At 43.9% G+C, this 288,358-nt stretch overlaps 1 protein-coding gene across 3 annotated transcripts; it reads left to right on the top strand.

Annotated features, from left to right (window-relative positions):
• The first annotated feature begins 51,283 nt into the window (after positions 1 to 51,283).
• GALNT17 (polypeptide N-acetylgalactosaminyltransferase 17) lies at positions 51,284 to 270,626 on the top strand. 3 transcript variants are annotated; one of them, XM_030028668.1, is made up of 11 exons: positions 51,284 to 51,639; positions 107,767 to 107,950; positions 130,342 to 130,508; positions 140,967 to 141,141; positions 143,880 to 144,077; positions 192,114 to 192,231; positions 251,418 to 251,603; positions 255,078 to 255,215; positions 256,470 to 256,565; positions 266,456 to 266,623; positions 267,288 to 270,626. In XM_030028668.1, the coding sequence occupies exons 1-11, from the start codon at positions 51,402 to 51,404 to the stop codon at positions 267,414 to 267,416; spliced, it is 1,797 nt and encodes a 598-aa protein (XP_029884528.1). In that variant the 5' UTR covers positions 51,284 to 51,401; the 3' UTR covers positions 267,417 to 270,626. The 3 variants fall into 3 exon arrangements, with proteins under 3 accessions (XP_029884528.1, XP_029884530.1, XP_029884529.1); XM_030028670.1 differs by lacking the exons at positions 51,284 to 51,639; positions 107,767 to 107,950; positions 130,342 to 130,508; positions 140,967 to 141,141; positions 143,880 to 144,077 and adding an exon at positions 144,127 to 144,150; XM_030028669.1 differs by lacking the exons at positions 51,284 to 51,639; positions 107,767 to 107,950; positions 130,342 to 130,508; ... (1 more) ...; positions 143,880 to 144,077; positions 192,114 to 192,231 and adding exons at positions 232,468 to 232,474; positions 246,653 to 246,656.
• Positions 270,627 to 288,358: the final 17,732 nt, after the last annotated feature.

The raw sequence follows: 288,358 nt of genomic DNA, 5'->3' as shown, positions 1-288,358 counted from the left end.
CAAAATCAAATCTCCCTGAGGTACACATCGAACTTCCCCATCCTTCTGCATCACCCACCAGGTGTACCCAGGTCCCTGAGCAAAAACCACCCCTTGGATGGGTTTGTCTCTGCGTGAGGGAGGACTAACCCAGACTGTCTTTCCTAACATACTCCTCATGTGCACTACAGGAACTTTATCCCCTTCTACAGTATGTGGAAGTCTTGGTTGGGCGGGGCCCGCCCGATTGGTGGATCCTCTAGTATTAACTAACCAGGTGGCTTTTGTTAAATGTGTATCCCAATGTTTGAAAGTTCCACCCCCCATTGCTCTCAATGTAGTTTTCAGCAGTCCATTGTATCGTTCGATTTTTCCGGAGGCTGGTGCGTGATAAGGGATGTGATATACCCACTCAATGCCATGTTCTTTGGCCCAGGTGTCTATGAGGTTGTTTCGGAAGTGAGTCCCGTTGTCTGACTCGATTCTTTCTGGGGTACCGTGTTGCCATAAGACTTTCTCTTCAAGGCCCAGGATAGTGTTCTGGGCAGTGGCGTGGGACACAGGATATGTTTCCAGCCATCCAGTGGTTGCTTCCACCATTGTAAGCACATGGCACTTGCCTTGGCGGGTTCGTGGGAGTGTGATATAGTCAATCTGCCAGGCCTCCCACTGTTTATATTTCAGCCATCGCCCTCCATACGACAGGGGTTTCAGTCGCTTGGCTTGCTTAATTGCAGCACATGTTTCACATTCATGGATAACCTGTGCGATAGTGTCCATGGTTAAGTCCACCCCTCGATCGCGAGCCCATCTATATGTTGCATCTCTTCCCTGATGGCCCGAGGTATCATGGGCCCACTGAGCCATAAATAGCTCACCCCTACGTTGCCAGTCCAGGTCCACCTGAGACACTTCAATCTTGGCGGCCTGATCTGCCTGCTGGTTGTTTTGATGTTCTTCAGTGGCCTGACTCTTGGGTACATGAGCATCTACGTGGCGTACTTTTACCACTAGCTTCTCTATCCGAACAGCAATATCTTGCCACAGTGCGGCAGCCCAGATGAGTTTACCTCTGCGCTGCCAATTGCTCTTCTTCCATTGCTGTAGCCACCCCCATAGGGCATTTGCCACCATCCATGAGTCGGTATAGAGATAGAGCACTGGCCATTTCTCTCTTTCAGCAATGTCTAACGCTAGCTGGATGGCTTTCACCTCTGCAAACTGACTCGATTCACCTTCTCCTTCAGCAGTTTCTGCGACTAGTCGTGTAGGACTCCATACAGCAGCCTTCCACCTCCGATGTTTTCCCACAATGCGACAGGACCCATCAGTGAACAGAGCATATTGCCTCTCATTTTCTGGCAGTTTATTATACAGCGGGGCCTCTTCAGCCCATGTCACCTCCTCCTCTGGCGACATTCCAAAATTTTTGCCTTCTCACTTCCACAATTCCTGGGCGACTGGGGTTTCCTATGCGAGCCCGTTGTGTGATCAGTGCGGCCCACTTACTCCACGTGGCATCAGTTGCATGATGTGTAGAGGAGACCTTCCCTTTGAACATCCAGCCCAGCACTGGCAGTAGGGGTGCTAAGAGGAGCTGTGTTTCAGTACCAACCACTTCTGAGGCGGCTCGAACTCCTTCATATGCTGCCAATATCTCTTTTTCAGTTGGAGTATAGCGAGCCTCGGATCCTCTGTATCCCCGACTCCAAAACCCCAGGGGTCGGCCTCGGGTCTCCCCAGGTGCTTTCTGCCAGAGGCTCCAGGTAGGGCCATTCTCCCCAGCTGCAGTATAGAGCACATTTATAACATCTTGTCCTGCCCGGACTGGCCCAAGAGCTACTGCATGAACAATCTCCCGCTTAATTTGTTCAAAAGCTTGTCATTGCTCAGGCCCCCATTTAAAATCATTCTTCTTCCGGGTAACTTGGTAGAGAGGACTTACAATTTGACTGTAATTTGGAATATGTATTCTCCAAAAGCCCACAACACCTAAGAAAGCTTGTGTTTCCTTTTTATTAGTTGGTGGGGACATAGCTGCTATTTTGTTGATCACATCCATAGGGATCTGACGACGCCTGTCTTGCCATTTTACTCCTAAGAACTGGATCTCCTGTGCAGGTCCCTTGACCTTACTTTCTTTTATGGCAAAACCAGCCTTCAAAAGGATTTGGATTATTTTCTTCCCTTTCTCAAAAACTTCTTCTGCCATGTTGCCCCATACGATGATGTCATCAATGTATTGCAGGTGCTCTGGAGCTTCACCTTTTTCCAGTGCAGCCTGGATCAGTCCATGGCAAATAGTGGGGCTGTGTTTCCACCCCTGGGGCAGTCGATTCCAGGTGTACTGGACACCCCTCCAAGTAAAGGCAAACTGTGGCCTGCACTCCGCTGCCAAAGGGATGGAAAAAAATGCATTAGCAATGTCAATTGTGGCATACCACTTAGCTGCCTTTGATTCCAGTTCATATTGAAGCTCTAACATATCTGGCACAGCAGCGCTCAGCGGTGGCGTGACTTCATTCAGCCCACGATAATCTACTGTTAGTCTCCATTCCCCATTAGATTTCCGTACGGGCCATATGGGACTATTAAAGGGTGAGTGAGTCTTGCTGATCACTCCTTGACCCTCCAATTGGCAAATCAGCTTATGGATGGGGATCAGGGAATCTTGGTTGGTGCGATATTGCCGCCGGTGCACCGTCGTGGTAGCAATTGGCACCTGTTGTTCTTCAACCTTCAGCAACCCCACAACCGAAGGGTCTTGAGAGAGACCAGGCAGGGTAGACAGCTGTTCAATCTCCTCCGTCTCCAATGCAGCTATACCAAAAGCCCAACGGTACCCTTTTGGGTCCTTGAAATATCCCCTCCTGAGATAATCTATACCAAGGATGCATGGGGCCTCTGGGCCAGTTGCAATGGGGTGTTTATGCCAGTCATTCCCGGTTAGACTCAGTTCAGCTTCTAATACGGTTAGCTCTTGGGATCCCCCTGTCACACCAGAGATACAGATGGGTTCTGCCCCTTTATAACTTGATGGCATTAGGGTGCATTGTGCACCAGTGTCTACTAGAGCCTTATATTCCTGTGGGTCTGATGTGCCAGGCCATCGAATCCACACTGTCCAGTAGACTCGGTTGTCCCTCTCCTCCACCTGGCTGGAGGCAGGGCCCCTCTAATCCTGGTTAGAATATTCGTTACTCACTTTTCGCACACGTGAATCAGAAGTCCCTTCAAGAGGATCAGAAATGTGATCAGCCCATCTACTGCATCTGGGGGACTCCTCACAGGAAACTGGAGCAGCAGTTTTCCAAGAAGAATCCTCTTTTCTGGTTGCTTTTTCTCGCAACTCCCGTACCCGTGCATCCAGGACTGAGGTAGGTTTTCCATCCCACTTCCTCATGTCCTCTCTATGGTCACGCAGGTAAAACCACAGGTTAGCCCGTCGTGTGTGCTTTCTCTCTCCTCTCTCTTGGGCAGAGGAATGCTTACTCCCAATAGCTGCGATGCGGGCCTGTACAGGTGGGGAGGAGGACATATCCACTTTGAATTGCTGGAACTCTCGGGACAATTCCTCTACAGCCGAGACACAGGCCCGTAGGGAGGAAGAGAGACTTCCTTCGTATTGCCGGAGTTGGACAGCCAATTCATCCACCGTTTGTCCATGGCCTTCTTTCCAGGACATTACTGCCAATGAGTTGGCATAGGTTGGTGGTGCACTTCGTAGAAACTTCCGCCACATGGGTTGTGTGCATTGGACTTCATCTGGGTCTATGGGTGACTGCGCATTTTCTGGATCATTATAAATCACCTCCAGCACGGCTAATTCCCTCAGGTACTGGATACCTCTCTCCATGGTGGTCCACTTGCCTTGGTGACATGTAACTTCATCCTTGAAGGGGTATCTTTCCTTTACACCTAACAGAAGTCGCCTCCAGAGGCTGAGGACTTGTGTTTTTCTCCCAATCGCCTTGTCGATGCCCCCTTCCCTAGACAGAGATCCCAACTGCTTGGCTTCCTTACCCTCTAATTCCACACTGCTAGCCCCATTATCCCAGCATCGGAGCAGCCAGGTAACAATGTGCTCACCTGGGTGGCGGCTAAAATCTTTTTGCATGTCACGCAACTCACTCAGGGATAGAGATCGGGTGATTATTTCAGGTTCTGCCTCTTCCTCCTGTTCTCGTGATGACCCTGGTTCATCCTCATCTCTCACTGAGCGAACTGATTTCTTTGTGTGTTTCTTTTTCTGTACAGGGGCGACTGATACTGGCACAGGTTGGTTCTCTGGTTTAGCTGCAGTATCTGTCACTGCGGTTGGGGTAGCCGCGCTGCCTGTTGCCGGGGTAGGGGTAGCCACGGTGCCTGCTGTAGGGGTAGGGGTAGCCACGGTGCCTGCTGTCCTGTTTTCCATCTTTTCCCCCTTTTCTCCCTGAGGGTGCTGCCTAATATCAAGCAGTGTTTGGTAGATACTGGCCAGGGCCCAGCACAGTGCAGCGAGTTGTACGTCTTTGGAATAGCCACAGCATTTTTCTTTCAAATATTCTACCACTTCATGAGGGTTCTGTAGTTGTTCGGGACTGAACTTCCAAGCCACTGGGGGTGAGAAGTTCTCTAGATACCTGCCCATATCCTCCCACATGCCGTGCCACCCATGAATATCCAGCTTTGGGGCAGATCTCTGGGTGGTACTCTTAAAGAGCCTTTTTGTAGCCCTAAACAAGACCTGAAACATATTCAGGAGGCATAGCACTAACAGCACACTGGCTTGTGCATCCCAAGGATATTCAAAGTTCTCAAAAGCTGTTGTAATTAGTCGGAAGGAGAAAAGGGAGGCGAACGGACGGGGGGAAGTATCCCCCCTAACTCCCCCATGGATTGGCTGTAATTACCAATAAAATCCGATAGAAGGTGCCCAAAGTATGGAAATGATATCACTGCCTCATACAGATACCAGCTTAATCTCATGACCAGTGATGTAATCATTTCACAAGTCGACATTGCCCAGTACAGCAAAATGATAATCCCAATCACTCTCCCAGAGGTGAGAAACGTAACTACAGGCAATACATAGAGCATATAAGGACTTACAAAACGCCACCATGTAAACAAATTAATCAACATTGTGACTAACATCTATTTATCTAATATAAGGAATGCGTATGACAAATTTGTTTCAACACGCTCTAGCCAGATCTGTCGTTATCTCAACCCTTCGTGCCCCACGTTGGGCGCCAAAAAGGACTGTCGTGCTTTCAGCCCAGCCGGTAACAAAGGACCACGCAGCCGCTCGCTCACTCCTCCCGCCCCCTCCGGTGGGATAGGGGGGAGACGGAGGAGAGAAAAGAAAAAAAACCTGGAACCTCGAGGGTTGGGATAAGGGCAGTTTACTGGGACAACGCAAAAAAAGTTACAACAACAACGACGGTACTAATGAAAGAGTATACAGAAAAGAGTGATGCACAGTGCAACTGCTCACCACCCGGGACCCGACGCTCCGTCCCTTCCCCCACCGAAAGTCGAGAGCAGGAGCACCCTCCCCCCGGCCCACTCCCCATGTATATACTGAGCATGATGTCACATGGTATGGAATAGCTCCTTGGCTAGTTCAGGTCAGCTGCCCCGGCTATGCCCCCCCACCTCCCAGGTTCCTGTAAAAATTAACTCTATCCCAGCTGAACCCAGGACAGAACCTAATACAATTTTTGATGTTTTTCTAACCACGATTATACACAAATGTTCATGTCTGTTCTGAAAATGAGACACAGTTGGGGGAATTAAAGTATGTGCTGTGAAACTCTCTGGGATATGTAGAAGTGATAATAGTAGTTGTACTGAATGGTTCAGGTTTTGGTTTTCCAGAATTAGCACTGCCAGCCTTTACATTGTGTTTTGTTCTAAGGTACAAGTTCTTTGCCATAACGTCAAAGCACAGATTCTTTATTGTAATTACTGTTATCAGTGTAAAACTTGTGTTCACTCTTCTCCTAACTTTACTTGAAGTAAATTGAAGTTCTGGGCTAGAATAATATCAAGACCTGGAGAGGTCTTTGTCAATTAACTTGTGCAATCTGTAGAGGGTAGTCATGCAGATGACAGATCGTACTATTTTCTTGCAAGGCTGTAAGCAGGTAAAGTACCAGGCAAATGAAAATGCTTACCTGCTCGAACAGTCACCATTGCCTCTTCTTGCACCTTTCAGAGCTTGTAAGATCCCTACAAAATATGGTATTTACTGTTTGAAAAAGCTGGTGCTAATTCTATTATTGCTTGCCCAAAGAAAATGGCCTTGCTATGAAAGACGCTAAATGTTTCCAACCACTCCCAGAAATGAAGCACGCTATTGTTCTGTAATGGCTGTAAATTTGTAAAGAGAGGCAAAGAAATAGTTGCTACCTGTTGGACAAAGGTTTGGGGCAGTACTTCACTTTCCTTATCTCCTTATGTCACAAGAGTGGTAAGAATGCAGGGTAATATGAAGGCAGATCTATGGGAATTGGAGTCATGTGCGTGTCTGGGTACAAAGAGCCTTAGGTTGTACCTGCTCAGCAAGAAAGCAGTCCTGACTCTGGTGAGTGATACAGCAAGAAGGTAGTATTTAGAGGATTCCTCCAAAAGTACAGTTTTATCAAGTACTATATTGTCAGGGATGTCAGATTTTGCAATTTCTTGCTTTCTGGATTTCTTTACTTCCATTTTGCTCTTCCAACCCAATTCTTCATTTTCCAGGTTTGTTTCTCTAATTGGGCATAAGTAGTTTCACTCCAGGTTTTGTTAGTAAACACCACCAATGGAAAACTGGCATTTTCTAGTGGGAAAACTTCAAAAGCTCCTATCTGCATCGATTTCTCCCTTTCAAAAATGTTCCACAAGAAAGGAAGTAAATGACCCTTTTTGCAACTTCATTATTCCTGATCAATAATTCCTGTACCTACAACAGCAGCAGGGGTTTTTTTTCAGTCCAAGAAACTGAAAAATCCTGAACTTGTGATTCCTTAGGTGACCCAGAAAGAATGTGGGTCTACCTGAATCTTTGCAGAATGGGTGATGTAGAGAAACAGAAGGGGGCCCACATCTGATTTACGCAGACTGGTTTATAAAGAGAGCGCTTTGCTCTAGAGGCAACTGTGTAGGAGGGGATGCAAGTTGGGAAACTTGTGCTGATAGCTTTAGTCATCTTCTGAGGCTGTATTTAAAGGAAAGGAAGAGTGAGAGGTTGCAAACAGGTAACGCCCTTGAGCTCTACCCTACGTTCAGTTCTTCACTACTTCTAAGTTCAGCCCCAGTCCTGTTGCCATACCAGATCTCAAGCGCTGCTGCTGAATTCAGCCCTTTCTCTTCCTTTTCCTTGTTCCCATACCTTGAATGTCTGTTCTGGGTTTCCACCTTGATACACAGTAGTAGGATTTTGCCTAGAGCCTTTTGAAAATGCTGGGGGGAGAAAGCTGTGCTGGGGCAGACCTATGCGAAGCAACCTGCAGAGCTATTGCTGTGTTACTGGTAATGGCTTTGCTAGCTAGGAACATGTAGGGCTACACCAAGGGGCTACGTGGCTCTTCTCCTTTTGCTTACATTTCTAATACCCAAACCCTGAACCCACTATGATACACAGTGGGACTAGTGAGCGCTTACAAGACAACACAACCTTTGCCTTTTCATTTAGCCTCAGACCTGATGCAATCCGCATTCCAGCAAGAAGGTGTATTCTGAAATTAAAACAAGTCTGTGATAAGTTTAATAGGATTCATGAGTTTAATCTCTCTTGACAAAGTGAATTCATCATGATAGTAAAAGAAAAGTTACTAGGTGATTAAATTGTTTTAGTTTCTACACAGGGTATTTAATGAACAATTGATATGAACATATTGCCTGATAGTATGTTTTAATACTAGATGATAAAATTATTTCCTGCCAAAAACTTTCTAAATGTGGAAACTAGAAAATATCTTTAAGCCTAAAATGTTATTTAAGTATACATGGAAGAATATTGGAAAAATGCTAGACAGCATATTGCTAACTCCACTTTCCTTTTTAAATGAGAAGTCTTGTTAGTTGGAAGACCAAGTATTCATTTTCCTGTTAAAAATCAAAGAGGGTTTCCACACTGGATTAGAGAGGCTTCTGGTTTTAGAAGTCCATGCCGAAGCATATCAGATATATTGGTTAAAACTGAGAAACTGGCTGCAAGCCTCCAGCTCCAACATCTGTTTAAAAATGAATAGAACAAAGAAAACATAATGGCTGTGAACAAAATATGAGGGAGATAGCATTCTTTCATGTCTGAGTAGGATTTTTTTGTACCACAGTCACTACAGTAACATTTGAACACTTCCGAGTAGTAAATTAAGTAATGGGGCTAACATCTGTATTCTTTTATCTGCTTTTAGATTGCAGAGAATTCATCTCACTTGCACAAGTGGCTATCTTTGTTCCTACAGCCACACACAAGGTTGTTGTGTATCACATTACTGCGATATGCGGTCAGGACTCTTTGGAATGGCCTTTATCTGCCTGTTTGCTTTTGAAATAGTTGTTCACAGCACTGCGGTGAGAAGTGTAGAACAAACACGTGGAGACTGTGGAGTTCAGAAAGTAGGTAGGCCAGGGAGGCTGCTTGAATGTAAGTCTGCCTGCTCCAGCATCTGACTCTTACCCGAGCAGCACCTCCTAAAATGAACCTCTGAGTAATAGAAGAGGGCTCCCACATGATCCATGTTAGAGCTTCTGATAAACCGATCCTCACATGCAGGTAGGTAGAAAGGACAGAAGTATGCTAAAAAGCGCCATATTCTGTAACGAAATACCTATAGTTATGTTAGGCTGTAAGATGGGGAAGCTTTGAAAAATTGAAGGAAAATGGCTGCACTGTTACCAGCAGTTGTTTCCTTCTAACTTCGGGGATAGAGGAACTGTAATGACCCCCTAATGTCTTCAGTAATCTACTGAAATACATCAATAGTATACAGTGACGCAGCAGAACCAATGTACTGCTTTTTGTGTGCTATTGAAGAGTAAGTAGTTCATAGCACTTTTTATTTCTCTTTAATCCCCAGAGAGAAACTTCAATGACCTGTATCCACAGTGTAATAACTTATTATAATACATCATATTCACATTCTTGAGTCTGTACAGAGAAATATTTTAGAAAGCGTAGCTAAGGAAGTTAAACATTTTTTCTTGTCCACAAGGGACTCTTTGGCCTCTGGAGAGGATGCTTCCTGGGTTAAAAATGAGACGTTCTTTGGATGTATTTGGATAATGTTCATTACATACACTCTGTGACTTGCTTATAAATGAGCATGAAAATTAATCTCCTTCTTAAGAGGATATATAGATTAGGGGAAGCTTGAGAGATTATTATATCCTGTTTGAGAACATATCAAGTGAATAGAGCTTACTATTATTCATAATGATACATTTCTATCTGACATTAGCATAATATACCTGTATAGAAACTTTAAAATCTATTAGTTCATTAGTGAAGAGCATTCACATGTTTACTGTAAAGTTTCAAACTGTCACTTTTGGCTATGGTTAAAAGTACAAATTAGGCAATTGTATTTTTGACTGAAGGCAGCTGAATATATTGCTAATAAAGTCTGTTGTATTAGTGTGTCTGTCTTTGAGAATCATCTTGGGGTGAAGCTCCTCTTTAAAGGCCGTAACCACACAAATGAGCTGTCGATAGAAGAAACAGGATGTGTCTCTGTTTGCTAATGAGGGAAGAGTGGCTCCTTGGCTTCATGGATGAACAGTGGCTTTCTCTTACGTTACGTTAAGTAACTGAGGATATGAACCTTAGGATAAATGGACAGATTTATGCTTCTATCTATGAAAAAATAACAGGGATAGCTATCTCTAACCTCTATCTTCTTGTGCTCCATTATTTGTCACTTCTTGTGGTATTGTCAAAACAACATCTACAGAAAACACTGAACTAAGAATTGCTCAAAATGCATTCAGTAAATGTTGAGACTGTCTTGGGTTTTCTCCCCTCTTTCTCAATACCTAACTGAAATATTAATTAACATCCCCAGTTCTGACTTCATCTCATAATTAAGGGTTTGCGTAGCTGGGAATCTGCAGTTGTTGGGAAAGCAGCCTTTAGAATCCCTTAGGATTTGTTTTCCTTTTTAAAATCATAAGCAATGGTGGTGTTGACCTACATAGCCTCTGTTTTTTATTTTTTTAAACTAAATTGTTGCAAAGACTACTAATTATAGCGTACTCAAAAATAAATTGGTAAGCCATCAGTAAAAATTGCATTAAAAGCAGCATTATTTCCCATAACGTTAATAAGCACTTTTGGGGTGTGATTTATTTTTGCACCAATTACTGGAAAGTCTCCTGGAAGATGTATTTCTGTGTAGTTAATGTAATATACATGTATGCAATTTTCCATTTTAGTGCCTATTGATTGCTTCATTTTTCATCTGTATTAGGCAATTCTTATAATTTCCTCTGGGCTTTCAGGAATGGCAGACATCAAGGGAAAATTGTAGTGGCATGTCCTATGGGAAATGCAAAAAAGCAAATAGATCAGAGTCTAACGGAAAGGACTGAGTTCAAGTGCACTTGCATCATGAGAATTTAAACTGCCTTCCAACCTTGTAGAGATCTGAAGGTATTTTATTGAAATAACTTCGCTTTTATGTATTTTACCTGGAAATTAATTCTAATTGTGAGTGGAGTCCTTGTGCATGTAAGAGAAGTGTGTCCATTCCGCTGTTTGGCAATCTAAGTTCAAATGGTGAAGATGAATATTCCTTGCTATCGGCTGTATAATTTGAAAACTTAGGTTCAAGTTACAGGTAGCTCAGGGAAGTTATATCATAGAAGACTAGTTCCCAGAATTCAGATTTGCTACTTAAAATGTCCAAGGTTGTAAGGCACACTGGTATCAAAATGTAAGAGAAGGTAAATTTACTTGTATCCAGTATATGTGAACGTTGAAGCAACTGGTTTAGTTCAAAACAAGAAAGAATGTATACAACTGCAGTCTAGATCCTTGTAGTTAATTGGGCCCTCTCTGCTTTCACCTCCCACGGCCTCCCTGTCATGGTGTGCTTGGAGGGACAGGCTCTGTTTTCAGGTCAGGTGGTACAATGTTAATTACAGACGTGAATTTATCTTAAGAGCTCTAAGTAAGATAATTAAATATCTTCTTATTAATATATGCTGAGTGCCACAGTATGTAGCTGTTTATAGTACACTCTGAGATAATGTAGTTAACTTATGTTATGTTGGCGGTGGTAGCTATAACTTTTTGCTGTTTTAATGGTAACTTGTGCTTTTACAGCCGCTTGTCAAAGAAGAGAGTCAGGCACAGGATTTGGCTGCAATTGAAGAGTGCAGGAACAAAATTGGAGCAAAGGCGCTGACACCCAATCCTTTAAGACCATATTATTCTGCTGAGATTGAAGGTGTTGATCAGGGACATGGATTAGAGAACTCCCAACCAAACTTGTACACAGCTCCAGTTAATCTCCATCCTAAACCAGGTCACTAAATCCAGTCTGTATTTAGTGAGGAGAGAAGCGTTATACTGGATGATTCACCCAAACTATTTTAGGAAGTGCCAAAATTTGGATGAATGAGAGTGAGAGAGAGAAATTCAATCTGTCGGGGTCCAGCTCTGCACCTCTGTAAACTTTTTCAGTTTTGTCACAGAAAACAGTAGCATTGGAATTGATAAACTGGTCCACTCGTGATGAATATAAGCTTTTTCAGAGGTGCCCATGAAGGAGTTACCTGATACCCAATTAATCTTTTTGGTGGGATTTGCATACATGACTTCTTTAGCCTACTTTGAAAATCCTAGTAGCTGTAACTATTCTATAATGAGACCTTTTCAAGTTACATGGCAAAAGTCTTGTGCCTTTTTCATTTCATGCGTTTCTTTCCTTAGTGCACATAGCAAAACGTTTTAAAGAGGTGTTTCCTTGTGAACAGTAATTTGGAGGTTATATTTATGCCCTTCCAGAAAGGTCAGCTTAAAAACTCCCTTGCAAGATTAAACCTGGGGTCAAAATCAGATATTAACCAAATGGTATGAAAGATAGAAGTTCAGTTCTTTTCTTTGAATTAATTTGAAACTCTTGATTGAATACTGCCCTCTGCTCGTGATTTGGCACTGTTAGTGCTTTCTACCTTTGCTGTAACCTCTTCCACTGGCACTTCAAATTCAGGTAGGTCTTCCCAGGCCCAGAACAGACAGCTCCCACTGTCTTGGGCAGGGGGGGAGACTTCTAGCACTGAAACCTTCCAACTGAAAAGAAAAAAAAAAAACCTGTCGCTCTTTTTTGTTGTGGCCTTATCTTCTGTTAAAGTTCCTTTTCTACCTCGATCATCCACTGGCCCTGCTGAGTCTCTAGCAAGGTACTACCTAGGACCTCTACAGTCAGCCTGCTAGAGTACTACGTGGTGCTTTCTATTTGGGGTACAACTTCACGTTCTTGAAGCCTCAGTGTAGTGTCTTTATGTAACCTTTCTGCCATCTGCAAAGATCTTGCTCTTTCTGATTGTGTTTCTGAGGTGTATGGGATTTTTCTCAACTTAGTTCAAGTTGTTCTTGATTGCAAAAAGTCTCTTACTTTTCTGTTAATCCAAGATGGACCTTGAACTTAAGCAACACAGGGATCCATAGGCCAAAGTTAATCTTCATGGAGAGGCATGAAGAACTGGATCCTCAGTACTGGCCAGAGCCAAGTTAAGAGTTGCTTTTCCTGTGGTTCACTAATTAACCACTTAGCGAAATAGTCATTACTGGTACTGAAAAATCAGTCTTGGCTTTATGCCTGGGTATGACATTTACTTGATGTACATGGGGGTATCTGATTCTCGCATTACAGCTGCATTTTTTGGCACTAAGTTTGTCTAGTCTCTCTGAGCACACCAAAGTCATGGCTGCTGCCAGCAACAGGCAGTTGATAATATAAATCTATTCTTGTATTTCTCTTTTTAAGGCCTTGAAGATGCTACTGCTAGCCTTACATGCAAGAGTTCATTTGTGTTGAGAACGAGCAGCTGGGACAAGTGCCTGTCCAGCTCTTTGTACGATACAACATCTGCGTGATGAGGCGGTGTGTGTGCATAAAGTAACTCTACTGGATTTCTAACTTCCTACACCTGAAAACCTCTTCTCTTTATTCAGGTCCATGCATGTTAAGAGCAAGTTCATATGAAATACTAGATGTCCTCAGGAAGAGAGATCTTTCCAGCGAAGACTGGGGAGGATGAAGCACTGCTGACCACACTTCGTATGTACCAGCCTTGAAACCCTGATCAAAACTCGTGAGAAATCCTAACTCCTTGAGCTAGCTGTGTCGTGCATGTGATGCAGATGGTAACCAACCCTTTTAGTATCATTGTCTCTTCAAATGTTCTCTAGTCCTGCTGCAGGAATGTGCCGATTCTGACTGCACAAACCTTAGTTTTGTTCCCTAATGGGTCGTCCTTTCCCTACCTTTGGTGGGCCTAAGTAGTTTTGTGATTTCATTTACTTTGTAATTTTTTAGCAAGTCTCCTAGAGCAGTGTGCACATGTCCTATTCTTTATTTTTGTTGGGTGTGATACAACTAAAGAGGGGATTTCTGCTGGGGAGAAGATAAGCTCAGAAGACATGAGGATGAGAATATCTAATTACCATTCTCCTTACTGCTCGACATAACCCTTTTACCTTTTCAATCACTTCCTCAATGGTGACTATAACTAAGAACCGTAAGTTTGGCTATTTTTCTGAAGTAACTGAAGATACCAAAGCCTGTCTGGCATCTTTCTAGGCTATTGTTCTGTGGCAGACCATTTACTGGGGAAAATACAACATTTGCTAAAAATTTAATATGTAGGACAAAGTTGCTTAAGTAAATTTGCTGAGATAAGGCTGGAGTGTTCTAGTGATGAATTTGAAAGGAGGACTAAAGAGGAGGGTAAGACACAGAAAATTAAGTAGGCAAACTGTGTCTTTGCTGAGCTGACGCTGCTCTTTGGAGTGCCAAGAGTTTCTTCTAGCATATGGGAAGTTTTATAAGGACACAGACTGGAGCAAAAAGCAGAGCAATTCAAAGATCATTCATCTCTTCTAGTGATAATAATTTCTTAGCTTTTATCTCTCTGTGAATCTAAAAGCACTTATGAAAGAATTGGTATAAATTTTCCCCCTTAGCCTGTGGTCAACTAATAGCTGAACTAGAAATTGAACTTGAGTGCTGGGTTGTCAGTCTGGTGAAACACTGGTATCGGGGTCTATGCCAAGCTCAGGAGAGGCAACTCCTGACTGATAAAAGTGGGTATGGCACTGAACTTTGCCGGCTTGTGTTGCTGTAAGCCTCTGCCTGTTCCTGGGATCGCAGGCTGTTTGGTATCTGGTGTAATTGCAGTGTGCGCCATTCCCGATGCTCTGCCTCCTTGCTTGTGGCTCTGCACAGTGGCAGGGAACACAAGGGAGGACATCGGGACTGGGGTTTGTGATGGAGATTTTGAGCCAATTTGCTCATTTTTTTGGACTGGGCAAAAGGGTGAGGAAGGCAGGTTTTGTACAACAAGGCTTTCTTGCGGCTGTTCTAATTGCCTTGGGAAAGGAAGCAAGCCTGGTAAATGATTGTCTCAATATTGTTATTGCTTTGCAATGATGTTGAGTGAAAAAAATCTAGTTTGTTTTTGGTTTTTTAGCCTTCTGAATCCATTGTTATCAAGATGATTTCCTGTTATAAGTCCTAAATTTATTCAGGACATAGGAAAGGAAACCCTCATAGCTACAGTTGTACTCCTGCATGTCTGAAGCGTAGGCTGGTTGTTTTTGAAGAAATAAAATATGACAGTCAGAAGCTAGTTAAAAAACAAGTGATTTCAATACATGAAATAACGTTGCAATGACTACAGGCTGATTAGCTCATCTTGTCTCCTGGATCAAATTACCTACCTGCAAGTAAACCATTTCTGAATCCCCCAAACAGGTTCTGATATTATCAGTAGATTTAGGCAATTCAAAATGCTCACAATAAGCATGAAGAAGTAGGTATTCTGTCTTTACCCAAGAAGCAGATAAAACCTTACCCTAGGTATGTGCAATAACACAAATGTATGTCATATCTGGTTGTGGTGGGTTGACCCTGGCTGGGTGCCAGGTGCCCACCAAAGCCGCTCTATCACTCCCCCTTCTTAGCTGGACGGGGGGAGAAAATATAACAAAAGGCTCGTGGGTCAAGATAAGGACAGTTTAATAAAATGAAAGCAAAGGTCGCGCGTGAAAGCAAAGAAAAACAAATGATATTATTCTCTACTTCCCATCAGCAGGCGATGTCTGGCCACTTCCTGGGAAGCAGGGCTTCAGTACGCGTGGTGGTTGCTCGGGAAGACAAAAAATGCCTTTTCTTCCGCCTCCCTTTACTTAGCTTTTATATCTGGGCTGACGTCATATGGTATGGAATATCTGTTTGGTTAGTTTAGGTCAGCTGTCCTGGTTATGTCCCCTCCCAAGATCTTGCCCTGCCCCAGCCTGCCATTGAGGGAGGGGGCAAAAATGTTGGGGAGACAGCCTTGATGCTGTGCCAGTGCTGCTCAGCAGTAGCCAAAACACTGGTGTGTTATCAACACCTCTCTAGCTACTAATGCAGAGCACAGTTCTATGAGGGCTGCTATGGGGACTATTAACTCCATCTCAGCCAGACCCAATACAATCTCCACCCCTTATTCCATACCATTTGCGTCATGCTCAGGTCCCACATAATTTAATACAGATGTCTTCTAACCATGCCATTGTATTTAATTCTCATTACTGAAATCCCTTCTTACCAACACTTACAACTGTAACTACATACTTAAACCACTTTTATACCCAACATACAGATTTATACATTCTTATTAATTACTATCCCCTGTCCTTTAAGAGATAGATCTTCCACTCCTCCAGATGTTCACACACAGGTTATGACTTGGGCCCCATCCATCAAGATGAGTGGTCAGGGCAGGAGAAGCAGTATGTTCGATCGTTGGGCACCAACACCGGCTTGGTTTGGGTCACCGATGCACTTGTCTGGTTCCTTGTGAAGTTCACTCCTTTGCAGTTCAGGTCATTCCTGCTACATTACTTCCTACAACATACAACTCACATCACAGATTATTTTTCCCTCAAGGTTAAATGTCCTTGAGGCACACATTGGGTCTCCCCATCCTTCCGCATTACCCACCAAGTACACCCAGGTCCCTGAGCAAAGACAATCCCACGAATGGGTTTGCCTTTTCCCATGGGAGGAGAAATCCACACTGCCTTCCCCAGCCACTTCCCCATGTGCACTACAGGGACCTTATCTCCTCCCACAGTATGTAGGGGTTTTGTTTGGGCAGGACCAGGACGGTTAGCAGATCCTCTGGTGTTAACTAGCCAAGTGGCTTCTGCTAAATTTGTATCCCAATGCTTCCATGTCCCATTGCCTAGCGCTCTCAACATAGTCTTCAACAGTCCATTATATCTCTCAATTTTTCCAGATGCTTGCGGGTGATAGGGTATGTGGTACACCCACTCAATGCCATGTTTCTTTGCCCAGGAGCTTATGAGGTTATTTCGGAAATGAGTCCCATTGTCTGATTCAATTCTTTCTGGGGTACCATGTCGCCATAAAATTTGCCTTTCGAGGCCTAAGATGGTGTTTCGGGCAGTGGTATGGTTTACAGGGTACGTTTCTAGCCAACCAGTAGTTGCTTCCACCATCGTGAGTATGTAGCGCTTGCCTTGGCGTGTTCGTGGCAGTGGTCCAATGTAGTCAATTTGCCAGGCCTCGCCATATCGAAAACCCAGCCAGTGCCCTCTGTTCCAGGGAGACTTTACTCTGGTGGCTCGTTTGATTGCAGCACATGTTTCACATTCATGAGTGACCTGTGTGATGGCTTCCATGGTCAGGTCCACCCCTCGATCACGAGCCCACCTATATGTTGCATCTCTCCCTAGATGTCCCGATGTCTCATGGGCCCATCGAGCTACAAATAGCTCACCCTTACGCTCCCAGTCCAGGTCCACCTGAGCTACTTCTATTTTGGCAGCCTTGTCTACCTGTTCATTATTTCGATGTTCTTCAGTGGCACGGCTTTTGGGCATGTGAGCATCTACATGACGTACCTTTAAAGTCATGTGTTCTACACGGGCAGCAATGTCCTGCCACAATGCTGCTGCCCAGATGGGTTTACCCCTGCGTTGCCAATTGGTCTTCTTCCATTGCTGTAGCCACCCCCATAGGGCATTAGCCACCATCCAAGAGTCGGTATAGAGGTAGAGTACTGGCCACTTTTCTCGTTCAGCAATGTCTAGGGCTAGTTGGATGGCTTTCACTTCTGCAAACTGACTTGACTCGCCTTCTCCTTCAGTGGCCTCAACGACTTGTCGTGTGGGACTCCACACAGCAGCTTTCCACTTTCGATGGTTCCCTACCACACGACAGGATCCATCAGTAAACAAAGCATAACGCCTTTCGTTTTCTGATAACTCATTATATGGTGGTGCCTCTTGGGCACGAGGTACCTCCTCAGGCGTTGCTCCAAAATCTCTGCCTTCTGGCCAGTCCATGATCTCTTCCAGAATTCCTGGGCGGTTAGATTTTCCCAGTCGAGCCCGTTGCGTAATCAATGCTATCCACTTACTCCATGTAGCGCTGGTTGCATGATGTGCAGAGGGGATGTTTCCTTTGAACATCCAGTGTAGCACAGGCAATCGTGGTGCCAAGAGGAGATATGCTTCTGTACCAACAACTTCGGAAGCGGCTCGAACCCCCTCGTATGCTGCTAGTATTTCTTTTTCAGTCGGGGTGTAGTGGGCTTCTGATCCTCGGTACCCCCGGCTCCAAAACCCTAATGGTCGACCTCGGGTTTCTCCTGGAGTTTTCTGCCAGAGGCTCCAGTTGAGACCATGCTCCCCAGCTGCAGTGTAGAGTACATTTTGTACATCTGGTCCTGTCCGGACAGGCCCAAGAGCTACTGCATGAGCTATTTCCTGTCTGATATGCTCAAAGGCTTGTTGTTGTTCAGGGCCCCATTCAAAATAGTTCTTTTTCCGCGTTACTCGATAGAGAGGGCTCACAAGCTGACTATAACCTGGAATATGCATTCTCCAGAACCCCACAAGGCCTAGGAAAGCTTGTGTTTCCTTCTTGTTAGCTGGTGGAGACATAGTTGCTATCTTGTTGACCACATCCATAGGGACATGACGGCGTCCATCCTGCCATTTTATTCCCAAGAACTGAATCTCCTGTGCAGGTCCCTTGACCTTGCTTTTCTTTATGGCGAAACCAGCTTTCAGAAGAATCTGAATTATTCTTTTTCCCTTCTCAAACACTTCTTCTGCCTCATTGCCCCACACGATGATGTCATCTATGTATTGTAAATGTTCAGGGGCATCGCCTTGTTCCAGTGCCGTTTGGATTAGTCCGTGACAAATGGTAGGGCTGTGCTTCCACCCCTGGGGCAGTCGATTCCAGGTGTATTGGACACCTCTCCACGTGAAAGCAAACTGTGGCCTGCACTCTGCTGCCAAAGGAATGGAGAAAAATGCATTGGCAATATCAATTGTAGCATACCACGTGGCTGCCTTTGATGCCAGTTCATATTGGAGCTCTAACATGTCTGGTACAGCAGCACTCAGTGGCGGTGTCACTTCATTCAGGCCGCGATAATCTACTGTTAACCTCCACCCTCCATCAGACTTTTGCACTGGCCATATAGGACTATTAAAAGGTGAATGAGTCTTGCTGATGACTCCTTGGCTCTCTAGTTGATGAATCAGCTCATGGATGGGAGCCAGGGAGTCTCGGTTTGTCCGATATTGCCGGCGGTGCACCGTCCTGGTAGCGATTGGCACCTGCTGTTCTTCAACTCGCAGCAATCCCACAATGAAGGGATCTTCCGAGAGGCCAGGCAGGGTAGATAGCTGTTTGATCTTCTCTGTGTTTACAGTGGCTACACCAAAAGCCCATCGGTACCCCTTTGGGTCCTTGAAGTACCCTCTCTTGAGGTAGTCTATGCCAAGGATACAAGGGGCCTCTGGGCCGGTCACAATGGGGTGCTTTTCCCACTTGTCCCCTGTCAAGCTCACTTCAGCCTCCAATACAGTCAATTCTTGGCATCCCCCTGTCACTCCAGAGATCCAGATGGGTTCTGTGCCCCTGTACCCTGATGGCACCAGTGTACACTGTGCACCAGTGTCTACCAAAGCCTTATACTTCTGTGGGTCTGATGTGCCAGGCCATCGAATCCACACAGTCCAGTATATCCGGTCATCCCTTTCCTCCTCCTGGCCGAAGGCAGGGACCCTCTATTGCTGTTCCTCGTCAGAGTATTCACTGTCTGACCCTTGCGGTGCCAGACCAGAAGTCCCCTCACCAGAATCAAGGGAGGTGGTTTCAGTTCTTTTATGCCTGGAGGATCGCTGATTGCTTTCTTGGGCCTCTACAGCAACAACACTGACAGCCTTCTTCTTGGGTGACCCCTTCTTAACAGCTGTCTTCCCTCTCAGTTCACGTACGCGGGCTTCCTTTTATATCATCTTATTCCAGTTGACAACAAGAGTCAGATATACTAGATGTGCTTAATCTGGAAAAGAGTGTCAGCGGTATCAATTTTTTCTCTGCTTTCATATTTCCTGCCCTTCTAATACTCAAACAGGCTGATCTTATTTCTCCTCACCGTGCTTCTCTATGTACTCTTTTTCCTACTTCTCTTTCTCTGGCTTTGTGCAGCTCACTGTATATAAATGCACACGTACCTACCTTTACTTGGTTCTTCCAGGAGGAAATGAACTACAATAATAAATAAAGTCTGGTAGGTGGAATGAAGGCGGAAATAATGTTGCAGAGTACATCATGTCTGTGACTGTAGGCTACTTTGTGGTAGATCTGTGTTTATTTTACAAGTGTCTTAGTTACTGCTAGCTTTCTTTTACCCCTTCCACACTTTAAAAAAAAAAGCCCTAATAATTTTCATGCAGTAAATAGAAGGGTAGCACTTTATGGTTTTAAAAAAAGATTGGAAGAAAAGCCACTTTTCCATAGCAAAAACATTGTAAATAATAATAATAATAATAAACTTTTTATTAATCAGAAATAACAATTGAGATCAAAGTACTTTACAAGTTTTTCCTCTCAAAAGTATTAATTTGAAATGTTGAATTGAAATTTTCCTTTTCTTTTACATTCAGTGTGAGAGCCTTAATTTCCAGGTTGTTGATTAGTTGAAGGTTGGTATAACATAATCTCTACTCCTGGAATTTATTCTGCTTTGTGTGGTTTCAGTTAACTCTCCCATGTAAGTGGGTGGGCACGCTCATCATAGGTGTCTACCAAATAACTCCCTCAGGTCTGACTTTGTAGTAGCATTGTGAAAGGGTGCATGAACCTTTGCCAAGTTTGGGAAACGGGTATTGTGATAGTGGAGATGTTGGTTGGTGGCTTGACCAGAGTTTTAATCTCCCTATTCTGTCTCCATGGTGTTATTCTGACATGTTGTTCAGAAAGCATTTGCAATGAGTTGTTTTCTGGAAGGTCAAATTGAAGATGATAGCCAAACCATGAACATGGGAGAGGGTGGGGTAGGGAGGCATGGGGTAGTTTCAGTGGAAATGAGTCTTTCAGTTTGAATTTGAATGCTTGGCAAATATTGTAATGAAATTACGAGGAGGTCAAGATCCAGTTCCTTTTGTAGAAGGACGCCAGTCAGGAGTAGAAAGCAGATCTTTGTATAATTTGGTAGAAGGAACTGACGCTTATATCTCTGGAAAGAAGGAAGAGAAGTCTAGTTCAGATGGGCTGGAAATGGCATAAAGATATGGAATGCAGCAAGCAGACACACTAAAAGGACAAGACCAAAGAGGGCGTGTGTAGGACCACCAGTTCATTTATTTTGCTTGGGCAAGTTGAGCCAAAGCTACAAAAGCAATGAGGGCAAGGGGTTTTCCAGGCTTGCCTATGGGACTGAAATGCTTTTAGCACCCATGCCCAAACTGCACTGCTGCACAGAAAACCTCAGCAATACAGTCACCCATCCAATCACTTCTGCCAATGCTTGCATTCTTGTGGTCTTTGAAATGAATCAACAGTAAAAAGGAGAATTTTATTTTTTTTCTCTCTGAACCTCTCTCCCTTTTTACCATTCCAGAACTGGTACTAAGCAATTGAAATCATGACATATACAGAGACTTAGTTATATTGAGGGCCAAACTATTTGCTTCTGAATGGAGGGGACAAGATGGATTTTTGGGGAGAACTTTCTGTTTTGCTGGTTTATAATGAAGCAAAACTGCATGTTTACATAAGGAAAAGGAATTAGAGAAGTTTTAACACTAGTATTTTGTTTGAAAACTAATTTTTCATGTTAATTAAACCTCTGCAGACCAAAACTTATATATAACACTTGGTGTTACAGATGGCATGGGCTGACTTCTAAGATCTCTGGTTTGAATCATTACCCCTGTGTAATATACCATAGGCCAACCATGCATGATATTCTTGACAAGGATAAACCCAGCTGGCTCATATTAGCAGAAACCAACATTTATTTCAGTCAGCTATTGAATGATAGTGTTGCTCTTGTTGCCAAGTCTGCTTTCCAAAACCCCTAACGACATTGCTGAATATTGTCAGGAGCAGTGATTTTTCACACTCCTGCTCTTTGCGACCATCTCAAACTTACCTTTACTTTCCAAGTGTAAAACTCTTTTCTTCATCATGTAACAAGAATGCTTTGAGTTAATTCATATGGTAAAATAAATCTGAGAAGTTCTTCCTGTCTGTTCTGGAGAAAGCTGCATTCCAGACGTTGTGGGATGGGCATGTGAAAGGGAAAGTATTCTGGTGCATGTGATATGCTTTTTTTAAACAGCTTAAGAAAGTACACGAACAAGAATGCAGAATTCCAGCTCATGAAAACTAGAAACTGAAATGGCTCCAGGATCTGTGGGTCAAGAGGAAAACTTGGTGAACTTCTGCATATAATAGATACTTTCCTAGTGCTACAGTGTACTTTTCACCTGTCCTAAAATGTGAACTGTGCATAGCGCAAAGAGAACCAAACATATGTAGTGATGCTAAGGAGGAAAACAAATGGGGTGGAGAGTAAACTGATCTAGGCAGTGAAATGCCAAACTGATCTAGGCAGTGAAATGCCAAACAATTGGCATTGACTTTGAGGGTACTGCAGTGCAGCCTGATTTGGTCCAGAAGGGTACTTCAGACCCTGTCTAACTGACAGCTTGTAAACAGTGCTCTTATCTCTTCCAGTCTTGCTCTTGGCATGATTGATCTTACTGAAGAGCAAGAGGTGTCCACTGAAAATACTACAAACTCGAGGAAAACTGTTTTTACAGTAACATTGAGAAATATATCTTTTAAAAAGGTATTTATTTCTTGAAGCAAGGCACTTTTTACTGTTACCTATACATTTAAGAAATGTACATATATGAAATTTGATTTGCCTATAAACTTGTTGAATATAGGCTCTGCATTAGTCTGAACATAAAAGCATTCAATTGACCCACTCTAATATACATTAAAATTACCTTAGAGTTAACTGTTATTTTTCGCTTCCATTATTGTCTGGATTTTTATTTTCCTTACTGATATTCAGTGTCTCATTCATCCTTCTTGTTCCACCTTCATAATCTGTGAGTACATTTGGATTTTATTGTGCATGCAGAATTCCTGCTTATTGCATTTGAAACACATCCTGGAGGGAGCCATTGGAAATGTAAACAAGGTGCTGAAAGCTGAATTGCAGAGGGAATGTGTGAGGAGCCTCTCAGCCCAGGGACATAAATCCACTCCTAGAGAGAGTGGAACAGGATTGCATTGGTTATTATTGCAAATTCCAGGCTCCCTTCCATCCGCAGAAGAGCTGCAGGGGACGGAACAGGCAGGATGATCTGTGTTTTAACCTTCTTTCCTGTTGACCCATCCTTGCTCTTTTCTTGAAGACTGAAGTCCCCAGGAGCTCCCATGTGTAAAGCTTATGTCATCTTGCAGATGGAGAAACCCCCCATATGGTGTAAGTGTTCATTACACAAAGGAGAGCATCAGTGGCTTTGAACAGAAACTCTAGGTTGGCAACTGGTTGTGTTGTTCACCTCACCAGACAACCACCCCCATTACCGCACTATCCAGAGAGATAACCAGTTTAACTGTGGCCAGTTTGCAAAAAATGTGCAAAAACTCTTGTGCGTGGTGGGAGGGGTGCATGTCTAAGTATCAGAACTGAACGAGTTGCCTAAATGAATGCTACTTGATCCACTTTGCTGTGCTTCTCTATAAAGTATTTACGTAAGTGCACCCAAAATAAATTACATTCTGATTACTTCATCACTGTGAAGTTATTGTAATTGAGAAGATGGCCAGAGAAGAGTAGCTGAGAAATTAACAGGAGTCTGAAGGATTTGATTAATAAGGAAAATTGCTAGAAGGTGCTGAGGGTGACGGAGGGATGCATGGAACATAATACACTATAAATATTTGAAGAACAAAAATATGAAGAGGGATTACTCAAGACAGAAGAAAGGTGAAACTAGAGAGGTATGAAATAAATGCAAGGAAGAAGAACATTCCTGACAGCGAGATGTTTCAGGCTGTACCTCAGAGGGACACTTGACCAATAGCATGTCTTAAAACTAAATTTAATAGACAAGGAATAACAACCTATAGCAGGCAATCCTTTATGGTAAGGCAGGAGGAGATGATGAGTGACTCAGACATTCATGGCAAGATTAAGGACTGATAACATGTCTGGTGTGCTGATATTTTAAAGTTGAAATGTCATGTAGGTGTGCAAACGGGAACAAGATACTTGAACAGTCTAGTGCATAGACCTTGTGGAAGGGAAAAGCTGGAAGCTGTCAGTCCTGAGATTTCTGGAAAAAAAAAAATATTACTGTCAGTACAGCTTCTAATTTCATCTTGAATTAAAAAATGTACTTTTGTGACAGAAAGTGGATTTTTTAATTGCATATTGGATAGCTATGGTTGTGTTTTAGACCTATCCCAGTTGCTCCACAGTGCTGCACCTGTCAGAGGCGTGCGAGAAGTCCCAAAACCATGTTGTGGGAGGAACCTTGCGCTCCTGTGCGTCTCAGTTCTGCTGCAGGGTGGGACTAACAACCACTTGCTGTCTGCTCAGCACACTTAATAGAAAGCACCTTTTTAAAGACTTAACTTCAAAATGCAAACCAGTAGGCTTGCAAAGTAAGCATGCAACAAAGTTATATGGCAGTGTATAACTTCTCTTAAGAGTTCTCTGCCCCTGGGTAGGGAATGCGGTCTCCCTTCAGCCAGCCAGCTGCTGCCTGAAGAGGGCACACCTCTACTCTTCCCTCCTTCAACAATCTCCTTTCAGTTAATTCCATGCTATCAGGCAACGTAAAGTGAAATGGCTAAACTCAGGTCTCTGTGGTACATCCTTATGTGATAATGTTTGTCAGTTGTCCAAAATCCTCTGCAGGAACACATCTCAGTAGATCTATATAACTATCTTCGGTATTTACTATAAATTCAACATTGTCAGCAGGAAAGATAACTTACAATGCTCATGTTGTATTTTACTTTTAGTGAAGCCATTACTGGAGTCATGTCTTTTATTTATATTAACATGTTGTTAACTGTAACCTAATAAAGATGCAAAATGTGTGAAATCAAATTACCTACAGATTTAAGGAGTGTACATAAAGGAAATTTTCTGATTTACCTTCACATTTGTTGAATATAGAACTTGCATCAGTTTGAACATGAAAGCATTCAGATGACTCTGTTTAATTCCCTTAATTAACTTCTGTTATTATTTTCCTTGCCTCCTTTACTTCAGTTTTAGAATACTTGGATCCCAGTTAGAAAATTCCCTTAAGTTGTAACAATTTCAAATTGTAAGGTTTATTAAAAAATATCATTTGGGCTCTAAGAGCTTATTAGTTAAAACCTGTGTTCCAGGATAATCTTCAACTGCACAGAAGGATTTCAGGTTTTTAAAGGATTTTTGTTTCTGTTTTTCATTAATTTGTAAGTTAAGTGTGGAAAGCCTCTTATTCAATAGAGAGAACTTTTCAAAACATGTCCAAGCCTATAGTTTGGTGGGTTTTTTTAACAAGGGAAAAGCATATCGACTTATTTTTTGCAGTATTTTGTCCAAAATACTGAGACCTCTGTATATAAATACTAACCAAATTAGATCTGGTAGGAATACAATTTTTTCCTGCACTGTCTCGTTGTGAACCAGATTTCCATAATGCTTTTTTGTTGTTGTTAAAAGCTGTTGCTGAACTGCAGAGAACCTCAGAATTGCAAATAGCAGCAACTGCAAAGCATTTGGGAAACATGTTTGTTGGGTACTTTTGGTTTTGTTTGGGGGTTTTTTTGGTTGGTTGGTTTTGGGTTTTGTACTAGCCATGGATGCTATGCACACTCTGTAACTTTACTGACAAAATAAGCATGAGTCAGTAAATTATTTGGAGATCTGTCCTGTGAGCAAGTCATGTGTGAAGAGTTGCTAATGCTGCTGTGCTGGTCTTGTTAAGATTTCTATGTAGTGCAAGTAGGACGGGTTGCGTTGCTTGGCTGTCTAATTGGCCTCTTCTCTGTCACACAGAACAAATGAGCAGAGCTTGGTCAGTTTGGTCTCCTGGGGCTTTTATTCCTGCTAACCCCTGGGTACCTGCTGTCAAAGGGGCCCCTGTGTTTCCCTGTGTGACAGTGCTCACTTTGTAGCAGCCTTGTTGTCCTACTTCTGGTAGGTAAACTTCGTCACATTTCTTTCAGATTCCTTACCAGAATCATTTCAGGTTGTATCTCCCCAGATGAAGCCTCTCGGTCCAAGTGGAAGAAGCTCTGCTGTCTGCCCAGTAAGCAGACACAACAGGACGTGTTGCACTCTCTCAACAGCCCGCTCTGAGCTGTGTGGCCTTTTTTGTGTACATGTCATAGAGTGAGGATCAGGCCAGTATGACTTGTAGCTGTCAGGAGCCTTTTAATAAAATCCTTTAAAACTTGGATCTCTAATGCATTGAATAGTCTGCCCCATTCTCAGGGCACCTGAGCAATGTTTAAATTTAAGGATGTGGGTACTTGGTTCCACCGGCTTCACTGGGAATTCTATGTGTCAAATTTAGTAAATACTTAAGTGATGAGTTAGGGGCTTGGAGACCAGGGATCTTGTGCCAAACAGTATAGCATTGAGCCCCCAAGACAGCTGACGCCTAAACCCATAAGGGTTTATTTTTACAATTAAAAAGACAAAAGCTCATGAATAATGTATGTGGTCAAATCAATTGTGCACATTCAAAATATCAATCACAGAAAGAGAGTCAGGCTGTGTACTATGCTTTAATGTTCACTATTGGGAAATTAGAGAGGAAAAGGCCACTTCTATTCATTCTTTGAAAGTAACAACAAACAGCAACAGCAGCTGTGGTTGGCTGGGGCAGAGGCTGGTGCTATGAGATCAGTCTGGAAAAGAGAATTAGTAATGGATCAAAGTTGTAAAGTTATGGTTGTGTCACTGAGCTTTTCAAGGGAAGTGCATTCAAATGTGCTCCTAAGTGTTCATCATCTAATGAGACAGACAGAATAAAGAGTAATTCTTTAGTGAAAGGATGTATAAAAAATAACAGATATGCCACACCACTCAATTCACAGTACTTGGTCAGAAAAACAAGGGTTTCCAAAAGGCATTGGGGGTATGTGTGTTGGTGGACTTAGGTGGGATATACCATGCCTGGGATAATCAAAGTTTTTATGTCCAGTGGGGCTCTGTAGTGGTTGAACTCCTTAGCGGTTACAATGGAAAGAGATTTGGGTGGGATTTTTTTGTGGGTTTTTGGTATTTTTTGTTTTTTGAAACCAAGTGGCTTATTTGGGCTCTCTTCATGACAGCTAGTTGTGTATGCTAACTGGGAACAATTTTCTAGGTAGATCTTCTTTAAGCTATAACTACTCTTGGGGCCAGCTGAAACTGAGGAACCCCGCAGCTGTGGATGTTGTCTCCCATTACGGCTGGAGGCAGTGAAGTCTTTACGGATTAAGAGACAAATCCCCCAGGACCTTGCTGCATCTTACAAAAACCAGGCTATAAGTGACTTTCCCAGTATCTGACTAAAAGTCCCTTGGCACAGTAGAGAGTTGTCATGGATACTTCAACTCCAGGACACTATAAAGCCCATCATTTGTTACATTTACACTTTAAAATCTGCTCTCAGTACCATTACAAACCTACATCAAAGCAGATGGTATAGCGCTACAAGAATAACCTCTTTACCTCCTCAGGCATGGTGAGGGCTCTGGTGCTCAAAAAAATCCAACAGTGCCAATGAGACATCACCTGAGCAACATTAGGACACTCTTTAATGTGATAAATTCATCTTATGTATTAATTCATCTTATGTATTTGTTAATCAAACCGGTTTTGTAAGCCTTGCACAGTACCTTCGCTCTTGCAAGGCAGTGTTAGCTCTTGCAAACAGGTGCAGTTGGAAACTTTGTAACTGTAAGGTCCTGCTAAGTGAACGGGATAGATCGGCTTTCAATGCCTAATAAGGAAATATTTTAAGGTACGCATGCTCTAAACGACAAGAAACACAGAAGAAGACTACAACCTTCGTCCCACGACCCCCTTAGCAACCGGGCGTGCAATCGCAGAAGACACTAAACAAGGCCACGTGGGCTGGGACTCTGGGCTTTAGCCCGGCAACCAAGGACTATAAAAAGGGGACTCTAAACGGGTTGGGTGCGTGCCCGTTGGTAGAGCAGAGACTCCCTGGCCGCCCAGTGCTGCTTTGCCTGTTTGCTTCAATAAATTTTGATTGGACTGTCCACAGGCTGGCATATAATTTGTCGTCGCCACTTATAACATTTAATGTAAATAAAGGTAAAATTTGTCATGGTTTGACTAGAGATCCCTTACTGCTATACATGTGTGACTGTCTTTTTCAGTCTAAAGTGTTCTGTGTTCCCTTAATTGAGGTAAGCTATTTTGGATACATGATAGTAGTTGATGAGCACAGACCTGCAACACTAGAGCTATTTTGTATATTTTGGAAGTTGGGGCAAATGCTAGGATAAAAGGTTGGCTCAATTATTTGTTTTATTGTAAAGATGTGGGGAGAAATTTCTTCATGTTAAAGTTGCAAACTGGAGAACATAAGGAAAAGTTGAAAATAAGACCCATTATTAACCTGCTTTGGCATGTGTCTATGTTTAATAGTCTGGCAGACTCTACCCTTTTTCCCTGCATAATTGCCAATTAGTGCAATAGATCTCTATGCATCTCTCTAGAATTAATTTTAGCTAGGTGCTGACAGATTACAAGGAGAAGCCAGGTGAATAGAGGATGGGTCCTGAAAGGCAACTTCTTCCATGTGTCCTTAAATATTCTTTCTGGGAGCTGACAGTAACAACAATACCTGTGTTATTGCTCTGTTGAGCAGATGTAGGGAAAACATACATTTTTTCAGAAAACTTAGCTTTTGGGCCTGGTTCCAGCAAAAATATTTAAGTTGACTTAAATGAGTAAGCTGTCAAGTGCACCAGTATTCACATGATTCCCCCTTTTAATGTTAAAAAGAATGAATTGTAACTTCTCTGAGAGCATGGTGTTGATACTTCATTGGCTTGAGTGAAGCAGATAGCCAATTAAGGTCTGATTGAAAAAGATGTGTGTGCTAATAATAATGCCTTCTGGCTGTAGTTAGGATGGGCTAATAAATTTGTAATTAAAGGTGGTGTCCACTTCCCCAGCACTGTCTGCCACTCTGAAGTGAAGAAATACAGCCTTGCTTGTCACTGACTGCTATGAAGGCACCTCCAGTTGCCAATAACTCTTTGATGTGCACATCTGGAGTCAGAGCAGACCTGTGGGCAACTGCTAAGTTAGGTCATGCTTGACAGGTTCAGACCCTGTCCCAGTCGTGGCACACTGTAGGCTTTGTTACATGAACAAAGATGAGCCTGTGAGGCTTAAAACTGCCAAAGAGCTGCAGACAGATTCAGAAGAGAGTTGTCTGCAGGGGAGGACTGCATTCCTGAGTTGGAGAGGATGACCATGTTGTGTCTAAGAAGGAAAACAGAGGAGGTGAGTTGGTACATTTTCCTGATGAAAGTGCACACCACACTGACATCTTCTGCCTCATCCTGGCCCCGAGCAAAGCACTGGAGGCACAGAAGGCTGCAACCCTTCTTTTCTGTCTGTCTGTTCTCAGTGCTGGGAAGTGAATCCAGTGACAGCATGTTGTTACAGAAAAGATTAAAAACAAATACAACCTCCTCCTGAGCTGTGCTTCAAGGTCTTGTCCCGGGCCTATCAGAGATGATAAAAAATTTTCTTGCAGCCTTCACTGTATTAGGCCCTTATTCTATATATGCAATACATGTTTGCATTTTTGTAGGAGCACTCCATTATCTCTGGCTTTCTCCTGTTTTTTAGCTGTGGTGTTTGTGATGTTATATTCTACAACTGAGTCAAATCCTGTACTACTTTGTTTCAGAATATTTTTCTGGTCTCTCTCGCTCAAGTGAAGGTAAGCAACAATATAATATTAGAGAGGATTAGACAGAGGGTAAACCCTCCCTTCATGCTGTCAAAAAAAAAAAAGTCTTGTCAGTGATTTTGAACTTTAAGTGCAGGAATAAATAACAGGAAGTTAGCATTTCTTTCGATCAATGACTGAATTGAAATTGGATGAATCATTGATTTTTTTTTTTTTTTTTTGTGACAGAGATGTACTAAATTGCATCAAAGAACGTGTCTGTGCCATAAAATTAAAAGTAACGGGCTTGTGTACGTGCTTATAGAAAATTGTCTAGTCTTATTCAGGATGATAGTAATAAATACTGAAACCTATACATCCTACTAGGAGATATGACAGACCTGTAAAAAGAACAACTATAATTTGAAGGCCTTCTGCTATAAGCTTCCTGTGGTGTTTGGTGAGTCTGCTGAGCTTAGAACAATGTTGCTTTCAGAAGAGATCAGCTGCTTGAGGTTTTGGTGCAGATGCTGGAAATGAACCAGTGTAAAGATGCGATATCCTTTTGTAAAGCAAGAGGAAACTTTCTAAGAATAGTAACTTTTATAAAATAGTTGTGCAGTTTGAGAATTTGAGGGGTGTTGCAGTGTTTCTTCTTGAACATCCAGGAGAAACTGTAAAGCTGTCCTCATGATGGGGTTGAAAAAGTGATTATGGTAAATCTGCACTTCAATGGATCTCCAGTCATTAGCTTCAGCCTCAGGTATACTAACCTTTCAGGGAGAATAAATCAAAAATGCTTAAAAGTTTTAGATACGCTGAAGGCAACACCCACCTTCTGCATAGTTAAAAACGTCAAAAGGGAAAGAGGGCTTGCTAATAATGAAGTTTGGGAACTTGAGAAATTAGAGGTCATTTCAGATCCCATTGGCCCCAGAGCAAAACTGTTTCAAGGCATTTTAGTTTTCTGACCTTCTTTGTACATATTTGAAAGCCACAGTTTTTTACCTAAAGTGCTCTAACAAAGATTAAACAGCTTTCTAACATCTGCTGTGCTCATAGTTTGTAGGAAGAGCTATCACTTTTGGTTGCTATTAAGATGGATGGGTTTTTACTTGATTTGGAAAAGGTGTTTAAACATATTTTGTTTTATGTTTTTGTGTTCTGTTATACTCTGAAAATGGGGGGAAAAAACCACCTTGCTTTAATTTGGTGCCTTTCATGTAAAAGGAAATAAATGCTTTAAAAATAAAGCACACCCACATCTAGAGGTCAGTTCTCTTGCAGGCATAAATAGCAGCATCTGTTTAACAGCAAGCAGCAGCTCTGCATAATGATGTAGTATAGAAGTATATCAATACAAAGGAAAACTGGGAAAAAAATAGAGGATAAAACTACAGACTGGTTGGTTGAGTTGTAAGAGCAACTAATATTTAACAATTATGTGGCAAATGAAGGATTCAAGAAATACTGTCTACCTTTCTTATTTTATATGATCATATCTTGCCTGACACTGTGTTAATCAGAGAGGCCCTTTTGCTCAGGACAGAGCTACTCAGGGTAGAGGGGGCTCCTAGGACATCAGCACTTGGCATGTCCATACTTGTCTCCATGCTACTGGGTCTGACTGATCAGAGCCTGAACTGAGACTACTGAACCTGTGGAAGGTCTTTGATCTGGAAAGGAGAGTGAAGTGGTGCCTGGATAAGGGGCTTGAGAGAGGCACCCAGATCTTTGGAGGGGCAGTCTGCTTTGCTGGGCTGAAGGAGAGGCTCCAGAAGGAGCTTGTGATTTAGGTAAGGGGACTGCATATGACCACATCTCAGCAGCGCTCATCTCTGCACGAGGGCATCTTCGCGTCAATGAATAACATGTATTGAGATGATGACTGCTTCTGAGGAACTTTGATTAGAGACTCCTAATGAAAAAGGTCTCAACTGGAGCAAGCAGTAAAACACAGCTGCAGCTCAGAACTGGGGAAATTTTAAGTACCCAGAGACTGTTCATAATTAACAGGACCATGTTCCTGGAGAAAGGTGCCAGACAAAGGGCCAGGAGGTGCAGATGAGAAGGACTGAGAAGAGTCCAGAACTGCAATTATCAACCTTTTTTGTTTTTATTCTTCCATGCTATTCTCGTTTTTCCTTTTTTTTTTTTTTGGCTCTTCATGTGACCTCAGTCAGTAGAAAGTGTCTGGCTGCGCATAGCGTTTGGAGTCCTCCATGGAAGCCCCCTGCACTTGACAGATGATCATTACAGTGTTACTGGGTGTCTCGCCTAAAACAGAGCTCCCAACAGCACAACAGTGTTGACCTTTTGGTGCGACTTTGGCTCTGGTCTAGCACAGGAGCTGGGTTGCTTTCCTAGCAGCAGTTTCCAGCCTTAGGTGGGTTTTTGTCTCTGGGGACTCTCATTCCAAGTAGAAATCTGAATTCAGGGCTATACTTGGCTCAATTTACAAATTCCCTAGGGATCATCTCATAGGACAGAACAGCAGCAGACTTCAAAGGAGAAATGGTGGTGTTTGCAGTATACTCTAGTGCTGCTAATTACAACCAGCGTTGCAGCGCTCGGATTCCTTGATGTTCATATAAATTCCTGCTTGGAGTTTATAACCCAGGAATACAGGCTCCCTGCCTGAAATATCCTCACAATCAGATCTGGAGAAACTCCTCTGGAAAAGTAACTGTGGATTTTTGAACTTCAGATGAAAAGGCAGTTGCTGAATCTCTTATTTATCTGAATTTCCCTTGACTTTAATAAGAGATTGAACTGAGCATAGGATGCAGAGATTCAGCCTGAGTTTTCTGGAATTCAGATTTGCTGTTGCCTGATATACATTGCCTTGCATGAGTCAATTAGCCTGTATTGAGGATTGATTTTTTTTCTTCCTGTTTCATATTTGCATGCTTTGCTCAGAGCTTGCCTCTACTGGAATTAAGGAATTTCCACATTGTGAGGTTATTCCAGTGATGAGTATAAAACTAAAGTTGACCAGAGCTTGTTTGATGTCTGGGCTCTGATAAAAGTATTCTGTAAATTACAGCAGTGGTTCTCTGCATGTATAGGATGCTTCTGGTGAGGAACAGGAAGCTGTGTCTGGATGCTTTAGTATCCCACAGCTTTTGGGATGGGTTTCACATGCAGCTGGATGGGGCTTTGAATGCAGGCTTGGAATATTCTTACTGTCAGAGCCAGGAGGACTGATCGTGCTTCCCTCAACTCTGTCTAATGAATGTAGTGCATCAGAGTTTGGTGTGCTTTGTCCCAGGGATAAAAGCTTTTATAGCTCAGCATATTTGCTAACATCTCCACTGCTCTCTCAGTAAGGAGATTAGTTGAGGAAATAAGTTTTGCTCCCTTAGGAACTGTGGTACATTGCCAGTTTGTAAATACACAGATGCCATCACAAGAAAAAATCCAAATATTATATCAAGCTGTGATGTCTGAAACATTGTTTTATATTCTAAAAGACTCTTGCTTTGATATTGAAGACTTAGATGTCACAAAAGGGAATGTGTATGATTTAATTTTTTGCAGGGCTACAGCTAAAGAGAATGGTAAAATTCTAGTGGTGGCTGCTGTTAGTACATTTGCAGGAAAAAACCCAAACATCTTCCTAATGTAAACTTCATGCTGTATTTTCTGGAGTATGTTAGTCACAGTATAACAATCTTCAAGACAGGGGAAATAGGAATATAACCAACCCTCTCTAGCCTCAAATTGGCCTTTATAATTGCACATCTTCTCCTTTTGCTTTAGCTCTTGGCTTGAGTGTCCCAGATGATTTGAATTCTTATGTTGAGTTGGAGGAGAGAGAAGCTGCCAGATATTTTAATGTAACTTTATATTTGTCACATGAGATGTTTGGCTCAGCGAAATCGATTCCACAGTTTTGTTTTACTCAAAGGGAAAAACGTGCAGCGCACTGAGTGCCATGAATTGGCTCAAATTATTTCATGCCTGAATTTTCTTTCACATTATAGTACAACAACAGCCTTCTGCAGCGCTCTCCCAAAAACTCAGTGGTAGATTGAGCTGGTGGTGCATGAGATGTCACCTGGCACTGTGGTCTTTGGGACATCATCCCCTTCATTTCTGCTTCCTTCTCACAAAGAAGTAGGTCACTACTAAGTTGCTTCTGGTGCTGCTGCATTAGGTTCCCTTTTTCACCTCATTTTTCTCTGAACTGAGGGGAAAAAAGATAATTTGCGCTAATCTTCAAGAGCTGATGCAAAATCCCAGTGTTGAGAGATGAAAAAATGGGGATATGTGAATCTATGAGAAACTGTGGTGCAAACATGTAGGTGATTTGGGAGGAACGATAAATTTAATAAACATATGCCCTGTGTTTTGGTGCCATCGCTGCTACCATCAGGCTAAAAAGGTCCCTGCTGTAGCTTTGACGTAGCTTTGGCTTCTTTGAGCTTTATTGTTTTTCTTTCTAATTGCATGCAGATACAGTATTGCAGAAATTCATATATGTGATGGCTGCCAAGCTAATCCAGGCTATTGTCTGTATCCAATACCTCAGTGCTAACTGCATGCTCTGCCAATGCTGCTGCACCATACCCCACAGTGATGCTGTTTGTCCCCAGGGACCGTGAGCAACCCTTCTGCTCATCTGTCCCTCATGCTGACTTAAAAAGCTTCAGCACTTCAGATCATTGCACTGCAAGGGGCCCTGCTGTTCCCTCCTGCTCCACCACACCTAGGTAAACAAGCCCAGACTCTCCTTGCAGACACATTTCAATAGTTCACTCTTAATGATCCTCATCAGTAAATAGAGGTGGGGGAGAAGAGGAAGCATCTTTCTATGCCTCACATTTTTAGAAACCGCAAATAATACAATATAACTTAAACTGTCCTGGAAAGCATTTTGTGCAATTTGAGCATTTTTCACCCTAATCTATCATCTCTGCAAAGTATCTTGTTTTCTTACAGATTTATTGTTTTCCTTTGCTCAGTAATTACCTAAGCCTGTCAGTGAGTAACATTTTATTTAACGTATATATAATAAAGGGCTTGGCAATTAGAAGGCAAACAGAAAAAACCCACCCAGAAAATGCTTTGGGATTTGGTTTTTCAAATAATTGCCTTGTTCCTGTGGAGTATCTGCAGCTGAGACAAGTAAAATCTCTCAGGCTTGATTTGGGGATAAAGTCCCTTGGAAAAGGGTTTTGAGGAGGAGGAGGAAGGAGGGTCTAGAGGCAGTGTCATGGATCTGGACTCTCCTGCTCTCACTATAGGACGCTTGGGAGACCTCAACATGTTGTTTAGAAATGAAGATCTGATATCCACTTTGGTCTGTCGGATTAATTAATGCTGTGGGCATGATCCCTTAATAAAAGTGCCGATATCAGACAGTTTCATAGGCAATTAAACCTGATGAGCCAGGAGGAGGTCCTATCCCATGCTGTGAAGTGCTCTGTGGCAGAAGGAAGCTATTTAAATTACTCTGAAAGATGGGGCTTTCACTGGGGTTTACAAGGGCACCTCAGCAAGGACGCTGTACAGAGGACAGCAAAGCAGTGTTGGGTGTTCAGTGGCATCACTGTTTTGGACTTCTGCGTTGTTTATGTAAGCCACAGAGAGTGCTAGGCAGGCAAAGCATCAAATGAAAATAAAAAGAAAATACTCAGCCACCTTGGACAAGTTAATATGCACTAGACAAGTACATACATGAACTGTGTGGATCAAAGACAAATGCTTGATAATGTCTGAATAATGCTGCCCTTTAAGGGAGTTGTGCTGAACTGTAAGGTTCCTCCTAGGGCATGTGTATGGGCTAATTGCAGTGCTGGCAGTCTGGCAGCCTCAGGTGTAGCTCCCGCCTTATGCTTTCTTCTCTGAAAACAATCAAGATGTTGCATTCACAGGCTCTCACTTGTGGCTCTTTATAAATTACCACCAAAGTCTGCTTCTGATGTGCTTAGACATTAACAGGTAAGGATTTACCTGAGGAAGAGTGGGCAAGGAGGTACTAAAGATCTTCCCTTTCCCCTTGATGTCAGTTGCTATATGCTCTGAAGGGCTGTGATGTGATGTTATTACACTCATGCATCCTCCTCTTTAGGTCAGGGCTGTGCCCTTTGCAACTTAGCAGGGGTTTGATGTTTGTTGGTTATTCTAATTGTTGTCTACTCAAAGCTGGATTGGCCTTGACGTATTATTTCAGATTTTAAAAAAAGCAAAACCTAAAACCACTATAAAATGCATGTAATTTTGAATAACATTGATACATATTGGACTTTCTGGCAGGGTTGTGAGCACAGCTTAGTGTGGGGTAGGTCTCTGAGCATGGGCATGCCATATAAAATCGTAGGGATTGCTGTTGGCCTTTCCTGGGTTGGTGGAAGTTTTGCCTGTGACCAATCTGGGCCTGGGGCATTCCTCAGTTGCTGCGGTGGATATTAACATTTGAATGCAAATGTCATCGTGGTGTTTGGTGAGGACATTGCTATACAGCGCAACAGTCGTAACAGCTTCAATATCATCTTAATTGCTGGTTATATCTTCTGGAGTATCCTCCTCCTCTTCCTCCTAAAGGATTCTAGATCACCTCCCTTCAAATACTAGCCAACACCATTTTCCTTGCATACAGGCCATTTTTTTCCTCTTGTTGTTTGCCTCTAGTTTTGAGGTGTGCTATAAACACTGGTTTGTAACAGAATACCACATGACATGAGAATTAGCATGTGAACCTGCAGCCTGCTGCAGCAGGTGTTGGACCTTGAAGTACTGAGTCAAGCTGCAGCTGCAAAACACAAGCCTCTTGCTGGCTGAAAAGTAATGGCATGCTCTTAAATAATAATCGAGTCGTGGATCCAGGATTTGGAAGAGGGCTAAAACTGCCAGTTGAAAACCCACTGTAAGTATAACAGATACACTAGAGGTATGTTGCATTTAATACACTTACAGAAGACCAGGCTTTGCTGTTCTTATCCGTAACATGTTAAAAGTTACTTTGTGATCTGTTCCAGGGATATAAATAGGCTTTACTAGGTAAAGTGCTACCCAATATAAATAAAGATGTCAAATAATAGTCCATAACAAAAATCCAGATAATGGGTGGAGGATGATGGCTTTCACTGTTTACCTAGGTGTCTTACATCTAATGTGCCATAAAAGTGTTGTATTTTATAGCCATGGCTTATATTGAAGGTGAGCAATGTTACATTTCTTAGCCTCCAGTATTCCCTTTGAACATGTCTTTATCCTTAGCTATATACAAGCAATTGCAGAAAAACCAGTAAGGTTTTTATTTAAGGATCATATGGGAAGCATATGGGAAAATATCTCTTTGGTTGACCTGCCATTTATTAATGACACCTTATGAAATCTTTTGTTTGTTTGTCTTTGCTTACATGTTCTTCCCTTCCCTTGAAATTCAACTCTCCTCCCCTGGGCAAGCCAATAACCTTTGCTTGCTTGCTGGGGAAATGAAAAAGATATGTCTACTGTGGTGGGTTGATCCTGGCTGGATGCCTGGTGCCCACCAAAGCCACTCTATCATTCCCCTCCTCAGCAGGCCTGGGGAGAGAAAATATAGTGAAAGGCTTGTGGATCGAGATAAGGACAGGGAGAGATCATTCCACTAATCACTGTCATGGGCAAAACAGACTCAACTTGGGGAAATTAGTTTAATTTATTACCAATCAAATCAGAGTAGGGTAATGAGAACTAAACCCAAATCTTACAACACCTTCCCACCACACCTTGCTCCTTCCCAGGCTCAACTCTACTCCTGATTTTCTCTCCCTCCTCCTGCCCAGCAGCAGCAAAGGGGGCGGGGAATGGGGGTTGGGGTCAGTTCATCACATGTTGTCTTTGCTGCTCCTTCCTCTTCAGGGGCAGGACTCCTCACTCTTGCCCTGCTCCAGTGTGGGGTCCTTCCCACGGGAGATAGTCCTCCATGAACTTCTTCAATGTGGGGCCCTTCCACGGGCTGCAGTCCTTCAGGCACAGACTGCTCCAGTGTGGGTTCCCCCGCAGGGTTACAAGTCCTGCCAGCAAACCTGCTCCAGCGTGGGCTCCTCTCTCCACGGGTCTGCAGGTCCTGACAGGAGCCTGCTCCACCATGGACTTCCCATGGGGTCACAGCCTCCTTCGGGCATCCACCTGCTCTGGTATGGGGTCCTCCACAGGCTGTAAGTGGATATCTGCTCCACCATGGATCTTCATAGGCTGCAGGGGGACAGCCTGCCTCACCATGGCCTTCACCACAGGCTGCAAGGGGGATCTCTGCTCCAGCGCCTGGAGCACCTCCTCCCCCTCCTTCTCTACTGACCTTGGGGTCTGCAGAGTTGTTTCATGTATTTTCACTCCTCTTTTTGGCTGCAGTTGGGCAGGGTGGCTTTTTTTTTCGATTTTTTTTCCCCTTTCTTAAGTAAGTTATCCCAGAGGCGCTACCACTGTCACTGATGGGCTCAGCCTTGGCCAGCAGCAGGTCTGTCTTGGAGCCGGCTGGCATTGACTCTGTCAGACAGAGGGGAAGCTTGTAGCAGCTTCTCACAGAAGCGAACCCGGTAACCCCCCTGCTACCAAAACCTTGCCATGCAAACCCAATACACTACTGAGGGTTAAACTTCAGTTAAGGGAATAAGCAGCAGTAGCAGATGAGATCCCTAATAAGGCTCTTGCTTCTGTGAAAGTGCCCATGATAACGCAGATGGAAGGTAGATCAGTATGGAAAACATGATCTAGATGTACTTTCTAAGCAGAATACTTATATATACACATAAATATAGATATAATGTTGTTTCAGGCACTGGCAACTCTTTAAAGGAGCAGCACAAGCTCTTTTTTTCAGAGAAATACCACATCAACAGGCTTATTTGTCTCAGCACAGTCCCCAGTGATTAAAGCTACACCTACAAGAAAAGCTGAAAGCTTTGCCTACAAGCCTTCCTCCTTGCTAATGAAGCTGAAAGACCATTCATTATCCCACCCAAGGCAGAGTTTAAAACCAGATCCTTTCCAGACTCCCTGCATCAAAAAAGAGAGATTCAGGCATGCTTTTGTTCAGCAGCAGAATCAACTATACACAGAAATATTTTAACCTTTCTGCATTGAGTTCTGTGTAAGATACCCATACTGTAGGTATATAGACTCTCTATACTTTTTGTGAATGGTCAGTTGATGTGCTTATTCAGAAATTTTGCAGAAAGCTGTTTTGCATTATGAGTGTTTTTCAACCTGAAGTCTAATTGTCGAGGGTTCCTGAATAATTGATAAATTATAGCCATGAATAGCTTGAATATGATTAGTTAATGAGCTAGAGAATTGTCATTTTTATAAGTAGATCTATCAAGATATTAGAGTTCATAGCATTTGAATAACCATTTATTAAACATTACCGTAGTTAAAATTAACCTGTTCTTGGCTCATTACATGTAGTATGTAAAAATTTATTTTGTTCCCTGATTGAATTGTAGTCCAAATTAATGTTGTGACCTTGTAGCGGTTCATCACAAATGATCTCATAAGCCAGAATGGAACTAGATAAACAGCAAGACAACTCAAACACAGACTTGTACATACTGATAACTCATGTGATTCACTTCAGTGAACTACTGTAGTCAAATTTTAAATATGGGGCTTAAATGGGTTTGAGTTATATGTAAGTATTGTCCTGGCTATTTGCACAAGAATGATTAACAGGCTATAGTATATGCCTTCAGGTTCTTATTGCACTACTGAGACAATCCATGCAAAAGAAACAAAATGTATCTTTGCAAGCAATTCACAAATGCAATAATTAAATTCAGTAAATGGTGTTTTCTTATTCACTGAATTGCTCTGAGTAACTTTTCTACACTCCTCCTCCCCTCCTTGACACGCCCCCCCCCCCCCCCCCCCCCCCCCCCCCAGCTTTATTCCAAAACCCAGTACTTGGGATGCCAGTTCTCTCTCAGCATTTAACTGATGTAGTACATTTTGTCTAAATGAGTAGCATCATTGACTTCAACAGGACTGTCCATGTGCTTGGAGTCAGGTGTGCTTAAGCATCAGGAGTCTCGAGAAAGTAATTTTTCAGTGCGTGGATGTCCAACTCCAAAGGCAGTTCTGTGTCTGCAGGGCTCTGGAGACCAGGCCTTCCAACTGGTAGCTGTAGCTGGTAAGCTTAAGACCTGAAGTCCTTAATTTCAGTTATCTTGGGATGTACTCTAGCTAGACTGCAAAATAATTTGTATGTGGCACCTCTCTCTCTGTTAATCCTGAAAAGTGATAGCTGGTGTACTCTCTGTACTTCTTAGCCTATTGAATTTAACCTATTGAATAGTTCTTGTGATCCTGTCTGTGATTCTTCCTTCATCTGTAGTGAACCAGTACAGGCAGCTTAGTAGCTAAACTGAGTGAGTAGCTTTTCTGTTTATTTGTTTTTGTTTTTTTTTAAAATGTATGCATATATATAATTTCAAAATGACCTACTCAGTTTTTACTTGATGCAGTTTTGTACAGGCAGAAAAAAAATCCATCCATGGAATTTTTTTGTTCAAGATTACAAATGCCCAGTTTGAAAGCAAGCTTCTTCTACCGCATTACCCACAAAACAAGGATAGTCAGGCATACATGTTTGCTTGGAGCTATGCCACATGCATCTCACTGTCCAAAGGCCTGTTTCCTGTGTGCACATGCCTCTCTCCGTATCCAGCTGTTGCAGAAGAGGGCTTACAGTGTCAGAGATGGAGATGGCCAAAATTATGTCAAAGAATCCTTCTTCCTACCTTTGTGCTGTCCTGTTTCTGAACACCAAAATGCTGAATACTGAAAACGAAAAATATACATCCTGTATTAGCTGTCCTGTCTTACCTGGTGTGAATTTGCCCTGGAGTAGTTGTGAACAGCATTTCTGAATAGCCAAACCTTGTGGCTTTTCTATGTGAATTCTGGAAATGGGAGGATGTTTCCCAGTGAGAGCAAAGCAGTTTGCAGAGGTGCTGTTGGGATTTGTTCAGCCTCTCAGTCCTGTGGATCTTGTTCCTGCTTATTTACTATGACCTCTGTGGGTCATAATAACCTTTATTTCTTTCCAGAACTGTCTCCTCTGTACCTCAAGTACTTTCTGTTTGAAATTTTTATACTGCTAGTAATAGCACCATAGAATGAGTCAGCTCCATACTGCTTACAGTCTGTTGAATGAAGGGATGCTGAAGGCATAATTTCTTTATTACTGAAACCTGGTTTTGATAAAATTTTAGAATTCAGTGCTTTCTTGTAGATATGTGTGTCTAATTGATAGAAAGCAAACACCAAAGCCTCATGTAAAGATCAGAGGCACACCACTATACTGGTAAGTTGTATGCCCCAACATTTGGTGATGCAGGAATACTAGAGCAGCAATGGTCTGGTTAATTATTCTGATATCTCCCTCGCTTAAAAGGCTCTGAGATGCATGTATCATTGCGGGGAGGGAGGGGGGGCAGGAATTGTTGCATGTAGTAGGTTAGTTCTCAGAGAAATACCAAAAATATCTTTCCCTTGAGTATTAGCCTTTCTGCAGTGATTACTCTGTGTAGAATATGCAAACACACTGTCTAGGCCACGAGTAAACCCACACTGGAACAGCATCGCTGCTGGTGCATGGTCCTGGCTATGCTGCTCGGTTTCATCAGCCATTTCCAGCTCTGCTGTCTCAAACAGGAGACTCGAGCACACTGCCACAAGCTAGAAACTCACCTTACATCCTGCTCGTGTTTTCCATTTCTTTGAGGCTTTGAGGAGCTTAAAGATCACCTCACTCAAAATACTTGATTAAAGTATCTCTGTGAGAAGGTAAATCCTGCACTCCTCACCTGAAGCATTTTTCCACCTGCCTGGTCTTTTCATGTCGTCTTTCCCAGAAAATTCACCTTCTTCCTCTTTTCTGTTTGATGACCTGCATCCACTGGCAAAAGGAAAGGATAAGACCAGGTACTTACAAAGACCAGGGAAAGAAGCAAGGTATGAAACATTTTTAGGCTTTGGCTTTACATGTGAGAATCAAAAACTGTATTTCCTCCTTGCATTCCCCAAATACTCTTTCCTCCCTGTCCCACCATCCCACGTTGGCCCGGCCATTCCTGTCGCTAAGCCCTTCAGAAATAACCAGGGTATTTAGGATTAATAGGTGTGCTTTAGTGTTTCCATCCACAAAATGGGTATTGCTCATCTGGAGGTTATGGTCAGTGTTGAATGCTCTAAAGCTCCTTAAAGATATGATGTCATAAAAAAATGTAAAGGCTATTTATAATTTATTATTTTTTGTATGTAGTATTTACTGCCTTTCCCTGCCTTCTTGTGTAACATAATGAATGGTGTTCTGCTTCCTGAAAATGTGTGGTAAATCAATTGTTCAACAGTTTTTTCAAGTATCCTTACTTAATGTTAGTTTTCATGCACACATTTTGGAAACTATGTAAAATATGTTTTAAATAGCAGAATAAAATAAATGCCAGGGCTCTTACAGCTTTTTCCACCTGCTTTCAATGCAGAGTTGCCAAACAATTTCAGTGTTTTATAGCCTGTTGCCCTAAATCAAATTCTGTGTTGCTTTTGGTTTAAGGGCTAATAGCTTTTTGAAATATATTAGTGCTTTCTGGTGACAGATCCAAGATTAGCTGTTTATCCATAGTTCCAAGAGGTATTCTATAATCCTGTGGCACAGTAAACTTTATGAGGAATTTTACAAGCTTTCATGAGTGCATTGTGTTTTAAAATGCTAAAAAAGCAGTTAAGGAGAGAAGAAAACAAAGCACTGCAGTGTCTCTGTCTGATGTTCCTCTGGTCTTTGAAGTGCAGCATTGCTAGTGAGTGAGGAGGAATGACTGCAGGACGTACAGTGAATGAGGAAGCCAGCAAGCCGAAAGCTTGAAGCGCTGCAGAACTGGTTTACTAGAGGCATATAGGCCTTAATATAACGAACAGCAAGAATGGTGTAACTCTGTCTTGAGCCGAAGTTGCTGGCAAACCTTGAGCATGCACTTGGTAGCAATAGCACTGAGAAAATTACATCCATTTGATTCACCTTCACTGATTTTTCACTTAATGCGATTTTTGAGGCAGTGCGAAAGCAGGACCTTCAGAGTACATTCATTGCTCTGCTACCAGTCCTTGAGCAGGTGGCTCATGCAGGGCAAGGAAAAGGCAGAGTGCTTCTGGGGCAAGGGCAGGGCTGCGGACACGTATGTTTCTTTGTGCTGTTGCAAACTATGGATGTGATTTGAGTGAATCCCTCCATCTTTTAATGCTTTATTCCCCTTCTGTGTGGAGAAAAGGGGAAACACCCAGGTGCTATGATGAGATGCACCAAAGGAGAGAGAACTGGATAGGCTCAGCACAGCTTTTTTCCCTTAAAAAAAAATACTCTTTGCAAGATCTTCAGCCCTAGATGCAGATGTATGTTCCTTCAGGGGATGCATTTTAGAGGCAGGGTCTAGCACGTAATTCTCTCTGCTTCCTTAAAGATGTCGTATCCTTCACCCACAACAAATGCTATTGTTGGAAAGAAAACAGAAGATCTTTCTGGCCATTCTTCTGAAATGAAAGCAGCAATCTTCAAAGCTAAAAACAATCCCTTCGGGGTAACTCAATAACTACTTAGACCATATGAAAACAGGCAGTTTGTACGTCAGGTACCAAGACTCACAACTGTTTTATCAGGCTGGAGCTACCTGTGGAGATGTTTGCATCTGGCAGTGGCTGGAATGGTGCTTCATCAGGATGTGGGTGGGCTGTGCTTGGTGACAGAGATGATTGCTTGAATCCTGCTTTTATAACTGGGAGAAAATCACAGCCTATTTTGGGCACCAGTTTTCATTTGATGGAGCAATTTATAGGTTTTACTCAGCCTTGGGATCTGCTTTCCTTTGCAGCTCCACCATCCAGTGACTAGTGTGAGCAGAGTAGACTCAGCTGTAGCAGGTCATCCTCCTCCCATGTTCCTGCATTGTGCAGCCTGACAAGAAAGCACAATACAGCCAAAACTCTGGTTTGTGTTGTCCCAAATCTCCTACAGCATTTTCACCTAGACATTAGACAGGAGGAGGAGACAGGGTTTTGTCCTGAATGACTTCATAGCTGAGAATATTTGTGATAAAAAGGAGATTCCTACCTGAAAAGAACTGCTTTCAGGAGCCTCCATACTGAGTTTTGTGGACCCTACCTCCCAAACTAAGCACCCATCGCAGGTGATGGAGAATATTTCAGCACCTTTGCTGAACGGAGGATTTCAGTATGTTTCTTAGGGCTGCCTAAAAATATGAAGTTGGCAGCAGAGAATGTGAGTTTGTGCAGTATTTGTGCAAGAGGGCAGATCTACCAAAGAGCTCCCTTTCTACATAGGCACTAGCTGTTCAGAATGGCTCAGCACGTTGGGATTTACATGCAGAGTGGAGCTCTGCTGAAACTGTAGCCCTCAGCTGAGTGTCTGAATATTTGATCCATGACTACCCTGAAAACTCAGCCCTGGGCACTTTGCCTAGGGACACCCAATGAATCAACAGCAAATCTGGAATAAAATCCAGTTTGGTGGGTTTGTTTGTTTTGTTTTTTCCCCCACTTACCTTTCATTGAACTCAACAAGGATACACAGCACCTTGTGTTTACCTGTGAGGTATTGCTGAGACATGCACTTGGTATGTTTTGGGAACTTGTAAAACAGTTGATATGCATATTTGCAAAATAAAACAAAAGGCTACCTGATAGGGAAATTAAGTTGTTTAATTCAAAGTGTATATATATGTCTGTTTCTTGACCTACTTGATTTTCTAAATGTTAAGAACTGCTTTGAACTATTCTTTTTGCTAGGATGCAGACCTCTTGAAATTTTTGTGAGAAGTATCTTTTAAGTTCTGTAACAAGAATTTTATTCATATCTATCAATGATATTTAATTAGTGTGATGCAGTACACAGACTAGCATTCATTAAGCAGTTGTTGCAATCTGTGGTACTCTTTATTGGGAGGTTTACATTTTTAAGGTTAAAATAGTGTATTATTTCCAGATGGTCAGCCCACCATTCATAATCACAGCAGGATAAAAGCTGCCCTAGCATGACTGTAATATAGTTTAAGCACAAATCCAGTGCAAGAGATACCTTAATTATCTAAAATAAGAATTACATGAGAAGACGTGAAGAAGCAAGTATTCATGCACACTGGCTTGTAAAACTCACAGTAATTTTTTTTTGCTGGTTTTCTTTATTTAAGACGACACTCTGTATTTTTTACCTCAATACATGGAGACCTGTCATAGGTAAGGAGAAAAAGCAGGTGTCAGTTTTCCATTGATACCCGTGGCTGCACCATGGCCAAGTTTTGAGTATGTATCTTCAGTGTAGTCTCCATGACTCTGAACCACCATCCTGCCCCAGCACTGCTCTTGCTGGGGGGAGCAGGGTGCTGGGGAGAGCCATGCCTTGCACCCCCAGGAGTCCAGGGGTTCAGAAAAGGCTTTGAGTCTTGACCTTAAGCCGAATACTTGATATAAGGCATAGGATAATAAGTTATTCTTGAGCATGTACTGTAGCATCTAGAAAGTCATCAGAGCCAGGCCTAAGGAGCAGCAGAGAGGGGATACTCCATTTCTAGGATCTCTTCTGCTGTAACAGAGGCCAGATTGCTACAGGAAGCGAGATCAGGTTTTTAGGGAGAAAACTAAACCCTGAAAGGTTTTATTATATCCAAGCAAACTGACTTCTTGTCTACATCTTCATTGCACTTAGATCTGCACTTCTGACAGTCACATGAAAGGCAACCCCGATTTTAATAGGAACAGAGGTATATTGCATGTTGGCTTTGGGGATCTTTCTGGATTTCCCTGCTTTTCACTGGCATCGATGTACTGCAGTGCTGATGAAGGGGCCATCAGCTGAATGTGTTAGCCTTGAATTTCAGAGGCTGGTGGCAAACTGAGCTCTGGTACTAAAGGCTCTTGGTTTGATACTGCCCAGGTTGTTTTTGTCATCTCTTCATTTCCTTGGGAATTTAAAGCCCACTTTTTCAAAGTTCTTTAGGTATCTTTTTGTTTGCACATTTAACATGAAGAAACAATAGTATTCCCTGGCTCAATTGAGATGTTCTCATCTATGAGATGATTAGGTGCTGAAATAATATGGGCCATATAGCTATCTTCCGTAATTAAAAAAAAAAAAAAAAAAAAAGCATGGAATTTTTTTCTAGTCACACAAAAAGTCAATATTTAAAATGTATTTTCTTATTTTTCAATAATTTGTCAAGATTTCAGTGAACTTGTTCTTCTCCCTTCCCCTCTGTTACTTGAGAAAGAAGCTGGAAATTTTCTAACCAGCTTTAATAAGAAAATTACCTAAGCTTGGTCATCAAGCTCAATACTGAAGTTCAAAGCAGCAAACTGAAGAGTAGTTGAGCTTTAAGCTATGATTTTGCTTTTTCTGAGCAAGTTCTTTCATTTCTGAACTCAGTCAAGAGTTGAAGCCATTCTAGAAGCTTTAGAAATGCTGATTCTGAAAGATTCTTATTGATAACCATTGCAAATATCTGTTTTTAATATCCTTGAGGGAACCATAAAGCAATCTCATAAGCTAAAAGTACAATAAGTTCCTTGTTTTTTCACAGCATTTCCCTGATGTGTCAGTGATGAGCTGTCCATGCTCACAGTCTGAACTTAAAAAATTCATGAAATATGAATAGAGTTATTGTAATGTAGAACTAAATATGTGCCCAAACTTTGGAGATAAAACTGAAGAAAGTTACTTTTGTGAGTTAGCTGTTCCCATAGTGGAGGAAAATTTTAAGGCTGGAGATAAACGTTCACTCCTTGATGTTAAATTGACTAAATTACTGTCAAAAATGAATCCAGGGAGAGCAGACAATGTGCCATCAACTTTTTAATATTAGCTTCTGAAAAAGAAACATATCTTTTTTTGCAAGCTCTTACTCATTTCACAGGATCGGGCCAATAAACTGGGGGTATGGAGAAATTTAATGATGTTGGTGACCCTCGCGACACCAGCACTACTGTGCTTTCTGGAACAGCATGGGACTGCAGGTCTGCATGCAATGCAGCCTTATGCTGCAGGTCGTGTTGCAACTACTCTTCCCAGCGTGTTGCCAGCAGGCGAGTACACACTTCATGCCTCCTGCAGAAGCCACTAGTACTTCATGGAGCAGATTCCTGCACCGAGAAAACACCAGTGCGAAAAACAAAGAGCTTATAGGCAATTCACCTGACCTGATGGGGGAGGACTTTCTTAGAGGTGGTTTTGGGCAGCAAAGAAACAAAATTAAAACTGAATAATCAGGAATTCTCAAGAGCCCGAGAGAAAAAGGAAAGACTGGCAACTCCTGAGGACCACCTGAAGCCTGAAAACAAAGAAGAAACCCAATTGCACTAACAATACTCCAGCCAGAACTCTACGATTTTGAGGGAAGAGCTCATGGCTTTAAATTGAACCCTTGTGGGGGTTTTGTTGTTGCTGTTGTTTTGTGTTTTCCTCTTGCAGATCATGGTTTTCATACAGGGATTCAAAGTCACAGAAAGGCAGTTCAAGCAAATTTATCTAAGATGACCCAAACATCTGTTTTCTTATGCTGGCGTTTACAAGGCTGGAAATGTAGGTGTTTAGACTTCTCCAGGTGGGTGCAGGCCCACACCGTGCTCCCCCCTGCCCCGCTCCCACAACACTCTCACTCCCTGCCAGCCCTGGGAGCAGGTGGGAGAGGACTGAGCTGGAGCTGAGGGGAAGGCACCTTTGCTGTGTGCCCTGGAGAATGCATGATGCTGGCAGTGGCTCCAGTAAGTAGCAAGAAACCCAGTTTTTCTGCCCGGTTTACATCTACCAGAATGTGAAGAAAGTCTGCCCCAGGTGTGTCATGGTATCATCCTACTACCATCATATACTTCTAAAGCGATCAGGATGAGACAACTTCTGGAAACCGAGTTATTTTTGTATTTTTAATTCTTCTTGTAACTGGCAGCTAGTGTTCACTGTATTTTAAGGAGCAGAGATTTTAGCTAAAGGATTACTATGTCATTAATCAATCCATTGAATATTCATGATTTAGTGGATTCTTTTTCTCCCACAGAAGGAGAGAAGTAATTATTTTGGCTAGCACTTGAAAAGCGTGTGTGTGCTGTTGGTAGAACTCCACTGTATTGGGCAAAAATAGAATTTTTCTATTAGATATGCAAACTGATCTTCTCTCCCCAATACTGATAAATACCCTTTAGTTCTTCTCTATTTAGTATTAATGGTTCATGCTTTTTTTTCTAGGAATGTAATGAAAATGGAAAAAATGAGAAAAAAGCCCAACTACTCCAAACACTGCAGCGGAGATTGAGCTACTCCTTGTTGAAACCCTGATTTGGAGAATGGGGTCTTGACAAACCTTTTCACGTCTATAGCAAACTACTATTTTGTATTTGTTATTTTAATTTTGTTCAATCTAGCAGTGTGCAAAGCTTAAATGAAATAAAGGTTATGGAGCGTGTGGGACACTGTTCTCAAGACTTATGCCACAAAGCATAACCTTTTCTGGTCTCCTACAGCCATATCCTGTTGGTGTCCATCTTCAGTGGACTTTTTGGTCCTTACTGTTTTTTGTTAATCTAAAGCATGCTGCTTTCTCCCATGTCACTTTAGGGGAGTTATAAAGGTATCCGTTGGTAGATAATACTGCAACTCTTGATGATGCAGGTAGCATCAGGCTATTTGGAAATATGATAGTGTTGGCCAAGTCTCAAGCAGAGCATGCTAGTGGCCATTGCTCAGGACATGCTGTTAAAGGGCACATAATGGTTGGTGCTAATTCTTTGGGTTTGGGGCTCTAGCAGTTTCTAAAATTTGATCATCAGGCCAGAAGCAATTGTAGGATGGCTGAGCAAAAATGAAATAATTCTTTACTTCCTCTCAGTAAAAGAAATTGTGGGAAAATTATGCTGCAAAGACTAGCACAGTGGAAGGAGTCCTGTGGAACATGTAATGTTGCAAACCTGGTCAGGAGAGGGGGAACAGTTTTTTATAAGGTGTCCCTCCACCCCTGAAAGGCAAATGCTGATTCATCTCAGTAGTTTTGCAAAGGTGAAGAACGTGCCTAGCTGCACCTCCTCCCTGTGAGGTCAGCAGCAGAAAACCTTTCTCCTCTGCAATAGAGATGTTTTGCAGCTGGGTTGGTGAACTTCCCAGGTGATGGCCGTTCGTTGTCAGCTAGCAGGGCTTCAAAATCTGTACTTTTTTAGTTCTACCCTTTATATAAAGAAAAGCACCAACAATGACAGATACCTGGGAAAGTTTTTTGAAGGTAATCCTCCTGGATAGGGCAGGGAGGTTGTATGGCTAGTTGGTGAACACATGTACTCTTCATTTTTAGCACTCATACTATTTCCTACACAGAGTATAATTTTATTTTTTTTCCTATAGGTTTTTGGGCATGTTTATTTTGTCCTGGTTGCTGTCCTCAGTGGGACCATGCAGTCTCACAGCAGCCAGGTGTCCTGTAACTATACATAGCGCCACAGGGTCACCGTAAGGTGAGTTGTGGCTTTCTTTCTCCCTCCCTCCCTGCTTTCTTTGGGGACTTAATTCTGTTCCTTTCTTGGGGGGAGGGGGGCAAAAATGATCTCCTTGTCCTTCAGCAAGGAGCTGCTTCAAACTCTCACATTGTCTTTTTTTTTTTTTAAGATACTAAGATTTTTAATTTTTTTGCTTGCATTAGGGTCATATGTAATAGCCATGTGCCAAACTTCTTTAAATCTAGCTTTTTCCAACCACTGTTTTATAATTAAAACAGATCTTGCTGTTTCTGTGCAATGCAACGACGCTGACTTCAGTGGGAGCGCTGGACAATGAAGGAGTAGCAGGAATGGGTCTTTTTTATTGGAGACTGTTTAAAATAAGCAGCAGGTAGTTTTCTGTTTGCACAAACATTTCTGCTCCTGATAGTCTGAGGCCATGTGCCTTCCCTTTTTGGTAAACAACTGCAAAGTTGTGTTGGGTTTTGTTTGTTTGTTTGGGTTTGTTTTGTTTTTATAATAAAGGGTGCTTTTATTGATAGAGGAAAAAAAAAATCTCAGTCGACAGCTCTGGAAACAAAACTCTTCTGTTTATCACGTGCCCAAACACTTGAGAAGAACACCCAAACCTGGAGGTGTCATGATAAGCTTCCCCTTGGTGCCAGCAAAAAGCTTTCATGGTTTTCAGGAATCTGTAAGGTAGTCGTAGCATGACGTCACCAAAATCATTCACATCTCTACCCTCTTAGAAGAACAATGAACCTGAGTGCGGATGATGGACTGACCGTGTTATTTTAGGGTCTGACTGAGTTATGTGCCTGTCTCTCCTCTTCAGGTTTCTAGCAGGGTCCTGGGTCTGAACATTGAAACCAAAAAGATTTCATGTGCAGCTACTACTAAATTAAAACTCCAAATCCTTTCAAGCAATTTTAGGTTTGTTTCCATGGCATTGATTTTTTTTTTTTTTTTTTAATTATGGCTTGAAGGTGAGAGGGGATATTCTTACATCTTGAAAAGTGGCCTTGTAGGATGCAATGACTCAACGCTGTTTGAATTTCTAATCCACGTTCATGTCATCTTTCTGAAAAGCAGGGTTAACTGTGGCAAACGGATAAAACTCTAAATAAATTGGTCTACTAGTAGCTGTCCTCTCAGATGAGGGTATTCAACATTCTGGCATTAAAACTTTGGATGTGAATTCTAGTTTATGATGTTTAACGCTACCTCATTTTAATGTTTGAAGCACAGAAGGTGACAGCTCTAAAGCCAGTCCCTTGCACTGACACAGAGTGTTTGGGGAGACACAGGAAAGCAGGATGGCTTGCTTCATTTGGGATCGAATGCCTGTGTAGAGAAAGCCCCGTTTCCAAGGGAGAGGATAAAGCTTTCGTCCAGGAAAGCCGGGGAGCAAAGTTCACGGAAGGACCACGCCATCAGCCTGAAGGGCGGTGAAACTTTCTGTGAAACGGGACAGCAAACGTGAGTTCTTCGCGACGATCCCTTTCTAAATATAACCGCGTTATGCCCAGGTGTGCCTCAGAGCTGCTACCTTACCGCGCTGGCAGCGGCTAGAACGGTGGATGCCCAAGGCACGCCGTCTCCCGCGGTCCCTGGCGGGGGGCACGGAGGGCGCCGCTGCCCACGCGGCTGCTCAGCTCCCGAGCACGCGGCTTTGAGCGTTTCTCGGCCCCGTGCCGGGCTGGAGCCTCCAGCCCGGGATTTCCCGGCAGCCGGGCCGCGGCGGGGCCGCTCTCCGCAGGCGCGGGCGGTGCGCGGAGCGGCGCTTGCCGCAGCCTGCCGGCCCTGCGCGCCCGCGGCGGGTCGCGGGGCGGATCCGCCGCGGTGACTTTCCCTCTTCCCCCACCTCCCCGTGCCCCGAGAGGGGCGGGAGCTCCGCGCCGCTCCGCGCCCGCCCCGCGCTCGCCCCCTGCTCCCCGCCCCCTGCTCCCCGCCCCGCCGCGGTGCAGCGAGGCGGCGGCTCCGGCCGGGGCGGGGCGGCAGCGGCCGGCGGGGCATGCCCCGTCCGCGCAGCGCAGGAGCGGCCCCGCGCCCCCCCGCGCGGCCGGCGGAGGCAGGCGCGGCGGCGGCGCTGCCGCAGGGCTCTCCGGCCCCGCCGCCGCCCCGAAGCCGAGGCGCGGGCGCCCTGCGCGGGGCATGAAGTTGCGCCGGCGGCAGCGCGGCGGCGGGCGGAGCGGGGCGGGCGGCCCCGGCGGCGTCTCCTCTGCGGGGCCGTAGCCCGGGGTGGGCTCCGCCGCGCCTCGGCGAGCGGCGCTTCTCCTCGGCGGCTCCCCGCAGCCCTCCGCTCCCCGCCGCGGCTCGTCCGGCGAGCCCGGGGCCGGGCTGGGGCGCGCCGCTCCCCGCGCAGCCCCCCGCGCCGTGCGGCGGCGTGGGATGTGCGCGCAGCGGCGGTCGGCTGCCGGCCCGCTCCCCTAGCCCCTGCAGACAGCGCGGCGGCTGGCGGTGCCCCTCGGGAAGTTTGATGGCTTCTTTGAGGAGAGTCAAAGTCCTGCTGGTGTTAAACTTGATCGCGGTGGCTGGCTTCGTCCTCTTCTTGGCCAAGTGCAGACCCATCACGGCCAAGAGCAGTGACACCTTCCATGACATCCATCCTAGGGCAGAAGTGGCCAACTTGACAGCCCACGGCATCAGCTCCATTCAGGATGCAGTGCTGAAGAGACTCTCTCTCCTGGAAGATATAGTCTACAGGCAGCTGAACGGTAGGAATAGTTCTCCCGCTCTTAATGCCTTTTGGGTATGGTCGTGGGTGGTGAATCGGGGCAAAGAGCGGGTGCATGGCTTGCTTGAAGTTTGCGTGACAGAGCCATGCTTTCTCCTGTATTATTGTGCAAACGGAGTCTCAATGGACTGAATCAATTCGGTATCTGGTTTCCAAGTTCAGTTTGTGTTTAAAGCTCTGAGTACCTTGCATAGGATGGGAGGAAATTGTAATAACGTAACGGTGTCTTTCAGGTTTATAGTAGCGGTCAGGAAATTACAGTGTCATGATTTCTGCATCAAATGAGAAGGGTGTTTAGTGGGTGAATATGGGTTGGAGCAGCACGCTGGATGTTGATTGAGGGAATGGCTTTTACTACTACGGAGTTGGTTTTTTGGAAGGGAGTTTTTAAATGGCTAAAGTATGTTGCATCATTTAAGTGCAGAAGGTCAGAAGGCAAAATGCACTTTATCTAATAAGTTAAGGAAACTCTTCAGTATTTCCTATGGCTCAGCATTGACAGCTGCTAATTAAAATCTAAAGTAATGCTTCTCTTTATAGCATAGCGAAGGGATTTCTATTAAAATCTCACAAGGTTCAGTAGTTCTGAGATGTAGAAGGAGTTTTAAAGATGCCGTGCGGGATAGAGAAACATGCTGTAAAGATGTAAGAAATCTAGGTGAGGTATCCAATTAAAACACTGACTGTGGAAGCTAATTTTTTTTAAATTGTTCCCCATAGATTCACAACTGGGAATGTAATCTCAATCAAGAGTCCCGTTTATTGCTTCCAATTTCTGTAGCGTTAATGACTGTAAGTTTTTGTGTGTCAGAATTAGCAGAGTTAATGTTTTTGCCAATGTCAGTGTGATTCCCTCTCTGAGTTTTGAATATGAAGCTAATGCACGATTCTGTGCCGTGTTGAACTGAAAGCTGGTGTGCGCTGTGTCTCCGTACTGAATCAGAGCTATTGCTGATTATACTTCTGCACTGAGGATGTGAGGCAGGTGCAGGAATGCAACGCACCTTTCCTGGTGCGTGGCGTTTGTGCTTTGGGGAAGGCAGTTTACAAAACGAGAAGCACACAGTTGAGTTGGACAGTGTTCTTTATATTGCTACTTTATACACTTGCATGAAAACAGTACTGTTGGGTGACAAACAAGGTGGAACAAAGAATAACAAGGAATAAGGTAGAGAAAGCTGCATGTTATTTACAATCAAACTGTGAAACTGTCTGCTTCTGGTTATTGGTAGGGCAGAAATCTCCAGGAAGATTTAGGTACTTATTTCAAAAGGGGCAACAGCTGCAGTTCACGACAGGAGACCTCATACTAGGACCTTGGTGTTGGACAAGTAATCACGATGCCGTCTACTGTTCTTGCAAATGCAGAGGGAGAGCTGAAATTCTAAGTTATACCCTTCTTCTGTGGAAATTAACGTTGGACTCCCTGCTCCATTGTGTTCTGGGGGCTGCTTTTGGAGCTAGCTGGTGCTTGTAACAGGAGCTGTGAGTGTAAGGATGGCTCTAAATATGCTGTCTTGTCTGTAGGCTGCTGTGGGCACTCAGAGTATGTTTGCGGTGTATTACAGGCGTCTGCTTAGTGCTGAAGTCGTGCACCTAAAGACCAAGGGAGGCAGAGAGGTAATAGATATGTTGCCTGTATCACAAACATTTTCTTAGGGCAGGCAGAAAGCTGAGCGCGTAAATGTGACATCTTGTCTGGCCTCTGCATACTGGGGTGATTTATAGCAACACTGATAAGTCTGGCTAAAAAATAGCTCTGGCATAGCGGTTACGTAACTTGGGTCAAGTATATATTTGGTACATGTGATTTTTAGAAAAGTATAATGTGCTTTGCTCTCTGAGTGAGGTCTGTCTGTTGTGCTTCAGCAAGATATGGGTTCAGAGCAAGTTGTGGGGGACCACATGAAGCCCCATCACCACTGGGGCTTCACTCACTGGGGGTTCACTGCTGAGACAGTCCATGGGACTGGGGATGCAGAGGCAGCTGGACCAGCTTCCGTGCCAGGAGTTTTCTGTGCCTGAATTGGCGTTCATTCTAGGCACTTGAAGAATACCTAAAGCTGAAAATCTAGTGCCCGCCTGAAGTGTGCAAATATGAGCTCACTACTTTTTTTTTTTTTTTTTTTGCTTTTAGGATAGGGAAGTTGCATGCGGGTGAGAAGTGCCTAACAAAACCCACCATATGCTCCTAGACGAGCTCTCTGCAAAACGTATCCACTGAGAGAATTCTCTTTCTGTTGCGTAAGGTTGTGTTTTGTTTTAAATCTGACCTGTGGTTTAGCACATACAAAATGTTAGTATCCTATAACGTAGCATGTGGAAAGCCTGCGCCTCAGGGAGCATCGGGAAGTGTTTGGCCAGAGAGGGAGAAACTAAAACACAGTTTGGGTGTAATCAGCTATGGATTTTTTTCTGCATTATAGGACTTGGCTGGATTTCAGTGAGAATTGAAGCCATCTTTAAAAAACTGAATCTCTTGAAAAGCTCCATTCTGTAAAGATCAAATGAGCAATCTGATCGTATCATTGCTATGTTTTTGCTTCTTGAATTGTGTAGTGTAAAGCATATTGGAAATAATAGCCCTCTGTGGTATGGCAACCCTCATTTTTTGTGTGTGTATATTTATTTATTTCTGTAAATATTGGCCATGAAAACAAGCTAAACAACACTGCCTTGGGTCTGGTAAAGAAAGGATTTTACACAATCATTCCTTTTGAATGACACTTCTCTGCAGTGTCATTCTGGAAATAACACCAGGCTCCCTCTTACTCTTCTCTGTGCAGGAAGAGCTGTCCCAAACGTGGCCCAACCTGCCTCCTACAATGACTCCTCACTTCCCAAGTGATGCATCTTGCTGGTCTTGTACTGTTCTCTAGCCACTGTTAGCTAGGGTTGTGGTCGCACAAAGCGTCAACTCTGGATGCTTGTTTCAGACGGTGGTTGAAAGAGTGCCTTGGGGATGCTGAATGGGATCGGGAAGTCATCACAGCAGACAGTGGCCTTGCTTAGTTTTCTCCTTGTTGTAATTCATAAAGTACCTGTGAGAAGACTTGGGTTTGTCCACATTTGTCTGGTTGATCTTCTTTTGGCCTAAACCTGATTGAGAACTGTACATGTGCTTTGTTCTTTCTAAAAGTTTATTGTTGCTCCTTAGTTCATTGCAGTTCAGAGTCTTGTGGGTTTTACTTTTTGCTTTTCTGTTGCTTTTTGCTGTCTCTAATTGGATGGCTCCCATGGTTGCAAAGAAGTACAAGGGTACCCTTTGAAATGGAGGGTTTTGTGTGTGCATGCACTTACCTGAGAATTCAGAGGATTTTTAATTTCTGTAGTCACTTTTATGGATGGGATTTTCTTGTTCAGCAGATGTTCAGAGAAAGCTAATGAAGGTCGGGAAGGAATGTGTGCATTTTACTTCAGGTAGTAACTACAGCTTGTCTTTTTGATCCAAACCTAATTTTTTGTGTGCTGACATTTACATAAGCAAAAATTGTGGTCCAGATTATCTCCAACTTTATGGAGATTCAAACAAATGAACTTTTCGGTTGGGCTCTATGTTTACAAAGAGAGGGTTTTAGTGCTTATGTGACAAACTAGTTAGCTAGTGAGGAGCTGGAGTGAATAGAGACTCAGAAGAGAGCATTTGGCTTTTGTGGCAACCACGTGCTTCCTGGAGAGCGCTGGGCAAACTCTTCAATTTACCTACTCCTGTTCCTCTGGGCTAATGTAGAAACCCATTAAAGACCATGAGGAATTTGAGAAATGGTGCATTTATAGGATCCTGAGATGGGAAAGGCAGGCCAACTTTTTCACATCAAAGTGGCATCTAGGATGAGTGACATGACTTGAGGAAAGCTGCAGTTTGCATCATGAACGATACTGCTCATCCTGAGACTCCTCTCAATGGAATGGGTCCCGTGTCTGTTGCATGGTGAGATAATGCTCATCTCCCCTCCTGCAAGCAATGGCGTTGGGGGAATTACCCAGTAGCTTTTGTCTGGCTTGTGTTTCTTCTCCCTTGAGTTCTTGCATTAGTCTCCTTCACCTCCCTTTGTCCTATTGAAGGTGTGCTCGATCCCACCCTGGGTGTGGGAAAAGGAAACGTTTGCAGCAGTGCAACGTGCATTCACCCTCCTCCCCAGAAGGAGAGAGGATGAGGCTGGTGCACGCCCACAGCAGTGCCTGTCCTAAGTAGGAGAAGTGTTGAGAAGTTTGACGTCTGCTGCTGAGTCACTGAGAGGCTGGTGGGATGTATAGGGTCCATAAGCAGGTTTCCTTGCATGTGCAGAGCACTGGGGCTGCACAGATGTTGAGTATTCATCCCAGGTAGGAGGAAAGAGCCTGGATCCAATTTTGTGTGTTGGTTTTTGTCCCTGTCCTTCTGCGTCTGATCCTGCCCAAAAGTGGGCAGTCCCCTTTTCTAAACCCTGTTCACCAAAAGCTCTTGAAGTCAATATATAAATAGTTTAGTCATTAAATAGTGCTGCTAGTTTGAGAATAAGAAGCGCAGGAGGGCGAGTACTCTAAATAAACCCTTGGTTTGCATATGGGGAAGCCGTCATCCATATCTACCATAGCTGAGCATCTTGAACAAATACAAGTTCTGTTGGTCACCGGTGAACCAAGGAACCTTCCACCCAGCGACGTCTCAGGTGTGCTGGGGTAAGCACCTGCGTGTCTACTTGTGCATGTTCAGCAGAGGTCTGGGTCTTGGATTAAAGCCTCCGATGAGCATGAAGGCTATAAACTCCCTCTCTACTTCTTTTTGGTTGATACACAACAACAGCTGAATCAAGTAAGCACTCAGCTGCCTGGAAGCCAATGAGACAGGAATGGTGTGGTGTCTTTCTGCATAGTGTGAAAAAAACATACAAAAATTCTTTACTTCAAGCTAAATATTAGTAAGACAGAAAACACTGTGAAAGGGCACTGCTGACTCATCCTAAGCTCTTCTTTTAGATTTTATTTTTTAAACTCACAACTGATTATATGTAAGATCAAGGAGAATAAAAGCTATTTGCAAATGAGAGACCAGCGATTAAGAACTGCTGAAGTGAAGCTGGCCAGTCAAAATGGGTGAGCAGAGAGGGTTTTTCCCCTCATACTGAAAAAGCACACAGAGAGTGAACTGCTGCTTTACCAAATGTTAAAAGTTGAAGAGGAACTTTAAATTCCTTGGTGGTTAAATAAGCCTATGTTCATTTTTTAAACAAGCTTGCATCTGTGCTTTTGCACATGGAATTATTTGCACATGCTGACATATGAACAAGTGCATGCCAGCAGCCTCCTGCATACAGATTGTGCTCTTGTCTGCTTATCCAATTAGGAAATTAACTTTGTGAGGCTTGCATATGGACATTGAGGCCAATACTGAAACACAGCCTTTTGCATGGTCTTGCTATCCTCCTTGTAAAGTGGCGCTTAATTAACTTAAAACACTTTAGAGATATGTGGATTTACTTCCCATAAGGATAAGATAATGCTTATCTTCTCTAACACTTATCAGCCTCAAAGTACATTACAAACTTAGCTAACTACTGAGTATAAAAATTACATATATAAATAAGGCAGATTAAAAGCAGTTCTATCAGCCATTTAGTAGTATGTAATAGCGTTACACCCACAGACTAGTGATATTAAGATTTTCACAGGTAGGTAATATATTAACTAAAATGCTAAGAAATTCTCTGTTTAAGGTAAACAACTAAATGTAAATAATTGAGAGTAGGGAAATGCTGTTTGTAGGCAGAAGGGCCCAAACTTTAATCATGTTAATGAAATAAAATAGCTCTTTATATGAGTACAACCTTGCTGGGTGAAATCCTTTGATATAAGAATTGATGATGTGGAGATCAAGTGATACGCTATGGGGATGTGACTGCTGTATTAACTGATGGTTATCACACAGGATCTGAGATGTTATTTCCCTGTCTACCCCACTACCATGATATTTCTGAAGTAGAAACTAACTGTATTATTTTGTATGGCCTTATATAGCAACTTGATAAAAATGGCAGCTTTAATATTTATTATATACCTAACAGATCTGGTTGTCGTATTCCCCATTAGGAATAATGTAAATTACCCAGATTCAGTACATGCTTTTAGAAGTTCTCAGTCTAAACTTACTAACTGCAGGAGAGTGGTCTGCATAAGCTCGAGACACCTGAGAGCTGCTGTCTGTAAATTATTCTTATCAGGTTCATGGAAATTGGGTCTGATACTGATCAAAGAATGAATAAAAGAAACACTTCTTAGAGAAATAATAGAGTTAAAAGATGAGGCTTCAGATAGTCATTTAGGAAGCATCTGGAAGCTTAGATGTTAACGTGACATTTAGTTTACAGCCTGGCTGACTAGGAACTGATAGATAATTTTTGTTTTCGATAGTTGTTTGGCATCATTATCCGAATATTCACTGTCATTGGCAATGAATGAGTAATAAGCCACTAACACATTTATCATGCAGAGACAACGCAGGATTCATGAGATGCAACAGCAATGACTAGAAAATAGTGACAACGTTTTTATTTTATTCTTGCATATTAATTCAGGTCTGCCTGAATGGAGAAACAGAACCTTACCTCGATGGTAAAATTTACAAAGGTATGTTAGATTTATGCTGCCAAATTAGTTAGGCAGCTTTTAGGAATATTTTCCTAAGGACACACACAAAAAAAAAAAGGTACTGTAGTTACGTGAATTACAGTATTAATTCCAAGCCTCAGTCCGGATCAGTAGCATGCTATTGTGTCTCCAGTAAGAGACATTTGGAACTGGATGCATTTGGCAAAACATGGGCATCTAGTGACATTTCAGTGCCTGAAGGCATCCTGCCTGGCTTCCAGCTGCCACTCCAGAAGGGCACGACTCAGCGTCAGTGGAGTGTCACATCTGCTGGGCTTGCGCAGCATCTTGGATAACCCGAGGCCTTTCGGATGGCAGCAGGGATTGCTGAGACAACAGAGTCCCATGCTTGCCCTCTTGGAGATCTTCTGCTTTGATCAGGGAGGACAGATGGATGAAGTTGGCTTTAGGCATGTGCTGTCAATGTGCTTGGATTTTGGGGAGTCCTTCTGGTCTACTCTTGGCCACCATCTTCCCTCATTACTTCTCTCCTGGCAGAAAGCACATGCATTTCTAATAAGAAAATGCTGTATGCAGCCTTTGAGCAAATCTACCTGTTAATAAGGCATAGCACAAAAGAAAACAGAAATAAGCCTTCTCAGGTAATTAAAAAGGTTTTACTCATTTTGTGATTTATGCCACTAATCTTTATCTAAAACTGAACAATCTGGCCCAGATGTTATGATGGGCTGGCAGGCTGCCAGTTCCCAGCTCCTGCAGATATGCCTGGATCATGGGGTAGGTGAGGACATTCTGCATGTTGAAATATTAAACTTAGAAGGGAGTCTTTTTTTTTTTGGTAAGATGGCCTTATCGAAGTCTGCAAAGGGCCGTTCAAACTGAATACGCATAGTATTGACCCTACCGTGATTCAACAGCAGTGATTCAACTTCAGTAATGTACCCTAGTGGTACAATATTATTTTTCCTAAACAGTTTGGGGAGGACTAGCAACTGTATTTTCTAGCCCCCAATCCCTGTGGTCAAATTTCTTCAAGAAATTGTTGAATGCTTTACATCTTATTGCTACAAGCGTAGCTAGTTCTGCCTATAAATCTAACAGCTATCGACCCACGTTCTGACAGTCACTGACGGTTATCTAAAAATAATGCGGTAATGATGCAATGAGTGTCCTACGTAAAACATTACGTGCAAGGAGAGTGCTATGCTGAGCCTCTCTCTGCTGTCATTGAGCAGTTACACACTGTGCTTTTGGTGCAGTCTTAGGGCTTTGATGCTTGTGTCGGTGAGGAGATGCAAAGTTATCTGAAAAAGAAAGACAATTCCCTAAAATCAGGAGTGAGTTGGATAACAATGACAGTTTGCCTTTTCCTTTTTAAAAACCTGATGATCGGTGCTCGCATGCCTCTCGCTGTGTAATGAGTACCAGTTCCTATGATACTGCCCTCCCAGGGATTCGCTCCCTGTGATTCACTCTGATCCCACAGACAGCGATGCTAAAGGCTATCTGCTATTTTATAGCACTTGTTCAGTCTTGGAACAGGAAATACCTACAGCTTCACAGGATCTGTAATAAGGGAGTAATATGATAACTCTTGGTAAATGGATTTTTTTAAAATAGGGATCTTCCTAGGTTGTCCAACCCAGGCTGTTGTGTAAGAGCACCACTCTTCCCGCTGTTAGGGAAAATGAAAGATCTCTTAAAAGCTGGGGCTGTGTCATGCACAGTAAATCACTACTTGCTGCACAGCTGGCATGCCTTGTTGCACCTGATTACTTAATTTTAGCACAGTAAAACCAACTGTGTGATGTGTCAGCATTTGATGCCGAGGAAGGAAGGGGAATCCTTGGTCCCTCTTCTCTTCAGTACCCTCAGCTTATGTGCAAGTGGAAGTGTTTTGTGTTCCTTCCCGTGGTTTGAAGTGTGATTGCCCAGCACTAGCACTTCTGTGGGGTCTGGTAGGGAAAGACTGGGTGGGAAGGTGGAAGAGCTGGGCTCTGGGCTCTGCTGTGTGCTACCCTTGGGCCCTTTAGCATCCTTAGTCTCCTGAATCCATTCTCCAGCACCTGAATGGGATACAGTATTTTCTTTTCTCCCATCTCCTCTATGTAACAGTAGGGCCTTTTTTGTGTTCGTGGGCATCGGAAATCCAAATTGCTTTTCCTTGGCGTGTCTAAGTGCTGCTGACGTACAAAAAGCGGAAAACCATTGCAAGAGAAAAATAAACAGTGTATTAACAGACACCAGCAGTGCCTTGGCTGAGTTATTTTGGGTGTTTCCTCAAGCTGCAGAGAGCATGAGAGAGTCAAGCAAGGTCTCCTACCTGATGGTCATCAGAATTTATTTAACCTTTGTTTTAATCTTTATTTGCTTGTGTAGTATTTTGGGCAGTGTAATGGCCTGCCATGGTTGTGCATGTTCTCAGAGCATAAAGATGAAGCAAGAAGGTTAATTTTAAAATGAAACAATTAGAATTTCTTTCTGGGTCTTTGCCTGCATTACACTTTAAATTAAATCATGAGAGCACTCATGTTTGCGCCAAATTACTACAAATCTTCCAAAACACTTGCTTGATCATACTCTAAAAACACAAAACAAAGGAGAAAAAAAAAAGTTAAAAGCCATTTAATGATGTTTTAAAGCTTGCTTATATTCCATTATTGGGTTTAAAATAATTTTTGCTGACCTTAGTGTTTTTAGTGTGTACCAGCTTTAGTGAAGTGCACTGGAACATTGAATGCTTTAAATAGGTTGGAACATAAAACCCCTATACTGCTAAATTTTTTCTCAGTTTTTCATATTTGCGCTGACAAGACAATAACTATTATACTCGTCTAAACCTGTAGTCAAGGCTGGGGCCATGTTGTGCTTTCCCCTTTGCTAAGTGTAGACCATATGCCATCACGTGGGATTTCAGTTTGCTTGAAGTTGTTACTCATGTAATCAGGACGGACTGGTGCCACCATTAAGGGCATCAGGCATTCAGTAAGAAAGGATTAGGTCTCAGTTCTTCCTCCAACATGTTGTGTGATGCTGGACAAGTCACTTAGAATAATATTAGAAAACACATATGAGTTAGAGATTCAAGTTCCCTATGTATTACTGAATGAATGTCTCAAGGACAGAAAGAGATGAAGAGGTTTATATGTGGGAGATGGTACGAGAACATAGAAAAACATGTTTTGGTGATTTGAAGTTACTTGGAACTGGCATCAAAGAGGTGGGAACTGAAACAGTGATACAGGAGAGATGTTTGACTTGCTTATTATTCCTTACCATAACAAATGACTGGAATGTAGCCTAAGTGATCACCACTCACATTATGACCCTGCCCAGTGGCCCTGGCTGGTTCACATCCCGTATATTTGGTGCTATAAACCAGGGAGAAACAGGCCATTCCCAAACAGCTTATCATTTAGCGAGATAAATCATGCAACAGAATGAGGCAGAAGATGGGGGGAGAATTAGACCTAATGTTGTGTTAATTCCCTGTGGCTTTTGGATTTAAAACTCATGTTAATTTAAATCTATATTAATTATATGTTGACTAGGTCGAAGGGGAGATGTGTAAGAAAATGAAATAATAGAGCAGGAAGATGGGCAAGTGAAGCTGGTGTGGGAGGGAGGGAGGAAGGAAGGAAGGACTGCAGTAACAGTGAGAGCAGAAGGCAGGGGTGAGGTTTCATCCAGGAGCAATGTACTGAGCCAAGTCAATGGAGCTGAAGGGTCTCTGTGGGCTTTGAGGGCTGGGGAGGGGGCAGGCAGCAGCTCCTGTCTGTGTACTTCCTCAGGATTTCTGCCTCCAGAAGCTTTACTTGCCTCTGTAAGTTATGGGGGACAGCTTTAACATTTGGTTCAAAATCAGGAAAATATCCACCATGCACGAATTCATACAGAGACACGCAGTGGGACCCTGGTTGTGGGAAGGTGGGGGAGCCAGAAGTCTCAAGTTTGGAGGAGCAGATGCTGGTGGTGGGGCAGGTGTTTTTTGGATAAAGCTGATTTGATTGACCGTGTGCAACGCCCAACGGGACAGAGCTGGATTTTAAGCTCTGCAGGTGGAGGTCAGAAACAAAACTGCAGTATCTGGAGAAATAAATGAATAATTAACCTAATGGGCCAGGGATGGGTGAGCTGCTTTGTCCGATGTGAAGGGGGACCGTTCAAACATGGTGCTGTTTGATTAGTGCTTGCGGTATGAAGGGACAGTATGACAGCTGGATCATGCAGGTGATTTATGGGCATGCAGGCAGCTTTCATTTAGAAATCTGCCCCTGTCAGGAGTGTCTAAAGGTAGTTACTGGCTTTTACAATGTCTTACATGGAAGGTGTTACTGGGGTCAGGTCATATTGACTTCAGTTGTCTTTGGATCAAGCACTGAATCAATAAGTGACTTTCTGCAGGAGTTTAATAGCTGTTCTGCACAGACATAAAAGGGGTTAGACAGTAAAATGGGATCTTACACTTTTATCAGTCTCTTCTTAGGAAGTTGCTCAACTTCCAGATACTAATTAATGCTATGTTCCTTCCACAAATTTTCCTCCCTAGTGATGCTGCCTGTTTGATCCTGTAGAACAGCATCAGACCTTGCAAATTAGAATCGTCTGCCAGACTGCAATCAGGAAAGAGGCAATGAACGGAAAGGAATAAAACTTCGACATCAGTCCCAATTTGAGGCATCCCGTGTAATTTATTCTTGTTGTGCAGCTCTTTGGAAAATCCTGGAATTCCCTTGAATGTTCAGCTCTGATTGTGATTACTGGAACTGCATATCCAGAAATATCCAGCTCCAACTGGAGTTGGATATCCAAAGAAAGTGATTCACTCCAAAGCTGCAGACCCAGATGTAGACAACTCTGGTAGCATCTTATTCTGAGGCTGCCCAGCCTTTTCCATCACAAGAAACTGCTTTAATTTGTTTATAATTTTTCCAGTTAGGCTGAGATGGTCAGATATTGTAAAGATCATGTTTATCTTTAATCCCAGCAAACTGGTCCAGATGTTTTTTGGAAGTGACGTATGAGAAAAACATGTACCATTGTTCCCATGGAGGGACAAAAGCTTGTACAAAGGGAAAAGGGAGTCAAGGGAGTGAACTGGCAGCTCCACAAAAAATGGGGCTGAGAAACCACAGGTGCAGAGAAGGGGGCAGATGAGGAGGCTGATGTGGGTGGGCAACATGGGAATTGGTGGGGAGAGGGGGCATGGGACAAGGTGTCCAGGCAGGGAGCAGTGGCCCCAGGGAGTGGGGGTCCTGGGAGCATCTCTGTTTTGCTACAGGAATGTTTGAATGCAGCACAGTTGCTTGATTGTTTTGTTACAAGTAGTGGAAAAATGGCTGTCTGCAGAAAAAGTGTTATTTTCAACTGGATATTTTATATAAATGAAGTATAACTAAAAAGATAGGTTACTTCCAGAAACCTTAACGCCAAATGTGGTTCTTGGGTTTTTTTGCTGGTTTGATGATCAAAGTGTTAGCCTTGTAAAGCATTCAGAAGATGTGGGGGTATAAAGCCAGGGCAGGTATTATTAGCTGTGTAAAGTAAAACAGTACAGTCAGTGTGGAAAAATTACGGGTTTTGTGCTGAAGCAGATATTTGACCTTTGTTTTTACAACTCCAGAAATGAAGCAGTTTGTTTCTTAATGTAAGCTTAATGCTCAAAGCGTATGCTGACTGGATTTTCACATGCGAACGTATGAAATGCTGGGCTATTAAAATCTGTTTTAACGATCTCTTTTTCCTATAACTCCTAATATTTGCCATTTACTAATTATGATGTGCCTAAGTAGTTCTCATTTGTAGTAGGTATTTTAAATGCTGAAGCTGTCCTAGTTTCAAGCTAACTGCTGGTGACTTTGTTTTTTATGTCTGAGAATTGAGTAGTATCGGTGATTTTTTGCAGGTTGGCGTTAAGTGCTCGCCTCATGCTGTTCTTCATTAGAAGGTTTTTGATATGCAGGTCCCCGGTGGAAGCAGAAATAGTTAGATTTGGCAGAGGAGCAGCAGTGCTGGAGAACACATGTATTTTCAGTCAGCATTGGCTGAGTCAGCGAGGGCATACCCCGGGGTGGTTGGTGTGGAGCACTTTTTGATTTGGGAATTCCTGCTCTATTTGTCTTTTTTTTAATCCTTAGGATTTTCCAACATATTTATAATAGGGGAGATGTGACTGTTTGAAAGGTAGCAGCCTGGGCAGCAGCTTTGCAAGCTTCCCAAGTGGCTTGTGGGGAAGAAAAAGGCAGGGTGGTTTTTTTACATGGTCCATTTTGCTGCTCCAGTGTGATGGGAAGGCCATTGTGATGGGACCATGTGAACTAGTTTAAGGCCCCACAGATGTTATGAGGCCACTGACCTTATAGTCTCATGGACCTCCCTGCAAAACGGGATGCTGAGAATGCAAGAAAAGTGGTAATAAAAAAGAACTTGTAAAGGGTAAGTTAGGAAGCAGGGGCTGTACTTGAAGGAAAAAGAGAAATATGCAACGCAGAACAATCTAGATGCTCTACAAGCAAGGAAAGCCTGTTAACTCAGTTGTCTGTCCTCCTTGCATTTCATTTTACCTTGAATTTTACCTGTTTTGTTGTTTTTTTTTCTTGATCCCATTTCTCAATCACCTTCACCAGAGGCAACTCCAGCTGTGACTTGACAGCTGCTACTGTCTTCTGCAGCATGTGCTGCCAAAAATCCCAGATGATTCTAGGGCTTAAGGCACAGTGCTGTCTATTTTCTTTATTTCTTCCCACTATAAAATGTTACATACTAATATTAATAATGCTTCTTCCAAATTCAGAAGCCTCCAGGCCTATTGCAATTACGATTTTTTAAACCTCAGTTTTTGGCAGGTGTGTCCTGGCAGTAAACATGGCTTATGAGTATGGGCAAGAGTATGGGCAGTGCTTTCGGGTTCGGTGCAGTGGACAGTACTCAAATCTGGAACCAAATCCTTAAACTGTTAAGGAAGCTTGAATGTAAGTGAAAGCTTTGAATACAATCTTTTCACTTCACATCCTGTGAAATAATTCCTTCTGACTTGGAAGAAGAGACTGTGGTGCTAGGGGTACAATGTGCTGCAGGTCCTTCTCGTGCTGAACACTGCTAACCAGCAACAGCTCCTCCTGCACAGACCTAATGTGGTTACATATTTACTGAGCTTATTTCTTGTTTCTTAGCCATAGGCTCCCTTTCTGCTGTCCAGAAGGCAAAATGCTGCTGCTGTTAGAGGCAGCATCAGACCTACAGCCTCTACCTCTCTCCCCGAGAAGTTTAAAGAAAAAAAAAAAAAAATTTTTTTTTCCTTTTTTGCCTGCTCCTTCCTTTGCGTTTCTCACATCTCCACGCTGAGCTGTGGCTTAAAACCTTAAAGAGCTGGAAGTTGGGGAAAAAAAGCTGATCTACGAGTCTTCTGATTGGATCAATGGAGCAAAAGAAGAGGCTGAAGTTGCACAATTGTGAGTTAGGAGAACTTTGCTGAACATGCTGTGTCAGGGTCTTGTACCAGGTGATTATCTTCAGAGGTGCTTAAGGCAAATGCTTTTCCAGTCTTAGGAAATTCCTTTATACTTGAATTTTAAAATGCTGATTTTTTTTTTTTTTTTTTTTTTTTTTTTAAAAAGCAAAACAAAACCAAAATTGCTGATAGGGGCATTCAAGTAATAATGAAATTCTTGTGGTTCATTTTATTTGACTCTTTTTTTTTGGATGTTATTAGATAAAACTTTTCAGTATTTGCCTTCTGTGAGCACTAGAATTTCTTTTCATGCCTTTAGTTGCATTTTCTGCAGTTTGCATACTCAATCCTGCCAGGCGCCCAGAGCTTCCTAAACGGAGCTGAGCAGTAGCTGCCATCCTTGCAGTCTGTCGGAGCCCAGGGTGCCCTGCGCCCCAGAGAAAAGCTCAGCTCCCCCCACGGCGGTGCCTTGCGTTTTCAGTGATCTAGGCTGAAATTAGAAGAAGCTGCTTGGTTCGATCAGCATGAATGTTTTGTGTGAGTCTGTATGGGGACAGCTCAAACCACTGATAGTGTTTAAAACTCTGTAGCCCAGCCTGTCTGGATTATAAATTCTTCTGATGAGCGTATCCTGCCTGCATCCCTTCATGCGGGTGGGTTGGGAAAAACCCAAGGAACTCACTTTTGTCAGCACAGGTGCAAGCTGCGTTGTTTCCAAGGGCTTCAGTGGGCTTAGGATCAGGCTTGTCTTGTATGCTTTATTAATTGGCAGTACGAATTGGAAATCTCTATGTTAGGTTAAAGAAATAAAAAGGTAGGGCCTAATTTTCAGGCTGAAATTGGTATGAGCTGGGCTTCTCTCACATCAGTCCCTTGAGCTTTTACAGGCTAATTCAAGAGAGATTTTTTTTTCTTCTCCCCACCCCCCCTTGCTAGGTCACAAAGACCCTTTGTATTCCATTTGCATTGTGTTATCTGTCAGGGACTTGGACTTGTAGCTATGTACCAAATGCAGAACTAACCGTATGGCAGATACCTTGCAAGCTTTTGTTTGTTTTTCATGTTGCAGGGTTTTTTGAAAAGTAAATACAGTTTCATATTTATACCCATGCCAGAAATAAATCAAATTAGTCTGAAATTAGCCTTTGCTCTTAGAATGCTTTGCACATTTCTGATATTAAGGAGATGAGGAAGGAGACGAGCAAACCTGCTTTGAAGATGAGCTGATTTCCGTAGCAGGCAGAGTGACCTACTTAAAGGGAGGGGGAGAGTGAGCGAGCAGAGTCAAAAATGAGCTCTTTATTTATTTATATAATTTTAAAGTATCTGCATCAGTGCTCCCCTAGCTGAGCACTCATCTGACAGAGGGCTGAAGAACTCTGAGCTGAAGAAATGTCGTTTGTCCTTCAAGAGTCTCCTTTGTATTAAAAAGATTTGTGTTGGCGTTGCAGCTGGGGTTGGAACTGTGCAGCTCGGTGTGGAGGCATTTGGTAGATGACAAGATTCAGACAGGCTTTGGGGGAAATGTTAAGCACAGTTTAACATTTGTAGGAAATGTACTTCATTGCTTCACTTAAACGAGAAGGAGCAGCATGCCTTGCTTTGGGGCTCTTGAGCATCATGTTCAAGAGCACGGGATGTTCGGGAACATCCTTGCAGAGAATTGCCAAATGACGCAGCAGATCCAGAGATGGGTTGGAGCGGCAGATGGGTGGTGAGGTGCATTTGCTTCTATTTTTACACGCTCCTAGTTTGGTAGCCAGGAGACACATGGAGTCATATCTATGTATGTGCCATCAAATAAACACTGGCTGGGTAGGTATAAGGTTTGTGGCCTTTTTTTCTTTAAAGTAGGCTCCCTTAGTAATAATATATGTCTAATTCAGGTCTGATACCATCATAGTTAGGGGATCTAACTTTGCAAAACAACCTCAGTGTCTGGAAGGCCAGTGCTGTCCATGGGGCTGGAGTAAGCAACACAAGCACACGCAGTTACAGCTTGTTGCCCTGTCTGTAGAATGGTCATTTCCTTTGGTGTGAAGTCAGTGTAATGTGTGCCCAGATCAGAATGACCGTGGATCACACCAGACATTGAAATGCATGAATTTATACAATAAAAGCTGATTTGTCAGTCCCAGTGATTTTATAACTTGTTTAGAGAATAAACGCTCGCTTGGTTACTGAAGGCTGGCTGTGCCCCACCAGTGCTGGTTTCTGGTCTGCAAGCTGTGTTTGTATCTTAACTTGATTTGCATCATTTGCAAAATAATTTATATATCCAGAACTTGAGTTGGGTACAGCTCATGTATTGCAAGAAATTGCGATGATCTGAGCTTTCATATGCTCAGAAATTGATAGATGCTCTGCTTTCGCATTTAAAGTATTATGATATCGTGATGGGCAGAAGGGGAGGACAGGTTGTTGGTCTGAGCTTCTGACTGAGACACTCTTGTCTCAGCTGATCATCTTAACAAGTTTATGTAGAGGTGAAGATCTGTTCATTTAGTCAGAGAAGGTACTAAAAAGTTTTCTTTGCTCACCTTGCATAGTGATAAAAATTTTGTAAGAACAATGTGGGTCTGGTTGTCTTTGCCTGAAATCTTTATTTCTTCCAATACCGGAGTGGAACAAGATAAAAACTTCCCTGCCCTGTGGGTAGTTGCATTTCACTGGAGCCGTATGTTGAGTTTGCGAAGCCTGTTGGGAATTTGGCAGGACCTATGAACTAAGCTAAAAATTAAGAACTGATGAGAAGGTGAGAAAAGACTGCTCACAGCCACCTCAGGGCATTAATGCTCCCGTAACAACTTTGTTCTATGCAATTATTGTCCCCTGTTGCTCTTTTAATAGCATTTCTTTTTCTTTGAGTCAAAAATCAGCTCCTTTTAACTTCCATTCTTCATTAAGAATTGTAAATCTGAGAAGTCTAGAGGAAGTCTTGTGGCATGTTTTAAAAGTTTTATGTTTTAAGTAACATACATAAAATAGAAATTTATTGACCCATTGCAGAGAGGAAAGTATGTCAGATGAAGCTCACAGAGTGATAGGGAGAGCTGCTGCTCCACTGCCTAAAATATCACCTGGTCGTGTTGTTCCTCAGCCTTTCCCCCCTGGGCTGTACTGTGCAGGGGCTTTGAGTGGCTTCTTAGTCCCTCTGCCTGTCTGTTAAGACGTAGGCTCTTAACTACATGTGGAGAACCATTTTTAGAGACTGTTGAATCAAACACTTTATTCCAGTGGAAATACTTTGTGAAGAACATTTAGGTTGTCTGGGAAGCGCTAACTCACCTGCATGCAACTGAGCTGGGCAACATGGCCAAGAAAAAGTGGTCACGGAGCAACGGGAGAGTGGAGAAACTACAGAATCACACACACAGTGGCTGGCAAGGGCTTGTGCCCCTTGGCAGTCCTGTGGTTGTGTGAGAGCGTAACTTCCAAACTTGTCCAAGCCAGGGGACCACCTTCCCCAGTGCAACCAGTAGCAAGGCTTTGGGCAAGGACCATGAGAGGACTCCCTTTTGTCATTTAGTAAGTTGTAAACTTGCTACCTGGTAGCTTCTTAGGTGCTCTCGACTTCTGGGGCGGTGCAATGAATAACCATATCTTGCTTTTTCTTTTTATCATTCAGCATTGCAGAGTTCTCTCATGTCCTCTGAGCTAATCTGCCTTCTTTCTGGGGTGGAGAGTCCTAGTTTGTTTAATTTCTCCTCTATAAAAACCATTTTAAAAAGCTTTGATATCCTACTGCTTTGTATTGCTAGATTTTTTTTGTACTCCTGTTTGTTTGTTTTTAACTGGAGGTGAGTAGAGCTGCACCCAGCATTCTAGGTGTGAAAGCAAGGCCCAAAATAAGGAGGGAATACTTGGGCCAGACGTTGGCACAATGACATCAATATTTGTGGGAAAGTCAAAGACGTTCCTTTATATGTAATTCCTACTATTAATGTTTAAAGTGGTCTAGGCCTCAGGTGGACAGTTTCTCATACCCTGGCTTGAATGACTCTAAAGCTTAGAAGTCCTCCTCTTCCCACCCTTTTTCCTGCAGTGTCTTGGTGGTGCAGAAAGCAAGACTGGAAGATCCCTTCAGCCTCCCAAATCTTTAGGCTGCTTAACAGGTTCTATAGAGTCTTCATGTATCAGAAAATAGAAGCAAGCTGCTTAAAGCTGAACCTGAAACAACATGGACTGTTTGAGCCACTTGAGGAACTTTAGACCATTAATTTTGTTAGTATCAGGATTTATGGATTTCTTAGGAGCTGATGTTACCCCCCCGAAAGATGTGCCTTACCTGTTGTAGGTGGGATTGCAGATGGATTTTCCCCCTTTTCTCTGAACTGCATCTTGTGGAAGTTTGTGGAGCTCTCACTGAGCAGAATTTGGCAAGCTGCACTCATTCCAGTCTCCATTCTGCAGCTATTCCTCTTTCACAGGGATCCTTGCAACTCAGTCTTTTCCAATCTTGCACGATGGACTTTCTTGTTAATGTCAGAAATCAGTAAGGCTTTGATTTTTTTTTTTTTTTTTTTTGTAGCAGTTGTATTTAATGTGTACATTGATATGATGCACTTCAGCTTTGTGGGTGCCAATGCTGCAGAAGTGTAAAACGTAAGACCTTTTACAGTGTAATTCTGTGTCATTAAAACAAGTTGTGTCTGTGGTAGGAATTTAATGATTCCTTTCAGAACGATTTATTTTAATATAATATTTAACACCCCCCCCCCCCACTTTAATCTGCTGAACTGTTGTGAGAGCTAACAAGGCAATGCTTTCCTAGCCATTTTGCCATTTGATTAAACGATAAAACAGGTGAGTTAAGTTTTAATAAAAATCTTAGTTTTACAGAGCACTTAGAGAATTAAGTAATTCAGAAGTATCAACTAATTCATTCTTGCATAGCCCTGTGTGGACAGTTACAGAGGGGTGTAAACTAGGGGGTGAGTTTCATTTGCATGACTGAAGTCTCAGGGCTGGATTCAGCATCAGTCTCTCTCTCTCCCCTTAGTGCACCTGGTACTGGTGCCTCTGCTGTCAGCCAAATGGGTCCACTTTGAACCTGAATGATTTACAGTCTTGGGGTGCTTGTGTTCAGGTGCAGGTTGTTGTTCTGAGCCCTGCTGCAGGGGAGCTGAGCCCTGAGCCACTTTGTTTACTCTGCCTCGGTCGGGTGTAAGGCAGTCCCAGCCCAAGCTGTGGCAGGATTAATGGTCGAGGACGCAGAGATAACACGTGCTGGTGGCAGGTTGTAGCTTTTGTCTGCTCGTGAATCTGGTCTTAACCTCACAGTGCTATCGGAGCCAGCAGGAAGATATAGCGGGGAAATCAATAAGTCCTGCCTCCCAGATATACTGCAGGGTAGTTCTGTAGCACCTGTATATTCAGAAGTGACACATCCTGGTGGGATACAGTGTGCTTGCACCATGTGAAAACATTTGCAATTAAAAGATTGTCATACAAGCAGTGTCTGCACTGCTCAAGGAAAGAGTCCAAAAACCTCCTCAGGTTCACTGGCAGTGATATAAAGGAGAGGTTGTGAAAGGCGGGATGTTGCCCAAATAAAAGCAGTTACCAAAATGGGATGTTTTTTATTCATCAGAAAGCCCGTTGAGAAGGGAGAGATGAGAAGTGACTCTGGCTCATGCGAGGATTAACTCTGGGGAAGGCTGGCCTGAAAACAGGACTTTGGGGATTGGTACAAACTGGAAGATACCCAAAAAGGGAATAAAATATCAAAGCCATTTTATTCTTTGTTGTTATATAGCTGTCTTCAAATAAGTGGTAAATGAAACCTTAGATTTTAGTATTGTAGCCTCTTGCCTTTAACTGAAGGCAGTTTGTTATGGATAAAGGCTTCAGGTGGCTGGCAAGCCATTTTCAAGGTCTTTTGGGTCCTAAAGTGGCAGTGACCATCTCTTGCAGTGCCCAGAACATTAATCTGAAATGAAAGGTAGCAGGGGTGTTATGGGACACTGTGAACTGGTTTCATTTCAAAGCTGAAAGCTGAGGCATTGGTGAGATGTCTTCTAGGGATGTGATTTCATCCTTGATACGTAACTAGCTGAAGAAAATCTCCCAACATCGTAACACTTGCATTGGGTCAGCAGACTCTCTGCTTCTCACCATCTTTTAATTCAGTTATTCTGCTCTGTGGTGAGGTTATAAAATACAATGATTAAGCCTTATGCTTTGAAACCTAAAGTGCTTTGGTTGTCAGTTGCTCCGTGTGGATGGCAGTGGACAAACTGGGCTGAAGCCTGGTGATAAATGCCCCAGAGTTTCTGTCCTCAGTGTTTGGTAGCTGGCAGAGTTCAGCTCCAGGGAGGGAGAGCACAAAAATAGTTGAGTAATGATGGTGACAGTGTCCTTTTTCAGACATGCTTGTCCGTGGCATAGGATAAAGACATTCCCGTGGGTATGGCAATACAAATAAAAACAGTGGAGCTCTTGGATCCAGTTGTGAGATATGGAACAGATGGGCCCTTGTGTGCAAACAGAGTGTGTTCTGCATTTGCTGGCACAGCAGCCAGTGCATCTGTTGTAGGAGTGGAGCTTCAATAATGCCAGACCCTGTAAAAGCCCTGGAAAATCATATTTTCTTGAGAAAATTAACTAACTAGTTGTTTTTTCTAACACATGTAGACTGACAACTTGTGCTTTTACATATGGAGGTTCTGCATTGCTGAGCCTTACAATTTCTTCTGTCTTGCTCCTGTGAAGCTCCTGTGATTCCCTTGCGCTGAAGGGCAGTGAAACCACAGTGCTCCTGCTCCTAACCTCTGCCTACCTGCGAGAATACATATCACTTTCCTTGTGTAGGAGCTGAAGAGGCTTTCTGAAGCCATGGAATGGCTAAATAAACACATGGAATGGATAAATGAAATGACTTGGAGATCTTATCTTGGTGTGGAGAAAGGGTGGATGCAGCCATTTCAAAAAGGGTTAACGAGTGACTGCTGGTATGCCTCTGAGCAAGGCTGCATCATATAAACTAAACCTGTGCTGGCTGGGTCTGCTGGACAGGGCATATCATCTGTACCTCTGAAAGAGACAGGAGGATAGTTTTAAGGGCTGCTATCTGCAATAAACCGGGGTTGGAGAGAACATCTCTCTTAGGGGCAAGAGGAGGGTGCAGGTTTGGATTTTGAAATGAAATTCTTGTATCGTGTGTCTGCCCTTAAAACGATCTGAACTGCACTTTGTGCAGCTTGATGGAACCTTGCTCACGTGGCTTTCCAAAGAGATGCTGGGACTGGTGTTTCCAGCAGATCTCAGAGCCAGAAGAGGGGATCGATATCAATTCAGTGCCTCCTGTTCAGGCATGCAAGTAAAGGGGCAAATGCTCCAAGTACCTCATTGCAGTTGAGCCTTTCTGAAGGGTAAAAAACTGAATGCTGCAGCATGTAGACCTCAAAGTGGAAATGGAGTGAAACATCTGGGATGCAGCAGTGTCTGCAATCTTCTCTGGGTTTGGAGGTGAAGTGATAAAGGGTGTGTTGGGGTTTTTGGTTGGGATTTTGATTTTTTTTATTTGTTTGGTTTGGGGTTTTTTTGTTTTGTTTTGGGTGGTTTTGTTGCTGTTGGTGTGTTGGTTTTTTGCAACCCCTGTAGACTGGCTTGCAGGACAGCACTGCTGATAAAGGGAATATAACAGTGGTAGTGCAGCGTAGGCAGGATTTGACTCTCAGTTGAACGTCCTGGGACCAATGCAATCTCCTTGCTTAAAAAAACCCCAACAATTCATAACGATAAATGATGTAGCCAGTTCTGTACAGAAGCAAATGTAGAAAACTGTCGGAAAGAAAATCTACACTTAGGGTCTGTAAAATCAGGCTTTTTATATTTTCAAATAGCCTTAGTACCTGCTGTCCGAGTATGGCTTGATAATTTCTTTCACTTGCTGAATTTTTTTTGTCTGGATGTGGCATACCTGAGAGTTTTTCGATCTGTACCAAGCCTGTGATAAGCAGCTTCCCTTTGGCAAGAGGTCTCTGCATTCCTCCCACTGCTTTCTCTTTATGTCTTAATTTCTTTGGCTTTGCCACAGTTTGATTTTATTTTACGGCTTGCAGCATGAGGTCCCCAAATCATTTACGTCCGTTAAGCAAACATGTATTGCTGGGATTGATGTTTTAATTTAATAAAACACTTTCTAATGGGGGTCAGCTGCAGCCATGAATTTGTATTGAGCATTTGTTGGAAGCCCTTTCAAACAGCAACATTTAACACCAAGCATGTGAGGGTGCTTGTTCCAAGCCTCTGCCGATGGGTGATTTGTTGGAGGGGCTTTGCATGGCTTGCGCTCCTTGCCATGCTGCTTGTGTTGGATCAGCTGCTTATGCTTGCACTGCCTGAGCCCCTGTGTTTGCCCTTTCATGTAGTCTCAAGAACTGTACAGGACCAACATCTGTATGAAGAAAGGCATGTCAGAGGCTCAGTTTTTGGATCCAGCTGGAGACAGTCCCACCTGGAAAGAGCAAATACGTATGCAAAGGAGTTGCATATTAAAAGGTACTGGGAGCTGTTTCTAGGAGCTCAACTAAGGGATGCTCTTTTGTAGCACACATAGGAGATTTTGCCCTAAAATGTTTCAGAATATTTAGGTTCAGATCACAGCAGATGGAGCACCCAGACATAGGTGTTGCTTTCCTGTATAGCCACCAGGAAGACCCTGAGACCAACTGTTGTTGACTGCTAGCTTGGCCTATGAAAGCAGGTCCAGGGCAGAAAGTCAGAGATGCCCGAGAGCACCTCATACTGGCTCCAGATAATTGACCTGTTGCTTAGCATCAAACACTTTCTAATAATTTCTGAGGGTTAGAAGAGCCCCAAGACACAGATTGTTGGTCCAAGTCTATGTTTAGGTGGAGCGTGCATAAGCCAGGACACAGGTTTTTTGTTGAGGTCTGTGTCTAGTGAAGTTAATTGGGGTCTTGTTTGTTTGCTAAAGCAGCACAGAGGGATTCCAGGCTGCTGGCTCTGTTCTTGGCCCTCAGGACACCAGGCAGAGCGATCTTGTATAAATTATATGATACATATATTAGTTAGTGTACTTTTTCAGTATGTCCTTTCCCATCTTTGCTAATCTCTAGTAAATCAGTGTTTTGGGAAGGAAATGGAGACATGAAAAATCTCATAGTAGTAGGTTTTTAATAAATACTCCCTTGAGCCCTTCATTTCATTTTTCACTTTAACGTGCTCTGTCCTACTGCTAGTCCCTTCTCCTTGGGTAACATTTTAAAGTGTACTTCCTTTGCCAGACTTTTCCAGATAGATTTGGGTTGTAACATTAAGCATCTGATTAAATTTTGTGTTCTTTCCCCCCACACACTCCAAAGCAAATTCTGACTTTTTGCAGAAGATGGAAGGAAATTTCTAATGCAAGTCAGTGAACTTGTTTTACCACCGCCCTGAAGTAATTTGCTTAGCCATCTTCCTGTCGGCTCCGACCAGGATATCTCTAGTGAGACTTGCAATCAGAGTAACCCATTTATTCATATGGTAGTGCTGCTTTCTAGGATATAAAATTGCCTGTAACCTTTGATTTTATTCCAAGACGGCTGTCAGGGACCCGTTGGACAACAGAAGTTTTGTTGGCCTGTGTTAAATTTCAACTGGTGGCTTTAATTGGTGAGATTTTACACCTTCCTAAGCCCCTCTGACTCACTGCAGTCAGTTGTTATAGGTGATGCATCATACTGTGCTTGCCCCATTTTTTCTGCTTTTCCTCGAGAGGTCTGTCACCAGCTTATTTGGACTACATGTGTGACCCAGCTCTAATGATCAACACCCATGCAACCTTGACTAGCAGTGTTACACTTTAAATCTTTTTTTCTTCAGTCTTCACATCTTCTTCCTTTTGCTTCCTAGTTCTCTTGCTAGCTCTTTTATATATGTATATATGTATATATATATTTTTTTTTTAATACTTTTCCCCTCTTTTCCAGTGATTGTTGTTGTGCTTTAGCACCAGTCTACAATACGGCTTAAACCTTAGCAAGTGGACAAGGGTACCTGTCCTGCAGCATTAGAGAGCTGTAACTGTCTGTAGGGGCGGTAGGGAGGTGGGAGAGGAGCAATGTGATGGCAAAGGTCAAGTAGAAGACATCTAGATCCCGACAAGACACTTAAGCCAAAGCTGAACTTGGGAACAAGTGTCATAGTTCTTTTGATTGGTTTAACTGGTGTTGGTACCCCAAGTTATGTAAAAGGGTCTGGATGCTTAAAGTTACCATCTATTGACCACCCACGGGCACCTGTTCTTCTCTAAAAACGTTGTCAGTAGCTTCCAGCGAGAATTATGCTCCACTTATGGCTGGAGCTTTGCACATAAATAACTTGTTAAGAGCTGTGGCAAACCTCCTGTTGTAACCATCGTCCTCTGATTGCAAGGAGTTGATGCTTTCCTGTGTTTGTCTTGTATTTCTCTATTAAGGACATATGATTATCCTGTAGCAAGTGGCATTGCTGTGCAGAGAAATCTATGCTCAGTATCTCTAGCCTTAACCATTACCATGAGAAGAATGGATTTCTTCTCTTCTGTGTGTTAAGGACATGTTGTGACTTTGTGGAATCACTTCAGGAGTAAATGATGTATGAAATGAGAAATCTCTGCTCCGTTCGTGCAGACACAGCCAGTGCTGTAAAATGTTCAGCTCAGATTCAGCCAGAAAAATCTCTGAAGTATCCAACCTGACTCCTGGTTCTTCTTCTGGTAAAGCATGTTCCACCAGGTTTGACTTAAATTTTTTCCTGGTGCGCCCACAAGTCTTGATTATTACAGAGAGAGATGTCCATGCCAAATGTGGAGAGCGCACAGCATGCACGTGCCGAGACTGTTTCTCTTGAAGCTTGTAGTCAAGGACGGATGTGCATTAGCTTGGGAGGAAGTTTCTTGTTCCTTCAGAGTCCCTAACCCTTATATATTAAAGCCCTTGTGTAAAGCTTCCTTTTGTAGATGTCCCACCTTCCTTCTTTCCCCAGACAGCTGAGCTGGATGAACTGAAACTGGCAGGTGTTACGTGGAATTAATGCCCAAGTGAGTCTTGGAAAGTTTTGCAGTTTCCTGATTTTTATTGCCATATGTGAATAAAGCCTAAGGCTGAGTTTAAATCTGCATCCTGACACACAGCTGTCCTTCCTCTGGCCCCAATCCTCTGCCCCAGGAGAGCATGTGCCTCCCTTGTAGACAGCTTGCAGCTCAGAGCAGTGGTTGGGCGAGGGTGAGAAGCTGATGGCTCGTGGCTCGTACTGGTTTGATCACCAGTGTTCAAGCTGCATATGGAAAATCAACCATTGCTGCCACAGGGCTCTTTAAAGAACCGTCTCTAGTTACAGTGCTTGCTGGCTTGAACCCACGAGTACCTACAATGAGGTATGTTACTTAGCTCAGACCCAGTTTCCATCACTACTGTTGCTGCTTTGCAAACTTTTATCCACAGCATTTCTCTGTTGTCCAAGAGAGATTATGGGGCTTTGAGAAAACAAAGAAGTACTACAAGTGGTAAGCCTGCAACGTGTTAGGATCTTGCAACTCATTCCATGTATGTTCAGTACTACAGGATGGGAGGGAGCATGGGAAGGAAGATGGTTACTAAACCTGAACTAATGAAAGGGAGTTCAGCTGGGTGAAAAATGCAGAGGAGGTCTTGTGAAAACTTCAAAATTTTAAATGTCAGACTTAAGAAATTTTAGAGGAAAAAAACCCAAGCTCAGTAGCAACTGTAGGAAACAAAAAAGGTTCATGTCAGAAAAAGGGTGCAAGCTCATTTCTGTGCTTTGGTGTATGGATCAGCCAAAAGGCATGTACTTTTAACACTGAGAAATGGCAGCAACAGGAGTCTACAACTTCTTGTAAGGTAGGTTCATGGGGCTAAAAATATAGGACTACATGTATTTTCTAAAATAACCTCACCTCCCTTTCTGGAAAAGGAGATTCTGTAGTTCAGTGAGGATCTCTGTAAGATCCTTGCAGGTAATTCAGTTGGAGAATGATTTGGAATTACTCACAAAGGACATTTTTCTTCCTATCTTTAACAACGAGGCAGAATGACTGAGAGATAACTCCCTTGGATTCATACCAAGAAGCTGCATCAGTGTTCCTGGGAGAGTGGCTGGAACTCGCAAAAAATATATCATCTATTTAGCCAAGGCTAGATGAGTTATCAGTTCAACACAAACTGTACCTCTCTTTCCTGTTTTAAGTGGGTCCTTCTTCCTACTGTAGTATTTGAGATGAACCCTCTCCCCTCTTCAGAATTCCTACGTGACAGATAAGTGACATTAACCCTTGGGGTGCTTCAGATCTGCTTCATCTGCTCCCCTGGTTCAAGATAGTGTGAGGGATTGCATCTTGCAGTGGCAGTGACTGCATTGCCTCCTGCTCTGGCTGCTCTTTCAGCCTTCCAGCTGCCATTGCACCTCCCCTGCCTCCCTCTGACCATGGTCCCCAGGTGCTCTCCTTGCTGTGCCACATTTGATGCTGGGTGGAGACTGAGCAGTGAAACTGCTACTCCGCTATGATGTATCAGAAATCCTCTAAATGGTGCTTTTCTTCATCAAAATGTTAGGTGCAGATTATACGGGTATGGCTGACCTCTTGCAGTCCTGCAAACACCTCGCCCGCTGTTTTTGGCAGTGGTTTCTTGGTGCATTTGTCATATGTGGGGAAAAATGATGGCGTTCTGTGCCATCAGCTCCTTAACTGTCACCCTCAGTAAGTCTCTGCCAGGAACAAATACATCTAAGCTAGGGAGGGGGGAGAGATGGGAGAAAATAATTTTTTTTTGTTGTTGTTGTAGCACTGATGCGGCCCTTTTTGCTTTGCTGTGCATTTCAGGCATGCTTGATCAGCTATAAGAGCTTCTTCAGTGATTGCAGAACAGGGCTGTTCACATGAGACACGTAGCAAGGGTACCTGGCAGTTCTTTTAAGGTTGTTCTTTTAAATTTTAAATCACAGTTCTATATGATTTTCTGTTGAGAAAATAGCTTTACCAAGCATTCATTTGGGGGCTTCCAGCAGGCTCTGAAAACTGTTTAACATAGATCCTCCTGCCATCTGATCTCTTACCAGGGACTGTTCTACAGAGCTGCAAGATTGGCTCTTACATCTTAAAAACATTGGAAGTGCGTCTGTCTGTGCATGTTCATCTGGAGGTTGGTTTGCTTTTTTTGTGGCATGTGGTGCTCTTCATATTTTTGTGCTGCCATTTCAGCCTTGACATTTCTCTGCCTTTGCATGTTGAAAACTCGCTTGTCCTCCAGCTGCTATTTTCTGTGCTTGAACCCCTGTTCTGCTACTGTTGCGTGAAAACCAATTTAAAACTTTAGTTGTCCTCTGTGTTTCTAGACAGAAACAGCTCTTGTAGGGCTTTTACTAGCACAGCAGCCACTTGGAACTGGCTCTTGAAAGAGCGTTTTCAGGAGTGCCATACCCACGCATCCCGGTTTGTTCTCCTCAGTGCACTCTGTAGCAGGGTCATTGTTGTCTTGAGCCTTCTTGTTGACGTCATGTAGCATTTTAACATTTTATATTCCCCTTGCATTGCAATGCCATTATGTCTGCAGAATTTTTTTCAACATTATTTGTTGGGCCTGTGCTGGCAGAAATAGCAGCTCAATAACTATCTCGCAGTTAGTTTCTGACCCATCCCTCTTTTGACTTTCTTCTCAAACGTGGATTTTGGGTACCAGAAAATATAATATACTGCAGTGACTAATTGAGCAGATGATGTATGACTAGATGGGGAGGTATCTGCTGTATGGAGGCCTGTGCACAAACGGGGTGGTGGGCCCCCAGGCTGCTTGCTGCACTGGTGGGGTGGCATTTCTGGGCCTGATTAGAGATTATGTACACATAGTCATTAATAATATGTGAATTGTCTGGGCAATTAAATTTAATATCTTTTTGGCCATTTGTGTTTTGTAACTCATGAATGCCAGACTCTGCAAAATTTGCTACAAATGCACAAAGGCAAAAAAGCTAAATTTGCATAGTTCGGATTTTTTTATGGAGTGCATTAAAACCCAGGTTATTTTTCCTGATAGACTCTGATCAATTTGCCCTCAAAAGCAGTGGCACTGTGTTTCCTTGTCCTTTAACATAAACTGAAGAGAAAGTCTTTTCAGTGTCACGTGGAGTGTTTGGCCATTAGGAGATGACTGATGATTTCCATTCTGAGAAAGGCGCATTTTGTTTTTCTCTAGCATAGACCTGCAAAGGTCCCAGTGCAGTGAGCAATAGTGCACGAGTAGGTCTCTGAGGCTTTCACTTCACTGTTTTGGGGTTTTGTTTTCTTTCTTGTTACAGGCTTATGTTCATAAAAAATGGTAAGTAGGTTCTTTGGTTTAGAGTTTTCGTCACAGTCTTAATGGCTTTAGATGTATGTTTTATAGTAAAATTAGTAGTCTGCTTTAAAAATACAACCATGGAACATAACTGTGGTAATATAGTAATGTTCGTAGAGAAATGTAATAGGCTTGTTGTTGAAACCACTGTGCCTGGAAACCTGCAGAGCATGGCTGTGAGTGGGAGCCTTTCTGTCTGGGTTTTGAACTGAGGAGGGGACATGGTTCTCTTGAGTTCTTCAGAACGGTTCAATAAGCCTCATTTTGTGAGACTGGGTAGGACCTCTCCATCAGGGCAAAGTGATGGTGCTGGAGACTTGAAGCCCTCTTTAAATAATGTACAGAAGAAGTATTGCGATTGCGTGGTCTGTAACTGCACAAGCTTCCCAAAGAAATTGATGTCTTTCATAAGTGTAGCTCACAGAGGCTCATTTTTTGTGTGTGTGCAGGCTTGATTCACCTAATAAACCCAGCCATGTGTTGTGCTATAATTGTAAATCCTGGAGATTGATGTATTTCTTTTCCATTTAACAACTTGTGAATGAATGCAGAGCTGCACAAAAACGGATGGTTAATGATAGTGGTTAAGCAAGATGTTATGGGCAGGTGTGGTGGTTAGATGAGCCAGCAATCCCATGGGTGAGTCTCGATCCTGATTTATATCATCCTCTGCCAGTAGCTGAACCGTGACTGTCTTTATGCTAAATGTCCAGGACATTTTGGGGCATTTAGGAATTGGTTTTGTCTTTATTTTAGGGGGAAATCTGCTTATCGCCCATGTTCATGGAGCATAGCATTTGAACTGTCTTCCTTCTTTGTGGGGAGGGAAAGGAGGAGGCAAGTGGTTACTGTCAGTCTGACAGCTTTCATATTCAGCTTTCAGTTACGGTATGTGTGTTGGGATAGACAGGCAGAGTGGCTGCCGAAAGGCTTAATCTGTTCATATTAACTTGCGTACTAACTTTTCCCAAGAGCTTACACAGCTCGTCTACCCTTCTTCTCCGCTTAATGGCCTCGCATCTTTATCCTGTGGAGGAGGGGAGGATTTTTCAACCTACAGGAGATGTGCTGAATGATCGTTATTGTGTTAAATCTGCACGCTTTGATTCCTGGCTTGCCAGGCAAATGCTCTTTTCAATGCTTCAGCCACGGGCATCTTTTCCCCAGCTTTTCTGTACCCTGTGAACCCTCTCAGCTTTCCTCTTAAGACCATCTCCTCCTTGAGAGGTCTCCACCCAGGGATATGTGCCAGCAGCCAGCCCTAACAGGAGGGGGACCCTGTGTAAGGAAAGCACCATGATGGGGATGTGAACTTCTCTCTGGAGCTGAATTTGGGGTAAAGTTTTGGAATAAGGGACTATGTTAACCCTTTTGCACCATTTAAGGCTTGGGGAGCAAAAGTCATGCACAGAGCAAGGCTTGTGTGTCACTGGTTTTCCAGATGTGGCTGTAGCTGGATTAAATTCTTCATTTAAGTTCTGTCTGGGCTGTCTGATGGTCAGAAATGCTGGATAATGGCTTGTGTATGGGTACAGATTGACTGCATGTTGTATGCCCAGGGTTTGTTTTGGACTCTGTGTACCTGAAGAGTCAATCTGTGTGTGAGTACTTTGGCCACGTACTGCTCCCGCTGCCCCGAGCAGCAGCAGAGACTGTAGTCAGATGTGCTGCAGCTCCACAGGTTAGCTGTGTTGGGGCACCTGGCATGTTGCACCTCCTGATTTGTTGTGCTGTTGTTGATGCTAATGTTGCACTGTTTACATTAACATAATTACATTAACATAAACAAAATATCTATAGTAAAGTCATTGCAAGAGAAAAATCACTTTCATCTCCTTATTCTGTCTTGCATCTCCATGTTGCCCAGTCTTTTTTCATAATGTACCTTTTAATCTTCACTTATGTTCCTATTAAAAAAAACAAAGCCAAAAAACCAAAAAACCCAAAGATTTTGGAAGTGCAGCTGATAAGGAGTAAGATAACTCATGCTAGAACAAGAACGGTGTCGATCTTTCAGATACATTTTCTAAAGCAAACACTCTTGAATTCTCCTTTCTGTTTAAGGAGGAGGTTTTCAAGGGCATAGCATTAGATGACATCAAGAGGAATCAAAGGCTACGTTTTCAAAAGAGTTTATGTGGACTGAAGGCCAAACTTTATCAGAAGTCAGTAAAAGTCTTTTACAGAAGTTAGGGTTAGACAGTTGCATGTGCTTAAATTAAGTTCATCAGTAGAGCTGCTCAGCAGTGTAACATAAAAAGATACGTAAGTTTCTGCAGGATTCCAGTTCTAGCTACCTTTGGAAAAATCGAAGCATTTAACTTTAATATATGTCTTTGGAAATCTCTTCTTTAATCTCAAGACATAGCTTGAAGAGCCTAGCTTTAGGTATCCAGTACTAAAAATCTTGGCCTCTGTGTCTGAGGCATACTTTTTTTCTCCCAGAAAGCAAGGTTATAGTAATTATAATTAATAATAGTCTCAGGTATTTTTTTTATATTGTTCTTTTCTACCACAGGAGGATCTTAATACATTTTCTACAACAGTTGCCCCAAGGCAGAAGCTTGTATGTCAAGTTTCACCCCAGAGCAAATTCATATTTTCAACTTGAAGATATAGATTTTAATGGAAATGTTGACAGCCTTCTAATGACACAGCTCCCACAAGAGTGAGTGGGATAATGCATGATGGTCTGGATCTTCTGTGACGGTAACCTGTGTGAGAGAAGAAAGAGATTTGATAAGTCCAGCTACACCAGTCATGAGTTGTTAGGCCTCTTCTGTGTCTTGAAGATGAATGTCAGGAAGTACCTCATGCAGCCCATATTCTTTAGACTTTTGCCCTGAATTGTTTAAGCATATTCATACCTACTTTTGCACTGTATTACATCTGTGGCTGAGTGACAGAGATACTGTGCTTTATGTAGAACACTGAAGCAAAAAGACAATTTTCAAGCAGCAGTCATCAAAGAGGGTACCTTTGTTTTGTGCACCTTTTCCATCTTATCTGTGATATCTTGTTAAAGGCCACATTTTTTCATTTACTGTCCTTTCTGTTAAATTATTACTTGTTCTTTCATTTGACCCTGTTACAATTTGAGGTTTTTGCCTACTTGTTTGTTTCTGTTTGGCGTTAATCCTGACTTTTACTTATGTGTTTGGGGTTAAGCAAGTGCTTAATGGCTTTTGTACAAGGCATCTGTGTTCCTTTGAACATACAGGTTGTTTTTTTTTTTTTTTTTTTTTTTTTTAATTGAAGTCCAGGGAAAGATGCTGCATTGCATGCAAAGGGAATACTCATGTGTTTAAAATTCAACAGAAAAAAGTAGACATAAGTAGTTGCTGGACCAGTGCTTCTGGCTCTGCTCCTGCAGAGGATCTCTGTGCACTGACTCCTGTGTCCCCATGGAAGTCCACTGGACATGTGGGATCCATCAGGACTGGCAGGACAGGAGCTCAGGGTGTGGGGAAAAGTAGTTTTAGTTAAGTTAGAGAGGAAGAGCAGGGAGAGAGGATCAAGGGTGACACCTTGGGTCGTGAAAGACCCTAGCGTGGCCTTGGCAAGGGTCTCCTGTAGCCCACATGAAAGCTTTGCCTCCTTTTAGACTACAGACCTCAGAGAATTTACCAGTGCCTCAGAAACTTACTGCTCCTGGGTTTTCTCTCCTCTCCCTTTTCCTTTTGACCAGGAGCAGAAAACAGTGCAGATGCAATGAAGCACTTCCACACAAGTGAGCATTTTGCGTGTGAGTTGGGAGTAAGCATGTACCAGCCCACCTGTGCCTTTGCTTTGCTCCCCCATTCATGAATTATACAGCTCTTTTCTTTAAAGTGCTCGCTTCCACACTGAAAATGGCTCCTGGGACAGTACTTGTCAGGATTTAGGTTTCCAGGAGCATCAGTGCAGTACCTTCCCTCAGACTTAAATTCACTTTAAAAATCCATTACAGGTCCTATTATCAAGGGCGCTATTAAATCCCTCTAGCATTCATCTCTTTGGTATATACGTTAAGTGGATGATCTATTTCCAGACTAGAAGATACTATAACACCATATATCACAAAGCTGTAGGTATTTCCGTGCCAGCAGTTAGATACTTGACTTGATTTGCAAGGATGCTAAGCACAAGTGGTTTCCTTCAATGCCAGACATTGTCGTGTGTCCAGGGAAATTTGGTGTGAGTATTAAGCAAAGCTGGGATGGATTGTATTCTCCCATGAAACAATTGTCAGTCCTTACTGAAAGGAGCAGGTGTCTTTTTCCAGGTACAAATGGCAGCAGGTACCAATCCCATGGGGCTGTCTTATAGCCAGGCATCAGACTTCCTTTTTTGTCTGTACAAATCTGCCCCACTATTTATTTGTTTCATTGGCCTGTTGTGTTTTAAGATCCAGATGCATTTAAGCACATCTTTAGCTTTAAGTTTGTTAATAATGGGGCTGTTCACATGCATAGGAAGAAAGCACATTAGGCTACCAAAAGCACTAACTGACCCTTTACCTCTACTTAATTATAGTTTGGAGTATTTGCAGTTGTTCTCCCAAACCCAAACGTTTCTTGGAAAACCAAGGGTGTGTCACAAAGCTTTATCATGAGTTCAGCTCTGAGTCCAGTACACACTGCCAACTGTATTAATTTTCTCCCCAGTGCAGGGTGTGATGGGCTTTGTGCATCAGAGTTGTCTGTTTTTAATCATTTGAAGGCATTTTACACACCTGCCATTTAGGTTGTAGGGTAGTGTGGGTTAAAGTACTTGCTTACCCCGATGCTTGTGGGATGCCATGGTGAGAAAAGGAGTTCGGACCAGCAGTTAGGACCCCAGACCTTGATCTGCGAGATCTGCGTTGAGGTCCCTGCAGTACTGGAGCCTGGGACAAGTTGCTTGGTGCATGGTCAAATCACACACTGAGTAGGTGCTGGGTGAGCAGTGGCCAACATAGCACTGGTGCCGTGCCTGTGCCATTGCAGTGAAACTGGTTTTGCACCCTGGTGAGGAAGATGCTGTGCCGTGCCGAGAGGAGATTCTTGCTCTTATTCGTCACCAGGGTGGTAAATGCATCCACAGCTGGTAAGGGTCAGCTGCTACAGGAGCAGCCAGGACCCCACTAGGAATGGGGACACAGATGGTGTTTGAAGCATCTCCTTTTGTGCACCTAAGGTCCCTGATGTACCAGGAGGAAAGATTATCACTAGTTAAGTTTGCTACTGGACGAATTGAGGTTCTGCCTCTTTCCAAATGCCTCCTGTGACCTCAGGCAAGTCATTTGGCTCAGACTCTCATAGATCATTTATATTTCCAAATATGATTTAACATGTAATGAAATTGGTGGAAATTGGAGTCTAAATACCCTTAAACACCTGGCTATAGGAGCTTGTCTGGAAAATCTTGCAGGGTATGCAAATTGTATGTCAGATGCTTAAAATAGAGCTCTCATTTAGCCAGAGGATGGAAAACTTTATTTATATCTTTCTATATCACAGCTGGAAACAGCCAGTCTGTAAAAGAAATGGTTAGTAAGAGGAGAGATGTTAGATAATTTTTTTTTTTTTTTTGGTCAACCCCTATAGCTACCAGCTGGTTCTGCATATATGTATTTTATATGCAGTACGATTCAGTGTGGCTGGGCTTTTTGCTTTTTGCTGTTTGCAGTGAGCTTCATTCAAGGTAACAAACACATTTGTGCTGCCTCAGTGGGAAGGAAAATCTGTTGCTTTGAGGACTTCAGCTTCTGCAGTTTGCTGTAGCACGTGTGAGCATCATGCACCGACGTAAGATGGAATGGAAGTGAGTTAAGAGCTTCCAAGATGACAAGTTTGCTGATGTACACCAGTTTAGAAATGTGCAGTGCGTGCTGTGAATGAAACCAGGGTGTGTAACAGGTTGTGATGTGCTTTAGCAATCTCATGTGGCGATGACATGGGAGATAACTGGGAATGTAGTAATGCTGCTTGGATCCACTCCAGCAAACATGCCTTCTCGCTTCTGTAGTGCCTTTCCTTTAATCTCTGCACATTCTTCACCTTTCTTATCTTAATCACGTCTTACTGCCTTTGAAAGGCAGTACTCTGATATTATTGGTATTTTATTTAGTATTTGTGCTAGCATGCTAGCATTGCACGAGCTCGATCTGTTGTATGGTTTGATTTTTCAAGGGATGCACAGACTTATTGACATATTAGAAAAAAGTAGTTTTTCCAGGGGAAAATTCACCCTATGAAATCACTAATTTTCCCTCTGATTCCATTGAAGTATCATTTAGTTATATGTATTTTAAAGCAAAGGCTGTTCTTCCTTTGCCATTACTTATGTTGTACTTATACTTGCGTGGTAAGATCTGAAATGTTTGTGCCTTGAAAGACACAATCAAGAGGTCTGCAACTAAATGTATTGTTGAGATAACGTTAAACTAGGAAAAATGCCAGTGAGCTCTGGAAGGCCCATGTTGTGCCTCTCCTGGGAGAGCTCTCAATAGCCTCCACCCTGGCTGTTGAGCATGAGTCCTGGATTGCTTGCCTGCTCCTTTTCCAGCAAAAGATGCAGAATCCAAAATTAAATGCAAAGAGGAATTAATAGCACTATTCTTGCCTTTGCCTGCTTTTAATTACTATCATTATTTGTTCTGAACCACATGCCTGAGTCCCAGCGCTGTCATTTCTCCACTCTGTCATCAGCCTGGTGTTGCAAGGGATGGAAGCAGCAAAGCAGTGGTGTTATTGCTTCTGCAACACCAGGCTATAGGCAACTCGTCTTCCTGCAGTTGAATGGTTGTCACCTCAAAATTAAAGAACATCCTTTATTTTGCTGTGTCTTACCACTTGAAAATGTTTTATAGCCCAAGTCAGATGCACAGAAAGATGCAAGAAATCTGTGGTTCCCTCACTTGCCTTTTTATCTGTTGCTCGCTCTTCCATCTGGCTGCCTTCAATACTTAACTGTTGCTTCTGAGACTTTCATGTTTCTCTGTGTACTCCTGGTTTCTGTAAGCGCTCTTTCTGCAGCAGTTAGGGAACTGAAAATGCCTATCTTAGGTTTGACTTTTTGGGGTGTGATTGATGTTAGATGGGAATAAGCTGGGTATCTGTTTCACTGATCTGCTGGGCTAACACACTGGAGAGTGGCAGCACTTGGCTAACCTGAATGTTTCCCTCAGTGGCTGTGGTCAGACATTCACCGTTTCCTAAAGCTTTGGCTTTTGAGGTTGAAATTCTTCAGACTCGTCCTGGACTGTCTTTAGTTAATTTATGTATGTGTGTGCCTGTGGACAATTTTTTAGGCATAAGCAGACTTAGTGAATCTCTGATCTGAAAGTGATGTAACCAGCTTCTCTGTATTTCTGTAGCAATAATACAACGTGCAGAAATGACTAGAAAAAGGTAGTGGATTACTTGCCTCTAACCTGGTTGCTGGTGCAGGGGAGGATTCTTGCTCTCCCTTTAGCTCAAATGATTGGGGATTAGAAATAACCTCAACCCACTATGGTGTAAGACTTTGGAGGCTGCACAGCACTTTGGGAGGTTAAATGAAACCTAAGGATCCTAGGTTGTTGGCTGGGACTCGGAGAGGTACGTTTGTGAGCTTGGCACAGCCCTGATGAAAAGAAAGGGGAGATTAGACTGTCTTCCTTCTCAGACAGCTGCAGACAGCTCTAATGTGTTAGGTAACACTGCAGTTCAATAGCTGCATGCTAATACAAACCCATCTATCTTCATTTACTATCCTGCTGCTGTTCTTTCCTTTTCTTTTCTCCTTATATTAGTGTTTTGGTTAGTTGACGTGACTAGTTTATCAGCTCAGTAGGACTAAGCCTAGGCACTGCCTGGTTGGGAGACATCGAGAGGGTGCAGTGGGGATGCCCGTGGTGTCAGAGAGCCCTTGAGTTGGCAGCACGCTGGTGTCTGTCTGATTCTGTTGCTGGTGATTGAGAGAGTTTTAATCTGTGGTCCTGATCCTCTGTGATTGCTAAAGAGCTTTGGGCTCTTCCAGGAACCTGATACCAGCTCAGCTGGCTGCACTCAAATAACAGATTTTCTACCTAAACTTGGATGCAGTGTCATTAGGGATTTATTTCCCTTCCTTCTTTGTCAATAGGATATTGCAACTGCATGTTGTTACTTCAGTGTAGCTTTACAAAGCAGATTGCTTAAAAGAATGGTGTGCTGAAAGTAAGGTGTAATTAGCTTTATGGAGCTTTTATTGGTAGTTTGAGCCATGAGGTATTTGGTAGCTGATGCCAACGTATGGATTTTGTTTAAATTTAACATAATAGTGAATCATGTGAATGAAAACATGATGTGCTTATTTTAGACAGGGGAGCAGTGACTACATTAGTCTGAATATGGGATCAAACCTGAGAAGAAAGGTTACTGAATTTTTTCCTGGTCATTAATTGGGATTACCTGAAAACTTTTACCACAATCTCAGAATTTCTTCTATTACTAATAGTAGGAAATAGAACTTATTACTTGATTACTAAGTCTAGGATATCATACAATTAGACCTCATGTATGTGTAATGATTTGCAGCTGTTTATTGTTTCATTTGACTAATGCATAGACTAATGCAGAATTCACAAGGGTGGTTTTAATAAATGCCAGAAATATGCACAGCAGGGTTTTAGGTTTTTTCTTAAGATGAAGAGCCAGTTACTTTCTGCAGACAATTACAGCCATGTAACATATGGGGAATTATGGAATGAGGTCTGCAATTGCCCTGTATTTATTTCAAAGTTCATATGGGAAGCATTTATCTTGCTTCTTTGTGGATAGACATTCCTGTGCGGTCTGCACTTTGGTATGGACACCAACGGTCCTGAGGGGCTGCCATGCCCTGCTGACTGACACAGCCCACACACAGCTCTGTGTTTGAAAAATATTTGCGATTTCATTGCTGTATGATCTCCCTGTAAGGTAAAAGGTAGGTGATGCTTGGAAATGTTGGATTTTAAAGGCACTGAGGTTGAAGAATAAGACAAAGTTGTAATTTACAAACACAAAGTCCTGTCAGCTTACCCTGGCAAGTTACGTGAGAGCAGTACCAAGAAATAGGTACGTGTTGCTCCTCAGATGCTAGTAAAAATTTCCTGCTGGTAATTAGTGATGCACTTGCCTTTCCTTTCTTTCCTATGTTGTGTAGCCCAGTACTAGTCAGCAGATGGGCTCTTCTTTCCTACATGAGACGCAGCTCTTCTCTCCAGCCTTGAGAGGGAAGGGATGTTCATTTTATAAAACACGGGCAGGGGTTTAAAAATAAGTCAGTGGAGTGGCAGCCAGTGTTGGCTGGAGATGTGTTTTGACATTGTAAAAGATAAAAGCAGAGTTGGTAAAATTCTGTTTAGTCCCTGAAGTCCATCCAATACAATAATCAAATCCCATACAGTTTACCAGTCTCCAATACAATGTAGTTTGTGGTTACCATGTTTATTTGTTTGGCACTAGCACACAGAGCCCTCAGTCCAGGCTCAGATCCCTGCTGAGGTACATACTGAGGGTGATAAAGTTGTACTGATTAACATCATCTTCCCAGAGTCTTGCAGTCACTGTAAATATATTGCGTTTATTGTTGTTGTCATTAGTTATTTGTACCTAGGTAGTGTTTAGGAAAGCCAGTCATGTATCAAAATCTCATTGAGTTAGGTTTGGTACAAATAAACGGTAAAATGACATACTGCTTCACAGACCTTACAGTTAATGACTTAACTAATTACTCTAATTAATCTGTGCAAAAATTGGAGAATTTGCCCTGAGACCTTTTGAAAAATTAGTAAACATATATTGTCCTTTTTTCTGTCAGATATTCTCATCCTGAGGTTTTTACGTCTGCTCCAGGTTATGTAGGAGCAGAAGAATAGCCATGCTGGGACATCAAAGTGTAGCCAAAAATGTCCATTTAGTCCTTATTTACTCAAAGTACATTCTAGTGTCCACTTACCTCCTGAGCCAAGGAGTGGGCTGGTATTGAACAGCGCGCAGTGGACTCTCTTCAGGTTTGCGGGGAGCCTGCATGTGTTGGCAGATAGGAGGGTGAGGGTTATTTGGGGGAGAGGGGGGTTGGGGTGTAGCACATGTGCTGTTTCTCTCTTTCAAAGGACTTGGTCTGGGAACAATTGATTTTTGAGGCTGGTGTAGTTGAAATGAGCACCACACTTCTTACAAGAGTGCATGTATTGAAAGTATGACAAATTATTTGGCCTAAAGGATGTGATACTGTCCTTCTAAATGTATCCTCTCAGGAATCTGACCTTTTAAAAAGGTTTGTTGTTGTTGTTTTTTAGCAAGGTATTTTCTAGTACTTCAAACTACATTTCTTGCCAGCGCCATAACTATACCCAGTTTGGAGCTGAAACGTTGAGCAGCACAAATATCTTGATTATTTTTGTGCTGTATTTTTGTGTGTCTTATTCCCCCCTCTCCTTCCCCCAGTGTAGATCGTTAAGCATCTGCAGGCACATAGGAAAAAGCCTGGTTGAAACTGCTACTTACTTGCCTCGTACCAAAATTAGGTTTGTACCTTCAAGAAGTGATGGCAGATACCAGTAGATAATGGGGGTGATGTGTCACGGAGAAAACTTTTCCTGCGTCTGAAATGAGATTCAGTAAGTATTCAGCTCCAAATGGTAGTGACCCTCAGCAAATTGGTCAGTTTTAGATAAAAAGGAATCTGTCTTAAGGCTTACTGAAATAAGGTGAAGGACTCCAGTGAAGTCAGACTGCTATGAAGCCATTAGCAACTTAGGTTCAGTAGTTCAGATACTCGTTTTAATCTGTAGAAGAAGATATGGAGAGTAATTGCCAATATTGCAGTGCCTTCAGGTGCTGTCATGCAGGTTGCAAGCCACGTGCCCTTCCACCCAGGGATCAGGACTTCGGCTTGTGAGGCGTATAACTTACTTTTACTCATGCAAATTAATCTAATGGCTTGCTTTTAAGTTCATGTGGAGCACAGCAAGGTGCCAGCAGTGTGTCAGGGTCACAGGTTCCTTCTGCGTTTCCTCCAGGGAAAGCTCTCACAGGCTTCTGAAGTTAAACTCCAAGTTTCAGATTTAAAAGTTCTGCAGTCTTTGTTTCAAGCCCAAGTGCATACCTGAATTGTGGATTGACGCCAAATCAGCACCAGCCTCTGAACATGTTCAGCTTGGTAGTTTGGAGTCTGGTTTTCTGAAAGTAATACATTTCTATCAATAATTTGAAAACTGATTAAGAGTATATCCAGAGGAATAAATCCAGAGGAATAAATCCAGAGCAGCCCGACATTACGCTTAGCATGGTTACATAGAATAAAAGGGTTTTGGTACTCAGGGTTACCTGCTGGTAAGCTCATGTGGCAGATTCAAGTGGGAAGGATCAGTTTGAGGAAAAGAGAGATGAATGCTGTCAGCCATTAGATGCTTTAATAGCAACAAACACCAGTATTCCCCTCTCTGATTGAAAGAAGGTGCTTCAGCGTGTCGGTGTCACTGGAGGGTGTTTCTGAGGACCTTGAACATGTGGGCTGGATCATGGTCCAGAAAGCGTAGGAAAAGGTAAAGGAGGGGCTGGGTGGCACACAGGGTAGGGTTTGTGGATGGGGATCCAGGGCTGTGGTCTGGAAAGCCACTTGACCGTGGAGATGCAAGGAGGACTGTGAGCACATGGTTATTGTAGCAGTGCCTGGTGGTCAAAGTGGAAGCAGAGATGTGAACTTCTGGCATGATGGAAAACTTTACACTAGAAAAGCAGCACTGAAGAGCAAGTGCTTACAATACTTTAGTCTTCCACATTCCACTTTGAGAGTGTGTACTGTAAACTAAAAATTTAAGTCCAAAAGATGAGTTGGGATAGCGGCTCACTGCTCTCCCTGCCTTTCCTTGCTTCCTGCTCAACATTTCTTACTCTCTTTGAATTGTAGATCCAAACTGATCTCAGGTGTTGTCAAAAGGTGTTACATCCTTAATAAGTAAACATGGAGAAATTTAATGTAATGCTTTTGTTTTTTCTCTTGACCTGCATCTGAAATGGGAGCTGTGTTTTGCTCATAAATAAATAATTTCCCTAAGGACAATGCGGTCTCTGCAAACTCGGGGTGTGTGGGAGGCTTTGTCACGGCAAGCGGGAAGAAAAAAAAGTGGCAGATCCTGGAAGGATATCTTCGGGAAAGAGTTGGGGAAAAGAAGCGATCCCCTTCAGCCCTCGTGTGAGTCAGGGAAGAGTGTGACCCTGTCCTGCTAGAGGAAGGTGTCCTCAGTTTAGGTCCTCAGTTCCCTTTGTCTACCCCAAGCTCACAGTAAGGTCTGGTTTTCATTCTCTGCTGTAAGCACTGGATTTGTAATCATTTTGGGGATTGTAAACAATACCCTCCTTTTCTGAGAAAGAGCATCTTTTTAGGGCATCTTTTCCACAGCATCACCAGGACCTGCTTGAACAGTGAAGGATGGAGCTCAGGATTTGGCAGCTCGATGTCCACTGCAGCTGCATTTTCCACTGGGAATCCGATTCCCTGGTAAATCTGGCCTGGAAAGGCAAGGAGCTGCTAAATGGGGTTGGTGACCCTGGGTATCGTACAACAACCCTTTTTCCTCCTTAAGTCCTTTAATCTGCTTAAGGGTAAAGAGGGCGGGCTTTGTGAGGTGGGTGTTAATTGCATTTTTCCCTAGGTAGGTGGAAGAGCGAAAGATGTAACACAGTGTTTGAGTGGTTGCAAGATACTTCCCGAATTGCTTAAGGTGATGAATTTGGGGATTAATTAAAATATAGCCTTAACAACTTGTCTTTCTCCCTGTATGTCTAGAACAAGCAATGGCAAGGCATTTAAATTTTTTTTTTTTTTAAACTGTAAGTATCAACACAAAAAGAACAGTTGATTCCTACGTGCTGGGGAGCTACAGGGTTACTCATTAGCACAGTTTTTAGGGGTGAATTAATTTATATTCATGGGGATCTGGGTGGGAGTCTCTGGCCTGATCTTGGCTCCTCCAGGGCAGATTCTGGCTGTGACTTGGCACGGGGTGTGCGGTCCTGGGGACAGGAGGTGGTGGTTGGTGGGGGACAAGGGCTGAAGTGTTCAAGGGATGTGGTATAGAAGGGAGACTGCCCTGATCAGCAGGAACTTTAAGGGATGGAAATAAGCTGAAGGTAGGATGGAAAGACAGAATAAGGAAGTGTGTGTGCTAGAGGGCTGGGAGGATGGGAGAGAAAAATGGAGATGAGGATTGTGTTTGCCTGGGAAGTCGCGGCACCATATGGCAAACGTAGAGCAGTTCCTCCCAGAGAGGAGGTTTGGCAAAGGCCATGTTTTGTGAGACCTCTTATTTTTTACTTGGGGACCAGAAAGCAAAGTGGCAGGTGTGCACTGTCCTGACATTGGTGGCACTGGACACATCCCTGGGATGTGTGGGAATCTCTTCTGCAGGGCAGGAGGCTTATGGAGGCTGGCCCATGGAGACACCACACACCTCAGTGCTTGTTTGCTCTGGGGCTTCTTGTCATCATTTTAATTGAACGCATTGCTCTCAAAAAAAGGCTATAAACACTCTGCTTTTGCAAAAAATGGAATCCTGTCAAGCATTGTAGTGGTTAAGGCTGGCGCACTGGATTGATCTGGTCTTTCAAATTCAGCCATGCAACCCAGGGCTTGGCTCTCTGAGTGAGGTTGTCAAAGTACAGCTGCTGTGGGATCAGTGCTCAGGTGTTACCCGTTATTTGGTGTTGGTCCCTCAAGAGAGAGGGCCTCTGAAGGAAACTACCCTGCTATGGCAGGTTGTTCTGGAGGTGGTAAGCTCTTTAATTTTGCAAGAACTCAGATTCTGTCTCTAAATGCTGATCTTTTCTGGCTAAGCCACCTTGGACAAATTATTTTCTGTGTTTGATCATCTAGAAAAGGAGTGAGGTACGTTTTCTCTTGTGTTCTCTTGGAGCACCAAACACAATGGGACTGAGACACTGTCGTACTGTGTACCCTGTTGTACCAAGTTTTTTACGAAAAGAATGACAACAGTCCTACTTCAGGTAGCTTAAAATCTGAGTCATATATTTAGCTCCCTTTCAGGAGTGCTTTGAGCATTAATTATGTTTTTAAAGCACTTAGTGCCCATCATCAGAAGCTCACTATAGAAACACAAAGTTAAATAGTCACAGATCTGTGGCCTCTTAGGAATTGTTCCTGATGCTGCACAGCATAACCATTCATAAATTTGCATTGACAGTAGAGACCGATCTCCAGTTCTCCTTCCTTGAGACCCCTGTCTGACAAAGCATTTAAGCTTGTGCTTTGCTTAAGCACTTGAATAGTTTCACTGAGTTCAGTAACTTGGGTTTGGTGGCAAAGTACTTAAACTAAGTTCAGCCTTCACCATATAGAGACTAAAACATACTAGAGCAATTCCAGGTTTTTATCTGAGAGGTATCTATTGTGCTCATATGTTCATTACAACAATACATATATTACATAAAACACCTTGGATCCATTAATAGGAGGTGTGTTTGGAGAATGCAGATGTGTACAAGAATAAAGGCATCGTAGTGGAGAATATTTCTCTCTGATGACCAAATTAGTGTCTTTATTTCTGTCCTTAGATGATGTAAGTCATGGTGTGTCACCCCTATGACCTATTTCCAAAGCACAAACAGATGGGAAGAAATTTGAAGAGCAGAAGTGCTCTCTGGGGCGTCCTGTTACGTCTGAGAGCACTGAATGCACACCAGTCAACTAACAACAAATCAGCTTGGTTGCTGGGTGGGAATAGCATCTGAGCACAGCCAGAACAAGTATTATAAAAGAAATTAAATGCACTAAGCAAAACCCTGTGAAATACTTTCTTGACCTTAAAAAGTAAGTAGGAAGTTCACAGCTCAGTAAAATGCAATTAGCAGGAAGAAGCATGTACACACTTGCTGAAGATGCACATTTTAATTCTCAGTTTCTCTTTCTGCAGCTGTGTTAACATAATAATTACACGTTAGCTTCAAGATGTTTGTTCTTCTTTTGGGAACACCCCTTGTGGGCAATGTCATCCCTTCTCTAATATGTTGGTCTTTAAAGAATAGCTTAATGAGCAGATTTAGGGGCAGCCCAGGGAGGGATAATATGGATCAAAGGGCCCCTGTAGAGAAACTTGGAAGCACGCTGAGGGCCCCTCTGAAAAGTGGTATTTCTCAGGGTACAGTCCCACATACCTTTTTTTTGTCCACCGATTCCCAAATTTTTGGCATGTTGTCTCAGTGATGTGGTACTCTGCTTGGGGCCATGGCTTAAAAATACAACCCATGCTTGCCTCCTTTCCCCAGTCTTCAGGAGTATAAACTAGGGAAGGAGGAGGGAGCTCCTTGGTTGGCCTTGTCAACCTCTGTAAGGTTTTATAGACTGACCTGGTACAGCAGTTTGGTGACCATCTCCAGTTTTCTGCCCTTTCTTGCTCCCTGTCTCCCAGTGGCTCTGTGGAGGAGATGCCCTGTGTGTGGGTCTGACACAGTTTGTGTGCTGGACGTGTAACCTATCATGTAACCATAAAACCCCAAATGGAGTAGCCAGCTTTGTGTTTATGATGTCTGCACTATAGTGTGGTATTTCTTAATTTCCTCTCTTACCAAATGGCAACTTTTTTTTCCCTTTTCCAACAGGCTAATCTATAGAGAGAGGAAATGTTTTACGAAAAGGAAAACAAGAACACGCATTAAAAGAAACCACAAACACTAACAGCTTGTTATAGAAACATGATCTGGAAATAACAGATTCCTTGTGAAAATAGAAGTGCAGAATATTATTTTCAACCTTTGAACGGGGTTTAAAAAAATGTTGGCTTGTGTTTTTGTGGGTTCTGTTCTCTTCTTGTTTCCATACTTGTTGCTGTGGCTCTACTGCAGTTCCCGGGGGTAGTCCCATCCCGCTGTGGGTGTAACTCTAGTCACAGTTTCTCGGGGTGCAAGATGGATTTAAGAAATTCTTGTTCCTCCACCTTTGGCTGTGTGGTCCTGTGCTGGCACTGGAGCTCGGCACCTCTGTAGCGTGCCCAAGCAGCAGCTCTTCCTGGATGCAAAAGGTCTGTGATGGGGTGGGAATGGACTGCATTACCCAAAGAAGTTAAATTTTACACTGGAGCATAAAAGCGGCACTGCAGAATCAAACAAAAGGTTCATCTGACCCTGGGTTTCTGGCAGTGGCTGGTAGGAGTGACTGCTTGGGGATGAATAGTTTGCAGAATGGCCCCACAAATCACTGCATCAGCGCAAATGAGGGGGGTGATGTTTTGCTGCTGAGGGCAGAAGAGTTTGGGAACTTCTTAAACTGCCTATACTAAGGAAGTGTTATAATGAGCAAAGTATCCTAATTTTCCTTTGTGCTTTCTGATGCTTGTGTTGGGTCTCAAAATAAATGAGGAGATGTCAGTGCAGAATCACAGAATCATGGTATGGTTTGGCTTGGAAGGGACCTTTAAAGATCATCTAGTTCCAGCCATTGCTCAAAGCCCCATCCAACCTGACCTTGAACACTTCCAGTGACAGGGCATCTATAACTTCTCTGGGAAAAGAGCTGCTCTTGCCATCTGTGCTGCTCCTGCCATCTTCTCTGAGCAGGTCTTGCATGTAGGCATGTGTCCTGCCAGACTGATTTCCAGGCAGCTCAAATAGGAAAGCGAGATAGTTTGTACTTGCTTGAACTGCAATCTACCTTCTAAAAATAAAGCTGCAGACAATTGCTTAATTTGTCACCCAAACGGGCTCATGGCTGACTAGCATAAATATGCAAGATTGCTTTTACCCTTGGCCTTTCTCATTCAAGCTCCTGTGTCCTAAGCTATCTGATAGGCACAGAGTCAGTCAGCGTGCACGGGAGTAGCTTGGGTGCTTCAGCAAAGTCCATCAAGCTAGCACTTAGGTGTTTGCTGAATCAATACACCATTAGTTGCATGGACCAGGGACCTTGTCTTTCTTTTGAATGGTGACACACCCTAAATTGATCTTTGAAGTTACTGGAACAGTATCAGATTTTTAATGTGAAGTCCTGCCATGGTTTATGCTATATTGCATTGGTAGGCTACTAATACAGTCTCTTCTTATGATACTTCATCAGTTTTCAGATAGCTGTACGTTAACTCATAGCAGATGTATTGCTGGACAAAGCTTTTAGTGTTGCTCTTTGACCTCGCTGCTGTCAGTGTGAAGAGAAGGTGTGATATCTTGCTCCTGTACAGAGCTTTCACCTGTCACAGAGCACCCGTGGTTAGCAGTTGTGTGCCTAGCCTCAGCAGGTAACTCCCAGGTTTATGCCTGGTAACGGAGCACCAGCCCTGCTCACGTGGTACTAGTCTGGTTTTAAGAGGGGGGGGGAAAGGCAAAAGAGGCCTGGAGGGAGAAGCCTGTGGAGCATTTTGTCTGCAGCCCCTGGAGTGACCAGTGGTGCAGATAAAGGGTCCTTGAAATAAATTTGAACCCAGCCTGCTGATGCTAGAGTGTCTTACCAGGAAGGTGGGTTTAAGCCGTACAAATCTAGTTGTATCGCTTCTGAATCAAGCTGCATGTCACAGGAGGCTGTGCTGGGGGAGACTTGCTCTGATGCTTGGCATCTGTTTTCTCTCTAACTAAGTCTCATTACTTGTATCTATCTGGTCATGTTAGATGCTCTTCTGTAGATTTTCCTCTCCCCTCTCTGAGAGTATTCTTTGCTTGCTTATTGCTACCTGAACACGACAGTTCTTTGTGATGGCTTATGCCAATATACAATAACAGAGAGAAGATTGCTTTAGACTGTTCTAAACACTTCATGGAAACATGTTGCTGTGTGTTGGTGGGGAAATGATTGTGCCTGCGTCCCAGTAAGATTGAATCCTTGAAAGCAGGCCTTAGGCAGGGCTTAATAAAGTGAGCTCTCTGGAGTTATTCAACATCTTGAACATGGATGCACTGTGCCTGGAGTCAGCTGTCTCGATAAATGATCTTAGTGATGTTTTTGACCCTGATTTTCCTTTTTGTTATACATTGTGATCTACTACTTTTTGCCTTTTTTTCTCCCTTCTCTCCAGTAAATAAGACAGATATTTCCAGAATACGATGGTCCTATATGTTAGTCAGAGATATAAATTTGTATTTGTGTCATAGTGTGCAAGTCAGATTGCTACAACACATTCTTTTCTTTACTTTTTCTGCAAATGCACTTCATCCATCCCCCCTCGCAGATCCACGTCTGTTATCTGGAATTGCGAGTCAGCTGCTGGTGCTGCATATGTCACTCCATTACTTGGCAACTGCCTCAAATATATCAATGTCTTGCCTGCAAAATATATATTCTTTCTTACAACACATGTAACTTGCACCTGCTGATGTAATGATGTGCCTTAATACAGAATATTTCATCCCCCAAAGCACTATGAAGTGCATACCAGTCACAAGAGTCCCTTTTCCCACAGCTGATACCGAGATGCTTTGGGGTGCAAACACCAGCAGCTGAACACCGTGCACAGTGGGGCACGAAGTGAAGGTGGGAAGAGCACGGGAAAGCCTTATCCATTCGAAACTGTAGACCACACTGAGGGCAGCAGAGTGTAATTGGTCATTTTGCGACAAACCTTTAACAACCGTGAGCGATTGGCCTCTTGATTTGAATTTCTCATTTGAAAGGGGGAGCTCCCAGCAGCAGGGCATCTCCTGGGGTGGTTATGTCAGTACACGCTTGGGAAGAGCATCGCTCTAATTAAATTGCCAGGAATGCTTCGCACGTGTCTGGGTTTTTTTCTGGGATATAAATCACCTTCAGTCTTGTCTTTTGTATCTGAACAAGATACCTATGTGTAAGACTCCCATCGAAGCACTGCCTGTTCTCCCTGCTGAGCTGCAAAGAGCTTTTCCTAGCCTAGGGTTTTCTGACTCTAAACCAGTTCTGCTGCTAAGTCCTGCCTTTTTCAATAAGTTATTTTAAAAATGTGAAGCAGAATGGTAGATGCTAATCTCTTCAGACTTCCAGGGAGCATAGATCTGTGTCCAAGCTCTTCTACTAGTCTCAGATTTTAGAATCAACTAAATCATTCCTCTGAACTAAACAGCCTCAGCCAGTTGAAGGATTTCCGTTGTTTTGTGCCTGAAGCATATCTTGATTGGGAAATTATCATTTGGAACCAGAACTTGGTAGTGTGATGACCTAAACAGGGTGAGACTGGCTTTGAAATTCTCCTGATGACTATATTATCCTTGCAACGGGTGCTGATCCTCCCTCTGGCTCTGAAGGTAATTTCTCCATATTTCCATTTCCATATAGATAAGAAAACTTCAATTCTGAATATGTGTATGTATGTACATATATACATATACATGTGTATAAATGTACATTTATGTTAAAACATTTCAAATGGAACTTCAAACTCTATGCAGTTTGACTGTGTTCTTTTCTCCCATCCTTTTCATAGAGTACAAGGTGGGAAGAAACCTTGACGTTGTCTGACTGGTCCCATAATGGTAGAAGCGCAGCTGTACTTAAATCATTCTTGATAGAGCTGTTCATCTAATCTATCCTTAAATATGTTTAATAATGAGGGGCTGTGCCCATCCTGGGCAGCCTGTTTTGGTCCTTGCCTGGCTGGGCTGCAGGAAAATGTGTACAATTCTTGCAAACCCACCTGTTACAATTATTTAAGTGAAATCTTAATGGTCTGTTGGACAAATTCATCTTAGTGAGAATTAGTCAAATAATTTTACATACACAGGATCTTTTTTAGAGATGAAATATGTTGGATTACAGGAAAAATAAGCTAGATTTTCAGTTTGTCTGTGTCTGGCTAAAATCCCTGCTTGCCAAGCATGGGCCCAGCAGCATTCATCTGCTCCTTTTTTTGAGTTCACATTTGTCATTCAGTGTGAAGCCAGAGGTTTGAAATTTTCTTGAAACCACCTTTCGCCAGTCATCATGTTCATGTTTATCTCTGTGGTAAACCAACAAATCATTTGCATGGGAAAGGACACCAAACAGCTCCTTCGGATCCTTGCAGCTGAAGGAGATGTTCAGATATGCTGAAAGACAGCTTAGTGGAAAAGTACTGTCCAAATGGAAGGTGATAGCATTGATCCTTTAGCAAGGGGGATTTGTCGGAAGCCTGCTTGTGATGGGTTGACCCTGGCTGATTGCCAGGTGCCCACCAAAGCCGTTCTATCACTCCCCCTCCTCAGCTGGACAGGGGAGAGAAAATATAACAAAGAGCTTGTGGGTCGAGATAAGGACAGGAGAGATATCACTCATCACTTACCGTCACGGGCAAAACAGACTCAACTTAGGGAAATTAACTCACTTTATTACAAATCAACCAGAGTAGGGTAATGAGAAATAAAACCGAATCTCAGAACACCTTCCCTCCACCCCTCCCTTCTTCCCGGGCACAACTTCACTCCCGGCTTCTCTACCAACCCCCCCAGCGGCACAGGGGGACGGGGATGGGGTTTACGGTCAGTTCATCACACGTTGTTTTCTGCCGCTTCATCCTCCTCAGGGGGAGGACTCATCACACTCTTCCCTGCTCCAACGTGGGGTCCCACCCACGGGAGACAGTCCTCCACGAACTTCTCCAACGTGGGCCCTTCCCACGGGCTGCAGTTCTTCACGAACTGCTCCAGCATGGGTCCTTTCCACGGTGTGCAGTCCTTCAGGCACAGACTGCTCCAGCGTGGGTCCCCGACGGGGTCACAAGTCCTGCCAGAAAACCTGCTCCGTGGGCTCCTCTCTCCACAGATCCGCAGGTCCTGCCAGGAACCTGCTCCAGCGCAGGGTTCCCACGGTGTCACAGCCTCCTTCGGGAAACCCACCTGCTCCGGCGTGGGGTCCTCCACGGGCTACAGGTGGATATCTGCTCCACCGTGGACCTCCATGGACTGCAGGGGGACAGCCTGCCTCACCATGGTCTTCACCACGGGCTGCAGGGGAATCTCTGCTCCGGCGCCTGGAGCATCTCCTCCCCCTCCTTCTTCACTGACCTTGGTGTCCGCAGAGTTGTTTCTCTTACATGTTCTCACTCCTCTCTCCGGCTGCCGAATCTGCCTGTCCCAACTTTTTTTCCTTCTTAAAAATGTTATCACAGAGGCGTTACCACTATCGCTGATTGGCTCGGCCTTGGCCGGCGGCAGGTCCATCTTAGAGCCGGCTGGTATTGGCTCTCTCTCGAACACAGGGGAAACTTCCAGCAACTTCTTACAGAAGCCACCCCTGTAACCCCCCCCGCTACCAAAACCTTGCCAGCAAAACCAATACACTGCTGCAGCATCTGAGTTTGGGGATATGCTGGCTTTTGATAACGGGTCAGCCCTGGGAGAAACATACCTAGCACATACACTGAAAAAAATTGCATAGGGTTTAGGGGAATACTGATTTCTTCACTGGACTCTAATATTTAAGCTAATTTTAAAACTTTGTATTGGGTTTATTCCCCCCCACCCTCTCAAGAAAGTGATCTCTTATCTTCTAATCCCTTTACTACTGCTTTTGGTTTCCTTTGCTAGAGTATAAAGATGCTTTGGGGAGCAGCAAGAGCAAAGGAAGCTGTCAGAGTCCAGTTGTGTTTGGTACTTCCTAGGCAATTTCCATAGCCCTTTAACAGTGCATCATTGCATGTTACGTAGGTGTAACCTACAGTCAGAGGAACTTGCGTTATACAGTCTAATAAACAAAAGGTCTGAGCAAAGACTGGGTAAAAATTGTGTAAAAACTGCTGCAGAGAGAAAAGAGAAAATCCCAGGTCTCAGGTTCCACCAAAGCTGCAAAAGAAAATTGGTGCCTGTTGGTCTGCCAATTACCCTTACTGTTAATGAATCCTCCCTTTAATAGTCTGTATTTGCACCGATCAGCAGGACAACACTAAAAACTTCAGCAGTTTTCCATAATTTCTAGCATTACCTATGACATTTCGCCCTTTGGTATCTATTCTAGTTTCTCATAAAATACCCAAAAGCTTATCTGTTGTATCCTCTCTTTCCATCTTCACTGAGAGGTCACGCAGAGGCAATATCTGCAGTGTAACACAGAGCACATATTAGGCCATTTACCTCATCGTTTTTGCTTTTTTTGCCCCGAGTCAGAAATTTGTCAGCCTTCAAATCTCTGGCCAAGTGAGGCCAGAAGCACATGCCCCTAGGAGAGCTATTTGGGCTGGAAGATCCATGGTGCTCAGCATAATAAGAGCTGTACTTTTCAAAAGCATCTACTTTAATTTTCTCTTTATGCTTCCCTTATTTTCCAGTATTATTTCAGTATTATTTATTTCTTCTTGAGATGGAGGGCTTCATGTTCCTCTTTCCTATAGGAATGTGCCTTTCAATCTGAGCTATACGTACTCTGTAACTCATGCAGCAGGATGACATAAACAAATAAGGAAGGATGCAACTAAAAAATTTGCTTTTCCAGAAATCTTTCCTATATTTTTTTCCTCCTGTTCTTTTCCCTCTCCACCCCCAGTGTTAAGACTCAGGACCCCTGTTTCTCCAAAATGCCTTTCAATTTCAGATACTCTTCCCTCTTCCCTAGCCTTCTTAATGAAAGAAGTTTCCTCAGCTAAGGTTTGTATCGGTAGAGTTAACGTTTTCCTTCATCTAGGCTGACATGTAGCAAAATGCTTTTCCAACACGCCTGCTGCCTGGGGAGCCTGTTTGGCTGGGTACTTTATGAATGAAGGCTGTGTATCACATTATATTGTATTTTACCAAAGGTTTTCTCTATCCTAGAGAACTCCTATCTCCTTATGAAATATACTGCCAGTTTAAGGAGAGAATAATATATTTACTATAACTGTACTCAGTCTAGGAATAATTTTGCTGTAGAGATTAAATTTTTATATCATCTTGAAGAAAACCAACTGTTTGTCAGTCCCCAGGGGATCTGATGTCTGGCCGTTTCAGCAGGATGGCTCGGATCTTAGCACCTTTAAGTGGTGTCTTTTTTTCCTTCTATTCCTGTAGTATAAGAGCAATACACTCCTTTTGTCCCAAAGTTCAGAAGTTTTAGGAGATTCTGAAGAAAAATCCTGTTTTTGTTTCTAAGGTACTTGTTGGGTGAATGTGGTTTAAGGATGAATGAAGCTCACAACTGTTCAGAGCTCTGATCTACACTGAATATCTAATCTTGATGCAGCCCATTACCATCTCATGAGCTTGCAAAATTCACTAGAGAGTGAATTCACTCCAAAGATCAAGCTTTTTTTGTGGGGGATTAGTGCTGTTTATCGCTATAGATAGGCTGGAGCAGGCATCAGGAGACACTTTTTGGCAGTGGTTCAGCACTTCTGCTTTGCTGCCTGCCCAGAATGATAAAGGATTTGGTCTGTAACTTGGGAACAGTTCCAACTCTTTACTTTTTAGCTCTGTTCTTCAAGGAAATAAGCTGATGGGATCATGCTCTTGCTCTTCTTGTTCATTGTGTCTCTGTGTAAATTCTGGCCCTTCTGGGCCAATTTCAAGCAGGTTTGGCAAAGGGCTGGAGATTTTTCAAAGTGTGAAGGGGCTACAAGGACGTGCTAGTAAGAGGCCACAGCAGAAGGCTGTGCTGGAAACCAGCCCTGGACAGTTGTGCGTTGCGAACGACTGGCTTCAGAGGTGATGTCCCCTTTCTGCTCCTGCGTCACCAGAGGCACTTAATCATTCATTTGCAGCGTTACTCCGTTTGAACACGATATGAGAGATTGCTTGTCCTTTGAGACATAAGCGGCATTTCCATGCAGGCTGTGAAGGGCAAACAGAAAACGGAAGAAGGTGTATGTGCTACCTCCAGAAACCTGCAGCCTGTAGCTCTTGACTCTTGATGTGGGCCAGGGCCCCACCGCAGTGACGGTGGTGTAAGCAGGGACTGAAAAAGGCAATTTAGAGATTGGGTGAGACGGGTGGGAGGAAGGGGAGCAAAGAGAGGAGGAAATGCTATTGCATGTGGGAGTCCTCTCTAGAAGGTGGGCTGCTGGGCTCACTCTCCCTTAGGGTTGGGAAGCATGAGGGTCTCTCTGTGCACCCAGGTGTGGTTTATTACAAAGCCCAGGGAGCTCCCTGCTGAGAAAGGAGCTTTTCCTGGATTCCTGCCTGGGTGAATGAACCACGCAGGCTGGGCTGAGGATAATTTCTGAAGTTATAGCAAAACCTTGCAGAAACGTGCCCTTTGTGCAGCCCTAAAATGGGGCTAATAAAAGTGAATGAATGAATGGATTGGCTGGTTCTGCTGTAACCATTTGTTTTCAGTCCTGCCTCTCCTGAGGCATCTTTTTAGCCAGTTGGAAGCAAATTTCTTCCTCGTCTGTTTGGACATGAATTATTGTTCTTGCCAAATGTTACTTGAATCTTGCTTCAAAGTGCTGTACACCAAAGTGACATCCCAGCCGCATGGATGAACCCTTCTGACAGCCTGAACTGGAGGATGAAATGTTTAACCAGCACACAGACAGACACGGAGATCCTCCCTGTCACATCACACCTGGGAATATTCATCGTTGTGACTATCCCTGTGGGTGTGTTTGCTATCCTGGGTGGCATTGAAAGAGAGGATGATGGTCTCACGGTAGTGCCCTGCTCAACACGTATGAATTGATCACCTTAATTGATTCCTTTGGTTAAATGACATGGATTTATCTGTACTTACTGAGACAGGGTTTATACTAGTAGAAGGATTGAGAGATTCGTATGCAGAAATAAGGGAATATACTTAGTGAGGAGAGAGAAGAGTATGCTGGGGTGTGTGTGTGTCTAGTCATGATTATGGTCTTGGAATAAAGCAGTTAATGGCATTATAGGCTCATCAGTCAAAGCTGCTGCATATAAAATCATGTCTTGGCATTTCTCTGGTGCCTTTGCAGTCAACAGAGAGGCTTCATTTCACCAGGACCTTCATTTTGCCTTGTCGCGGCAGAGCATGCTACCTTGTGACATCTGAGGGCATGGGGGCACAGATGGGTCTAGGTTGGCTCCGCCCATGTCTTGGCTGTATTTTGGGAGAGGTGGTGTGTGCACCATCTCCTTGTGTATATTTGTTCTGTAACTAAACCACAGATGGGCAAGTAAGGAGGGTGTCCTTGTGCTGTCCAGCAACTCCCACCCTGCTCTCCTCAGTCTGCATCAGTGGTGGATGAGGATTGAAGGTTGAGCTGTAGAGTACACCCAGCCTACAATGTTGGTGCAGCCAGCTGAATTCCTTGGCAAAGATATCCTTTTTCTGGGCATCTCCTACTGCTGCTAATACCAGCTCGGGTCCGCCAGGCTGAGCAACGTGGAAAAGGCTGGTATAGCTAGTTCCTGTGGTTGCTGGTATTTTGAACACTGAGAGCTAGATTCTTCACCTCTAATTTCAGATACTTTACTGAAATGCTGTAGGTGGGAGCCCAGTTACCTTAGTCAAGACAGAGGTAAGCACCTCTGGAGACTGATTCAGATCTTGTGGTGGGTGAATTAGCCTTGGAGGGATGAGTCTTTCCCTGTTGTCTTCAAGTGCGGAGAGCCGGGAGAAGTGCTGCCTTGGGTGTCTGAGTTAAACAGTTATAATCTGTTGATCATAGGCTGAGCTTGTGGGTTTTTTTAGACCTGCTTTAAACAGAGCAAGGTGCTGTCATGTTAGCAGTTCTGATATCCCACTGGGTGGGAACCCCAGATTCCACTGCCCAGCACCAAGATTCTCTGTCCACAGGGCCTCTGCCAGCCCTCACCCAGCTCAGAAAGTTCCTACTTGTCTTCGGTCCTTCTTACAGATGTGTAGATTCAAAGCACCAATAGCAAAAGCATTGGGGAAGTGAGAAATGTGTTAAAATGAATGAAGAAAAGCAAAGTCAAGCTTTAAAAGCAAATTGGTAGATCCTGAGGATACCTGTAGTAGAAGTATGAGCATGCTATGTGCTGTGGAAGGACTTCATAGCTCTGTGTTGCAGTCTTTCTGGCCAAGAACTAGCATTGATAAGCAGTAAGAATTTCTTACGGATTTTGGTGGAAACTTTTTGTGGGGAAGTTGAAGAAGAAGGAATTAAAATTATAAACTGAATTTCTGTTAGAATGTATCTGTTATAGTGGTAAAACCCTCAGCTGATGAACTGAGGAAGCTGTTTTGTCTTTTTGGTGTAACAAGAAGCATGATCTAGGGTACCTTAAGGAAATTCATGAATCTACAGGTGCACTGTTCCTGATTAGAAAAATCTAATTTTGATAAAGAAACTGACAATTTGAGAAGACTTGTCTGTTCATGAGAATTTTTTTTTTTTTTCAAATACCATTTTTATTCTGTTGGAGTCTGTGTCTGAAATGAAATTGGTATTTCTTCTCTTTGTAAGCAAGCTGAACCTCATCCCTCCAGCCATTTGGGATTAGGAAGTTCATGGAATGATCTGCTGGCCTTTTGCAGGCCAGGAAGTTTCACCTTTCCCAGCTTTTTTAACTTAACTCCTCTGGCTGTTGCTGAGCCTAGAGATCGAAAAAGACAGCTTGGATATCTAATCCATCCCCACATCACAGCCAGCTGCTCCTTGCAGTTGATTTGTTATTATTGTCCTCAGATAAAATCTAATCAAGCCCAGTGTGGTCAGAGGGACTCCATCAACTATCAGAAGCTCCCTAGCAGGGAAAGCTGTTTAGAGGTTCCTTGTCAGAAGGAGGAATAATAATAATAATAATAATAATAATAATAATAATAATAATAATTTCTATTCAAGTGCTTTAAACTGTGATTTACATTCATAGGTGATTTTCTTACTGCCTTACAGTACTACTTTTTGAGGAAAAAAGTGTTTAAATCTGTGTCTTGTAGATGGGAGGGAGTGTGTTCTGTCTAGGGCAATGGAAATCTGTAGTAGGTTTGGGAGCTGGACCACGCTCATTGCAAAGCCCTGTGCATAACCTCAAGGTTATTGTCCTTTCAAAAGCATCAGTGGTGACAACAGTCTGTTCTGCTCACAGTCAGGGCTCTGCCATTAAAAAAAAGGGAAATATACCCTGGTGTCTTTATTTAAAAAAAAAAAGAAAAAAAAAAGAACAAAACAAAAACAAACCCAAACCAACCAAACAAAAAACCCCACAAACAAAAAAAAACCACCAAGAAACAAAACAATATCATCCATCAATTTTTTTTCTGACAAAAAGAGTGTGAGTCTCTGCTAATGAAAAATATTAAAATTCCAGGTGTTCTGTACAATAAATAATAACATGAGCATGAACCTGGCTTCCCACAATCACCACCAAATCATCAATATAGCTCTTTTTGTTCAGCTTGTTTTGAACTTTGCCTATTTCCTTCAGCTATGCAGATATAAATAAATAATTCCACTTGATAAAGGTCTGGGAATGCTATGCTTTAAAAGATAAGAAAGCTTTGAAGGGAAATTGTTTTTAAATCCATAACATTTGTATGCTGTTCACTGTTCATACTGAGCAGAAATTCATTCAGTTGGCAGTTAACCAGCCCTATTTTATTCTTATTCTGTGTTCAACCTATCCTTCTCCTGGGGACATCTAACCTTATGTGTAATTACCTCTCTGAGAGTGGGAAGGAGGCCTAAATAACCTTCCTAACAACTAAATAAATGCAGAGATCCCTGGGACAGGTTATCAGTTGGATGCTGGTGGCAGAGCTATCAGGAACGGTGTGCCTGAGCCATGAAGAATTTCAAGACTTGAGCTGTTTTTGTTCCAGCATTGGGCCAAAGAACTAGAATTTGAAATGTTTTCAGAAAACCAAAACAAAACACCTTGGATTTTCAGATTATTTTTGTTTCTTTGATAGCTTGGAAATAAGAGTGATGAATTTTAACAGTGATGGTGGCTTTTTTTCTCTCAAGGTCTGTCCAAGTCACTTGGTCTCATTGAAGGCTATGGTGGACGTGGTAAAGGTGGGCTTCCAGCCACCCTCTCCCCTGAGGAGGAGGAGAAAGCAAAGGGACCACATGAGAAGTACGGCTACAACTCCTACCTCAGTGAGAAAATTTCACTGGATCGTTCCATACCAGATTATCGTCCAACCAAGTAAGTACCAGTGGCTCCATGAAGGAGTGCACATGTTTAGGTGTCATCTGAGAGCCAGGAATGATGGTTGCTTTCATATTCTCATGTGATACTGTTTGCTCTTCCCTCCTTAGCGTTCACAGGGCCATGCTCAGTAATGAGAAACCAATGTAGTTTGGCTGAATCTGAGATAGTTCATAAAGACAATTTATAGGGGGGGGGGGGTTGGGGGGGGAAGCTAATTTCTTCCCACTCTTCTCTCTCTTGCTTTTTATTTTCCTAAAGCAATACATTATTTTGGCTGATGGTAATGTGATCAGAAGCTCACGTCTGCTTTCGTAAGCAAAGGGCTTTTCACTGAGCTATTGGCCTTTGGTGTTTATTATCCTGTAAATGTGTGCAAGGACTCTCCCTTTCTCCTCCCTTGTCAGCTCCTTCATGTCCCTGCAAGACCTCCAGGGCTCTCCAACTGCCCTTGCGCTCCTCCCAGCGCAGTCCTCCTCCTGGGACAGTGCTGTGGGATCTCCTGTTGATCTCTAAGCAGCCCAGAGAGGTTGCTGTGAGGGAGGGGGTAGAAGCACTTTAACTGTTTGCCACTGCAGTGGTGGAGGAAGGCATGAGAAAAAGCTTAAAATACCAGTCAGAAAGAGTAACACCTCCTGAGCAGTGACACCTCTGAGCAGACACCACTGAAGGGAGCCCAATGGATCAGGCAGCAATATCCTTTCTCTACTATTTTTCCCGAATGACCTTTCAAAATGATGGTGATGGTGATGTTTACCTGCTAAGCACCATAGAAGAATAGACTTTAAATGAGATGCCAAATCATTTTGTTAGGAGTGTGAGAAAAGACATGCTGTAAGTTTATCTTTATGAAAGTTAATTTTAGATATGGCTAGCAGAGTGTTCATCGAAATAGGAAAGTGTCACTTTGTCCAGGCCTGGAGTGAAATCCCTGATAAAAAAAATGAGCTGAGAGAGATTTAGATTCTGAAAGATACATGTCCAATGCCTGTGTCATTAGGACAGTGACAAAGCCATTGCTTGGCATCTGCAAACCATTGAAAATCATGCAGCAAGGGGATGCAGCTACATGTCTTCAGCATACTGGCAAATTGTTAAGGATGTGAGAGCATTGGAGAGCTTTTGTTCCTTCACTTCTCTGCATGCTGCATGAATTTCAAGCAGCCACTCAGAGTTTCCAAGGCTGTCAACCACTGACAATAGAAATATTTGGATGAGTTTTCAAAGGAATGGAGGCCCAGCCTCCAATTCTGCTGGTAGGGTTCGTCTGGACAAAATGAATTGCACCTTTGGCTATATGATATGCAAATCCCACTACAATGACAAATCCTTGAAGTGAGACCTCCTCTAGCAGTTACCTGAGTCTGAGCTTCTCATTTTCATTTCTCATCTGGAACTCTGACTTCTAGCAGAGCCAGCATTACTTTGTGAGGATTAATTTGAGAAGTAATGTTTTTTCAGATCTGTTGGGGAAGAAAAGGATTAATTCTGACATTTTTAGGTTTGCATTGTATTCTTCCTGAGTGCCACTATCCATCATTTCACAGGAGGGTGGTGGAGAGGACAGAGCAGACACAGCAGTTTATTAAATGCATCATTTTGGAGCTGGGCTAATACTTTGGAGAGAATTTGTGGGTACTGACTGCAGCTGCATAACTTAGTCTCTTTTACCTATGTAAGAACTTCAGAAGCGTGTTTTGGTTATTGGTTTGGGTTTGTTTTTTGTTTTTTTTTTTAAGGGATCAATTGTCTTGGTATTGTAAGAGAGCAGTTGGTCTGGTTATGAAATAGGCTTGAGTTTGCTGGAGGATTTGAAAAGTTTCAGCTTTTTCTACTTCTGACTTTAAGATCCATTCGCTATTTTGTGCATGCAGTTTTATGGCTGATTTTATGAAGGGTTTAATACAAACCATTTAAGTCAAGTATCCTGGTCTCTGATTAAAATAGATTCAAGTCAAAGGAAATTAGCCTAAATGGTTTTGAAATTGCAGCATTAGTGGGGAAAAACTGTTGAAAACCCTCTAGCTGATAAGCATTACAAAGCATGTATTAGTTTTAAATATAATAGTGAAGCCTGTTTGGTTCAACTAAAGGCTGTTCAGCATCCGGAATGCTGATGGACTCGGACTGTTCCTAGCAGTGGCTGTCACTCATGTGTTCTTTCCTTTTAATTTTCTCTTTTTTTAAAGAAAAAGATTAATGTGGTTAAGTGTCACTCTCCTGAGTGCTGAGCTTTGCTCGATCAGACCTCTTAGTCCTTCTCCTGCCCCCTCTTTGTGACTGTGGCCAAAGTGGAGTAAGGGGAGTTCAGGGGAAATTTGGTATGTTTTGTAATCTTTCTGTATTTGGGCTCCTTGCTTCTCATGGTCAGCATCACTAAGGGTTTGGAGATGCAGGTGTCCCTGCTCAGAGTGATTGGCAGGCAAATGCTGGCAATGAGGAGGCATCATGAGTCCCAGCTGATGGCTTTCGAGTCCCTGCCCAGAGGCACCAGAAAGGGTGGAGGCGTGTTTCCTTGGAGAAGATGGTCCAAGAGGTGTGGGATACAGGATGGTGCCTAGGCAAAGGTAAGGTCTTTCCCAGGGGCAGGAGTGGGGGCAGAATACCTTGCTTGTCTTGATTTGGGGAATTGTGGTGTCTCTTTTTGGTAGTTTGGATTATCATCTTTGTTTTGGTTATAAAATGCAGTTTATTTGAGAGGTTTTCTTTTCTTTTCTTAAAATCTGAGGCTGCTCGCCTAGGCTGAAGGTAGAAAGTCTACCCTGCTGTTCACCACTTGAGCAGTATTGGGTTTTATGCTGGAATGATTCCCCAAAAAGTGCTGCTGATGGTATGGATACATGAAATAAAGTGTGTGGTACTGACACCATAAGGGAGCTGTGCCTGTAAGACCTTAGTCTTGAGCTTATTAATATAGATGTTTCTGATCCTGGCCTTCTGCTGAGTAGGAGGGGTTGTGTTGGGTGTGCATTTCAATGTGCTTTTAGAGTGAATCAGGTAATGGTATTACATTTTGGATGACCGAGAAAACTACTCCTTTGGCTAAAATAAGGGTGGAATAGTATTTTGGTACAAGGGACCTTATTACAAGTCTTGCTGCAGAACAGTGCCATAACGAGATAGGCATAGGCAACACGTTTCTATCTTGCTTGATTAGGTTTTTGGACTTTAAGATGAGATTCCTGCGTGTTCTGGAAAACAATTACTGCTTCTAGGTTGGAAGTACCCAAGGTGCTGCCTTCAGACTGCAGGACTTCTATACAAATCTCCAAAAAAATGAGCCGGAGAGATTTTCTTCAGTTTTCTGCAAAAACTGTGAAGGACAAGGCTGATCTGTGAGTTTTATTGTTGATAAAATTCACAGCATTTTCTGCTTGCCTATGAAGGATGGGGGGGGTTAAGAAGACATGTTTTCTTTATTGAAAGTGAAGCATATTTACCTGGGATGCTAGGGGCTGTGTAACGTTGCCTGATTTGGTACTAGATTTTATGCACTGCTATTTTATTCTGTGATGTATGATTTAATGGGAACCCCTCCTACGTCTAGCAGGAAAATAAAAATTGCTGTGTTAGATCAGTCTGCCTGTCCATCTTATCCAGTATCTAATCTCTGATAGTGGAATTACCAGATGCTTCAGGTTGAAGAAATCATATTAAGGATAACTATGAAATAATCTGCCCATCTGGTATAGTCTGTCTTCTCTATTCTCTCTTTTCAATCCTGTCTAATATAAATGTGGAGTTCTCATTATCTCTTTAAAAGTCTGTTCCTTTCTGGAATCCTGCTAAGCTCTGATTCAGTGGTATTTTATGGCATTATGGGATTAAGGAGTAGATTTAAGAAAAATAATACCCACAATTGTTAGGACTATTGAATCACTGGGTGAAGATGACATATTCCTGCTGCTGCAAATCTCTCAACAGCTGTTCACGTGCAGGCAAGCTTCAAGATATTAAAGGGAAGAGGAAAAATGGTGTAAGTGGTAAGCAACTTCCACAGTGTGATTTTTTTCAGATGTTTTGAGGGCTTCCTAGCCAGGAGACCCTACCCTTTCCTCCTGCCTGCCTTGTGGGCCCTGCATATGGGTCAGGCAAAGCATGGCAAAAGTCTGGTGGTGTGTATCAGGAGCATGATCTGCTTTTGTGTTTTCGCAGCATGCACCTGGTAAAAGGTTCGCATTTACTAGCTGGGCAACATGGCCTTAGAGCAATGTCCTGGGTAGAGTTATACCATCACCTGGAAGCCATTGCTGAAGATTAAACAGTTACATATCACTGACTTGATTTTAATTTTTCCCAGTGGTGTGTTTGGGGATTGAGTCAGAGTCATTACACTCAAGGGTCTCAAGTGGCTGAATCACCCGTTTATTTCTGTAGTTGCCTTCCTTGGGAGCCTGGGAGCAATTGGGCTTTTTAGCACCATCTGGCTTTAGCTAGTTTTATTACCAGACGCTTTTGTGTAGCAGCAAGTTGAAAGTCTTTCTTTAGGATATAGTGGAAAAGACAGAGTTTTAGAGAAGGCTTTGGGTTGTTCTTTGACAACTTAACTTAAAAGGAACTAAATTCATTCCTGATTTTATTTTTATTTAAAGTGGTCTGTGTGCGCCCTTTGGGGGCTCTTAGCATGTACATGCTGGGTGCTAGAACATTCTGGGGTAGAGGGAGCAAGCTGTAGCAGGAGGCACTGCTCCCTTTGGGGTCTTTCCCCACTCCTTGAGAGCCTCTTGCCCTCTGCCATGGGGCTACCTTTGGGACTCAGGTTATGGGGACGTTGCAGGGCCAAAGAATTGGATTTTGGTTTTATAATCAAAACTGCATGCATCTTTGGAAAGTCATGAACGTGGATGTGACTTAGATACATCAGGACTGTTCAGGAGGATGGGCCTTGGGAGACCTGCAATTCAGTCTCCTGCCTAGGAGACCACACCTGCCTTCACATCTCTCTTGTGCGGAACCCAAAATGTTCTCGTCCTGTGCTGGACACTAGCTGTATCTGCTCTCACAGGCTTCCCCTGCAGACTGCAAGACTGGGAATGTTTTGTACTGCAAGGCTCAGCCTGTGCCCTGTGATTGGCTCTGATGGGGTTCAGGAAAGTTTCATGTGCCATCATATTTATTTTCTTGTGAAGAGCAAATCTCTTCCACTGTGGAAATAACTAAAAAGACCTGGCTTTGCAGGTGCCTTTGCCTCCGTTTTCTCTTGTACCAAGATGCTGAAATGAGGTACTTTCTCAGCACATATCACTACTTGGTCAGGAGACTGCCCTGGTTTGTGCTTCATACATCTGGCATCACATTTTGTCTTAGCATCTCATTTCTTCCCCAGAACAGAAGGCATCCAACCTCCTTCAATCTTTGCTTGAAGCAAAATGCTTTTTTTGCCTTTCACCCCTGCCCAAACAAGCATATTCTTTTTGGTAGACATGGCTGAGATCTGCAAATATTACTGGAGCAAGTGAGAGATCTCTTTATTGGTGGTTTCCTCAAGTTTTTAGTAGCTGGAATGTTCCTGGAGTTGCACATTTGTGATATTTATACCAGTTCCTTAGTCATGTCCTGCCCTAGGGTGTTTAGCCAGGCTTGATGAAATGAGTCTGAGGAGAAGGACAGCGCTTAGGAAGACAAAAACAAATGACTTGAATTATGCTGGTGATATTTGCTGGGAAATAGTGTTTCATGACTGTTTATTTGTAGTCATTGCTGTTTACTACAAACAAAGAAGGTCAAAAGAGCTCTTTCTCTGTTGCGTGCACAATAAGTTATTTTACCTTTCGCAAAGAGGTTTGTTTTTGTTTTGTTTGTTTGGTTTTTTTTTTTTTGCAATCCTATGTACAAGCAATAGCAAGGAAGAGAGAGGCAAGACGTAGTGATTTTTCTTCATCAAATAATGGAAGGAAAAACTAGTGAGGAATCAAGACAGTGTAAGAAGGAGAAAAACCATTTCAGATGTGAAATTCTCTTTGAATAGCATGTGGGAGTGTATTAAAAGATACTCTTACGTCTAGGGAGAAGTCAGAACTAGTTGTGTATCTTCTCTCCTACTAGATAGTTGCGGGTCTGATCCAGCGTTGTGTGAAGAACACTCTTGCCCTTGGCTTTTTATGGCTTCAGCCGTAAAAAAAGGAAGAGTAGTATTTTCCAATACTTGGAAAGATGCCACATGAAAATTTTCTGGGAGAGCAAGTAAAGAAATCGAGCAGTGAGTATCTGTGTCAAAGCTCTGGCATAAAGGAAATGTGCCTCAGAACAGGGCTCACCAAAACTAGATCAGTTTTGCAACTCAGAGACAGGTTGCCAGATTTTTTCTGTCCATGCATGCCATCCTGCCCAATCTGTCCAATCTCTGTGTAGCTTTAGGCATTTTTATTCTGCCAGGCTGCACAAGTTCCTGGTGCTCTCCAAAGGAATGCTTGAGGTTGTGCCAAATCTGTCCCCTCTCTGCTCTGAAGGTCGTAGGGGTAGGAAGATACTTGTAAGCCCAGCTTCAAACCTGAGACAATTTTGTTTTTCTTTCTCCGGCATCATCAAGGTACTGGCGATCTGAAGAGCCGCCACTGTTGTGTTGTGTGTGCAGGCCCTGCCTGGCGCCGAAGCTGCGTGCACCACCTGCCTCTCCAGGGACAGTGCTGCAACTTTTGGTGACTTTTGGATGATATGCACTAGAGGAAAAAGCTGCTTTATCGCTGCATTGCTTTTCCAGTACTAATACAAACCAGGGTGCTATTGAATAAATGCTGGTATTGATCTTTATTCCTCAGTGCATACCAATATGCATGTATTGGAGAGATTGTTACTGGACTTCCAGTAATTCTTTTTTTTGAAAAATGGGCAAGTAAAGTCTCTGAAGACACACTTTTCCAGCTGCGCTTGGTATTTGCTGGTTATTTTTTATGCCTACTACTGTGACATCTTAGAGGGACCCAGCTCCATGGCACAGAGCACTGTGGTGCCTTGCACACACATGCAGGCAGATAGGGTTGGCTCCAGTGAGAGCTATGAAAAATCACCTTAGAACTGAAAGTATCTGACTTCCTACTGAAAAGTTTAGGGGTTTATTTTTTATTTCTATTCTGGATTTAGATAGGGACGTAGGATAACTTTATTTTTCTTTTTTTTCTTTTGAAGTAAAGGTCATTGAGGTGTACTTTGTCTGACAACTACGTGTGCTCTGTATGGAGTCAGAAGTGTGTCAAAAGCCTTTGGTGCTTAGAAGTCCCAATACCTTCTTTAAACTCGGTCAGTAAGAAAGTGCTTTTGGGGAAGTAACTCTAGAATTTGTTTAGTGGTTGTTAGGAGATTCTCTGACTATCGTTATGCTGCATAGTGTAATCTTGAAACACTGTGACCATGGATTTATATATATATGGTACCTAATTTTTTTTTATGCAATAGATTCCACTAATTGTCGATTTTCCTGACTACAAAATTATTCCTTATTCTTGTAAGTTTGGAACATGATGCTTCAGGGAAGACTTCTATCTGTGAAGTGTGCTATAAAACATTTACTAATGTAAACCTAAGTATTAAATGCACACTTTGGCAGAGGATGGGATTAGTATAATTTAACAACTTGCTTTTGTGCTCTTCTGAATTCTGGTGCTGAAAAATACCTGTGTTATAAATACTTCTACTAAACTATACTTAGGAAAATAAATGAACCAAATTAAGCTTTGGATACACTTCTTTTAAGTTGGCTTCCAAAGGAATCAAAGCTTGTGTGTTTGTGCTACCGATTTGCTTCCATGTATTGCAGAGGGCTTTTCTATTGCCACGGGAGCTTTTAAATAGGTTGCATATTCACAGCCAAACCAGGCAGAGGTATGAGTCAAACACTGGTGTCTGACAACGGTCCTGAAGTAATTTATTTAGTTTTCCAGTATCCACGGCAGTCTGTGTGTGTTGGCTCGCTTGGCTGGTGGGTTGTTGCCTTGAGCTGCCGATCTGAACATGTGCAGCTCTCTGGGATGGGGTGACCTGGGCAGTGGGTGAGCTTGTCCTGCAGTCAGTGGCTTGGAGATCCTACACCGAAGATATCCCAATGACTCTTTTTCTTCATGTGTGAAGTAGCTTGTGCGCATAGGGAGAGATGGGTAAGTGGATGTGCCACTCATAATTGCTCTGGCTTTTATGTCCCTTAGATCTGTCTGAACCTAATAACTTTATTACAAGAGCCCCTCACAAAAATAAATCCTGTTCTGCACATTTTGTTTTTACAACTTAGTAGATCACTTCTTGTTAGAACTTGCTGAGTAAGTAATGTGCATTTAGAAATGCCTGTATATCCCTAAATATTTAAATTGTAATCTGTATTTTTGATACTCTAATTCTAAAATATAAAGCATAACACTTCTGAAAAATACTTAATGGAAATAAGGTAGGTGCTTTAAAAAACAAATTTTGTGGGGAAATGTGGGGAGTTTTAGAGCTTTAATGATCAGAAATAGTTTATGAGAATCTAGTGTTCTGAATCTATAAACGCTAAAGTGTACCAGACAGCATTAGGTCTTTTAAGATGCTTGGATAATAGAAAATGGTTTGCTTTTCCATTTACTTCATAGGGTAGACACAATTGATTTAATATTGATAATCCCTTTTGCAAGAAGACATGTGCAACTGAATCAGCAAAATACAAACTAAAATAAGCAATCAATGAATGGAGCATGATTAGGAAGTGGCAATATGAATAGCAGTCTGAACACTTGCTTTCTCTTAAGCTTGTTCATAATCTTTACAAAAGCCAAATGAAGATCAATTCATTTCCTGGTGAAGCTTTATTTTTGTGAGTAGAACATGAATGAAGCTTGTTTGAAATCAATATCTTTAGTTTGTAGAATTACTTGTCACCAGTTCAGAAGGATATGCAAGGTTTTTCCTTTCCTACTGAGATTTAAAGACAAAAAGCAGTACAGGTATGTAAGTAACAGCTGAGAAGCAGTGTGTGTGACTGGATTGAGGAAACTTGAGCAAGCTTGAACCTGCCTGTGTGTGTGCGCACATGCTATGCGTGTAGACAGCAGAAGATTGTAACATGATTTATAATGTATTGTATTTCAGACACAGTCCTTTGCAGCCCAGTGATGAGTAAATCATTCAATCCAATCAGTGCACCATTGATATATAAGAATTCACCTCCCAGGTTTTCAGCTGCATCAATGCAAAGTACGTATTGGTTTTCTGTGGCAAAGCAGAGCGTGCACTGGGCCAGGAGGGGATCTGTGAATAGCTACTGGCTGTGGGCAGAAGAGCAAAGCCAAATCTTGGATGTGTATTACTGTGTTAAGTTTGGCTGTGCAGGTGGGAGAAGATTTTGTGTGCAGTTCTGTGTTAGGTCTTGTGAGAAGTGGGTAAAAGTCAGATGGCATTCATAAGATGAGGAGGAGAGGGAAGAAGGCTCCTGAATTTTGCTGCTGTGTGGTTTTCAGGCATACATCCAAACCTCTGGTGTGTATAGGTAAATGACAAGTATGTATCGGGAAGGTGTAGACCATGTGCCATTATATGTATTTCCATACATGTTTGCTGTTTGTGTTTTTTGTCTGCTTACATCAAGTATATCATGGCCACTGCTGCCTCAAAATCCATCTAATAAGGCAGTCTGTATTTACAAGCTGAAGTTGCAGTATACATCTTTCTCCTTTGGGGGCTGGTGGTGGTGGCAGGGTGAGAAAGGAGCTGAGTTCGTGTGTCAGGCTTTAGATACTCCTGTTAGTGTCTCTGTTGCAGCAGAAAAAAAATGTATAGCCTTAAATCGTGTTCTCTGGGCTTAAGTAATAGTAAAAGACTTTCTAAAGTGTCTATGCTAGGTAGCTGTGTTTCTGTTGTCATTTGGATCTCTGCAGAGAAAGTCAGGCATTGAATAGGCATAGCAAAAAAGGTCTGATACCCAACTCTTGGGTCATCTCCAGCTCATCACTAAAAATTACAGTACAGTTTTTTTATTCTTAACCCTGTAGCAATTCAGCTCTTGTTTGACTGGCTGTATTGGGTTGAATCCCTCCCTAAACTACTGAGTAGGCATGTAAGTGGTGTTACTGTTTTGCACTGGGGTAAACTGGAATGACCTTTCTCCTTGTATGCTCAGGCTCTGAGTTGGTTAGCTTTGTCTCCTGGTTTTGTCTCTCTTGTATTTTATTTTGGCAGAGGTGGAGAATGCAACCCGTAACAGTAGAAAAGCCATACAGGGGCAAATTTAACCATAGAATAGCAGTGGTGCTGTGGATCTTCATCTGGGGAATAAAGGGAAACTTCTGGAATATTGGGGTGAATGCTTCTGGCATATTGGAGTCGGCCTTTAGCATTTTTTGCACTAGGAAAAAAAAAAAAAAGTTGCATGAAAAACTAGAGTACAGGACAGTGTGTCCAGTCATTGCTTTTGAACTCTATCGCTACCTGCCTGTGTGGTCTTCAAGTTTATTAACTTCTCCATGCTTAATGTCCCCTATCATTAAGGGGGCACCAATATTTATAGCCAGTTAATTGCATTCAGTTAACTAGTACCTGAAATTAGAATACGAGTAGAAATGCAAATCAAAAGCAGCCCCATCTGCTATTTTTTGACTCTCTTAATATTGCTTGTGACTTGGGTTTTTTTTTTTTTTTTTTTTTGGTTTTTTTTTTTTTTTTTTTTTTTTTTTTTTTTTTTTTTTTTTTTTCCCAAATGAAGCAATACGTATCTCTTGCCAAATGGTGTGTTATCATGACCTCGCTGAGCAGCCTGCGCCACGTGGATGTGTGGGTGGGTTGCGGTGGTGCCGGCTCCGTGATGCTTGGGTTGTAGAGCTCTCCTTGTGTGACTTGCACCATGCAGAAATTTGCCAGGCAGGGCTGAGCGACACCCCTCTGCTGAGGCTGATGTAATTCTGGCAGCGGTTAAGTAAACTTACACAGTGATTTCTGTACATAACAGAAAAGGCTTAAAAACCTCTTCATCTTCCCAGTTCATAAACCCATCATCGGAGTGGATCTGTTATTACAAAAAAGAAGAGCTATCTCTAAAAATCCTTTGTGCCTTTTAAGTTCATCATTTTTATACTAGCTGTTCAGCAGTGGCATCGTTCCACCCTGTGTTCCAGGTAGCACAAGTGTTGGCCACTTTTCTTATTCATTGCTTTAAGTATGTACCAGGGATGTCAAAATCTTGAGTTCCCATGAGATCTATTCTAGTAAGACGCTCCTACAGTAAGGCTATATATCAAGGATTTCATTTTATATTTGGCAGGTAAGGCTTACAGCAGTGACAGTTTTATACCAACCTACCTGAGTAGAGCTGTGAACTTGTTGGTAAAGCTTGCTGGTGTGATTGCCACCCTGAAGTCACTGGCCTGGGAGGCTCACTTCATTGGACGTGACCATCTGAAAGTTCAGTCTAGGTCTGCCTGTGTTCAAGGGAGAAAAAAGGCTTTTCCACCTATCCAGAAAGATAGTTGCATCAGTCTGTTATACCAGACAGCAATATACTTACACCTCGGATAGAGGGGTCGAATAAATTGTCCTTTGGCAGTGTCAGTGTCTCTTCATTGACCTCGAAGGGAGCTTTGACTTCTTCCTTAGACTAGATGTCTCTTAATTAGCCACATCCAGTATTGTGTCTACATGATTGGCTACATGAGCAGTAGACACCTCTAATAGAGAATGTCAAAACATACACTGTTAATTTACATTTTTACATTACTGCCTTTCATCCCATGATCTCTGAGCACTTACAAGCTTGTAATTGTTGAGGATTTGGTTGCCCCTGTGTAGCAGTCAGTGTTCCTCTGCTTGATGGCACTGGCTGGCGCGGTGCCAGTCCTTCCTCAGTGGAGACACAGGGTCTGCTCAGCAGTTTGGTGATGAAGTCGAGAGCAGACCTTGCTTTGCAGCCTGATAGCTCAGGATCTGCACTGCATAGGAGGTCAGGGTGCTTCTCCCTTTGATGCGATGATGCCCGTCTTTGTAAAATGCTATAGACAGACATTTTCAAAGCCCGTTCCTTTGGTCCATGCCTATTTCGACATTATTCAGTGTTCAGTTCTGTTTGGAGGGGACTGTTTTAAAACAAACAGACAAAAAAATGCTCCTAAATTTTCTCCCTGTCAGATGTACTTTGCCTGGGATGACAGATGGACTAACAGACTGGCAGAGCCATTGCAGCAGGACCTGTGGGTTTTGTCCCTGAGCCCGTTGATGTCCTGTCACCTTGGGGTTGACCACTTAATTTCTGCATTCCTTCATTTGGAGCAATGGTAATGTTAACTTTGATCAACATCATGTGGTCCTTAAATCATTGATGCCTTAGTTAAGGGGAGAGCAGCCTCCTTCTCCTGAAGACTCTTGACAAACTGAGAGTCCCCAGCTCTGCTGTGGATGTCCATGCTGTCCAGATATGTCCAGGTGTGGCCCTGAAGGAGGCATGTTCACCTCCTTACAACATGGTCATGCAGGGCAAAGGCACTGGGCTCTGTCTAGCGTTACCTTGTCATGGTGTATTTTGTCACAGTGGGACTGAGGAGGAGCAGGCAAGGAGCCGGGCAGCTCGATGCAAGAAATAGATACAGTGGACATCATTACTTGTGCTATCCTGAAATGTACGTACCTGGTAATAGGCATGCATAGGCTGGCTGTGGGATTATAAACCACACTGTGTGTTAACCTGCTCTTGGGACCCTGCTCCACCAAGAGAGTAATGGGGTAAAATTGTTGGTACATTGTATTTGGGGGGTGCTCTGAAAGTGCAGTTTTGGGACCCAAAGGGTCAGAGCTTCCTAGGCACTGAGAAGTATATTGATAATTCTTTTAGTTGCAAGATAATGTTTGCTCTACCTTGCCTTTATAAGAGCTTAGTGAAACAGTAATCTGTATGATAGTAATTTTGGGGAGAATTCCACTTAATGTGCAGAAATTCTAACCAAGTTGTCTCTTACACGCCCTTAGCTTTAATGTTGCAGTTCCATATATCACTGTAGGAAAGGCATTTAAAAATGTATGAGTTTATTAAGTTGAACTCTGTCTGCTGCTGAACCGTGTTTTGTAGGAAAATCTACAAAATCCTGTAAAAGAGGTGCCAACATAGTTGAGCACTTTCATGATGCTAACAGTGTTTTTAAGGACAGTAAGTAACAAGAATCATTTATTCTACTAATCAAAAGAATATTTGCCTATTTAAATATTCAAACCCTCAAGCCTTAGACAAGAATGAAACGTCAGGAAGGGATAAGCTCCTGATAAGCACGTTAGCTGGATTTATTTTGTGTGGTGGCCAGCAAAGAAATGATTAATAACTATATGTCAGGAGCCAAATTGGGGAAAACTACTGGGTGCTCAGAATTAAAATTAAAAAGTGTGTGTGTGTGGAAATCCTAGCCACTGGAGTATGTAGGAGAGAAGGAAATCTTTGAAAACCCATCATCAGGATCTTCTTTTATGAAGAAGTGTGATCTCTGTAATCAGAACCACCAAATTCTTTGTCTGCCCTGTCTTCTTCCACAGGCACATAGGATCTGGGTTCCCCCATCCATTTTGTGCTACTGTACAACTGGCACAGGTTTTCCTGTCTATTTCTCTCTGCCCAGTTCGTGAGTGTTTATTATGTCTGATCACACAAAAAAGATGGAGAGGGGTCCAGTAGGACCTGCATTAGTAGCTACAGGAGTAGCTTCATAGGATGTGGGAGCAACATAGAGCCCTAAAGGCTTGGGGCATTCTGCAGACCATGGGTGTTCAACCTTCTTCATGGCAGTTCCTGCTGCTGGCATTTCAAAAGGACATGTAGAAGGGATGTCACCTTCATGCAGTGTGTGTGAATTGTGTCTTGAATAGCCCTAAAGTGCATTTCTGCAAGGATGAGTGATGGCGTAGTGTCAAAGCTAATGATGATGTAGCTATTAAATAGATACACTGGTCATCAATCAGCCTGAGTGCCCGTCAAGGCTAGCACAGAGGGCTTCTGCTCCTGAGACTCTGCCATGTGGCAGCAGAAGCAGTGGGTCCAATACCTGTATGTGGCCATCAATGTGTTCCCTAACTTAAGAGCGTAACACATTGCTGTATGCTTCCAAAAATTATCTCATCTGATGCTGCCTAATCCTTACCTGTGCCAGACATTAATCAGACCAATTAAATAGTTCCAATGGCTGGGAAAAAGCAGCCTACTGTTATTTTGTTGACCTTTTCTCCTGTGTGTATTTTTCATACTTGACATCCATCCAAAGCAGAGTAGAGCCTGGCCATCCTGCTTATAACATGGACGCTATACATAGTGTCCTTCGTATATTGGGTTACAGGGATGGGGAATCTTAGTGGCTTCATGCTGGTGGAAGGACACAAAGCAATGGGTAGGCCAGGGAGGGCTGACCATCAGCAGCGAGAAAGTAAGACGACCTTACTCGAAGGTGATATCAAGGTTTTACAGTAGAATTCTATGTTCCTGGTCTGCCAGTAATTCACTTTTGGGCAGTTGTGTGTGTTATTCTTCATCACCTCTTCAGCTGTCAAGTAGTGACCATTCCTGCACTGGTGGAAGTGGGAAACTTAAAGCCTGCACCACATTTAAGTCTCCAAACAGCATGTGCTACTTTCTTATAACAACAGTTACCTTGCACTGATGTTCAGAATGAGTAGGAGTTGGTCTTATCTAGTGCTGTTCTATAGGGTGGGACTTTGTGTTTTGGGGATTTTCAGCATGCTAGTGCCCTTTCCTGCTGTCCACAGCATATAGAAAGTTTTGCTAGCTCTTCTTGGTTATTGAATGTAAGTAGTTGGTAAAATTCTCCTGTGCTTTGTGGAGCACTAAACAGAGATGCTTTCTTCCCGATCAAGGATGTTGTATGTGTGGACAAGGTACCTGTGTGCTCTGCTGGCTGTCTCTGAGGTGGTGGTATGGGGCAGGGATATGTGCTACATTATGAGGTGAACAAGTTGCAGAGTAACTCTCTGGACTATGCCTATGCCTGCCTGCTAGGACAAGCTCTGCTGTTACTGTGACACTGGCTCAGAAGGTATTTTCCTCTGCTGTTTGCAGTGATGGTACCTGAGCCTGGCCTGCAGTGGCTGATTTGCCTTTTCTGCCTTTCTGCACTTGCATATATTTACCTTAAAAACAGCATTATCAGCCTGGAGCAGTTGAATAAAGGGAGTGCTGATGCTGTTGCCCATAGCAAGCTGCCCAAGCTTGGAGGTCAGAGCTAAGTCCTGCTCTGTGTCCATGTCTGGGAGAGGAGTGTGAGATCTGCTTTTGCAGCTGGCAGGGGTTTCTGAGGAGCCCCTTGGGACCTCTCCTTTTGCTGCTGACTGAGGAAGGTTTCACTGCCAAGGTGAGCAGCTGACCTGCCTTGCTGATGGTCTGTGCTGGAGCCACGATGCCAGATTTGCTCCTACCAGAGCATCGCATGCCTGTCAGACAGGCTGGCAGGATTGTGTCAGATTGGGGACCTCAGGTACAGGTTATTTGGGAAGGGCTTTAAACCAAGGGGCAGGCAAGTGATGGGGGGCTGGGGGAGGAGTATCCTTCCTCTTACTATATTGTAAGATCCCACACAGATATAACTGCACTGCCTTTGGCTTTCCCTCAATCTTTGTTGTTCTTCAGTTGCTGGTTAGATGTATATTTAGAAATAAAAATGTAGCCTGGGGGAAGATGGTTGTCCTCTCCCCAGGTGCTGATGTGGCTTCTGCTTTCTGGCTTAGGCAGTGTGGTCTTGCCCAGGACCCCTACACGTTGCTTTTTCCCTTGTGCTGTAGGGCATGTTTGAGTGCTTCCTTTTATGAGAAGGTTTTGTTTTTCATTGGCATTTCTTGAACTTTCTGTTTGGCTTCACTTGCCATTTTGTTGGCATCCCAGACGGTAAGGAACTGAGTTGAGTGCAGAGTTGGAAATGACCTTTGCAGAAGGGTTTGTGCTGGTGGGGCTGCGGTGATCAGATTTGGGGCATTCATCTGCAGACCAAAGGGCAAATGGCCAAATCTGTAAGCAGAACCTCTGCTTATGCTCCAAATTGTGCCTTGGGTAGTGTTGAGGTGGCATCAGCCTGGAGGAAAACAGCTCATGGCAAAACATTGTGTCTCTTTGGTTCCATACAATGCAAAAATACGTCTCAAAACAGATGGTGAGACTGTTTCACCCGAGTGTTTTAAGGCACAGCGGGTGTGAGGTTAGATTTTTCTCTACCTTTTTAAAACTGTTACTTAAAAACATCATCAGTGGTCTGAGTCTGCAGCAGCAGATTATTTTTCATTCAGCAGTGTTTTTCTAATACCTCTTTACCACCTGATACTCGTCTCAGTTTGTCTCTCTCTGGACCTTGACAGACAGCCTCTGCGTGTTGTTGCACCCCATCCCTCAGTTGCAGAGATGGCTCCAAAGGGCTCCAGGCTGGGTAATAGGCATTAGGAATGATTTATTAGAAATAGGTCATTAGGAAAATCAGGTTACAGATGGTTCATGTTCAGATAGCCTGTTGAAGCCTGTTTTTTAATCTAGATCCAAGTATTACCTTTAAAATATTGGATGTATTTGAAAACCAGAGTACATCTAACCAAAGCAGGCTTTTCAAATTTATGGAGTTCTGCCTCCTCACTGGAAGTGGGGACAGCTATACTTTCTGCTTAACGGTATTTAATCTCCACTTACAACTTTGGTAGGCATATTTTTGTTGGAACTGGGGGGAAAAGAGGCAGTACAAAAGACACAAATTAGGAAGAAAGTGACAGTCTTGAAGATTTGAGGTTCTGTGCAAAATAGATGCGTGTGCTGTCAGGAGTGGATGGCCTGAGTGAGGCACATTGCAGAAGGTAGAAGATGATTTCTAGAGCCAGTGATGAATATAATCTTTAATGCAGCATCTGGGGTTAGCGATTACTTGATCTCGCAGTATTAGCAGTATTTCTGCTTTGTGATCTGGGGAGAAAAGCAAGCTGCAGGTCTGTCTGTCCAGCTCCTCTCTGGACTAATATCTGAATGCTGTTGCTCACTTTTTCCAGAGTATGAGATAATGATCCTGTTTTCCCAGGTTATGGACTTTGAAAGAATATAATGCATTATTGTCTCTTTCATTAAATTGGTGGGTTTTGGTTTTTTTTGTTGTTGTTGTTGTTTGTTTGTTTTGTTTTTTGGTTTTTTTGTGGTGAAAGGTGCTACCGGACAGCACCTGTCGTCCGTAGGAGAAGATGCACTGTACACAGTTTGTCAAGTCACACCATCAGCATAAAAGTCCATCATCGGCTCTGTGCAAGCATGGTTTGATCTGCAGCTGAAGGATCAGACAAGTGGGTGCCTGTTTTGTCCTGGAACAGTCCATGTTCTAGGTTGTTCATAAGCTGCACTGATTAGAGCTGATAAATGGCTTGTATATGGGGGTAGCAAAGGTGTAGAAACTATCTGAGTTCAGCTCTCAGTTGCTTGATACTGGACAGTGTGATTCTAGGTGGTTGATGGAAATAGCTTTGTGCCCCAGAAGACAGTTGATATGTATTAATCGAGTAATAGAGTGGCTCATGTTAAATCACTGAGCAGGAAGAAGTGTTTTGTAAATGTTACTTTCCATTTTGTGGCCTCTTTGTGTTCTAGGAGTGCTTGCTGTGATTCCCGGTTATTTTTCTGCTATGGGATCATGAAGCAGTAAATGATATGATATCCCTTTTCTGTTACTGAGACAGCCAATAAACATCCTAATCTCACTTGCTGCACTGAAGAGTAGATTTACAGCTGTGTGGTGAGCATAAAACAAATGATCGGAGGATTCAAAGGCAGACTCCTGCAGCAGACAAACATACATAGTAGCAAAACTTGGGGGTTTTTTGTGTGTGTGTTTTGAAATTGGCTGACTTGATTAATACGGCCTGATGGATGCCAAGCTGTTCAGCATAAACTCAACCATATTTCCCCTTCCCCCCTCTCCCCTTCTCATCCTTCATTTGTTTCTGAATGGCTTCTTAGATAAAGCAGTAACTGCAGAGAATTTGCAGTAAAAAATGTCCTCCGTAAATACATTTCATTTCATGTGTTTCCTTGCATGTTCTCCTGATTGCAAAGTTGGGCTTCATGTAGAATAAAGATCTTGGACCCGAGGAAGGTGTCAGTGTCCACAGTCCAGTAGTGCTGTGGTCTCTGTGTCCGTCCGCCTCCCTGGTTCCTTTGCGGGGCGGGTGGGGAGGACACTGGGAGTTGGTCCATGGGCGTGCCAGGCAAAGGTTTATGCTGGGTCTGGTGTCTGTGGTCGGTCCGTCAGTCTGTTTCTGGAGTGAAAAAAGATGTGTCTGAGCCTTGGACCAAGGATGGAGTAAACCCCCTTTTTCCCCTGTTTAAGGACAAGTGACACTTCTCAATGAGAGCTCAGTGAGGTCCTTAAACCCAATGCCATACATTAGGAGGTTTTCCGCAACTTCTCAAAACTTAGATAGTTTTGTGAGCATGGTTTAATAGGATGTAGTAGCATGATTTAATGGGACATAAAACGCCTCTTACTCTGATATCCCATTGATCTAAATGAGAGACAAAACTATAAGGGATCTGTTTCTTTTTGCTATTGATTCACAATATTTTGATATAAATCCTGCAAGCAGGTGCCAGCCTACATTTAACTGAAGAGAGCAGGATTTAGTGGGGAAAATGTCATTGTGTAACCTGCACTAATTAGTTTACAGGTGTTGGCAAGTAACTAGTGTTCTGTGCTGTACCAGTCGAGTATTTCTCATCTAGCAAAGAGGAGGTTGTGAGGGATCAACTGCAGCGTGCTTCAGTTTTCTCCAGTCAGAAGTGTTTTCAGATGTAGAAGACCAGGTATTGCCCTTTTGTAAACTGGCACAGTGCCTTTGCTGTGCAGCTCTGCCTTGGGTTCATGTGCAGATGTGTACTTGGCTGATGAGCACCTGATACATGGGGGAAAAAGTTACCAAAATGGCTTTTTAGTAATGATGGAAAACTAAAAGTGGACAAATTTAGGTTGAAAATGAGGTGCTGGTCTTTAACCCTATGTGTAACTCATCACTGACACTGACAGGAATGTATTGTCGTGGTCTCTCCATTGCATTTCATTTAAATTTAAAAGTTTTCAAATGGATGGAGTGTTCCCTTGGAAATCCAACTTACTGGACAGAGACTTGCTTGTGGGCAGACCAGATACAGTGTGTGCTGAGCGTTAGAAATAAAACCTGAGATTCTCCTCCTAGAAGATGTGAGGAGCTGCGAAGGTTTTCCAGCCTACGTAAGAAATGGATTTGCTTTGGTGTTAATTCAGGTTCTAGAAAAGCTTGGCAAAAATCTCAGAATAACAGGTTTATTCCTAGAGCTTCTTGTCTCCCATGTGCTGCTTAGCCTCGAGCTTCCCTGAGAACCTTCTTGAATATCACATTTATCTCATTAATTGCTAATCCCTGAAGAGACCAGCCCATGGTCTGGGTTGACGACTACAGCAGTGCTAGAATCCGGTTCTGGCCCTGTGCACCCCCTTTTGGATAACTTGTAAGACTTGAATCCTGAATTTAGAGGTATTTTGGCCTGGGATCTGAATTTTGAAGGTACTGTCTGGCAAGCAGCCAAAAGCTGTCTTGCCTGATGGTGATAACTCTGGGCAGAGGGGGAAGATGTGTCTCAGGCATGGTTTGATAGCCTGTGCACTGCTTGGGTCTAGTCCCTGAGCCCCTTGTCATTCCTCCTGCTGGGACGCGGGGTTGGTGCTGGCTTTTCTGTGCCATTCCTCTGGGTTGTGCTTGAAACACTGAAGGCAGGAGAAATTTCGTATCACGTATCTTCCCACCTTATGCAGAGAATGCAGCCCCTCAGGGTTGAAAAGGTGTTATGCTTCAGGGTATGGGGCGGGGGGTGTGGAGAAGGAGGTTAGAGCTCTAAGTTGGAGCGATGGGCAGCCCGCCAGCCTCACCTGCCCGCTGCCGGCAGGAGCCAGCAGGGTCCTGACCTGCTGACCCACTGCAAGACAGTAAATCCTCCCTGAACTGCTGCCTCAAATGTTTCTAGGAGTATAACAGTCAGCCCTCTGTGCCTCTGCCTGTAAATGGTCTGAACGATAAGGCTGAACCACAGAGTCCAGATCAGTCCCTTTTCTATTTAAAAAGCTTAGAAGAAAAAAACCCAACAAACCACAAACCAACCAAAACCCCACCACTTCCCATCTCACGTACTCATTATTCCTGCTGTTTTTTGCAAGTTCTTCACTGGCCCTTCTAATTACGTTTGAGCACAAGGGGTTTTTTGGTTTGTTCCCCCCCCCCCGCCTCCCTGGTCCCAGAAGAGCCCAGAAGCACCAGGTGTTTTCCTGCATGCATGCATGAATAGCACGTGGCTGTGGGCAGAGAGCATTGCTCAACCCAGCTGCTTTTTGCGCCAGCAACTGAAGAGAGCCTGTGTGAGGAAGACTGACAAACTTGACTTTAATTTGGTTTTAAATTGCTGCCTTCCCCACTCAGCGGTTGCAACCAAAGCCACCGGCGAGCACAGTGTTTATGCAAAGCCTTTGCCTCCCCCCCGCCTGCCTTTGGAGAATTGCAGCTTTGTGCATACGAACAATGCGGGTATTTCACATGCCCATTCCTTCCCCGGACTTATCTCTTCTCCCTGTATCTTTGTTCGCCTGTCCGCAGCAAAGCAATCGGGGAAGGAGAACTATGATAAGAGTGGTGCAGGGCGAATGCGAATGAGCAGGAGATGAACCTCAAAGGGCTTGGTTTGGATTTTCCTCCAAACCTCTTTGATCACAAACTGAGCTCTTTATCTCCCCGAAGCGTGCCCTGGGGGAAGGCTGCCCGGAGGTGTGCAATGATTAAAAGGAAATACTCTGGCTCCTGTGCCCACCTTCTCTTCAGCTTGGCAGGTATCGACATATATCAAAAGCAGATTTTTAATCTTGGAGTCAGTTTAGTTTGACTTTTGTGGCAGGATTGCAGGGTCAATTGTCACTTTACCCCATCACGACTGTTCATTCATTTTGAAGAGAGATCTTCCCTTTGGAAGATCTTTTTCAGCATTTGCTATGTTCCTTTTTGTAGAGAGCTTGGCTTGCTCTAGGGAAGGCAATAGTTAAATCAAGAAATACAACCTTGTTTTTATCCAGCATACTTGTTTAACTAAAGATTCATAAAGAACTGTGTTTCTGTGAAAATCTTTGTCTCCCAAGTCTCATTTTGGAGTCTGAAGAATGCCTGCTGTTGCCTAAGAAACACCCAGTACAATTAAGTACAGAGTCGTTGTTGGGGAGTCAATGAGCTTGAAGGGACACTGGGATGTCGTTTCTGCTTTAGGTCTTTCTTTGCTTATCTGGGCAGGATTTACTTGGTAAACGCTCATTGTAATTCTGCGAACACTGCAAATGTTGCATGTCTAATCTGTCATGAATGGGGAGAGGGAGCAGGGAGGCTCGTTTTCTTCTTCCCTCGCGCATATTTATTGTAGGGAAAGCTGAAGAGTTTGGTGAAATTGTTTGAAGTAGTTAAAGATGACCTGTTTGCTTTCTGCAAGTACTTTTATTAAGATTAGGTTTCTGGTTAGGATAAAGTGTGGCCTTAAAACGTCATCTGTATCTCATTGGGAATGATGTGTGCTCCTTGGAGAGCTGTGGAAGACCTCTTCCACGTACAGCTACCAGAGCTCTGCTCCATGAGTGTCCTTGGTCTTGAGGTCTGGTGTATTGATGTAACATGAACCTGCTGCTTGCCAGGGATGGAGCTGGCTGGTAGGTGACCCGGGAACTCCTTCCACTTCTGTCCCACTCTGATGCACAGACATGTGTCTAAGCAGCTACCCAGCCACAAAACCATCTCGACTTAAGCAATTACTCCTGAAACCCAGACAGATGATCACAAGTTTTGTTTTTAACCTATGCTGGCTGTGAAGTACAAAGACACCATGCTCTGCTGGGGTACTTCAGAGGCAGGAATGCATTCAGAAGTATCTGCAGAGAGAGCTAAAACATTTATTAAGACTATTTAACCAAGGGTCATTTTGTATTCATTTCGTTCCAAAGCAAATGGGAAGAAAATTCACAAGTGGCGTTTAAGATCAAAGCTCATTTCTGAGCACCTATTAATCTTAAAACAGAATAGCAATGTGGAGTTTTACGTTAAATGGTAAAGGCATTTTCTCTCTTCTGGAGGCTGCTTTTTCCTACATGCCCACAGACTTGCATACACAGACACACAAACACAACCTCAGTTAAGTGAACTCTGGATTTACACCCTACCATTGGTGCTCTCTGGGCCCGGAGGACACTCTCTGTCACTGCTATCTCATCCTAGACGGCACTGCTGAAATAAGGCACAGGCAGCTGTAATACATGGCTGTGCAAAGCTGTGAGATGTCAGCCATCATCTTGCACTGCGTATTAAATGTGTGCCTGACTCTTAAGTGCTGCACTGTGTGCTCTGCTAACCCCATCTCTCTCTCTCTGCCCTTCGTGCTACAGGTGCAAAGAGCTGAAATACAGCAAGGACTTACCCCAGATCTCCATCATCTTCATCTTTGTGAACGAAGCACTCTCCGTTATCCTGCGATCAGTGCACAGCGCTGTTAATCATACGCCAGCTCACCTCCTGAAGGAGATTATCCTTGTGGATGACAACAGCGATGAAGGTTAGCAGTGCTGGGATCTCAGATCTCCAAAACACCAGGAGGGTGTTTAATTTCTTAAAAACTCATGGAGAAGTCATGCTTCTTTGGGAGTGGTGACACTGCTAGGAGGCACATGGTGTGAGGTGGCGGGTATGCTGGCTGGCACACTAGCTTTCTCCACCTCCTGTAGCAAAAAAGGAACAGGATCAAACCAAAGTTAAAATCTGAGATAATTATTGATTGAAAGTGTAGTGGAAAGCTAGAAGGCTAAAGAAAACCAGAAAGCCATCTTAACTTTCTCTTCACAGTAGCATTCAGAAATTCTGGTTTCAGATATACCTTGTTTCTAGTAACACCACTTTGGTTGTTGCAGAGTTGCACCTTTAAATACTTACCACGGGGTTGAGGGACAAGAGCCTGGAGCCTAGTGAGCTATCCTGCTTTGGCCTCTTGTAGCGGTGTTAAATGAGATGTTTTCTCTGCGTGTGCCTCAGTTTCCCTATCTGTAAAAATATGTCCCAGGCTGGGACTCTGTAGAGGCTCTCTTTCCTCTTATATTATGATTTTGATATGAGAAGTGTAAGTAAAGAGGAAGAAGAGGAAACAAACACACACGATCTGCTCAAGTCAGGCCACCACAAAACATGGAGGGGCATGTTAGGTTTCCCACATTACACACATGTGCTGTTTGGTTCAACCTGCTCTCACTCACTGTTGCAGTACCTTCCCTTCTGGCTTTTGATAGTGCAAAGCTGCAGGAGGTGGTTTCATGTGGAAGCATTTTCAGACTTGGATTCGTCCAACATTTTTTTTTCTGATAGACGGTTGGATAATGTCATTAGGGTAGTTAAAATCTTCATGAAGAACAGCAAATAGTTAAGTTATTTTGACTACTGCCTTCTTTATTTGTACTGTGTGCTTTTAATATTATTTAAAAAAATAATAGACATGGGCTGTGGATGCTGTGATCAGAAGGGAAGAACAGGGAGGGTGCAGGATGTGGAGAGCTCATTTCCAGAGGGAGCCTGAGAGGTTGCTTGTCTGTCTGCAATGAGATGAGATGGTATACAGCAAGCTATTCAAGCCTGTAAAAATAGGCACTCAAATACCACAGTAATGAGCACCATAGAAAGCTGATGAATTATAATTACCAGTAAAAGAAACAGGAGGGCAGCTCCTCAGCTGATGGAAATCACAGCAGCTCTACTGCAAAAGCTCGGATGATGTGCACCAGCGAAGCTGTGGGATTTCGGAGCTGAAACTATTTGGCTAGTGAAGAGAAAGTGCAGGTGATCTGTTGCTGCAGTATTTAACGTTGCCCAGTACTATGAGATGCTGCTTTTCCAAATTTTACCATATCAATGGGGTGAAGAGAAGAACACTCTTTTAAAGAGAATCCATTGGTAATAATTATTGAGCTTCTCTACCCATTGCCATGCACAAAGAAATATGTTTCTAAACAGCCTCCACCCATCATTCAGTATGCAGCACTGAGGCTAATACTGAGTCAAGTACTCTGGAGACATTATTGAAAGGCACAGGACAATGAAAAGAATCGTTTCAAAAAGCATCGCTCCCCCCGCAATAAACTGAGACTGCAGCTGGCAGTGAGGATAAAGAATGAAATCTCTTTATCCGCTGCTGAGATTGCAAGGCACCATCTTCTGTGGTGGTTTGCTGTGAGGGCTGGGCTAGTGCTGTTGGGGTCTGGTGATGGGGCTGGATGGCGACAGGGTGTTGACAGGGTGGTAAGACAGGTAGCCAAAGCTTGTAGTATGTTCAAGCACTTCCAGCTCTGGGATTTCCTCTTTGTTCCTGTTTCTGCAGGCTAACCAAGCTGCCTGGGTTGTGTCAGAGGGCCTTATGGCACCCACCTAGCCAGGGAGGGAGATGACCCAGATTGAGGGACAAATTCATAGATCATGTACAGGAGGTGGGAAAATCCAAACCTGCTTGCCCACCTAGGCAACGTGTGCTCTGCATCCCACCAAGAGGATGCATTGATTGCATCGGGATCGTGAGCGGCCAGGGTCATGCTGAGGATTGTACAACACCTGAACACCAAGGTGGCTCTGTCCTCCAAACCCTCATGATGGAAGTATACAAGGAGAGTGAGTGTAGGGAATGAGGTGATGCTATTAGCTGCTAGGGTTAGTTAGTAATGTCAGTACTGTGCTGTTGAGTCTTTGTAGGCATCATGACAAATAAGATCCCTCCTTAAGGAGGGATTTGAAGGAAGATAATGAGGTTACTTAGCAGATGTTTATGTAGAGCTCCTCCCAAGCATGTAATAATCTAGTTTTCTCATGTATAAGAAATGAAACAAACCAGAACGTATCTCTGGGACCCATGCATTCACTCTCTGCATCGTCAAGGAGCTTCAGTGACAGCAAAGAATTATTAATGGCAATAACATTGTCATATAGTTCCCACTAATGGTAGGAAATAATTGTGAGCAGCAATAGCAACATCATATATTTGATGCTTTGGATATTACAAACAAAGTCATTGTAATATATAGATTTGGCTTCTACAGGAAAATAATTACAGGAAAATAGTTTCTTACGAAGTCTAAGATTTAGAGATGAATCCTGGAAGATCAAATGCTGGTGTTGAGCAGAGAATGGGGTTGCGTGGGTGTGACTTTGGTGGCTGTGATTGAACAAGAGAAGGCATTACTACTTTAGCTTCTTTGTGAGCAGCCATGTGTCTGAGGCACAATTTCTATGGGTGTACGGCTTGTTGCTGTCACCCAGGCAAAGCCTTTGGGGGCTCAATTTTATACACGTGAAAGAAGGTTGACCTTCAGAGAATAGTGGCTCAAAAGCAGTAGCTGTGTTGTACCCTGGTGGATAACCAGAAGCAGCTTCTGGGAAAGTTGCTAAAGGCTCATGAAAGTCCGTGGCTCGGGGCTGCACACTGGGGGGTTTCTGTGTAGGTTTTGTCAGGGAGCACTTTACACAGATGTGAAGAAGAAATACAGCTTGTATGGGTAATTGAAGAACAAAGCATGTTCCCAAACCAAATATTAAAAGATGCCTGGGATTTCCAAGTCAACTTCAAGTTTTAAAATTAGTCCCAGGGATAGAGGTAAGAACTGTACAACCTGCGCACCCCGGCTGTTATTTGCCCTTCAGGTAGACCACTACCTAGTTACACAGACACGATCAAAACTTTTTGGTGTTTTGTAGTTTTCAGACTGGAACAAACTGCTTCTGAAGACTCCTTAGACGGTTCTTGCTCTTAGCTTTGTTGTAATGTGGTATGTATAACAACACTGCACAACATAAAAGTATGTAATGACGGATTAAAAGTTAATAAACACAGTCATTTGGACTACTCATATCCAAGCTGTAAATAGATAAAAGATACTAATGATTGTAATGGGGGGGGAATCCCTCCTTGAAGGAAAAAGCTTGGGGAGTTGTAGTTCGACCCCCCTTCTCCCATGAGCTGCACATTGTAGTTCATAAAGACTTTTTTGGAGGCTGCTTTTGTTTGTGTTTGTTGCAGGGGTGTAATTACAAAGCTAGTGTGCAGGTTGTGTTTCTGAGTGATAATGTGTTTCCTAGGTTGTTGGAGGGATGCAGCAATGTGCTGAGATGTTACGTTATCTTGCAGCTGCACACTTTGTCTGAGTCTGTTGCTTAATCATCACCTGCTTTTTGGGTTTTTTTTTTGCTGTCTGTCTTTTAGTGTTTTTAATCTGGGATAATATCTCTTTGAAAAGCAAACCTCTCAGTATAAAAGAAAACCTTTGGATAAAGGACTGCTTAAAGGAGCTGACTACACTCAGGGAGACATGCTATGGGTTGTAATTTACCTCAGTGTAATGTATTAGCTGTAACTTGATACATCGCTTTCTTGTTTTGCAGCTCATTTCAACAGCAACAGCAGCGGTTTGTGCATGCTCTCCCGGGAGCTGGCTCTCTTGTGTTTGGTGTGTGTTTGTGTTTAGAGGACGGTTTTAACAACTGCAAGAAGCTGAATCATATCTCAGCTTTTCCTAGGTGCTGGTCCAACCCAAGTGCCTAATTATTCCAAACTAAAGATGAGTTGCTTAATTGCAACTGACCTGGTGCTGTCCCACTGGTGTTCAGGTCTGAGGCTTTAAGGCCCTGCCAAGGTGTGGAGGAGAACAGCAAACCTGCTTGGTTTGTCTCTATTTGGCTTTTGGTGAACCAAATGAACCAGAGGCTTGCAGCTGAATGCACCTAGTGAGACCAGCTTTGCCTGTAACCCTGTATGAGAATTGATTCATGCACCTACTCCCCTTTTCACAGTTTCCTCTTCAATATCTGCAGGCAAAAAGCTTCAAAGACTCACCTGGTTCTGAGTCTTGCTGCAAAAATTCTCATATTCATTTACTGCCTGTTGAAGGAGTTTCTTTTGTGAGTTCATGCTGCAGAAATCCAACCAGTGATGGCTTTGGTGTTTCAGGCAGGCAAGAGCATGGGACAAGGGAGGACTGGTGTCTCCCATGGCACTGGAACACTCCCAGCCCTGACTCCTGTGTCCTCCAGCCTTCAGTGTTTCTGATAACAGCCTTGGGCTCTGTAGACTTTTCCCACCCAGCCTAGCCTGGCAAACACAACTATGTTTTCTTTAGGGGTGTAGAGGAGGTGCGGTATGCTGCCTAGGACTACTCGGGCATTGTTGTATAAGAAATTTTTTGCTGTTGGTAGTTCCTTGAGCTCTTCTGGTGCCATTGGTCTTTGCTCCTTTCTTTGTGTGGCAACACGCAGTTCCCATCTTTAGTTCTGTGGACTTCAACAGGATTTGGGGAGATTTGGGCAGGATTTGCATTGTGAAGCACTGAGCAGTGGATGTTCCTGCGGTTGCTTCAGGGCTAATGTCTGTGACATGGTTACTTTCAGTGGCATCAGGTGGTTCAGTTTCTCTGGCAGGCCTATTTCCCAGGAAGCTCATGTAGGTGACAGAATACCTTGCAATAGATATCTGCCAGCTGCAATGACTTAAGTTGAGTTTTTTAATAGAGCAACAGGTCTATTGGATTCTAGTTCCTTGGACTTGCCCTTCAGTGAAGATCAATATGGACAGATGGAGAACAAAAGGCAGGATTGAAATTGAACCTGCTGGCATTTTCAGTAGGGTTTCTCTCTGCAAATCTTCCCTGGAAGTAGCTCGTGCAAGCTGGCAAAGACCTCCATGTGCAAATATTGATTGCATCCTTAATAAACATGACTGAAGAATGATGTGGGTGTGCTCTGAAGGATGGTCCAGCAGGCTTCCTCAAAGGACATGTGAGTGCAGCAGGAAGAGTGCCATAGGGTACAGAAGAGAAAGGAGTCTCTAGATTCCGTTGCAGAGCTTAGTTTGGATCAAATTACTGGTTGTGTACCCCATGTAGATCCACTCACTCAGATACCTCACAAGTGCATGGCCTAAATATGTGGTCCTTTGATTAGGAAGGATGAGGGTGAGCTGGGGAGTGCCTGCTCTGCTCCTGTCTTGGCTCCTGACTTTTTGTTGTTACTTTGCATCCAGAGTTTCAGGTTATGAACACTGGGCTGATTATCATGCTATAATTATCATTGGCGCAGTATCTTGTGGATATTCTTATTTTCAGCAATGAGCTTGAAGGGGCGAAAGCACCGGTATGACCCTGTGCAAGGCAGAGGTGAGGAGAATGGCAGCCAGTTATCTAAACTGTGAGATGCTTTCTCCCCTGCTGTAGTTTGCATGAAGTTCTGAAAATAGCAGATCCAAAGGCCAGGTTGCCAGTTTTTATGAAAGCTGACTCCCTTAAGCAAGGGTAACTTGTCCATTAGTGCAAGTAATTTTATTCCTGGCATACTACTTCAGACCTCCCAACCTTCCTATTACAGCTCTGGGATGTGTTGCGAAGATACAACAGTTGGGGATGAAACATTTCTTAAGTTAATATGACAGATGAAAACCTTTGCTGCTACTGACCTTAATGCAACAGCTCTCCGCATCCTCAGCCTGGAGCCACGCATTCCGACAATGCACGTCAGAGCTGCCGCGAGTTGTTTTCCTGTTAAGCTAATGGCACTCAATGAAGAGACTGCTGAGTGAAGGAAAACGGAGGGTAAAATTAGGAATGACTTCAAACGACTTGGATTAAGATTAGATTTGCGAGTAAGTTATGATTTCCAGCCTGCTGGAGTTCACATGGAGGGAGCTGAGCATGTCTGGTCCTGCAGGAACAGCATCTGCGGGACCAGGGGAGCTCCGAGGGTGCGGCTGTGCCAGTGCTGGGGTTTCCACTGATGCTTTTCGACAGCCACATCAGTCCTGCTCATGGGTGAGGGGAGACCTGGGCCAAGGCTCATTTGATACTTGAACAGCAGTTTTGCAGAGCATTCCCAGAGACTGGCATTTCACTTTTGTTACCTAATATTGTCTTTTCCACACCTGCACTTCTGGATGTGCTGAGAAATTAAATACAAAGCCCACCCCATCCCTGTGCCTGCTGGCTGGACACCCAGTTGAGTTCCAAGTATGTATCTCATAATACCAAAATAGCGCTCAGCAGCCACTGTGCACCATGCCCTCTTCCCGCAGAGCTGCAAACCAGCTCAGAACGGTGAGAGACCGGCAAAGGCCAGCACAGATGTGCAGCCATCCTCTCTGTTAGGGCTTGCCCAGGCATGTAAGAAAAGCAAATTCTCACCCAAAAGGCATGTGCTGTGTGGGCTGAGCCAGACTGGGAGGGAAGGCAGGAGGCAAAGCCTGGAAATCTGTGCAAGGTTGTGCAGGAAGCCCTTAGTGGAGAGAGGGCCTGGAACCACATTTCCTGTGTCTGGTTAATGCTTTAGTCTCTCTGAGTGTTCCTCTGCTTGGGCAGCAGCCTGTTAAGGATGCTTGTAGTGTGGGTTGTGGGCAGGAGAGGCGCACTCTGGCTTCTGCTAATGAATAGGGTGGTGAGTTAGAATGATAGAATCATAGAATCATTTAGGTTGGAAAAGACCTTCAAGATTGTCGAGTCCAACCATTAACCATGCCCACTAAACCATGTCCTGAAGTACCCTGTCCACTCGCTTTTTGAATATCTCCAGGGATGGTGACTCAACCACTTCCCTGGGCAGCCCATTCCAATGTTTGACAACCCTCTCAGTAAAAAAAATTTTCCCAGCATCTAACGTAAATCTCCCTTGCCGCAACTTGAGGCCATTTCCTCTCGTCCTATCACCAGCCACCTGACAGAAGAGACCAGCACCCACCTCACTACAACCCCCCTTCAGGTAGTTATAGAGAGCAATAAGGTCTCCCCTCAGCCTCCTTTTCTCCAGACTAAACAGCCCCAGTTCCCTCAGCCGCTCCTCATAAGACTTGTGCTCCAGGCCCCTCACCAACTTGGTTGCCCTTCTCTGGACACGGTCCAGCACCTCAATGTCTTTCTTGTAGTGAGGGGCCCAAAACTGAACACAGTACTCGAGGTGCGGCCTCACCAGTGCCGAGTACAGGGGAACAACCACCTCCCTGCTCCTGCTGGCCACACTATTTCTGACACAGGCCAGGATGCCGTTGGCCTTCTTGGCCACCTGGGCACACTGCTGGCTCATGTTCAGCCAGCTGTCAGCCAGCACCCCCAGGTCTTTTCCTGCCGGGCAGCTTTCCAGCCACTCTTCCCCAGGCCTGTAGCGCTGCATGGGGTTGCTGTGACTGAAGGGCAGGACCCAGCACTTGGCCTTGTTGAACCTCATACAATTGGCCTCGGCCCATCGATCCAGCCTGTCCAGATCTCTCTGTAGAGCCTCCCTACCCTCAAGCAGATTCACCCTGCCTCCCAACTTGGTGTCATCTGCAACTTGCTGAGGCTGCACTCAATCCCCTCATCCAAATCACTGATAAAAGATATTAAACAGAACCGGGCCCAACACCGAGCCCTGGGGAACACCACTTGTGACCTGTCGCCAACCGGATTTCACCCCATTCACCACAACCCTCTGGGCTCGGCCATCCAGCCAGTTTTTCACCCAGCGAAGAGTACACTTGTCCAAGCTGTGAGACGCCAGCTTCTCAAGGAGTATGCCATGAGAGTCAGTGTCAAAGGCCTTGCTGAAGTCCAGGTAGATAACATCCACGGCCTTTCCCTCATCCACTAGGCGGGTCACCTGGTCATAGAAGGAGATCAGGTTGGTCAAGCAGGACCTGCCTTTCATGAACCCATGCTGACTGGGCCCGATCCCCTGCTTGTCCTGGACTTGCCATGTGAGCGCTCTCAAGACGAACGGTTCCATAATCTTCCCCGGTACCGAGGTCAGGCTGACAGGCCCGTAGTTCCTCGGATCCTCTCTCTGACCCTTTTTGTAAATGGATGTGGTCACCTGGTGCTGTTTTGGCAGGTGCATGGGTGTGGGGTGTGCTGTATTGGCCTTCATGCTCTCAGCAGATCAGTTCTTCACCTTCGTGAATGATGGCATTCAGCATCCTTTCAGAAAGGAGGAGGATGTGGCTGTGGCTCCCTTGGGTGTTTCTGACGGAGCTGCCTGTTACACAGCATGGTGGGCGTAGGAATCTCTTAGGCTTCACCCTTTACTGCCTTTGGGACATGATGTTAGAATTCTTCCCCATTTCACTAGAGCTATGCTCTCCTTCAAGCTGCTCAAACAATTCCCGTGAAGATTTTTCCTGTTTTTGCTCAACTAAGATCAAAACTCCAATTTGAAAGCTGTTTTAATTGTTCAGTCTAGCCTGTAATCATAGAATCATTTAGGTTGGAAAATACCTTCAAGATCATCGAGTCCAACCATTAACCAAGCCCACTAAACCATGTCCTGAAGTACCCCGTCCACTTGCTTTTTGAATATCTCCAGGGATGGTGACTCAACCACTTCTAATGCAGTGGTCTGCAGCATTAATGACTTACCTTCTGACAAAAACACATGAGATGCCAGTGCTATGCTTGTGGGGTTTCATCTGTCAAAAAATCTGTGTCTCTGTCTCCTTAAAACCATTCGGGAGAGTTGTTGTCTCCATAAAATACTGTTTTTTCTCTGAGTGGCTCAGCATGAAATGGAAGTTGCTGAGTTATGTACATATGTGATGCAGATGCTTTGAATTGAGGAAGGGGCTCATTTGCTTTATTCTTTTTATTCCCACTTCAGCATAAAAGAGAAATGAGACTTTTGGGAAATTGATATGTGAGGGGAACCATCCCAGAAAGGCAGTCTGAAGAAGGCGTGGAAGGGAACAAATAATCCCTTTTCCTTTGATGATTTCTCAGGCTAAGCCCAGCAGATGGGACTTGCTGTTTACTCATTCGCTCTCCATTGCTGTGTTTCCTTCATGTAGTTGCCCACGCGTGCTCATGTGGCTCAAGTATTTTACCATGTGGACTATATTAATGGTGACTTTTGGGGTTTTTTTCTTTGTTTTTCTGGAGAGAGTGTATATGTGAAGGGTAGTAGACTATAATTTGGGGTCACGGACCATATCTTAATTATCTGCTGTCCTGGAGCCTCATAGGGGTAAAAGACATTCTCAGGAACTGCTTTCATGGTGTTAAGAGTCCGTGTTGGTACACAGTGGTATTGCTTAGCTTTTACAGAGTACTTCTCATCAGTAGATCTTTATGCGTTTAACTGATGCACCAGGAAGTAAAAGGACCAAGGTTTCTGGCAGAGCACTAGCACTTTTCCAAATTGTTGAAAAAACATACTAGTACCTACCCCTTATTGTAACCTTTCATATGCTTCCACATTCAAAGTCCTGTGTGTCTTTTATACTCAACACTCGTAACTATCAAAAAGTTTAATGCTGGTAATGACTGCAGGCTGACAGATCCATTGTGTTCTCAGCCCTAGTACGTATACAGGCTTAGACAACAGTTTGACAGATTTGCAGTTTCCAATGAACAAAAAAATACGTTGTATGAGGATCTTCTGAAGAAAGCCAAAATCTTTTTCATCCTATCATAAAAACAGGGGGAAATTCAACTTTTCTAGTGGCAAAGCTTGGAAAACATATAGCAAATGCAAAGACTGTAGTAGTGTGGCTGAGTAAAAAGGATGGTGAAGCTCATACACAGTTTTGATGTAGTTTAAATTACTTCAGATGGGTTTTGCAACATTTCTAGCAATCCATTCAGCTAAAATCTCCATCAGATATTCAGAGCACTAGTGTTTGGTATCCGTGGGTCACTTCTTTCTATTCTTGTCTTTCAGTGGGGTGATACTTAGATATTGCAAGGCAATCTAGCTGGCCTCTTGCTGCCTTTTGCCTTTAAAAGTGGCATTTGGGCTTCTTAGTTGTCCAATAGCAATGTTCTTGGCAACCTAGAATTTCTTTTGTAAGGGTTGTGGTCAGTCCACCATTGGATAGTCTTTTGTAAATCAGCATCGATTGACCCTAAATGATTAAACCCCTCTCAGTGGTGTTCAGAGATGTGTGGCTCCAGTAAGTTATGTTCGTATCCATCAATGAAGTGGGTTTATTTTAGGTGAAAACTGTTGCACCTTTTCAACGGGTTCTCTGGCACTTCTTCTCTAGAGGAACTGAAGGCACCGCTAGAAGAATACGTCAATAAACGATACCCAGGCCTCGTGAAGGTGGTGCGCAACCAGAAGAGGGAAGGCCTTATCCGAGCTCGTATTGAAGGCTGGAAAGCTGCCACTGGCCAGATCACTGGATTTTTTGATGCTCATGTGGAGTTCACTGCTGGCTGGTAGGTGCTCAGCCTCAAGGTCTTGGTTAGAGTGTGCGCGATGCATTAAACAAGGGACAGTCCATCATTTTGTAAGGATGTGTTTGCAAACAAGTCCATTGGCTTGCTAATCCTGTCTTCCTTCTGTACTGCATGGCCACTGATGAGATATGATGGGAAGATAAAAGGAAAACCTTTCCTTGCCCTTGTTTTCTGTAATCCTTTTCTATGCCCTCCTTTTATGTGTGCCCATCCCCTTACACCCTGTTTATATTTTTCAGGTTGGTTTCCCATTCCCTTAGCCTTAACTAATTTCTGTAAGTTTAAAAAAAGCCCAGGAAGCAAGGGATTGAAAGAGAAAGTGTTTCCCGCTTCCTTGCCCTTTGCAGCTGGATCCCACAGGGGAAGACTTAGATGGTTTAGATTTACTTGTTTCTTCTGCAGCTAGGAATAAGTGCAGAGGTGCAGAAGCAGTGAAAGGTGTTTCATAAGGATTTTTTCAGCAAGATTCAAAACATTTGAGTTCAAGTGGCTTAAGTTTGGGTCTAGATCATGAGGGGAGCCTGAGAGTGGTTTGATTTTCCTCTTTTTTCTCTAACCAAGTGTAAGAAGTAAATGGTTCATGTTTCGAAAAGTGTAGGTAGAAAAAGCTAACTTGTGGATGTTACTCTCTGTTCAAATTAGACACAAGAAAAATGCTTTAGCAGCTGCAGACAGAGAGTTCTGCACAGTTATTGAATTCTTTGTAATGACAATGCAGCTGAAGGGTGTCTTTAAGAGCTGTTTATTATGTTGATACCTGTTTCCCCAGCTAAATGTTCCTCTCTTCAGGTCATTAAGTCCTCACACCTGATATTATTGATATACAGAGGAAGCTCCCATTTACTGAGCTCTTGAAGCATCTTTTCTAGGGATAGAATGAGCTTTTCTGCAGTGTGGGCTTGACTCACTCTGGTCTTATGTACCTGCTGCTGTTGCTGGAGACACCAAGAGTGCAAGTTAACTGCTTGTCTTGGCAGACTGAGCCCAGGGCAATCAGTGGCTCTTGGGCTGCAGAGGTGAGGATGAGCACACCCCCTGCTCTGAACACATTTGAGAGTCCCAGAGATGAATTTTGTAGCTATAGAGTCCTCAAACTGTGTCCCAAGGAAAGAAGGACCCTACTTTCAAGAATTTATCCTGTTCTGCCCAGGGGCATGGTTTTTTGGATTTGGGGGCAGTCTGGACTAGTTAAAGCATGATTTAAACAAAATGCACCCTTTGTGGCCTTGCTTTACAGAAGGGAAGTTTTTGAGCCAGGTTTCCCAGCCTGTGGATTGTGTTTTCATGCAGGATGTCCACTCGTGCATGACAGCACAGGAATCTGTGTGCAGTTACCCTGCAGATGCGTATCACAGCTTTACACAGGTTAACTATCCAGGTGGAACAGAAATACGTGAGAGCAGCTGTGTTGCAGCAAACCAGGAGCCTGTCTAGCCTCATGTTGTGACACTAACCATAGCCAGAAGCCTAGGAAAGCATAAACGGGCAGGGCCAGCACATACGAAATTCCTTCAGAGGATGCTACTGAGGTCTAACAATTTGCAGATGCGAGGATGACACAGCGTCTGTGTATTTAGAAACCCTCACTGCATTTCTCCTGAATTTTTTCCTATCGTCTATTGAGCCCACATAAACTTCAAGCATTTACAGCATCCTTGGGTAAAGGTGCTCCACAGCTTAACTTACCCACTGTGAAAGAGCTAACGCCTTGTTGTCCATCTTGAGCCTGCTTCTTTTGATGGTCCATAGTTATTGTATGGAAAGTGTCTCCAGGTGGTCATTGAGCACCTTCTTGGAGCAGCTCCTGGCTGTACAGTTGGCCCATGCTGCAAAATTGGCCCCTAGTTAATGTATTGTCTGATTTCATTTGCTACCTTAGTAACGATATCAGGAGAGCTTAGCTTAAAAACATGGCCATTTTGAAAATTAAGAAGTTCAGAATATGGAATTATTATTTAATGGTTCTTTTTTAAACCATCACACCAGAGAAAATGTGGTGTACTAGCTCTGCAGGAAAAGATAAGGTCCAGTTTCAGAGGCTTTAATTCATTTCCACGGCTTAACGCCTTAGTTTGTGAAAATTGTCCTTTCCTTGTGCAGAAAGCTTCAGCTGGTCCATGAACTTGTGTAGTCAGTTGTGTAGGAGAGCACTAAAACTCCCCAAACCTCGAGGGCTGCAGCTACCTGAGCTCCGTGTGCGGCGGCTGGCCCCTATGTTCCAATGGCAGCTCCATGCAGGGGACATGTCCGGGTGGGAAATCCCATCAAGTGGAAGCACTGAAGCCTCTTGCAGCATCTCCCTTGTGGCTGACAAAGCTTGGCAAGCCTTTCAGAAATAACCTTTTAAACTTGGCAGTGCGAACGCTTTGCCTCTGTGCGATTTGTGTGCTGATAAAAGCATGGACAAGTGGAAGGGTGAGACAGAGGCTGGTGCGTTGCAATCTGGAGTTACTCGCTGACTCTGCAAGGAGCCTTGTGATGGTCTCCAGGCTCCTCTGGCTGGGTTTTGCTGTGTCTCTGTGAAGACATGATGCCACTTGTGAATGGGAGAGAGGAATCCATGTTATTCCCTTCTATTTACTGAATGGTGACAAGAACGTCTATTTTCCTAACCTCCTTTAAGTGCACAAGCTGTACGAAAGCTACAGTGTCCATCTTGCAAATTATGGGAGAAATTAACAGTCTCTTCCTGTGCTTTGCTTCTTTTTACCATTCAGGGCTGAGCCAGTGCTTTCGCGAATTCAGGAAAATCGGAGAAGGGTCATTCTTCCCTCCATAGACAACATCAAGCAGGACAACTTTGAGGTGCAGCGTTATGAGAACTCTGCCCACGGGTACAGCTGGGAGCTGTGGTGCATGTACATCAGCCCCCCCAAGGACTGGTGGGATGCCGGAGACCCCTCGCTGCCCATCAGGTACGTCGCAGAGCCTGGGGGCCGCTTGCTCTCCGTCAGCGAGCTGCAATGAAGCAAAATGCAGAAAGATAAGGTGAGGAAGCCAGCTTAGAGAGGTTGGATATAGTATCATAACATGAACTAGCTCAGAGAGGCTGTAACACAAGCCAGGAAGGGTTTTGCTAGGGTGAAGGGATTTGGAAGGGGGTATTATTTGGTAACAATATGCAAAAACACTGGGGAAGTATAGGAACTGTGTAGATTTGTACAGTCTTATGTTTAACTGCGTATGACAAAGTTGCTTTACCTTAATTACAGCATTAAGTTTTTGCAAATCATAAGGAATGAGGTGATTATTCCTGTGTAATGAACTGAGCGTGAATTCATGAAATACAGTCCTTTCTTTTCTTGAATAAGAAGTACATCTCCTCTCAGGGCAAACTTTGTAAAAATGTATCTTAGGTTGTTCTAACACTTCAGCTTACAAGGTTGGCAGCTCTGAAATGTTGCCCCAGCCCCTACAGACTTCAGGTGTGGGACAAGCCCAGTTGGACGAAACAAAAGCAGGAGGGGAGGGAATAGCTTGGTGTGGGTGGGAGACTGGGGCTGCTCTGTGTGCAGAGGTCAATGATTTTTTTCCATGACAGCCCCTAAATACCAGAAGTGATGCTATGATCAGGAGTAGTTTTCTGGTCAGGCGAATAGGATATATTGCTCCTAACTTGGTTAATATGGAGAAGGCTTGTCCTCAGGTATATGAGATGCATATGTGCAAATCCATACCCGATCTGAATCCTGAACCAAAATATCTGTGCTTTGGTCAATGATATAATCCCTGGAAGCTGAAATTAGGTCTATTCCCATTTACACAGAGACCTTTTTTATTCCTTTGGGCTCCCTTGTTCCAGACAGCATATTCAGCCATCAGTGGAGGAATTGACAGTTTATTCTGGACAGGAATCAAGTCTTTGAGGAATAAACAGTTATTTTAACCAAATGCAAGCTGCTGGACTTGTTAAAGGAAGGGTTGAATGGCTGGGGCATACAGAAGGAGAAGCTGAGGAATTCAAAAGCCTTTGCACGTGAGGTGTGAGCAATGTGGTGCTGGCAGTCCCTATGGCAGCTTGGCTCCAGTGCCTAAACTGGTGCCTCTGGAGAATGATAAAAGTGGACTGTCTCTGTTGGGATAAGCCTTTCTCAGCCAGTGGATGTAAAAGTCAAGAAAGTGTTGCAGGGAAGAACAACCTCGTTTATTAGACTAAACTTCTGTAGTTGGGAGAAACAGTCAGGCTTTGGCATATGGGATGTCCCTTGTGACTGCAACTCCACCCTGGGAGCTTGCTGTGGTTCAAACACTGTCAGGCACCGTGCATTGAGGAAACTGGACCCCCCCCAAATATGACATTTAAATACATGGCATGACCTTCTGTTATATTGTCCTACAAGAACACGGTTTTAATTTCAGTTTCAGTGTGCTTAGGGGAGCGGTTAAGGAGGGCAAGCTGTGGCAGAGACAGATGGGGAGGGACAGGCTTCTTTGTGGAAGTTGGTGTTTGATGGCAGGGGAGATGAGAAGGGAAAGAGGCAGGGAGGAAGAGTGATTGACGGAGGAGGGGAGCTATGGGGAGCCAAAGGGTTGGATGGCTGTGAAGAGGCAGAGTGGGGAGGTCAGTACCTAATGCAAGGAGGATATCTGTTTTTTAGGATGTAACTTTGCCCCAGGCTCCCCAGATGCGAACCAGTTTACAAAGGCAGCTGCCAAAGCCAGGAGTGCAAATGGCGTCACACGGATGTTGGACACTTACATGCGTCTCCAGATCTACCAACACACTTTTTTTCCTTGGTTCAATGCTGAGAGCCAGCAGGTATTGCTAAGCTTCGAGTGAGTGCTGCCTGGAGACAGCATGTACTTTATGTACTTTATGTACTTTATGTACTTTTGATCTACTGCTATAGAAGTGAAAGGTTTGTCATTTAAGTTGTCTTCTGTTGGGCAGAATATCTTATTAGGTTGTTCCGGTGGATGTTGCTAAAAATGTGGACAGGATGTTGAGCATCATATTTCTGCATTTAAGCAGACTGCAAGCAGTTTACTGCTTAGGAGGAGCTGGGAGGTGCAAGAGGTTTAGCAGTCTGCTCTGGGGTTCCTGCAACCTTTCTGCACCAGTTGCATCCCCTTTCAGAGACATAACCTTAGTGTGGGTTATGTCCCATGAGCCCCCCAGCATCTGCAGCCCTATAATCCTGAGGGTCTGCCTGCTCAGCTCTTCACCACTGCTGAGTTGAACCGCCAACGAATTAGAGATCAGAGAAGGCTTACAGAGACACTCAACTGGCAGCAACAAGGATGCATGTCATGATCATCCACTTTGACTTTGTTAAAGGCATCTGTAATGTGGACACTGCTGCTTGAGGCCACGGTGTGTGGGAATCGGGTCTTGGGGGTTAAAGCGAGCCAGGGTGGAAGGGCACTGCCTCCAAAGCGTGCTCTGGGAAAGGGCTTCTGTAACAAACCCAGTAGCCTCCCAGCGATGTTAAATAATTAAACAACTTACTAAAATAACATTGTTAACATGCACTGGGGGAAGGATTATGAGAAAGATAAATGGGTAGTGTCCACAACAAAAAGCTAATGAAAAATACTGTCTCATTGCATTACGTTGTGTAACCACACACAGACCAGAAATAAATGACTAAAGTTATTTTTTTGTCATATAATGCTATGAAAACTATGCACTTTATGGCAATATTTGCATGAAAGGGATGCCAGTGCACTGCTCCATGTAATTATGCATGGGATTAGAGGAAATTCTGAAATTATAGTATACAGAGGTACATTAGGTTTTTAGAGACTTTTTAGGATAAAAGAGTGGGAGTGAAGTAAGGCAGTTTATTCCTTTTTTTGGTTTTACTGTCTCAGCGCATGGGGATTATGGCAGCCCCAAGAGAGGTTCCCTTGCCTGTGAGGGGTGCTCCAGTGTGCTTGTGAGTCCCGGTGTGTCAGCCCCTACCAAATACTCAGCAGCAGAGACTGGAGACAGACAGCTGTGTTGAATATGTTTGAAGGCAATTTTCTCTCATGGATAATTCACAAGATATAATTATCCAGGCAAAGAGAGCTGATGGTATGAAACCCATCTAAAATATGGCTCAGTCTCAAACTGGCTCCAGGCTCCTGTTTTATCCAATAATTTCCCCACAAGAAGTAGTCTCTCTTAATGCCTGGGAGGGATGCTGGTATAACACCTGTATTCTGTAATACATCTTCTTTTGTATTTTTTTTTTTTTTCCATGAACATTTAAAATCCTGATACACAACGATACCCTCAGTCTTAGCACTCAGTCGTGCATGCATTCTACAGCTATACTTTCCTTGCCAGGCTTACAGACTTCCTCTGATTACCTCTGCCCAGAAGATAAAATTGTGATTGCAGCGTAATGTATCATGTCTAAATTAGTCCTCACAGAAGAGGCAGACAGTAAGTGACATTTGAAATGGTCATCTTGTAGGATCCTGTTCTTCATCAGCGTGAGCTCTTGCAGAGATGTTTTCATTTCCTAGTTCAAATGGTGCTAATGTGTGTGTATAAATGAATACATGCTTGCATTACATATCTGGACATGCTTCGCTCTAGGAGATGCAGCCAGGATTTATCCAGTCCTTTGTTATTAGTGATATACATTGATCAGAGTTTACTGAGAGTCCAGAAAACCTCTATGTCAACAAAAAATGGAAGAAAGCTGACACTTTCCATGTCCTGTGAGAAGTCCAAAAAATGGTCTTTGGAAACGCTGTGAAATTGCAGAATGATGACCTGATCTGGACTTGGAGTATCCCAGAGTGGGATCTACCTCCTCATGATCTCCAGCAATGATTCATTTCCCACCTGGCAGAGCCTGAGGGTTTTTGGGGCTTCTTGGGGTCTGGAGCCCGTCCAATGCTGCAGCACCAGTGAGCTGTGAACCTCAATGCCAGTGGTTTCTTCTGCCTGACTTAGTTCATGCTGCATCAGGTTTTGTCAAAAAGCAGCTTTGGAGAAATTGCTGATATCTGGAAGATTTATGGCTTAGATGTGCTGATTGTGCTTCAGTTGCAAGACTCATGATTTATAATTACATATGTGAGATATTGATGGCTCCAGGGGTCTGATTCAGGAAAACAATTAAATGCACTCTTGCATCTGTGTCTCTTCAAGAAGCCAAGCAAGCAGATATTGCATATTAAGCAGCCTTGAGGATGAGGGACACTTACCTGAGCATGGAAATTGGGGTTGCAGTGCTTTTCTACTGGCACTAGTTCACGTATCCCACCAGAGAGAAAAGAAACTTGAATCTTTGCTGCTTGGTTGGTGAGTCCATCTACAGTGCTGTGACTCCACTGTTCCCAAATGATAGATTATTTAGAATATAATGCATTTCCTGACTTTCTTTTTGTATTTTCCACCCTTGGCTGGGCAGATTGGTTGAGTCCAAGAGACAAAAGCACTGCTGAATAGCTCCATTAGTTAGCAACCCCCCGTAATGTGTTGGGGCTGAAGGAGAAGTCCTCGGGTGACTTCAGAGATGACAAAAAAGCCTTTTTCCAAGCACGCAGTGCGTGGGATGCCAGCTGGGAACCAGCTAGCAGGTTAAATTGGACTTTGGATGGGGCTTTGCTGCAGCTGTTTTATGTGGTACTTAATCTTTATTGGTGTTGGAAGACAAAAGCTCATTTAATTAGTATTAAGATCACTGTGAGGAGGAAATCGGTTTTGAGAGTTATGGATTGTAAAAGAATAGAAAGGCTGTTAGGTTTGGGGTTTTTTAAAGATGAAAATAGTTTGAATTAACCCACCCAATTACCTGCCTCACAAATGCTAATGAATTTGCTCTTGCAATGTACTTATGAAAGAGCAAACTCTCACCCCAGTTGTGTAAATGATGCAGAGGTCGAAATGGAAAAAAAACAGAGGGGTTTTAGGTTATTAAATATGACACGTGAGTGGAGAGAAGGTGCCTACTTCTATTGCTTAACAAAATGCTTGCGGTGTTTAATATAACCCATTCCCTCAGTTATAGACTGCAAATGGTATTGAGGTCTCCCACTGTGGTTGCTGTGCATTTCATTTGCAGTAAGACCATAGGGATTTGTGGTGATATTATTGTTATATATATTTTTATATATAAATTTATATGTATTTATATTTATATACATATTTAATTCCAGAAACCACTAGCTGTTGTTTTTCCTTAGTGCTTCCAGCAGCCATCATCCTGTAATGGCTTTCAAAAGCATAAAGTCTTAGTGTTTTCTTTGTTTTAATTAAATAAATGGTGTGTACTTTCCTCTTTTAGTCTAACCACTGAGACCTCTTCCAGACAAGTGTTACAGCCTGAAACTTTTGTCCGCACAGGAAATGCACAAACCTTGAAATAGCCACAGGAGTAAAAGGGCTCTCAGGAATAACCTCTACAGCCACACAAAATGATGCAAGTGGATCTTCATGTCCGGGACAACTTGCTCCTGTAGTGTGTCCTCACCTTTGCAGGGATTAGCATGTTACAGCAGCACATTAAAACCTCGACAGATAGGTTTAGACAGGCTTGCTTAACTATTATAAATATTTTCACCAACATTTGAGTACTCAGTGTGGTAGTTTATCAGAAGGCATCCAGCAACTCAGAGATGTTGCAGACTGTTAAACATACGTGGCATGTGATGAAAGGGCAGAATTTCAGGGATTATTTCCTGGGTTTCTGCTGGTTTGTTTTGAAAGATCTCAAACTCCCTAGAAAACAGTTTGTACAAAATGCTGAATATTTTTAAAATTAATACTTCCTGACTTTAGCATCTACGAACTGCAGGAAGATTCCTGTTTCTGTATGAAGACAGTTGTAAAATGTTCTCACTCTTCTGGCGTAGCTGCTTTGGAAGTCAAGGGGAAAGCTGATTTTCATAGGAGCCAGACGTGGGCTGATAATGTTAACTTGCGTTTGGAAACCTCACCTGGTATGTCTGAGAAGATGCTTGCATGCAGGTGTTTGCTTAGAGGGACTGGATGTGCGTGAATGTCACAACAGCTGCAGAACGCTTATGGAGCTCTTTAATGGCTTCATATAAAATTTAAATCAAAACCAAAGATAAAATAATGGTACTGGTGATCCATCTCGGTCTCTAAAGCCCCTTTTCTTAAGCAGCTCAAAGAAAGCAAAGTTCTGTGTTGACCACTCACATACTTTCTTTTCCTTGAAGTCTGATTCTCCGCCAAACCCTATACTCGCTGCAGTGTCCAGGAGGTCAGCATCCTACTGTCAGGTTTATAGCAAAAATCCCTGCGGCCTCAAAGTACATTGGACCAGACCTTAGTCCGGCATGGGAACATTTCTTCTACAGGCAAGGTTTTGTTAGTGCTTCTGGAAAAAGAGCTTCTACAAGCATCTTCTCATGTAAACATCTGAATAAATCAAATCCCAGCTATCCTTAGCATGGTTGCTGGAGACTCATGCTTCCCAGTATGTGGCTCTTAAGGTCTGGTCACTCCTGGGTGGCATGGAGAATGGAGGTGTCTGAAAACTTGAGAACAAGCTAACAGAAGAAGAAATGGAGGGATTTTTTTTCTATCAGTGTTTAATTTGGGGCAGTCTTGTTTGGGCTCAGAATCTAGGAGAGGGAAGATTTAGGTCAGAATCATGACCTCAATAACTTTGTCATCCACCTCTGGATTAAATTAAAACCATCAAGTGCTTTACCAGCTTCAGAAGCACTTTAACAAGAATGTTTTAAGTTTTTTCAGTTTGTGTTTTCCTTTTATTCATGAGGTTTTTTAGGTGACGATTTGAGGCCATGGATTAAAAAACCCCAAATTTAATTGTCTTGCTTGATTTTTATTTTAAAGGCACTGGGGAGAGGTTAACCTCAACTAACTGTACAAAGTGACTTTCCCTCACTAGTGTGCTAATTTTAAGCTCTTAAAATTCACAGAGATTCCTTGTGGTGTGAGAAACCTGCCATGAGCTTTGGATGTTTCAAGGCTCAGATTGCTGGTATCATGCCTTTTTATGATGAATTCTTCATCTGGTCAATTTTAACATTACATAATTTAGTGCAAAGCGTAAAAGAAGGGTGTCTAATAATTTGTAATAGTGTCAGGTTTTACAGGATGAACCGATTTATGTCACTGCTTGAAAGACTATAAAGCCTTTGCTGAAGGTGCACCTGAGATTTAAGCATATGTAGCTTGTTTAGCAGTAGCCCATGTGATGACCAGCTATCTCCATGTATGTTAGTGCTGCATCACATTTCAGATTTTTTTTAATTTTGTAAGACTATACTTGGGATTGCAAATGTTGGTTGCATCCAGAAGCTGGGGTTGATCCAAATGTCACTGAAACATGGCAAGGTTCCCACCAAACACCAGGGTTTGGGAGTGGACCCTACAAGCCATGTGATTTTTCTGTAAACTGGAGATAAGCTTCTGGAGCAAAGGATCAGTGTTTCTGCAGCTTCTGAGCATCATGCCCAATGTTGTCATCATAGATGCTAGCATGTCATGGTATGGACACAACAGAGGGACCCGAATGGGCTACTGCTTGGCTGGTTTGGCCAAGTGACCTTGAAAAGGCAGCATTTGTGCACTTTTTAGGTAGACCATTTTGGAGCATGGAGTGGGATTTGGGTGCAGTATTAAATAGCTGCCCCAGAGAAGGCTGTGTTTCACCTGTGTCGGAGGAGACCCATCCCTTGAGTTCTGAGCCTTCAGGCCAGCTTGGTGCAGATTTAACCCCCCATTGCAGCCAGGAGCCCTTCAAAGCTTTGCATGGGGCTCAAGGCTGTGAAACCACCACTCTTTGCTAAACTGAAGGCGTTATTGCAGGTAAAACTTAAAGTCCTTCGAGCACCAAAGTCAGCAAGTCTTCTTCCTGAAGAGCCTTTAAAACTGGGGGAGGGACAATTAGCCTGAGGGCTTGACCCTTCAGGAGGTGAATGGAGGGTGCAGGGAAGGGAGCAAATCCTCCTTCCTGGAAGGGAGTCAGAGTTTACTGGTATAAAATGTTAATGTAATCCATTTCTATAAAGTGAGCAAGCTGGCCATACTAGAAGCATTTGCCTTTGTATTTTTAAAGCTTTGCATAAGAGGAGTATTTTGATTAAAAAGGAAAAAAAAAAAAAAAGCATGCTCCTGATTTAAAAAAACAAACAAACAAACAAAAAAAACCCCCAAAAACTTCCACTGACAGAACTTTTAATCTGAGCCCAAGTCACAAAAACAGCCTTTATTGATGTCAAAGTTGCTTTAGAAAAGGAAAGAGTAAACAGGATTTGGCCTTTAATTTGTGAACGGTTTTGATTTTTCAGAGGCATTAAAGAGACAGAAAAGATGGGTATTGAATTATTTAACAATTGCTAGTAAAATTAAGCTTCAGGCAGCCTGTTTTCACCGAAATAATCTTATGAATAAAAACAAAACAATCTGGGGCAGCACCAATATACAGAGCTCATATCCTGCTGACTGAATTGTTTCAAAGTAGTCCATGAAGTGGTTTTGCAAGTCAAAGCCAAATGGAGCCTTTTCTGTGGTTTGTTCACACTTCTAGGAGAAAGCTGCTGTTGATGGATTGTATAAACGTCTTTTCTCTCTAAATCCGAAACCAAGGGGAAAATATGCAAAAACAAGTTGGGGGAATTTGGCTCTTTGAATTTCTTTTTATTTTGGCAGATGGCATTTAAGTGATTTATTGGCCAGAACCAATCTATTCTCATTAAGAAGCAAGTATTTAATGACTTCGGAGGTGGGTATTCAAAACAAAGAAGTGATAATCGAGCCAATTGCGCTCGGTGACAAAATATAGCAGCCCTTCATCAAACAAACTTAAAAGAGTGTTTGAGAGCAAGTGCTGAGGGCTATGATTTTCTTTCATGTGCACTTTAATTCACTGTCTTTTTCAGTCAGTGGCGCATAAATAGGCATAGTTTAAATTAAAGGAAAAATAGATCCTTATTATCATATCCATCAGTTGAAGCAATAAGTGGTTGATGCCTGGGAGCTCCCAGATGCCTCTGCTTGGGAGCATGGAATGCTTTTATAAACTATCCTTCTCTTTCCCTGCCCAGAGCATCGACTTGCTGCTTGCTCTGTGTTGGATAGTCTAAATTAAATCTTCTCAAGGTTAAATCTCTAAATGCTTTCACTGTGCTTGTAAAACACATGGGTGCGAGCAGCAGGCTTGCACATCGTGTGTTTAATGGGCAAAATGTATCTTGGGGGTTGTCTGTTAAACCCAGGCTTTCAGGCACAGAGCAGAAGCCTGTAGTTGTGTCTCGATGTGCTTGCTTCAGCCATCTGTGGCAGTTGCAAGTGCCTGGTCTCTGTGCTGGCAAGCCTGGCCAGCTGTAGCCATCTCTCTTCATCCCAGGTTTCCAGGGCAAACAGGCAGGTCTGGAAATCTGCAAGTGGAAAAAGCTGGGGAAGGACAGTTTTGTGAGTTCCTGATGGTTCTGCTGCTGTCACTCGTTTAGGTCACTGCTGAGCCTGTCTGTATGCAGTTTTCTGAAAATTTAGCTCTTTCAGTTTTTTAAATTCTGGCATTTCAGTTTGATTTCTTAGAGCTTCTCGGGGAAGTTGGAGGTAACACTGCCAGTTAGGCTGCATGGTGGCTTTTTGCTTTGCAGTGGGGTAGGATCAAGACCACAAACTTCCTTGCACAGGGCCGCAGCCCCCGGCCTGCTGCCTTGGCTGTGGCATGTGTAAGAGTGGGTCCAGGCTAGCGGGCTGGTGTGGACCAGCAGCTCCAGAAATGAATGTTGTGGGATCTTGAGGACCTTGGTGATGTGGAAGGACATCTGATAAGGTAAAAGTCACCTAGAGAGTAAGGGGAGGGGATAAAGTGACAGAGCACAGCTGTAGGTAGGGTGTGATTTGGTGGCAGCAGAGAGGAGTGACTCTGTGGATGGCCTGGCATGCGTGATAGATGTCCTGGCTGCCAGCCTTCTCCAGTCAATCACCATTTACTCTGAAGACAGGACTTTCCTGGGAGGATTTGTTTTACAGTCAATTCGTGCCTGGATCAAGTAGTAGCTTTGAGAGCACTATTAGGTGCAGGTTTGTTCTCTAGCAAGCCCTGCTGTTCTCCACGGTGGGCCGTGCACGCACTTCCTGTGGATGGAAGAATCGCTGCTGAACACCGAGCTTTGAAAGAGACTGCTTGTCTCCAGAACACAGTCCCCACGGCCCCGTCATTTGTCACAGGAAGTGACACATCAGAGAAGCTCAAACTTCAAACCAAGCATCACAGGTTGGAATTAAGAAGAGTGTTTCGGGCTTTGACAGGAGACTGGCTGTTGGGTTCCTGGAGGCACAGTACTCCAGGGAGGTGATGCCCTACCCTCATACACAGGGGTGCACCCACCCTCTCCCTGCCTCCCTGTCTTCTGGGAGGAACAACTGAAAAGCTGGTATTTGCTGCCTTCTGCAGCCAGGCTGGTCTTGTATGGCCCTTGATGGAGTTATGTGCATTGGGCTCATTCGAAGAACAGATTGAGGACTGGTAGACAATATCATTGCCAGTGATTTTTTGCATTCATAAGTACATGAAAACACATTTGAATATGTTTTAGTTGCTGGTTTTCTGAGGCTCCAGAATGCAGCTCTTATTAATGCTTTCAAATGACTGTGTGTAGCGACCACCTGGTGTCTGGCTTTGCGCTGCAGATGGAGAGGCTGCCTACCTGCAGAAGCACTGCTGGCTTGTTAAGCCATGCTGCACAACAGCATTTGTAGAAGCTTTATGGAAGAGCATCAGCTGTGCTGATCCTAAAGGGTTTTGTGAGGTGCTGGGTCATCACTGCTCCTGCTTCCCCAGCATGAGCCCCACTGCTTCAGCTCGTGTATTTGAATCCCACATGGAGGAAGGATGGGGTGGGGAGGAGTCCTCATGGCTCATTAAGGTTTTTGGGGTCCCCAAATCAGAAACCTGCTGTGCTTCCAGTCTCAAAAGGATCTGGGGAGAGCAAAAGACTGTTCTGGGGAAACGGGAGGCTGGGAGCAGAGTTTGCTCTGATGACCTCTCTGGCCAAGTCTGCCTCAACGTGATGGTTGAGGAAGGCTGGTTTTTCTGTGCTGGGCACTGTGGTGTTTAATGAATACCTTTCTCAGATCCCAGTTGCCTTGTAGCTGTTCTGCTCCTTAGAAGACAAGCAGGTACTTGATAATGAGCAGTCAGGTTGAGGTTGTTGTTAGGTTGATCTGACTAGCACTCGCTTTGCTCTGATTAATGCCTGGGCAAACTCACCTGTTTTTTGGGGGGAGAGGGACCTGGCTCAAGCCTGCTGCATTGAAGCAAAGAAATTGGCTGTCTGTAAGGCGGGCTGGAGGCTGGGCTCTGCACTGTGCTTGTCTGCCCCGGGGGGGAGCAGCCCTTTCCCCTGCCATACAGCCTGTCCCCTCCCTTGTTTACTCCTGTCTTTAAATTTGCAAGCGTGGAGGCAGTAGTAATAGTCTGGTGTGGTGTCTCTATTAACCCAGCACAGCCTGTAGCAGTAGCTGATAGTATAGCATCACTGCCTGAACGCCAGCGTAGCATGTCCTTCTCCTTCCTTATCCTTTCTGTCACTCTGTGGTTTTCCTTCAGGAAAAAAATAGTTTGGGGGGGAGGGGGGAAGACATGAAATATTTAAGTAAAGATAAATTACCAGCGGCTTTGCATGGTGCCATAAGACCTCAAAGTTTTGTAGTTGCAGCAAGCTGGTTTGTCTGAATGGGAGAAATCGGCTGAAGAGGAGGTTTCAGCGCTGGGAGAAGGTGGGCATCCTGGCTCGGCATGGGCTGGGCAGAGAGGGGTGCGCTCCTTCATGGTAGGCATCCTGCATCTGGATCAGCCTCTGGAGAGGTTCGTCACTCCCTGGAGAGAGGGAGGCTCAGGTTTGCTAGCCTTTGTAAATTCTTCCCAAAGTCACTGCTTGGAGGTGTTTTGAAAAGAGCTCTTTCCTCTGCTAAGCATTAGATTGATGTCTGCAAAGGCCATTCTGTTACCATCACTGCTGCCACCACCACAGCTCTATTTTTCTTTGCAATTAGAAAAGCCATCAATCATTTTCACAAATGTGCACCTTATAATTGCCTTCTCACGCTCCCTGTTTAGTGTGATGTTCTTGTCAAGTCCATCCCTGGGAGAAAAGAGCATCTGACAGGTTTCCCAGAGCTCAGCAGAGATTCTCCACAAATGGTTTCCATGTGGGATTTAATGACCGTGTGATTTCATGTTTCTGGCTTCTTTTTTAGGGTAAAGAAGTTTTGGTTGTTTCCCCTATTACAATGACAGAAATTTTTCTTTAGGTGTGGGAAGTCTGCTAAGGCAGGGTGCCAAGAAGCAGTATTGTGGGGTCCTCGCAGTACGGACTTTATGCAGGCAGAAAAACAAAAGAGTTGAAGAACTGCAGGCTCCAGGGGAGGTGCCACTTAGGATTTTGGAACTGGTGGCAGTCCTGAGTGGGACTGGAGTTGAACCATTGAATGTGTTGAGAATGTTTGTGGCCAAAACAGAGGCAGAAGCAAATGCTGGGACTAAGAAGGGGTTTGGTGATGCAGCTTGTTATATTTTTCTGCAAGTATAGGGGGAATTGGGAAGTTCCCTGGTGCTCGGTGGGCTACGTGCACTGGAAGAGACAGTAACACAGATTTTGATATGAAGCTGTTTGGACAGAGTAATTCATGCAGTAAAACGTGTGCATTAAAAACTGCTCTTATAAACTACCTGCATGTGTTTGCATTTCATAGGAAGTTCAAATGGTTGGTCATAAGAGTGAGTGCTGCCATTATAGCGTTAATTATATCAGCTTGAAAAGTGGGCGCTAATTTGCTTTAAAATGGAGGATGAGGTGGCTGAGAGTAGTTCCCCTGAATATTATTCTCTCTTCTCAATACAGCTGCAACTTTCATAACGACTTGGGATGTCTCATTGCATTTTCTCCTTTTTTTGGTGAAGGAAAGGGATGTGAACACTTACTAACCAATGTTGTATCAACCCAGTGTTTAGGCTTATCTTTTTGCTTCAGTTGACAGCTGTGTGGGTATCGTCTCAGAAGCAGGCGGAAAATATAGAGAAGAAATAAACTGCACGAGCACTGGGTTTTGTCTTTTCTCTTTGTCCGTAGGGATCTGCACTTGTATGTGGGCAGTCATGAATTTGGTCACCATTTCCAAGAGAAGAAAAAAAAACCCCACATCTGTTTTTCTTTTAGATGACAAGGTTTGATGAAGGTATTTCACCTTCCTCCGAGTGAATTTCAGGATCTAAGTCTGTCTAATCTACGTGATATTTTGTTTTCTTCGTGTTGTAAAGCTCTCTGTCCACTGGTCAACAAATGTAATGTTTCTGCTATAGTATTTCTGCTGGAAGAAAACGTGGTTGTAAGGAGAGAGAAGCACACAATATGCAGTACTACTTACTGACGGGGAAATGAGCTCTGACTGAAGGATGCTCTAAAAATAAAGTGGAAAGTGGAAGGAGAGGAGAGATTCCAGTCACTTTTGGAACAGAAATGAGGAGATGGGGGAAGCAGATGGCTGGCTTGCTGCTAGCCATGGTGGATTGTTCCAGCTGATTTTGGGATGGGGACTTGCATTTATTGCCAAGGAAAATCACTTGGGCATTCATGAAGACAAGTATAATAAAGGATTAATAGTTTTACTGGACTGTGGCACCAGGCTGAAGGTCTCTTTGCATCCGGGACAGCAAAGCAGCCATCAGAAGGGGCTCTTAATGCTGCATGCAGTAAAATACTTATGGTTGAGATTTCTAGGGAGGTCTTGACATAAACCAAGGAGCTTTGCAGACCTATTAGTTACCAGGGCTGTACAAGAGAGGTACATTTTCCATTTTAGCAAGGAATAGCCTTGCAGAAAGACAATGTAGTATGGCTACTTTTTTTCCAGTGAGCAGTCCTTCTCTTGCTGATTTATGGCTAGCTTAGTCAAGAAATTCCTGCATGCCTAGTAAAATGGGTTCATTTTTAACTGCGAGGAAGCGTTTTCTTTTTATACAGTAGTTTCTTTTTGTGCTTTTGTGAAATAGACTTTAATACAGAAATAAATCATCAGAGCATTACTAAATTAAAAATAAGTATAAAACCAGACAGTGCTGCCAAGCCAAGGTTAAACTTGGATCAGGAGATCAGATTATAGTTTCATCAGTCTTTCCTCCCACTCTTTGCTTAATTTGGTACTTAAATGAACTTAATAACCATTTCAAAGATATGTACACCCAGCTGCTTTGAAGAGCAGTCTCCTGGTCCTCATGTTCTTATTTTGGGTCACACGCATCATTGCACTAATGTGCTATAACTGTACTCCTAGATGCCAAAATTTATTTGGATGCAAAAGAATTACGCTTGTTTGGAGCAGAGATTAACATCAAGTTTACCTATGTTCTCTGTAAAGCAAAAGAAGAAAAGGAAGCATTTTCAGTCTATTGGCAGGTTTTTGGTTGATTTTGTTTACTCTCGTATCTGTCCCCTGGCTCACTTTTTTAAAGAGTGTTGAACTGACAACATCATTAGGTGGAAAACTTCCCAGGACTAGCAGGCAACTTGGCACTTAACAGTCATAAGGGACAAACTGGCAAAGGTATATAGGTGCCTGATGGTTTACTGGTGCTGTAGGGGATTTATAAAAATCTGTCAAGAGTATGTTTTATTCCTCACAGTCAGTCTAACCCAAGAGACCTGAGCTGGTGTTTCTAACAGCCTTGCATTTCAGAAACATTTTGTCACTTTCCAAGGCTCATCTGTAATTACTCTGCACCTCCATTCCCATCAGTCTAATGAATGTGATGATATTTTTGTTCCCGCTTTTCCTCTTTCTTTTACTGAAGTGCAATATGGCAAAATACTCAAGCATGTTCTTAACTTGAAGAGCTAAACCAGGAATGTTTAAATGGTGCTAAATGTGATACATGGCAAAGTACTTTGCTGAATCCTGGCCACTGTTTGTAATGGCTTCTTGCTATTTGTTTGCCGTAATCTCAATCAGTTGTCTCTATGCCATTGCTAAACAAATGAGATGATAATTAGCATAGCAACATCAGAGGAAGTTGATTTTCCATCTGTAATAAGGATGATGATAATTGAACATGCATGACCTCATTGGATTGAATATGAATCAATTAAAATTAAAACTTGTTGGGAATTCTTTTTCTCCTGTGAAATTTTTCAGAGAAAGCAAGAACAATATAACAAGTCCTAATGAAAAGACATTGGGCTGATTTGCACCCTCAGTATTAAAAAATTAAAATGTGAGATTCTTCAGGGGTCAATATTTAATGGTACCTCCCCCACCCTGCCCCAGCCTTGTGTAAATGTCCATTTTGATGAAGTTTTTCATTTGGGGCGGGGGGGGGGGGAAGTTAAAAACTTTGCAGCTGTTTCTAACACTGTTTAGCAAAACTCAGATCAAACATGTGCAAATGCTTCCCAAGTGTGTGTCCAGGGAGGCATATTCCACAGGTGCTGTGGCCAACAGGGTGCATAAATTAGTTTTGTAACACGGTTTAATTTCCTATGCATGAGTGAACACCACACTGGAGCAGTTTATTTTAAAGGAAAATGATTTATTAAAGGCAAACTGCAGAGATGAAATAAGAAGGGAGTTAAGGTTGAAAGCTCAGGTTTGGTGCCCCAGAAAGGAGTTGGTGATGCATCTATCCTCAGCCCGAGCAGTAGTGCCCGAGAGGGCTCCTCTGAAGTGCAGGTGGGAAAGCATTGGGTTGAATTCCTTCTTTTTGCTGTTTTTTCAAAAATGAAATTTCAGTGGCTCTGTAGCAGTTGCAGCCAAACTTGCCTAGGGTTTCTGGTTTTGGTTTTTGAGAGCTGTATGAAACTTCTTAACTGGCAGCAAGTTGCAGCCTGGTTCAGTTCAGAGCAGTGACCCGAAAAATGGGAAACCAAAGCTTGTGTAGGCCCAGGTCAGTGTTCAGCGTTTTTGGGTATGCTTCCAGGCCCTTTAGTTAGAGCTCTTCTAATCAAAGATGAGAAGGGTTTAGAAGCAAAATGCAGTAACTCTGATGCTGTGGTGAGGATGTACAAGGAGTGTTCTGGATTCAGCTGCTGCTTTCCCTTTTTAATGTCCTGATTGAATATCCTGAACAACGAAATATTTGACGTGTTTGCTCTGGGATAGTGTTGTCCTTTGGTCATCTTTCCCCGCTCCCCAGGGGGAAAAAAAAAAAAAAAAATCCCATTGCATCCAGTGCCGAATCAAAACAACTGCTGAAATCTTTCTTTTTTTTCTCTTCTTTGGAAAGAGTTTTGTTTCTTGACTATCTCCAGTAATTGGTAATATGGGGTGTGTGGTAGTATGTGGGTGTGTGGTGGGAGGTAGCTGCTTAAAATCCAGATGTGGTCCCTTGTGCTTGTTGGGGTTTAGCACTTGACTGCGCTTGTGATGGGGACATTTATGATTCAGATTCTCAGATTGCTTCATATCTGATAAATAACTGTAACACAACATCATGTCTATGTGGGTAATAGTCCTAACCATGGCATAAGCTATGCATTTTCTCACTTGAGCATGTATGATGTGTGACAAAACAGCATTGTGGCTTTTGTTTTAATACATCAGTCTAAACTTGCATGTTTTCCAAATGGATTTTTTCATCTGTCGTTGGCATCTTCTGTGAACATGGAGAACCATTTCTGAGGAAAGATGTAAGATGTATCTCTGATAGCATCAAAGAAATAACATATCTTAGACTAGCAAATCCTGGGTTTATTTCATTTTCATCTCATCCTGGCTTTGTCTCATTTAGGCTTCATTTCTGCACAATGGGGCAGTTATAACCGAACATGATTGGTGTATCTTCTGTTATCTTTATAGACTTGGCTAAAAATGTAGAAACTACTATCCACACAAGTATCAAATAAAAGGGGTTACTAGGAATGCAGAAATCACAACCATCTGAGTTCAGATGAAGGCAGAATAAAATGTTAAATCATTCTGTTTTGAACAATCATGCTGTCTTTCCATGTGCCAACCCCCATTCAATTCTTCTTTCATTTGGCCATGAAGGTGCACATAAAGCAGCTTTTGCCAGTGGCTTTCCAACGGGGAAGAATACTTCTGAATTTCCTTTAAGAAATTTCTACCCAATGTTTTTTTTTATCACACACCATGTGAGTCGTTAATGTAAATGCCTTGGTTCAAATCCAGCCCCATATAAACAGCAGGGCTGCATGCATGCTCAGCACACGGAGGTATGGGTCTTTGCTATAGCACCGTGCTACTTTCTGAGCTATTGCACAGTTTTAGGGGGGAAAAGGGTAATGGGGAGTGAAGAAGGTATTTTAATAGCTAACCACAGCTATCTGTTCCCCATCAGGTGGAGCTCTCGGTGATGTATGTAGGGGGATTTATCCATGAAGCAGCTCCTCCATTGGTCCCTGTGGGCTCAGTGTTTGTGGCCATCCCCTACGCATGGGGCAGTGCCCCTCTTACCTGTGTGCTTGGCCTCTGCACGGGGGCTGCTGTGGCCAAGGGGGTATACCTTGTGGGGTCAGCACATCTTCCATTCGGTTCTTTGGTCTGACAGCAGGAAAAATTACTTCTTTTGGTTACGTCTGTGTGCTTTAATTTTGTCTCGTGTTATCCTTAAGGCAGTAGGTAAATACCCCAACTTGGGCTGGGTTGCTGCCATCACGCATGACCTGCTGAGTGTCTCTTTTCGGTGGCCTCTGGAACAGAAAAAAACAGTTGACTCAACAGGAGAAAATTTGCAGTGCTAGTGGTTGGGGGGGGCGGGGGCGGAAATAAATCACTTTTTAACTTACAAACTGCGAATAAGCTCTGCTGCAGGAGTTGCAGAGAGACAGCGAATGTAGTGTCCTGCCAGATGTGCTTATCATCACACTGCTTTATCCTTGGAAGAGGAAGTTAAGTGTGTACATTTGAAGTGGATATTTATAAAACATAATGAATTTCATTAATGTTGAGGGCTATGTTGGGCTGGAGGCAGCAGCCTGATCAAAGGAGGAGGTTTAACACTGGGGCCTCTTACTGTTCATTAGGACAAATCTTGGAAAGAAGTTCTCTCTTTTGCCTCTTAATTGTGCTATCAAGGCCAGTATCAAAAAGGCAGGATGCAAGGGACTGCTGTTGCCCAAGATGCTATTATAATTCGAGTAGTCCCTGAACCTCATCCAGACTTACAATGTAGTATCAATTCAGGTTAAATTGGGAAACTGAGCAGAAAATTGCTGTCTGGTGTTTTGAGTGGTTTTTGCATCTTAACATTATCTGATGTTGGATCATTATGTACTGATGCAAAATGCCAACAAGTAATGGCACAGCACTGCAAGTAATGATACTGGGACATAAGAGAAGGAAATAGTGAGAGAAATTTAATTTCTTATGCAGTTTCATGAAATAAAGTCAGCTCAGGTACACACTCGTTCAGATTAAATATAATGATCTGTGTCTGCAACCGAACTCTGCCAGGAATGCATATCTATAAGTTGAGGAGAGCAGGGGGAGAGTTGCCATGGAAATACAACCAATGTCATAGTTGCAGTGTGTTACAAATGGCTCATGTGTCATGGCTCATTTTCCGGAAGAAGCAGAGAAGACCAGGAATTAAGGAAAAACAGCTTTAAATGTTTGCAGCAAGACACGACTGGGACTGTGCAGGGATGACTTAATAGGCAAATGTTGCGAGTCGTAAGTACTTTGTTGGGAGAAGGAAGCCAAAAGTACATCTGTAACAGAGCTTTGCAGCTTTCATGCACTACCTAGTTCATTCTCCTTCCTCTTTCTGATGGCTGCTCTCCAGGGTTGCATCCCTCCAGCCGGCATGGGACATCAGATGAACCTCCCATGGTCTGGCTAGGCTTCACCCTTGCTCTTGGGAAACGTGGCTCCTGCGCAGGACATCAAGGTTCCCCTCAGTTTGGGCCTTTCAAGTCTTTGGCAGCCCAACTTCTTTCCACTTGCTTTTCTTTCCTCACTGTCTGTTGTTCTCTTTCAGGCTGCGAAGGAAACCTCAGGTGTCTGCAGCAGGTTTGTGTAAGAAAAGGGTTTCTTGCAGGCACAGAAATGTGCCTGTTCCGTTCCAAGTTGCTTACCATATGCCAAATAGTCCAGAGTTATTGTTTGATCTAATCCTTTAATTGAGAATTAAATTGCTCGCTGTTGGGTGAACTAACACATCACTTGCTTTAAAATTGGATGATGCACTCAAGGGTATTTTTCTTATTTTTCTGATTTTTGGAGGAATAATTTCTTTGCCATGCAAAAATAAATGAGGCTGCTGAACAAACAGCTTGGGTCTTTATAGCCTCTCTTCAAGTAATTATGGTGTAATTCAGCCTTCTGAAATAAGAAGTGAACAATAAATAAATGATTAACCTGTCTTTATAGTATTGAAATCTCTATGTATCTTAATGCAGTCCCATTTGCCATAGTGGGTAAATACGAGCAGATGCATATTTGAACATGCAATATAGCAATGACATGAGAATCAGAGAATTTGATGCCAGAATCCGTGAGAGTTCACCAGCTCAGGACTTGCCTGGCTCCCTGCGCTTGGGTTAGTTATCGCTCTTTCTGGTATCAGAGTTCCTCTGTGGTACAGGTATAACAGTCCTATTGTGGCTGGGGTTCACGTGTGTTTGCAGAGTGACTTTCAGGGCGCGCACAGAAGTTGCACTAGCTGAAAGTTTTCTAAAGAGCGATCTCTTCTGCAGCGTGATTTCTAAATGTAGAGAAATGAAAGAGCTGACCAGTTCTTTACTTTGGTGTAGAAGGCAACAGTGCTGACATATGAAAATGGGTGCTGAAACCTTGGACATGGGATAAATTGGTGTGTTTTATTGAAACATGAGTAAATTCTCAGCTGTGTGAGACCCTGTGTCATAGCACAGCCCCCAAATGGTGTCTCCAGATTGCCCGTGTCTTTAAAATGCACTAACTTTGCCATTGAGTTGAAGTCTGCAAAGCCAGTGGGTCCCCCTTAACCCCTGGGGTATAGACCACAGGTGCTCCTGTTGCAAAAGTGGGAGTGAGACAGAAGTTAGCGCAGAGAAAAACATGCATCTTACCTTTCCCCCCATCTTCTACTCTAAGCAACTTGTCAACATCAGCACCTTGAGGTGAAAAGTGAGTAAAATCAGAATGTAAATCTTCGGTTCCTCCACTGTAGCAACAATGCTCCTGTTTTTTGTCAGCTGAGAAATGCTGCATTTCTGCCAAATCAACCTGCGTGTGAACGGTGGGCAGATATCCTAGAGCTGCAACTCTGAGTCTAGTTTATTTTCTAAAGCAAGGTGATACTCCTTAAAATTAAGTGTCATTTCTCTTTTCTTGGTGATATATTTCCTTTACCAGCAAAGAAAGGCTGTAGAAGAAAATTGAGTAGAGTTTCTACTGAATTCAAAAACACTGTAGTGATAAATATGGTTCTGAATAAACCTCCTTGTAGTCACAAATCAATTAATCTTTTTTTCCCCTGTGCACTCCATCCTAAGGATTTACTTTTTCATTGAGCTTTTGCTAGCTAGTGCAGTATACCTAATTCTTCACCTGGATAAATAACTAGTGGCATTTTTATTCTAAAGCAAACCGGCATTATCTTTCTTGCTGTGTACAAGCAAACGGAAAATAACCTTAATTTTATTTATTTATTTATTTATTTTCCCCAGAGCAACCTCTTGTGGCTTAGAATAAAAAAGAGTTCAGGGCTTGGCCTCTGAAGACAAGGGCTAACATCAGTCTGCTTGAACCCTTCGGTTTGCCATTACCCCTTGGCTGATGATACACCATGGATTTTTATGGCAAGGGTTGTTCCACTAGTTTGGCTAAGATGGTGGGCAAAGGCGAGTTTGCTCTTTCTCTGCTTGGAGCCAGCTAAAAGCTCTGCACTGAGTTTAGCGGAGCTCTGCGTGGGCTCATCCGCTCCAGGATGAGAGGTGGGGTGTGTGAGCTGAGCTCAGGGCAGGGGCAGAGCAGACACATGTGTCCCTGTGATAAACGATGGAGGCACACCTTGTGTGATAAAAGCTTTCTTCAGCCTTCTGCTTCTCTTTAAGTGAGTTAAAAATAGATACTAAAAGAAGACTAGGCATGCACATGCAGCATGTGACTTTCTGTGTGAATCTCATGCATTGCCTTGGTGATACCTGGAGGTGCAGCACGTTATTGCTTGTGCTGCTTTTTAAGCAGGGAGACAATCTGGAGTAAATCCAAATGGTGATTGCTGACTGTGCAGGTTCGGATTTCTGGTGGAGGAGGCATGTGCCCATGCTGAGGGGCTGGGAAGTAGGACACAGTTTACCTTGAAATTAATCAGAAAATGAGGTTAACTGGAATGGGAGAATTGCTGTGTGTATCCTGACTTATGGCCGATGTCAGCTAACTGCATTATCCAGTGCAAGAAAACCCCTAGAGTTTCCTCTGTGCAGTCTCCTTGTTGAACCCTTTTCTCTCCTCTTCCTCCTTTCTTCTTCCGCACACTTGCATGTTATGATCTGGACTCTAACAGATCTACCTTTGTTCCCTGCAAAACAGAGAGGAGAAACAATGAGAAATAATCTGTAGTGTTGTACTTCAGACTAAACTTTAAAAACTAATTCTAAAGGTCTTCTGTGTGACCAGCTTAATACTAGATGTGAACATGTATTGCTGAACAGCTTACTAATTGCCTCTGCAGAATGAATTTTTCAGCTTGCTCTTTTCTAGTGACTTAATATTTGGGAGGTGGCTGCAACAAGATGTTGATCATCTTCATCCCGCAGCCTAAAAATTGAATGGCCATTCAGTTCTGTCTTCTGCTTTGCTGATGAAGGTGAAGGATGCTGCTGTGCCCCATTGTACCCTGTTGCGCATAGAAGGGGCAGCCAAGGAAGGTCAGTGTGACAGTCTTTGGGAGTGCTAAGAGACTGTGTTGATAACATATGGTAGAGAATTTGTATTCTGAATTATGACACCACCTGCATTTTGCTACTGTGGCTACCTTATAGAAATATTTCTAAGAGGATAGGGCACAGAAGCAGGAAGCTGGAAGCCGGATTGCAGAGCTCCCACAAGCTCTTCTTTCATCCATTGTAGATGTGAAATGTTGATTGAGTTCTGAAATCCCAAGAAATAGAGATATTTAAAATCTCTAAAGAGATCTTCTGCTCCAAAAGATTGTCTCTCATTAACATCCAACATCAAGGATGCTCCCTGAAAAGAGGAATCTTCCCTCTATATAAGTACAGTGGCCTATTAAATATCCTGCCTGGCTTGTGTCCTGCAGTTTCTGAAGGAGAGATTTTTTTTGCCTGGTTCTGGGTGGGAGAGAAAAAAAGGCAAGGGAATACTAATTACTTGCAAACGCTCTTTCAAAAGGCAGGTAAAGTGTTAGCCACTGGAAGCGATCTTTGTGGAAAGCACCATGTGTCATATCTGGGGTTTTCCACCGCAGAGTCTGGCTTATTAGGTTTAACCAGCAGATGGTAAAACCCGTTTGCTGCCTGTTAGATGTGGCAGGGAACAAGGTGGAACTGGAAGAAGGCAGAAGGATGCAAAGGGGCTCGCTGGACTACCTTTTCTGTCTTGAAGAAGTAGTATCCTGCTAACAGCAGTGTGAGTCATACAAGCTAAAATTAATTCATAACGACGTGAAACTGTCTTAAAATGACAAAGTGGAACAACTGCAAACATTAGCTATATCTAATAGCAAGAGTAAGCCAGTAGCAGATGGTTCATAAAAGCATCATGTCGGCTGTATAAATGGTTGCAGTTTAATTTACTGATGGGAATTGCAGGCCTTTATCATCAGCTTGACCAACTGAATCTCATTTTGGTCAACAAGATCTATCTCCTCCCTCTCCTTTCTTTTTTTGCCCTGGGAGGAAGGAGCAATGTTCAACATTAACTCTTATGTGTCATACATGCCCTGGTTGTTCCCTCCTTGACTTGTTGATACTATGGTGGATGTTTTTTCTCTGTATCACAGTGCTTCCCATAGAGGTCCCAAACAAGATTAAGTATTTAATAGGCATGCATCGAATACATAGCAGAAGCAATCCATGATGCAAAGGTCTTGGAGTCTGAATAGCTAGAGAAAGGTGTTTACAGGTGGAGTGAAGTGTTGAAAGTTTAAGTGGCTTGCCCAAGGCCACACATCAAGCTGTAAGTGGGACAGGAATACAGCCATAGGCCTGCACCCTGAGGGCAAAACACTAATTCACATCTTTTCTCAGCACATTTATTTACTGTCCCTGCTCCCTTTAAACTAAGCTCTTTTGTAAGGTGGTGTGTGCACTCTGTCTTGCATAGTATGAAGCAGAAAACAAATGATCCTGCTGAGAAAAAGTGCATTGTGTAATATGCCATCCCATAAAAAATCTGCCAGGGTGTGATGCATCTTCCTAGCACACCCAAGACCACCACCTTTAATGTCTTAAAACCTGAATCAACCCTGAAGAGTGATGCAGGTGCTGGATAGTCCAAAAATGCCTCAGCATTGCCAGTAAATGGTGGCAGTCCCCTAGGCTGACCCCCACTGCCGGCATGACTTGGCAGATAAGCACCCCAGATGATGGCATGGCATGATCCTGCTCTTTGTGGCAGGGCACTGACAGCAGCAGGGTGATGAATTTGGAGCCACTGAGCCCGCTCTGTGTGTAAAATTCATGAGGCTGGTTTGTGACAGTTTGAAGGACGTCCCTGTCACTCTAGAGCCAAATCCCTGGGGCTGTCTTGTTGTGAGCCAGCTCCAGGGAGCCCATACATGGTTTTGCAGAGTGAAACTCTACACTGCTGCTAAAAAGAGAAGCTGCAAATGTAATGGATGGGACAGTTTTCTCATCTGGTAGCAGTCAGCTGCAAGGCACCTGTAAATGCTAGTGCAAGGCATTCAGGGAAGTTAGTGTTTCACACTTTTTGCCCCTGAGGCACCAAGGGAGTCCAGTTGTGGAGCAGAGAGATTTTAAGAAGTTGTGGCAAAGTGTAGCGAGTTTGAACCGATTTAATCCAAATCAAAGGCTGCTGGGACAGCCACAAATCCAGCATGGCTTTGGAAAGAGGGCAAACAAGACAGCTGTCTTCCAATAAAAGTCTGTCTTTGGGAAGGCTCTGGAGTAAATGTCTACTTATTAACAGCATGGTTGTGGTGGTATGCCTGTAATGGCTCGAAAGTCAGTGGTCTGGAGTTTACCTCGGCATGCCTAGGGACCAGCCCTTGGTTGAACACAGCTTTGGGATTTAAGAGTGGCTTTGGAAGGGTTGGGAGAGTGGGAAGAACATGGAGGGTCCCATAGTGTGGGATATCTCTGTGGACCTAAGGACACAGGGGCCCTGGGTGGCCTCGCTGTCACTGTTGGGAGCTCTTGAACACATGGAGATATTGATGCCTGGCTGCAGAGATGGTCAGGGTGGCTATTGAGTATGTTATGTCAGGGCCCAGCCCCAAATGCACAAACAGCAGGGAAGAAACCTGAAAATCCAGGTTGCTACTGATATCTCTTGAGGTATTTTGGTGAAAAAGCTTCCTACTGCATTGTTGAGAAAAAAGAGTCGACTAGCTAAGTCATTTTAAAGCAATAACACCTTGCCATTAACGTTGAACCTTTTCTGCAGTATTAGGGAGGCTAATGGGATTGCAGAATCGTTTTCCTCATTTCTCATAGCAGTAAGAGGAAAGAGGGGTTCTGCCCCAGATCAGTGAGGTTCAGGATTGTAGGCATCCAGGTCACCTTTGAAAATTAGGTTTTGGTTCTGAAGACCTCTAAGCACTGTTGAGCAATTTGCTTCAGTGAAATCAGCTGAGGTTTTAGGATGCAATTACTATTCAATGTGAACTAAAACTTTGTGAACTATTGCAAGCTGTCATTCACTATAAATGAAATCAACATTTATAGAGAACAAATTTCTCTATAGACAGCTCCTGCCCCTAAACTTTGAGCCATATCCCTTGTTTTTCTTACAGAGATCAGTATGTTCTCATCCAACATCAGAGTGTTCTCTGAGTGCTGCTGAATATTCAGCCTCTGAAACAAGAGAGGAGGAAATAAGTGAGGCTGTGAAGTTGAAAACGCAGCTTGATGAGAACAAGGAGAGCTAAACTCTCCCAGCAGTCGAGCTGGGGTGCTGATGGACAAGAGGCACTGAGCATCTTCACCGCCCATGAGATTCAGCTCTGTGGATCTGTCTTGAAAAGGTTGCTAATGATCAGCACCTTGCAGGATATGTCCCCTTATGCAGTAATAAGGATCAGACAGATACTGGCATCTTTATCTCCTTCCTGAGATTTCATCAGAAAAATGGATGAGTTCTGAATTATTCACCATATGTTTCACATTTACACATCAGGCTTTGCACTCTCTCTCCCTTGCCGTTGGCATCTGGAGTGATGGAGCAAGGGTGTATCTCAAACCTGGCTACTGTAGTCTTCCTCCTTTGGTCAGCAACTTTGAAACACTAATATTTAATGCAGTGTCTTCCCTTCCTTCTGCTGCTATTCCCCACGGACTTTTCCACCCACTTGTGCAGTCAGCATGTTCTGCTCCCCCTCGCATATGGCGCACATAATTTCCCATATATTAAAAACCAAACCCAGGAAATATGTAGTGTTCCAAAAAACATAACAGTGAAATTAGGAACATCAGAATATGAAGGCTACTGAAAGGAAAGGGGATTCCATCCAGGAACTAACAGAGAGACCTGTCTGTAATGTCCTTTTGCATTAGTGAGCAGTATCTGGATGGAGCTCTTAGAAGAGCTGTGTATTTAATCATTGTAACTTTGAACATCTGGCTTTGGGAGAGGGAGTGAAAGAGCCTGGTTCTATTGTCTTGGTAAATGCCTTGCAGGTATGGGAGGCTATTAGCAGGTGTGTCCCCCCCAAAGTTGTCTCTTCCCCAGGCTGAGCCAGCCCTGTTCCCACAGCCTCCCTTCACCGTCTCGGGGACCTCTGCTGAACTATCTTCCACCTGGGCCAGTCCTTCTCTTACCCTCAGGGACCCAACACTGGATGATCTTCTAGATGTGACCGAACGAGTGCCAAGTGAAGGGGAATAGTCCCCTTGTCTACTGGTTGTTGCTACAGCCTGCTGTGCTGCAAGCCTGGGTTGCTGTTGGGGTGTGCTGCTGGCTGGTGTTCAGCCTGCTGTCCCCCAGGATGCCCGGGTCCTTCTCAGCTGTGCTACCCCCAGCCTCTCTTCATGCAAAGGGTTAGGCTGCTCCAGGTGCAGGACTTGGCATTTGTCCTTACTGAATTTCCTGAAGCTCCTGCTGGCATGTTCCTCCCATCTAGGTCCCTCTGAATGGTGATTTGCTGCTCCTGGAGTGGTTGCTGGAGAAATCACTGTGGTGTTAACCAAGCAAGAAATTTTGGAATGGGCAGTCAGAGATGCATGCTGTTGCATTTGTAGGGTCTTCACGTACTCTGAGACCACTCTAGGCAGTAAGGACGTCCATGCAGCACGTATCATGTGAGGGTTGTTTTCTAGTTGCTGTCATGACTGGTGAGCCAAGCTCCATTCTCCACAGGGACCTCTGGGCCCATGACCCACTCAGTCAGACCCCGTAGCTGGCCATCATTACTGGAGAGGTTTGTTATAGAGGGCAAAGGAAAGCTATTTAGAGGTCATTTCAGTTTCTAGTGAGTAATGCCCCAAACCAAAAAGCTCCAAAGAATATTAGATCTGAGATCTGTTCAGTCCTATTAGTATCATTACTGTTTTTTGAAGGCGCTTCAGTTAAGCAAGTCCATCTTACATGCTTCCAACATATGGCCTTAGTAAATGATTGCCCTATTTATATCCCTGGAGTTTTGTCAAGCATCTGTTTCAAGCACAGTGTGGAAAGCATGAAATTTTTGGTCACACAAATGCAGTGTACTGCATGTATTTGTTAAGAAGGCAGATGTGATTTTTAGGTCAAATGTCTGGAGCGAGCAGCTTTATATAGTCATGTTGGCAGTTGCCCATACATTGAATAATGTTTTCTGTTAATCCTGGGAGAGGAGTCTGGTTTGTCTGTACATGATTCTGTGATGACAAGAGGAATGGTGGACTCTGATTTCCAAAGATGTAGTAAATTTATTGACTCTATGTGACCTTGGATCCAGCCTGCCTGGGATGGGGGCTTTCAGTGAAGCTGAATTATTTTGAAAATTTTGCCTCTTTATTCTCGAGGTCCTGATTGTACCTAGCTTTTAACTAGCAGAGTAGAGTTATTGCTACTGTGCTAATGCACATGTAATGGGAAATGGTATCAAAGGAAAGCAGAAATGATGTGTGATTGGGATAGCATTACCCTCCTGAATTAATCTCATGAGTGTTGCTTAAATTCCTTGTGCGGCTTGCCAGTTCATCTGAAACGTGCTTTCTTTTTAGTTCAGTCATGCATGGAGCAGCACGGAGCCCTTGTGCTGGTTGGAAATGTCAGAAGTCAAAATTTTGATGCTGTTTTTTGCTGAAATGTTGCGTTTCATGGAGAACGAAGGCAAGGTCCTTTTCAGGAAAATAGTATTGGAAAATACGCTGCTTCTGTCTTTTTATGACCCACTGTAATGTTGGATGTATTGGTTGTTGGGGCATCGAGGATACTGCATGAGACCTTACATTTAGAAATAATAAGGAAATCAGTTGCCTAAATCACAAAGTTTTAGAAGAATAATCATATTTAATGTAATGAAAACTGCATTCAGCTTAGTGTCTAGCCTCTGTGAGCAGGTGATGGGGTACCTGTGAAGAGCAAGAGTAAGGCAAGCCCAGGGTGCTCTTTTTCCTCCTGCCTTGTGCTATGAGTGACGTTGGACTCAGCATCAATTTGTGCCTGGACCTGGGCATTGAAAACGTGCTGCTGGACCTACCCTCCAGAAATCTGAATATTCAGCTTTTCCCTGTGCTCTGTGGCAGTGCATCCCCAGCATTGCTTGTATTTCCTGTAACCTTTTCTTTTTGTAATTCCTTGTGATACGTTCCTGCCTTCTAGCATCTGCTCTGTAAGAAGTACAAGGTAAACTATTCCCTACTGAACCTTTTAATCTTCCAGTTCACTTTGCAGTATTGCACTTGACCTGCTATTTTTTCCTTCTTTTCTTTGTTGCTTGGGAGTGCAGAACTGAGATGGTGGAATTTGCTGGCAGTTCTCATGTTCCATAAAAATATTCCAAGTAATTTTAAATCCCTTTCCTGGGTATGTGAGATGCAGTGCAAATGTTGAGCAGTGAAGTGAAGAGAGCGCACTCATGTTCTGCAGGATGTTATTTTTTGAAAGCACATTCAGATTCTTACCATCTGAAGCCTTTAGGTGTATCCTATACAAATCTTACTGATAAAGGTATTATAAATTATATTCCCTTCCTTATTCTCTTTGGTCAATGGAAAGAATTCTTATACCACTAGTCTTATTTTTCTGAAGTACTGTATTAAAGTGCGTTCTGTGTTTGTATAAATGAAAATATCTTATTTTAAAAATGAAATTGAATGTCTCTTGTTGTTTGGCAAACTAGTATTTGCATGAGGTAAGTACACATCAGTGCATAATATTAAGATCCTTTAAAAAGAAGGATACTTTAAGCAGAGACTGAAACTTTTTTGGAGGCTTTGGTTCATGATCTGTTTTACCTGAAGCCACTTACTGCAGGTCTGAGGGTTGGCTTGATGTGTATCTTGGTGTGGGTTAGCTGTGTCTTTGCCTGTGCTGGGTCATCCCCCAGGGCAGTGTGTGACAGCCATGTCCCCGAAGTGGCCATGTGCTGCCAGTGGCTGGGCTGAGAGGGTGTGAGTGGGTCGGGCACTGTTGGGACATGTGTAAAGCCAAGGACCAGTGCCTGGATTGCTCGTGTGAGGATGGCTCGCAGTCCCCACCAACAACATGCTGGTTTGTGCATCAAGCCCACATTGGTCCTTTTAAAATGATGCTTAGGAAAGATCGCCAGGGCTGCAGAATACCTGTTGCCTCTGTGTAGGTCATTCCCATAGTGAATTATTCTCTGTGTTGGGGGAAAACATAACTCAACCCCAAAGACAGTCCCCTCCAACCTCACTTTCTTTTAAATTTGTGCTAAGCTGTTACGTGATGCTTGTGAGAGAGCCCCCAGGCAGGTAACTCCTGGTGTGGGTAACACCGGAACCTCAGAGACAGGTTTCCCGGCCGTGGGAAAGTGCAGTTTAGCTTTCCCTGGCTGCATACATTGCTATGTGCAGGATAACTGCTGCTGGCAGCTCACGAAATGGCAATTTTGAAGCCTGCATCATTTTCTAAGCCTGATGTTACATTCTCAGTGATTTTTGTTTGTCAGAGATTTTTGTTTCCGTCATTATCTGATGTGAAGGACCTACCCGTGTCTTCATGTGAATGCAGCTGAATGAAAATCAGGCTGTTATCTTAAACAAAAATGTCACTTTGGGGATTTTTGGAGCAGTTAATCTAATCTAAAATCAAAGTTTTCATATCTGAGAAAATAACTAAGGAGGCTGTGGGTGGCCTCCTTAGTTGAAAAGTTCAAGAAGTTGGGTCTTCTGGTTGAATGAAATATATTTTTTTGGATTAAAATCTTTTTTTGTAAAAATGGTTGCCCATCTCTGTCCATAAAGTCCACCTGGTACTTGCCTTCTGCTGTTGACTTCATGTAGGTGGTGTTTGTTACTAGATGATGGGCAATGGAGGGGTAGCACCGTAACAGAGTAATAGGCAAGTAGTTATGGTTGCAGTGGTTGTATTGCAGTGGGTAAAATAAAACCAAACTGTCTTGATAAACAGCTGATTGAGGGTTTTGTAGTATATCTCTGGATCCTGCCTTCTCGTAAAGCCACCAGAGATCGTAATATAACCACAGACGTTTGGGTCTCTATGCATGTCTCTGTTGTTTGACTGTCAGTGTGATTAGTCCCTTAGGAGGAGGAGGTTTGTATTGGTGTTTTCTCATAAGCCATCATCCTCTTTCAGCCATAGACCATTTGCCATCTCTCATAGCAGTGTCTTGTTGATTGTTTATATTGTCAAAAGTGGGTGGCTGATAAAACTATAGAAAATTGTGAAGCAGCTGGTGTTTAATTAGCGTGTTCCTTATATAACTGATTGGCCACACTCTGATCTCACTCAGACTGGGCTTAATCCAGAGTCATTTAGTTGGTTGTGCTGGACATTTGATGGGGTTGTGTAACTGAGAACATGAATTAGCATCATATGTTTCTGCTTTAATTAAAACTTGCAGTTGCTGGACGAGGTGGGGCAGACACAGAGGCCTTAGCTTTTGTACTGAGCTACTCTGTCAAAATCCTGAAGATTGTGGCTAAAATCCTTTCCCTTACTGAAGCTGATTGCAAAACTCTTTCTCCTCTTGAGCCAAGATTTTCCATTTATTGAAGAGGGAGGGGGGTAAGATTTAGGCCTGATGTTATTTATTGTTGCGAGAGCTCTGCTACGGGATGTGCTTTGCAGAAGGAAAAGCTTGAGTTGCCTGTTTTCATTTGCATGTATCCAAGTTACAACTCCTACATGCTGTTTCAGTAAGCAGACAGTGCCCCTTCCCCACTTGGAAGTAGTGAGCTTCCAAACCAGGACTGAGATTAGACCTCAAGCCTCATTTAAGTCTGGATGCATTTCCTTTTAGCTGAGACATCTTTAAAGAAGTGTTGTGGCTTGGAAAAAACTTGCGCTCAAATATCCTGCTGAGAGGTCAGAGATGTTCACATTTGGATTGAACATGTTGCTGCTCCACAGGGTGTAAATCAGCTGGTGTCAGCAACCGTTGCTTAAACGTGTCTTCTTGTAACAAAGAGTAGGTGCAGTGAATAAGATGCGTGTGTTGCCTGCTATGGCTTATACAGTGTATCTGCCCACGCTGAAAAATATTCAGGAAAATAATAAAAACAAACAAGGTTTTAAGATCTCCTCTGCAAGAATAGTTGTGATGCTAAATTCATGCAGTTCTGACTACAGACCTACACAAATATTTTCCCATTAAGGAATTACTCTTGCAGATTTTTCTGAAGCAGCAGGATTATCATTTGCTGCTCTTGAGTCTGAATCTAGTGGATTTGGGGGGCAGTTGGACAGTGGTGGGGCACTGCCTCTCCTGCATCATGGGATCCATCATGGGAGATGATCATCCTTGAAGAGCACTGTGTGTTATTTTTCCAGTCAAAATGGTCTAAATCAAATGCAAAGGATGGTTGATACAGGCAAGTGGTAGGCATGAAAATAGTCTCATAACATGCAGGGCACAGAGAATGGGATGGGGGAGAAGGAAGCACAAAAGGCTGTTAGCCAGAGCACCAACCTCTTTCCTTTCTGTTTAGCCTCAGCTTCCCTTAAAATTCCTGCTGTTTATCCACTTTGCCCACATGGGAGCCAGAAGCCTTCCTGCTCTTTTCTGTCAAATTAAATTAATGGGGAGGAAAAACAACCACACAGATGCTCTAAATCCCAGGCTAATACTGCAGAGTTTTGGCTCTTGCATCTGATTCTCAGTGTGGTTCAAAAGCAGCTCTGGAGATGCTCAGGGCAGTCAGAAAGGCAAAAGAGCAACAATTTTTGTGTTTAAATTGAAAGCTGAATTTTTCATCCAGTTCTGGAAGGTGAGATGTGGAATCAAATCCTGGGTTTGTCTGTGATGCATATGTGTGCATTTATGATGGAGCTAATTTGCTGCGGGCAACGCACAGGAGTTTTCCGTTGACTACACTGGCCAGATGAGCTTTTTTGCTAAAGTAATAGTATAAAAAAATTTTTGGGAAGCCTCTGTGAGCATGAGGGAAGTGCCTCCCCCATCTGCAGCTCCCCGATTCCAGCAAACCACCTGGGAGAGACAGAGATGGAAACCCAGCTGCTTGCACAGAGCAACATGCATGTGCTTTGGCGATTTGACTTTTTGGGGGGGCAATTTGATTTTTCTAAGATCACTTGAAGTTTTCTGTCTGCCCTGTAACTCTTTGCAGCCAGCACAGGACCTGGAGAATAGCTCCAGATCAAATGGCCCCAGTCACAAATGCACTGGCATGAGCTACTGCAGCCACTTAAGGGCAGAACAACTCTGTCCTGTAGATGCAGATATGATTTTTGTGCAGGGGAATAATTAAGGCAAAGGTTGCGACAGTCACAGCATGGCACCAGCTGTCTGCTTACTTTTTGCTTGTTGTATTTTCAAGTATGGAGAAGAGCCAAGGGGAGAGTGAAATGGCCTTTTGTCTTTAGCCTTATCTAAGAACCCAGATCATCCTTCTGTAAACAGCTTAGATTTGGCTCTTCATAGGCAGCTTGGACCTTCTCCTGCCATCATTGCACTTCTCTGATAGCATGTGCTCTGCTATCGTAGTTCCTCTTTCAGCACTTTCTTTCCTTTTCTTTCTTGATACCTGGATGACTGGGTTACAACGGGTGCTCTCACATGCTCCAGATTTAGTGCTGGAATCTCATGGTGCTGCTGGAAGTTTTGCATAAGTGTTGCTATGTGCATGGATTTGCCTTTTCTCTTAAGAACTGTTGGAGGGTGGGGGAGTTTTGCAAACCTTCAGGTGAATGGAAGCAGTTTTATCAGTATTAATTATAATAAGCTGTTTTGGCCTCAGTGAAAGCTGAAGGCTCTGGATCAGGATAAGAGTGAAATGTGTAAAGTCAGGGATCTGAAGCTGTTGGAGCTACTTGTGGTCAATGCCAAGGACAGATTCAGAGTTTTGCTGAGTTGGAGCCTATATGAAGATCAGGAGTAAGCACTGATCCTATGGAAAATATATATTCTGGGCTTCTTTCACTTAGTCATCTTTTAATTGAAAACATATTATTAAAGTAGGTACTGCTTGCAAGATTAAGACCAAAATTTGCTAAGCAGTATTTCTAAGCACTGATGGATAGATTTTATGAGAGCAAAGTTTTGGTCTGGTTTTTTTTTTCTCCAATTTGGGAGATGCTGCCAGCAGGACAGCTTGTTTCCACAGTGTCTTTTGCTGTACCCTACTTCCCCTGTTAATGCTGCACATCTGCAGGCATAAAGCAGCGATTTCTAAAAAAGTGTATGCTACACAGTGTTTTGTATGACAATATTCTTTTACTTTTTGAAAATTGCTAGGCAAGAATCTCTAAAATGTATCACAAGCCATCAATATGAGTTTAAATGGTTTTCTTAATTCAGAGTGAATTCTTCAGCGAGAGCATGCCATCCACAATTTAATCTCTCAACTGTTAAAATGTCAGATTCTTGCCTCTCAGTTAAAGCAGGGATGGTAAAGTGGGACCTTAGTAAAGAGGTTCTTCAGCGTAGCATTAATGCTGACGTGTTCAGATGCGTTTCACGTGCAGATTATGAACCTTTTCATTATAGCACTTGTCCTGTGTAGGTTATGTACAGGTTTACCCCACGGCTTCAGAAGAGTTTGGTTTTGCTGTTCACTCCCCATTTCTGATTGACTCCTTAATGTTGCAGCCTGCTATTAAAAAGCAGCCTCCTTCTGCAACTGGCCTTGGCAACCAAGAGGTTGGAACTTCCCTTGCCTCCCCTGCTATTCTGTGGTCCATCCTTAGACTGTTAAAATCAACACGTGTTTTCTGATTAAAGGCAAAAGTGGAGTGAAAGTGCTTTTGGCTCTTTTGGCATGCGGTACTTTGTAGAAAGAAAGGGCATAATTGTTATTCCGTGTAGTAAAACTGGCAGTGATTCCTAGCACATGCCTTTTTTTTTGTCTTTCCTTCCCACTGTTAATTTTGCACAAGCAAGAAGCCTCTGCAAATACACTTTAAAGATGCAATTTAAATTAATACTTGTTTGTCCAAGAATCAGAAGGCAGTTTGGATTGAAGGCATGGAGCATGTCCTCACAGTATGAACTCCTTGCAACCCTTGGTTTGGTTTAACGGTCTTTGGATTTGCAGGACTCTGCAGACCATCCACTGATAAAGGTTTCCCCACTAATCTGACTTCTTTTCTAGGAGTTCAGACACTGACATCCACTCCCTCCAGTTTTTTCCAGACCATGGATTCAGTCACAAAGTCTTGATTTGTTTAAAGCCTGCAGCGTGTTGGAGGTCTGCCAGGGCAAACTGCAGATCCTTTCCCCCAAGGAATCTGATGCTGCTTAACTTTTAGGCAAAACACAAATAAAAGAGTCAGCCTTTTGGCCATACACTTTTTATCGCATGGGATAAATGCTTCGTTAGCAAAATGAGAATGGCAAAGCACTTGGAATTCCCTGTGTAAAAATGTCACCTTCCTCTAGAAAACGGGAGCAGCTCCCTCTCTGCTCCTGGCTGCATTTTTATGCATAAAGCTACAAAACTGCATTGCAGAGCTGAAAACCCAGCCATCTCAAATACCCTTCCACACAACCTGCACCATGGGGGGTAACAGGCAGTCCCCTCCACCTCCTGGAGAGGAGCCAATGCCCATGCCAAGCCTGGGGTGCGGGGAACCAGCCTTCCCTTGACCTTCGCCCTTTTAGTCCTGGGAACGTTGTTGCCAAACTGGTTGTGAATTGCAAGAAAGCACCTGCAAACACAGCTAAATGAACATTCATGCTGACTTCTCCAGTTTGACTGTGTGTAGTCAGTGTATCATGTTATATTCCTTGGGATGATCATTTGAAGGGAAAAAGGACCTACTTTCCGCATTTCTTTTGCTCACTGAATGCTGACTTCAAACAAGCTCCTGTCATGTTAAGTCTACAAGTTAAATCCTGGCTCTTCATCAGGTCCAATTCTTCTTGGGCTGATGCTGCGTTTACACATGGCTAAGCCCATACATCCCAACTTGCGCAGTTGCCTAATTATCAGGTGCCAGAGAGTGCAAGCTGACTGATGATGTACACTGGCTGCTTACACGAGTGACCTGCAATTCAAACACCTTTTTTGGTTTTTTTCCTAAACTTTGAAGGTGAACTCTTGCCACCAAGGAGCTTGCTGAGAGTTTTGCCAACAACTTCAAAAGAGCCTTGAATCCAAGCTCTCCATTTAGAAAATCAATGCATTTGGTGTTTTGGGTTTTTTGTTTGTTTGTTTGTTTTGTTTTTAAAAAACCCACCCCAAAAACCCAACAACAAAAAAAATCTTAAAAAAACCACAGCAAACTGACTACTGAGCGTGTTCATGTTGAGTGTGCCCCATTCCAGCAGAAGTCAGTTACAGGCTAGACTTGTGCTCAGGCTTTGAGCTTTGTACCAACTTGAAGTCAGTCAATCATTACAATTTCGTTGCTTGCACTGTGATCAGCATTGCTTCATGCTACCTTTTCAAAGGGTTCTTGCATTAGAAGTAGTGGTCCCCAACCTGTGCACGTCTGAGAGGAAATGTACAGAGCCTTAAAATTTTCATAGGTCTTTTGGTGTGATAAATGTACCTGGGATGGGATGTGATTTCTGCTTTTGAAGCTGTTGGCCCTAAGTTGTCTGACCCTTAAACAGGCAGTTTGGTTAAATCCCTTTGCAAATATTGGGACATCTGATTTGTGGCTGGGTAGATCTGCTCTAATCCAGATGGAGGTGAATCTAAAATGGCTTCTCCACCTTTGAGTTTCCTTACCTGGCAATCATCTTTGCCAAGTTTGCATTTACATTTTGATACAGTTCTTCCCACATTAATTTTTCTTTTTCTACCTGCTTCACTCAGGGTTTAAAATAAAACAAACCCCAAACCCTGAGAAATGAGAGTGACATTTATTGTTAAATGCTGGAGGCACAAAATGTATCTGTTATATTTCTCAGGAATTGTGCTTCTGCGCTATGGATGCGTGAAGGGTAAGATAAACCTGAGAGCTGCCCTCCCTACGAATAGGCTTGTATCAGGTACTTGTCAAAATAAATGCATTACTCAGCTTCTTTGAGGTGCTTACAGGGCTATTTCAGTGCACTCTCATTTACCCATGAAGTGAAACTGCTTCATCTGTCAATAACTATTACTCACGTCCCTATTCTTTGTACCAGCCTATCATGAATGTAAACACATTCGCCTAAATTCTGTCTGCAGAAATATCCATGAAATTCCCAATAACTTCAGTCTCCTGAATCTTTAACTTCAACATCCATTACAGCCATGTATCAGAAAGCAACACGGGGCTGTGCAAAACTAACTAATAATGAGGAGCTCAGTCATCACCCAATGCATGTTTCTGATAGTGGCTTGAGTTTAGTGTTTAGGAGGAATTTAGGTTGAGGAAGTACTTCTGAGTGTTTGAAGGAAACAAGGACCGGTTGGTGAGTTGTGGTTACACTGTAGGTTTGAAAGTGACTGTGCAAAATAACCCTCCTGTGGAACAGGTGCTGTGTGACTGCATTCACAAGCACAGCTAGGCGTAATGATGGCATTAATCTTTCACTGCTCTTTTATTCATGTTGTTTCTTAGAGACCGGCTGAGCTGACAGGGACTTGTGCTCTCTTCCTTCCTGTCAAGGGAATTACTTTTTAACTCTATTTTGTGACGGCCCACAGTTTCATTTGTGTGTTTGTCCCCAGATGCATGGGTTTGGCTTGCAGCATCTTTGTTACAGGCAATGATTCACCGAGAGAGGTTTCTCTCCTGATTTCTGGGGTTTGGCTTGAGTGTTCAGAGAATAAAAATGGCATTTCAGCCATAAACAGAGCAGGTTTGTTCTAGAGTGATACTCACATGCATGGCCCTCAGAGCCCATCTTCATATTATCACCACCTTTAAAAAGCCAATTTAACTGTAATACTGCAGTTTCTTTCATTTTTCATTTGATAGTCACTTGAGGCAAGTTTAGAAGTGCTATAAGCGCTACATCGGAGAAATGCTTTTTGGGTTTGCACGATTAACCATGAATGTCTTCCTTGTGATGTCGTGTATCTTCATCCAAGAAGGGTGAAAAGGAGCCGTCCAGTTGGGATGGGACCCAGCCACCGCGTGGTATCTGCCTCCTGAACTCCCCTGCTTGGACTGGTCTATATAGATGCGTGTAAGTGCAGATGTGTGCTTTGCGCAATAGGTGGGGTGGTGGCACAGTCTCCTTCAGCTGGTTTTTTTTTGGAAGAAAGCAGTTGTGGCTCATGTTTCTGTGCTGAGCTCATTCCTCTCCATGTGAAGAGAAGCTGAGAGCAGAGCCCCTGGGGAGTGCTCACTAAGATGTGGGAGACTGGCAAATTAAATGGGGACACTGATTTTCCTGTTCTAGGACACAACACGCTGACCAAGTCCTATTTTGGGTACCGAGGGGTCTTTGGCAGCTCGGATCAGAGTGAAGGATCAGGGGGGTTGAATCCTGATCCTTCAGCCCCAGCTTGGTGCTTTAACCGGGGCACGGCTTGTTGCTGCATTAGGCTGAGAGTTGCGTCTGAGGCAAAGAGAAGTTTGTTTATCTGTGACATTTGTTTGCCGTGATTTTTATGCTAGGTGAAGAGGAAGAACATGACTGGAAGTCAACCGCTTTGCTGCCCTTGAGAAAAAATATATTTGTGTTAAAAAAAGAAAAGTAAATAACGTGTTCCTGTTAAGTGCCTGTCAATTACACATATTACATCTAAAAGTAATTATCATTTAATTAGCAGTCTAGCAACAGTGAAAAGAGATGAAGTTACAGTTACATTGCATTTGTTACTGATAGTAAGTGAAGGGTCGTATTCCTGATGAAGCAATTCCTACAGAAGCAATTTGGACCAGCCCTTTGGCAAGTGTGAGCAGCACCGCGGAGCCGAATCCACCGGGGCTGGGGGCTGCAGCAAGTAGGACAGCAGAGACCCAGAGTGGTACCAAAATGCGCCCACTGCAGGTTTTCCATAACTGCTATCTACTTCGTCTATAAGGAATTAGATGCTCCCATTTGAAACCAGTGGAGAGTGGGACTAGGATTAGATACCAGATTAGATGAGTGTGTGCAGTCTTTGACACCCAAACTCTGGTCTCCATCCTAGGTATTTCTAAGGATAAACATTTGGTCTTTTTTTTTTTTTTCTTTTCCCTTTCCTGCACCAAACCTTTTGTTATAAGTCAGGGGTCAGAATTGCCAAAAGATCATGTGTTAGAGGAAATAAAGTACAAGAAATCTTTCACCTTCACAGAGGTGAAATCCTAGCATTCACCTGCTCTTGTGTCACTGGGGTTTTTGAAGTGGTGCAAATGCAAATTCTTAAATCTAGGACTATATAAAAACATTGTCTTCTTGAGGAACTGGGAAATGGTGTAAAGGTGTTGACTGCCTAGCTGTGTGTGTTAAATCCAAATTATCTAGGAGGACTGGTGAAGGCACCTACCATTCTGTTCAGAGCTGCCCAATGAGGTGGATTTCAGTTGCTGCCAATCAGCAGAAATGAGGTTTTAAACTACTTCTGGCGAAACTTTGAAGCCAGTGCCTGACGTTGCCCTGGGGAGTTATGCATCTCCAACGTGGAATAAATAGGTCTGATTTGCATAGACAAACACTACCGTTTTAATGAAAAGTTCATGTGGCATTGAAAACCCCCTGAATAAGCTGTTCAGGAGGGTGCTTGCCACTTGCATTGAAGAGGTGACTGATAGTCAATAGTAGGAAGAGACCATGACCTCCTGTTGTTTAATCTTTAAAGGTATGTGCTCTCCTTACCTACTCCGCATTAAGTAACAGTAGCTTTCCTGTGCGCAGTGTGGTGATACACAACGTGGGGAAGAGACTCTGATTTACTCTCACCTCCCGGCAAACTGCTTTGCAAACTGCTTTGTTTTGTTAGAATTTTATCTCATGTTGGTTAACTTGTTTTAACTAATGAGATACTAGAAAACATCTATATTCCTAGTGGAGCCAAGGCTTTGTGGCTTAGCTCCTGGGTTTGATTACAAGATGTACTCTGGCTGGATAATTTCTGTGCAAATAAAATGTAACAGCAATTTCCATATCTGCTTTGAGTGTAAGACCTTTAGGGGACCAGTCACACAGGAAAAGTAAAACCAGGTTAACTAAATACTGTGCCTTTCTGACTCTTCATCCATGCTAATCTGTGCTCCCCTTTGTATTCTGTCTTGATGTGCAATAGCTTTCCAGACAGGGAAAGTATTTTTCTTGCTATCTTTTACGCATTTTTCAGTAGCTTCCAATATGAGCCAGTGCATATGTGAAAGTCGTGCTCTGTTTTGTCTCAGCCTCCAAATCTGAGATTCTGTATTGCCTCTCCTGTAGGACTGTCCGTAATAAATCACTATGAGTGATCACTATTATTTCCCCCACTTCTGCCTTTGTGAATAAATGGGACACAATTAAGGGTCAAACCCCCAGCGTACTGATATTTGCAAACGAGCGGTTGTGCTATAGTGACTTGTGGGAAGGAGCCTCTTTCCCCTGTGCTCTAGGGAGGCACCCAGGCTCATTGCTGTGGGCCAAAGGGTTCACACCGAATGTGAATGACTGGGTTTCGCCCTGAGTGCCTCTCTCTGCACCGCCTCCAGGAATAGCTCAGCAACTGCCATTAAATTAGCTAAAATGAAGAGCCATCTTTTAAGTAGATCCCAGGGGAGAATCCTGTAATTGCAACTATTTCCTCAAAACCATTCCTGAACAGAGACTGAGTCCCACTTGAAGGGTAATTATCAGATTTACTTTCTCCAAGGTGACTTCTTCAGGGCTTGTACTCTGAGACTCAGAACTGCACACCTCAAATGCTGTGATGGAGCATTGCTCCCCCGTGTACACAGAGAGCGTAGGACCGGGGCCATCAGAGTTAGCACCTTGCACTATTGCCAGCGCTTGGGCGAATGATGGAGAACAGCCAAAACACCTTCTGCAAATTCTCGTGACCCTGAGCAAGGCTCGCTCCCATCTTATGGCTGTTGGTCTGGAAGGGTTTATCGAGGTTGGTGTCTTTTGCTGAGGTCCCAACAAGATGGCTGTGGAAGATGGTTAGGCAGTTGGCATGTGGCCTAAGTGTCTTCTGCTTCCAGGTGGCTATGGAAATGGGGTAAGTCCTGATCCATGTAATGGAGATCTTTGGGGCTGGAGTTTTACTTCAGCTGACAAAATACCTAGAGTCGGGGATGATTACTACCTGCACATGAGCATTTTGACAGCCTATAGCAGCACACATTGGTACAAAAACTCCTGCTAAAAGTGTTGAAGAAACGGGAGCATGGAGGTGGGTGCTCAGGCATCTGGTGATTTTTAGTGCCGGGACATCCTTGGGTTTTCTAGAATATATAAGGAAGGAAAATGCTTTTAGGCAAAGACCTTGGCAGCAGTTTTTATCCTGGAGGGGAAATTTTACAGTTGAGTTACAGTCCTGAAGCTTGGACCTGTAAATAGAAATCTGCTTTAGGCTGGCATACTGTATCTTACTTAGCACACCATGGGCACCATAAGGGTATGCATGCAGCTTTTGTTGCTGCTGGTGGCTTAAAGCAAGGCTAGAAACAGCAAATTGTGTGTGCAATTCCTCACTTACAAGGTTATTAACTACCAGTGCTTTTCTCACCATAGATGACTTAAATTGGGGGGGAGGTCGGAGTCTGGCATACATAACAATATTGGTAGTTAATTCAGCAACTCCAGTGTGGAAGTCACTAAACTGATTTATAAATGCTTTTTCTCAAGAGCATCTAGGTATTATACTGATCTGACAGATGAGGAAACAGAGGTACAAAGAAGTTAAATGCTTTGCCTGAGGTCCCAGAGCGAGCCGCTTCTTGACATGGAAATCGGAGCAGGCATACAACAGTGACAAAGTCAGATCTATCTTGAGCAAGGTCACAGACATGGGTAGACATAATAGGTATTTTAAAAAATACATAGTTTTCACAGCTTCTTTGCCATTAAAAGTTTAAGTCGTATTAATCTCCAGTAAATTCAGAAAAGGCATTCAATCTAGCATCTCTTTTATGTGGTATCTTTTACTTTTAATTTGTTTCGCAGATTCTGTAGTACTTAGCGACAGCGGGAAAATAAACCCATTTGAAACAGACAATTAACCAAGGTCACTGGGGCAGGAAAGCTAGAATTATTCAAGAAACAACTATTGCAGATGCCATCCTGGGGATAATATTAAGCAAGGTACGCTGCTGTGGGCTAAAATGCCATTCCTTCGCAGAAATTTTATTACATGCTTGTGAAAGACATCCAGCTTTTATCTGCCCAAGCCATTACGCAGGCAGTGAAGGGAAGCTGAGAGCGTGGCTCCTGCCTGACTCCGCATCTGCATGTAGATGCCCCGCTGTAGGAGGCAGAAGCAATATATATTTCTCCTTTGGAGATGCGCTACATGTGTGACATTAGCTTTTGGGCTTTTGCGATCAGTGTCTTGCCCTCGCGCTTGTGCACTGCTGTTAGCTGCCTCCTGCGGCTGCCCTAGTGCTCACGCACTTCCATTACTGCAAAGTTCTTAAATTAATGATCTGAAGTTCACTTTCAAAGGAAATACTGTTGCAGACACCCAGGCTGTGTCTGCCCTGCATGTTTGCTTTTGGGGGAAGCTGGGCCAGGGCTAAGGGGTGAGACAGGGGCACCATGCAATTATCATTGCAGTTGTGGAGCTCATGGGGAGGAGGGCTGTGAGGGCTGGTGCCAGGCAGGAGAGTGCTGCCTCATCCTCATCCTCTTCCTCACTGGTGCCTCCTGGATGTGGCCGAACCCTCTCTGAGGACAGGGGAAGGGGAACAAAGTGTGGTGGTGGGGTAGAGCTGCCGAAGATGACAGGCAGGCTGGGCAAGGCCAGGTTTGTCTTTGGGCCTCTGGTTCGCTCTGCCTGGCCCTGCAGAGGGCAGTTTCCTTGTAGAGGGAGTTGTTTTGCCTTGGTGTAATCCCATTTCAGAGAAGAACGGGGTCGCTTCCAGCTCCAGGCTCTGCCTGAACCTCTCCTGTCACAGTCTTGTCACTCCACAGGCCCCAAGAGCCAGGTCAGGCTCTGCAGGGCAGTTCCCAAGGATGCGGATGGTCACTAAGCCAAGTGCAACTGAAAAACGGGCTTGTTGTTTTCCAGTTAATTTTTGATTCATTCGGTTCCTCTCCTCTTCCATTTCTCTGCCCCCCAAAACCTGAGGGACCGGAGGTTTCCTCTGTGGCTTTGCAGTAAGACTGACTGCAGATCCCTGTGAGAACAGCACATTGCCTGGGGATGGCAGAGGTCCTTGCCAAGCCACTCTCTATCATCTATCAGCATTCCTGGTCAACAGGGCAGGTCCCAGAGGACTGGAGGCTTGCCAATGTGACGTCCATTTACAAGAAGGGTCAGAGAGAGGATCCGAGGAACTATGGGCCTGTCAGCCTGACCTCGGTACCGGGGAAGATTATGGAACCGTTCGTCTTGAGAGCACTCACATGGCAAGTCCAGGACAAGCAGGGGATCGGGCCCAGTCAGCATGGGTTCATGAAAGGCAGGTCCTGCTTGACCAACCTGATCTCCTTCTATGACCAGGTGACCCGCCTAGTGGATGAGGGAAAGGCCGTGGATGTTATCTATCTGGACTTCAGCAAGGCCTTTGACACTGACTCTCATGGCATACTCCTTGAGAAGCTGGCGTCTCACGGCTTGGACAAGTGTACTCTTCGCTGGGTGAAAAACTGGCTGGATGGCCGAGCCCAGAGGGTTGTGGTGAACGGGGTTAAATCCGGTTGGCGACAGGTCACAAGTGGTGTTCCCCAGGGCTCGGTGTTGGGCCCGGTTCTGTTTAATATCTTTTATCAATGATTTGGATGAGGGGATTGAGTGCAGCCTCAGCAAGTTGCAGATGACACCAAGTTGGGAGGCAGGGTGAATCTGCTTGAGGGTAGGGAGGCTCTACAGAGAGATCTGGACAGGCTGCATCGATGGGCCGAGGCCAATTGTATGAGGTTCAACAAGGCCAAGTGCTGGGTCCTGCCCTTCGGTCACAGCAACCCCATGCAGCGCTACAGGCCTGGGGAAGGGTGGCTGGAAAGCTGCCCGGCAGGAAAAGACCTGGGGGTGCTGGCTGACAGCTGGCTGAACATGAGCCAGCAGTGTGCCCAGGTGGCCAAGAAGGCCAACGGCATCCTGGCCTGTGTCAGAAATAGTGTGGCCAGCAGGAGCAGGGAGGTGATTGTTCCCCTGTACTCGGCACTGGTGAGGCCGCACCTCGAGTACTGTGTTCAGTTTTGGGCCCCTCACTACAAGAAAGACATTGAGGTGCTGGACCGTGTCCAGAGAAGGGCAACCAAGTTGGTGAGGGGCCTGGAGCACAAGTCTTATGAGGAGCGGCTGGGGGAACTGGGGCTGTTTAGTCTGGAGAAAAGGAGGCTGAGGGGAGACCTTATTGCTCTCTATAACTACCTGAAGGGGGGTTGTAGTGAGGTGGGTGCTGGTCTCTTCTGTCAGGTGGCTGGTGATAGGACGAGAGGAAATGGCCTCAAGTTGCGGCAAGGGAGATTTACGTTAGATGCTGGGAAAATTTTTTTTACTGAGAGGGTTGTCAAACATTGGAATGGGCTGCCCAGGGAAGTGGTTGAGTCACCATCCCTGGAGATATTCAAAAAGCGAGTGGACAGGGTACTTCAGGACATGGTTTAGTGGGCATGGTTAATGGTTGGACTCGACAATCTTGAAGGTCTTTTCCAACCTAAATGATTCTATGATTTCTATGATTCTATGGCAGCAGCCCCAGGGTGGCCCTTGGAGCACTCAGCAGAGATGCTGCCCCTCTGCGACCCCAGACCCATCCTGCTGTGGTCAGACTGGGCCCAGTCTGTGTTCCGCAGGGAGCTGGACCGGCCAGAAAGGCAGCCAGAGCGGGAGGGCTCTAGCCTGGGGTCCCCTTGCGAGGCCAAGCCGTCCCTGAGCCCCCGGCACACAGCTTGTTGCCAGTGAAGCAAAGGGTTTTGCGTGGTCTCTGCCCCATGGAGGGCTACTGCCTGTGGGCAGGGTCTGATTAACCCTGTCTTATGACCAGAGGGGTCAATCCATCATGCCGCATGCTTGTATTTAATTTCCACGTGCTTATTCTCTTGCTATAAACCTGTGTTTCTCATCCCGATCTTTATTTATTCTGCAATATGTTCACTGTGCCACAAATGCAGAAGCACAGAGGTGACAGCACTGACAGTTGTTTCTGTTTGCATATCAGGTCCTTAATTTTCTCTATGGCCAAACGAAAATCAAGTGTTCTATCGTAGAGTGTCATGTAAAAATAAAGATGGTGTTCTTCCTTACCCTGCTATCATCAGGGAAATAATTGATAGGCCGCTATTTAAAGCCACAGGCTTAATTTGACTGAATTTGATAATTTACCTATAATTTTCTACATATTAAGAGTTCGTTAAATTTAAGCCATGGAGCTCAGAGTTTCCCAGTGTTTCCTGCTGAGATGCTGGCTCCCACCAGTCACCCCCAACTGAAACGCAGAGGTACAGACAGGCAGCACAAGTGGGAAATTGTGCGTGTTTTGGACAAGACTGAAATCTCAAAATGGAAAATTAGATATTTGAATTTGGTATGTTAAATTAGGAATGGCAAGTTTGGGAGAGGGACAAATAACGCCTTTCTGGGCAGGTAAAGGACCACCCTAAATTTGCTAATTGTATTGCCGTGTCTCCTAAAGCAGTGGGATTGTGTTGTTGAAGGTGAGCAACTCCGTGATTGAAGTTCATTAAAAACAACAGCAGTTTAATGGAAACTGGACACCCCAGCAGTTCTTAAAGTATATTCTCAGCCTTCTTGCGCTCAGTGGTATGACTGCTAATTATTTTTTTAATTTCTTTTTTCTACATATTTTATAACTTGCACTTTAGTATAAAATTGGAAGCAAAATCCAATTGTGTAGGAAAATTTAATTTCCTTGAATTGAAGAAGCAATCTACTTGAGTCTTTTTAATCATTAGATGATAACTGTGCACTAAAGGAAGGAAGACCATTAAAGTAACTTAATAGACTAGGATAAACGTTTTCCCCTGTATCTTCTTCATCTTTATTTAGAGATTCATGCTGAGGATATTTCATAAAAGCTGCTCTTCTTGACCTTTCGTCACTTACTGTAGAGAGGAAGCAACCAGAATAATGGCAAGGAACTAACGCTGTGGATTTCTGGATACAAAACCAATAATTCCACTGAACATCTCTGTTCATCCTTTCCTGCCAAATTCTGCTTTTCCTTTCTCATTAAAGAAAGAATAGCTTTTGGGACAAATAAAAATGCATTTAGCTGAGCTGTGTGATTTTTAAAAACAAACTGTGTTAATGCTTTTAATTAAGGGGCAGAGGAACAAGAGGCTTTATCAGCTCTTTGTCTGCAGGCCATTATTTCATTGTGGATGGGCTATCTATTATTGTAAACGTCCACCTTTTTGAAGGATTTACTATAAAATCAAATGGTGTTTTTATTTAAATTGTTGAGTGCCGCTTGATTCCTCATTTATTTAATATGGAGGCATTGTTACAAAGAAGAATGTAGCACTTAATTTGTATTGCTTGAGGGACCCCAGATCCGCTCAGGAGCACTGCTTTGCATGCTTCACTGTATTGTGTGTTGAAAACAGAATGTAAAGCAAAATGAAGAAGAAGAAAATTTGAAGGTGAAGTTACAAAATCCCAAGCAGGCTGTTTCCAAGAGCATTTTGGAAAGGATTGGTGACTCTGTGGTCTATAAATTGAAGTAATGTTGCAAAATAATGATGAAAATGCTTTCTTGGGCTACAGCTCCTGTGCATGGCTGTTGAGCAGCTTCCAGTTCAGAAAACCTTGTTTATCTGGTGGTGAGTTCCCAGTGATCCACATATTGGGTCAGAAATGCAGTTTCATTTGTCTGAAACATTCACCTGGATTTTTTTCTGGGTTTAACTCTTCTCTGAGTGCCTTTAACAGACCTAACAGGTTTTAACTGGGGAGGTCAAAGGTTCCTGTGCTCCCCCACACCTATTCCCAGTGGAGGAGATGAACTGGGTTGTTCATGCTCCATGTAAAACCAGAGCAACTTACCCTTCTATTTAATTCCAGGAGTTAATCTAGGATAATGGAGCTATTAGATTTGGCATCTGTAACATGGTTATCATTTCAGAAAGAATTGTTTCTGCTAATGGCAGTTAACTTGCTACAAATAAAGCAATAGAATTGAAATCTTGAGTACTAGAGTGGCAGCAAACCATGAAACATTATACTGCTTATTGGAAGGAAGGCCGAGCTTGCTGTCGGGGAAGAAATCTATTGAAAAAACCCTGATGGATTCCAATTGTAACTAATTTAATATGGCAGCAGCATTCAGCTGTTCTACCAGTCTATTAAAAGTGTTAAAATGTCTATAAATAATAATACTTAAGTGGCTAGAACTCTTAATCCAAGGAGCTCAAGGGTTTCTCAAAGATTAATTTGGCCGGCTGCTGGCAGAGCCAAGCTGCAGGTCCCTTGGGGCTTATTGAGCCCTGTGGCTGCCCGGGGTGCATTGGGGACCCCAGATGCTCCTCTGGCAGATATGGACATTTTGTGTGGTGTGGATGGGGAGGTTGAGTGTGGGCCTGTTCCTTGCTATCTGTAAGCTGTGTCTGGGTATATTCAAGGGTGCTTTCCTCCTCTGTGAGACATAACTGCTTAGTTCAGCCTTGAACGTGCTCCACAGCATGGACAAGCTGTGAAATGTGCTTTGAGCCAGGACTTTGGGGCTGCCGTTAAAACACATGACCCCGTTGCCCTGTTTCTACCTCAAGACCAGGTTCACTCTGGAGAAGGTGCATTTCTAAGTGGTGTGAGATTTCCAGGTATATGGGCTACCATTGGTATTAGACCCTGCAAGTCTTCCCCAGGCAGCACAAGGCAAGTGTCCCCTAGGTCCAGGCAAGGAGCTGCAGAGGTGATCACCATACCATTCTGCATGGTGGAGCTTTCCCCTACTTGAAGCTTTGAGCTCAGGGTGGGTGGAGGGGTTCTGTAGCTCCCCATAAGAGCAGACTCTGGCAGTACCTTGGGACAGCTGAGTGGTAAAATTCATTGTCTCCTCCATGCTGATCCCTCTAAGTGGATCCATGTTTTTTTTCTTTGCAGCATGGATTCAAATGAAAGCAAGCTAAAGGGGAGAATGGTTTTTACAGTTCTATTTCAGTACAGAAAATATCCCAGGGGGTAAACTTTCCACATACCATAACTGCAACAGATTAGTGTATCCCCAAGCAGCAAGAGCATAATGATACGGTTTTGTTCAGTGCCGTGCTCTGTGGCAAAGTGTAATTTTATGGAGAAGGTCACAAGTGTTTAACCACTCAAAAAATACCCCCAAATGTGATCTCAGCTTGCGCGAATCAGAGCAGCATCCTCATCTTAGGGAAGCTGTATAATGAGGGAGGGACAGTGCATGTGTGCATGGCAGCCAGGGTCGTTAGTAAACACAATCATGTATTATGTTCTTAAAATTGCATAGTTTTTATAAATTAACCCCTGACACCGAGTTTTTCCTCAATCTTTCTGCTATTCTGTTGATGTCAGTATTGTTAGTACTACTCTCATTTTTCTCTATTATTTTCTCTGACTGGACACTGTGCTTGGCTGCTCTTGCAGAGGTAGAGCCGAGCAGCACTGTTAGCTGGAGGGCACGAGGTTTTGCAGGAGGAACATGACAACTTGATCTCTAACCCAGAGCCCTGTCAGTATTGGTGGAACTGGGCAAATGCCACAGCAGTTGTTTCTGCAAACAGTTGTCTTGAGTTTTTAAAGGATTTGCTTCTGCAAATTTGCAGTTTATCTTTTTGTCGCTGGTTGGTGATGACTCCCTTGTAATACAAAGAACCCAATCGGAAACCCTGTTTCACAGGATACCTTAAAAACTAGTGTCTGTCCTGAAGTCTACTCTGTTACTAGACATGCTTGAAGAAAGTAAGAGAAAGGAAATGCCATTATTACATTTCCTTCACTTATAGGGAATGGAAACCCAAAGAAGTTATGGCCTTGCCCATAGACACACCAAGGTGTTTGTGACAGAGCCAAGACCGGAAAGTTTTTCAGTAATTTAATCCTGCGACAACTTTGTACAGTCTCTACAGTCTACAGCAGTCTCTGCACAGTGAAATGAACTTGAATTGTGGACAATTTCATCGCAGAGGTAAAAGAATGTCTTCAAAGGCACAGAGCTCACTCATTGCCACAAAATCTCTGGGATAACCGGTGGCAGGAAGCATCTGAAGCCAACAGGAGCTTTGCAGAAATTAGCACTCAGTCCATTAAAAATTGGAACATGTCAATAATCGTGCATTTCTGTTGGTTTTGTCTTCATACAGGACGCCGGCGATGATCGGTTGCTCATTTGTTGTGCACAGAAAATTCTTTGGAGAGATTGGGCTTCTTGATCCTGGGATGGATGTGTACGGAGGGGAGAACATAGAGCTCGGCATCAAGGTTTGTGACACATTTGCAAGAAAAATTGCACCTAAGAGTATTGAAGGAACCTAAAGCAACACTTTAACAAGTTAGCATAAACAGTTATTAGAATGCTTCAGGGGAACTGAGCATTGATGTGTTTCATAGCATTTAAATTTAAGTCTAAGGGGGGAAGATGACTTGCTTTTAGGGTGAGTGTAGCTTTTTTCCTTGGATTCTTCTCTGTCTTACCTGATGCAAAAAGCTACTGAGATGAGGTGGTATGCCAACTTAAAGAGGCCCTGGTGACATTGTCACACCATTGCTATAAGTTGTAGGTATCTTAAACACCAGGAAAAATATAGTGCTGTTTTTGTCACGTAAACAGTCTTAGAGGGGCTGGTGGGACTCTTGTGAGTATCTCAAGAAGACACAGAGCCTGAAAATATTTGACAGGCATTTAGCATCTGCAAATAAAATATGTTCACAAACAGACAAAACCTGCTTTTAAAAGTGAAACACTCTTAGTCATGTTTTTAGAGCTGCCTCAGTGCATCTCTGCAGACTTTCATTGTTACAGAATCCACTGTGACATCACTTGATTACTATGTACAATATTAGATGTTGCTTAGTGATTCAAGTGTTTACATACAATGAAGTGATTCATAAGCAATGAATTCAATGTTCAGAAGCAACTTGGGATGGCAAAGTCTATGGTGATTCTTCTAGGCATGTTTTGGAGTACAGCACTTGTATGTTAACAAGCTGATATGGAGAGGCTTGAGACTTATAACTGGAAAATTGAATTGACTGTGCTGTTGTAAAAATGAAAAATCATTGTTCAGTTCATAGATTTACCAGAGGATATTTGCTTTGCTGGCAAGTCAGAAGAAACTTAAGAAATCTATTGTTGTTGGCTATGGGGAGCAATAATCTCACTTAAACAAGAGAATAGAAATTAAAGGTTTTAAATATGCCACATAGCTGTTCTCCATATGAAGTAATTATTGCAAATCATCATGGAGCTCACTTCTTGGGTCTAGAGAGATCCTGCTCTAAACCAATCTTCTCTTGTGGCTATCCTTGTTTGTTTGTTTGTGGGATTTTTTTAATAATATCATTGTGGAACTAGTCTTCTCACAATTAGTAATTCAACCCATCTGCTAGGTTTTGGGGGGATTTCATGGCTTCTTAACTGGAAAAACATGATGGATGTCTCAGGGACAAGTATTGGGCATATGTATGTCCTCTTCTTTTTCACATGCTGAACTTTTTAGAAAGGCTATCTAATAAGTATACTTTTGGAATAAAATAATCCCTCTCTTCCCCAAGTGACTTTCCCAAGCTTGCATTTCTAACCCATATGTTTCCCCGTTGTTTGCACACTCATATGCTGTGTGTTCTGGTCAAGGTTTTAAAAATATTGGTGGTTTTGAGAGCCAAAATACTTAGGAAATCTACTTTGTAAGACTATGTCAAAACTAGATTTTCAAAGATTCTTGAGCTCCAAAAATCTGTCTCTGTGCAAGTGTCTTATTTAGCAGCAAAGAGCTCATGGCACATCAGTCCTATTTAATGTACATTGGCTGTTGTGTATGCAGGTCAGGTAGCTGAGAGGACACGGGGAGCAGTCCTGGAGATGGTGTGTTATAAATAGTTTATCTAAGGCTAGTCATTGGATGTGTAAGGAAACAGAGAGTTGTTATGGATTCAAGCAGATGTCAGGTCTCAGATGGATATATCTGTTTCTAATAGTCCTGATGTACAAGGGTTGCCAGCCCTTCCTCACATGCTTGCAATCTGCCATGGCTGGGGTCTGTAGCAGCCATATCACATTGCCAGTAATGTAGGACTCTTTGTTAATAAAATCGGATCAACTCGAACAGAAAATTATTAGGCTTTTTGTGGGTGTTTTGCTGCTTTGCCTGATAAGTGGCTGGCTGTAGTTGGAAAAGTGATTGGGTGGTTCCTTGTTTGTTTCAGTGATTCTTGGATGAAAATAAGTACAGAAAGTACTTCTTTTCCTTTTGATGCTGGTGCAAATTCCATCGTCTTCCTGAGAATCCTGTGGCATTTTTTAAACTTTATATTCTTGTATTACCAAAAATGCTCAAAGAACAAAAATGAGATAATAAACTCATTGGGGCTTCGAGAAGGACATGGAAAAATTACAGTGTTCCAGGCAAAAGCACAAGCTATGTTGTGGTAAAATTAAATGCAAGTAATCTGAATAACAAAATGAAATAAGTAATTGAGAGGGTTGGGCCATCCTAACCTAGATGGGCCAAGGCTATATATTGTACAAGAGTCTTGTTTTATTAATATGCTTCAAATACTCTAAAATTAGCTGTACTGTACCTATGTGTGGTGAAATACACAGGCCATATGTTTCTTTCAGTTGCTGAATTCAGTTTAGCTAAATGAGAAAGTTCCTGCCTGAGCCACTTAAAAGAACTGTTACTCACATTCACAGAAGTGGCTCTGGTCTCGCTGCTCTCCTGTACGTGCTGGGAAGCATCCCCGGATTGCTCAGATAATAATAATAAAGCCATTACGCGTGTTGCTGCCCCAGGCAAATTTCTGTTCTGCTTGCAGGGTAGCTTTGGCCCTGACAAGGGGAACATGCTGTTCTCTATATTATTGTATTTTCTTTTATCACGCTGGAGTGTCTCTGGAAGGTTGTGCTTATTCACTCCTCTTGTCCCTGATGTCCACTACTTCACTTCCCGAGGCAGAATTGAGTCTAATTCCCCTTTTCTTGGCAGAGAGTGGAGAAGTGTTTGCTAAGCAAGGCAGTTTAGGCTAATATTTCAACTGAGAGGTTTTCACCATGCTTTTTTTTCTCCTCCCCTGCCCAAAGTGTGCCTTGCAATCAAATTATAATAGCGCTAGGTCTTTCTTACTGTGTTGACAGCCAGAAGGACCAAACATTGATCTGTTCCTGCATTAAAAACTGCGCCCAGCAGACTGTTTATGGAAATCTCATCCTCGCGACTGGCTGGTGACCAGGCGACACCGGTGAAGCTGCTGGAGCCGGGGCGTGTAGAGACATCTCGTACCTGGTCTTGGTCTTGCTGTAGGAATAGGGAGAGCAAGTCTCACTCCAAGCTCCCACTGCCCGTCCAGGGGAGTGTGCAGGTGCTGTGGACCACAGCCTGGCCTGTTCCCCAGGCCCAGCTCCTGGTGTTGGTCCCAGAAAGAATAACTTGCTCTCGCTGAACAAGCTTTGAGCCAACTCTTTTAACCCTTTGCTGTAGTGAGCAAGTTTCTGCTCTGATTTTATAAACCTGGTGTCCAATTTCCACAGCTTGAAACTGTTGACATTGCTCTGGGTCGCCACCAGCTCCACACATGAATTTTGGCATAGAGGCTTCTCTGACCCTCTCTGCTCCTTCCGTTGAAAATTTTTAAAATATTTAAAATATTTTAAAACTGTTTGTGGACCTGGCTTTTAGTGACTGTGTGACTAAGTGGGAAGACCGCTTTTGCTGCGTCTCGCTTTTTCTCTGCAGGGAAGGTTTCAGGGTTTTTCATGGTTAGTCACAGACGTTCACTAAAGATGCTCCATAAAATTGTGCGTGTCTATTTGAATAAAGATGCAAAAGTCTATTGCATGACTGTTGCCATGATTTCAAAGTCTGGGATGGGTTACAAGGTTGTTTTCAGAGTATTTTGTGCTTCTGTCATGCGTTGCTAATTAAACTTACTTGAGTTGTCTTTTAGAGATTAATTTAATCAATAAGGATATTATTACTACTTTGATGGTATCATTTGTACAAATTGTCACTTGAAGAAAGCAATTAACTGAGAATGCTTATTAGCTGATCCATCCCACACCTTATTTGTGTAGTAAGAATCGATTATTGAATTCATTAAGAAAAGCACAATTCAGGGATCCCTTTGAGGTTTAATGACTGACTCAAGCTACTTTTTACTGTGAATGTTAAATTGTCTCAAGTTTGGGTTGGATCTTTTTAAACTCTTCCCAGAGGAAAAGCACAGCATGGCCTCTTAATATCCCAATTTTTTTTCCCCAAATTTGTCATCTAGATTCGACAGACCAGATTTCTGGTGCTGCCAAGCCAGCAGTTGCATGCATGGAGCAGGCAGAGTTGCATCCATGTGCATAGCTGTAAGGGCTGGGAATATGGAGCTTTGAAAATCAAATGGGTACAATGAGAGCACTGAGCATATTGTTGCTAGTGGTGATTTCTTTAATAATCAGACTCTCATCCTGCAGCTGCTTAGGCACAAAAGTAACCTCATTGCACTGGCAGTGACATTGATCCTCTCCCAGAGGGTATCATGCCTGTGTACCCTTCAGTCTTTCAGAAACCCTTAAAATAGATTAAATAGCATTTTAATGGTACAAATCTCTTGTGTGCATTTCATCCATGAAGGAGCCCATTTTGTTTATATGAGTACGATTATTCATATGCTGAAATGTTGAGAGGGTCAGGCAAAAAAAAAGGAAAGCCATCAAATAGGTATATTTAAATTCTACAAGGGAGATAGACTATTTCTGCATTCAGGAAATCAAATCCTTCTCTTCCTGCATGCATTTTTCCATAAAATTATGGCTATATCTTTTTGTTAAGACGAAAAAAGTGAAGGCATTTAGAGCAAGCAGTTCTTTTGGCATCTGTGGCTTTGTTGGGTCTGAGGTGAAGGACAGGCAGCCTGTATCCAGCCCTATGGGAGGCAGAAAATCCCCCCATGGGGTACTGGGTGGGAGGAGAGGAAGGATGTCAGGGCAAGGCTATGAGTCATGAGAAAGATGTTTTCATTTTTTTCCCCTATCTTTTTGTAGCAAAAATACACTAGCATAGGCTTGATTTCCCAGCCCAACTGGGAACACAGACTCTGATGTGGATATCCTGTGTCTTTATATGACATTGTGCATGTCTCTAAAATGGAGAGTGATAGGTGTGAGCGTAATGGGGAGCGCATAAATACCGTTGCTGGACGGATATTTGGCTAGGTTTCTACTTGCATGAACCTAATATCCAAATAGTTAGTGCCTGTCATCAAAATGTAAAAATATCCCTGGTTAGGGTGGAATTTATTTTTATAGTGTCAAGCAAACACACAGACATCTAATATCAGGTGTCACGTTTTGACTCTGTGATGTGTGCTACTGCTGTCATTCGAAATGTTGTTTTGCTGGGGCTTTTTGTTTGATCATCTTCAAATGTCTCTCTCTCAGTTCTTCTGATTAATACATTAAAGCCTGAGCGCAGGCAGAGATAGCTGACAGTAGGCAGTACCTGAAATCCCTTTTTAACCACCCTGTCCATCAGTGCCTGGGCGTGAATTCCAGCATTCCTCCAGTGACTGTCACGTCTGCTGGCTTCACCAGCCTCTGTGCAATGCGCGCACTGAGGCTTGCAGGATGTGGTGTGTGGCGAGATCCAGGAGATCTATGATGATGCGTTGTTACATTTTTTTATCACTTTGAAAATTAGGAAGCTGAAAAGCATGTAATTTATTCATAAGGCTTTATTAGGCTTGTGAGGGTTCACTGAGACACAGTAGTTAGGGCTGAATCAAGTTTCTCATGATGTGCAGGGGTTTTTTCCCCCATCTGCACCTCGCTTTGCTGAGACTGAATTAGTCATGAAATTACACATGCGGCAGCAAAGGGCTTTTTTGGGAGGTGTGGGAACAAATGTGCCCAAACTTCTGAGGGAAGGACTTTGAGGAGCACAGATAGGGTTTGCTGCGTGATGCCTCCCAAGCTTTATTTTGTGGTTGGTTGCAGGGAGGTGTTGGTGCATCTGGTTGCAAAGAAGGACAGAACGCGCCTTTGACTGGGTGAAGGCTTTGGCGTAGAATTACCAGATACCAGTTGGTTATCTGGGGAGTACATACTGTTCAAACATCCACTCTTCTGACATTTCTGAGAATTTATACTGAGGAACTGCAATCTTCACAACATTGGTCAGATGCAGATGATGCAGAAGTCAGTGCCAGTGGTGGGAGGTGCTCGAGTGGGGCTGTTGGCAGGAGGGGAAGGGGGTGAAACTCTGGGCTCATCTATCAGGGAAAGAAATTCTGGAGTTAGAGCAAGAACCAGTTTGAAAAGTTGGGGGCTAAACTGTGGTAAAAGCAACGGGAGAACCACTAAAGCCTGGGGAAGTTTTATTTAACAGACAGAGGAGTTACGGTGGGCCCAGCCTGATCTGCAGGACAAAGCTGCGTGGGGATGGATCACATCTCCCTCCTCTATCTTCAGGCACAAAAAGCCTCCCTGTAGCCTGGAGCAGCCATAGCAACAGTTGGTTTGATGCAGGCTATCACAGACCTGCCTATGGCTTACCAAGACCCTAGAGACTCCAGCAGTTTAGGAAACATTTTAAAAGAAAACTAAAAATAAACAAAACCACCACCCCCACACAACCCAAACCTGCCAACAATATAAACTCAAGACCAGCTTTTAAAAAGTATGTTATCAGTCAGGCACCAAAATCCACTTAGAAATTGGGGCTTACGGCTCTTTCCAAATAAAAATCAAGTTAACTTGGAAGAAATTAAGAGGCAGAGTAGGACTGACCTTGGAAAAGGTCTTAGAAATATAGCTTTAGAAATAGTGATGCACCGGTAATACATTACCTTTGTGTACAGCCACAGTCTGTTTATTTGTACTGGTATCCCTGTTAGAGAAGTTGATTTTGCTCTTCAAAGTGATTGTTGTGTGGTTGGAAGAAATATTTCCACCACTGAACAATATCCAGTCACTGCCTGCATTTATTTTAAGAGCAGGAATCAGTGCGAGTATGAATTCAGATCCTATGTTTGGCATTTTAGTTGTCAGCTCAGTATTTACTGTAGGTGCTTGAAGATGCTTTATAAGAAGCTCTGGTGTAGTTTTCCAAACCGGTAAAATGCTTTTCATCACAACCACCTCCATGGAAATGGAGCCGTATTTTGATTATTTCTAAACAGGCTATAACCTCTGCGCTGGGAGCCGGAGAGCAGCTCTGTTCTTACTGCTGCAGTGCTTGGGCGGTTTATAACTATCCCTCCTCAGGAAAGGAAATTGCAGGCAGGCAGCCGCAGAGCTCCTGTCTCTCTTTCCTCATGATAGAAAATGATTTGTCATCCCTGCCCGTTATCTGCTGACAGATGGGGACAGGTAGGGGGGGAAGGGACCACAATTTTCACCCCAGTTGATTCTAGTGTTTTTACTGACAAGTTGATTTTTATGCCGGCAAGACCCTGATTGTCTTTGCTGGGAAACATGATAACTCTTCCCGTGCAATAGGCCATGTGTTGCAGTTGAGATTCACTGGTGGATGAAGAAATCCATTTTAGGATGCAGCCATGCCTTATCTTCAGTTGAAACTCTGGCAGGTGTCAGCTTTTTACTGATTTTTTCACAGGCTTGGTGCCTCTGGCAAGCGGTGGTTAGGGATCTGCCAGACATTGGTTTAACACGCTGGACCATAGTTGGAGTCCACCCTGGTCACCCTGGGCTGGGGGCTGGGGCGCAGGAAGCCAGATGGTGGAGAGCAGCCACAGTGTCTCCATAGCTAAAGGGGCTGTGGAGAGCAGGGGCAAGTGGCCATGCAGGTTTGTAGAGACTTAGCAAATTTTGGTTTATTTATGCTTTTCACCAATGGATTTCAGAAAATGGAGCCTAAATCCTGAGGGATGTTCTGCAGCGCTCATCTTTGGTCTAACTCTGCTTCTCCTACTGAACAATGCCGTTCCCATATTGCTCTTTCCACTGAATGTTGTGGAAATTTGAATTTGAATTTCCACTGCTATAGCATTTGGACCACACTGACATTGTCCGGTGAGGTTGCTCAAGGGCCTCCTCAAGCACTGGTGCTCATACCCCTGCCCATGTCCCGGCTGTGGACATCAGACACCTCCAGTATCCCCAAGAGAGATTGATTTTTTTTTTTTTTTTTTTTTTTCCCCTCCTATCACACACTGTGTTTCTTGGGCATGACACCCATTCCACAAGCCCTTTAACTTCTCCCGGGCTTCCAGCTCTCCATTCTCTGTGGAGAATGGTGTGGCAAAGGAGGCACCCTGAGTGTCTGCATTTTCACCTTTTCCTGCATGTTGCTCAGGCGTGCATCCGTTCCTGGCCATGTTCCCTCAATATTTTATGTGGAACCCCACTAGGTGTGGGGTTGGGGCAGGGGTTCAGGGTGCCTCACCATCCACGTTTTGTATTCTGGCTGTTGGGATAAAACATGGCAGATATGTAGCACTTGCTGCCAGTGCATGGTCTGCTCTGACATTTGCGCCATTCTGGGCTCTGGTGAAGATGTTTGCCAAGACAGATTTCGATTGTCTGGCAGTCCTGGCTCTGACGCTCAGGCAATGGTTTGTCTTCCCCTCCAACCCCAGAGATACCTGTAGTGCCACCCTATGCATCTCATCCAGCCAGCCCTTGCTGTTCTGGGGATGACTCAAGAGACTTTCCTGTAACAGGAGATATTTCTTGGCTGGCTGGGCAGGGGTGTCACGCCACACCAAAATATGGGATCCAGCTTGCATCTTTGGGGTACATCAGCAGGCATTTTAAGAACTGTGTGGGCCAGAGGTTTGTTGTGCTGACATTCACCATAGGCTGGTGTGTCAGGGAGGTGAAGGAGTTGGCGTGGGTGATGCCAGCACAGCCATGCTGTGGCTCTCACCCTCCATGTTCTTGCAGGGAAATAAATTACTTACGTCCTCTTAAACAGCAGTGATGGGCATGAGCAGCCGAAGGATTCCCATATCATTTCAACTGACATAGTCCTCTCTGTACTGCAAGGCACATTGATTGCTTATTAGCCCTCTGGGCTCTGCTGAGTGGAAGCAGCCCTGGGACATCCCTCCCTGTCCCCCGTTGTCTGGGCCGTGGTCACATTTCCAGCACTGAGCGCTTGTTAATGTGGGGGTGATGCATGAGCCAGAGCGGTCCCAGCTCTCTGAGTGCCTGGCAGCTGCAATTCAGGCAGGAATTGCTGAGATGTAGCAAAGTTAGGCCCCCTGAAAGCTGGTTTAATAGCATCACTCCCTGGAGGACAACTGTCCTTTAAAGTATTTCTGGGTGTCTGAAACAATAACTCTTTGAAATCTGCTTTCTCCTTTCACTCTTCACTATACAAGGTGAGCAGCAGCACATTTACTCTGTGTATGTGTCTACAACGTCTGGGATATAAATTACCCTATAAAACAAAAAACAGGCTTGTGTCTTCCTAAAAACCAACTCCAAGCCAAACTGAACTTTGTCTTCTTACAAAGAGCACGCTTGGGAAATGCCAAGAGAAAATTTGACGTGAAATTACGCCCCAATAAATGAGGCTCATAATAAGATGAGGAATAGGGTTTTTTCATCCCATTATATTCAGAAAGCTTTCAGAAAGCTCCCTGTTCATCATGACTGCAAAGGCAAGGTTAATTTTTTGTCTTTTCATCTGTCCTTTCTTATGAGAAGACTAACTTGTGATGCATTTATTGGGGCTGTGGGCATCAGATCTCTTCCCTACCTCATGCAGAGCCACTAAGTTGATTTTATCACTCTTGCTGGCCTCCGGTGACTCAGGCAGGGCAGCAGCCTCAGACCTGGGAGTGGTCCTGTATCGTAATCACTGAGCGTTGGGTTTTTTCAAGGATAAGACTCTCTCTTCATTGACTACAGATTTCTCCTAGGCTTGAGGATTGTTCCTGGTGAAAATGTAATCAATGCTGTTACCCTCCGGTGATTTTCAACCAAAAACCTTGTAGTTAGAAATTCCCAACCAGCTTTTAGTGTGTTCAGTGTCTCTGTAAGGCTTTGCAGTCATCCCCTCTCAAGGACTTTCAGGTCAAACCTGTTCATTTTTACAAATGAAAACACCATTTTCCAAGAGCCCCTGCTGTAATCACAGCCTCAGCTCTGAGAACTGTTCAAGCCATATTTCTTCTTCATCTGAACTCCTCACCGATAGGAACACAGTTAAAAGGCATCTGACAGCCTGATGGTGATGGCAAGAAACAGAGACTGACTGCATTTCCCTGCATGTCCTTCCTGGCTCTGCCGAGTCAGCAGAAAATCATAGTAACAATAAAAATATACCAAATATTGTCCCAGGCCTGTAGCAAGGCCAGCTTCACTCCCAAATTAAGGCAGGCCTTTCTACCCTGCCTCCTGCACATGCCCTTCAAGCATCCCAGTTTTGCTGGAGGACCCTGCATCTCCTCCTGGACTCTTTGGACATCTGAATCCTTTTGAGACCGGTTTCCTACTCTTTGGAATTGCTTTATAGCAGTTCCTTTTATTTCAGCATATGGCCAGGTTTGATGGATTGTGCCATGTTAGAGTCACCCGTTCCTCCAAGAAATTCAGTCCAGTGTGTTTGTATGCCAGTCACCTGGCTCCTGACCTTTTGCTTTTCGATGTTACTGGGCATGATTCACTGTTATGCTGTCACAAGCTCCAGCATGCAGTGAGTACATAGCAGATGTAAAACACTTAATAAGGATATTAGGACTTGGTACACAACCATTCCTGGCTCTGAAGCTTTGCAGAAGGCACTGGAAGATCTCTGCCTCTAGCAGATTGTGTGGTATCCAGCCCATGGCTTACTTTGATCTAAATAAATCCTTTGTACTTGAGCTCACTTTGCTTGGTTTACCATATTCAGGTAGCTTTTGTATACGTGAAGCTTGATTGGGGTAGGAATTGCATCATCTCGTGTTTAGAATACGTGTTGGCATCTTTGGACCCTACCAGGAGTAATGGCAGTGATAAGTAGTATCGCCTTCTTCAGTCTTCTCTAATTAGTTGGCTCACTTCTTTCACAGCTTTTTCAGTACCAGCAGACTTGAGTGACTGCTTCAGTGTGACAAGGAGGAGAAAATTCCCAGCAAAATTCAGTGGGAACTAATCATTTATATCTTTCAGCCATCCTGGAAAATCTCTTTCCTTTTGTGACTAGCAAGAGCCTGGTGCTGAATGTGTGTCCCTTGATGTGATATCACTTGAGACTTGCCCTGTGCATCATTGAGAATAACAGTGGAAATAACTAGACATGATTTATGTTTCCAAGTGCATTTATCCTTCAGTCTAGTGTGTCCTTGTGATACTCGATGGAGACTGCAGAGGTGGTGCTCTGTGAGACTCATTTTGAACAGCATTCACAGTCGGAGCTCCTTGTAACGTGAGTACTATCACAGCAGCGAACTTTCTGGCTTCCCTGTGGTGCATTTAGTTTTCGTAACGGGACTCTTGCCTCATAGATGATCTTATCGTGATGCACTGCTGTCGTAATGCCTAAAAGGTAGTTAACCCCAGTAACACAGTTTTCATTCATCTCCTTGACTTCAGGGTTTGCTCAGGAGTCCTGTGGCAAGGTAAAATATTGGAGCTTGACCTCTACACCATGAGCTGCCTCCTCGGCAGCTCCTCATGCTGGTATTAAGCTGCCAGCCAAATCCCTTCCTCAAATTCTGTAAGAGTTCAGGTGGTTGACCAAAACTTCCTTGGCTTTGCCTAAAAACTCAGCCACTAAGGTATTAGATACCATGGAACTAAATTGTATATTAGGGTTTTTTTCTGCACTCAGGATTTTAGCAATATTTTCAGCATGCTGTCTCTCCCTGAACTGGTTAGAAGCAGCTAGTACAGGAAGCTGGTGAGGCAGATCAGAGAATAAAATGAAATTCCACCTTTGACTACCCAGGATGTGATCCAGGAGAACACTTAACTTTCAACCACCTGGGCAGTCCTCTTAATTTCTGTGGCGCTACTGTGCCTGCTTAAATGTAAGTGCTTCTTAAGTGCGTTTCTGGATTGAGGCCTCTAGAGCTGAACTTGAACCATAAGGGTTAATATTTTCAAAACAAAATTTTTCACTCGAAGAAGGTGTTGTTTCTCATCCTTTCCCTCCTTGCCCCCTCCAAACAGTTCTTCCATTTTATGAGCTAATTAACTCATCTAGCTTTAAAATACAAGTGCATCCTTCTTGGATTTTGTCCTGTGTCACCACCTTCTAGAGAGTTATTATGTCTTATTTGCACAAAAAATACTGGGAGAATACACCAGGAAGTAAGCTAACCTGTTCATTGAATAAATTTATACCTAAAGTGTCAATAACAAACCCATTATTTCGTATTCATCTAGAGACACAAAATATGTATTAATTAACCAAAGTACTGCTAGTGGGCATATGCAAATGAAGTGGCATCAATCAAGCCATGATCACCCTTTTTTTTTGCATTTTTACTTTATTAAGAAATACTGCTTTGTGCTGACTGCACTTCCTTGATATCAGATCTGTGCCTTGAAGCTCAGTGCTAGGACCGAAAAGAGAATCAGAATTTCCTAGCACTGCAGAAACTGCTGCAAATAATGCAGCTTATAACGAAGAATTCATATGTAATCCCATAGAGGAGATAACTGTCTAGATCTGCCTCAGGCACAAAGAACTCAAGTTTATTTTTGTAGAAGGTACTTCATTCTGTCAAAGCCACAGAGTTAAACTGAGAGAGACAATTAGATATAAATTCACATTTGGACTAAATATATCTAACTTAATATGTAAAATAGGAGTTTTAAGTCTATAGCTCTGCTTTTCCAAGACACAAGGTGATAACAACACCCAAAGTAATAGATAAAGGATTTTCCATGTTGGCCTGCAAAGTGCTCACTTCAGGCGGAAGATGGTCCTCGGTGTTGTCACCCTGCCCCACGCCCTGGGGTGCCAGCCGCCAGGACTCAAGGTGGAACAGCACTTCCCAAGTGCCTCTCTCCTGGGTAGAGGCACTGAGAATACTCCTTGATACGCCAGCTCTTAAATGCTTCAAGTCTTGGCCCAACGTTTTGCACGTCCACGTCCTGCAGGACTCCCACACCATAGGAGGTGGGTACCTCTCTCCAGGAGAAGGTAGGGTAATAATTAGTCTCACTGCTGACCCGTTCAGCTCAGCTTCCAGTATCTCTTTTATCTTATTTGTTGCTTTGGCATCATTCGAGTATTGATTGTGCTAAGGGCATATCAGTGTTTTTATAATTGCTTCTGAGGATGCATTTTGTTTGCTTTCCAAATAACGGATCTAAACTGGATATTAAATGATGAGCCGGGACTGTGGGGAGGTGCTGTAACTTTAATGTTTAAGAAGAGCTAGCATTAACAAGAGCTAGCTGGCAAAGACATTGTGAGTGGTAATAAAACTCCTTACTGTATGGTCTTTTCCATCCAGAGATGTCGAGCCACCCACCAAAGACAGGCAACTGTTCATATTCTCCTTTTGCTTATGGGGTCCTGTAGCACAGATGTGCCTGTGTTAACCCCACGCACTCTGTGTGCCCCTTTGCCTGCCTGTTTTGTCGCTGGAGCTCTGGATGGAGAGAATTGGTCCAAATCCCCACCTTGAAACATCCCTCTGTGATTTTCCTTGGGTCACCTGTGCTGGCAGGACACATCCCACTCTTCCCAGTCCCCTCCAAGCAGTGGTGAACTCCAGGAGAGTAAATCTAAAACCACACCTGAGGCTCAGCTGTTGCCCCTCTGCTTGGTCTGATTTGGTTGGCTTTGCAGCTGTAGAGCTACAAACAAATGCAAGGAAAGTTTGCATCCAGATGTAAAATGTTTCCTCTCTCCTTACTGGGGTTTTAGGTTTAAAACCATATAAATGTACAGAATTACATCTGTTTTCTATTCAAAATTTTAACTTTGGCCATTTGTACTTGAAACTCAGTGTGGGTCTGCAAAACTCTCATGTTCCTTGTTGGATTTTTCCAGGATCAGGAGCCTGGGCTTTGGCTGTGAACATTAAAAAAAAACATTCCTATAGCTTTGGTTTCTGCTCAGCCAGCTCCAGATCCTGTAACATCTCCCTGTCCTGGTGAACTTGGATTTTGGCAAGCTTCGCTTTCTCCTTATCTGTGCTTGCTCCAATGGCATCTCCAGTGGGTGCTCAGAGGTGGTGAGTCACAGGAGATGACAGGTGCTGCCTGCCCCAGGCATTCCTCTCTTGCCTGCTTTAATGGCCAGCACAGATGTCTCCATTCAACACAATTTGAAAAACCCAGGGCTGGAAAAAAAATGGTTTTCTGATCTTCCAGCCAGCTCTTGCACTGAGCTATCCTGACAGCCCCCAAACCCTTCTGTTCCCACCAAGGACTCCTTGCAGCCCTACCCAAAGCCACAAGCAAGGGACAGTGTGTGGCTGTGGGACCTGGAAACCAGCAGATTTTGCCAGAGCACCCAAAAGGGTGACCAGCCACATTGTCCATCCCAACCCCCTTCACAGCTCTTGCTACCTACATTATCAAAGGGTTGCAACCACATTTCTAGTCCAAGCTCAATACAGCCACCAAGTCCCCAGTATTCTGCTGCCCAGACAGGGAGGAACTGCTGCCCAGCATTGGAGCTGTGGATGTGCCATGGTGATAGGTCACCGGCTCTGCTTGCTGCCCAGCCTTGCTCCTCGCCTGCCCATTCATCCCACAGCATCCTGTCAGAGCAGTGGCATTGCTTCCCCACTGCTTTACTTTGATAACAAGCAAGTATAGTCTCTCTTACTGACTTGATCTGCTTTACTTGGACTTGACCTCTTGGCCAAGGGTTTGCTGAACACCCATGTCTCCTTGCAGGTTCCCTTGCAATGGCATCTGCATGTGTTTCTAAGGCCATGGAGCAAAAGCTTCAAAATATAGAAGGCTTAAAAATTAATAAGAAAACAAACCTGTTTGATCACTGCCTTGGAGGTCTCAGTTACTCAGATTTGTACGAGCTGCAGGAACAGCATACAGACCTTTCTAAGCAGGGCATCTTAATAGTAATTTTTGCTGACAGTCAGAAATCAGCCAAGTGAACCATTTTAAAAGCCTTTCAAAACTGTTCATTTACATCATCTGCTGCTTTTGTCAAATACACAAAAGAGTGTCTTGTCACGTCTTTTGTCTCTTTTTTACAAGAGTTATGTTGTCTGTTTAGATTATATTACAGTAGTGAACAGTTGTTCAGGGATTATCATTTGTATGATACAAGGAGAACATTCAAGAACAGTAACAAGATGGTTACCTCAGCTGAAACTGCCATTAAATATATATTTTTTTTTCCTAATGCATAAGCCTAACAGTAGCTGAAGCTGCATCCAGTGTTGACTGTGGTCCCTAGTGCAAGGAGCTCATGGAGGAAGATTTCTGGTGAGCAAAGTGTGCTTTTTGGTTTGCCCAAGTGAGGTGAGGGACCAGAGCGGGGTTTGGGTTTAGCATATTTTGAAGTCTCTTTGTGGAGCACGTTTTGCTGTTCTGGTGTGTGGTTGGTTTAATGATGTGGAGATGTATCCCTGTGATGACTGGCGGGGACAGGAGCCACATGCCCTGGAGGAAGGTAAGGAGTGTCTTGCTGTGAACTGTGTGGGCAAGACCCCACTCGCTTGAGAGGGAAGTGCTTCTGACAAAAATGTGTATCGATGGGGCAGAAGATGGAGCGGGTGTGCTCATCTCATTTGTGTCTTCCATGCCTCCAAAAGCTGCTGTTCTTGGTAGAGACTTACACTTCAGGGCAGGGAAGTTGGCTGTGTATTCTGCTTCATTTTCAGCTGGAAAGTGCCTCTTGTTTCTAAAATCTCTGTTGTCGTCTTTAAAAACATTTGCAATAACCGTATTTTTGTTTTTTGTGAGGGACACTTAGACACAGAATCACTCCTCTCCTCCCCTCTTCCCAGCGCCTTTCTGGACACTAAAATTGAGAACTATCTACCCCAAAACTGAGCACGCCAGGGAAGCATGTGCCTGGGCTGCTTTGATTTCATTTGGTCTGAGGGAGCACCTCGTTCATGGTGTAGCAGTCTGTGTGTTTAATGGATTTGCTTGGCTCTTTCTGTGACATGTATAAAGGGAAAAATGTGTTTATTGGTATCGAATTTAGAAGACCTGTAATGTTTAAAAGGGAGGTATGTTCAGTGCTTTTGAAAATGTGATATGAAATGGGAAATTGTCAGTTTTGCTATCTTTGCAGAAGTTCTCTCAGCTTTACTGACCAGGCTTCTGTGATGCCGTTATAATCCAAGTCCTAAAAAACTGAATGCATAATAAAATGCCTGTAGCATGTCATCATTTTCAGTTATATTACTGTAACTGGTATATATATATATCTAAAGGCAATCATCGCTGAAGAGGACGGAGGAAAATACAGAGAGTGCTTTAAATTTCTTTAGACATTGAAACATCTGAGGGAGGAACTGTAATGGTAATATACAATAAACCTCTTTTTTTATCCTCTCATAAAATTGTATCTCTCTTCCTTTTTCTCCTAAAGTTGATTGGACTTCCAGTATGCAGGTTTCAGAAATAAATCGATGATTAACTAAACAACAGGTATTCATAAAACTCCTTGTTTTATAGCAACATTTGAAGTAGTGCACAGTACGTGCTCTTCAAGCAGATATACACACCTTAGGTACATTATTTGAACTGTAGATAAATGAATAGTTATATCTGGTAGAGCTTGTGTTCAGTTGGTGCTTGTCCTGCCGGTGTAAATTCATGTAGGTTTATGGAGGGAAAAGAGCAATTTTTTTTATAGCTGCAGGAGACCTGGCCTAAGGCTGAAGATCTCTGGGCATTGCACTGAGGGAATGATACTCTTCTGCTGAATTTTTCTGGCTTAAGAGTACATCTCAAGAAGTGCAAATGACATGTTTTTCCTGGATTTCCATATTTCAATTCCAGTTAAGAGTAAGTCCTGGGGCATTTTGGGACTGGCTGTTTTCATTACTGGAAAGCATCACTGTAAAGGAAAAAGGAGAACTTTATTCTAAATGAGCAGCTTGTAGTAGATTATTCTCATTGAAAGCATTTAACTCTTGACAAATGTGTATCATGTAAATAGAATAGACTGTAAAGAATATCTGATCATGTCGACTGAAGAGCATGAAAAGGCCATTGTACAAATGCTCTTGATAATCACCTGGAAGGGTCTGTGGCTCTCGGGAGTAAACAGACGTGCAGGTTTCTCTGTTAGCATTGCTTCAGAGGCGTTTGGTACTTTAGAAGTATTGTTATGGTTGATCCACATTTCATGTAGGGTCATACAAGCCTCACTGATTTCTCTGCCAATGTCCGTCCTTTGCTTTATGAAACTCTGTCCTCTGCATGGGGAGCTGGGGATTTGTGTTACAGCAGCTCATCCTGGGCAGCTTCTGAAAACATCTTCTCTGTGTCAGCATGTTGTGGTTTAACCCCAGCTGGCAACTAAGGACCACACAGCTGCTCATTCATTCCCCCTGCCCCAGTGGGATGGGGGAGAGAATCGGAAGGGTAAAAATGAGAAAACTCGTGGCTTGAGATAAAGACAGTTTAATAGGTAAAGCAAAAGCCGCGTGCAAGCAAAGCAAAACAAGGCATTCATTCAGCACTTCCCATGGGCAAGCAGGTGTTCAGCCATCTCCAGGAAAGCAGGGCTCCATCATGCCTAGTGGTGACTTGGGAAGACAAATGCCATCACTCCAGATGTTGCCCCTTTCTCCTCCTTCCCCCAGCTTTATATGCTGAGCATCGTGTCATATGGTCTGGAATATCCCTTTGGTCATTTGGGGTCAGCTGTCCCGGCTGTGTCCCCTCCCAGCTTCTTGTGCCCCCCCAGCCTCCTTGCTGGTGGGGTGGGGTGAGGAGCAGAAAAGGCCTTGGCTCTGTGTAAGCACTGCTCAGCAGTAACGAAAACATCCCTGTGCTATCAACACTGTTTTCAGCACAAATCCAAAACATAGCCCCATACGAGGTACTATGAAGAAAATTAACTCTATCCCAGCCAAAACCAGCACGCAGCAGCAATGAAAACACAGGGATTTTTCAGGAAAGATGCTGAGAATAAAAGCAAAGATATTGCTATGGCTGCCCACACCCTTACTACTCTGTGTAGCTCTGGGACCTCAGTCTCAAAAATGATTTTGAGTTGGAAATGGTTCAGAGGAGGGCAGTGGCGGTAATGGAGGGTATGACAGCACTCCTGCATGGGGACGTGCTCAGCAGAGAGTGCATCTGGAGCCTGGATAGAGGAGAAGCATGTGGGAAAGCTGCAAAATCAGAAGTGACACAGGGCAAGCAAATGGAGAGTTGCTTTTTCTTGGGCCCTTCCACTGGGACATGTACCGAAGGGAGCACAGAGGCATTTGAAAACACCAGAGAATGCTTCTTCACAGCATTTGTGGACACCTGGATGCTGCTAAAAGTTCACTTGTTCAACAAGTTCCTGGATGAAATGTCCACTGAGGGCTATTAAATTTAGAGAGACTGCCCCTGGCTCTCAGTGTCACCCACATTTCTGCCCAAGGCTGGGAGTGAGCTCTGGGGCAGCAGCACTACATGGTTCTCCTTTTCACCAAGCACTGGCTGTTGGCCACATCCAGCTTCACTTCTCTTCTCAAAAACCTAGGCCTGAATTTGGCTGAAGGCAAAGAGAGGACTCCTGAATGTTATCTCTGCTCAGTTTATTAGTGTCTTTTCCACCCCGCCTATTTCCATCTCATTTTACTGTGCCTGCAAAAGTGGTGCCACCTCAGACACACCTGGTTGCGGCTGTGCGATGCTGCCATTCATGCTGCTGCAGCTCTGGGCTTCTTAGTTGAAGAGTCTCCTCTTGCATCTCTCTCTGAAAAATCCTGGAGGGAGATACATGTCCTTTATAACGAGAAGAAAGAGTTGGGCACTTGCAGTGATTCATCCTGCTTAACTTCTGCAGTGGGAGTTTGGATAAGTGCCTTAGGCTGGATGCCTACTTTTGGAATCGCTGAGAAGAGATGCATCTTATAGTCCTTATTTCACCTCTGTGTGGCCTCACTTCACAACTTGTGTGTGTTTATAGGAAAACTCTGGGAAAGCCATAAAGCACAGAAGATGCACACAAGTTTACAGCAAGTGATTTCCAAGTTGTTTCTGTGCCCTGCTGCTAGCTAAATCATAATATGTAGGGAAGCGCTCAGCAGCAGGAAGGATTTCTTCTGACAGCAAATCAGCTCAAAATCTCCTTGCAGGAGAGGTTAAGCACAGCAGACCCAGATCTGTCAAAACTACACTCATTTCATCATCAAGGCAGACAGTGTCCTCTCTTCTGCTGTTAGGAGTGTGGTATTTGTTAACCCTTTCCCCCTTCCTTACCCAGTCCGTCTCCTTTCATGCCTGACTTCATCCTCCTCATCGCTGCTGTACTTGCCAGCCCATCTGAGCCAGTTAAAAGTCACCGTTGGCAGATATTACAGATTTTTCTATTTGATTTTTTTTCCTGCTGTTGCTCCTCATTTGACCTTTCCTTGTATATCACTAGTAGAGATGCTCGAAGATTATACCTGTTTCCTTTTGCATGGATACTGCATTTGGCACTCCTGTTCTGCAGTGAGGGCTGATGTGTCAGCACTTTCCTTTTAAACCACTTTAGGGAGGTTTAGATGGGCCATAAAAATGTGTGCTAATCTGAAAGTTGATGTACAGGTAGCAGGGACATGCATGCTGGCATTGATGAGTTGTGGAGATGCAGCAGGCAGAGTAGACATCTCAGATGCATTTTCTGGCACTGCCGTTATTGCCAAAATATGTTTTTTCACATGAACAGTAGGTTAGAAAGGAGATGAACAGAATCAATGCATCAGTGGAGCTTAGGTGAAAAAAAATGACTGCAGGAGACATTTATACTCTCAAGAAGAGCAGCTTTGAGAAATTGTCCTCACCTTAGAAAAGATGTTTCTCTTCTAAGAGTGATTGAAATGTTGCTTTAAAAAAAGAAAAAGGAAAAATATTGAGGACACTTGAAGTGTAGTGAAACAGCTGATATCTAGCAGTCCTGGGGCTGGGTCAAGGGAAAGACAGGTCTCAGCGGCCTTAACACCAGCAGTACATGAAAAGTCTGAAGCCAGCAAACATGACACCACGAGCCTGAACTATCATTGTGAAACAGTTCCTGCCTTCCAGCGAACATCGTGACAGTCAAGCCACTTATCTTAAATAGTTGCTAACACACTGTATAAGAGCCAGACACTTCACACCTAAAAATTAAATGATTGCTGCTTCTTCCTTGTTTATCATCTCAAATAGAAGTTTAACTTTCTAATGCTCATCCAGTGCTGTAACTGATACATCACCTGTTTTGGGTAACCAGCTCTGGCCCTAATCTGGCAGTGAGGTTTTGGGGATTGCCCCGTATAGGGACGACCTTCCTGTAGAATTCTCATTCCCAGACTGTTGTTATCTACTTTTCTATATCAGTTTCTTTGAAAGGCAATGCTATTTAAAGACAACAAATATTCCTCTTGAGCATGTACAAATATAAAACACATTTCACGATGTCTTGCCTTGCGGTTCCTGCACATTGCATAAGGATTGCTGTTTAAATTATGGTGATGTCCTGGAAGTGGCACGATCATATCTTAAAAAAGTGAGCTAACTTATTTTCCCATAAACATGTGCAGGGCAGCAGTTAATACCTAAAGTTACTAGAAAAATGCCCATTTTTCTGCTCACATGCTTTTTGAGCTGATCCACAACAAATTCCCTGTAGGCAGAAAATGGCAACTCCTTGGTGTTAGCTAAGGGGAAATCTTAAAACATGAAATGGATTAACCCACCTGGTTTTATGAGTTTTGCAAGTATAAAAAGGCAGTCTTTATTCAGGCTTTTTCTTGTTTCTCTTGGTTACCATCACAGTAGGTGGAAATTTTCTGTTGAAATGGGATGTGGTAGTGCCTGCAATATCTAGATCTCTGGGATCTTTATTGTTACTATTGGCATGTCCTTAGAGTGGAGTATTGCTGAATTTAAGGAACCAGAGAACCCAAGTTTATTGCTGAGACCCTGTTTGATGATGAAATAAGTGATGATGAAAAAGCGATGATGAGCACGATGAATTCATAAGCATGGAAATAAATACAAGGCCTTGCACCATGCAAGAAATCTTTTGAGCATTGAGAACATGCTCATAGACATCATTTCCAGGGCAGGGACCTGCACCCAATGCCAGCCTCTTCATTTTGCTCTGCTATTCTCCTTTCTAGATGCCTTCAACAGACAGTAGAATGAGATGCAGACAGGCACATGGTCTTCCTTTATAATCCAGTTGGCTTGTCCTCTTAAGAGTTGTCCTGTCCTTCTTCTGGTTGTGGTATAACTGTTTCCAATAAATTGAGTCACGTGACATGAGTATTGCTCTGCTCTTGAAGTCTTTGGAAGATTGTGAGCATGACCAGTCATGATACAGAAAATAATCCCCTTGGCTGAGGATAATTTAATAGAGTATTTGAAAATGTATTTTCCCTGAGCATTTAATCAGTTTTCTGTTTTCATAAATGCTGCCGCTTTGAAGTAATGCTTGTGGATGGCATCTGAGTCAAACCACTGGTCCCGGTGGAACTGAACCTTCGTTTTGACTGTACAATTGATGCTTATGATAATAATAACACTTTGCACTTCTCTAGGTCAGATTTTCCTTAGGAGAATCGCAGAGTCCTTTCCAAACCTGTGATCTGGGTACAGTAAGGGATTTAGGTCAGGCTTGGCACTTCTGGAAGTCTCCAGTGCCTGCTGGTTTCTGTGAAGTTTGACTGGGGTGTGTTCTCCCAGCTTTGCATTTCACAGGATCTGGGCCATGCAGAGGTGTGGTGCTGCCGCTCTCCGGGGGCACACTCAGGAGCCCCAGCCCCTCTCCAGGCTCACCATGTTGCTGGAGCACCCACACTCTGTGCTTTTGCAGGTGACCAGAAGCTAGTGAGGATCTTCAGGCTGCTTGGGATCGGTTTGCGAAGGGATTAAATGCACAGCCTGATGTCAGTCCATGGGACTGCAAAACAGCAAGGGCACGTCCCAACCAGCTTTAAGGAGCTGAACGTGGCTCTCCCCAAACCACCCTGCAGCACAAGCACCCCCTGCTCCCATCTGTGCTGGGGCTTCCCTGCCCTCAGTGAGATTCCACATCCAGGCGGAGAGGGAGAGGGTTATCTCAGGGTGAGAACCACATGTGTCAGTTATAAGCGATTTTAATTTCCAGGAGCTGTGTGTGAGTCCCAGATCAGCCAGGCTGAATCCTCAAGCAGGGTTTTGCTCAGTCTATAGCAGAGAAGGTTAGCTGGTGCCGTTTCATGTGCATAGCCACAGCACCAAATCCTCCTTGCGTGAACTTGGCTTGCACCGGCATCATGTCATCGTTTATAGCTGGTCCCTGGATAAAATGTGCTACCTTAATGAATACTGCTTGTTTGTATAAAAATGCCATGAAAAAATCATCTCGCTCCCTGGCAGCGCTCTATCCTGGGAAAGTTGAAAGAAAAACGGAGACTTGGTACCTCTGCACCACATCCTGTGGTTGAGCCAAATGTCATTGAGAGCAACGCTAGACTGTTTCAAACAAGTGCTTTTTGCTGAAGATGAGTGTTACAGGCTGATACGTCTGTGACCTGTGAATATCTGGGACTGGGTGGTCCGACAAGCACTGCACATTATAAAATCGGTCCAAGAGGGAAGTGCAGCAAACCTGGCAATGGGACGGGCGGCCTTAGCCTGTGCACGGAGTGTAAGTAGCCTGCGGCAATGTATTACTTAAACCTCTTGCTGCTGTGGACCAAGTGGCTCCTGGTGTTTTTCTGCAAACAGTCTGCTTAATCCCCAGGGAAGGCAGGTTTCTAATTGAGGAGCTGCGTGCTGTGTATTCACCCTGAGCTCTGATTTATGTGTGCTGCTATTGGAATACATATTCATGACATTTTTTGCATAAGGGAAATTATTGTTGTGAAAATATATAGGGCAAGAATCCCTTCAATTTGTTCCCTCCTGAAGTGTCTCTTGTGATTTGAATGAAATGGAAAGTGATGAGTTTGGGTTTGCATTAGTCTGGGAGGGAAGGGGAGAGTCATTTGTTAGAGAGCTGTCCTTTTGTGAAAGGGATGTGGAGGATTAATAAATGGTGATAGACACTGTCATTCATACTTGGTTGTATCCCCAGATCACTCTTTAGTTTCTGTCAGTGTGTGGCATTGGTTATATTATTATCAGTTATATTATAGCAACTGATGAGGCTACTGTAATACATTCTGCTCACTCACACAGAATATGTATAGTCTGGGTTAACGTAGCTCTACATGTACCTGTAACCAGCTTTGCAGTCCCTCAAAAATGTCACCAGTTTATGTATGTTTGTTGGAACACGTAGTGTTTGTGCGGTGCCGGGGCTTCGGGGTTACCGCTGAATCCCGTAGCCTTTCAAGATCTTTATATTAATGTGCTCACCCTACAGCTGTAAATATTTTATGTACTTACAAAATATCAAAGTCTTTTGGCAATTTTTAAGTAGAGAAGGTGGTTGAAATTGTTGTCTGAACTGGATACATTGCTCTTGTGTGAGTTGTTTGCCCAGCCCTGGACCTGGCCACTGTGTCGTTCATGATGAGTTACTGGGCTTTGGGTAACTTGCGCTGCCTACCTATGAATAAAAGACCGTTGTCCTTCATCGACGCTGTCAGAACCAGACAAATCAAAGAAATGAGGAAGAGGTGGTGCTTAGCAAGCATGAGGCTGATTTCTGATTAAATGTGAGCTTTTAGCATACTATGTAGATGAGATCTACCATTAAATTAATACACTGTGAACTCTAAATAATTACTTGAAGGGAAAAAAGAGCTTGAAATGATGGATTACTTGCCAGCATGCTGAGTCTTTCCTGAATGGAAGACAGGTTGCTACTGCTTCTCTCCTGCAGAGAAAAATACCTGTCTTGTGCAAATTCAACCTTGTTTCCTTTTCCATTTGAATTATAAAATGTTTCTGTTTGTTTTATACAACGATTCAATTGGCTTTGAGAAGGAACACAATGTTATTTACTGTGCTTTAGCCTTGTACTTTAATCTGTTTTTTAGTAGCAGAACAAATTAACTGCTTTCTCCATCTCTAGTAAGAGGGCTCTGGTTCAGAGCCAGCTTAGCCTCAAAACAAAGGATGCTTTTAGTCACCACATCTTCCCAAGCTCCCGTCTTTAGTGGATTATTTTATTATTTTTCCTCTGATTTGAGATCAAAAGTGGATATGTTTAAAGCTATATATTTACAATATACTAGGCGTAAGCCTGTGAGAGCTGATGCAGTCTGGCTTTACACAATTTAGGGCACTGCGTGTTACTCCAGATCAAATGCTTTGCCAGAGTAAGTGTGTTCTGATACGTGTGAAATCCTTTTACGTGGCAAATGCTGCACAGGCAGAAGATGTAGCAAGTGATTATTATACCAGCAATTAGCATATCAGGAAATTAGAAAGCTAAAGAAAACTCCTGAAAGGGGGTCATCTTTTGGAGATTGCATTGTAGTGAGAGCATGCTGTCCTGCAAGCTTAGAAAGAGTGAAAAAGCTGATCTTTCCCCTGGTAGGGAAGAGCATACAACTACTTCTAACACAACTGGGAAAGAGAATACCAGAGGGTAAAAAAGATGATGATGATGATAATAGTAATAATAGTAGCACAAGTCCTAAGAGAGATTTTTTTTGGAAACAGTGGTTCAGGAGGCATCAGCGTCCTCTTCTCCAGGCAAAGCTCCATCAGTCTGGTGTTACAGAGATGCTCATGGTCAGGGAAATCAGGAAAAGCTTCATCATTGGTAACCGCATCCTCTGTGTCCCTGAGGGTATTATACCAGGAATTTGGAGTAAAAGTGGTGGAGAGCTTCAGGGTGTTGCAGGTAGCTGGCTTTGGATGAAGCTTTCTAAGCAGATCCTGCTAGAAAGAATTTCATGTCTTAGTACCAGTGAAGTGCCCCAAACAGCCATTTTCTTCTGCCACTGACCAACATTATCACAAAAAATATTATTTCCGCACTGGAAAGCTGCTTATCAAAACTTTGCCCAGACCTGATTATTTCCTGGTTCTTTGGAAGGGATTTAAAGATCATGCTTATAAATTCACTTGCATTTTTTCCCCTGCCACCTTCACAGTGAAAACCTAAAACCTCACATAAAATATCTGTTTTTTCTCAGTCTTCAGTTACCAATCACTGGATTTCATGTGCTTTCCCAGTTGTCTTGTGCAAATATGGATTGTGCCACGCATAGAAAGGCATAACTATTTAAGGCTTGATAAAAAAGAGAATACAAAGCTCTTGGTTCCTCTAGGTATTTCTGGTTTTGGGCTGAATTCAGGAGGAAACCACTGGAAGCAGAAATCATATACCACTGTCCAAAAGGATGGTCTGGACCTTAATGAAGCTTTTCAGAAGTCAGAATAAACACACTGTAAATTCTTATCCCCATTTTAGTTCACTTCCCCTGTCTCAATTGTAACAGTTGCTTGGCAAAGCCAGACATAAAATTCCTGAAATAAACCAGATGCTGTGGGAATTATGTGAAATAGTGTCACTGAGGAGAGAGGACACTTGGAATATTATTTTCCTGACTATGAAATGGAAACCATTTTTTAGAAAATGAACCATTTTTCCTACTTAAAAAGAGGAAAGGCACAGCACCATCTGTGCTCGCTGGAAGGCAGGCCTGTTTCTGTGCAAGTTTTGCGTGTTTCACTGAATTGGCTGCAAAGTTACTTGGAAGAAAACATTGAAACTTTCTCTGTGTGGAAATGTTTTCATTGGTTTCACACAGCTTCTGGGGCAGTGGAAAACTGTGCTGATAATAGATTACTTGCCTCAAAAGAAAATGTAGTACAGAATTTTTATAGCGCCTTAAACTTGGTTTTGTTTGAATGTCGTGTGGTAGTTCCATAGCTCAGGGGACACTGGGGTTTCTTGGTGGTCCTTCTCTGCTTCACACCACCAATGGAGGCAGAGGCCGGATCCAGCTGCCTCTGCAGGCAATAGCCCTTCCCTTCCAAGCGCCCAATAGTTTCCAGCAGCTTTAAGTCTAATGAAATAGCCTTTTTTCTGTGCAACAGCCCTAAAACACCCACATGGATATGGATTATTTGGATCCAGCTGGATAAGGAGTTACTGTTGTGGACCGAGGTCTTCAGCGCTGAAGACCTTGCTGCTGCTGTACCTTCTATCATGCTTCTGTAGGCACCAGGACAAGGGGGAGATTGAGCTGGGATTTGTAGGAGCAAAGTCTTTTGAATACTTCTTGCAAGCATCTCCTAAGCATGAAAGTGCACAAACACTAAACATTCTCTTTTCCTCTGAAGAAGCCATAAATGCAAAGCTGGGAGACCTTCGTCCACACTTTTCCTTCAGCTTAGGTGGGACTGGCTTCTCAATCAGCCAACCTAGTTGATACCCACTGTCCCCAAATTCCAAACAAAACCAGGGACTTGGAAAAATACTGCTCTGCAAAAATACTCTTGCAGAAATAGCTTTCATGAAACTTTGTATATATATATACAAGTCCCAACTTTGCACTGTGCTGATAGCTATAAACAGTTATTAGAATTAATTAAAATATAATACATGGTCTGGGAAATGAAACTCAATTTCACATTCAGTCTTTAGCCTAGTTATTCCGTTATGAATGCAGTAATAAGTGTTGAAAATACAGGTGAATATCATGCAAATTAAAGGGAGGATGAAGTATTTTGTAATTTTTTCTGGAAAAACACATTAAGGACTGCAGCGGGTCAGCTGGTGTAGTATTAATCACTTCCCAACCCCTGTGGTTGGGCTTTTGGGGCACTTGAATGGCTGCCTACTTCATCAGGGAAAATAAAGGGAGTTTTAGGCATTCTAGGCATCTTGCCCAGCAAAAACAAAAGGTGTCATTAACTGGCTGCTGGTGCCTAGTTTTTCCAAGTTAGTTTTCTTTTAAAACTTTTATTGAAGCAATTTTTTCTTTTTTTCCTCATGTAAAATAATTCACGCAAAGAGCCAGAATGTTTGTGCAGTGTGATTACTCCTTATTATCTTTATGAAGTTTAAACTAGTACAGAAAAATATTGACTTCTTACGCTGAGCTAGCTAACAGCATTCATTTCTTACTATACAGCAGCCAAGAAGTAAGCTTTCTGGCTCTTTCTATTACAATTTTTTCCATCATTTTGTTGTTATGGGTCTGAACTCCTGTTGACTCTTAGGCTTATTTTTTGCCAGCGAAGCAGGCACATCCTATTGAGCAACTGAGCTTGTATAGGGAGTGGTCAGTAAAAAGAAAAAAGATCTGGCCTAATTGTGGGCTCTTGGATGGGTGCAAGCTGCTACGGAAGAGAAGATGCAGCCAGCTCGCTGTTTTCATAGCTGAAGTAAATAATTGGATTTGGCATGGAATAAAAATCCTACAGCCCAGCACAGTCCTGGTGAGGTATGAGCCATCTGGAAGGCCGCGGTTAGTGTGGTGGCTGGGCTGCTCGTGAGGACACTGAACAAGGAATGAGAGGTGTGGGACTCCCATTCATGACCAATCTGACTTTCCTTACCCCCCCTAAGCTTTCATCATCTCTAAAATGGTGGGAGAGTGCTGGTGTGCTTGAAGGGTGACCAAGGACAGTGGTTTAGATCACCCAGCTCAGATTTTGGTGATTCAAGTCCCAATTGCCCAATGTCCTTAAAACCACGTCTGTCCCTGAGCTTGTCACTTCAGGCATGGCTGAAGGAATGGGGTTGGATTTATTGCTTCACTATTTTGTGATGACTCTGCATGTGTATGCTCTTACCATGACCTACCCGCTATTAAGTCAGTAGTGGTGGGGTTTTGTGGCCTGCCTTTTGTTCAGAGGAACAGAGTCAAAGTGCTTCATCCACCCTCCTCTTGTTTCTCTCTCTTCACACCAGCGTATCACAGAGCAGGACTAAGCCTACAGTCCTCAGATTTTTGTTCCTAGAAAGAGTAAATAAAAAGTAGGTCAATGCTTTGGCCTTAGACTGACCTTGTTTTCTTCTAGCCAACATGTCTTAAGGATTCATTGTGTTGGATGAAATCATGTCTGAGTGGAGTATCTTTTATTATAGCTGGTTCCAGGATGACGGGGAGGGGGTGTATTGCGCTATATTTTATTTTACAATTTTTGCTTAGGCTGAATGTTAGTGTGGCTCTCTTACAAACTGAGACTCTAAGGACTTGTCCATGCTTCTGTCATCCTCAGCATTCGGCATTGCTTTCTAAGGGTGCCCTCAATGCCTCGTGATCTCTTCATTGCTCAAGAGAAACCCTGGGTTGGCTGTTCAAAAAGTAAAGTTGTTGGCTGGGTGATACCCATTTCAGCATGTGTTTCATCACATCACTGTGACAAAAGTATTCTACCTCTGATGCAGCTCTTTCAAGTAAAACTTTCAGCACTTCTTTTTCACTGCAAAGTGGCTAACAGACAAATTATTCCTTAATATGTTGAAGGCATGGGAGGAGTCTGTTGAAATCCCAGTGAAGCATGGCAGGAGCAGGGAGGCTGTGCAAATACATACTTTATATTACATATCATATATATCATACCACATATGTGAGATGTTGGGGTCTGCCAAGGACTTAGCAGTGGTTCGTGCGGCAGTAGGGTGAGACAGAGAGCTGTTGTCTGAGTTGGCATTTGCTGGAAATATCCATTTCAAGATCGGTAATTTCATGCAGTTTCATAAATTTGAATGAAAATCCATGTGGTAACGGATTTTATGTGTTTAAAGTATGAGCCTGAAAAACAGTGGACGCTTCAGAATTTAATTTCAGATTGAATTGTGTTAGGTTTAACGGGTTTATATTTATGACTTGTACATGGTCATGAAAGTCATGGCAGCCGACTTTTGAAGCAAATACTGCAGTATTGCATTACAGTTAAATTGTACCGTGTTCTTGTATTCTACTTTCTGTTTTTATTTTTCATTCTAAGATATGGGAGTGTTCCTGTGCATAATACTGAACAAGACTCTTTCGTGTCCAGAGCAAACTCTCTCTTGCGTATTTTTCAATAAACCATTTTAATGCTCAAAATAATTGCTAAAATTGCAAAATGATACGAAAATTAAAAAAATTATAATCTTTTTCTGATGTTAAAATCCCAATGGGGAAATTAATTTTTGAATGGCTGATTTTCTGTCATTTTTCAGGAACATTTTTGTTGTTGCTTTGCCTCTGATTTCAAACTATTCGAAGTGTTGAATTTTTCAGTATTACCAGAACTGCATATTCTGTGGTACATAGTGCCCCTGTGATGGCATTTATTTCTGGGGTATTCAGGGCAGTCAGTTTTTAGCAAATACTGAAATAAGGAAGGAGGGGCTCACCAAACTTTAAGACTTTTTGGAAGCACTGACTAAAATTAGTTTTATAATCTGAGTTAAATCTTTAATCAACATTCTGCATTGAAAAAAGCCACTGCACATCTAAAAGGACATTTTGATTAGCAGTCTTGGCTCTGATGATGTCTAATAAGTGAAGCTGCAAGAAGAATAAATGAGCCCTGTCTCTTGCTTTACCTGTCCTCTTAGTATCACAGTTGATAAGTTTTAAGTACAGGCAGTTAAGATACAAAAGGCAAGGCAAGGAAAGGAAAGGAAAGGAAAAGGTTTGTCACAGCAGCAGTAATGTAGCAGTGAGGACCACAGACCTCTCGCTTTCATCAGTAATGTGTTTCCAAAGTCTGTATTGAAGTCAAAATGATTTGAGGACTACTTGAAAAATAGAACAATAGAGAGAATTTAAATAGCTGAAGAGAATTTTTTTTTAAAAAGCAAGGAAACAAATTCAAGATGTAGCCCATCACAACGAAGAGTATTTGTCTTCAAGGTTGTTTAGATAATCCCGTTCCTCCTCAATGGTTGTGTAACCTCCCATCACTCTGCTTCTCCACAGTCTTTTTATTTCTCTCTCCTGTCACTTTGAAATTTTCCCTGGTTTGAATACTAGCTTCAGGATTTCCTACTTTTGACGCTTACTCAGACTGGTTTGGACAAAGGTGATAGATTGACAGTGGCCTTTATCTGAAAGCAAAGTATGAATTTCAGTCAATAGAGAATGAGGGTTGCTCTCAGATTTCATTTTGTTTTTTTCACCCTAGTTAATTGTGGGCAGAAATTGATGTGCCTGTCTGGGCAAAGTGGTACGAGAGGCCGCCTTTCAGTTGTTTAATTGAATTCCTGTATGCAAGGAACCTTTCAGGCTGCTGCGAATGCAAAGCCTGATTGTGTTACACATAGAGTGGAAGGATTGAGCATCCCCAGACCAGTCGTGCTGAGAGTCTGCTTGTGATAGCCCTAGTCCTGCCTGGCATCCATGCTCTTGGCAGCCACCGCTGGAGTTACAGTTGTAACGTGATTATATATTGGAACTTAACATTGTTGTAAAAGTCAGGGCTGCTTTGGTTGGGGGAGAAAGAAATTGAGGTAGTGTTAGTAATTGGTATAAGGGGGGAAATGCATGGTATTTATTTCTTTGAAGATGGCTGATTCTGTGGACCAAGTCTTGCACCAGCTGAAAATGTTGAAATTTGGGAGTCTGAAGCCAGAAACGCTGAACCAGCATGGCTTATTGTTCCTCTGTTTTCTTGTTGTTCACAGCTGTAGTTATGTTCAGCGGGTAAATTGAAACTACAGCCTTTTCTCCTTCCTGCTGATATTCGATACAGTTTAACATCCCAGCCAGGTCCAGGCTTGTGTTTCATTCCAGGGGCATCGTGAATTTACCATGTTTGCTGCAAAGTAGGACTCAAAGCTGTAAAATGACTTTTCTGCAAACTGAATGTTGTCAGTTTGAGCCTCCTGATCAGGAAAAAAGATCCATTTCCATGTCCCTTGTGAGCCTTTTGTAGGGAATTTCCCTGTCTGGCTGTGATTCTTTACAGTCTCATAGGTGTGAGCAGGCACACACTCTCCTGCAGCACCAAGAGGGGCCATAAATAAGCACAGAGCAAGATTTTTTCTTTTTTCCCCTTAATTTCTCCCATCCTTGCTTGTTCTCTGCAGTAAATGTAAGATTTCACCTATTTTCAGTGCATTGGGAAGGTCAGTCCTTTGCACAAAACCAGCACTTGAGTTTTGGTTCAGTCTCCAGCTGTTTCAGGCTCCTTCTGTAATTTTGAGTAACGCAACTATTTTGTACTTTGGTTCCCCATCTTTAAAATGGGAATAAGAAACTTTTTATTGTGCCTTTTTATGCAGCATGTGAGCAGCAGAGAATATATTTGGACACAGTGCTCAGCAAATCCAGCTTCCAATTAATTGCTACCAATTCAAAGAATAAAAAGCGTGTGTTACCCTGAACTGTCCAGCTTCCCACGGCACTATCAGATGATGCTCTGCAAGGGTATTGTAACATTGTGTAACTGTTACAGGCTTGTTAGCATTACAGATACTGTCAGCGTGGAGGATGCGGTGAGCTTCCCACCCAGCCATCCTGGCTGAAGGCCACTGTGGGTGGTAGTTGCACTTTTGCCAAGCTAAACGCTGCTGCTGGCTGCCAAACTCTTAATTCTCCTTTCACTCCTCTACAAATCAAACTTCCTGAAAAATACCTTCACTTGAGTCACTGGTGACACCTGCAACAGCAAAGGGCCATCAAGAGCATGTTTGTGAGACCTCAGGGCTGCCACGGGGCGATCGGTGCCGTCCACGTATCCTGCCTCAGCCCTGTCAGTGTTGCTGCCTGGGCTGTTCACTTCCGAGGTGCTGTCTAGATAATAATCTCATGGTGCGTTTATAAGATAAATGAGCAGCATATATTTCAGGATATATTTTCATGAGGCTGAGCTTTCAGGTAGGTTGAGAATGAGGATTTTTTGAAGTGCTTAGCTGTAGCCAGTACTGCACCAAAAGCCACTATGAGCCATCACAGTGATGGCTGTGCAGCAATGGTAGCTCACTGATGCTGTTGTGTGTGCAGCATGTGGGGGTATTTTGGCCTGTTTGTGATCTACTTTTGAATATTCGTACTGTTATGAGACTGATATTGAAGGAAATAAGACAAAATAAGCTTGAGCTGCTGTTCAAGCTGCCATCACCAAGAGGCTGTCAGGGGCTGGGAATCCTTTACACGGCGAGACGCACTTAAAAAGTCAAACCCATGAAGATGGGATTTTCTCATCGACTTTAATTTGCAGGGTTCACGTGCTCGAGTCGATGTGCATGGCAGCTCTGTGAGCCCATTTGCTGAGCTAGGCAGCAGCGCAGTGCTTATTCATGGGCTTCCTATTAATATATGCAATAATTCATCATGGACTAATTAAGCAGCTCAATTTGTAAAAGAGGCATAAGGGAATTGGATACAGGGCATTTGTTTAAAGAGCACAATGCAGTGTTTTGTTTTGGGCAGCCGACCGTTGTGAATCCCGCTGTCCCCTTGACACTAGCAGCAAATCTGGCGAGCGTGCCTGTTGGCAGTGTGGGTGTTCTCAGTGTTACGCTTTTACTGCGTTTCAGATAACAAATAACTTCTAACTAATCTGGAGTACCTTTGAGAGCAAGAGGAAGTGCATGTTTTCAAGGTGACATGGTAGCTTCTGGCCTGGAAGCTGCCAGCTCTGAGCGCCAAAATTCCCGATGCCAATCACACTGCTGGCCTCGATAAACAATGCAGCCATCTCTGATGTGAACAGCTTGTCTCTTAAGCAGCTTTAGTAATCCTGCAACTTTATCAAAGTGAACTGAGCTTGGGTTGCCTGGCTTCTGATGGATCTCAAAGGGGCTGAGATGCCACAATTTAACATGTTTTTTCATATAAAAACTGTCACAGAGATGGAATCGGTCACAAGTGGTCTAAGTCTTACTCAAAGTCCTCATCTGAAAGGTAAAAGAAACCCTTGGAGGATGTGAAATTGCCAACAATTCACAAGAGTTTGGCTGGTTTATCAAAAAAACCCTTCTTTAGTCTATTCATCTGATGGTGTTTGGGGGAGACAGGGCAGGGGAGAGCCCCGTGTGGGACCAGCCACGAAGAAGGGAAAGATGGAAATGGAGCAGAGACTCTAACGCTGATAGCTGGGATGGAGGAAAGAGCAGCAGCATCACAGCTGGTGCTTACAAGAGAGGCTCTCAGTAACTGCTAAAGCTAATCACAGCAGGTTTTTTTGGCTCAAAAGGATACTAGCAGATATTTTAAAACTGTCCTAATACCTGGAGCACTGCTGAGAAAGCATAGCCCTAATGATGTGTTTGTTTATCCAGATTCTTCTGGTTGCTTCTGTCAAAGCAGCAATCCTGGTTGATGTGTCTGCTGTGTAGTCTCTCACATGCATTACGTGGGTGTCCTACTGGAAATCACATCTTGTTTACTTGCCTTTAATAGACAATTAGGATGAAGTGTGTCCACAAAATAGATAAAGAAGTTAGCAAGTAAGAAAGTAAAATTATCCATACCAGGGAAGACATCCGGAATGAGTGGCAGTCATAAGTGTGTACCTGCACTGCGTATGGAAAATATTTTGACAGTTCAAACTGAAAGCAGGCTTTGGAGTTTGGACTTTTTTTTAATACAGATACTTTTTTTTAAAGAACTGCGGTGTGGAACATGGCTTTGATGCTTTAATGGAATCTAGAGAGCTCGATAATATGTTTCAGGTTTGGATAAAAGAGAGGAAAATTGCTTCTAGCACTTTTATGCTCAAGAAAAACAAAGCCAAAATCATCCCTCTGTGATGTCTTATCTGTAATATTTTATCAGTGTGGTATCTAAGTGTAGCTTTGGTGGAGCTTGCTGAGACTTCTCAGCTCAGAGAGGAGATTCACGAAGGCTGGAATGTACTCTGAGTTACTTTATATTGACCTTTTAAAAAAAAGAACAAAAATTAAAGAGAGGTCTAGGTGGATGGGTTGATTTTCAAGGATCATCAGCCCCATTGTTCACTGCAACATGCAGGAAGTCAAGCAAAGTTGGCAGGAGGCCTGTATGGGTGAACAAGGAGCTCCTGACAAAACTCAAATCCCAAAAAAATGTGCCATGGCTGAAAGCAGAGTCAGGTCACTCAGGGGGAACCCAGATACTATCCAAGTGTGTGGGGATGGGATTGGGAAACCCAAAGCTTACCTGGAGTTGAATCTGGTGAAAGATGTGGAGGGCAACAACAAAAGCTTCTGTGGGTCTATCTCCAGTGGATGAAGGCCAGGGAAAATGTGGGTCTCCTGCTAAGTAGGGGAGGGGAACTAGAAAAGGTTGAGGTCTTCAGTGCCACCTTCATCTTGGTCAGATTGGCCCTGAAGAACCCCAGGCCCCTGAGACCCCAAGGAAAGTCTGGAATAAGGAAGACTTGCCCCTGTTGGAGGAGGATCATGTTAGGGAACGTATAAACAAGCTGGACATACACAAGTCCATGGGGCCTGAGGGATGCACTCAAAAGTGCTGAGGGAGCTGTCTGATATCATTGCGAGGCCACTCAATTATCTTTGAAAGCTTGTGGCAGCTGGGAAAGGTGCCTGAGGACTGGAAGAGAGCAAATGTTACTCCTGTCTTCAGGAAGGGCAAGAAAGAGGATCCAGGGAATTACAGGCCAGTCAGCCTCAACTCCATCCCTGGGAAGGTGATGGAGCAGCTAATCCTGGAAGCCATTTCCAAGTATCTGAAGGACAAAAAGGCAATTAGGAATAGTCCACATGGATTTACAAGGGGGAAATCATACGTCACCAACCCGATAGCCTTCTGTGATGAGGTGGCTGGCTCAGTGTAAGAGGAGATAGCAGTAGATGTTCATCTTGACATTAGCAAAGCTTTTGCTACTGCCTCCCATAACATCCTCATTGACAGACTGACGAGGTGCAAACTAGAGAAGTGAACAGTGAGGTGCTGGGCTTGGACAGTTGTGACTGGGGGCACTAGCCCAGTGAGACTAAGGGGATTATATATTGTCATGAGACAGATCTATTTTTTCCAATGCTGGGCTTTCTGAGGGCAAATACATGCAATTGCATGGGGAAATTGGCACAGTCCTCGCTTCGGCTGGGTCTCATCTGTGGTACATCCCTGCTCAGCAGCAACTTTCAGGTTCACTGAAGGTACCTCAGGAAAGACAGACAGACAGACAACACTGCCCAGCTCAGCTGGATTGAGTTGTGACAATAAAGACTTCAAAACAGCGTGGCAGTATACTGGCAAACAAGCGTTTACGTAGCACTGAGATTCAATCTTCAAATTCCCCCAGTTGCTTTAGCCACTGCTAATTCTGTCCTGTATGATTTTCAGCAAGAAGCCCTATTAACTCAGGCTGTGTACAGTACCTTCATAAAATTGAGCAACAGAAATTAATCTTTTCCCTTTCATCTCTGTTCCTGTGTTGCTTCTAAGCAATAACTTTGTAGGTTTTTGCCCTTTTTAGCATGCCAAGCATTTCCCCCATCTCTTTATCTTCTTTTTTTCCTTTATGTCCTTATCCTTCTTCCTGAGACAGCCTCATCTGCAGGGACCACTGGGCTGCAGAGGCAGAACAGCTAGTCTGAGGAGGTTTAAGAAAATAGCTATCTGAAGATTAAGCGGAGATGGCAAGCAGCCGGCTCTAGTTTTATCTGCTTTTGCTCCCTGTTAATTACCATTGGAGAGAAAAAGGGGTTTTATGTTTCCAGTGATGGGGAGCTGATAACTTGTTTAATCTTACAGTCTCAGTTGTTCCAGTCTCATGACTCACATTGCAAAGGAAAAAAACGCGTCTAAAAGATCATATGAGATAGCCGCCGAACAGCTTCTTTCTTTGGGCCAAGCTTCCGCCCCTCATTCCCAGGATAAAATTAAGCCAAAGACGCAAGTTGTCACGCCAGCTGCAAGCGCTGCAGTCCATAAGCCGTGGGTGTGGGTCAGACATCCTCTGAGATGGTTTCTTGCTGGATCTTTCTGTCTGTGGAGCAGCCCCGTCAGTCCCTGTTTGTGCCTGTGATGCCTTGCCAGGCATGGGACAGGAGATTCCTGACAGGGGCACGGTTTTGCCCCTTGCTACCTCTTGCAATGATATATGTTAATTTTGGAAGTTGACTTTAGACCTGAAGCGTTTCTGGCTGGCCCCAGGGTGTGAGCGGAGCTGTGTGTCAGCAGTTAGTGCTTTGGGACCATGTCGGGTGGGTTGTGCTCGTGCAGACTGTTTCTGCAGCAAGGTGCAGGAAGCGTTTGCTCTCCTTTTCCCTCTGCTTTAGAGGTACCCCATTGAAAGGATACGTGGACACTTGCTGCACGGAGGTCTTTTCAGCTGCTGATAAAAATTTCTGCTGGAAGGAGCTAAGGAATTTCTTCCCCCTCTTGTAGCCATTTGCACTGAATTATTTTTACGAAGGAGAAATAATGATTTGCAGATGGCAGCAGCAGAATCCTCTAAGAATGTGCCTTTCATTTTGGATATGCCTTTTTACCATGGTTTGAAGCCAGTAGATTTAAGAGTTGGAGTGAAATCACATGAGGCTGAGCAGAAACTGCCAGACATGATCTGCCCTGCTCCAGATTTTCGATTCCTCCTTCAATTTGGTAGGGTCTTGTCACATGAGACTATCAGTAAGTGCCCAGCTTGCCCCTGAATTTGCCTTTCTCAGCTGCAGACCTCAGCAAGGGGACTTCAGTGGGGTGGTGCCTGAGGGAAACCATACAGTAACGTGAACCATGGATTACCAGTTTGTCCTTTAAGACTTGGGGTTCATTATTCTGTTTTTTCAATCTTCTGATTATCCCAGTTCCTACCAGTTCTTGCAATCCTTGAGTGAGTCACCACTTCAGTTTTAAAGATGTTTTCTTCCAGTGTTAGCCTGCATGTTTCCTGCTGTTTTATAGATTTGATTTTATTTTATTGCATAGATGAGCTCAGAAACCTATACTCGTTTGGCCAGCAGTGGCCATGACAGTGTGAACCTCATCGTGACTGTATTTGTGCAGTGCTTGGGTTTCTGTTCATTTCTGTTCTGTACATTTGTTCCTGTACTTACTGTAGGTATAATAACACGTGTATAACAGCCCTCAGAGTTGCGTGCGCCGAACATTTACAGCTCAATTCCTTGCTCTTGCAGCAAGCAGAAGTCTCTTCCATGGCACAGCGACACTGCAAGTGGGATTTGTTGCACTGAAACAGAGTTGGGTAGAAATTAGATATTTAGTAGCCTAACTAGTGCTGGAGGGGAGCTGGGTACTCCTGCGGGTGCAATTCATCCTCCGACGGTGCCCGTCCCTCTCCATCGACAGCAGGGGAAGCCTGGGTGACCAACCAGCAGGGACGAGGTGCCCTTCTTGTGAGCAGCTAACAGCAAACCAAAATGAGCCTTGCTTAAAACTTAGTCCAGTAAATCACTGCTTTCGGAAGCAATCTGCAAAGAGGAGGTGTGGTTGCGGGGAGGAGGAGGGAGGCATAGGCTGGGTGGGCTCCCCAGCGAAGGTGCTGCTGCAGCATGTGCTCCCACGTGCATCCCGGGGGGGCACGGCACACACGTGGTCCTCCACAGGACGGGCTGCACATCCTCAGCTATAGTGTGGCTGTGTCCGCCCTGCAAAGGTGAAGGCTTTTTTTCTTAAGCTAATCTCTTTATTCTGCTTAATAAGGACCTAATAACAGCTTGAGCTTCTTCCTGGTGACTAAATATTTCAGTCCTTATTCAATGTCTGGTGAGGTTTGTAGGAATTTTTTATTGATTTTGATGGTCATTGTCTCGGGCCTAAAATATGCTGCTCCAACGAGACACACATAGAAGCACACTGGTCTCCAGAGAGCCAAGAGCATGGGGATGCCAACCCTGACCAAAGCTCTTCCTAAATAATCCCATGTGTGGATGAGCTGTATAATACCCATCTCACCTATCTTGAAATGTCTTTCTGTGTCCGGCCCCACATCTGGGCTATCTCAGCAGATCAGAGAGAGACAAGTGCCATTTGAGGGGTGATTCATTGCGCCCTGACGTCGATGGGTAAAGCTCTTTGTGGAGGTGCCTCTCTTTCTGCATGGGTTTGGGAAAAACATAGGTGATGAGCTTGGGTTAGAGATCTTGCTATTAAAAGCCTGGGAGGGGAAGAGATGCTCCCTGCTAAAATCTTTTTTTCCTGCTTTACTTTAATGCAAAACCAAATGTAGGACGAAAGACTGGAGCTAAATAAGAATAACATAGACTGGCCTTGAATTTCAGGAAGGATCTGCCAACAGTGGGACACCACGTGCAAGTAGGCTGGTTGGCTCAGTGACTGCTTCAGACTTTGCACAGCCGTGACTGCAGGGTTAAGGCTCCCAGTTTAGGTTGTTAACTCAAATCCGGCACTAGATTAAAGCTGTCGTGGCAGTCATGGCCCTTGCTGCAGCTGCGATTGAGCAGGATGTGCCTTTGCTTTGCAGCTGTGGCACCTCACAGCTCGTGTATGGAGATCATCTGTCCGTGAGTCCTGTGCTAACTTGGGCAGGCGACAGTGTTGGCTTCAGCCAGCCCCTCCCAACTGCTGCCAGATCTCTGCTATGTCCTGATCTTCCAGCTTGGGAAGATGAAGAGTCTTATTCTTGCCGATGCCAAAAAAAAAAAAAAGCTATGAACTGGTTCTGAAATTATTTGACTTGTCGAAAGCTTTTCAATACTTTCTTTCCAGAGCAGGAAGGGAAAAGCAGAAAAAGAATGGTTTTCAGCTTTTTTTTCCTTTTTTGGCATGTGAAAAATTTGGGATTTGGTTTTCATTTAGAAAATGCAAAAAGGGAAACACTACCAGTGTGAAAATGAAATACAGCAATAGGTTTTGGTCAAAGCAAAGCGCTTTCAAGAAAAACAGCAACTACAATACCATTGTCCTAAGAAATTGTTGCTGCCTTTTGGAAGGAGTTAAATACTGCTTAATTGTTGATCAGCAGATAGTGTGGGGTACGACCCCTGACAACGCATAAATTAATTGCTACCTTTAAACCGTACATTTGCTTAACAGCTGCTATTAGTTCATTTTAAGAGATTTTACAGATCTGGGACTAAAACCAAGTCCCTCTGCCATCATCACAAGATGCCATTGGCAGCATCAAAGCTTTGGCGGCTCTTTGCGAACGCGTGTGACCCAGTAATATATGATCTTAACACGGATGAAATTAAATCCTGTCTCTCTGCTACGTGTATGGACCTTAAGAGAAATAAAAAGCAGCTGGTGTTAGACTGACTTGCCACCAACACTGCTGACTGAGGGGTTAATTGCTGGCATGGTTGTATGGGTTTGGCGAGGAGCATCTGTACTTAAATGTTGTGTGTGTTTTCTCCCAGTGCTGCCCGTAAATCAGTGCAGTGGCGGGTCAAACCTGAGGAGCTCCATGAGAGCAGGGTCTGTGTTTCTGTTCTGCTCAGGTGCCCTTATCTGGGACGGGTGAGAATGAAAAGGAATTTCCAAATTGCAGTATTTTTCATGGAAATGGAGTTCCTGGTACCTGGCAAGCCTGCCCCAACTGGGCTGTGGCTCCTTGATTCGATTTCTGCTGGGGATCTCTGTGCCTGCCGCATTCTTGCTGAAGCCAGGCTGGGCTCGGACTCCTGGCTGGCACAAAGCCTAGGGCAAGGCTTGGGTTTAGGCAGCGGATTGCCCCAAACACCTTCAGCAAGGTTTTCTTACAGCAAGAGGGTGTTGGAGAACCAGAGAGCGCGTTGGTCTCTGGGAAGCTGAGTCATCTCTCTCTGGTGAAGGCATCTATCTCAAAAGTAATTATACTGAGATGAAAACAGTCAGTGACAAGCTCTGTACCAGCAGTTTGAGTTCAGATTCTCATTTCATGCTGCAGAAGGATGAGTAATTCTAAATAGCTCTAAAGACATTTAAAAGCACCCTAACCATGACAGACAGAATATAGCAAATGAGAACAAGGTAAGTTATTATATGCTTTGTGAGCATATACAAAGCCCTATTATCACTAGTACACTGATACACACATTATCGTTGCGTGTGTGTACCTGTAATGTGCTTCTCTGGTGCGGGGCAGGTTTGGTGACACCAAGCCTGATATTTTCTTTCCCCAGCACTGCTGAAGGCTTAGGCAGGCTTGTCAACTCTGTGCTGGGTAAGGTAGTGATGAAAATAGATATGCAGCTGCTCCATCGTGGTGCTTTCAACAGGAAACTGCTTATTCAAAAATACAGGGGGACCATTTGATGATGGAAGGAGAGTCTTGCTCTCTACCCTCAGACAGAAAGCTAAAAATACATAGAAATGCCAAGGAGGCAGGAGGAAAACCCCAGCCTTTCCTTATCTGGGCTATCCACGGCAATAAGGAAGATGTGAACATCCAGGCAGGCTTTTTCTCTGCCTCCAGCATGATGTGCATAACTGTGCTTAACGGTGTGCTAGAGCTCGCTCATTTACAGGAAAGATCAATGAGTGGCTTCTACTTAAACTAATGAAGCAGAGCTGAGAGGCACTTTTCAGACCCAGAGCCTCGGAGGAGCAGATCCTTTTGCACCTGAATGCATCTTTTTAATTAAAAAAAAGTTTTGCCAGCATATTCTGATTGAAATCTCAGCCCTGGTTAGGTAATGATGGCATTGGCATCTCCCAAACAAACCGCTGCTGAGTTTGGCATGTGGGACCACGCTTAAGGCTGATTTAAAGCCTATCGAAGTGGATGGAAGCATTTCCATTTTCCTTTAGAGACTTGCCTCACACTTTACAAGTGTAATTTGAAGTGGAGCCAGAACGTGGCCCAGGCTTCATTTTAGAGGGAATTTGGTTGAAGGCTTTTCATTGCTTTAAGGTCTGCAGTGACTTTAAGGCTGCCCAGTGACTTACGGTAAAAGAAAATTAAATAAAATATCTTAACATGCTGGTATGACTTGCAAAACCATGAATAGCATTGGAGCAGCCCTTCTCCTGCATGACCTCGCTAGAGCAGAGGGACACATAAAAGGCAACCTCTGCTCAGCCTCCAAGGCTGCAACAATGGGCATTTTTTCGAACAGACCGTTCAGAAAAATTTGGTGACAGCAATCTAGGAGCAATCAAGGTAGGATCTTCTGATTTTATGCTTTGTTTCCATTTCTTGTGGTTTTGTGTGTTTACAGGGAATTGCTATATTTGTAATTTTAAACTCCTACCAAACCCAGGAATGCTGATGAATTAGGCGCTAATAACAATTGGTGTTGAAACCTGAACAAATGAATGAGAAGTGAGTCATAATGTCATCATGACCTGAAGACACAGTGCTGCTCATTGTCTCTTTTCTTCTGCATTGTTCACTTTATACGTTCTGGTTTCCAAAACTCATTATTTCCATTTGGGTTTTGAAATGCATTTCAGAAAAACCTGAAAAGTTTCCAAAACTGAAGTTAAAAAATGCTCTAGTTAATGAGAATGTTTTGTTTCACTAAATCTGAATTTTTTCTCCATTCACAGCTTTCATTTTTATTGTAATTTATTATTAATTTTGAACTTAATGCAAAACCAAAAATACAGACAGTCTCCATTCTGATGAGCTCTAAATGAGGCTTGATCTATTATCTTGAAATGCTACATTTCCTTCTTGGCAGAATTTCATTAAAATCACCATATTCCAAATTTTTAAAGAAAAAGTTTTTAGATGCTTTTGACTCATCTCTGTTTTCAGACATGGCTAGACCTTTATATGCTGAATTCACAGCAAATACCCGTAAGGTAAAAGTGCAAGAACAGAGCGGGGCACTTCACATCTGTGTCCTTTGTATTTGTGGTGCAGTAGAGTCTCCCAGAGCAAAACATAGTGCATGTGTGTCGTAGATGTGTTCTTGAAAACATGTTCTGTGCTGCTGCTTTGGGTTTTGTAGCCTCTGTCATGCATTTGAAAGGAATAAAATAGAAGTAGCTGCTTCAGCAGAAAGGTTATTAGTGCTGGTGCACCCTTGAATGGCAAGCCTCATATTTGGAGGCAAAAGCTGAAATGAGACATTTTCTATTTTATGCTTTTGTCTGTGGAGAAAGTCCTTTTAATCTCAATTTAATGAAACCTGGCTCAAGATGTGTAAGTGACAGTGAGTGCTTGGAAGAGGCAGGAGTAAAGCTTGAAGCGGGCTCCAAAGCAAGATGAATCTCCTCTTTAGAAGAGGCAGAATTTGGAATGTGGCTGGGTAACCACCATACACTTATTTGTTTATAAGTACGTGATGCTTCATTTAGATAAATGGCTTGGGAAATACTTCATATACATGGCAGAAACTGTGGCAGAATAAATTAGCTCAGTGACAGTTACATCAGCAGCACCCATCTTTTTCAGTCTCTCAGACCAAAATAACTGAGAAACAGTCTGGCCTCGTTAAATTGTTTACTGTTAACGGGCAATGTCAATTGTTTACTGTTAACGGGTGATGTCTTTCATCCTTCTGCACTCCTGATAAATGACAGGGATTGCTTGTTCCACAGCACAGCCTTTCTCCAGATACAGCATTTTGAATATGGTGGTGAGAGTGCTGGTGTAAGAGCACCCACCCATCCCACCTAGGTGGCAGCAGGCTCTTCTGGGACTTGCTCTTGTCCTTCATTGGTGCTTTGCAAAAGTCCATGAGCCACCAGAAGGCCCTATGCAACAGGCCCCATTGCCCTTCCCATCCCTGGTGTGCCAGCATGTTGTAACAGGTGACTTTCAATATATTAGGCCAGCTGAGAGAGGGAAGAGGAATGTCCCCTCCATGGACCAGGGCCATCTCAGAAGCTGTGGTGCCCTGGCCTGAATTAGATGTATAGCTAAGCAGATGTGTACCATGAACTTGGCCAGATGGGTGGATGACATCATGAAGAACTTTAAACTTGCTGATTTTTGAGGATATAATATCTGATGGCAAAAATTATTTTGTCCACACATGGTAGAATGATTAATACAGGCTGTTGATTTCCGATTGCGGAAGCCTACCTCACTGTCCCTTGCTGGGAGCTGTCATGAGTACTTGAGAAGCAGCAGTGCTTTTGCTGGGTTTCTGTCCTGGTCCAAAACAAAGCACTTCTTGCCTCTGGGTGTTGATGCCGGCAAAGTCTTGTAGGTGTATGACATGCAGCCCAGCCTGGGAAGTCCTCTTCTGCTGAATTGCTTCATTGTAGAGGCAGAGCGTGGCCAAACACAACAGGACTGCCCTGTGATGGTGCAGGTGATATTGTACCATCCCAACTGCAGCCACACCACGGAGGCTTCTGTTTGTCCATTTTCTCCTATGCATCCTTCCTCTGGAAACCCTCGCTCTTCATCTTCTTCCCATGAAACCACATGGCCCACATCTTTTCAGCTGCTCTCTGGAGACAGCTGATGTGGAGGAGCTGTTGTAGCATGCAGTGAAACCCAGCTGTGTCAGCCAGCCCTCTAGTAAGAGAGCTGCCTATATGAAAGAAGAAACTCATGCTCTTCCCTGGACTCTGCTCTCTGGCTGTAATTGAGGGATGGGAGAGCAATTTGCCTCCTAAGGAGCCTGGCTTCCTTCCCTGCCTGCTCCAGTTAGTCCTCCCCAATCTTGGAGCTGCTGGAAGGAGAAGGGATGGAGGAAATGGCTTTCCCACAGGACACTGAGTCCACAGCACAGATGTGTAATGAAACGAAAAAATGGTCTTCTGTCCAGGCAATTGCAGCAGAGCTGCTCTGGCCTCACGTAGCAAAACCACTGAAGAGCAAAGCCCCCAGAGTCAGCCTGTGCTCAGCAGTCCAGAGCTTTGCTGCTTCTCTTAGAGGCCAAAGAAAAAAGAGGGAAGGTTTTTAGAGAGACCAGCCTTTCTCCATGAGATGGCATGTCCTACTCCAGTCAAAGGATAACAAGTATGTTTTTTTACAAAAAACTATCCCTTCTTTGTTGGTGCCAGCTCAAGCTCAGCATAAGCAGTCTCACATGGCTGAGGAGGACAGCAACCCTATGTACTGGGATCATCTTGAATCCCATAGAGCCCCATCAGATTAAATACCATCACAGCCCTCTTCTGGCAATGGCTGGAAGCAAATTAGTTGGAGAGGGATGGGAAGTAAAAGCACAGATTGTGATGTTCAAGATGTATCATGGTCATGACATGCAAGAGCCCTGGCCTGGCTTTTGCAGACACTTGGAAACAGTGAGCTGCTCTCCCCATGGCTACTCCTGGAAAAAAAAACAAAATTAAATCTGCAGAGGATTATTGAATACAGACTCCACCTCTTGCACAGGGAGTCCTTAAGCCACAGATTACCTGAAGCTGGGAAGGACATGGGGACAAGTATCACCATGTGCTTGCCCTGTTCTTCATTCTCATCCATGATAACGACGAGGACAGGGTTGTCACTGGAGAGGCCGGCCTTAGTGTGTGTACAAATATTGTCGTAATCTTTACATGGCACAGATAAGGCACATGTCCCTGCAGAACACAGCGCAGAAGATGTGATTTTCCCACTGGGGAGGCACTGTTGGACTCTGCGCTTTTGAGGCCATGGGAGCCTGCAGTCGTGGGATGCTCCGGTTGATAAGGATGCCTGGAGTCAATCAAAGAGGAAGAGGGAGAAAAAGTGCAGTCATGACCCAGTGGTTGCTCTCTGTCTGTCTTGTCAGATGTGCGTCGTCCTCCCAGTGCTGCCTGCAGCCTTTGCAGGATGTCCAGCATTGGCTTTTTGAATGCCTGGTGCTCTGGGCATTCATAATGTTTCTGAGATGTCCACAGCCAGAGTGGTGGACTATGAGGAAATGGGTGGGAATGCATGTGGGAGGTGGATGCCACCACATGGGGTAGCCTAAACTGCAGTCTAATTTTGGCAGACTTGGAAAATAGCAATTTTGACTTAAAGACAAATTTCTACAGTGAGGGTCTGTTTTGTGTGCTGTTCCAGACTTCAGCTGAAAAAGTAGAAATATTCTCCCTGGAAATGTCTGATTAGAATATAATCACCATTTTCATACTTGGTGCTTTTTGAGGCTCTCAGTTACAGGGAATGGTAATTGGTTTCTTCGTGTTAGAATAAAATATCCGAGTATGTGGGTTCGTAAGTATGTATACATATAAATAAATGAAAACATTAATTGTTTTTATCAACATGCTTCATTGGGAAAAAAAATTCCTATGAGCTTTTTTTATAGCTCTCTAATAGCTATTCGGGTGACAATCTGTCTGAAACCAGCAGTGTGGGATTGTATCACTTCTGCAGTTATTTTCTAATTGGCAAATCAAGGATAAGAGTAGTCAGGGAAGAACAGATAAGGACTATGCTCCTGTTATTAAAATGCAATCTCAAAACAGGCCTGTGCTGAGGGAAGTGTAGTGCCGCTAACCAGGCTTGCAGTACCTTTTGCAGGGATTTAGGGCATCATTATTCTACAGAGTTTTTTTCTTTTTTCTTGAGGAGTAAATTAATTAGTGATTTTAAAAAGGGATGTAATATGAAAATAGAAACAAATGGATATTAGGTGATCTTAAACAACAACTATGCATTTGGGGACTTAGAATTGGAATTCTTAAAATCTGTTACATATTTAGTGAGACTTTTATACATAACAGGACGAGGGAAAGCGCGGAAGTGTGGTGTAAGCATAGTAGTATCAAATGAATAAACAGTATCCTGTCAGATAAACACAAGAAAGTCTTACTGTTGTATGGTTTTACCACTATCTCTATTCTGCACATTTCGTGCAAAAAAAAATAATACTAGTTCCTAAACTTTGTAAATAAATTAATGAACTGAGTCTATGACCCATTCAGAGGTGTTTTGGTTTGCTTTGATCCAAAGACTTCAGATGAAGCTCCTGCAGCTGAGCTATAGAGCATTTTGGGAAATTACTGTTCTCACCAACTTCCAGCACAATTTTAATTCACTTGAGAAATTTGACTGTTCAGAATAACAGTGCTTTTATTGCATGTCGGAATTCCTTAAGGTTTATCCTTCGACACTTGGCAATATGCCTGTGTTGCCGAACTCTTTTCTTCTGATTCAACTTCTCTGTTATAACTTTATTGAAGACCTTTGATCAGCTGAATTAGAGACTGACCTTTAAAAGACTACTAACCATGTCTTCCTTCTCCACCAGCCTGTTGTTCTTACAGATCCCAGCCACAGTTCAGGTCCTTGTGTGCTATTTGCTATGCGGACAAAAAGGAATATATACCCTGATCCATCTCACCTGTGTTTAGCTGTCTAGTCTAGCAGAATCACACAGTGGATGGTCCCATCTCCTCCATGCTCTAAGGAACCTAGAGACCATCTCAGAATGGGTTTTCAGGCTGGTACCTGTGGAGACTGGCTGTCCAGGAATTATTTTACAGTGTCTATGAATAGGGTAAGAAAAAAAAAGTTCTTACATGATGCACAATAATCTAATTTGGAGAAGTTTCTGAAGGGATCTTCTAAACTGGAAAATTTCACAGGACTCAGAGATTAGAAACATCTGAAAACCACCATAGTAGACATTTAAGTTTAAAATATCCCTGAAAGTCCTGCTGTACAAAATAATTCCTTATATTTGAGTACCTTGAATGGGCCTCAGCTGAGGTTTAGACTGCCACTGCACTAGGACCCATCTGCATGTGTTGTGACAGCCTCTCTTCTCATGTGATTGTATCTCAGTTAGACTACATGAGTTGTAAAAGAGAACAAAGGTAGATAGCACAGAAATAACTTGTCAAGACGCTCAGTGGAAGAACCAAGACAGTATTTCACGCTTTCTCTACCCTAGCCCAGTGGCATCCTCACTGTGACCTCAAAACATCTGTCTTAAGCATCTCTGCAGAGGAATTGTAGAATAATTCAGGCTAGAAGGGGCTCTTGGAGGGCTGTAGTCCACTTCCAGCTTAAAGCTGGCCAAGCTTCAGAGTTGGATCAGCTTTTCCAGGAACTTGCCCAGTCAAGGATAGAGAACAGAGGCTCCACAACCTCTCGTGGTCCCACTTGTGCATCCTGGCTGTGGGAGGTGAGCATAGGGAAGGCATATTTTCCTGTTCACATTAATATAAATAGTTTGAAATCAAAACAGTTACAGAACCAGAGCTCACTGTAAGGTGCATGTAGGAGAGAGGACCGCAGCCCAGGGGTGCTCACAGCCATGCACCCAGCCAGCTGGCATTGTAGGGGCAGAGGGGCTATGGCTCTCCTACCCACCCCTCTGCTCCCCAGGGTACTTCTTGGACTACATAGTATGTACATCTGCAGGGGAAAAATAAGGAATTTGGGATATTTCAGGTTTTTCATAAGCACAAACAAATGCCTAAACACCAAAGTGGTTGTGTGTCTGTGTGTTTTATCTTTTGCATAAAGCTCCTGCTTGGACCCGTCAAGCGCAGCCTCATGTGTGATTGATTTACAGCAATTTTGTATGCGTAGCTTAACCTTCAGCCAATGTTCAGGGCAGTGGCCAGACACCATGCCAGCATGGAGACTCACCTAGCTGTCCCTTTTGGGAAGGATGAATCAAAACGGCATCCTGATACAGCAGCTTGTGCCGCCTTTTCTGCAGCACAGCAGCCAGGTAACGCCTGAGTCATCTGGGGACAGCGCAGAGCTAACGCTTCATTTGGGTCTCAGTGCCATTAAATTACACTGAAGAGGTGCGATATAATGAGCACAACAGCCAGCCAGCGTTTGCTTCATGAAAAATCATTAGTTGTGATGCTCTGCAAAATGGCATCTGTGCTGTGACCAGACCCCAAGATAAGCAGAAGGAAATGAAGGAGATAACTTTATGGCTGGCCTTTCAGGAGTGGGGGAGCATTGAAATGTGCTCCTTGGGAATGGGGTGTCAGCTGTCACAAGCTAACAGAGTCTGCAAACAGCAGAGATAGGATTTCAAAACCACTTTGATCTCTGCCCTGGCAGTTTGGTCCCGTGGATCAAAGGAGGAATTTGCAATGTGGGTTATAAGAGGACTTAATGTGAAGCAAGATGCTTTCTGGGCAGCCATGAAGGACACTTTCCTACTGTAGCGGTGGGATACGTGAGCACGACTGATGCCCACTTGGCAGTAGGCAGAGGTGGATATGGCTGTGCTGGGGAAGGGTTACTGCTGCTCTTCTGGACGTTCATGTCATCTCAGATCTCCTAATGGAGCTGCAATCAAAAGTACTCTTGTTCCAATGGGTTGGGTCACCCTAAATAGTATAATAGTAAGTATGTTCTGCCTTCATTGGTTTTGGTTGAGTTAGGTTTAGGGAGGGCTCAGGCAAGCAGGTTTGCCAGCAGATCTGGAGTATTTTCTTAAGGTACCCTGTGATTCTTTAATTATCGTAAATAATCCAAACATGTAAGTTCACTGTAGATAGGGAAAGGTGTGAATTGACCAAGATACATTTGCCTTTTTCATGCCACCAACACAAGGCCCTTTGTAACGTGGAGGACATAACAGCCGGGCGTGCAGATGTGTCCATGACAGCCCTCATCAAAACCATGTGAATCCTTTCTGCATTTGACACAAAGCTATTGCTATTGCTGGTTAGAGAGAGAGGCTGAAATCCTGGCTCTGGGAAGGACAATGGGAGTTGTGCTGCTCATCTTGGAGAGGGCAGGACTTAATATCCAAACAAGGCTTTGATTGAGACTAGCTTGTATAGGAGCAGTGTTAATACTATTATTAATAAAAATAGGAATGCAACTCTGTTTTTAAACAGTGCTGTGTATAACAGGAGGAAGAAAACCATTTGCATCGGACACATTTTTGCTTCCATCCCTTCCAAATCTGTCCCCACTGACTGCACAGCCTTAATCCTCTTAGCTATCGCTTTTGTGCAGTAGTTGAAGGGTTGAATTTCTGGCTGCTGTGAGCAAGTTCAAGTCCTCTGAAGTCAGTGGCCATGTACCTGAAGTATGCCTACATCAAGGAAATGCTGTGGTCTTTATTAAACCAACATCTAATGGTGAGTATGACCCCTGGCCGCTTGCTCTGGAAACTTTTGAAGATGAAAGAGAGTCCAGGTGGATGGCCACCAAGGTAATTCGATGATCTTGGAGTGTTTCATGGATAGATCAAGCAGCTGTGCCACAGTTATCACCTTAAACGCTGCTCCCGAAGACAGGGCTTCCAAATTTAAAATCACAGCTCCAGCTCAGTGACTGTTCTGTCCTGATGGGAAACGTTTCAGGAGTTGGCCAGACTTGAAGGAGTGATGTTCCACAGATGATTGTGCCTACCATGTTGAGAAGAGCAGCTGTTAGGAGGTTATTAATCTTAGAGATCCTTTGCACAATGCTTTACCTGCACATGTACCAGAATTTTAACATCGGTTTTTAGTGGAAGTTGAAGGCTGGCTGTGACAATCAGTTATCAGTGGTTTTGCTGATGATAGCTTCAGAGCCACAGCAATTGCTCAGGCTTCAAACTTTCATACTTGCTTTGAGTTGCAAAGTATTCATTATTTCAAACTATGAGATGGCTCCACTGAAGAGGGGGTTTTAACACTGCCAGAGAAAATAAGCATATGGCAGAGTGAATGGCAAAAATAGGATAGAGCTGCCCTGGTCTCTAACCATCTGGTTTGGACCTTAGTTTTAACATTCAAACTTGCATACATGAAGTCCATCTGCAGCAGACTTGGTGCTGGGAAGAGGAGTGTGCTGGGCAGTAGCACGCAACAGCCCACAGGTGAGGATCTGTCCTCGGTAAAATGGGCAGATACTTTTTCCCCTCTAAAACAAGGGCCAGAAGACAGCTAGGTTCCAAATTTCACTTGCCCTGCCTGAGCTGCCTATAGGTCATTACTGAAGTGACAGTCAGGTGTCTGGGCAGCACAGCATCGCTCTTTGTTTTGGCAGGACCAAGAAAACAGGTTTTGTGCTGGCTCCCTCCAACACTTCTGGACATCAGTTCTGAGCATTTCCTCCTGTTTAACCCATGATCAACTAAAATACAGCAATAAAATTCAGAATGGAGCATTTTTCAAAGGAATGGGTGTAACTGTGGTTCAGACACATCCAGCTCCCTCTGCCTCAGTGACGGCTGGATGGCAGAGCAGGCTCCGTGCACTGGGGATGGGCAGGACCCTTTGAAGCCCCTCCTAAGAAGAACAAGATCTTAAGCTAAGGTAGAGAGCCTTGGATACACCTGACAGTTTGTTTCAACACTGTTGTTCAGAATCCTTTGCAAGCATAATGAATAAGAAAGAATGTGGCAAAAACATCAGAGAGCTTTGGAAACATTGTCAGTCTGGCTTTGAGCACTGACAAGGCATAAAATACCTCGTGTGTGTACGTGCCTGTATGTACTCATAGGCATTTGCACCAAATAATAGACACACACAGACACCACATACGTTTCCTCCCTCTATATTTGCATGCTCTAGTTTTAAACTCATTAGCTGCTCTTTTTGATGAGTTACTTGAGCAGTTTTCTGCAGAGAGGATAGGCTGAGTCACATTCAATCGTATCTGTCTATGAACATCTATGGAGGAGCTCGGTTTCCTTCCAGCGCCTTCCCCATCAGGGTCTGATGAGAGGGTATCTATAATTACAGATCACAAAAGGTGCAGTCGTGATGTGCTGGAGTTAAGAGGACTGGAAAGAGCTCAGCGGAGCCGGGGTGCTGTCAGCTCAGGAGCTGCTCTATCATGCGCCTGTCTCTCTCTGCATAAATAATTCTGTTTCAGAACTGCCTCTTATGGTTAAAATTATACATGGCACCTTTACCCCTCCTCCTGCCATTCCACACGTGGAATCGTGTTAGTCTGAAGAACCGTCTACAGATAATTTTCTCTAAAGGCTTTTTTGCATGAAAAATAGATATAAAATCTGTTGAACTATTTATGCTATTTTATTTTTACAGCTTTGACAGAAATGGTAATAGAAAAATGAGAACAAGATCCTTTTGGTGCATTACTGGCAATAAAATAATAAAAAAACAGAGCAACCTCCAAGCAGTTCAGGGTCAAATCCTGCAGGTAATTTCTGAACTACAAGCATATAAAGCCCAGCATGTTCTTCTGAAAGGGCTTACAGGTATTGATGCTGTTTTTAAGGCACTTGTCTTTTATGAGTCTGTAATAATCTTTGCATTATGCTATTACAACATAATCAGGTCCTTGTCATGCTGCCAAGACTGATCAGATAACATCAGAGCACTGAGGAATTTTAGTACTAGGCTTATTAGGAGAGACACAGATTTACAGCATGATAGTTGCAAACCGCTTCAGCGCATAACTGGAGCTTTGTAGGTCTCAGCTGCATGGGAGCTGGTGATGCAAATTTTGGCTCTAGCTCCAGCCAAGGCTGGGAGTTCAGGTGTGAGAGCATCTCTCCAGTTTCACCAAGCATTTGTGAGATGTGGATTTAAAAATACTCTGTTCCTCTTTTTAAAAAAAAAAAAAACCCAAAAACTTTTGAAAGTGCTAAAATGACAAAGCTACAGTCATTCTGGTTGCTATAGTTTAATTTTGCAGCAACTAAAATATCAGTACCGATGCACTGAGAAGCAAAATGCTTCTTTTCAGCAGTTTTTCCAAGCCAAGAGGATGCAGACATTTGTCATTACAGCTAATCTTCCCTGTGCTGTGCTTTGTAATCGGAGTCTTTTAAATGTAGCTTCCCACCAAGCCCGTTCTTATGTATCTTATCTGGTGATAAAGTCAAATCAATACCTATTGTAGCCAGGAATGATGCACTATTTAGAACAGGTTGCGTTGCATTTGTTGGAGCAGCACAGCATAAATTTTTCGTTGGAAAAGCCTCCAGTTTGAGCAAACACAATTGCGGTGTGTATGTATGATTCTCCTTGAACTGTGGCAGCGCGGAGAAATCACTGCTTTGCATTGACGTGAAGCTTGCTTTACTCTAATGTCTCCAATTTGTCAAATGTTAAACTATTTATGTTCTTTGCCGAGTTAAGAGGGTGAAACCTGTGGCTATTACCCGGTATTGCTGTAGGTTAGAATTTGTGGAGTGAATTGTGCACCTGAGTTCCACTCTTATTTGGCATTTTTAAGTGACCATTTAAAGGAATGAATTTAGTAGTCTCAGCAGGAAAGGTAAGATATTTGGACAGTGGACAATCTGGACATTTCTGTTATTGGTCTGGCACAAGATAGACAGGAACCTGTCCAAAGTGGTATCATCCATAAGCATAAAATGGGAGAGAAGGAATGCCAAAAAGAAAAAGAATTTATTGTTTTAAATGTAGTATTACCCTCTCCTCTGACTTCCATTCTCTGCTTGAATGGACATGGTCTGAGATGGTCAGGTTAGGACATGGTCCATTGAGAATGCCATGTTTTAAGGAGATGGCACATGAATACCATGCCTGATCTGGCTGCTTGGCCCTGATCCTCTTGGAAAGGTTTTCCATGGCCTTATGACAGAGAAAAGAAAACTACAGGTTTAGCAATGAAATTCCTTTTCCCTTTTCAGCTGCAGGATGCCGAGTCTCTTTCGCTTCTTCATAGAGGTTTCCAAGATAATTTATTAGTTGTTAGGATGAAGTTGTCTTGAGATTTCCAACAGGATGGTCTCTGTTGGGTCCATCAGCGCAGACATTGTCCCTGCCCACGTGGTGTTGCTGTCTTCCGAGATCAGCGTACCAGAGGGTTTGTCCCTCCTCATGCTTAGAAATGCTTCACCATCTGGTTGGTCTGGTCTTGGCTGTGGATAGAACACTGCACCTTTGCTGGATCTATAGCAAAATGGCCTCAAAGGTGGCACATTCACTGCTTTTGTATAAATTCTCATACTGCCAGTCCTCCCTTGATGTGATCTGTGAAAAATCCACATATCCAAATTAAAAAGCAATCCTCTTCAAGGAGTGCTTTTGTCCACCTGCAGAGAGCATGAATACTATATTCCACTGCAGTGGAAATAAAAAGTTCCTGAAGAGAACTGATTTTCCTTCTCTCTTTTTCCCTGTCTGTATGTTGTTTCTTAACTCACCTTCACGTAATTCAACTTAACATTTTTATTGAAGTTCTTGCTGTGATTGTTACAGGAGATAGTGGTATTCACAATAGCATGAAGGAGCACTTCAATGAGGATACAGATTGTAACATATATATAAGTATATATAAAAATATAAAATATTATCCAGCTTGCTGTGTGTGAGAGTTATGCAGCTTCTGATTGTTGCCCATAAACAGCCATCAGCTAACAATGTGGAGGTGTTTGTTTACCAGAATTTGGATTTAACAGGCCTGCTGTGGTATGTGTCTCTCACCGCTACATTACATGAGCCTTGTGCCAGGGAGATAAAGGTACTACTGGTAAGTTATATTTGTAACCGTATTTGTAAACCATAAGGGTTTCTAGAGGAAGTGAGGCCAACACACCACCTTTGCTCTGTGCTGAGCATGCTTAAATAACAGGCAGGTACTGCATTACTTCTCTCTTCAAGAGGGATTTTAAGCGTAAGGGGTGGTTGCTCCAAAACAGCAGTATGTTTACTTCTCCTTGCACAAGCCGTTGCTGTGGGAATCCTTGACCCCACTGCCTGGGGTGTGAGGAATTTGGCTTGGGCTGCCCTGCCCCACATTGGTATTGCCCGCTCGAGTCTCGTCCCCGCCGTCATGGAGCACCCGTGTCCCGCCAGAGAGCAGCAGTGGCCGTGCTTTGGGCACGAGGGATTACAGAGGTTTGGGGGAGCAACTTCTTCAAGCCATTCCTGACCCCTTTGCTGCTCTGGTATCTTGGGGAGCAGGACGTGGGATGGAGCATGGCCAAAGCGGGAAGAGAAAGGATAGAAACTGCTTCAGCTACGTAGCTGGAGTTGTATCTGTATGTGTCGTTTCTTCTGACAAAAGGAATAACTTGGAGTGATACCGTCTCTCAGAACTATACAAGGGAGCATGTGGAGAAATGATTATTTCTTTGCCTTTTTTGCTGTTTCTCAATTTTATTATTTAGGTCTTTGTTGTGATACATTCCTTATTATTTTAGCTGCCCTGGGTAATTGTGTTTTTCCCTTAACTTAGGAAGTTACTTTTAAAAGAAAGGAGGGGGGCAAAGATAAGGCAAAGCTGTTAAATGGGAAATCTATTGCTAATTAAGGCATGGTTTTGCTAATCGCCTTAGAAATGAAGTTATCAGCTGAAAAAGCCTGGAGTTTGTGTAATGAAAGTTAGGAGTGGGTTTTTTTCCCCTGTTTCCTTCTGTCACAATACATTCAGAGATTAAAAGTTTACCTCACAGACTCATCTTGACACCATTGGACATGATGTCACTTTGCATTAACTGCAGGCAGGCTCGAGCTGTTCTAGGATATATTTCAGTCTGAATAGTTAAAATTTGGCAAAGTTATAAGCAACTAAAGTCAGGATCCTTTAATGGGAGCTGTCAGTGTTCATCATAGATGTCACACCACACTCCAACTAGAGCACTGCATCCAGGACCCAAGGTAGTCACTGCCCCTTCTTTTTTTTTTTTTTTTATTATTATTGTTATTAATGACATCCCAGGGATGAGGAGGAAGCACAGCATTATATAAGGCAGTGGCCCAGGGGCACCAGTAGTACGGTTTTTCATCTGGAGATGCTGATGGTTGAGAGGAGAAGGTGCTGTGCTGGGGCAGGGCACCATCCTGGCACTCTGCCAGCTCGAAGGGGCAAGGGACCAGCCCTGGTTTTGTCTCTGATTTTGCAGAAGTCCTTCCTTCTCTCTTTCTCTGATGTCGGCTTTCTTTGTGCAAAAAACAGATGGTGAGCCCGAATTCTCTTGTATGGCTTGCAGCAGCGTGAAGAGAAGTGGGATGTACAAGTTATTCTGACATCCCAGGGGAAGCAGCCCCTGCGTCAGTATTTTCTGATGAAAATATTCTCAAGTTAATAATTTTATCTTCTGCTTCCCTGCCAGTGGGCACCATGGCATAGCAAGGACTGCTTGCATAAGGCTGGGGAGAGGAGCAAGGTTTTTCTTAGTATTTGTGCATTAAACCTCAGCTTTCAAAGTTAATTTTTTCTCCCATTCTTTTGCTAGAGGTGCAGCCGTGCCTTCCCCTGTGTGTGCCCTTTGCTGCTCAGTGGGTGTTGGGTGGACTTCAATGTTGCTGCACCTGCACCCAAGGGAGGGAGCCCTGAGGGGCCCCTGCTCCATGGGATGAGTGGAGGGGGACAGCACACGGTGGAGGAAGCAGCTCTGACCTGCCAGAGAGGATGGGGTGGGACAAGGCAGCAGCTCCCCTTGCTCAGCAGCATCCTCCTGCTTGCCCCAAGTGTCAACCAAACACGTTTTCTGGGCTGCTCCCTCCAAGCAAACCAGACCTGTAAAGCACTCATCGCACTGGCACCGCCAACCTCAAGGCCTGAGCTTGGCCAGCCCCTCCAACGCGTATTTCTAGCCCCGCTCGACTGGGGAGCGCAGACGATGCCTTGAGCCTGGCGTAGCACAGGACGGGCTTTCAGCACCCTTCTGGGTGGTGGATCTCCTCTGGGTCACCCTTTTCTGCCTGGCTGGCTCCTTTGACATTAGGCAGATTGCCAAAGCCCTTTTGTTTACATAATGCTTCTTGGGAGTAATCGCTGGCTCTGGCAGACAGAAGCAAAGCAAATTGATAGCTGCAGTATATTTTTGAGGGCAAAGGGGATCATGGACAGTAATTGTTCTTAACTACATAACACTTGGAAAATGGTTTCTGTGGCTGCTGCAATGAGCTGGTCAAGCAAATTGGGATTTTCTTGCTGTCTCTATTAGATGCACAAAGGACCATCAGTACGCTATGTTTTGTGAGCAGTCTTCCATTTTCCCTCCATTACTAGGAATGCAGTAACTGCAGGGGATGTGCACTTCCCCAGGCAATGCCAGGGTGCCTCCTCCCTCAGCTCGCTTGCAGTGCGTCTAACAGGCCTGGTCACCATTGCTTTCCAGGATGCTCCCAAACGCTGCCGTTACTTGTGTCCAGCTGAATGAAGGACGTGTCCTAGGAATGAAGACATAGAGTGCTCCACAAGAGCACTGTAAAAACAGCTTTGATATTGCAAATGGAGGCCTGAAGGCTGATGGCAGAGGAGATGCTGATGCCTTGGCTGGTAGGTACGCGTGCACAAGAGAGGTACCTGGACCTCCCTTGAAGGTCACTAGCCGTATTGCATAATGCCACATCTGCTTCCCATTTTGGGTTATCCATGGTGCAGGTCACTGTGATGCCAGCTGTTTCACAAACGCTTTCGCACACCCATGACACCTTCATGCATCTGAAGGGTGTTTAGAAAGCAAGGCTGGGTCACCCCCTCACTGGAGCATGGTGATGAAGTCTCATGCTAACCAAAGTTTGCCTCCCACATGTGCAAAAGCTTCTAGAAAGTAGATGGCCAATGCAGTTTCAGCTGTACTCGGACATTTCACTGCTTGAGAGGACTTGCTGCTTTTCCATGCTGAATTCTTAGGACAGTCATATTTTGCTTGGAAAATAATTGCAAGTGTATTACCCACCAGCTTTCTGAAAAACACATCAAAGATCTCTGGGTGATGGATTTGTTTTCTGTTTGTTTCTCTGGGATTTCTTCACTAGAATTTTGTGTTAACTGGTTATTTATAAATCCAAGCATCTGTCTGTATGTTTGATTATTCCTGTGTGTAGACTGATGGAGAAGTTACTGAGTCACTGTCGTTTACTGGAGGAGAATGCTTCTATTTTTAATTCTGCATCTCTTGACGGGTGGATGAATGGCAATCTAATAGTCATGTTGAAATCTGAATGTCAGAAAACAAGGGAGAAACTTGAGACTTGTTTGTCATATTTAACCTGCTGTGTTACATACTCTGTCTTGAGTCTTTAAACATGGCTTTACATGCCATCCATGCATATTTTGTAAAACATAGTGGTCATGATTTCATTCTTTGTAGGAAGCAGTGTAAAAGACTCTGCCGTGTTAAATAGGCTAAACATTAATTAATTGCACAAAACCTTATTTTTCTGATTGGTCTTAATGTTGTGCTGGCTCTTGATTACCCATCTACTAAGAGGTAATTCTTCAAAGAATTACTAGAAACAACATGCTGGACTGATTGTCCTGTTAATGCTGTTAGTTGCAGTAAATAGAGTATCTTAAGGGATTGTAGGTTTATGTGCTATGAACATGAAAAATCTACTTAATAGGAAGGTAATCTATTTGTTAAAGGTCTTTGATGGGACAAATGGCTGCTCAATAGGGACATAAATGAAGGTTGTTTGGGAACCTTCTGCCCTCAGGGTCTGAGTGCCACAGGGGTGAAGCTGCTGCAGGTTGGGGCATCAGTGAGGCGATGATTTCCAGCCTTGTTGGGAGGATATTGGTCCACGGAGCCCTTTTGGTTGCAGTGTCTCGCAGCTCATCTCACGTTGGCACCAAGAGAACAAAGTCTGGGGCCTCTCTCTGGGCCATTCACCGCTCCACAGTCATGGTTATTGCAAGGATAAAACATCACACTTAGCTTGTAGGGCAAGTACACCTCATGCTTCATGGCCATCGAAGATGTCCCCTGGATTGCAGCCCTTGTGCTGTTACCTGTGGACCGGTTCACATGCATTTTTGTATGTCAGCGGGAACAGAACGTCATTGCCAGGTACATGGGAACAAGCAACATCTACCTGGGGCCGTGGTTTACTCCTCTACACTAAGGACAGCAATGCCGGGTGTGACTTGGCTGTTTCCCGTGTAAGGTCTCTTTGCTCCTGTTGTTACCAGCAAAAATGTTTATAAATGCCTTGTAAAAACAGTTAGATTTTTTAGTTTATAATGACAGTTTAGGCTTTATTTAGGAGATTGAAGTATGGTCTTTCCTTGCATAAGTGCCTTTTTTGAATTAAATTTTTATTGATGTCTCTGGAACTGGCTTGTGGATACGTGTATAACCAATGCCCTTTGCACAATGCCCAACACTCTTTCTCTCTCAGGTTATTACAATATGTGCATTTCAAGATAGTTTGTACAGACATTCCAGAAATCTAGGAAAGCTGTCTAGCATAAAGCCATGTGAATTATTTAACTGAAGCATGGAAAGGCAATAGTGCATCTTTACTGTTAGAGGCAAACTTGCTGGGAAATGACATTTTAATTACATCATGGTTTTTACATTTTTAAAATAATTGTTCTGATCTCAAATCAGGGCAAAACCTAACAAATCCCCAAAACTACAAAACCAGGTGGTGCTGGGGATCTTCCAGGACTGGCAGGTTTATTCAGCACTGTGGGTGAACCCAGCAGCTTTGGGAGCACCCAAGGGCAGAGCTCGATGCTCCTATTTCACCAAGACATTGAGAAACTAAAGAACTGAGCAGGCAAGAAACACAGGCAGTTTCTCTCAAACTATTGCCTTGGGAATGTTCCTTTAAAAATATGTATATTTTTCTTTAGAACTACCTTGTTCACTTCTTATTTGCTTTGCCAGCATGTGGCCTGTTGCAAAACTTCGAGCAGACCTTGTGGACTTGGCTGGCCAGAGGCGAGCGTGGTTGCAGCTGGATAGGAGGGACAGGCATGTCCCTCGTCTCAGAGATCAGCTCTGAATTCGCTCTGGAGGCAAGCAATTGTATTTAAAAGTGTTCAGGAAGGTCAAACAGCAGAACAGGAGCAAGATGGGATTTTTTTGCTATGTGTTTATGCACTAGCTAATAAAATTGGGCTCTGATTTTTTTATCTGGGCTCCTATATTCTGCAGCAATCTAAGTGAGAACAGCATGAGTAGCAGGATTACCCCAAGGGAAGATGTTTCCCTGCTGTACTGCCCCTTACTCGTGTCACCTGGGCTTGGGATGTGCATGTGCCCAGCACTGGGTGGGCTAAACCCACCGCTTAGAGATTAAAAAGGGCAGCTGATACAGCCAGGAGCGTCCCTGTGCTGCCGGGAGAGTGGATTGAGCAGGGTAAAATTTAGGGAACACAGATGGGATAAAAAGTGGTGAGTCTGGAAGAGATCCCAGAAACGATGGGTGTTATAACAACTGTGCAAAATGATAATGCAGAGCAGACTGCAAAACAGGCGAAACTGGGATTATTAGGCCTGTTTGGCATATGTATTTGTAACGATTGCCTGGTGCCTGGTGTCCTGGATACGCATCTTTAATTAAGATAAATAACTTCTTGGTGAAGACAAACGGGGAGAGAAGAACCAAGGTATGGCAAGTCTTTCTGCAAATTCCCTTTCTGTGTGATAAAAAGAAGATCTCAAAAGATTTTATTAAGTTGTAAACTGTGATTTAAGGGAATTTTAAACAGCATGTGAAAGAAAAATAATGAACAAGTGTTTTCAAGTGGGAGAAATCTGTCCCTGCCATATGTTTCACTGAGTCATCCCTTCTGCAGGAGGAGATCTTGCAAGTGTTTCAACTATTCCAGTCGCTAATCCTTTTTATTTAGTAGCAACATCACTGTAAACTCAGCACCGGATCCTACAACCAGTGCAACCTAAAGGTTGCATTAATACCACTTGCTGGATATAGACCTGATCCCTCTAAAGCTGACGTGTTTTGCTCTGGTTACAGGTTAAATTCTCCCTATGTGTCTCGCCATTGAGCAAAGACCAAACCTGGCCATGCGTTTCCACTTGCCAGCTAGATGATGTGGTGCTCTGTGCTCGCCAGGATATTATAGAAACCTCAAAACCCAACACTTCTTTCTCTTTGATTTATATGTGGACCCTTTGCATCACAGCAAAGCCCTGTGCTGACGGTGTTGTGTGGTTGTGTTGCAGGTGTGGCTGTGTGGTGGCAGCATGGAGGTCCTGCCCTGCTCCAGGGTGGCTCACATCGAGCGCAAGAAGAAGCCCTACAACAACAACATTGGCTTTTACACCAAGCGCAACGCTCTGCGGGTGGCTGAGGTGTGGATGGACGACTACAAATGGCACGTCTACATTGCGTGGAACCTGCCGCTGGAGGTATGGCCATTGCACCCTATCCTAAGTCTTCATTTTATTGGGTTAAAAACTTGAATTATAGAGCATTAAGTGCCCTTGGGTGAAGCAGAGCCTTGAATACCCTGGGTTGCATCCCCAGCTGTGGAAGTCAGCAGAGCTCCCTCGGCTTTGATGGAGATGCTGCAAAACCTGCAGACTTTGGAAGAATTCCTACTGTTCACATCAGCCTTTTTAGTTTCATTTCTAAAAATTAAACCTGTATTGTAGTGTTTATCTCCCCATTGAGTGTTTACCCAGCGTGAGTTTATGTCATGATGTTGCTCCGCAGATGGAGTCTGTCTGTAAAGTCAGTTGGCAGAAGATTATTAATATTAGCATCGTTAGTGCATGAGCTTTTTTCCTGCAGGTTGGGGAGGTCCGTGTTGCGTGCAGCCCAGCTCGGGTTTCCCAGCTTACAGATGTTGTCGCTGCCCAGAGCTCACTGCGGACGGTGCGTGGTCCAGGTGCCTGGGCTTTTTGCTTTCCCAGCGTTGGGAAAGTCGAGGCCATCAGCGCTTAGAAACCGTGTTCAGAGGTAAAGGATTGGAGGTCAGTGGCTCACAGAAGGAGATCCCCTCTCAGCAGTGCCTCGTGCAAGTGCTCCAGAAACACTCTCTTTAAATAGCTTTGGTGGTTTTATTTATTACTGCACGGAAATGGTTAGGTTTTCTTAGATCTGACATGTTATTTTTCCTGTAAATCCTGCCATGTCACAGCATGGCAGGCCTTTGGAAAACTGGCATCCTGCCAGCAAGACAAAGTGACCATGCCCAGGGGACACATCCTGCACGTGGATCTATCTAGGTGATTCCCTGCACTTCTGTGTAAGCTCTGTAGGCTCCAGGAGGACTTTTTGTCGGTCCAAGGCTGCTGCTTGGGCTCCGGTCTCCATGCAGGTTATCTCTAATCATGAAACCCAAGAGCATCTCCTGCTTTCTGGCTCTGAACGCTGCCTGGAGCGCACTGGGAGCACCCCTGGCTGGGCCAGTCCCCCCCATCTCCTGCCTCTGGTCCTGCCAGAAAAAGAAGAAGGTGTGGTGAGGAGGGGATGCAGTGATGCTCTCCAGGTTATGGGGGGGATGAGGATTCAGAGTACCCTGCAGAACCCCCTGACAGCCACTCCACTTGCAGTGTACTTATTTAAGCATGAGAACTGGGCTGCTCTGTTGAAGTGCAAGGAAAAGCCATTGCCACAAGTGGCCATACCCCATGTGAGCAGTTATTTACAGCCACCCTTCTGGTGTTAAAAATAAACACAAAATATTCATACCTTGCAGATCACACCCCTGCAAAGAGCTGCTGCGGTCCTGATCCTGCTGCGGCAGGGTACCCAGCTGGCAGCACTGTGCTCCAGGGCATTTTGGAAAACATTAAAACGTAAAAACATGAGCTGCTGCTGCTTTCTGAGGAAAGATTACATCTAGGGAGAGTTACTGGCATTTAGAGCCGCAGTAGTCGCAACTTTGTACTGCATTAGAGAACAACAGGTACCTGGGAAGGGTCGATGAGCTGCCTGTGCTGCCGGTTTGTCATCCTGGGGGTGGTGGGGAGTCCTGGATTAGTTTGTTATTGAGAAATAGATGAACAGAGATGGAAAGAAATGTTGTTTACCCAGTGAGCTGCAGGAGGGCACTGGCTGTGATGGGTACTGCTCCAAGGGTTCAGAGGGGCAGAGAGTTGCCTGCAGGACTGAGTGATTTCAGGTCTCCCTTAAAAACAGGTTGCAAGATCCAAATGCCCATAGGCAGGGATCATAAATTACTGCAGGTTCAGCCCCAATCCTCAGGACGATTCCTTTTTAGAGGTGAGGCACCATGCTCCTGCTCAGGAACAGCTTTGGAGCACAGCAAAAAGGGATTAAAATTCATCAGGAAGCCTCAGGTCCTGTATGGCTCGGAAAAGGCAGCATCACATGAATCGGCACTGGGAGTGGGTCTGGGGAAACACGTCTGGGTTACTCTAAAAACAATTTGAGATTTTTTTAATATAGGTCTTACCAGTAAAATTGAGGTTTAATTTTAGAGAAACCTTGTTTGACAGGTGGTATTGTGCAGGGGGTTATGGATATACACTGCATTATTTGGCGATGCCACTATGTTCAAAACCAAGCCAAACCCCATGCACTGAATATTTCAGGTGCTGACTGGTTTCTGGTCCCACTTTGGTCTGTGACCCATCTCGCCCACTCAGATTTCAGTCTGTCCTACCTGTCTACACTGAATCATCTTTATTTTTACCGATCAGCCACCAGTCGCCTATTAAAATGGTGTCTTCTCTAAAGCAGAGTGAATAATTCATTAGAAGATCATTACAAGCATTGTAATGGAAAATTGCTTTCCCAGCTGTATTTAATGATCACTGCAAAAGACAAGAGCAGGAGCTAAAATAGAGTAGAAACCCAGACACCTGTAGGAAAGAGTAAAAGGGGCTGCAATGTGCCTTTGGTTTCCTTCATCTGGCTGCTGCATTAGTTCCCCAAATTCTGTAATGGAATAAAAGGTTAAAGGGGGACAGCTCTCTTCAGCCCCAGCTCCCAGCTCCTGTAAGATTGTTCCTTCGGGGACAGATATTGTAGCTTTTTCTGCTTTTAAATCGGCTTGAGCAGTGGGGTTCCTCTATGTCTCCGGGGAGACTATTTCACCACATAATTGTCCAAATTGTCAAGAGGTTTTTCTGAGGTTCAGCCTCAACTTCTCTTCTCCTGTGATTTTTATCCTTTATTCTTAGCTATCTGCCTCTATTATGTATGAATCTTAAACCTTTCTTCCCCCCCCCCAATTTTATACCTTTTAACTGTGCTGTCCTCTGCATTGCCACTTAGTAGGGTCACGCACCGTTGGTGTGTAAGGGGAAGGGGTTTGGTGCTCAATGCACAGTAAGGGATTTGCGTTTCCAGGATTCAGCACGTGACCCTCTTTTAAATCCTGATGTACATCTCTTCTGGATGTAAGCTCTTCTGGAAGTCCTGTACATCAGTACCTAAAAGGGAGGTGAGATCTTTTAAAAATTGGCAGATTCAGTCTTTCTCAAATGGATCCAAAGCCCAGGGGCATCAGTGAGAAGATTCACCTCTGTTACACTGCACTTCTTGTATTTCCTCCAAAACATTTTCTTCTGCATTTGGGTTCTCTTTTCTAAATTACCTCCCAGGACTAAAACACATCCAGCATCAGTCTGGTGGCCATTGCAAGGATGCCTTCAAAACCTATGAGAGATGTACATGTCTCCTTCTCGCTGTGGCTGTGAAACCCAAGTCTTCCTTCTGACTTCTGTGAGGATGATTTCAGCTTGGGCACACATGCTAAAATTCCCTGGCATGGCCTCTGCTGGGAGTTACTCAGCTGTTGGCAGTTTCCAGGCAGCTTGGAAGTGATACCAAACATCACCGAAATACTCTCTTTTAAAATTTTTTTTAAGAGTATCTGTTCAGTGACCTGCTGTGTCTTTATTTTTCAGAATCCAGGTATTGACATTGGGGATGTTTCTGAGAGAAAAGCGTTAAGGAAGAGCTTGAAGTGTAAAAATTTCCAGTGGTACCTGGACCATGTTTATCCAGAAATGAGAAGATACAACAACACTGTTGCTTATGGCGAGGTAATTAAGGCTGAGCAGTCCCTTAGATCAAACCGGTAGTATTTACAGCTGGTGAGTCTCTGATGAGAAATAGCCTCAAAGGAGAGGAATGTGAATCAGAACCTACTATTTCTGTATAATTATATATAAATTTTTATAAATCTGTTCACAGTTTCTTCTAAAAACCTATTTGGGGATTTATTTCTGATGTTGGAGACCATATACAGTAAAATATTTTAATACCTCATTTACTGAATTGACAGAAAATTATCTATGTTATGCATTGACTCCATGGATTAAGCAGCTGTATGTATATTTTTAATATGTAGTCATCTTATAAAACCCTTTGACTTAAACTCAGCCTAATTCTTTACAAGGCCTCTGTAGGATACAGTGAATTGTCACAACAGCTTAAGGACGAGATAAAGTAGGGAGACTTAATTCAATCTCTGTTGGCTTTGAGACCATACTGGGAATATAAAACCAGGCATTTATGGGAACTAATAATACTCTGTTGCAATAGGTCTCATGGAATAGTGGCAGTTTAAGAAGGCTTCTTGAAGCACAGCCCGAGCTCCCCAGATGGGCATTAATTTTAAGAAAGATTTATTATCAAAGTTACTTAATGCCTTCATGCTAAAACCTCCCCAAAAGTAGTATTTTCAGAGGTATTATTGCAGTTGCCCTACATGGGGAGCCTGGAGAGAGGACAGCTCTGCGTTAACAGACCTGGTGGCTGGGGTTCAGCGGCCATTTGGCTTTGTAGCATGAACCAAACACTTCCATGCTCCCTCTGAAGTGTGTCTTTCAGTACTTGATGGCTGGTTTGCCATCTCTCTGTCTCCTCCTGCATCCCTGTGACTATTTGAATGGGCTCCTTGTGCTAGCTGGACTTTTTTCCCTGCTTTGTTGAGCACTTTGAGATTTCGATGAAATACAAGTGATTCTGCATTGATTTCAGGCTCCTGGCAACCTGCTGACGGCAGTCTAAAAATATGTTTGTTACCACCACACATGACCAAATACAAAGAAAACTGTTCAAGGAAGTTGGCTCCTTTGAATGGTGATTATTATATAAAAGCAGTCATCATTAGACCCTGTATTTAAAGAAAACATATGGCACACTAAACCTTTCTCTGCCTGATTATGCCTAGTGATAGAGCACTGTATATTCTTTCTATAGCAAGAGAGGCTAGAGACATTGCTGCGCATCAGTTTATTGCTTATTTCCGAAGAGACAGGGCCACATAACTCCGCACTTGTTATTTCTTACAGCTTCGAAACAACAAGGCAAAAGACGTCTGCCTTGACCAGGGCCCACAGGAGAACCACACAGCCATATTGTACCCGTGCCATGGCTGGGGACCGCAGGTGAGGAGTTACTCTGCTGGGACTGCGCACACCGGGAGCAGGCAGTACCCGGCAGAGGACGGAGTATGGATATGCAACATGTCTGTTGGCTTCACTCTCAAATGTATAAGGCCCAGCTTCTTGTTAAAAATACCTCAGATATAAAGGTGCATTTTCCCAGCTACTCGTAGAGTAGCTATTTTCTGGATTACCATAATCATGCCAGAGCTGCAAGTAAAAGCGTAATTTGAAAAAATCTTCCAGGCGAGGGTAAATAATGCTGAAAGCAAATAGCCAATGAGCAGAGCAGAGCGTACACAAGCAGAGCATTTTAAGACATTTCCTTTCTCTTTCACCCAGCAGAGTAAAAACATACCGACTGGGTAAAGAAAACAAACAGTTCTTTTTAACGGGATGATAATTAGCCATTTCAGCTTGGCTGGGATTTACCATAGCGTTAGTTTTCTAGCACTCCTTTTGCCTCTCCAGAAGTTTTGGAGCAACCCAAAAGCTTCTTATCCTAATTTTAAGCTTATTCTAGATTAAAATCATCATTCCAAGATTCACTCTAGCTCTCATATCTTTTAGAAGATTAGTGGATGTGTCAAATAGTGAAAGTTAGTGATGATGAACTAATTCAGCCTCTTCTGTAGTTTCATCTCTTACCATGTTTTAAGAAGAAAGCAGCATGGGAATGCTGCTGGTTCGATCGCCATAGAGTTGGAACAAAATAGGGTACAACACTAGCTCTGTCACTGCTGGCATCTATTAAACCAACGGCAGACTCTAAGCTGGACTTTGAGGATCTGCAGCTCTAGGGATAATTTACCCAGTTCCCCACTAACTTTTCCTGTCTGTTTCTCTCTTATCTTTGCCTGTATCCTCACTACAGTATTTTGCCTAAATCCCGTGGTTTCCTTTGTGGTTTTCTTTCTGTATGCCTAGCGGTCATCATCTCATCATGCAAATCCCTTAGCACAATGTCCTTCTCCCCTACAATCTTTAAGGAGAAAATACAAGTTTCCCTTTAGGTCTGGGAGCAGAATGGCCATCTTATGACACATGGGGTTTTCAAGAATTACAATGTGATTTTTAGGTTTTCTTTCATTACCAAAATCATGCCTGACCTCCCTAAAGCTACAGAGTAGCAGCACTTGTTCTTCTGGCATTTTAGCTCTATCCAGTGAGGCCCTGGGTGTTTATCATCAGGATTTGATGTATGTATCTGACTTCAGTCTCCTGCTTTTGTTTGCATTTCCCATGTAAATGCACTGGCTACCTGTATCGGAAATTTAGCCAAGGCAGGGAGGTTGCAGATGATGGGCTCTACCATCACTGTGCTTGCACAGTGTGTAGTGGCAATGGATGGAAACAGGGATAAACTCCTCTGTGACAAGGCTGTTTCTTCTGTTGCTTTTCTTTTGTCTTTGTTGAAAAGTCCATGCTCATTGCCAGACTCCGAAATTTTTCCCTGTTACCGTCTCTGGATCAGCCATATCTGTGCTGAAGGGGTTGCATCTATTGATCTGCCTAGAAACTGGGGCAAAACTGTACCTAAAAGCTGTCTGAATGCCAAGTTTCCAGGCTGAAGCCATCATCCACATTCTTTCAAAAGAAGGCAAGATGCGCTGCAGGAGGAGACCCATGGCACCTCGCACTGTGGGGTAGGTCCTTCCTGTTGCTCTGCGTTGCCACGAGGATAAGTCTTACACTGGAAGCTTAACATTGATTGAGGGAACTTAGGTGAGACAATCCCATCCGAGCTGTGCCCAGATGCTGAGTCAGGTAAGTTTAAGGTGTCTACAGAGATTTCTTTTTATTTGCAGGACAACAATCTGCCTTTGCTTGTTTTAGGGAAGACCTGCCCTCTCATTGCACATATTCTGGTTGCTGTGCTATATGGGCTGTGTTCTTCCCTTACCCAGTAAGGCAGCCCTGGCTTGTCATTCCACTGTTTTCTGTCTTGGCATCATAATGTTTATTACTCTGGCATTGGCCATGCCTTCCAACAGCTTTTTTTAACATCATGACCCCAAACCAGAGCTGTCAGTGCTGGCAGATGACACGGGGTTTAGGCTGAGAACTGCTGGATGGGCAGGTCCATGTGTCTAAAGTGTTGTGAGCACCTAAGTCCTGTTGAAATTACTGCACGACAGCAAACTGCTGTGATGAAGCAGCACAGGTGACACAGCAATGTACCATCAAAGGCAAGCTACTGTATCAAACCTTCATCTCAACCCAGAAGTGCATAAATTACATAGAAATGCTCAACATCAGTGGTTGAATTCCTGCTCCCAAGAGCTCTGTAAGCCTGCCCTGTACCTCTGCTCCAGGGTCACTGGGATCTCTGTGCAGGTATGGAGAGGGGAAACTTCTGGTTCCTTCATGATGTTACAGAAGAAAGCTCAGCACTACGGTTGTATTCATTAAGACCAAAACTGTGAAATATAACATAAAAAAGACCATCCCATTAAGTACCTGCAGGTATTTGCATAATCAAACCCTGCCTGTGAAAATTTCTCCCATGAATCAGAAAGGAGAGCAGGGTGAGGAAGAAAAGTGCCTCACCAGACAGTAGGGTTTCTCAGCTTATTCGTGGTAATTTATTTATTGAGCAGATCTCCAGTTTAAGCATCAGAGCTTCCCAGTTCAGAGACTGCTGTGACTGGTTTGCTGGCTCCAGCTGCATTTGAGCCCATGATGGGTTGTAGCCCATCCTGGATTTGGGTGTCTTTCTTTGAATACCCCAATATTGAATACCTGTGTGAATACCAGAGATAAGTAAGCAATCTTGAAAACAGAACTTTCTTTAATCCATTGGTCATGGCAGATAATGTCAGTCTAGCTCCTTCACAGGTGCTCATGCAGCCCCGTATGTGGGAGGAGGTCTCTACGAGGGAGGGAGGTACCCCAATTGCAGTTTTTCAGGTGGGAAAAACATATTAGAGTTCACAGCAAAATCCCTAGGGTCTGGGAACATGTGATCCCATTCCTGGTAGCTTTCCTGAGACTAGATCTGACTTTTTTGTCATGTCTTGAGGATTAGCTCATCAAATCTGGATGAAAACCTGCATTATTCAGGGCTTAGCAAGACAGGATGTCAGTTCTCTGTTCTATCACAGGCCTCAAATACGACTTAAACACATGCAAAATGAGCCTCATTGGCATGAGGATGAGTTGAAGATTGAGATGGAGCCCAATGGGGACGTAATGCTGTGGCAGCCTTAGTGAGTATCTGGGGTCGATGATGCTCAAGGAGGTTCATTTTCAGCTAAAAAAAAAATGTACAGTTCAAGTGATGGGAATGCATAAAGAGCCTGTTCTCACAATATAGTCACCCTGGGCTTTCCAGGCTCACCAGGACTAAGTAATCCTAAAGCTCATCTGAGCCTGAACTGCAAACTTCAGGAGCCACCTGAGCCTAGGAACCAGCTGCGGGAGTCCTTCAGGGTAGAGACAAATCTCACTTTGGTTTATCCTTGCCTTTCAACAAAGATCAGTCAACTGTGGCTGATCGAGTCACTGCTAAATATAACCTAGCTGTTGCTTAAATGCACACAATTTTTTTCTTAAATGGCACAAACTGCATTTTGGACTTTCTGGATGGAAACTTAAACCTCTAAGTGCATTATAGTATGAGAAACTGAATTAGCCTGACATTGTCTGCTAACCCTGGGCTTTAAGATGAATGGCTAAAAGCAGGTTATTTATTTTTTTCCTCAGCTGTTTTTGTGATTAAACTTAACAATGTTTTCTTTTCCTACCTGATGTTCTGAAGTCAAACATTGCAGTGCTGCTGGCTCCCTTCAGCTCACCTGTTGCACAAGCTCAGCACAGATTTTTCTTCCTTTTCTTTCCTTCCACCTCCACATTGTCCCTTCCCTCTCCAGCTGAGAGCCAGTTCTTGGCAGTTCTTTTGTTTCGTGATACATGCAATTAGTTTAACTCCTTGAAAATGCTTTTTAAAAGTAGCTATCAGTGAGTGCAGAAGCTTTGAAATTAGCCTTTTGCAGAAGCATGGGTGCCGCACAAAAGAAATTGGACTTCCACTACTACTGTTTAATTAATGGGCTGCATGTTGTAATCTATTGCTGAGAATATAATTAGAAGTAATATAAACACTTCGTTAAAATAGCTTACTTTGTTTTATGTATATGAAACACAAAGAATTGCAATTCCTTTTGAGTTGTTCAGCATCCAAAAGCACACACAGTGGTGCCTGTGCTCAATGTGCATGTAGTCTCTTAAAATCTCCACTTCTGTCTTTGATCCTATGGCCCAGCCATACTCCTTTAAATGCATTTCACAATTAAGGAGCAGGTTCCTCAGCTGCAGCGAGCGAGGGTGAGGTGTAGGCTCCCTGCTGGCATTTTCCTCATGCAAGAAGAGCTGTGTCGCGGGTCCTGTTCCCTGCCATGCCGGGTAAAGTTGGGATTTTGTTGGAGGTCCTCACTCTTTCTAAGTCCATCCCCATACCGTGCTACCGTCCGCTGTGGCTGCTGCATAGCTGTAGATGAGCAGCCCAATGCAGAGAGAGGGAGAAGGGGAGAGATTTGTCCCATTCAAGGCAGGGCAGCTTGTATCATGTCTTGAGTTTCTGCTCTCTCTACTGATGACTGCTACTCAGTTTAAGGTAAGCGTGTAGCATTCAGTTGGGTGCAGTCAGGTGTGATGGATCCCCTACGTAGCGCTGAATGCAGATGAAATCTTGGCTTTTGCTCACAGCACCTCTGTTGTAACATCTATCAGTGGGAGAAAATTTTGTTTTTTCTCTTGTTTTCCCTTTAGCTTTCCATTCTCCCTGCTTTCATTCACTTCCAGGTCAAATTATTATCAGATTTCATGATGAAGTATCCTTTTATCCTGTAATTATATTGAGCCTGCTTGTGGATTTTTTTTCTTCCTGATGGCTTCATCTTTTCGGCAATACATCATGAAAACACCTTGCCATAATGATGTATTACACTAATAATATAGTAATACCTCATTGGAGTGACAGAACTATGGTGATATATTAAGGTGATAGAAAGCACTATAATACTATAAAACTTAAGATAATGTTCACCCAGCAGAGCATTTCATTTAATTATAGGATAAAATATGTTTTGCCCATTTAAGCATCAGAACTTGAGGACAAAACCATCAATACTGAGATCATCTGGGACACAGCAGTATCAAGGGTGACAAAATAGCACATCAGATTAAATTGTGTTAAAAAGAAAATACTGTACGCTTTACTTATTGTTGCTAATTGATGATCTGCTCAGTGCAGAAAGGAAGCTAAACAACCCTAAATTATTTTCCAATAGAGTCAATGAAGGTCATCAAGGCTTTTATTTCCCAGGTGCTAAGATGTCTAATTAACTTTCTCCCATCCCTGAGATGCAGCCAGCCAGAAACAATAATCAAAGAAGATGTATTGGTGGTGCAAGTTTGCCGGTGGGAGATCAGCACGAGCGATGCAGCAGGCACGTGTGCAGCCGTGCGCCCCTCTGCTTTCCTGGCATCAGTGGGGGCTGCGGGTCCCCCCAGGCAAATCAGCCCCCCAGAGTGGTACCTGAAGGTGGGAGACTTTGCAAGATGCAGTTTTAGCCAGGATGCATTTCAGCTGGAAGTGTGTTCGTAAGAGGCTGTGGGTGTGAATCAGTGTTTCTGTCTAGGGATGTGGCTTTGGGCCACTTATATTGATTAAGGGGTTTAAGACCTCATCAGTATTAACCACTTTTAAATGGTTAGTTTGTTAATATTTTTAAACTGTTTTTCTCTGGTCCTTTCTCTTGGTCTTTCCCTTTGTTTCTTGTCCTGTGCCAGGCTGGGTGATTCCTTCAGGCGTTTCCTCAGTCTGGTACCTCTGTGTTTGTCTTTCCTGCTGGATTGGCTGTATACACCTTCACCATTCGTTCAGCTTGTGCCTGGCTTGCTCTGCTTTCTGGAGGCTGACAAACCTGCTTAGCAGGCACTGAGACGTAGGACAGATCACTTTAAAGATAAAGATATATTTGGGGGCGGCAAGAGAGCAGAATTTAAACTCGGATAACTTCAGTGATTTGCCTTTCCACAAAGACAGGAAAACATAGTTTCGTTACATGCTCAGTGGATTTAACAGGTTATGTGACATGGGCTGTCAATAACTTCCTGTGACTGGACTGCACTTTGGCAAAACCACCTTCTTCATCAATGAAATAATTTCCTTTGAAAAAAGACAAACTTTTATTATCTTTAAGCACCATGATGACTGTGTGAGGAAATCATTGGTGACTGCAAAGCAACCACAGGATCTCCAAGGCAGTAGCCTTGTTCAGACACTTTCTGACGTAGGCAACATTTTTAGGGTGCTCAGCAGTGAAAGAATGAAGAGCAGGAGGGACAATCCTTAGGACACATCTGAGAGGAGAAAACCAATGCAGTCCAACAAGAGAACATTTGGTGGAAGGGCCTTCCTGGATCCTGTGGGAAGAGCTTACCTGGCTGTGCTGTGACGATGAGGAGGAGAGGGGAAGAGCACAGACTGTTCAGGTGGTGCGAGGTGGATCAGATACACTCCTGGGCAAGAGGACAGGTTTTAGACAATTATGTCGCTGAGACTCCCAAACATGGCGCCCAAAGAAGGAGCATATTGAAATCCTGCTCATGGCAGGCCCTTCTTGTGCTCCTCTGAGCCAAGGAGCAGTGTTACCCCAGGGGTATTTTGCACTGATGCCGAATATCCCTATGAGCACTTGTAGAAGCCTCTCACTGTTACATCTTGTTCGCTCAACTTTCATATATAGCCAAAGCATAAGTTCTCATCAACCACCTTTCTCAGAGATCATCGTCTGGGCTTGTGCTGGCCACATTGAAGTGGGCAAGTTTGCTCAAAATGCTGAGTTGGTGAATAGCTGCAACCACTCAGAAGGTTTCAGTAACAACAGCACATGTAATTTACTGATATTATAAAGCATTTGTACGGCATCTTCAGTTTCTAAGGTAGGCTCAGGTCTCACACAAGCCCACTGTCTGGAGCTGCTCTTTAAAACGTTGGTCAATGCACTACGTGGTGATGAGTCAGAGGTGCTTCCCATCTCTTCTCTTAGCAGGCAAATCCTAGAAACTGCCAGCCAGGCTGCAGCTACGCTCCCACAGCTACCTGTGGGGCCATCTCAAACGTCAGCCTCTGCTCTGTATTTTCTTCCTTTTTATCATGCAAGAAAAACCCAGCGGTAGCAGGATCTGTGCTTCACCATAGGACTCCCATTTACCTGAGTGCTTCACCCGCGCTGTCACCTTGTGGTTGAGACCCCTGGCTTACTCTGGAGAGGAGCAAAATAACAAAAGAAGAATTAAGACATCAAAGGCAAAATATCCCAAAAGAAAAAAATTTCATAAATGTCTTAGGAGTGCAGTGGAGCTTGCACTTGCGAATTAGATGGGATTTTTGGGGAATAATCACTCTCAAGTTTGATAGTTGGGCAGGCTTGAAGGCTGCAACGGCTGCTGCTGAGGCTCTGCTGTGCTCGGCAGAGTAGATCAGGGATTAGGCAGTGTGCGAGATCCAGACGCGTGTTCAGGGCTTTATTTATCTGGCTATTATACATAGTAGATGACACATCCAATAGATGCACTTAATGCATTTTTCATAATACCCGTGTTTGTTTTTCAGCTTGTTTTGTCTCCCTGCAGCCCTGGCCCTGCTCCCTTCCTCGGGAAAGATTTGATTTTTGCTCTACTTATTTTTCCCACCACATTAGGCGATAACATGTAAGAGCAGAAATCATGTTGCCTTGTGGGCATTAGGCCAACTGTCTGAAAACAAGCTGCCAAACATCACAAAAAAAGTGTTTAGCACACTAATTATGCACAAGGTAGGAAACATTTCGGAAACAGGAGAAGGAGCATAACTTGCACTGCCCGTTTGGGACCTCTGGATGATTTCTTCCGTCTGTCTTGGAGAGGGCTTGTCTTTTTTTGTCTTTTCCTTTATACACCTCTTTCTTTTTGCAAGGCAAGCGGCCTCATCCTCTGCGTTGGTGCTCAAATACTAATTCAGATGAGTTGCTTGGTTAAAAACACTCTGTCAGGCTGAGAGCACCATCTTGCTCAAGGCTTGGCTCATCAAAACATCAAACTACTAAAAACAAATAATATGAATCTGAGCCTTCAGCTGGGCTGGAGATGCCCAGGGAGTCATTCCCAGGTTGCTCCAGCCTTGTGCGCAGGGCAGCTCCCTTGCTGGGAGCCCGGCACAGCATGAGCTGAGCTTGGTGGTGGATAGGATCCCTGTCCTGCAGTCAGGCACCCCGCGCCTGAGGGAGACAGTGAATCGTTGGGAGGAGGAGGTGATGGGTATGGCTTTAAGCTCTGCAGGCTGCCCTCCTTTCCATCCCTGCTGCGCCAGCACAGCACTTTGGTGGGGGATTTACTGTAAAGCTAAAGCAACGTGTACTCTTCTGCACCAGTTTGCAAAGGGATTTGGGGGGCAGAAGAGCAGGTACTGTACTGCGGTACTGTACTTTGCCCCATGCCAGCATCACCACGCATGCACCTCTTTGCGTTCGTACCGCAGCTTAATCCACCTCTGGGGGTGGATACCATTGGCAAATGGACCTCGGTGAGATGTAAAGTAGGGGAGGTCTTGCTTTGATACACAACACATTGGCTAAAAGTGTAACTCCACCAGCAGCTGGGAGCAAAGCACACCAGACACCTGTCCCGAGGCAGCTGGGCAGCACAGGGGCCAGCTGGAGGATTCAGCACACCTATACGTGCAACCAGCATCACGGAGGGAAGGCAAAATTGGCTTCAAGCACCATAACTGCGTCTGTGGTTACTAGCTGGAGTTGGACCCTGTTACATTGTTTTAACTTGATTTTCAATGTTTAATTATTCTAACCAAGATAACCCAAACTCCCAGTGTGATTTACTGTCTCTTTTTAAGCATCTGGGTCACAGATATGCTCAGTTAATTAATGTGCTGAATACTCCTTATTTGTCTGCTAGATAATGGATTGATTCATAATTTAAATAAGCAGCTGTGTATATCTTTCCCTTGAACTATAAAAGGCAGGCCGCTGTCATTCATCTCTTTTCACTCCTGAATTTAAATATGTTCAGGGAAATATTTTGGTAGAATTCCTTAAACACTGCAAATGGAGGAGCCCCCTGTGTGTGGCTCTGCTGCCATGGCAGGGCTGTCTCAGACCAGCCTTGGTGCCAGCTGCACGCTGCCAGCCCAATGTCCCTGAGACCATCGGCACTGCCCCATGCTTTCCCAGCCTGCATCTCCCTTGCAGCTGAGATGGGGCTCTGGGAGCACTGGGCAGTTGGATGTGGGGGGCATGGCAGGGGTTAGCTGCAATCCTCAGCCTTTGCTTCAGTGCTGAACCATGGGGGAGATTTGGGCTTGTGTCCCTGGGGAATGGGGCCAATTATGTATTGGCCCCCTTTGCCTGATGTTGCTGCCCGGCAGCTGTTGGAGTTGCTGGAGGGCTGTGCCAGACACACCAGCAGCATCATTTGCGGGCCAAAGCAAGGCTGGCTTGCCAAGCACGCGAGAAGCCACAGGCTGGGCCAGCATGACCAGCCAAGCTAGGTGGCTCCGGCTGAAAACCAGGGGAAATCATCCATTGCCCCAACCTACAGAGTGTTCAGGCTTAAAGGAGGCTGGAGAAGTCTGCCCTGTGATGGGTTTAAGGCCCAGAGTTATTCTTATCCCTTCCCTGTGCCCTCACTTGCATCTGCAAAAAACCACCAAAACAACAAGAAAAAAAGGCTGGAGAAAGTTAGTTCTTTTCCCTCTTGTCAGTTCTACTTTCTCTGTGCACCATCCTCAGTTTTTTTCCTGGGGCTCTGCAAACTTGTCCTTTCCTCTATTGCTTTTTAATGATGCTCCAGACATACTGATGGTCATTGTCTTCTCCTTTACTGTCCCTCAGCTTGCACGCTATACCAAGGAGGGATTCCTTCATCTTGGCGCCCTTGGGACCACGACTCTTCTACCTGATACCCGCTGCCTTGTGGATAATGTGAAAAGCCGCTTCCCTCAGCTCCTCGATTGTGAGAAGGTCAAGAGCAGCCTCCATAAGCGCTGGAATTTCATACAGGTTTGTTACGGGTCTGCCACTGATGCTGCTCCTCTGCTTCCCAAACCGTGGGCAATGCCACGTCGTCTTTGGTGTGAGACAGTGCAGGACAAAGACAAAATGGTCCCATGCAACAGCAGGTGCCAGGTCCTCAGGCAGACGGAAAAGGTTAAGAGGGATCAGTGGCAGGGACAGTGTTTTAGGACAGTATCCAGTAGAAGTTTCCCTTTCTGATACCCTCAGGTGTATGTAGCCTGCTCTGCCAATGACTTCCAGATTTCTTTGTTTTCTACAGATAATGTATGGTGAAATACATGAAAACACAGTACTTTTGTCCCAAAGCAGAGTGTAAATAATATACATTCTACAGAAGTGTCACATCTTCCTAACGCAGGGGTGCAGCCATGCTATTTAAAGGTTACAGATGTCCTTTGGTTGCTGATGTGTTAGGGATCCATGTGTTAGGGATTATGTCAGTGATAAAGGTTGCTCATTCAATTCACATTGATTACTTTAGCAATTATTTTATTGTTTGAATTGCATTACCACCCAGCTAAGTGCTGTGCACTTTCCAGCAATGCACAAGGACACAGCTGCACTCCTGGGCAGTGCATGGTCCTGACTTGCTTTGCAGGCACCCCGTCTTTAATTTTTTTAATATCTTCCCCATATCCTTTCATTTTAGAATGGTGCCATCCTGAATAAGGGAACAGGACGATGCTTGGAAGTGGAGAACAGGGGAATGGCTGGCATTGATCTGATTCTTCGCAGCTGCACAGGACAAAGGTGGACAATTAAAAATTTTATTAAGTAAAGGGTGGAAGAGTCAGAGGAGTTTGACTCGAAACACAGCTGACTTGGACTGATCCGACTGGACTCCTTTGGAAGGGATGAAATATAAAAACAGAGCTTTATTCATGTTGTTAGGAGAGGACATGGGGGAAATGGGCATTTGTGTCTTTTTATTTTTATTGTATATTAGTCTCCCACAGCTGATTCCAACTGTGTGAAATTGGGTCAGAACTGCTATTTTCTTCTGGCAAGCACTCTAAAAGGTACCACTTATTTCTGCTGGAATGACTGTAATAAGGTCATGTAGTCTTGTGAGCTTTTTACTGACAGGGAATTGTTGCTTTCCCAGATGACCCCAAGCTCTCCCAAAGGGCCAGGTAGGTTTCCACCATGATCGGAGTTGAGAGACCCTGGATATATCTGCCTGGCAAGCATGAAAGCTTACGTGCTTGTAAGAGGAAAAGGTTGCCAAGCCCCGAATGAGCTGAGTTTGAAAGATGTGGTGTTTTGCTAGGTGTTCTCTCTCTTTTCCCTTTCTTCCCCCTGCATCCAGCAGCCCTTTTCTTCAGTCTGGGAGAGGCAAAGCTCACCCTGGTAGCTCCCATGGTTCTTTCCAACCCTTAATCACAGATCTCATCAAACAAAATCCTATTGAATAAAAACACTGATCTCCCATTGCCCCCTCTCCATCACCCATGCACTGCTGTTGGCCAAGGCAGCCCCATGCAGCACCAGTCCCTCCCACAGAGACCCCAAAAGCATTCCCCTTGGAAAAGACCTCAGATGTCTGCCTGTCTGGGCAGTTGCCTGCCCTTTTGGGTGTCAGTTGGACTCATGCATGGTGAGTAAGGCTTGCGGGATGCTTCCTGCCCCATGGGAGCCTGGGGAGCTGCAGATCCACCTTGCCCTCCCAGCGGGGCCATTGGCCTTGCACTGTCCCCTTGGAGACCCACCTTTACCCCTTTTTTGCTCTTTTCTTGTAGAAGTGAAGATGGATGCGCTGGTGGGTGCAACAGGCTGAGAGCAGGTAACGCAAGAGAAAGTCCTGTTTGGGCTTCCTTCCTGTGGAGGCTATGGTGTTTGTTTTTAAGGCATCCTTGCTCTGAACGAAGACATCAATAATGGTAGTCTCTGTAACTTTGTAGTGGTGTTCTCTTCGTAAGGCTCAAGCATACCTATCTTGCCTGGTCACTGTGTGACTGTGGTCAAGGTCACCCCAAACAGTGTGTGTTGCAGCAGACCTTCATGAGCTATGTAAGGAAGGGAGAGGGAGGGCAAGAGACCATTTAATGGCAGTTTGGCTGAAATTCTTGACCTTGAAGTCACTTGAGGCTTTTTAATATGGTGGGGCAATCTCACCTGCTTTTTTTGGCCCACAGTAATCTTGGCTACCAAATCTGCCCAGCCATCATGGGAGACCGTTGGTTTGGGGTCCTGATGTCTGGCTACCTGGAAAAGGGAAATGTCTTGCAAAGTTCCTTTACTTGGATGCTAGACTAATGGGTCGATACAGGCTTTGCTCGATGGAGAGGAGAAGCCAGCCAATCTCCTGTCCTTCTCACAGAATAATACTCTCTCTGGTTGCCCTCTGGCTAGGGTGCACTAAAATATATTAATATATGAGATGTACATGTAAATATGTTTCCCAAAGATGGGATGTGCACAGAGTTGTTTGCTGCAGAGCACTCATGCCTGTCTTCCATTTGCATCAGGATGAAGCTACCTGGATGTTTAATGAGTTTAATTTTCAATGCCATGCAGCAGGTTTATAACTGATGTTTTAGTAATTTATTGAACAGAAGCAGATACATTTCATTGTTACTTCTACAGCAATGAGCATCACATAGGACTGATTGTTCGTTTAGGCTTGACAAGACTTCCTCATCCATTGGGGTTGTCTCTGATTTTTTCCCTTGCCTTCCTTAATGAAGTAAAACCTCTTAGTTGTCCTGAATTGCAAAGTAGGGAGTCAATGTAGAATTTTGCTCTCTTACTCGCTGTTGCATCATCTCTTGTGTAATAAATTTTAGCACTTAAAAAACCAATATGATCACAATCTCTTTAGATGCATGATGTGTTTCCCTTTGCATTTGTTGCTGCCTTCTAAGTAGAGCAATTTACTGCTGAAGTGGACTCCAGGAAAGTCTGGGGGATTTGAGACTTCACAGCTAATGGTCAAAATGGTAAAATGCCCTTTAATTGAGCAATCAGTTTGCTGTCAGTCATCAGTGGAAGCCACGTATTGTTTAGTGTTGGGAAAAGCCTGCACGTTTCAGGATAAACAACCAAAAAACCCTTGTATGTTGCCTGTGCTATAAATCACGGTTCCCAGTTCAGCTCTAGTCCTGCCAGTGCTCAGGGCACCAACAGATGGGCTTTGTCAAATTTAATTGTGGTGGTATAAGGTGTCACCGCCCCCAGCCTTCCATCTGCTTCAGCTGCTGGAGGCTTCTGTCCCTGTCACCGGCAGCAGAAATGAATGTGTGGCTACACCTCGGCTACCATAATTGGCAGGATGTGCTTCAGCCACCAGGCAGGAGGGACTTGCTCTATTTAACATATCGGATTGTCAGCCAAAGTCACTCTGGGATGTCCATGCAGCTCCGCTCAGGAGGCAGCAGCCCCTGGCAGAAGCGGGGTGCACCACTGAGCATCTCCAGCTGCCGGTGGCATTTGTGCTGCCTGTTGGAGGTGATATACGTGTGCTTGGGAGCTTGCCCTCTGGCAACACAAGATGACCTTGCGATGAGGATCCTGTTGGTGGTGGGCTCTTTGGTCCTTTAAAATATTAAGGTTCAGAAATGCCTTTCCTTCATGCTCCATAAGAAAAACAAATACCTGAATATCCAAAGGGAAGGGGATGGTGGAAATGAACACTTTGCTCCAGGACCCTCAGGTGGGGCAGAAACCCTGTTGAGGTGGTTTGCCCGTTCTCACTGGTGGACATAGAGTGCTTTCAAATGACTGAAAAGAAGCGGCATGAGTAAAATCAGGATTAAAAGTGAGAATTTAATCTGCTGTGTCCATGTAACTGAAGTTCTGTTCTGACATTGGTTTGTGACATGCAGAGATGATTGCCGAGGCGATGACCCAAGGTCTGCACCCTCCTAAACTGTAGAAATCTGTCTTAGAAATCTGGATCTAAATGTTGCATCTTGTGCTTATCTCTAATAATATGTTAATTGCTTTTAAAAGTGATATCAGAGTGGTTCTTATTAAATATATGACTTGAGCCTTGCCTCTTGAGTGATTTTAAAAAGATTCACGGCTGATGAGATACAGAGGTAGTCATTCTTCTCTGTTACTTATTTAATAGAAAAGTGCTGCTGTTTTAATGGAACTTCCACTTTTAAAAGAAATGGAAATGAAGGAGAAACCAAGAGAGATGGCCGATGCAGATTAACCTCCCATTTCATCCATCCCTGCCAGCTGCCACTCACCAAGATAATGCAGTTACATTCAAGAAGCTGAAAAGAGATGTTACATGGTAAAAAAGCATCACTTGCAAATGCGTTCTGTTTGCCAGGCTGGGTGTTTCTAAATGTAACCTGAAGCTTGGGGCACTCCTTAGACCCACTTTCTTACATCCATATTCTCCTAACAACCAGGTTGGCTGGTGATGTGGTGTCCCTGTAAGGACCGCGAGGTGTGGGTAGGTATATTCCTATGCAGGAGGGAAGTGTATCTGTGGGTGCACTGTGTAATAAGGGCACCGTTGGCAGTTCTCCTGATAGGAGCAGCAGCTCTCCCACCCGAGCTGAGGACACAGCAGGCTGTTAGCATCAGTCCAGGTAAGTGTAGCCTCCAACCTTGGGCCTGTTTGGGCAGAGCGTGGTAAATAGAGCTCCATCATGGAGCGTCCCATTTGCAGCCACAGCTCTCTTGAAGGGTGACACGAGATGAAAACCTGTGCTTTTGTTGTGTGCATTTTACACGCTCAAGACTTTCTAAGGTGAAAGGTCCAGGTTAGAAAAAGGTACGGTCTGATGTGCTTCACAGTGGATTGAAGTCAACAGCGAGCTCTTACTCTTCCGATGCCCTTTGTGCTGCCCGGGGCAGAGAGCCAGACTTCCAGAAAGTTCGCTCTAAGCCCTCAAATGAAGTTAAACTGCTGTCATTTCGAAGTCAAAAGTTAGACTTACAGACTGCCAATAGAAAAGCCTCTCAGCTTCATCACTGAGCAATTTGGGCACTCATCCACTGCTGATAGATACAGATTTAAGCACTCCACTATGCAGTGTGAAATTAGACATTTGAAATCTCTGCAGCTCATTTTTGCAGATGAGAAGCCATCTTGCGTTGGGCTGGGGAGTGGGAAAAGCATATGTGACCATTAGGAATCTCGGCTGGATTTCCAAGGACATTGGGATGAAGTATTAAGGGCCCTTCCTTGTCACTGCTGAACCAAAGTGATCTGTAGGTGGTCCTTTAAACGTCAGAAAAACTTTGTGCCGGCTTTAGGGACCTGAACCCTTCCAGCCCATCAACCAACTGCCGGAAGGGTGAGGAGCTGAGCTCTTCTGCATTTTCACTGAAATGCCAAGGTCTTGTAGGTGGGCTGATCCTGTGTGTTGGGAGGAGGTGGTTCCTGGAATCACTGGTGTTAGAAATAAAAAAATTCCCCAAGTTATTAATGGCTTTAAATCTTCCTACAGGCAGGAGCCACACAACACGCTGAAGGCAGTGAAGTTGCTCAGCTCATTCAGGTTTTCAGCTAAGCTGGTACTGGTGGGACTGGGATCTTGGCTGTGCCTTTTGCGTGGAAACCAAGTGACGGCATCCTTCTAGCAACACATTCAAATAAAACAACGTAGCAGAAATGACAAGCTTGAAATCCCAGCTCAGCAGTCTCCAGTTGTCCAGGATATCTTGTCAAGAGCAACCGAGTTAAGTGTCACATCCCACGAGGATTACTGTGATAAATACCTGTCGATGTCTCAGCTGGGTGTAGCTGCTGGTGCCATCCATGGCTCCTCACCCCGGGGAGGTCTCACCTATGGGCTGAGGTAGGAATCTATAGCCAAAAAAAAGGGGTCAGTTCCTATTTACAGGACTGCTAGTTCGGGTTACTCATGCAAGCCCCAGATGAGAATTTGGCCCAAGTGCTTTGGATCGCACTTGGAGCTGCGATACCTGCATGCTGGTTGTGCTCAAGGCAGTGCTATTTATTGGGGGAATAATAACTGAGGCATTAGCTCCAGGGTCTCCTAAACTGCTAAATATTTATTTTGAAGGCATGCAGGAATTGCTACCTAGAACAGCCACGTGATCCTCTGTGTCAAGTGTTGTTCCTCTGACAGAAGGCAAAATAACAAGAAGAAAGATTGTATAACCCAGAGAGCTTTCCAGAGGAGGAGTTTCTTATTTTATTCCCATCTGGTGGCTCTGAGACGTGATGGGTAATAACTCTCCAAATGTCTTTCCTGGCTATTGTAATTCTAAGTTTTATTGTTATAGGCAAGTATTTCATAGTTAGGCAAGAACCCACGCAGGAACTAATTTCTTATTGTGCTCTTCAAAAATCGCAGCCAGGAGGAAAATAACGGCAGAGTGGGGACAAAGTGATTTGCTGTGCTGAGGTGCAGAATTGGCTCCCCACACTAAACCGGTAACAAATTCTGGCATTTTGAGAGCAGAACAGCTACCGCGAGAATCCTTTTAGCCTTGCAAGCTCCATCTGAGGAGGCTGGGTTATTTCCCACAGTGCTCCTCAGCACTGAAAATGTGCTCGAAGCCTCATCCTGGGAAAACTGGCCCAGCAATGCAGCCCTGCATGGTGCAGAGCTCCCACGTGGGTCTTTGGCATGTGCAGGAGCTTCCCAAGGCTGCAGAGATGCTGACCTGAGGGGAGGTTTGACCTTGGTTGGCTGCTGGATGCCCACCCAGCTGCTCTCTCACCCACCCTCCACAACAGGGCAGGGGGAGAAAATAAGATGAAAAAGCTCGTGGGGTCAATAGAAGGGCAGGGAGATCACTCACCAATTACCATCGTGGGCAAAACAGACTTGACTTGGGGAAAAATAAATTAATTTGTTGCAATTAAAAATGCAGTGGGATGGTGAGAAACAAAAACAAAACTAAAAACACCTTCTCCCCAACACCCCCTGTTTTCCAGGCTCAACTTCACTCTGTTGTTCCCAACTTTTTATTTCCTCCCCACTCCCCAGGCAGTGCAGCTGGATAGGGCAGGGGGGTTGCAGTCAGTCCGTAACACTTTGTCTATGTCGATCCTTCCTCACACTTTTCCCTGTGCCATCGTGGGGTCTTTCCCATGGGATAAAGTCCTTCATGAACTGCTCCAGCGTGGTTCCCCCATGGGCCACAGTTCCTGCAAGAAAACCTGCTCCAGCCTGGGCTCTCCAAGGGCTGCAGCTTCCTTCAGGGGATCTCCACCTGCTCCAGCGTAGGGCTCTCCACAGGCTGTAGGTGGATATCTGCTCCACTATGGTTTCCTCCATGGGCTGCAGGGGGACAGCCTGCCTCACCATGGTCTTCACCAGGATCTGCAGGGGAATCTCTGCTCTGGTGCCTGGAGCACTTCCTCCCCCTCCTTCACTGACTTCGGTGTCTGCAGGGCTGTTTCTCACATGTTTTTCTCCCTCCTCTCTCCCACAGCAGCTGCAGGGCATTTTTTACCCTTTCTTAAACATGTTATCCCAGAGGTGCCACCAGCTTCACAGCTGGCCTCAGCTTTGGCCAGCAGCAGGTCTGGTTTGGAGCCAGGTGGACTCTGAGTTCCACTTTGCTTGCCCTGTGTCTGCTTGCCCAGCTGGGACCCCACACAGCTCCTGGAGTAAAGCAGGGAACAAAACAGCTCTGGTTGTTGGAGGGAGGGACGAATTATGATGTTAAGGAGGGCTGCCCCTTGGCATTGGTGATTTTGCAACAACTCAGAGCATCTGAAGAGCTGTTATACCTTTGGAGGGGTTTCTTCGGGCAGAGGTGGCTCCAGGCCAGGCAGCCTAGGACTCTATTATGTCCCCAGGGTGGGGAGGGAGGCTCGCTGGGAAGACAGATGATGTGGGACCTACCCTTCCAGCCCTGGCCTGGGGCTCTGCCATGACCTGCTCCCTTTGCCCACCCTCCCCGGGCCCCTCCTCATCTGCGGGGCTGTGCTGGAGGGGGGAGGGCAGCACAGGAACAACGTCTGCCCCAGCGTTGCCCTCCCACACTGCCCCCACGCTCTGCTTTGCCCTTTGACTCCAGTGTCCTCTCATGGGTACCTTCACTCCCTTCATGTTTTCTGCTTTGGTGCTCTTTTTGTTCCACATTCCCTTTGTCTTTAGTGTCTTGTCTTAGTTTTTGTGTCTGGGGCTGCCTTACATTCCCCTCTGTTCTCTGCATAAGTTTGCTCCATCTCTGTCCTCTCTCATTCCATTATTCTCCATGCATTTTCTTTTGTTTGCTCTCTCTTTCCTTTGCTATTTCTTTTGATTGCTTATTTCCATTTCTGATTTTTTTTCCCTCTTTCTTAGTCTTTCTTGTTTTAACTCTTCTTTTTTCCTCTTGCTTTGTTTTCCCCACATTCTTGTTCTCTCACCTCGTTGTTTTGTTCTTTGTACCTCATCGTTTTGCTGTTTAGATTCCCCATCTACCGCCTTCCTCTCTGCGTTTGCATTTTGAGTTGGAAACCAGTCTGTTTCTTTCTTTAAATTTTAATCAGAGTGCCTATAATCCAAATCCTTTTTTTTTTTTCTTTTTATTGCTAATAAATAGACATCAGCACAGCTTGTTAGAGCAGCTGGTTCCCCTCCTGCCTCTGCTAGCGCTGCAGTGCTTTGACACAGGCTGGGTGGTGGTGATTGCACGGCCAAAGCCATGGTTTTTCCAGACTCTGAGACATCTCTGCCATGAAAAGGTGCAGGCAATGGGTGGATCCTGCTTTCAAGCAGCAGAAAGCCGTGGTGTTTGGGGACACAGCTCTCTGAGGTGGTGGGGTGGGCCTGTGGTCCTTCATTGAGAGGGTCCAGATCACTCATGCAGAGGGAGGGGGAAAGGGGTTAGGGTAGATGGGAGGATGTGGGTCTCAGGAACCTGGGTTTGCTGTAGGCCGAGATTGCCTTTTTTTTTTTTTCTAATAAGGACAAAAACCCCAGAATAGTCTACTAGTCTTTATGCTACCCTAGTTGAGCTGAATGAGAACAGAAGAACTGCCCAGAGCCTGCTGTCCAGGTGCACTGTAGTGGGGTCAGTGGTGGGACATAAGCATGTGGCACTTCACGGGCAATGGCCAGGAGCTGCAGGGGAGGAAGGGAGGGATCAAGAAAGGGAGATGGAAGAGATTCGGTGAGACGAGCAACGGGCAGATACCTGGGCTGCTTCCTCCAGGATGGGTCTGTCTTTGACCATGAGGAAGGTGCCTGACCCAGCACGGGGCCCCAGGAAGGGTCGGCCCTGCCATGCCCAGCACCAGTGCATGGGTTACCCCCAGCCCCAGCACGTGGGTCACTCCCAGCCCCAGCGCATGTAAGGCCAGGCTGTGAGGTGCTGAGTAGCTTCTCCCGTCCCCTGGGGTGGCTGTACCCAGGCCCGTCCTGGCGGATGTTCATCCCATCTGGTCCTGAACCGCCACTGATGGTTCATCAGTGGCATCACTCAGGCATCGCTGTCCTCACTGTCAGAAGTATTTTTCACATTTCTAGGCTCAATTTTCCTGCTTGAATGGTGAGCCTGAGCCTTTCCACCTTCCCCAGCCCTCACAGGGAGGCTGGCTGGATTTTTTCATTCTGCTGCTATTCCCTGTGTCATGTTTTTTCTGGTCCAGAAAAGAGCAAGCTGTAGCTCTTTAATGCTTCCTAGCCCAAAAGCAGCAGCTCCCTCTTGCTCATCCATGACCGCTGGAGCCAGGAGTCGCTCCACGCTTGGTGCAGAGAGGCTTCACATATCCCAAATCCTCAATGGGAGGTGACAGTAAGGGACTATTCAGCTGCTGAGTGCATGGCCCACTGGCCTGGGACTGCCAGGTGAAAGCTTGGCCCCAGTATAAATCATAAACCAAATTAATTATAGGCAATCTATAGAGCAAGGTCACGGTCTCACATTTACTTTCCCACCAGGATAATTTAGTTGACCTCCTCTGTTTAAGTGTAACAGCTCCTGCTGAGCTGCTTTGTTGCAGTTGATAGCAAGATAATTATAATCCCATCAGTGATTAAACTGTTTCAATAGGCAAAAGACACACTCTTCAGGCCTTTGATGGATATCTAACAGCTCCCAGAGATTTGATATTAATCAGCTGCTATCTCCTGACTGCTGGGAGGCAAGTGATCACTGACAATAGCAGGCAAGTGAAAACATGATTTTTCTGAGATGCACATTTAAAAAAAATAATGCTTTGCAAGGAGTGTGCTTGCGGGCTGAATGCCGGAGCTGGCTGTTAACTATTCCTGCTTGCTTTGCTGCAGAAGTGTCCTCGAAGCAGGAAATGCAGTACTAGAAATCTTGCTCCCAGCCCTTGATGATCCCGGTTAGCACCAATTTCCTTTTATTGCAGGTGAAGGGATGTGAACGAGAGCATCTGCCCATTGCAATCAGAGGAGGGGGGATTTTATCCTTAGTCTTGCATGAATTATTTAACGGCTGGAGTTGCAAGGTGAGGAGTGAAAAACTCCGGTTAAAATGTTACTTCATATTTGATTGTATACAAAATGAAGGCCCCATAGTATTTGAATCCTTCCTGGACAGAGGTGGCAGGTAAACCGTATTTAATACTCAAGCCTTTGAACCAGAATCCTAAGAACCTTAAAATCAAACAAGCTGCTTTTCATGTTTTAATGAACGATTTCCCACATACCACAAATTTGTGCATGAAATTACAAAAAGTAATAAGCTCATCCATTTCTCTGCAATTTTGCTATTAAACTTCAATGAGAGAGACAATCCAGTCAATAATGCTGATACTATTCTTTGCAAGAAGTCAGCTGTGCCAAGGGCCTTTGAGCACGAAACTCTTCCCGCTCCCATCCTGCGGAGCAAGGACATAGTTTTTCCCTGAATACGTGGGATCTTAACCTATGTAATTGCATCCTATAATATGTCTTGTTAAAAGACTGGACTCCTATGAGACTCTGAATAGCTAAACAGCACAGAAAAAGTGTAATTGCTTTCCAATGAGGGTTTTACTTTTTTAATTTTTAATCTGGTTAGGAGTGCACACAGTTCTGTTGGTTTTTGCTTTAATTATTGTTATTTGTATGTAAACATACAGAGAGATTGTTGTAACCATTGGCCTGGAAAAGTGCCTAGGAGGTATTTGCTCCTCACTGTGGTGTTTAACGTTTCATGACTGTTATTTTTCATCTTTGCTGTATGCAACATACTCCAGCCGTTTATTACGAGAGACCCCACTTGCCCCGAACAACATGGGTGTCCCTGTGCTGCGAGCTATGCACAGCATGGTGAAGGAGGTGGCTGAAACACCTGAGACAAAGGACGGAAACAGCGAAGAGTATTTGGGCATGGCCTTAGCAAAAGATCTGCAGGTTTCTGCTCTGAGGCCAGGGAGACAGCTGCGGGCAATGCGCCTGCCTGTGCTCCTGCCTGTCCCGGGGGGCCAATGCCAATCCTGAGAGCCAGAGAGGGGGCAGAGCGCTTTATTGACTGCTAGATTTGGGTTTCTCTCTCTTGCTCTGCCATCTCCTTGAGCCAGAAGGCTTGCTAAATATCACAGAGAGGCTGGTCTGAGGTGCTTCGTGTTTCAGCTAGTCTTCATTTGTGCCAATGTCTCATGTGCACAAGCAGCCTGGGGTGCTGTTGATTCCCGGCTTTGCTGGAAATCCACTACCTGTCCCCTTTGCAGCAAGGCTCACGTGGGACCTCTACCAATGCCCTTCGTCTTGTGTGCTCCAGCAGTGCTGGCAGCTGCCTCATAGCTGCTCCCCTCTCCCAGGTGGCCCCGGGAGGCTGCTGGCGCTCAGCGCTTGCCTGGAGGCCACTCCTCGCCCATGGGGCCGGTACCACCCAAGTGAGGGCCTTTCCCCCATGTCCCAGGGCAGCGCTGCCCTCTCCTGCATGTCCACATCTCCATGGAAGGGAAACATGCTGCGGTGCGTGCATGTAAAAAAATAAATAAAATAATAAAAATTCCCCCAAGCGAGTTGGAAATCACAAGTCCAAGGGTACCTTGGTGAGGTAAAGAGGATGGGCGTCCTTGCTGGAGAGCCGAGTCCCAGGTGGGTGCTGCATCATCAGCCAGAGCAGCGACAGGAGGAGGGCAGCAGCCGCATGCAGGCAGCGTGCGGTGGCCCATGGCGGGGTGCTGCCCCGTGCCCCAGGGTATGTGTGTGGTGTGAGCCCTCAGGAGGGCAAGGGAGGTCATGTAAGGTGTGCGAGGGCAACCCTGGCAAAAAGCGATGGCTTTGGTCCCCTGGCTGGGTAGCGGCAGGTGATGCAGCATGTCTGAACCCCACGGAGCTCACAGAGCAAGCTGTTACCTGCGTGGAGGGTGAAGCAGTGGGTCGGTAGTTTGAAGGCAGAGTTTTCTGCTCCCTTTAAAGCCCCAGATCAGACCGCAGCGGCTGTGCTTGCAGGGGCAGCAGGAGGAAACCCTGCCCTGCGTGGGCCCTGCTGAACCAGAGACCCGCGACACGGAGAGGAAAGCTGCTTCCTCAGTGCCACCTTGTGCCTGAAACCCGAACAGCCCGGCAGTTCTGCAGGGTTAAAAAGCACAGGGCGATGGTAAGGCAATGAGCAGTCCAGGACTTGGCTATGGGGCTAGCAAATCCCAAATGGGGGCAAAAAAATGGCTTTGAATAATGCTGTGTATGGGTCCTCCGTGAGAGCGGTACCCTGTTGACAACGTGACTTTATGTGAAGCTTTAGCCAGGGAAGTTGAGCCTTGCCTTACCAAAAGGTGTCTTTAAAAATGGTTTCTATTGGCCCAGCTGGAGAGAGTCGCATAGGTGGGGAACTCTGTCCAGGTAGGACCCTCAGGATGCGGTTCCGGGTCAGGAGTTAGATGCTCAGTAAATGTGGCAATAAATACGAACATGAATTTTAAGCTCGGTGCGCCTCATGTGCTTGTGTGTGTGAAAGGTGCTTTCCTTGCTAGCGAGGCCTCTTACAGAGATGCTCTCCTGGTGTCAGCCACACATCCCTGGTTTGCCGTATACAGAAGCCACGTCAAGCGGTGTAGGACACTGTCCAATATCCTCTGTGTGTGTGTGTGTGTGTGTCTTTCTTTAACCCTGATCCTTAACTAAAGCTAATGTCCTGGCCATTAGTCTATTGAAGTGGGGAATTACACAGTCAGGCAAGGAGGAGAGCTTGACCTCTTCAAAAAGAAGTGAGGGAGAGGGGAGGGCAACAGAGCTGTGTTGCCTTAGGATGGCCAAGCACCAGGGCTGGAAGGCTCTGGTGAAAACACGGAGCTGCAGAGTCACACCTCACCTTCAAACTCAACTCTGCCCACTTCTCTCCTTGACCCGGAAAACCTCCTCGATATTTGTTGTGGGTTAACGCCAGCGGGCAGCTAAGCCCCACAGAGCCTGTTGCTCACTGTGTCCTCTCCCAGCTTCTTGCCCACCCCCAGCCCTCTCACTGAGGGGCAGCGTGGGAGGCAACGATGGCCCTGATGGTGTGCAAGCGGCAAAAGCATTGGTGCGTTAGCATCAACACTGGGAAATTCTGGGTCTGGAGAGGTCTTGGACTTTTCTGACATGGAAATCATGTAAGCTTAATAAAACTCCATCTAAACTATTTGGCAAACCATCGGGGGCCATGTCAGAGCTATTAGAGGCATCTGCACATCACAAGTGACAGGAGAGTCTTCAAAAAAAAGGGGGGAGAGAAAACACAGGAGGAGAAACAAGGAGAAAAGTTAAGAATTATAAATTTGCCCTTTGAACAGTAGCATCTGGGGCAAAAGGCCTGGATTACACAAACCATCCATCTCTAAAACACCTGGAAGAACAAATCATATCATATGGCATTAGAACAAAGCATAGCAAAAGATATATTTCCTCTGCTAACAAGGCAGCGGGCTCGTTCCAGGTCCCTGTTCACGGGGAGGGGAGGCGGGGACAGGCTGAAGGATGGACAGGGTGTCCTGTGGGTGGGCTCTCCTCTGCTACCCCCCAAGGAAAGACCAGATCCCTGGGAGCAGAGTGGTCCCAAAGCGCTCCTGGTAGAGGTACTGCTAGCAATCGATGGCAGGTGAATTATTCAGGTACTTGGAGACAAGAGAGAGAGATGGGTAGTTGAGCTAGAGTGGTGTGTAATTGTAGCTTCACATTAAAAAACTTTGACATGGCAGGGAGGTGTCTTTGAGCTGCTTAGAGGAGAGAGAGGGACTTGCAGGGCTGGTGCAGAGGTGGCTTTGCCATCAGCAGCACTGCCCTGTGCTTGTGTGCTGTGCTGAGGCCTCTTTGGTGTGAGCCGCTTGTGACAGTGTGGACTATTACAGGAGCACGGGCACATGAAACAGCCAACCTAAGCATGTCCTGAGCTCTTTGAGATGCTGAGCAGGAGCACCCATTGAGAAAAAAAGCTTTTGAAAATTACACTGTATTTTTTTCATAGTAAGAACAAGGCCCTTGTAGATAAGCCAGCCAGCAGCACAGCAAACGGACTGTCTTCTCCACAGGCTTCCCAGCTCCATTCACCTTTGGGTGGGTCTTGTCTCCATGGTCTCCTTCACTAGCATACAAGATTTGTATAGAGCAAGGCTGAGCAAGGGGTGATGATGACACCCAACCTGAGCATCTGCATGTTGTAGGATGTCTTTCCAAGCAGAGCTGGTCTTGCCAGCTGACTGGAGACAACGTCAAAATCGTCAAAATCTTCAACGAGACTAAATCACCCATTGTTCCTTAGCAACCCAAAGGCGTTTTGCAAAGAAACAATCTAGCTTGAGCCATTTTGGCTTTCCCTTCTTTGGTTTCCCTACCCTTTGGCCAGCATAGTCTTAAAACAAGTAAACAAATGATGAGATCCACAAGCCAGCATAGCAGCATCTCCCTTCCCTCCTGGGTGCCTGTCGTGAACACAGCAATCTGCCTTATTTGATGTCTCAGTCCTGCCTGGTCTCATCCCCAACACGGTATTTGCCTTCAGCCTTAGGAGTTGGTAGCTGCAGTTGAGCTGTAGGAGTGGTGACAGACAGACTGCGTGTGTTGGGACAGCCCTTGCTCTGTACATCAAGCAACTCAGGTCTTCCTCGTCTGAATTTTTCCCTACTGAAAAAAGCCTCAAATTAAATAGCCAGCAAAGGCAGCGCTGTGGGGCTGGCGTGTTGAAACACCAATGAGGAGACAGTGAAGCCTGACTGTGCATAAACACAGGCTGGCATCGCTCATCCAGGTAGGGTCCTGCAAAGAAGCAGCTGATGAGTGAAGCTTAAGAGTCCAATTCCCAGGGGCTTCATGGGGACCTCTGAGGATGGAGACAACTGGCCTGGTATCACTGCAGCCTCCTAGTTTCAGGGTTGTGTATTTTGTGCCATAAAACCAGGAGTCATTCACTGTATCCCTGTAAAGGCTGCAGGGACCTTACCTAGCACAGCTATTTCTTTGCAGTCTTTTCAAGGGGAGCGTTAGTTGCTCTCCTCTGGGAGCATCTTGTCTCCTCTTTTCTGTTTCTAAAGTTTCTTTAAAGAAGCTATGCAGCTTACCAGCCTGGACCGTTCAGCCCTCTCTTACTCTTCTCAAATAAACACATTTTACTTTCCACCACAAGAGGTCCTCAGGATCCTAAGGCAAAACAACCCCGGAAAACAGATCTGGGAGCAAGGCTTGGAAGCACCGGTGCTAAACCAGTGATGGGGAGGAAAAGTTGCTCCCTCTCCCAGACATGAGACTTCCAGCACATCTCTTGCTGTTTGGGTTTGGATCCTTGGGGTGAGATTTCAAACCTTCCCAGCAGGTGTTGGAGCTGGTTGGAGAGGTGATGTACTCCCAGCATGGTCTGGGAGCTTCTGTTCCAAGGGAAGAGCCAAACTAGGGGAAAACTAATATTTTCAGCAATGGAATGCACCAAGGCAACACTAGAAGGGCTGACAGCTGTGATAAGGTCGTTGCCTCTTCAGCAGTCATGGTTTCTTCAATGGCTGTGATCAAGTGTCCAAATTTCAGCCTTTCTCCTCTTCCCCAGTTAAGGAGAGCTTATTCTTATGCAGCCCTGTTATGAGACTAAATACATTTTTGTTAACATGTGTCACAACGTTTTCATGGGGAGTGAAATAGTGGTGTTAATTGAGGAGGCACAACCCATGATGCTTTGAGGCTTTATGAGTAGTACAGGCTTGCTTGTCTTCCTCCCTGTATGCCTCGGCAGCAAACAAAGGTCTGTTTAAACATATTTCAGTGCAGAGATGAATATAGGTCAACTACAGGACTGCTAAGGTTACAACAGAAGTTGTTACTGGAATAGATTTAGGGCCAAAACCAGCTACCAGGTAGACAGCAGCCCATGTCACCTAGCACAGGCTGCCAAGAGAGTCCCTGTGCTCTTGCAGCACGCTCCCCTTTCCCCCGCGTCCAACATGGAAGTGGGCAGGAAAGATGGAGCCAGTTCATTTGCTGTGCACTTTGGAGGTTTGGTTTGAAGGCAAATAAATGGCTCATGCAATTTAATGTTGCAAACGATGGGAGGCTGGAGACTGCAGAAACGCAGGACACAGTAATAGGAAGCCCAGCTTCAGACTGCAGTGTTACATGAACAGCGGCAGAAAAGGGCATGCAAGGGCAGTGGGGTTACTGCAGGGCCTGTGCCTTTGAACTCCCCTCTGAAATGCCACGAGCAAAACTGGTGGTTATTTCAGAGGCCGGCTGTGAGCATCTCTTAGTGAACGAGCAGGTCTCAGCTCCTCTAGCCCATGGCTACTGCAGACAGGGGTTCAGGGAGGAGGGTTAGCCCTTCTCCAGTGTTGGACATGGTGTTGCTCCTGCATCCTCTGTGGCTCTTTTGTCTCTGCTGTTTCCCAGTTGGTGCTATTGAGATTTTTGCTGGTGGCCGTAATGCACCCATGTACTGGTGCCTGTCTGGTTCTAGTGCTTCCTCTTCCATCTTGTCATCTGCTTATAGCTTTTGCTGTGCAGTCATACTTTCCTGCCTCATGGTGTGTGCAGCTTTCATGGCAGCTCTGAGCACGCAGGTCCACACACATATTCAGTGCCATCCCTTGCCTGTGCTGCAGATCTCCCTTGCTCTTTGCATGGCTAAGTCAATGGTGAAAATTTGTTTTGTTTGGCCTGGCCTGGTTTTCCATGTATTCCCAAGCATGGCTGTCTTTCCAGAACAGAGGGGAAAATGTTTGTCTTCCTCTCCCCACACACCAACATTGCCTTGGCCATCCTCACTGCGTGGAGGGGCCATGGGAGCTGGTTACCCCCCAGCCCTTCCCTGGCAGGAGCACAGGCTCTCTCACCTTTCTCTCCCAGACCAGAGGGATACTGACAGAGAAATATGAGTTCTGAGCTTTCTTTTTAATAAAACACTTTGGTGTTACTCAAAGGCTCATCATAGGATGTCAGTATGGATTTCTTGATGGCCATGATTGGTTTGAGCTCATAAGCAGGCAAAAGTGAAAGAACCTTTCCTTTTAAATGTTAATAGAGACCTTTCTCGTTCTTATCCTGCAGGCAGATTCGGTGATGTGTGATTTATTCCTCTTATTCTTGCTTTTTCTGCAGTGCTGTCTGAATGCTGTACATTTATGTGTATATATATATATAAGAGTGAGTACTCTATATTTTATATTCCTGTACTTAGTCATACTCTCTGGTCTCTGTGCATACTTTACTTTCAGATCTGAATACTCAAGACCCGTAGATACCTCTAACCTCCTAACGAAGCCCGTCCTTACAGAGCTGGCTAGTAAACTATCCGGTCTGGGCGGAGGGCCAAGTCCCAGGGGACCGCTCTCATGCTGAGATGATGATTCATGTCATATTGGATCACCAGGGCACTAGACACCTCTCTTGTGGACAAAACCAAGGACTCCAACCCAGGGCTCTCCAGGAACTGGTCCGTGTGTTGGATCTTCTGACAGCCTTGTGTTCATTGTGTGGTGGTGCACATGGAGATGATGGGCATGTATCTAATTAGACCATGTCTGTACTTGGTAGAGTGGAGGAAGACAGAAGAACAAAAACCCGGCAGAGGTTGGATTCAGACTGATGCATTAACCCAGGACTCTCAGGCAGCCTGTGAAGGGGAAGTGGCTGTGGTAGACCTGACAGGTCTTGTACAAAAACACGGTGCACTGTTCTTGTAAAGAAATGAATGTGCGTGTATTCTTCCTGAAAGACCGTCAGGAGGGTGTATGAGAGGAGCTCTGGCCAGGACAGCTTCAGACAGGCTGTGATTGAATCAAGAGAGATCTTGAGACTGGAGTTGGGGAAGGGAGAAGTAATTATAGGGTGCTAGTTAACGAAGGGGCAGTGCTTGTGTAGAGACTTTCACTAATGTTGTCAGGGACTGAAGAGCTCAGCGTTACCTGGACCCAGATGGCTGGTGAGGAGGACACAATCGTGGGAATCAAGGACAATGTCACCAGGGGAAATTTTGGGAAGGGAGCTGGGGTAGTATCTGGGGCCAGACACCAGATCATGGCTATGGGAAGGCAGTTAGTTAGCATATACAAGATCCTCCTTCTACCAATCCCACTGCCCTGTAAGTACGTACCCAGGTGTCTCCCAGGGGAAGGAACCAGGACAATATAAAATAATATTCTCCTGGCCCAGTCCACTCATTCTAAAACTGTTTACATGATTTACTCTGGTGGGGTTAGGTTATTGGTGTAAGCCCTCAGCTGTAGTGAGGCAAAAGTGCAAATGAAGTTGCATGAAGGAAACTGTGAACCCTGTCATTCCTTTTGAGGTGGCATTTCTTGAGCTCTTGAAGTGAAATTACTCTTGACTAAACCAATGAGCTTAAAGTTGGAGCTTGTCTGCAAGAAAAAGGTAGTTTAAATAGAGAGAAGAGGGTTTAGCTCAATAGGAGTTACCCACGGAAATGAAAACAGTCAAGTTCTTGCTGGGATCTGGCTGTGAAATGTGATGCCAAAGGCTTCCAAACATCAGCTGTGAAAGAGCTCAACACATCACCAAAAATACTCCACTTTCCCCATCCCCTGAGATACCAACTCCCCATCATCTTTGCTCTCTTTTTTTAATGAGGCATCAAATGTTCAAGAAGTATTAGGGCTTTGTTACCAAATGAGCAGCTCCTCCTTTCTGCTTCATACAGAAAACAAGAAGAGTCTGTCTGGCTTCGACCCCAACTCATTTCCAAAGACAATTCTTTTCTTAGATCTGGCCTTTGTGAATGGCAGAAGAATGATTTTCACTGCAGTCTCCTGATTTCTTTTTAGTTAAACAGACCCTGTCCTCCATGCCGACTCTGGGAATGTGGGCAATTTTCCAGTGCACCCAGTGGCTATTCTCACAAGAGGTGGCTTGCAAGTTCCCCTAGAAAAATGCTTTTCCCTTCTTCTTCCTACCCCACACTCTACAAAATGTTCCATGCTTCATGGAGGAGGGGGATGAATTTCATCCTTTAGCAGCTGAGCCAGTGTAATGCACAGATGGTTGACAAATCCTTGTGCACAAATAATATTTATTCATCATTGAAGAGAGGTACCTCATGGGAAGTCTCCTCCTACAAGAGGGTGAACAATCTCTGAGCCCACTCAGTTGTCTGAGCCTCTTTGTTGCAAGACACTGGAGGATCTGGTGCTGGAAATATGCAAGCTCTGCAGCAGCCCTTGCGAGAAGGATTGACTGTTGAATTTGCTCAAACTCCTGCTGAAGGCAATGGCAGTTGTGCTGGAAAAAAATGGGTTCAAATAAATGTTGGCCCAGAGCTCACGCTGACAAGCTGCGTGACTCAGTACCTAGAGGACTCCTAGCTGGAAGCATGTGGGCATTAATGTCTGGCTGAAAGCAAGTACAGCTCCAGCATGGATGGAGGAGAGGAAAGGGGGACACAAGAGGTACCAATGCTTGCATTATCTCTTCTAACTATAGATGCTTAGCAGGGTGTCTGAGTACAGGATCCGATGAAGGGACTCTCTGATGACACTTCCCCAGAGTCCTACAGTAAATTATACAAAAATCCTCTTTGAAGGAGACCTCTCCAGAAGGCCCTGGAGCAAGCAGTACTTCTCACATTAATACAGGGGAAAAGCTAATGAAGATTAATGTTCATCAAGGTGTGAGGAGAGCGAGGAGGGGAGTTTTCTCTTAGATAGTTAGAAATATATTTTCTCTTGGCATTTAAAACTGTACATTTCAATTTCTTTTGCCATATTAACAACAACTTTAACTACAACTTTATATGAGTTCTGCAGGCAGCTCTGCACATTGATCTGCTCTTACAGATCTCTAGAAATGAAACCCTACCAAGCCTGTTGAGCCCATTCAGCACATCACCAGATTGGATCCTGAATGGAAAAAAAAATTAAGAAGTCACACAGATAAGCATGAGCTGGGGCTGCCGAAGGGCACTCACATACACTCTCTCCCAGGGTTTTTAATTTCTTTTTTGGTGTAAGTTAGGAATAAAGAGAATATGTTTCCTCTCCTGCTTAGCAACTTCTCCTTCACCTTGTAATAAGGAAACAGAATGGGAAGAGAGGACTTCTGTGCTCGTGGTCACGCAGGGAAATGATGAAACCCTAACTTTCTTGCTCTGGCCCCCAGAACAGGAACTGGTGCTGCGGAAACTGTTTGCGTCCCTTGAGCACCAAAGGACTGGCATCTTGTAAGATTAGAAAGTGTTGTGATCCCTTCCAAAGTGTCCTTTGGTCACAGTCAGGTGTGAGTGAGAGAAAGCATGGCTGACACATGGAGAACTATCCCAAGTGTCCTCAGCTGCATCCTTTGCATCCTTCCTCTCTTTGGGGATATGTCTTACCCAGACCTGAACAAGACCCAGCCTGTTCAGGGGGCTTTGCAAACTTCAGCTTGGCTGGATCTGACAGCTGAAGCTGGATGGAGGCATGGAGTTGTCTCTGTTGCTGCACCCAGAGTGATGGGACACGGTCATTTGTGACTTCTGTCCCCACCGCATGCAACAGCCAAGCTACGTTTCAGCATAAAACATGGGCAAGGGAGCTCTTGGGGTGACATTCCCTGTCCCCAGTTCCAACAAGCTTTCTGTGACTGTGCTTTGGGTCTATTTAAACTCACCCACTGATTCCTCTGATTACTTCTTGAGGCAGAGAGGAGATTTAAGAAAGAAGGATTAACCAAAAGTTCTCTGCGACCATCTCTGTTGAAGGACTTGCAATGCAACCTAAAAAGCTGTGCTAGCAAAGTAGCACTGCCTTCTCTTACAGAGTGTCCTTCAGTGGGAGAGCATGGTCTCCTGCGACCTGGCAGAAAAGGCAGGAACACAGGAGAATCTGCTTTTTATCTGATTTGGCTTGGTTTATGCAGCTCAGTCCCTTACAAGAGCTTTAGATAATACTGAGGTCCTAGGGAGCAGTGTTAGCAATGTATCCATTGCCATGTCATTTGATAAAGTCCCTCTATGCCAAGTGTTCTGGATCAGTCACCTTGTCCTTTCCCTGCCCTCTAGACAGTCTCCTGGGCTTAAAAAGATACTGGGTTGTGAGTCTAAAACAGAAACTGTAGTTTTTTGCTGATCTTAGAGTATAGCAACTTTTTAGACAAAGGTAAAAAGTGGTAAAAAGGCAAGCATTTCAGACCTTTTAATCGGTACTTTTTATAGTTTAAACAATTGCTTTAAAAGGCAGCCAGGGACACGGCTTATTCTATGTAAACATTAATATTTTTCTAAATTGATCCTCATTAATTCACTGTGGACAAATCTTAATTCAGTGTTATGTTATCTGTGCTCTGAGTTACTAGGTAGAACAGCGTGCATTTTAGCAGCACTATCAAGTTGTGCAGTAGCTAGGCATATGTTGCAAAACTTACTTTCCCCCTTCCAAAGGCATGTCTTACCCTTTTCTTACCCCTTCCCCATTTCAGGGTTTTTCCCTGGGTTCAGGGGACCCTG

The sequence above is a fragment of the Aquila chrysaetos genome, chromosome 10 (assembly GCF_900496995.4).
Source record: "Aquila chrysaetos chrysaetos chromosome 10, bAquChr1.4, whole genome shotgun sequence".
NCBI classification, from domain to species: Eukaryota; Metazoa; Chordata; class Aves; order Accipitriformes; family Accipitridae; genus Aquila; species Aquila chrysaetos.
Note: the sequence above shows the minus strand (reverse complement) of the source record. Positions and strands in the feature narration are given on the sequence as shown.

Bases quoted from the DNA above. Each gene is read 5' to 3' on its own strand.
- GALNT17 (XM_030028668.1), top strand. From the start codon at position 51,402: ATGGCTTCTTTGAGGAGAGTCAAAGTCCTGCTGGTGTTAAACTTGATC. The intron at 130,509-140,966 runs GTTAGCAGTGCT...CTTCTTCTCTAG, and splicing joins GGATGACAACAGCGATGAAG to AGGAACTGAAGGCACCGCTA. The intron at 256,566-266,455 runs GTGAGGAGTTAC...ACTGTCCCTCAG, and splicing joins GCCATGGCTGGGGACCGCAG to CTTGCACGCTATACCAAGGA.